Here is a 243793-nt window from a genome sequence, read left to right on the forward strand (position 1 = left end):
CGGGAGGACCTCGCTGTTCACCCATCCAGGCAGCATGCACCAGTTTGCAGCTGCTCATCCCCAACAACCCACCCAAGCCTTCCCGCCCCTTACCCTTGGCGACCACCAGTCTCTGCACTACGTCCCCGATTCCGTTTGTTTCATAAACAGGTTCATCTGTGTCGTGTTTCAGATTCCACATATAAGTGACGTCATGCAGTATTTGTCTGTCTGACTTACTTCACTTAGGATGATTAGCTCCATCCATGTTGCTACAAATGGCATTATTTTATTCCTTTTTATGGCTGAGTAGTACTCCATTTCCTATATGTGCCACATCTTTTTTATCCATTCATCTGTCAATAAACATTTAGGTTATTTCCCTTAGACGATTCCAGTAGTCTAAGCTACTGTGAATAGTGCTCTGAAGAACATAGGGTGCATGGATCTTTTTGAATTATAATTTTGTCCTGATATATGCCCAGGAGTGGGGGTGCTGAATCGTATGGTAATTCCACGTCGAGTTTTCTGAGGAACCTCCATACGGTTTACACAGTGGAGCACCGACTTACATTCCCACCAACAGTGTAAGCGGCGTCCTTTTCTCCACACCTTCTCCAGCACTTGTTATTTGTAGACTTTTAATGATGGCCATTCTGACTGGTGTGAGGTGGTACCTCATTGAATTTTTGATTTGCATTTCTCTAATAATTAGTGATGTTGAGCATCTTCTCCTGTGTCTACTGGTCATCTGTATATCTTCTTTCAAGAAATGGCTATTAAAATCTGCCCATTTTTTTTAATTTTTATTTTTTGTAGCATCGCCTGAGCTGTTTGGAGACTAAGTCCTTGTCAGTCACATCATTTGCAGGCATTTTCTCACATCCTGTGGTTGCCTTTTTTCAGTTTTCTGTTTTTTCCAAGGGTTTCCTTTGCTGTGCAAAAGCTTGTACGTTTGATTAAGTCCCATTTGTTTTATTTTTGCTTTGGGAGACTGATCTAAGAAAATATTGCTAGAATTTCTGTCACATCATGTTTTCCCACCTGTGCTGTCTTCTAGGAGTTATTTGGTGTCATGTCTCAATTTAGGCCTTTAAACCACCCAGCGTTCATTTTTGTATGCCGTGTGAGGGAATGTTCTCATTTCACTGATTACACGCAGCTATGAACCCAGCTGGAGCCCAGGCCCTCACCCAGTAGCCAACACCACCCGGACAACCTGTGGGCCCGGCTGCCCCTTCCACAAATGTATCGGTGCTCCTTGCGCAGAGACTGCAGCTCAGGCTCCCTGGTTCCCTTACAAGCAGGGGAGCGTGAAGCCTGCTCTGCGTCCCAAGCTTCCTGGGCTCCTGGAGGCGCCTTCATCTGGCCTTCTGTGGCCAAAGACCCAGGACCCCAGAGCACACAGGGCTGTTTCTGGGCTGGCCAGGAGGCAGAAGTACCATGTTCGTCCAGGCTTCTGTCCGCCTGTCCCAATGCAGGAAAGCTGCAGAGCCCCCTCTTGACAAGGGTGGGCGCCCCGGTCAGCATGGACCAGCTGCACGGAGCCAAAGGATGCGCCGCTGGGGCCTGTTAACAGACAGAATCAGCCCCAGGCCACCCTTCGTTCAGAAGCTGAGCTCTAAGTCACCCATGCTCCTCTCTGTGGCATATTCATTTGGGATGTCTGTATACAAGGCTGGGAATGAGGTCTGTCTTTTTCTCTCTCTTAGGAAAATTTCTAAACAAAAACCCGAACATCAACAACAACAAACCAACATGATGTCCAGGGCAGTGCTGGCTCTGAGCATCTTTCTACCAGACTACGGTAAGTCAATTAATCTTTCTGAGCCTCAGCTTCCTTGTAAATATTTCCTGACCCCAAAGTGCCTCAGAGTAGGAGGGTCCAGACACCCCTTTCTGCTCAGCAGCCAGCTGCACAGTGTCCAGAAACTCAGCTGCATTGAGACTGGGAGCCTCCCCTGTCATCTGGTAGGTTTCATGTGGAGGGGCTGTCTGCCTCCGTGACATCACAGAGAAGCCCAGACCCCAGCCTAAAACCTCAGGAAACATTCATTTATCAAAGGACAGTCATCAGGGAATAGGGTATTGTTCGTGTTTGAAGTGTGTGTGTGTTTTTTAAGTGCCTTTGAAAAGAAAGCTATAAAACTGCACGATGACTCAGGAGTTTGCCAATTATCCTTTGATGCTCCTGACAATAGTCTGAGTTTGATCTTTAGCTGTTTCACACATAAGAGGCAGACCGTGTTTATAAGTTCAAGCAGTGGCCTTGATTTCACAGAGAAATTAGGAAAACTTGTTAGCTCACACATGGCCCACGTTGAGTGGATCAGCTTGCTCCTGTGAAGCTGGGTCTCCTGGAAGAGGACTCTTCAGGGAGCCTGTATGTGCTCCTAATTACAGCAGCTACATGATCACTGCTCCAGAAGTAAGGTGCATGAATGGTTGGGAGATGGGATGAGACCTTTGAGGCAGTGAGTCATGTTCTTTCAAGTTGGGAAGGCGAAGACCCATGGGTTTGAGCATCAGTAGACTGGTGAATCAACAGGACTTGGCTGTAGTTTGCATTCCTTTCTTTCTCAAGGATGGAAATTAATATCTGGTGTCTATGGGGCCTTTTTTCAATCTCTTCTCAGAATAAAACCCTCATTGTTGGATTCCACGTCTTGACGGTCATTCTGCACAGACAGTCACCCAACCGGGGGTGGGGTGGGGCGAAGGTGCGGGGAGTAAGAAGGAGCTTCAGAAGACAAAGCCAGCTTGAGAGCCCCACTCCTCGCCGCTTTCCCTCAGTACAAAGAAGGCGCTTCGCAAAGATCTGCTCTCCCCTCCTCCCAGCATGTTAGCAGGGCCGCCCCCACGGTGGGACTCCCCGCTCAGAGGGGCCTGGGGATGGAGTCATGCCACAGGTCACGGCTGCAGGCCCCTGACCCCCAGAGGCCTGCTGGCCCGCAAGGGCACACACAGCTCCTCAACGAACTCGGTGCCCGCTGCTCACTCCCCATTGGGGTCTGGGGTAACAATGCCATCCTGGGGGCCTCCACTCACCTCCATCATGCTCAGGGCAGACTGTCTGCCTTTCCGGTTGTTCAGGGAACGTTTTGAATCTAATTCTAAGGAAGCGTGGGCGTGCCAGTCTGCTGTCCTGGCGCTCCTCTCTCGGCAGCTCTGTCCCTCTCTGCCTGGTTATGACATCCAGATTGAACTCATGGGAGGGATAAATTGGGAGACTGGGACTGACATATGCATACCGCTATATACCTGTATATACCCACGCATACCGCTATATGCCTATATATACTGCCATATACTATAGATACCACTGTATACCCACGCATACCACTGTATACTATAGATACCACTGTATACCCACGCATACCGCTGTATACATACACATACTACTATATACATATAATAACTAATAAGGACCTACTGTATAGCACAGGGGCTTCCCTTGTGGCTCAGCTGATAAAGAATCCGCCTGCAATGTGGGAGACCTTGGTTCGATCCCTGGAGAAGGGAATGGCTACCCACTCCAGTATTCTGACCTGGAGAGTTCCCTGGACTGTATAGTCCATGGGGTCGCAAAGGGTCGGACACGACTGAGCGACTTTCACAGGGAACTCAATACTCTGTAATGAGCTATATGGGAAAAGAATCTAAAAAATAGTGGATTTATGTGCATCTGGCTTTCCCTAGTGGCTTAGACAGTAAATGCCTGCAACGCAGGCGGCCCGGGTTCAATCCCTGGGTCGGGAAGTTCCCTTGGAGAAGGAAGTGGCACCGTACTGCAGTATTCCTGCCTGGATAATTCCATGGACAGAGGAACCTGGTGGGCTACAGTCCATGGGGTTGCAAAGAGTCAGGCACGACTGAGTAACTCACACACACACACACGGCTTTTAATAGATAATAGAGAAATAGGTAGATATGTGTGCATGTATTTGTGGAAACATCAGAGTTTGTGCGTGTGTGTGTTCACCTGTGTTCGTAGATGTACGTGTAACTGGTTCACTTTGCTGTACAGCAGAAACTAACATGACATTGTAAATCAAGTATACTCCAATAAAAATCGAAAGCAAAGAAACAAAGCAAGATGCAAGCAACTCTGCAGTACAAATATATCTTTAAATAAGAACGGACTGTACTTTGCTGGTGGGACTGGGTCTATGATGTTCTTTAAAAAGTCATTAAGGAATACTTCTGATATGCAAAAAGGCACAGGGAATGCCAGTGACCACCTGTGTGCTGCCACTAAACTCCAGAAAGAAAACATCAGAAACACCACTGCAGCCTCCTGCTTAAAGAGCCCCAAACGCTAAAGCAGAGCTTTGCCATTTGCTCCCTAGCTGAGATCAACAGCAGTTTGTGGGGTCGCAGTGAAACACAGCTTCTGAGTTGGATCTGGTAGGACACTGCAGAGCTGCTCTGGGCCTAGGAGGCTGCTAACGATCATGATCTCCATCATTGCATCTTTCTGCATCCAAAGTGGGGCCCCGGCTGAAAGATCGACACGGGGAGGCCTGTGTGGCCTTGGGATCCTGACTTCAGCCCACTGAGCCCCCTTTTCACCCTGATTATTACTACGCCTCGAGGTGGGGGCTGTTGTCAGGCCCGAATGGTGACATATCGCTCAGGCCCACAAGCTTCTGCTTTGCCCAGACCTCCGCCGCGCCGCCCTGCCCAGACTTCAGGTCAAGCTGGCTCTTCTCCCTCTAGACTCCTGCTCAAGAACGTGGTATACTGTCGACCCAGCCTCTCCTTCAGTGGTCAGCGTCTATGAAGAACTGCCATAAATTTTGAGCACCCCAACTGCATCAGATATTGTGTATAGGCTTTACAGCATAAAGAACTGTCCCCTGTCTTCTGTGATGAAAGGATAACCTTAGCGTTACACTCATTTGCAGGAGAGGAAGCTGAGGCCCGGACAGCGTGGGCCTTGCAGCGGTCGGAACACGGGCAGTGCTGAGGGGCCACAGCAAACGTGCTAAGAGGGTGGGATTTGGGGCACAGATCGTCCCCAGACCATCCACCACAGGCTGACTGTTTTCCTGCCAGGCTGGTCCGTCCATTTATTTGCTTGTCTTTTAGCCACTTGTGGTCAGACCATACTGTTCAGCAGAGGGACCCAGGGGAGGCCCTCATAGGGGTTTCCTGTGGGTTCCACAGCAGCGTGAGCTGCAGCCTCCAAGCACCACAAGGTACAACCTGGGGGAAGCGACTGCTGCTTTTGCTGTATCACCCGTGAGATGAAAGTCTGATGGAATAAACGCGTTTACTAGAAACATCCATGGATGCTTTTGTGCTGTGTGCTCAGTCGATAAGTCATTTCCAACTCTGTGTGACCCCATGGACTGTAGCCCGCCAGGCTCCTCTGTCCGTGGGATTCTCCAGGCAAGAATACTGGAGTGGGTTGCCATGTCCTTCTCCAGGGCATCTTCCTGACCCAGGGATTGAACCCGCGTCTCTTGCATCTCCTGTAACAGCAGGCAAATTCCACCTGGGAAGCCCATGGATGCCTTACATACATTATTATCTTACAAACATGAGATAATAATAAGCTTGACTTGGCCCCTGCTTTGGCTCAGGATCGTCTGCAGTCAAACCTTCTGGGAAGTGATCACGCAGACAAGGATGGCAGCCAGCCTGAGCCGTCTGGGCCGTCGGGTGGCCTCAGGGCTCCCCTTCGCCCCACAGCGCTTCCTGGCAGCTCAGTCCCCAGCCTTTGGCATCACTCACCTGGGGATTACTTCTTCTTTGTCTTATAAACAGCCAATCACATGCCTAGGTTAGTTATTAACCCCGGGGCTGGCTCTGAGATTTCAGAACCTTGTCTTCCTCAGATTGAGCACACAAAGCAGAGCTGACCAAAGAAACACACAGACATACAGACACACACACATGCATGCACACACTCACACACAGACACACAGAGACACACACACACACAGACATGCACGCACACACACACACACACACAGAGACACACGCGCACACACAGACACGCACAGACACACACGCACACACAGACACACACACAGAGACACACGCGCACACACAGACACACACGCACACACAGACACACACACAGAGACACACGCGCACACACACACACATACACACAGACACGCACACACACACACACACAGAATGTGAAGCGCAAGCTAGTTTTGAGAGTGTGGCTGGATTTGAGAATTGGTCAACGGGGGAAGTGTGCTGAGACCAGCCTTCACCACGCGATCCTGTTCACATGTGTGTGCATGTCTGGCTCTTTGCACCCCCAGGGACTGTAACCGCCCGGCGTCTCTGTCTATGAAATTTTCCCGGCAAGAATACTGGAGTGGGTTGCCATTTCCTTGTCTAGGAGATCTTTCTGACACACAGAATCCTGTTTATATTATCCTGTATGATATACAGCTCTTTTTAATACCCCTCCCGCAGTGGAAGCCTTCACTGCTCTCTGCTCCCTAGCAATTCTTTCTGATGAAAAGACACGGCTTCCATTTGGTGAGGGGGGTTTCAGTGCCCACATAAAGGGAGCAGGAGGAGATAGGAATGGAGAACAGGGCTCAGAGCAGGAGGGTGGGCTGCAGTTTATTTCCAAGAAATAAAAAAGGATTAAGGTACAGAAAGAGCGGTGCCCCGAGTCTGGAACACTGATAAGAACCTTCCTCCTCTATGGCTCTTTTTTACTTTTTCTGCATCCAGTTTAAAACAAAACCTTAGGAAAAAGTTCCTGCAGTTTTCAACTTGATGCAAATTGTAAACAAATACTATACTGGACACAGCCCAGCTGCAGGGAATCCAAAAGTCAACTGTTAACAAATGAGCTTTACTCTTGGGCCTAATAAGAACCCAGGCTTCTAAGCCGAGGACACCTTGATTTCACTTGTAAATTTTGGTTTTAGTTGGCTGAGCTCAAGAGCGGAAGGTCCTGAGAAAAGCCTCCAGGGCTTGTCCCAGGCTGAGCCCTTCCGGGAGGCTGGTGGGACGGGGAGCGCTTTATCACCTCTGCGGGTGCTGCCCTGCCTTGTCCGTGGTTTTTAAAGGAGTTTCCTGTGTACTGGGTTCATTTGGTGTAAAGAAAGCTTGTCTCACCCAAGCTAAGGAAAAAGACACCCCTCCAAGAGGCTGTGAATCACCCAGGAGCCAGAGGCAGACGCTGCGAGAGCGTGCCCTCAGCAGGGAGACGGAGCAGAGAGGTCACGGCTGAGACCGCGCGGCTGGAGGAGCCGTTCATTCCCGCTGCTGCTGCGACAGCTTGCATGGACACGGTGGCTCAAAGTGACGCAAGTTTAATTTTTGTTGGTTCCTTTTAAAAACAGATTTATTGAGATACAATCACAGATCATACAATTCACCCACTGAAGGCATACAACTCAGGCTTTCAGCATAAACACAGGTATGGACAACTGTCACCATAGCCAATTATAGAACATTTTCAGCGCCTCAAAAAGAAGCCCCGTACCCTTTTCCCTCAGCCCCTTACATCCCTAAACCCCTGCTCCGAGGCGAGCTAGAACCTAGTTCTGTCTGGGGTCGGGGACCGAGGTGGGCCTCCTTCGCAGCGAGGTCCGGCTCCGGGGCTGAGTGGGGTCAGGGTGCGGGGCGCGGGCCTCCGAGCCTCTGCACCAAGGAACTCGGCCGCAGGCGTCCGGCAAGACCAGGCCTGAAGCTCTCGTGCCCCAGGACCGTGGCGGAGCGCCCCCCAAACGGGGGCAGGAGGAGAACCAGGCCCCAGCTCACATGCGACGTGCCCAAAACGCGGCCTCGGCAACAGGGAGCTGGCGCGGGTGGAGAAAGGCTGCCTCCCTGCTTCTCCTGGGAAGACAGTCCCTGGAGCCGGGAGAGAGGGGGCCCTGTGATCTTGGCCCCCACGTTCTGGAGGGGGTCTCATCCTGCTGAGCGGGAGTCCTGAAGTCCAAAGTCAATCTCGCTTGTCTAAGTCAGCGTCATCAGAGCTGGCTCTTCTTGGAGGCTCTGGGGAGAATCCATTTCCTTGTCCTTCTGGGGACCACCCATGTCCTTAGGCCCGTGGGCTCTTTCTCCATCTTCAGAGCCAGCAGCATAGGGTCTTCTCTGCTCTCTGAGCTCCTGCCTCTCCCATGGAGACCCTTGTGGTGACATCAGGCCCTCCTGGATCATCCAGGTTGCTCTCCATTTCAAGACCAGGAAGCTTCCTTTTGCCGCATAAGGCACCAGATTCTGAAAGTGAAAGTCGCTCAGTAGTGTCTGACTCTGTGACCCCAGGGACTATAGCCCGCCAGGCTCCTCTGTCCATGGGATTCTCCTGATCAGAATACTGGGTGGGTAGCTGTTCCCCTCTCCAGGGGATCTTCCAAAAGCAGGGATCAAACCCAGGTCTCCAGCGTTGCAGGCGGATTCTTTACCGTCTGAGCCACCAGGGAAGCCCCATTCTGAGACTGGACGTGGCCAGGGTCCTATTGCAGGGTGAACAGTGGGAGGAGGACGAAACGGGCCCCGCTCAGAAGCCACTCTGGAACCCTGGGCCCAGCGTGGCTCCTGCGCTGACCAGCGGGGGCAGCCCCTTGCGCTGTGGGACTCCCAGGGAGCGCCTTTCCCGAGCACTCACTTAGCACCACGGCGGGGGCCCATCCTACCTGGACCCTCAGCAGAGACTGGCCCTGGCCTTCTCCCCGAGCCCGGGTAACAGTGACTGCCACTCACGGGCCACCTGCAGGGCCTTAGGCGTGGTTTGAATCTGTATGTGACCCTTTGAGGAGACAGTTTTGTTCTCATTTTAAAGACGAAGAAACTAAGGCTTCAGGATGTAACTCATCCAACATCACTTAGTGAAAGAGGGGAGATTTAAAAATATGTCCACAAATTCTTTAGTACTTCCCTTCAAAAGGGGAGTCTAATTCTCCTCTCCTTAAGAGTGGCTGTACTTGGCTGCCAGCTTCTAGAGAATGTGATGTCTGACATCCGACACCAAGACCCCAAAGGAACCATGACTCCCTCCTTGCTCTCTCATAGGTACTGAGCTGAGGGGGACCCAGTTGGCATAGCATAGGGACACTCAAGAGGCCCTGATGAGAGCCAGAGTGAGCCGTCCTGGGAAAGATCAGCCAGCCCTGGTTTAATTAACAATCAGAGGACGGCAGCCCAGACACCATCCTCCCACCTGAAGGAGGGGCTCTGGTGTGTCAGAACCACCCAGTAAGCTGCTCCTGAATTCCTGACCCATAGGGACTGGGAAACGATAAACAGTGGTTGTTTTTAGGCCACTGGGTTTTGGGGTTATTTGTTATGCAGCAACGCTAGCTGACACAGCAGCTGAACTTACGCTCATTCCATCACATGCTGCTGCCTCCAAGAGAGTCTAGTTAAGGAACTACTGATATTTCTTTGGAAGACTGTGTGGAGCTGGCCTTGAGGGGTGGCAGGCGGGTGCGTTTCAGAGGAGAAAAGGGAGGGGTCAGGGGCCGAGGGCAGGGGAGAGTCGCAGAAGGTTGGGCGGGAGGCGGCCAGGGAGGCAGGGAACCCGCCGCCAAGGGCTGTGGTAAGGAAGCCCCAGGCGTTCTCTCCCTGCGATCTGTCAGGGGCTGGTCTCTCCTGGAGTCTTTGGATCCTGACGGGTTCTTTCAAGAAGGGCAATGAACGGCAGCTGCCGGACCAGACCTTTAGAGAACTGCGCGCCGCGGAAGCGCCCCCCGCTGTCAAGGGGCGCAAAGCACCGCGGCCAAGTGCAGGAGGAGAGCGGGTGCCGCACACCCTCCGAGCGCAGCAAGTCCACCCGAGTCGCTCCCCTGAGACGTGAACTGCTGCGAGCTCCCGCGGGGTTGCTTTAATAGCCCCAGTTCTCAAACCAGCACGCTGTATATGAACCACGCGGTCTGCCGCAAGCCGCCCCACACACCAAATCCGGAATCCTGTGTCCACACGCTCACAGGTTTACTTTTTTCTTAAAGTTGAACAAATAATCTTTACACACACACAAGTTGACAGAAAGTAAGCCCTTACTGCTTTGTTAAAAACAAAACCCACATATAAAAACCTTGAGGCCAAACTCCCAAGGCAAGATGATGCCGTATTTCCACGCTGGGCTCCCTTTTTGATTCCTGTGTGTCTTCCAGCGACAACTCATTCAGACCTGCCTGAACAAAGGGGAGATGAGCTGAGACGAGGGGGTTAAAAAAGCACATGCGTCTTACACAAGCAGTATGGGATTCTGAAAATTCTCCGTCAATAGCTCTTAGTATACAAACTCTTAACTCCTTACATTTTACCTTTAATCAATAGCAATACCAGTTATCACTGTTATAAAGCATTCAAATAACATTCAAATGACTATGAATATTTATAGCAACAAAAGAAACGTGTAAAGCTTAGTTCTTCTAAACTAATACTTGAAGATTCTAGCCCAGCTAGAATTAATCAATTAAAAAAATCCTACCATGAAGTATTATATGGGATTCAGGAAAACAGCTATAGAAAAGCTTCTACACACTTACTGTGGGAGACAGCCAACCACTCCCTTTGGAGAGGACTAATACTAGATTAATACTAATAAAAAAAAGAAAAATGGCATAAAGGCACATATAAGAGAAACGTTGATCCTTGATGTGAGGATAATTTTATTTCTTGCATTGTCAGAATGTCTTAAATTCTTCTAGAGTCTTAGGAAAAAAATCATGCAAATAAAATTGTAATTGCATGCCAGTTAAGTAACTATGTCAAAGGTTTGCCCCGGAAGGGCTTTTTCAAAGAGGTTAAAAACCCATTATAATTGCCATCCAAATTGAGGTTTACAACCCAAAGAAGAAATTATCTAGTCCCAAAGCAAACCCTATTTATAGATTTCACATAAAAGGACTTTTTGCTTCTTTATAGCATAAAAGAGGAATTTTTAATATTGGAAAATTGGGATAAAGGTGAGAGAGAGAGAGAAAAAGAGACAGATATGCAGGTCAAGAACCTCATTAAGGCAAGCAGACCATGACAAAGATCAAGAAAAGAAAAATACAAGCAGACATCTGCAAATAGAGCAGCTCCCCTCTTTGATGATAAATGAGTCGTTGGTCCCAGCTGGAGAGGCTGCGGGCTGCCTGGGGTCTGAGTGTAACAGCTGCTCCTCTGCATTCAGGGGAAGGTGACTCAGCCGCTGCTTATCAGGCAGTGGACAGAGCCAGCAACAAAAGGTTGCAATGACACCTTCAGAAGCAACCCTTTTGAAGTTGCAAACAAAGTTTTGACCAGGGATGAACATGCCCCCATATGTCTGAAAAGAGAAATTTTTTTGAAGGAGGTCATTAACTACAGGTCTTTTATTTTAGAAGCACACCCACTCTGGCTGGCGATTCTTCTGCCTGAAGGGCCACCTTAGACTGCCGCATAGCTGATGTGATTGGATGGCAAATAGTTGTTTAAAAGTGTCTAAAAGAGTTAACTTGGCGGCTATCCACTGATAAGCTCTGTAGAGGGTCTGGAGCCCGAGGCTGTTGAGGTGGTGACCTGGAGGCCAGTAAGAACAAGAACAGCTTCCTTCAGAAAGGTGGGAGAAAGCAGAGGGATCCCGCGGGGAGAGCGAGGAGAGTGTGAAAGGAGAAAGAGGAGCAGAGAAGTGAAACCAAATGAAAAGATACGACTCAAGTGATTTACTTTACTGATGCACATTTGGGCCAGAGTGCAAAACAAAGGTAGTGTCATTTCCCAAAGATGGGACAAACGGGAGGATTTAAATATCAAAACTAGGTATGTCCTAAACCTGACCTGCTAAAGCAAGATGGACACACCATCTCAGGCTGCCCTACCTGGCAGCTGGTGCTACACTGGAATGCCTCGCCTCTGCCACGTATCTCCCGTCTTTGGAAGCATGCTCCAGAGAAGGAGCCTTGGCTGCAGGGGGCTGGGACACTCTACTTGAGGTCCGCTCAGCTCCCCTTCGCTAGAGTGCCTGACGCTGCTTCCCAGGCACTGCCCTCAAAGGCACGGCTTCTAGTTTTGAAGGACCTTTTTAAAATAAGAGGTGCTTATCAACTCAACCGCCACAGGAAGCCAAGGACAGAAGTCAGGGGTTTAGCCCATTCAAAAACCAGACATCCCTTCCCTCCTTGCTCACCATAAATGCCAAGTGGAAGAAGATACAAATAAAAGGGGAAGAATATATGGTCAAATTATTAAGAAAATGGAGAAAACCACCCAATCAACGATGAAATCAGGTCAAAAACAATGGGGAAAACCACGGTGAAAACAAAAATGAAAGAAAACCCAGAAAATGATGCCAACCCGGGCCCTTTAAAAAAGGACGGTGTTCAATACAAGATTGTAAATGCTTGCATTGTACTGGAACACGCGACTAGTTCCACAGTTTTAGGGGATTCTTGAACAAAAGGGGCACATGGAAGCAGCGAGGAGGCAGCACAGCCCTCCTGCCCCAAACTGTTTCAGGAAGGGGCTGCGCCAGCACGCAGCAGCGAGGTCACCAGGAAGGAGCGCGGCTTCCAGCAGGAAATTGCACGGGATGGGCGCCAAGGTTCCTAGATTCTAAGGTTCTGGGATATGCTAAAAATACTGCTATGATGATGGTCTGACCTGATCAACTGTGCAGGCCTCTGAAATAACCAAGCCAACTCAAATAGCAGGCAGTCTACAAATTAGCTGGGTGTAGTGTTATGTTCTAAACCCACACTTGGATCTATAGCATACACTCGAAATTTCCCCCCAATACTACTATTCGATGACCTTAAGTACCAGGGTCCAGCCCCAGCTGGATCCAGGGATTCCCTCGGGAGGACGGCGTTGGCGAAATGATAGATAAAAGGAGAAAGAGACAGGGAAAGAATTTTGCAGTTAAGAAAATAGAGGAGAGAAAAGAGGCTGATATTCTTTGGTTTACGCAGAAAGCCAATAAAACCCCAGCACGGGACTTGCTCTGTTCACGTAGGCCGCAGGTGCCCTCTCGAATCGAGGAAGGTGCCCCACCTTAGGTACCTTCTCGAGTGGGTCTTAGAAGCCCAGGCAGAAAAGTGAACGCAGAGAGCCCCTGCGCTCCAGGGAGATCAGCCTGAATAGGAAAAGGAAAGAGAAAGAACGACATGGGGAGACCAAGCTTCGGTGAGCAAGGCCCACACTTTATTTTCCAAAGCAGTTTTTATACCTTAAGTTGTTCATAGAGGATAATTGGGGAAGGGATAGAGTCATGCAAGGACAGCAGTCCTTGATCCTTATCGAAGCCAGGCTTTCTTCCTGCAAACTTATCATATGCAAAAGTTTTAGGTGATTTACATCATCTTCTGGCCAGGAAGCCTGTTAACATTTTATGACCCTTTCCTCAGAAAACTTATTTTTCTCTAAAGGTGATTATTCTAAAGTCAGGCGTCACCCTCCAAAAGCATTAGATAAATTGCCTTCTTTAGGGCAAAAGTGTGGTGGGCTATAACAAGAAAAGAATTAACTCAGGGGTCCAAGGTTGCAAACATTAAAGCTACTACTTACATTTCCATACACCAACTATATTAACCAATACACTCCCAGGGACACAGTAGGTAAGGGATATGGAAACTTGGCAGCAAGCATTAGCTCAACAAAGAAATCCTCTACTAGTTCTATTTTAACTCTCTGAGAAGCTCTGCATTGTTAGAATATCTTAAGCTTCCTGTGCCTCTCGTGGTTGGGAGGCTGTGAATCTGAACAAACCTGTCAGGCAAGCTAGAAAGTCATCAGAGGGGTTTGAATTGAAACACTCCTATTATGCCCAGGAGACTTATTAACTAGAGTTTTAAGTTGATTTTCTTACAGAGAAAGGTGGTCAGGGATAGGCCCCCATTAATGTCAGAAGAGTTGGTGAAAGTCGTGAAATAGTAAGACAGACAGATTTTGGTTTTGGGGTAGATGCTCAGGCAGGCCCAGAGGGGCACCCCTCGAGTTCTGGCTCACCTTGCCCACCGGAACTCTCGGCACCAGAACTCTCCGCATGACCTTGTCATGGATGGGAACTCCCGTGCTGGCTCCCAGCACTTAAGTATTAAAAATCTATGTAATTAAAAAAACTCCCTATTATCAATTTCCACTTCAAAATGCTAACTGATATTCACTATACAGAATCAACAAAGACACAACTAAATTGCTATGTAACAAAGTCATCATTATTAAATAACAGCTACATCTATATTCTGTCCATCTTTGGGATCACTGCACCTTGGATTTTTTCCTCTACTTTAATTGATCTTTCACTGTGCTGCTGAGGCAGGGGAGGACAAGTATAGTTATTCTCATTGTACAGAAGGAGGAGGAGGCACACAGGGGCTGAGGGTCTGGCCATCTGGAAATCCAGTACTTAATTGCCTTCCCACCTGTTTTTGCAAACTTATCAGCAGTACTCATGGAGAGTCAAATGTAATCCATTTTACTCTTCAGTTAAAGCCAACGGTTCAGGAAAGAGTGAAAGAAAAAAGAGAAAGTGAGCTCTTTTCTGGTAACCCTGTTTTCCTTTAAAGGACAAATGTGCTTAAGATGCGATAAGTGTAATTATTAAAAACTGACACTAGGAAACAAAGCCGGGCCCTGACTAAGCTGCACACGAATGGCGGGCTCTATGCTTCATCACTCACAGCTTCCTGGGGCTTCGGTTCTCCCAGGAGGCTCAGTGGAAAACAGTCAACTTTGCAGCCAACTTCAACACAGTGTTCCTAATCACCTCAGAGCTCTTGTGAACAAAAAGAGCGAATTTAATAACATGTTGGTCAACATTAAGAAATTATTATTATTTGGTGAGAGTCCTAGAATATAGAAACATAGTATTATACCTAAGCAATTCATCTACAAAAAAAGAATGGAAATTTCATCTACAATGTTTCCTTAAATCTATGGCTCATAAGCAAACCATTAATTTCCAATGTCTAAATACCTTAAAAGGAAAAAATATTCATGTATTACTCCTATCATATGAAACCTGCCCAAATAAGATTTGAAAATGCTCAATGTAGAGTGCTAAGTTTAATGAAAAACTGTGTATTTGAAGCTGTTAGTATGGTTGGTGATGGAGCAATGATAATTTAGAGTTGCCATATGAGAGGCATATGTGCAGCTTTTATTTTCTCCACATTAAAAATATTTCTTTAAATACAAATAAATTCCAGCCAGCCTCTTATCAGAAAGGAACATTATTAAGTTTGCAAAACAGTGACAATGAAAAGAATCCCAGAATATTAGCAAAAACTGCCAAATATGTTTGCCTTTCTATACATAAGATGAATTCACTGTGAAAAAAGAGAGTTCACTATGATGCTCTGCTTAATTTGCCTACCTCCCAACATAGGCTTTGAAAAACTCCTCTAAACGCCACAACTTTATAAGGGACATGTATAGTTTCATGATATTTCTGCTGCAGAAACTCCTTAGGTTATCACTTCACCCACAAGAAACCCCCAAACCAACCAACCAAACAAACAAAAAATTCAAAAAAAAAAAAAATTCAAATACCCAAAACTCAGTGGAAAGAGTTGACTAACCAAACTAAAATTTCCCATGAAGGCACCAACAATGAAATAGCTTAAAAAAAAAATCACATTTATAAAGTCTAGATAAAAATCAACCAAGTAAACAAAATGTATTCTTTACCTAATCATCAAAAAATAAATACCTATCTCTGGGTGTTTTAAACACCAAAGTTTAGGACTCTGAAGTTGTTGTATTAAATCCAAATTCTAGCCATCTTTAAAGCTATGTTAAAATAATCCCAGAACTCTAGAATGTTATTACCTGTTATAGATCTGTGAGTTCTTTTTTTAATATTTATTTTTATTTATTTATTCGGCTGTATTGGGTCTTGGTTGTGGCATACAGGCTGTTTATTTGCAGGGCATGGGCTTAACTGCCCCACATGGGATCTTAGTTCCCTGACCAGGGATCACACCCGCGTCCCCTGCATTGCAAGGCAGACTTTTAACCACTGGACCAGCATGGAAGCCCCTATATTAGTTCTTTAGGGAACCAAGCTGGTGTTACTAGTTTTAACTATGTGTAGCCTTCTCTTTCATTTACTAAGAAACAAACACTGCACAGATATCTCATACTCGATGGTTGCTTTGATCACTGGTATCAGAGAGTACTTCAGCATAGGCTAGGATCCCAGCAAAGCACAGAGTCCACTTAAGGAACGAGTCTTATTAATTAGGTGTTACAAGTTCCAAATGTATTTCACTGAACTATTCAGTAACTAGCGACAAGTGAATTGTTAAGTAACTAGACAATAGAATAGTATTTTTCCCCTCCAAACTAAGGTATCTATTTAGACTATTAATACAGACTAATTTTAAGTACTTATAATGCAAGTATGAAGATTTGACATTATACTTTATAATTTAATGATCCCTAAATATGCTACCAGATTTAAAACAAAACCCTTTACTATAGCCACCATGATCTGCTAATGTTTGAAAAACTTAACATAAAACCACTGCAGAAACTAACTTAAAGAGCCTACATAAGGAAGATGATGCAGTCCATGGGGTCGCAAAGAGTCGGACACGACTGAGCAGCTGAACTGAACTGAACTGAATGAAGATTATACATTAAGGAGAATAGTCACAAATAGTTAGCTTTTTAGCTTTCATAACATACATATTGGAGAAGGCGATGGCACCCCACTCCAGCACTCTTGCCTGGCAAGTCCCATGGGCGGAGGAGCCCGGTAGGCTATGGTCCATGGGGTCGCTAAGAGTCGCACACGACTGAGCGACTTCACTTTCACTTTCACTCTTCACTTTCGTGTGTTGGAGAAGGAAATGGCAACCCACTCCCGTGTTCTTGCCTGGAGAATCCCAGGGACGGGGGAGCCTGGTGGGCTGCTGTCTATGGGGTCACACAGAGTCGGACACGACTGAAGCGACTTAGCAGCAGCAGCAGCAACATACATACGGCTCAAATGAGTCAATTTAAACACTAATTAGAATTTTGAAAGATTTGAGTTTTTCACTGTATGTATTTACCATGAGAAAAACTTTTATGAATTGTTAGGGGAGTAGGGTTTTTCTGACATTAGAAAGCCAATAAGAGTCTCAAAAGCAAGGGCACCAAAAATTAAAAAAAAATCTGGACAACCTTGCCAGTAGACTTTACTCAAATATCTAAGACAGAATTACTCAGTAAAACAGTGTACTTATTACAAATAATTTTTATCTTCCCAGCCTACTTTTGTTTTAAAACATATATACAATTAGATTAATGATAAAACAAGTTATACTATACATACTACATAATAGGTGTGCTTTATTCTAATATATTAAAAATATTTTAAGAAAAAAATTTTAATGTACCATTTAAAAATACTTTCAAAACATTCACCAAAGTTTATAAAAAGTACTGATTTTATTGTGCTGCAATATATATTCTTCCCATGAAGATTATATGTAAAACAATTTGTGGTTTGAAACACCTTTATTTGCATTTGCTATAAAAGCATTTTGACACTTTTAAAGTTGAATTAATTTTCTTCAAAATAGTTCATATCTTTGCTCGGAAAAAAGAAAATTTCTTGTGCTGTCTCAATTGGTGAATAAAAAGGTTCACTCTCATGTTGATAAAATCTTTGCATTTTATGAGTATAAATAAATTGGTAAGGTTAAATATATTTTAAACGCATACAGTGGAGTTGAGACAGTATAACCTCTGACAATAGTAGACCTTTGAACAACAGGGGGTTTAAGGGTGCCCACGCTCCATGCAGACAAAAACCTGCGTGTAACTGCTGGCTGACCCTCCTTTAGAGGAGGATCTCGTGTCCTGATTTAAGCAGCTAGGGCAGCACAGTACTGCAGTGTGTGAAAGTGAAGCCGCTCAGCCGTGCCCGACTCTCTGTGACCCCACGTTCTATGCAGTCCATGGAATTCTCCAGGCCAGAACACTGGAGTGGGTAGCCGTCCCCTTCTCCAGGGGATCTTCCCAACCCAGAGATTGAACCCAGGTCTCCTGCCTTGCAGGCAGATTCTTTGCCAGCTGAGCCACCAGGGAAGCCCACATATAAGTGGACCCGTGCAGTTCAAACCAGTGTTATTCAAGAGTCAACTGCACTTTCAGTAAAAAGGCACAGTCTTGAGTAGCATGATTTTCTGGTGCTTCGATGGAATTGTTTGAGAAAAAAATAACTGCTCCAAATGACTTTATGATTCAAGAAAATACTTTGCTGCACAAATGAATCTGCTTCTGAGAGAAAGCTAACATAGGTAGGATTAGATATCTGAGAAAAGCACTCACCAAAGAAAAATGTATGTAAAACACAGGGCTGGCGGTCCCTTTATGACGAGGCCAAAAGTGAGGGATTCACCTCAGAGCAGATAAAGTACAGTAATGAGCAGCTGTATGTAATTGCTGGTAAAACGTAGGGCACATCAGCATCCATCCAACACATCCCAGCGCTGGGAAAACAGGGTCCGAAGGAGGTGCCCTCTGTCAGGCTAGGTTTTTGAGGTTTTCGGCAAGAAGCACATTCACTTTGAACCCAAGGACTTAGGTTCTGTTCTAAGAGGCTTTCCAAACATAGTATCAATTGTGTTTCAAATAGAGTTGCTGCTGAAATAAGGATGGCTGGGAAGGGTATTCTCTGAATAGCAAGGTGTTAGAACTGGCTTCCTCAAAATGACTGTTTCCTCTCTGGCTGGTAGTTCTTCTAGGTGTATGTGATTTTGAAAAAATTAAGATAACATTCATAGAATATAAAATTCACCATCTAAACACATTATTGACTGAGGGAGTTTTGCAGAAACTAATGTCTGTGGCCGTCATACATCTCCGGTCAATACTGTGCTAAGCGGACAATCCGGTGGTCTTTAGTATAGTCACAATGCCGTGCAACCATCACCACTATCTAATTCCAAACGTCCTCACCATCCCCAGACCTTATCACCCATACACAGGCAGTCACTCCCATTTCCCACCCCACCATCCCCGGGAACCACTGATCTGTGTCTATGGATATGCCTATTTGGAACATTTCATATAATTGGAATTATACAACATGTGGCTTTTTGTGTCTGGCTTCAACTTTTTTAAAAACCTTTTTACTTTATACTGGGGTGCTGGGCTTCCCCGGTGGCACCAGTGGTAAAGAACCGCCTGCCAATGCGGGAGACGTGAGACGAGGGTTCGATCCCCAGGTGGGGGAGACCCCCTGGTGGAGGGCCTGGCCACCCACTGCAGTGTTCTTGCCTGGAGAATCCCATGGACAGAGGGGCCTGGCGGGTTACAGTCCATGGGGTTGCACAGAGTCGGACACGCCTGAGCGACCGAGCATGCACAGCGGATTAACAGCATTGCGGTCATTTCAGATGAACAGCAGAGGGACTTGGGCTTCTCCTCCTCTTAACTGGTGGTTCTTAGACCATTCCAAAAGGGCGGTGATTCCAAGGACACTAAGCCAAGGTGCTGAGGGCTCCTGGCCTGTCCCGACTGCACTTGAGTTTCTGGGTCTCAGTCTACCTTCTCTTGTGATGATGTTCTAGCTCTTCGACTGCCTCTGATCACGTGAAAATGGACTGTAGTTGGAGGTACAAAGGGTCATCTCTGGAACATGTCTTTGGGATAGAAAATAATCCATTAGGTAAAATTTCTAAAGTGGGAAAGAACAGCAAAGGACAGAGGGGTAAACTTTTTTATTTGACCATAATATCTTAACAGTGCTATGCGCCCAGGTTAAATTTTTCTCAGTGACATTTAAGCTATTCTGGAAGACTGAGAACACCAGGCCGTTTTTCAGCCTCTCAGAGCGTTTAGTGAGTGCTCTGCAGCGTGTGAAAACTGAAGTGAGGAACGACAGGCGGCTGGTTCTTTATCAGACTCACGGTGACACTCATGGAAAGATTTAATCTCAGAGTTAAATTTGTTCTCCATAAGTCAGTTCCTGGAGCTTCAGCTCAAACTGTCATATAATCGTGTTTCAAACTGAGTTTTTTACATGTTTATTTTGTCTGCATGATGTGAAAACTCACAGGTAGAGAATTAAGCATGATGTCCTAGCTCTGCAGAGGCCGAACAAACACTGGTGTATTGCGTGTGCACCGTGAACTGAAGCCATCTCAGCGGGGCTTTTTAAAGGGCTAGAAACATTTGTACAAAACAGGAAGGTGCTGTCATCCGAAAGGCCTTAGTCTACCTTTCTCCCCCTAGGCGTAAGCAAGGTCTTTAATTGGTACAAGCACGACACAGAAGCCGTTAAGTAACAGGAAGCAGAGATCTTACCTAATTTACTCTTATATCACCTGTTTCTAAAATAGTACCTGGCCTGAAGCAGGAGCTAAAAAACGTCTAGTGCATGAAGGAAAAATGAACACACGTGACCCTGTGACAGCCGCCCATGTGACCCTGTGACAGCCGAGTTCTCACAGCAGGAGCCACTGTGGGGAAGCGTCAACAGTGATCAAAACGACCATGACCCGATCTCTGCTTCGGCCGCAGTGGAGGAGCAGTGACCGGGACTAACTCTCCCAGCGGAAACGACTACGGAAGCTCGATAACACGTGAAATCTGCTCATGGACATCACGGAGCAAACCAGTGCAGGCAGACCCTGAGGAGCTGTGCCCCTGAAAGAAGGAAGCACATGGGGGTGAGCTCCTATTCATTCTGCCTCCTCTGGAGAAACTGAAAATTCACAAAGGGAGCGAAGCTGAGCAGAGAGCAGCCCGCCTGCCCACGCGGGACATGCAGGTCTGAGCCCTGGGGTGGGATGGCTCCCTGGAGGAGGACCACCCACTTCAGTATCTCTTCATGTATATATACAACATATCTTCTATAAATAATAGATATGGTGGTATATGTGCATGAAAAGATACAAAAAAAAATCTACAGAATTATAAAGTGAATTTAGTAAGGCTGCTGGATGCAAAGACAATACAAAAATTAATTTTATTTCTACATGCTAGCAAAAAGAATTAGATAATAAAATACAAACATCAAACAGCTAGAAATTAAAAAAAAAAAACTAAAAATAAGTCTAACCTCTACATGTAAATCTTAAAACATTGCTGAGACAAATTCAAGAAGACAAGTAATTAGAGGGATATACCATGTTTATGGATTGCCAAACTCAAAAAATTGAGAAGATACAAATTCTCCTGAAATTGATCTAATTTTTAATGCAGTTTCAATTAAACCCTAAGGTACATCTACACGGTCCCTTAGGGAAACTGAGACGCTGTTACTAAAATGTGTCTGAAAATTCAAAGGGTCAAGAGTAGCTAAGACCATCTGGAAGATCAGAGGTGTCAGAAGTCTTACATTATCATATGCGAAGACTTAACAATTCCAACTGCAATGCACCGAGCTGTTCAATATATTGGGCTGGGTCAGGTGAATACTCTTACAGAAACAAATGAACTTTGGCTGTTTCCTCACACCACGTACAAATACCAGCACTAGGTTAACCGTATGCCCAATGTGAGTGATAAAACACGCTTTAAAAATTTAAGAATATTTTCATAAGATCGGTGTAAAGCTTTATTAAACAGGACACAAAAATCATTAACCATAAGAGAAAAGATTGGTATATTGGACCTCATAAAAATGAGTGCTTTCTGATCATCAAAGGTCACCATTTGGAAAGTGGAAAAGCAAACCAAAGAGAAGATATTTATAATAATACATCAGACCAAAACCTCATTATCACTAAAATATAAAGAACCCCAGCAAATCAGTAGGAAAAAGACAGACAACCCAATAAATATGAAAAAGTAACTTGAACAGGCACTTAACAAGAGACAATTTCCAAACCGCTAACAAAGATATTAAAAGGTATTCCATGACACTGCATTAAAAGATGTTAAAACTGCGATCGCTACTTATGTAGTCAGTGTTCCATTTTGACTGATCCTTTTGGCCACAGAATGTCAGGGGTCTGAACAAAAGGCAGTAGGAAAAGTCTGGAAGGACGGAGGCAGGGAAACAGAGGAAAAAGTTATCAATGGGCCCCCTAAAGGAAAACAGCCACCTTACAAAGCCTGTACCCAACAGGTTAAATAAGTTTATCCACACAGTAGACAAAATTATTAAAAGGTGTTTATCCATATGGTCATTGAAATATCGAGACCACTGCTATACAGTAGCCCTCTCCATGTTCATACCAAATGTTTGTATCTCAGAGTTGTACGGCTGCTCACTTTCTCACGTAGCATTATCATTTCCCTATTCCTTTACAATTTCCATCCCCAAATTTACTTCTCTGCCCCAGTCAAGTCTTTATGTCTTTGATCTTAATTATAACCTATAAATGTTAGTCAAAACGTATTAAGAAATAGTGAGTGAAACACCAGTGTTCAGTTCAGTCACTCAGTCATGTCCAACTCTGTGACCCTATGGACTGCAGCACGCCAGGCCTCCCTGTCCATCACCAGCTCCCAGAGTTCACTCAAACCCATGTCCATTGAGTCAGTGATGCCCTCCAACCATCTCATCCTCTGTCATCCCCTTCTCCTGCTGCCCTCAATCTTTCCCAGCATCAGGGTCTTTTCAAATGAGTCAGCTCTTCGCATGAGGTGGCCAAAGTACTGGAGTTTCAGCTTTAGCATCATTCCTTCCAAAGAAATCCCAGGGCTGATCTCCTTCAGAATGGACTGGTTGGATCTCCTTGCAGTCAAGGGACTCTCAAGAGTCTTCTCCAACACCACAGTTCAAAAGCATCAATTCTTCGGTGCTCATCTTTCTTTACAGTTCAACTCTCACATCCAAATACGACCACTGGAAAAACCATAGCTTTGACTAGATGGACCTTTGTTGGCAAAGTAACGTCTCTGCTTTTTAATATGGTGTCTATGTTGGTCATAACTCTCCTTCCAAGGAGCAAGCGTCTTTTAATTTCATGGCTGCAGTCATCATCTGCGGTGATTTTAGAGCCCCCCAAAATAAAGTCTGACACTGTTTCCACTGTTTCCCCATCTATTTGCCATGAAGTGATGGGACCAGATGCCATGATCTTCGTTTTCTGAATGTTGAGTTTTAAGCCAGCTTTTTGACTCTCCTCTTTCATCAAGAGGCTCTTTAATTCATCACTTTCTGCCATAAGGGTGGCAGATCTGCGTATCTAAGGTTATTGACAATTCTCCTGGCAATCTTGATTCCAGCTTGTGCGTCTTCCAGCCCAGCATTTCTCATGATGTACTCTGCATAGAAGTTAAATAAGCAGGGTGACAATATACAGCCTTGACGCACTCCTTTTCCTATTTGGAACCAGTCTGTTGTTCCATGTCCAGTTCTAACTGTTGCTTCCTGACCTGCATACAGATTCCTCAAGAGGCCGGTCAAGTGGTCTTGTATTCCCATCTCTTTCTTAATTTTTCAGAGTTTGTTGTGGTCCACACAATCAAAGGCTTTGGCATAGTCAATAAAGCAGAAATAGATATTTTTCTGAACTCTCTTGTTTTTTCGATGATCCAGAGGGTGTTGGCAATTTGATCTCTGGTTCCTCTGCCTTTTCTAAATCCAGCTTGAATGTCTGGAAGTTCATGATTCACATACTGTTGAAGCCTGGTTTGGAGATTTTGAGCATTAGTTTACTAGCGTGTGAGATGAGTGCAGTGCAGTTCAGTTATGTCCGACTCTTTGCAACCCCATCGACTGCAGCATTCCAGGTCTCCCTGTCCATCATCAAGTCCTGGAGCTTGCTCAGACTCATGTCCATTGAGGTGGTGATGCCATCCAACCATCTCATCCTCTGTCATCCGCTTCTCCTCCTGCCTTCAGTCTTTCCTGGCATCAGGGTCTTTTCCAATGAGTCAGTTCTTTGCATCAGGTGGCCAAAATACTGGAGCTTCAGCTTCAGCTTCAGCATCAGTCCATCTAATGAATATTAAGGACTGATTTCCTTTAGGATGGACTGGTTTGATCTCCTTGCTGTCCAAGAGTTTTCTCCAACACTACCGTTCAAAAGCATAAATTCTTCGGTGCTCAGTTATAGTCCAACTCTCACATCCATACATGACCACTGGAAAAACCATAGCCTTGACTAGACGGACCTTTGTTGTCAAAGTAATGTCTCTGCTTTATTAGTAAATGCTGTCTAGGTTGGTCATAGCTTTTCTTCCAAGGAGCAAGACTCTTTTAATTTCATGGCTGCACTCACCATCTGCAGCGATTCTGGAGCCTAAGAAAGTAAACACCAGTGTAGGGATACATGAATGTGTGTCCGTGGTCTCGGAACTGGAAAGCAAAACCCGTGCAAGGAGGCACAAGTGCCGCGGTGCACGAAGACGCAGAGGCCGCGGTGGGCGCGGACGGCCTCCCTCCGAGCCGTGGCTGGTGATGCTTTTACTCTCAGCTGTCCACACAGAACTGAGGGGGAAAAGGTTTTTCATCTTTTTCTTCCATTTACTTTCTAGGGAGAAAAAGTCTTATCTTTATATAAAGTTGTGGAAGAATTTACATAGTTACATAGATTACTGCAGTTTAGGTTACTTTCAACACGTGTTCAGTTCCACACCTAGAGATGCATCACCATTTTAGGCCGCGGCTGCTGCTAAGTCACTTCAGTCGTGTCTGACTCTGTGAGACCCCATAGATGGCAGCCCACCAGGCTCCCCCGTCCCTGGGATTCTCCAGGCAAGAACACTGGAGTGGGTTGCCATTTCCTTCTCCAATGCATGAAAATGTAAGTGAAGTCGCTCAGTCGTGTCCGACCCTCAGGGACCCCATGGACTGCAGCCTTCCAGGCTTCTCCGTCCATGGGATTTTCCAGGCAAGAGTACTGCAGTGGGGTGCCATTACCATTTTAGGCAGAAGTACACAATTAAAAGACGCTTGCTCCTTGGAAAGAGGGTTATGACCAACCTAGATAGCATATTAAAAAGCAGAGACATTACTTTGCCAACAAAGGTCCATCTAGTCAAGGCTATGGTTTTTCCAGTAGTCATGTATAGATGTGAGAGTTGGACTGTGAAGAAAACTGAGCGCCAAAGAATTAATGTTTTTGAACTGTGATGTTGTAGAAGACTCCTGAGAGTCGCTTGGACTGCAAGGAGGTCCAACCAGTCCATTCTAAAGGAGATCAGTCCTGGGTGTTCTTTGGAAGGAATGATGCTAAAGCTGAAACTCCAGTACTTTGGCCACCTCATGCAAAGAGTTGACTCATTGGAAAAGACTCCGATGCTGGGAGGGATTGGGGGCAGGAGGAGAAGGGAATGACAGAGGATGAGATGGCTGGATGGCATCACCGACTCGATGGACGTGAATTTGAGTGAACTCTGGGAGCTGGTGATGGACAGGGAGGCCTGGTGTGCTGCAGTCCATGGGGTCGCAGAGTCGGACATGACTGAGCAACTGAACTGAACTGATACAAGTTATAAATTAAAATGCCAGCCTTTACAAAATTCCTTTATGTATGAGTAAATGTGGTTTCCTCTTTTTTAAAATTCATGCAATCAAGTTTTTAAGGGTATTTTTCAAAATTTTAGTACTAAAGCAGTACCTTTATATGTGACGTAGGACCTTTATATTCCTCTTCTTAGCCATCAGAAGTATGAGAATTATTGTGCATTTAATCTTTCCTTGTACCAATATTTGGGGCTTCCATTGTATCTAAGCTTGTAAAGAATCCGCCTGTCATGCAGGAGACCCCGGTTCAATCCCTGGGGGACTGGTGGGGAAGATCCGCTGGAGAAGGGATAGGCTACCCACTCCAGTATTCTTGGGCTTCCCTGGTGGCTCAGCTGGTAAAGAATCCACCTGCAATGTGGATTCGATCCCTGAGTTGGGGAGATCCCTTGGAGATGGGAAGAGCTACCCTCTCCAGTGTCCTGGCCTGGAGAATTCCAAGGACTGTATATCCATGGGGTCGCAAAGAGTCAGATACGACTGAGCATCTTTCACTTTCACAGTATTTATAATCTGAGCAGACAGGGTAGCACTACAGGACCTAAAATAAACTGTCACGAATGATCAAATGTCTACCACGGCAACAGGTCTTTAACGAGGATTATTATCACACATCCATTCCAACTCAACAGCGCCCATTTACACAATCAGGCTCTTACAAATTTAAAAATAAAACCGCAGTTAAGAATGCCAAGTTCCTCAACCATGCTGAATTTTAAAACAAATAAAACATGAGCAACAATGATTTTCCAAACTATCTTCAAGCAGAAATGCCAGGAAGTAAACCTGAGCATTTTGTGCATACAACTTAAATTTCCTTTTCTAAGTCACGACATTTTGGAGGGTCGTTCTTTTGTTTTATTCTTCTTTTTCTACATAGGAGGACTTCAAAACCTGAAAGATCAAAACTGTTCTTGTTTGTACGGAAAGGAACAAGAATGAAAATGGAATTTTAATTTTTTAAGTGAAGAGACAAATTTTATAGAACTGTATAAATTAACAATGTCATGCAACGTTAAAGGCTAATGGAAACCACGTAATGCTAAGAATTATCCCCGTTTCCTGTGCTCTGGGGAAAAACTGCTGCATTAAACACTACGTGACCAATTTGAAGTATTAACTCCTTCTGACAGACTACACACTATTGTATTAATAAGTAGAAAAATATTACACAATGTCCTTCTACCTATTCTGTCAGAAATGCACCAGGAAAATTAAGCCTGATGAATAAATACCAAGATTCCTGTCTTTTAATTCAAGTCTCCTTCTAGATACAAAACAGCAAGGTTTCACCACGTGTTCAGAGGAATAATGGGAAGGAAATGGCTGACAATGAGCAGTACCTGTTTTGCACTAGTATGAAGAAGCCAAGACAGACTGGGGAATCACTTTAACTTTGGTCTGCTGCTGCTAAGTCGCTTCAGTCATGTCTGACTCTGTGCCACCCCATAGATGGCAGCCCACCAGGCTCCCCCGTCCCTGGGATTCTCCAGGCAAGAGTACTGGAGTGGGTTGCCATTGCCTTCTCCATAACTTTGGTCTAATAGTAGGTAAATATAAAATACAGATACCTGCTTAACTCACAAATTCATGAACTAAAAAGTGGACAACCGCCTTGGGGAATGAAAGCATTAATCACGTAATTACGTAACAGGGAGCTGGGCACACAAAGGAAGGGGCTCAGGAGAAACATCTTGAAAGCTCAAAGGCAAGAAATGAGACGAAACAAATGTTTTTAAGATGAAAAATGCTGCCTCCTTGAAAATACACTTTTCCCCCATATAAAAAAAATTTTAATAACTACCCTTTAGGAAAACATTCTAAGAAATAGCACAATTTGGAGTTACTTAACATGATAGCAAATAAACCTTCATGCCGCTGAAGCAGCTCTTTTCTTTGGACAGATCATACTTAGAAACTTTCTTGCATCTGTTATTTTATGACTACTTTTACTTTCTTTGAGTTTGACAATAACTTGAATTTAAATTCTGAATTTCATTAAAGCCTGACACATAACATTTTCATGGCAGATAAAGGTATTAAATAAAGGTTGACTCTTGCATGGTGTAAATAAATTAAAGACCAGAAATTGGGATGTTCTAGTGTAAGATATTTCAGAGTCCAAAACTCAAACAATTTAAAGACATTTCACTATATTACGTAAATCATCTATAATTATACTGCTGTGGTGTAAGCAGCATATCTGAATTTAACTTATTTACTTAGATCTTAATATTAAAAGCATGATCACACAATCACCAAATCATGTTCTTATTACTGATCATTAGGAGAACACACAAAGTAATCAGGTGGTCTCACACACCTATAAGGTCAACAGTGTAGAAATGTTCACCATTTTGGTACCCTGTTCTTAACATATGACAGTAACAGGTGTTTGGAATGAGGGTAAGGTAAGTAAGTAGACAACTTGTATACTTGTATAAAGTATTTGAGAACATACTTAAAAAAACTGAGATACAAAAGGAATTCTCTTATTAAAAAAAAAGTCACAGCTACCTTAGTAGGTGCTTTTTTTAAAAAATAACTCACCTTATACAAAGCCATTTACACAGTTATTTAAGTTCTCAGCATATCACAGATATTTAAGAAATCAGCAGAAGTACAAAAAAATAAATAGAAGGCGGTCTTTCATGGGTAAGTGAATCTGCAATTCCAAGAGAGATCAGAATATTGAAATTAACTCTGGAGACTTGATTTTCTGTTCCAGTGGTTCAGTGGTTTATTATTTTATAAAGGGTTGGAAGAATTAATGAATTTTAAAACAGCTTATTTAACTCATTCAGCACAGGATCTGGCAGAACAGTTAGAGACCGGCTTTTCAATGTGTCTTTCCTCTACTGCTTCTGCTTTCTTATCCCTGCTTCTCAGCCACGGACGGTTACAGATACAAGAATCAGAGCGTATATGGCATGAAAACGGCACACCGTGACCAATGAAGGAAGCAGGGAAGCGGTGATTTGGTTCTATCTCCAAAACCATTATGTAGAGGATTTAATGTTCATATTTGTCTTAAAGCTACTTCTCCTCTTCTCCTCATACCAAAGAGGAGTCCTTTCATTTAACGTTTTCATATAAAGTATTTTTAAGGTTTTTGATGTGAATACATGAGAGCTTCGTGAATTTTACAGTGTCGTTCACGGACACTGACGGCCTGCGGCGTGAGGGTGGGGACGGGCCCTGTGGGCTCTGCTTCGAGCGCTCCTCGAGGCCACTCGAGGTTCTGAAGGAAAGCCCAGCAGCTGACACACCGGCTTTCTCTTTCCTTCCTCGTGCGCTGCCCGTTTTACCATTTCGTCAAGTCCTCCAAGGTGGCAAAGGTAATAAATGTAGAGAAACCCACGAACTTCCAAAATTCACGATGCGTCACTTATGCCATCAGTCATGAGGGTATACTGACTATCTTTCTGGATCATTTTCCCTTTGCAACAAAGCCTCTGTAGTTTACACTTTATTAGTATTTTCTCCTAGAATGCACAGTTTTAAAAATGTATGGCGCTAACTCACACATTTCTAGATACTGTCGACCTTACTATAGATGTAAGTGGACATTTTCTTCGTTATTTTAACTCTGTGCCTGATGGAATCCCAGTCTGTGAATTAGCTTGAGTTCGGTAATAATGTACCTCAGATTTACCACCATTGCTAAGAAGGACCAAAAGCTAGAAGCACAAAAGTTTCATTGACTCAAGAATTATGCAGCCATTTGGGCCACTGAAAAGCATAAGTTATTCCGATAATCACTGTGAACAAAAATGTGGACAGGATAACACATTTTGAAAATAGTTTAATATTTGCCATTTTTGTTGCCTGTGCTATTAATATATACATTGGTTCAGTAATAAATATGCTACTATTACATAGAGTGCAATATTTTAGTATTCATAACTGGTTGAAATTAATGCTGCTATTATCTCAAGAAAGGAATAAATAAATATCATGCCCGATTCCAAACTAATGCTCGAGAGGTTATTGTTAACAAAACTGACGACATAAACACACTGGGCATTACCTTTTTAAACATGATTCCTGTAAACACAGCAAAAAATCATTTTCTCAGCCCTGACATTTTGTGTGGTGGCTTAAAAAAAATACAACACACAAATCCTACCACTTCCTCTCTTGCATAGGGAATGAATTAATCATATTTCAAAATGCAGCGATCATTCAGTGAAATGTCTTCAGCACACAACGCTTGTTTTCGGTTATGAACTCAGAACTTTTGAGCTATACAAGTGCTCTGCATAAGTTTATAAAATATGCTTTCTGGATTTAAAATTGAACAGAAAAACTTCCAAACAAGTCATAGATATGATTCTAAAACATTATGTACATAATACCTGACTACAGGAGGAAAAGCCTCACCGTAGCACAGCACAGTGCAGCCACGAGCACAGCGCTCAGCAGGGCCCCGCTTAGGCTCTCCTCACATCAGTGCCTCTGGGGCCGATGACGCCGCCATACCTCACGCCCTTCCATGGTGCGTCCTAAGCGCAAGGGGGTGTGAGGGCAAGTTTAAAGTAGATAATGGGGGCAAAAAGGCAAAAATACAGTACATATGCTTTAAAGAGTGCACTTTATAAAACAGCTTGCTTTATTCATATTTTTTTTTATAAAGTGCAATATTACTTAAAACAGAGACATGTACCTTAATATTCTGCAGTAACCATGAAAACAAACTGCCAGGAAAGAGCAGTGCAAAACTAAAAACATACGTAGCTTAGCATGCATCTCAGCGAGGCCCCAGTACACAGCGTGGGACCTGCATGTGCCTTTTATTTGACTTTTTAGAAAAAGATTAATAATCGTAGGTTATCGTCATAGGTAACCATATTTTAACTAAAATAAAAACAATAAGTTAAAGTCCTCTCTCAAGAAATAAGTATACACCACACATAAAATTCATGACAGAATCTTTTGGAAAACAGTTAGACCTTTTTTTTTTTTTTGCTGATAAATCACTGTTCAAAGGACGCGTATCTCTTAAAAACCCACCATACCCACAAGGTGAAGCAACAGGTATCATCACAGTCCTAGGAACTCTTGCTGGCGGACCTCTGATGACCCTGTGACTTACTGTCAGCGGCTCAAACCTCACTGGTCGCCACTCAGATGGACAGACATTGGTGCCCTCTCAGCAACAGTCGTGCGGGCGTCACCCAGGTCACTAACAGCATCCCGTGTGCTCTACTCACAGTCCCATTCTCCGCCCGGTGCTTCTGGACGAGGATAACCAATTGGGTTTTCCTGGAAAAATTCCCTACGGGGCAGATGCCAACGGATCCAGCGGGGTGCGGCTTCTGAGACACAGAGCCCGGCCTCCAGGCAGGCCGAGGGCGCTGAAGGGGTGGCGGAGCCTGGCTCGGTCCCCAGGCCCCCAGCCGCTCAGTCCTGGAACTGGAAGAGGCTCTCGGGGGCGCCGCCGTCGGCGGGGTTGCCGGGCTGCAGCGCCCTTGTGGGCGTGCTCTTGCCGTGCGAGTGGGAGGATGAGGAGTGCGAGCTCTCGCTGGAGCTGCTGCGCGTCTCCGTGCTCGTGCTCGTCTTCTTCATCCTCCGCCTCTTCGCCAGCGGGGCCTTGTCCACGTTCTGGAGGCAGAACCCCTCTCTCTTGTATTTGTTGAAGGCCTAGGGGAGAACGGCAAGATCAGCACTCACTGGAGGGGCTGATGCTGAAGCTCTGGCCGCCTGATGCGAAGAGCCGACTCCCTGGCAAGGACCCTGATGCTGGGAAAGACTGAAGGCGGGAGGAGAGGGGGACGACAGAGGATGAGATGGCTGGAGGGCACCACCGACTCGAAGGGTATGCTGCTGCTGCTGCTGCTAAGTCGCGTCAGTCGAGTCCGACTCTGTGCGACCCCATAGACGGCAGCCCACCAGGCTCCCCCGTCCCTGGGATTCTCCAGGCAAGAACACTGGAGTGGGTTGCCATTTCCTTCTCCACAATAGACATGAGTTTGAGCAAACTCTGGAAGGCAGTGGAGGACAGGGAGGCCTGGCGTGGTGCAGTTCATATGGTTACAAAGAAGTGGACACGACCGAGAGACTAAATAAGAAGGGAAGAAAAAAGGGGAATGCCACAAAAGTGAAAGGGCTGAAGCTCCTCACAGTGTGACTGACAGACGACGCGTGGTCGGCAACCACAGCTCCAGCTCGTCCTAGGAAAGTGAAAGTCGTTCTGTTGTGTGGCTCTGTGACCCCACGGACTATACAGTCCATGGAATTCCCCAGGCCAGAACACTGGAGTGGGTAGCCTTTCCCTCCTCCAGGGGATCTTCCCACCCGAGATCGAACCCAGGTCTGCCGCATTGTGCGCGGATTCTTTACTGAGTATGAGGTGAGCCACAAGGGAAGCCCTAGGAACATGGTCCTTAAACCACCGGATCTAAAGCTCCAGGAGGGTACAGAAGTCAATGGGGAAGGGCTTCTGAGGGCCCTCTTGCAACCCACCAGCGAGGGTGTCCAGGAGTCCCAATTCTCGTCAATCTTTTGAAGAGGGGAGTGCTACCTCTCAATTAAAGGAACCACCGACTGACTGGAAATCCCTGGAGAATGTCAGCAATCTCACTCCCTTCCCCCCATTACCTGACTCATCCTGAACTTTAAGATTCCAACCACAAAGTCCCAGCACAGAGCCCCTGACCTCCACGCCCACGTCAGTGCAGTCTGGGTACGTCCTGGACATGATAATATGCAGAGATGAGCTCCACAGACCTCAGTCTGGCTTCCTCCTCACAGCAGCCCGTCTCTGCTTTTCTCAGATTCAGGCATAGGCATTGCTGAGGTGACAAGCTTGCCTCACATGCCACTGAGAAGATCTGGATCATCTGCAAACGCCTGCAGTTAATCTCTTCATGCCTCACCAGATCCCAGTTCATTAGTTTTTTAATCCATTTCTGCAGCCAAGAGGAAATGCTATCCTGTCTCCTTCCTCAAGATAATCCTCTCAGAAGTAATGTTATTTCTAACTCCTCTTCTCCTTATACAATTATCTTAATGTACTTGCATCTGTTTGGCACGAGTGTGCCAGAATCTACATTTATTACTATGTAGTCTCTGCCTTTCAAGTATACAATATGTACTTAATACTAATCAATTTACTTTTTATCCCTTAGGTTCTAGAACAATAAAATTACGCACAAAATGACTGTTGAAGGGACGGACTTTCACACGTGCCTTAATTTCTAATGCTTATTTATAGTTTCTACAGACAGTGGTTTGGCTTATTTAGAGAGAAAAACAGCGCTAGCACAGGCGCTTGGTCGCAAGAGGGAAGGAGGGAGGGGTAGGGTGGACTGGAGTTTCGGTTTATAGGAGCAAGCTACTATACATACGGAATTCAGTGAGCAGCAAGCTCCTCCTGTGCAGCACAGAAACGACACTCACTACCGTGTGGTAAACCACGATAGAGAAGGACGTGAGAGCCGACGCGTATAGGACGCATTTACATACATGTATGACTGAGTCAGCCTGCTGTACAGCAGAAATTAATACAACGTTGTAAAAATCAACTAACCTTCAACAAAATAACGTTTTTTAAAAAACTCTAATAATATGCATATTGCTTTCCTTAGCAACTGAAAAACTTCAACTATTCAAATATCAGACCACTGCCTCATCTCAAATGTCAAATAAATATTTTGTGGGTTTGTGGTGACTCTGGTCCCTATGCCCTTTCTGTTTAGAAATGTGTTTATGTCATGAAGGGATTTATAAAAGCATATCTAAAATTAAAAGAACCCATTTTAAAAACTGTCTGCCTAAGAGTGTGCCTCTGAGGTTACAGAGTAAGGACGTCCAGTCCCTTCTCAAACTGCCCAGGAGCGCAGAGCCTGAGCCTTACGTGGAAAGTGGCTTTCACACACGTGTGCACCGCAGCTCCTGAAGAGCCCAGGATGTCTGGAGTCATCAGAGGATTCGAGGACAGCTGACTGCCGTCTTGAAGCCATTCATTGTATCTCAAGTCAGGCATTTTAAGCCTTTTGTTTGGATCAACTGTGAGAAGTCCTGTGGGAATAAATAAGATATTTTTATTTCATGAGCTGTCATTTCAAACATAGTTTAAAATCAACCTCAGCGATCTCAATTATGTTCACAAGACATGATGGTTTCTATATGGCGTCAACCTCCTACAAGGATAATTACCTCCATTTTCATCTACACTGAGATTCCCTGGTGAATCTGGCTGCTCATAATAAAGCCCACAGCAGCCTGCTTCCAGGAGGCTGCAGGCTCGTGGGGCTTCCAGTCTGGGGAAAACCACCACTTGACACAAGGACTCCCACCAGGGGCCAGGAGAGCCCCTCCAAACAGAGCGCTGAGATCTACTCGACGCACGTACAAACACCTTCAGCAGGTTAGGGAACGTGCAGATGGAGGCTCCAGGAGGAGCTGTGTGCGAGGTCTTATCCCGTCTGAGGACACGTGCACAGCAGGCTCCGGGGAAGGGCTCCCCCCTGGGGGATGGGCACCCTGGGGGCTTCCAGGAGATGAGTCCTGGGGGATGAGCAGGGCTCGATGACAAAGTAAGCCCCAGGATTACGACGAGCATGAGTAAAGGCGAACAAAATCTAAAAACTCAGCACATTTGAAGAACTCAGGTGCTCCACAGTGCCAGTCCATCCTAAAGGAAATCAACCCTGAGTGTTCACTGGAAGGACTGATGCTGAAACTGAAGTTCCAGTACTCTGGCCACCTGATGCGAAAAGCCAACTCATTGGAAAAGACCCTGATGTTGGGAAAGACTGAAGGCAGGAGAAGGGGATGACAGAGGATGAGATGGTTGGATGGCATCACCGACTCAATGGACATGGGTTTGGGCAAACTCTGGGAGATGGTGAAGGACAGGGAGGCCTGGCACGCTGCCGAACAACAGCTGCTGGACTGAGGGTGCCAGGAAACAGAGGAAGGTAGAACCGGGCCGTGAAGGCGCCACTGGGGGGGGTTCTGACCTAAAGCTCACTGGCGTTCCCTGGAGAACTTTCAACAGAAAAAAGGCCTGACTGCATTTGGATATTAGGAAGGTCACTTGAGCCGATGGATGACAGACACATAAAGCCAGAGCAAGTAAGTAAGTTGAAAGCATGTTACGGATTTTAGGAGAGAGCTATGACCAGACCTCAGATGAGAGCCGTGAGAATGGGGAGGAGGGTGGCTGGCAGCGATGCTGAATCCCAGCACCCAGGGCCTGCAGGAGTCAAGGAAGGTGGTGGGGGTTGAGGGTCTTGGCCACAAAAACAAGAGGGAGAGAGGAGCACGCACGTGCCTGGGGGAAAGGAGAGGAAAGAGAAAGCGGTTCTCTTTGAAGGTATGATTGTGAATGTGGATGAGATTGCTGAAAGAGGGTGTCCTGATACGAAGCTGAAGCTGAACAGAGTAGCCTGAATCCTTAAACACACAGGGATTCTTGAATAATTCACAAACAAATATATGTATCTCGGGTATGGTTCCACTTCAATCGCTACACATCATATAAAATTTTTCATTAGATTCTTACCTTGGATCAAATCTTTAGCCTCTTGGGATACATTCTTCCAGGCTTCTCCTTCAAAGGAGAAATCTCCCTTTTTAATTTTCTTCATGATTTCCACTGCACTGGTGCATGTCAGACTTTTATCATGAGACTGAAATGGAACTTGCCCTGACAACATTGTATACTATCAAGAAAAAAAGAGCAAAACAGAATGTCTGCCAAAATCACCATCAAAGCCACTCTGGTAATTTCATTACTAACTTCATCAGCATAATTTCCCAAATATTACAATTAACATTACTAAGTTTAAAAGATTACATGACTTTGATCACTGAAAGAACCAATCCATTTCAGACTCGTATATAAAAAGAAATGGCTTATTGTGATATCAAGATTTAAAACCATTTTTATAGCCATATTCAGGACAAGAAGAATAAAAAAGGGATAATATAATCATTTCAAAAGGTGACATTAACAGGGGAATGTGCATATCCCAGAGGAACCGCGGGCCCTGGCTAAAATGGCCCAGGAGGGGTCAGGGACACAGAACAGAATGGATCCTGAAGATGCTGAACTAGGGTGGGCCGGTGGGGCATGAGACCTGATGGAGAAATTACTGCCACGGAAACACTCATCTGAAACTCAAGACTCAACATCCTGGCAAGGATGCCTGGAGCCAGTGAGCGTAGTCAGCTGAAATGCTTCCTGAAGCTCGGACGAGCAGACGCCCTGACTCCTAAAGCTGCTGCTGCGGTCGCTGCGCCATGCACACGGCACGCTCAGAATGGCCTGAGGAGGCCCAGAGGTGCTGCGAGCTAGCGCGTGGGTCACGCCACCTCTCTGGTGCACCGAGGCCTCTTCCTTAACTCACACCGATGACCTCCCCGAGGTGGGATCCCAGTGATCAGCTGATGAGAGAAGAAAGGACATCAGGCCTGCTTGTCAGGTGGACTGGCATTCTTTCACTTGGGCAGTGTCAGAATATGAAAAGCTCGGTGAAGACACCAGCTCAGGACGAGACCCTGTGGGGCTGGAGTTCTGTCCCTGAGGACCGTGCCGAATCAGCGGCGATCCATCGGTGCTGGGTTCCCCAAATCTAGGTTCTGTAGGCGCAGGACTCACAGAATCACGTTTCCTGTTCCTGCAGCCGCATAGCCTGCGGTTAGAGGTCTCTGTTCTGTGGGCACACCTGCTCAGCTCCACCTGGTACCAGCAGGTGGCGACTCACGGTGCGCCCGCTGTCCGCCTCTTCCCTGCCTCCCTCCTGCCTCCCTGGGATTCCGGTCCTTAGCGAAAGTGAAAGTCGCTCAGTTGTGTCTGACTCTTTGCGACCCCATGGACTATACAGTTCATGGAATTCTCCAGGCCAGAATACTGGAGTGGGTAGCGTTCCCTTCTCCAGGAGACCTTCCCAACCCAGGGATAGAACCCAGGTTTCCCGCATTGTGGGGGGATTCTTCACCAGCTGAGCCACCAGCGAAGCCTAAGAATACTGGGGTGGGTAGCGTTCCCTTCTCCAGGGGACCTTCCCATCCCAGGGATCACACCCGGGTCTCCTGCACTGCAGGCGGGTTCTTCACCAGCTGAGCCCCCAGGTCTGGTCCTTGGGAACATGAGAAAATGTGTGCTTCCACTTCAGGCTCTGCTTTCCGGGGGAACCCAGACTGTAATGACTTTCTCTTGCTGATGAGCATTTGACTTGTTTCCTGTTTGGGTGCCCTGAAGCCGGCTGCTCTGTATGCGTCTCTGCGCACATCTCCTCTGGTACACAGACACAGACCTTTCTGTCGGCTGCCTCCCTGAGACGGAAACTGCTGGGTCATTTGGTCTGTGTGTTCAGTAGATACTGCCAAACAGTTTTTGAAAATCTGCTCCCCTTCTTAATCTTACCCCACTTCCTAACACATACATTGATGACTAAATATAAAAAAGTACCCTTTATATTAGCGTTTTCTTGCTCTGCTGTGTAATAATTCAACAAGCTGTTGGGTGGAGAGATGAATTCACCATCTTTGGAAATATTTAAAGGAGAGTGGTGATAGGGACTTTACAGAAAGATCCCTTTTCTGGAAGACTTAGAATTGGACTTTAGGCTCCTCTCAACTCCAAGATCTTAGAATTTAGTTGATTATCCAGGAATCAACTTCTGTTAAGACTAATTCTGTGTCTGCAAACTGTTGGCAAAGGTTGTGATAAGAGAGTATCTATATACATAAAGATATATGTGTGTCTGTGTGGAACTGGGGAGAAAGCAAAAGTAAATGTGGCAACATGCTAAATGTTCACTGTGTTATTCTCCCAAATTTTCTCTAGGTCTTAAATTTTCAAAATAAAATTTTGAGAAGAAAGTGAAAAAATAAAAAATCCTGAATAAAGTGAAAAAATATGAAATCCCAAATAAAACACTTGGAAGAAATATGTTTTAACTGTTATTATACTCCATCCCATGGGTATGCTATATATACCTATGGAATAGCATATAATCCTATGCTACATTTTCTAAACACTGTCTGTTAAGCTCTGAATTACTGTGTGCCTTAAAAATTCATGTGCTGAAAAGTTACACCCACCCAAACATGGCTGACTTGAGGACAGGACCTTTATGCAGGTAAAGGTGATGGGGACCCGGGGGCCTTCACCCACGAGGGTGCCCTTACAGAGACGCCAGGGAGCTGGCCTGCTCTCTGAGCTCATGTGAGGAGAGGCCATGTGAGGTCGCCGTGGACAGGTGGCTGTCTGCAACCAAAGGGGAGCCCTCACCAGATACCAACCTGCTGGCACCCTGGGACTGGACCTCCCAGCCTCCAGAACTGAAATAAATTTCTGCTGTCCAAGTCGCCCAGTCTGTGGTGTTTCGTTACGGTGATCCTGAGCAGACTAATCACCGCGTAACCTCTACTTTAATCAGAGTCCTGAACGTGTCCAATGAACTGCTCATCCATGAGGTAAACTGAGTTGTAATCAAAGCCACATGTATGACGCGATGCATCTTTCTCAAGTATTTGTTTTACCCAGTGACAATAACGTAAATTATCTTCATATTAAAGTATCCATATTCGTGTTCATCACAGGCAACGTGTCAAAGGGTCACAGATTTCTAAGGCAAACAACCTCAGATAAATCCTGTGCCTACTATGGGATAGCTCAAATCTAGATCCTCTGGAGAGAAGCACTCATTTATATGGAAAAGTTCACAAGGCATCCTTTTTTTTCTTGGACAGTTTAATGCAGGCGCTAACTTAGCTTTTCATATGTAAGTATTGGAGTGGCCAAAAACTTCGTTAGGGTTTTCCATGGGCTGTAACAGAAAAACTCAAATGAAATTTTTGGCCAACCCAGTATTTCATTTTGTATCTCTAAAAGGCAAGGATTTATAAAATCCCACAACCACAACCTATGATTGCACTTAAAAACAATTAGCAGTAATGCCTTTGTATCATCCAATATCCAGTCAATAATTAAATTTCCCCAATTGTGTACACACTGTATAATATTATAATTACATCTGTATGACAGAGTTTGAATTTAGCAAATAGAGTTAAAATTAGGATCTGTCTGAATTAAAGCACAGTGACTCCATTTCTAAGCGTCTTTTATCTATGGGCCCCAGCCTAGTTTTTCTCACAACTTATTTGGTGGAGTAACCAGGTTGTTTGTCCTGTAGAACTCCTGCAGTGTGGACATTCTGATGATACTGGTGGTATCGTTTAATCTGTTGTTTCCTGCTCCTGTTTAAGAGTTGACAATTACATCTAGAGAGAAGCCTGGCTTCTCTCCATGCCATTATACGAGGTTATTTCCATAGATAAGGCATTTGGAGGCTCTAAAATACCTGTCTGCATGTCTAAGAATGCCTTTTAAAACCTTAAAAAGCATGATAATTACATTTGGCCTGTATTTAAGTAAAGGCTCTTTTACAAGGGGGTAATCTTGTATTATTGCTAAAAAAGAAAGGCTCTTTTTTATTTAGATGAATTTTTTAGGAGAGTGCTACTGTAATCAGTTTAAGTTGAACAGAACTCAAATCTACAGAAGTTAGCTGTTTATTTTTATTTAAAAATCATACTCATAAATATGTAATTTGATTTGCAAATTATAAATGATGACTTAAAACTGCTGAAATAAAAACCTATAGCTTAAAAATAAAAGAACCATCCTGCAAGGACAACTGGCTGCCATTGGGGGAAAACAAACTGACACCAAAATAAATCCCAGATGGAGTGCACAAGCATAAAAATAAAATATAATCCTGGAGGAAAATTTAAGAGAATATTTTTATAATCTTGGGCTGGGGGTGGACTGCCAATCTGACATCAAAGCCAGAATACCATAAAGGAAAAGACCGACATATCTTGTGTGAAGTCTCTGCAGTTGTGTCCGACTCTGTGACTGTATGGACTGTAGCCTGCTAGGCTCCTCTGTCCACAGGATTCTCCCGGCATCATACTAGAGTGGGTTGCCATGCCCTCTTCCAGGGGCTCTTCCCCACCCAGGGATCGAACCCGTGTCTCTTATGCCTCCTGCATCGGCAGGCGGGTTCTTTACCACTAGTGCCGCCTGGGAAGCCCAACACACTTGAATTTTGCTTTTAGACAAGTTTAATAGATATGTTTTTTCATTTTTATGTTGTAACAAAAATTTTTTTAATTTCTCCATTAAAACATAAAAATTTAAAAAGTTTATTTAAATCTCTCTAAAAACAAAATTAAAACCTCATATAACTGTGAACAAAGTTTTCAAAAAAATGACAAACCAGAAAAAACATTTCCAATGTTAATGTCTGACAAAGGATTAAAATCCTTAACAGAGCTGTAAGTGTCAATATGAAAAATTTCCCCAAGGGAAAGCGGGCAAAGCTCATAAACAGCGATTCATAAAAGAGAAAAGTAAATACATGGAAAGGTGCACACGCTGAACACTCATCAAGGAAAATGCATGCAAATTATAATGACCATAGCAATTAATTTAGATTGAAATTGCTAGTATCCAATGTATTCACATACAGCTGATGAGAACACGATCTGGAAACCTTCTAGAAGGAAATACAGGCATGTACGTCAAAATAAGGACACATATACCCTTCTCCTAGGAGTCTAGTCTAAGGAAATAGTGAGATCAATGTGAGTACATATATCAAAAATATTCATTTGTGTAGCTTATAATTAGTGAGAGGCTAGAAAATGCTAACTGCTCATTAGTAAAGAAATGTTAAACTCTGGAGACTCAAACTACATATCACATAATCTCATTTGTTAAAAAAGTCTGAATATATATACAAACACATAGAAAAATGTGTAGAAAGATACACAGCATGTGTAACATGGGGGAGGGTGGACGGAGGGGAAGAGCTCAGACAGCATCGCCTCTGTGTGATGAGACTGCGAGTGATTCCACCTTGTTCCTTGTTTCTTTCTCTGTTGTCTGAAAACCTCTCCCTATGATTATGCATTACAAATTGTATGCAGAAAAAATAAAGCTATTTTGAGGGGAAAAAAAAAACCACCCTGAGATTTTTCTAGCTCATGTTCTGTTTCTGATCCTGGCTGCCACGGAGATTTTGTGAAAAGCATGCTTACCATGATTACTGTAAGTTACTATAAATATTTTAAATTTTATTTATTAATTTGTTAATTTATCCTAAGTGATATTCAATTGCTTTTTGGGTTGAAAATCTCAGAGAATATACTTTTAAATATTTTTCATTAATGAGTCACTTTGCTAGTTTCATATTGTATCTAATATGCCTAGCTTTTGAAAATAGACTATTGCTTCTTTAAAAATACATATATATAACTGTAATTCACATAAAACAGTTGCTTTAAATATTTCAAATAAACCAAAATAAAAATTCCTACATTTTCTCCAATATAAACTTTAAGAAAGGGAAATAGTCTTCAGTCAGGCTTTTTACTGTCTGTACAGAAAAGAAACCAATTTGCCAATTTTTTTCATGAATTTAAGAAAAACCTAGAGGGGTGGGATGGAGGTGTGAGAGGGAGGGGTGATGTATGTACACATGTAGCTGATTCACCTCACTGTATAGCAGAAACTAGCATGACATTGTAAAGCAATTATATTCCAGTGAAAAAAAAGAAAGACAGCAAAGGGAGAGATGCAGAGGACAGAGAGAAGTGACTGGGTTGAATGGCATGGCTGATACGAACTCACCAAAATGACGCCCAAGCTCCAGAGGTCGCAGGACTCATCATAGCCGCTGTGATTCAAGAGCTCTGGGGCAGCGTAGTGAAGAGTGAAACAAGGCGTCTTCAGAGGCTGATTATCAGGGGGCTTCAAGCGTGCAAACCCAAAATCAATGACTTTAATTTCCAAATTGTCATTTTCATCAGTGAACAGTAAATTCTGCAAGATACGAAGTTTCTCATTAGTTTCTCATTAAAATGTCAGGGGCCTTGGAGAGGCATTTTGCAACATTATCTATTAACATTTACATTGGACTCAGACACAGAGATCTGACGCGGAGGTTGGGAGCGGGATCCCAGCATCCGCTGCTCTCTGCTCTAGCTTTCTGGACCACCTCGAGTTTACAAGGTCACGAGGGACACTCCCGATGGTGTCATGCCCCTTCTGCGTCTTTTGCTGTGTCTGTCTTCTACTTATCCCACCAACCTCCCTTCCTACCTGGCTCTCAGGCCTCTAATCCTACTTTAGAGATGTCACCAAACTGAAAGTGGAAACTATTGTATCTTCTTCTAGCTTTTACTGTTCTTTTCTGGCATTTATCAGCTCTGCTGATAAATTAAACATCAGTTCAATGTCTTCACCCACATTAGACCACAATTCCCTGAGGCCAACAACGGCGTCTATCTCGCTCGTGACTTTCTCATGCAGCAAGTGGTTTGGTAAATATTCGTCTGTTGAATGAAGTCAAATAAAATAGTTATATAATATCTAGCAAAACAGTTAACAGTATTTAGTAAAACTTATTAAAGAATACATGGTGGAGCCATGCATTTCAGAAATATTTTTCCAAAACAGTTAATACTTGAACGTTTTTTGATGCTTATGGAGATTATCCCTCTATTATTCAGAAAATGTTATTTTGAATCATTTTCCAAGCCTTCTCAATCGCTAAGGTTTTACTGATTATTTGTTTTTTATCTGCACCATGCAGCATTCAAGATCTTAGTTCCTCAACCAGGGACTGAACCCACGCTCCCTGCACTGGGAGTCCCCTCTTGACCACTGGCCTGCCAGAGGAGTCCCTGATTACTTTGTATTTACCACTTGTTTAAACAGTCTAACTGTACTGGTGTGCAAATCATCATTTTTATTAGTACATCAAACTAGTACCCACAGTAAATGAAGCTGATTATACTGTCTTTAGCCATCCTAACAAAATCTAGTATGCCTTTTTGATCATTAAATTATTCCCCCAGCTCTAGAACATCATTTGCTTTTTAATATTATTCAAAGTGAAAGAAAATATATCATAGAAGGCTTCATTGATATAAAGAAGAAAAATCTTCTAGGCCCCCTTTCAAAAGTTAAAAATGAATGAAGTGGGAGGAAAGAAACAAAAAAAATTAGCTGAAAGGGTTTCTTAAATTTTCTATCATACTAAATGCTTAATCCTGAATTTTTGATGGAATTTAAATGTAAATGTAATTCAATGGAAGGCCTCGCCACAGCTGAAGTCATGCTGGAGTTCAGGCAGGAGAACTTGGAGAGGGCCCAGCAGATGGCCCTGGGCTCTCCTGTGGCAGGAGGCGCTGGGCTGCAGCACAGCTGGCCTGTCCCCACGGAGCCTGCTAGTCTCTGGAAAGGACTTCAGTGTCTCCTATACCAGGACTGGCTAAGGAGTCCCTTGTTTGCAGATCTTGAAACGGAGGAGGTGTGGCATTCCCCTCTTTGCTCCTCTCCCAATTCTCAAAGTGGAGCTGGGCGTACATGGTCAGGAGTGGCAGGAAGTCAACACTCAAATCACTTACATCCTTGTCTCAAGCTGTGCCAGGAACTAATTCGATAAAACTTTTCAATCTTTCAAGAATATGGGGATCAGTTTGAAAAATACAAAGCAGCCTACTATAGAATGTCAGCCAGCTTCTAAATTTATTTGATTCTCACCACCTAGAAATTATCTTGCCTGTGTAGAATATGAATACCACATAAATATCTATCAAAAGAGACATAAACAGATCTTAAAATGCTGTCAAGGTGAAAGGGATTAAACTTTTAGCTTGAAAATAATATAATCAGCCACTTAAAAGTCAAAGTGAAAGCCATTTCATTATGACAACGTTAGTGCAGAGGTACATTTTCATGTCTCCAAAACACACGTTGGTTTAGGACTATCACAGTAGCAGGGTGTCCTATATGATGAGACAGTTCTTTTCAAATGCCTAGTTGAAACAAAATCTTTTTAACAGATAAGAACAAAGCTATGCGAGTGTTTTTTTAACCAGTAAAATCAGAAGGCAAATTTAAATTCTGTTGGAGAGGACAGTTGCATCGTTTGAGACTCATGACGGGACAGATGGCCAGTTATCAAAGAATAAAACATGTGAAAATGAATTCTAGACAGTCATGGAACAGATCTTTTCAATTAAAAAAATTACATGCTTGTTCCTTGTCTATCAAAAAAAGCATTTAAGTGGTATGTGTTCATATTTAAAAATAGACAGCTAATCTCCAATGTACAGAGCGCCATATTTTCAGTGGGCGTTGTGTGGGAGAGTGAGAACTGTGATGCAGGAAGCAGAGGGGCAGTTATCACAGCTGCCAGCTCATAAAACACAATCCGCTTTTGATTAATTACGAGTAATAGGAATAACAATAATAGAAAGTACACGGAAGTTTAAATCCTTTAGGAATCAGTCAGTTATATCCAAAGACAGAGAATTCCATTTTCAAAACATCCTCTTCCTACCAGTAACCTAAGGTACTTAACCAAAAGGCATAAATGGTACTTTTTGAGAGATTATTTTTTTGTAGTCTAGCACAAAAATAAACACCAAATTATTATTTAAAATACACTTGAAAATCCATTACAATCACATAGCAATTAAAACTGAAATTCTATTTTAGAGAGTAAATACATATAATTTTGCCTATGGTAAAGGATGATTCATTGTTATCCTTTTATAAAGTATTGGGTTTTGTTTTTCAATTTGCATTATTACTTTGATGATTTTCTAAAAGGGAGGAATTTTCATATTTTTGATACTAAAAAGGGATTATTCTAGAGTTAGAACCATCTTTCTTAACCTTTTGAAAGAAAAAATATATGAAAAGCTGCTACTTCTGCACTGCTACACAGTTCTATAATACAGCAGCACATGAGCAAAGAAAAGCGCATGTAAAGGTCACGCGACTAATTAAGCCAAGACAATGCTTTAAATATTCAAAACAGGGTTATATACGTGCCTATTCATGAGCTAATCAATTTGATTATGAAAGCAAAAGACAAGCTTTCAAAATACACCATTTAAAAAAAAAAAGCCCCTCTAAAACGGCATACATATAGGAGGGGTATTATTTTCTGCTACAAACATTCCCATTGCTATTTTAGTCCACAACTGTTGCATAAAGTATTTCTTCCATAAAAGGCTCTCACACTTACAAATATAACCTCAAGATGATCAGCTGGCAAAAAAAAGAAAAGGCAGATTTATTTCAGACTGAAATAGAAACGGAAAAAAATCCAAGAAACATGGTATTTGCAAGTATCTATTTAGAAAAAAGCTCTGAAAATAAAAACCAACCCCCCCCACCCCCCCGCAAAAAAAAAAGCCCACACGTGTCTAGGGGACATTTAATAATGATGCCAGATTGTGTCAAAGGATTTTATACCTCGGGTTTCAGATCTCTGTGTACCACTCCGACGTCATGCATGTGGCTTACAGCTGAAACCAGCTTCCGCATGATGTAGCTGGCTTCCGTCTCACTAAAATGCTTCTTTCTCTTAATGCGTTCAAACAGCTCTCCCCCATTCAGAAGTTCCATCACGAGAAATGTGTGAAGCTAGAAAAGAAAGAACAATGTGGAGGGCCTTATTGAAGAGGAGGAGAGGCTGATCCACGCAGAAAACATTTACTGACTATGAACTGTAACCGATAAATTTAAATAGTCCCTTGTTAAAATAATCAGCAGTGATCCTTGCATTTTAGAGCAAAGAGTTGAAGGATAATGTGTCTTTTTTACAGTTCTATTTTGGTAATGGAAAATTTCAAGCACTGCACTGAAATCCTTATGTCTCCTTTCCTTGACGAATTCTTTCAGCTGAATTGCATTCCAACACTCTCTATCGAGTTTACATATGTTTCTTTTTAAAGTGTGACCTCGTACTGATAATAACGTGAAATTGGCTGCTTTAAATAATATAGACGATTACTGATGGAACACGCTGCCCACGAGAGGCCTGACACACACATTTAATGGCAAATTTACCTTTTAAAAAAAGGCATTATTGGATGATGTCACTTTAAATCTTCTCTTAGGGCTCAACAGATTAGTTTCAGGGTTCCTGTTAATTCCCATGGCAAACACCCATAACTCACTATGGGCTTTTTAAAGACAAAATTGCTTTTGATACCAAAGGCATGATCTTAATTAAATGGTATCAAAAGTTACATACTTATTACATTTTGCATACATTTCCATAAAGAAAATAACATAGAAGCTATTGAAAAACAAAGGAATTATATCCACTCTCCAATGAACACAAATGGTTTAAAAAAGTTATCAATAATAAGATTCAAATGCTATGCCTTATCACACCAATGTCACTCAACAAACAAAACAAAGTACGCTTCCCTTTGAATTAGCAAAGTCTGGAAAAACGGCATCATAAAAAAGATGGTTATAAATACATTCTCCTGCACACAATGGGCATATTCTAGAAGGTGAATAACTCTTTTTATAAAAAAGAGAATTGCTCCCAGGCTACTGGAGACATGCTAACTTGAATTTCTACATCAGCCAAATTAGGTCAAAGCTAAATGCTACAAGTGTATGCCAGCAAGCTTTCAACAAAGGAGAGGCAATACCCAGAGTGATTTAAGACACAGGCTTTAGAGTCCAGTCTGCATCTGAATGCCATTTCTGCAACTTACTTATGACCCAGTGGATGTTACTTTACCTCCATGAACTTTAGCACCCTTACCAATAAAAATGTAGATAATGGAGAAAAATGTGAATAATGGCCCTTCAAAGATGTCTACATCCCAACCCCCAGAACCTAAAGATGCTACCTTGTATGATGAAGGTATTTCTCAGATGTGATTAAGGATATTGAGATGAAAAGCAGACGGTTGGATGTGGCATGATGTAGGCAACTGTGTCACCATCATGGGGGAAAAAGACAACCTGAGTAATCAACAACCGCATATTAGAGCAGCCTGTGCCTACACTGGTGTGTGCAGGTTTACACCATGAGACGGCGTTCTGGCTGTGCTGGGTCTCCACTTGGGTGTGAAGGTCTCTCTCGCTGCAGCACGCAGGCTCAGCTGCTCTGAGCAGGTGGGATCTTAGCGCCCCAACCAGAGACTGAACCCTCGTCCCCCACACTGGAAGGTGGGGTCTCAACCACTGTACACCAGGAGAGTTCCCCGTGAGATGGTGTCTATTCTAGTAACTCTTGAATATAACAGCAGGAGATGATGAAGTTAATTTGTCACATAAATACAATACTAGGGGTATAATTCCCGAGATGCAATGGTGGCCTGAAGGTCAGGGATCCAAAGTCTTGGGTGGGGAGGAGTAGCCCAGAGCACAGCTGCGACCATGGAGGGGCATGTCAAGGTCATCCACCAAGCCCTGGCCGGACATGTGAACCGTCTCCAACAGGAAGCCGTCCCGTCTCCTCCTAAGCACCCCCAGGGGACAGGGACTCGCCTCCTGCACTGCGGCTGAGTACCCCAAAGAGGTGGAGGCTGCGAAGGAGCAGGGAGACGAGCTCCCGCACCCCTTGATTCAGAGGTCTTCCTTTTCTGATTAGAAGCACCAGGCAGCAGGTAGACAGTGTCGTTTTGTGGGTGCTCACTCACCTGACATGAAAACCAGATGGTGGGTCTGCCTCCCCCGAGGCAAGGGGACATGGTAATCAAAAGCGTGCTTTGAAGCTGGACTGTGTAGGTTCAGAAGTACCACTCAGAGATGGGGAAGCCCGATTACTTAATTTCTGTGAGTTTTGCTTTTCCCACTTCAGAGTCATAGTAAGGACTGAATAAAACAATGCATTTAGAATGAGAGCTATGATGTCTGGACCAGGCAAGGTACATGGTAACAAGCAGCAGCTATCGCAGTCACGCTGCTCCTCCGCCACTGGTCTCCCTGCCGCGGGTCCTACGAGCCCTCGGCGCTCTGGGGAGTTCAGTGTGGCAGATAGCTGGGCCACAGCTTCCCTCCAACGTGCACGTCCGAGCAGCACATTCGAGGGAGCCCGGAACCAGAGACCAGCTCTCCAGCGGGATTTTCACTGACTTGCTATGTGACTTTGGTTGGATAAGTCTCATGATTCTTTGTTTTTCCCCCCGGTGGGAAAACGCTCATGACCCTTCTGAACCTCAGTTTCTTCATTGGTAAAGTCGGGGCCAACCACACCCAGGGCTGGTTTTGGCTCTGCTGCCTGGCATGCCATCTTGTGTGCAACTGTGCCACCCTGCCCACTCCCGGAGGAGAGACGACTGCGGAGTGACGTCTGCGGAGGAGGAGGCATGGACCTGGCACAGCAGCATCCCTCCCGTGTCCAAAGTGACAGCCCTGAGTGAGCGTCCTGACGGAAAGCGGGACTGGCGAGGGGACAGCAGTGGGGAGTGTGAGCCCCTGGAATGAGAAGAGGGAAGGGGGGTGTCCTTGCTCTTCTGTTCCGGGTTTGATCCCTGCGTCAGGAAGATCCCCTGGAGAAGGGCATGGCTACCCACTCCAGTATTCGTGCCTGGGAAATGCCATGGACAGAGAGGCTACAACCCACGGGGTCACAAGAGAGTCAGACACAACTTAGCAACTAAGCAAAAACGACAACAGTGAGGCTTCACAGCATCTGGCTGAAGGCGAATGTAACTGAGCTCTGAGAGGCAGGCAGGGACGAGCTGGGGGTGGCAGCCAGACCGCAGGGAGCGCAGGGGGCGATGCTTCCACGCCCCCTCCCACACCCTCTGTCCACGCCCCGCATGGCCACGACTGAGTGAGAGAAGCGGAGGAGGCGCTGACTGGGGTGGGTGAGTGTGAGCGGAGGGGGTTCTCCTCTCGAGTGGCTGCGTCACGTCCCATATCCCTGACTCTGCGCCAGAAGTACTGACAAAACTGGTGAAAAGTAGACCCTTGCATATGAGTTAGTATGCAGAGTAAGGAAAAAAGGCGGAATACCTGATCGTGAAAAACCTCATGTAATTTCACAATATTGGGATGTCCTTCGCAGAGTCTCAGCGCTGTTACCTCTTTCTGAGTGCTGGCTTCCATCCTGAAAGATGAAGCGGTCAGTGTCCACACTCCTGTTCACCAAGCTTTTGGAAGTACAGCCCCAGCCCTAATTTTGTTATTTACAGCACATTCAGAATGTGAGTGTCAAAGTTTTAGAAGGAGGCTTTCATGAAAGCAGTGAGTCATATACCCACCAGAACAAGTAAAGCATTATTCTTGAGAAAAATGATTATTTCCGAGTCAGGAAAGTGCTTAATCATATGAAGAAATGGATGCCCTATATGCCTGACAATTTGGTCGTAAGAATAAACCATCATGGAGGTAACAGTCAGTTACCAAAACAACTAGTTCTTAAAGCTACCTGTGGACTGCTAAATGTTAATAATTTCAGGAGAAATATTTCAAATATAACACTTAATAGGAATGGCAACAGCTGCTGAACTCACTAAGCAAGTCTGTTTAACACCGCCACAAGAAAGTCTTCTCGTAATAACCTCAAAAGCATATCACACTATGATTTATGTCTAAAGTGGATTACTGTCTCAGAGCTAGAAGTATAATAGATCAACTGATGAGCTGAATGGCTAAAGCCTTGGTTAAAAACCTTACAACATACTGTTACTTTCCTTTTCAATAAAGATCTTAGAGAATCCACCGACTAGAACAAATATATGAGGAAAGGGCACACCTTTTGCTGATTATTTTGACTGCAAATGCTTGGTTACTTTTTTTGTGTATGCACTTTCGACAGATTGAAAAGCTTCCTTCTCCCAGTGGTGTGTCCTTCAGATCCAGGTCATAGTGCTGATAGAATGGAGAGTCCTGATGAGAAACCAACATCATTTAAGTTAAGAAAATGTCAGTCATACACAGGGACAGATAAAATTCCTGAGTAACAGAATGTTATGAATGTTAATAAGCAGGACTGGACTACGTTTATAATCTTTAAAAATTCATCATTAGCTCGTGTCTAACATCTCTATCACTGACTTAAATGCACCATTTTCTACTGCTGTAAAACAGGAGCTCCTTCAAATGCATGTTGGTAATTTTCTGGGGCAAATATCGCTATTTCCATCTATTCACTTTTTAAAATTAGGTTTGAGTCAAATGGAAAGTCCATTCCATTTACGGGACTTGAGAAAGGCAACTAGCGCTGGTATTTAAACCTCGAGCAGGTCACGTGACCACCGCGCGGCGTACCTTCAGCATCGCGCTCCTCGCAACATGCGTCACCCCGGGGCGGTCAACTCCCATGTGAAGCTGAAGAGGGTCCATGACGGCTGCGTTGCGCTTGAAGAGAATGGAAGGGGCAACAAAGGAATAGCCCTTAAAAGAAAAGAAAAGTAAACAAAGTAAGTCACCGTTTTCTCTCCTTTGACTCGATGCTCTCAGTGCCGAGGCTGCGGGTTCCATCACTGGCTGAGGAACTAAGGTCCCACATGCCACGTGGCACGGCCAACGGAAAATGTTCAGATTTTTGTTAAGACAAATCTAGTTCTACTTTATTTGCAATCCAAAACACAAGGTCATTTCAAATCAATAGAATAATGCTTTTCAGAAGGCGATAATGCCATCTTCTGGTAGAATTCAACCGATCAAAATGAAAGGCAGGAGAATACTTCTTCCTTACAGCTATAATTCTTTTGCACTGCTGATAAAAATTTGCTTCTAAACACAACTAACTTCTCAAAAAAGTATAGTTAAGGAACTAATTGTGATTGAAATGCTACTGGTTTCCAAACTAGCAAAACAGCAAGTTTCAGTCCAGTCAGCTTCTAAGTCAGCAATTGGCTCCTCTGTCCATGGAATTCTTCAGGCAAGAATATTGGAATGGGTTGCCATTCCTTCTCCAGGGGACCTTCCTGACCCAGGGATGGAACCCCCATCTCCTGTATCTCCTGGACTGCAGGCGGATTCTTTACCTGCTGAGCCACCGGGGAAGCCATCTGAAATTGAAAAGCAATAAAATCGAACGGCAGAACGATGTGCTGAAGCAAAAGTGGTACAGACCTCTACGACTCACACTGGGGTTCTGTCCTGATGAAGTCGCCATACATTTAAATATTACAAGTTGAAAACGCATTTGACACACATAACCTACCTAACATTACAGCTTAGGCTGGCCTACTTTAGCTGTGCTCAGAACACTCACGTAACCTAGTTGGGTAAAATCATCGAACACGAAGTCTGCTTTGCAGTAACTGCTACCTGTCTCATGTCAGTTACTGACTGCTGCGCTGAGTGTGAAACACAACACTGTGTGTCCAGAGCGACTGCACTGGCTGGTCTCAGGGCGCTGTGTCACTGGACGCTGACTGTACTCACTGCTCACAGGGCGCTGTGTCACTCGACACTGGCTGGTCTCAGGGCGCCATGTCAGTGGACACTGGCTGCACTCACTGGTCACACCACAGTGTGTGTGTCACTGGACACTGGCTGGTCTCAGGGCGCCGTATCACTGGACACTGTCTGCACTCGCTGGTCGCTGCAGGCCCATGTGGCTGCCTGTGAACCAGGGCTCACCGCAGCCCCCAGCACTGAGAACGGATCGCACTGCGCACCCTCATTCCAGGAAAGAGCAAAGTTCAAAGTGTGCTTTGTATCTAATGTGGATCACTTGCACCACCATGAAGTCAAAGAATCCTAAGTTGAACCACTGTAAACTGGGGATCATGTGTATAATCATGAACGATGATTTGTTCAAACGAGAACACTCAAGAAACATTTCTTCCATCTGCTATGCGCCCAGCCAAGGGCAAGCCTATGTCCAGAGACAGTTAAACCTTACTATTGGGATGCTTCTGGGAGTCAAAGAGATGAAGCTACAATGCCATTTAATAGTAGGAATATTTTATCTTAAGTCTGAGAAGTCTGAGAAAACTAAGTATAAAATCCTTTCTAAATCTTTTGTAAGAGTTGGGAAACAGCTCAGATTATTCACTGGAGATAAAAAAATCAGATAACACTATTTATACAATATTAAGAATACTTTGTTTGAACAGAGGTAAAGTACTGCATTTTCTACAAAAGAGCCTGAACAGAAATAAAACTTCAGGTGTTACCTCTAACAGTTATTTACATAAAAAATAAACACACAGAGATTTCTTCAGTGGTCTAGTTAAGAGAATTAAGATCCCACATACTGTGCAGTGCAGCCAAAAATAATTAAATATGTAAAGAGAACTCTTAAAAAATAAAATACGTAAATAATGTCTGCTATTTAACAAACCACAAGCTTCAGTTAACGATTTGTCATATCTCTGTATTTAATCATTTTAAAGAAATTAGAGAGTCCTGTTTTTCAAGATGCCAAAAAAATTTCATATGAAAAATCAATCTTTTCTTTGAAAGCACCTGTGGCCAAGCAACACGGTGCACCCTTCGCGATTACCTGGAACAGCCTCTCGGAGCTCTGGGGCAGAGCTGCAGGAGAGTAGGTGGGGTCCATTTCTGTGAATTCTTCCGCAAAGTTACTCACATCTAATTCATCTCGGATGACTGGCTTAAAAGGTGCGGGCACTTTCTTGGCAGCTAAATCATCCCAGTTTATTTTCTAAAACAGAAAGAAAATTGGTACAAAGTAGAAATCAACAAAGTTGAAATACATTTTTGAAAAATAACAAAGGTAGGTAATTTTCATGGAGCAAGAGAGAGAAAAGCACATATTTCCAACCAACAATTAAAAACAATTTCTTCTTTACAAACAGGAGCATATTTTTTTTGGGGGGGGGGCGGTTTCATACATGTGATCAGTTTGTGAAAATTATTATATTATCGTTATAAAGCATTTGGACATCTCAAGGCTGACTGATTCAGATCTGATACTGACTAGCTCAGTTGTTTTTTGACTGCAGTTTATAGCTCCACCCGACGCCGGGACTGGAAGGTGAGACTGCTTTCCATCCCACTGCCGCGGGGTCTCATCCTGGCCACTAGGGGGCACCAGAACACCCCAGTTCACCCAGTGGACATCAAGAGTTACTGTCAGGTGCCCCGAGAAAGGCGTTTAAGCCAAACCAAAACCAAACCTAGCCTGTAATAAAGGGCTTTAAAATGGATATGACTATTAACTCTAAAGGAACAGCCCTATTTTCAAGAGGCAGTGTTAACTAGCTTTCCTTCTGGCCATCTAGACAGATTAGATAATAAACTGTAATTCATGCATTGGTTTATATCTATAAGTCTAACTGATGTAACCATTCTTTTGTCATTCAACTGTATTCAAGGGTTTCAACATGGCCTCTTCTCTCCCCCAGGGCATAATCCAGGCCTCCTTCCCACCCATGTCAGTCACTGTCTGATAAACTGCTCTCTTATATGATCCAAATTCAACCCTCTGTTCTTTTTTGTTGTTCTCCTTCTGTCACTTAAAACAGTCTCTGATAATACTTATTGAACTGAATCCCACAGTATGTATATATATAGTATCAATGTATTTGATATTACAAATATATAATATCAATATATTTCTCCTATAATCTAAGATGCCATCCTTGATAGTAAGATACACACTTTACATACCATTAAGAAAGAAAAAGCATGACCAATTAGAATAGCAAAATTCTGCCCATTGTAAGCTGCATACTGATTTCGGAGACGGTAAAACATGAAACTTGCACTTCGTTGATGACATTCAGTAAGTAAAATCAACATAAAATGTTTTCATTGTGCCCTCTTGTGGAGGCGATGGAGGTACGATCACTAAATTACAGATCTTCAAACTTTTCAGCTGGAACAGGTCTTAAAGGTCATTTAGCTCATCCTCTTTATTTGATCCAGATGGAAACTGAAGCCTGGGAATCACAGCAATCCTTTTCACTGAAACATTCGCTAGTGGAAGGGCCAGTTTCTTGACTTGCTAGTTTGTGCTCTCCCCTCTCTGCAGCTGTGGTGTCCTCCACTACGAGCATATGATTTGTGCTTGGCTACCGTACACGTATTAAGAGGAACTTCTCGAGTAAAGGGGTAACTTAAAGACATCTGTTGTCAGCAGGACAACATTTAGTATGTAGAAAGCTGAATACTATTACAATCCTCTCCACCTCCACTCCATTTGGGCCTTTGCAAGTAGAATTTTGGTCTTTCCTGAAGTGTCCCTTGGAGAAGGAAATGGCACCCCACTCCAGTACTCTTGCCTGGAAACTCCCATGGACGGAGGAGCCTGGTAGGCTACTAAGGGTCAGACACAACTGAGCGACTTCACTTTCACTTTTCACTTTCATGCATTGGAGAAGGAAACAGCAACCCACCCCAGTGTTCTTGCCTGGAGAATCCCAGGGACGGGGGAGCCTGGTGGGCTACCGTCTATGGGGTTGCACAGAGTCAGACACGACTGAAGCGACTTAGCAGCAGCAGCAGCAGCAGAAGTGTCCCTGTCATTTACAAAGTCAAGGCAATTAAATAACCTAAAATTACTATTCTAAGCTATAGAAAATTGCTCGAATATGAAAGCTATATTGCAATATTCATAAGTACAGGGAACTGTGGAGGAAAAGATTCCAGGAAAATATGATTTGGGCTATTTCACTTGAGTTGTTGTTCAGTGGCTCAGTTGTGTCTGACTCTTCACGACCCCAGGTACCACAGCACACCAGGCTTCCGTGTCCTTCACTATCTCCTGGAGTTTGCTCAAATTCAGGTCTATCGAGTCGGTGATGCCATCCAACCATCTCATCCTCTGTCATCCCCTTCTCCTCCTGTCTTCAATCTTTCCCAGCATCAGGGTTTTTTCCAATGAGTTGATTCTTCGCATCAGGTGGCCAAAGTATAGGAGCTTCAGTATCAGTCCTTCCAATGAATTTTCAGGGTTGATTTCCTTTAGGATTGACTGGTTGGATCTCCTTGCAGTCCAGGGGACTCCCAAAAGTCTTCTCCAACACCACAGTTCAAAAGCATCAATTGTGCAGCACTCAGCCTTCTTCATGGTCCAACTCTCACATCCATATGTGACCACTGGAAAAACCATAGCTTTGACAAGATGGACCTTTGCTGGCAAAGTGATATCTCTGCTTTTTAATATGCTGTCTAGGTTGGTCACAGCTTTTCTTCCAAGGAGCAAGCGTCTTTTTATTTCCTGGCTGCAGTCACCGTCTGCAGTGATTTTGGAGCCCAAGAAAATACTGTTTCCATTGTTTCCCCATCTATTTGCCATGAAGTGATGGGACTGGATGCCATGATCTTATTTTTTTTAATGTTGAGTTTTAAGCCAGTTTTTTCACTCTCCTCTTTCACCTTCATCTTTAGTTCCTCTTTGCTTTCTGTCATAAGGTTGTATCATCTGCATTTCTGAGATTGTTGATATTTTTCCGGGAAATCTTGATTCCAGCTTGAGCTTTACCCAGCCAAGCATTTTGCATGATGTACTCTGCATAGAAGTTAAACAAGCAGGGTGACAATATACAGTCTTGACGTACTCCTTTCCAAATTTTGAACAAGTCCATTGTTCTATGGCTGGTTCTATCTATGCTTCTTGACCTGCATACAGATTTCTCAGGAGGCAGGTAAGGTGGTCTGGTATTTCCATCTCTTTAAGAATTTTCCACAATTTGTTGTTAATTTTGGAGCCAAATTTCTGAACAAGATATCTGAAATAGTTTGTTCAAATGTTAACCTTTTAATCTAAGAAATGTACATACTGAGAATTTTATTCTAAATGTATTTCTCACTATGCTACTGAACCTCTATAAGAAGTACAGTAATACTTTTTAAAATGGCTAAAACTGAAATAAATGTGTCCTTTTTTTCGCATCTAAGATTCTTATTTTCAATAATTACCTGTTTTTCTCTATTAAGCATGAAAGCTTACTCTACAGTAGTTTTTTCTTTGTTTTGGTATGATATTTTCATTCATTTTCGTGATAATGTGAAAGATCAGTTTGCAAAATAAAACTGATGGTCCCTCTAGACATAAATATTTAGGTCATGTTTCTTGATACTATTAAATTATTTAAAAGTCATAAACTCAGAGTTTTAGAAATCCAGGTCATTATATTTCAGATTGACTATTTAGATTGCAATAACTAGCCAACTCAGTCTATTTTTTCCCAGTTATCGAAAACTATGGTTATTTTTTTTTTTCCTACACTGAGCAAACTGAGGTTAGCAGACATGTTGGTGCTCTGCAGATGGTCTCATTAGGCTTTTGCAGAACAAGAAAAGCACCGTCTCAAGTACAGTGAAAATTAATGAATAATTCTTCACATATTATAGATATTCAACTGAGAAGGAGGCTGATTTTGAATTGCCTAAGATTTCTCCTGGGAAAGAAGAGATGAAATGACTATCTAAAAAGCATAACACAGTGGCAGTGACAGCTCATGAAGTGAGCCTAAAAAATTCAGTACAAGTCTCCTCAGTCTATATGCCTACATTTCCAGATCACAAATGGAAACCAATACTTAGAAACTCTAATCAATTAATATATAGAAAAACAATTGTTAATAGGATCCTTCCCATTTTCACTTCATTTAAAGAGAAAAAAAGACTACAGAGATCCTTACAAGTAGAATTCTAATCCTTCTTAAAGGGTTCTGTCATTTGAAAAAGGGATAACACCATGGAAGCGGAGAGAAAATGGCTCTGAAATGCCCATGTTCGCTCATTTCACCAAGAACGCCAAGCACCCTGAAAACAGCAGGGCACAGAACACCATCTGCTCAGTGTGTTTCACCTGAAAAAAGGGGTGTTCTTTGATTTCATCTGCGTCGCGTGGACCACATCCCAGTCTTTTCTTGGGATCTTTCATCAGGAGACGCTGGATCAGGTCTTTGGCTACAGCACTCATTTCCTGGGGATACGGAGGCTCGCTCTTTAATATTCTCCTGTAGGCAGATAAAACTTGCTGTTAAAATAAACAGAGGGTGAAGTTATAGTGACCATATTCTTTGCAGAAACAATTATGGTGTGACACACTCTGAAATTTAACTATATGTGAAAAATGGAGATAAAATATTTAAATTGAGATACTATGAAATCAAATTTCTGAAACTCAAAATAGCAGAAACAAAAAGTACTGGATTATTTCCAGTATGTCAATCCTAATGGGAAGTGTTAATTGCTCAGTCGTGTCCGACTCTTTGGGACCCCGTGGACTGCAGCCCACCAGGCTCCTCTGTCCATGGAATCTCCAGGCAAGAAGATGGAAGTGGGTAGCCAATTTGTTCTCCAGGGGATCTTCCCGATTCAGGGATTGAATCTGGGTCTCCTGCAATGTAGGCAGATTCTTTACCGTCTGAGCCACAAAGTAAGTCCATAATGGGAAACTACTATTCAAATATTTAATTGGGGGAAAATAAAAAAGGCTTGGAATTGAGTTAGATCTCCTATCTATGGACTAGACTCTATGATGAAAGCTTTCACAATGGAAACAACTTTAATAAATTTCAGAGAAGAGAAAATCGGCACTCAGGTTTGCAAGGACGAATGAAACCCCAACTACCCCGTCTCGCTTCCCCTGCCCCGTGTGCCAGTGAACAGAAGGTGCCAGCGGGATGCGGAGGGCAGAAGCCCCAGACAGGGAGCAGAGCCACCTGGAGGAGGCTCGGCCTTGGTGTCTGAAAAGGGCATCAGAGCTGGGGGCTCGTCATGGACGAGAACGTCCTCCTCCTGATGGGCGACGATGAAACAGACCAGGGAGCCCTGGAAGGCACGTGGTGCTCCAGGACAGAGCGGGCTCTGCTCGTTACTGACAGTACAGCCAAGTAAAAAATTAACATGATCATATTCTAAATTCTTCTAAGGTCACAGAAGAAACCAATTCAATCATAATGTACCTCTGTCCCTCTTAAGAGCTGGAACAACAGTTAAATGAGAAAAATATAATGGGAGGGGTTGATGGAAATTAGGAAGCTTAACACAGTACATGTGGAGATGAACAGTCTCAATTATTTGGGCTAGAAAAAGATCCCCTGTTGTGCATCAGAATAGTAACACTGTTTTGGAACAAAAAGATAATTAAGAGACAGCTACAGTGTGATACGAGCAGGAATTCTGGAGCCCGTCTGGATCAGGTTCAAGGTAACACTGGCCGTGTGACCTTAGAAAAGTTCATCAATGTTCTCATACCAGAGCTTCCACAACTGTTTTCTCAACAGCAGGACCTGCCTAAAACGGGCATCACTGCTGACACGAGCATGGACCTGGTGCATGGTGCTTGGTGCAGCCCCAGAACGAAGCAGAAGCCAGACAGATGCGAGCTCCTCCCTGCCCCCTCCCTCACCTAAGGAGCCCCGAGAAACAGGCGGCCTGCAGCACTGGGCTCAGGGAGTGACGGGGAGACGGTCACTTCCAACTAAGCATTCCAGCAGCGTTGTTCATTTCAAAGCTCGCTCTACACCTAACACTCCAACCTGGGAACCTAAATCACTGCTGAAAGAACAAGCAAAACACGAGCAAGCAGAGCACAGCAGAGGGATTCCTGGGGTCCAGTGGTTAGGGGTGCTCTTAACGCAGGGGTGCAGGTTTGATCTCTGGTCGGGGAAGATCGATCCCACACGCTGCAGAGCAATGACCCAGCCCGCTGGCCGCAACAGAGAGAGCCTGCAAGCTGCAACTGAGACCCGACACAGCCAAATAAAAATTTAAGAAGCCCAGCAGCATCCCCTGACACCCCCTGTCTGTCAGGGCTGCAGCATGAGAGAGGGTCCCCTCGAAGGACACACGGCGTGGGCAGCCTGTCCCGCAGGGAAGGCAAGCCTAGCCTGCCCGTTTCTCCACCCTGCTTTCTGCAGCCACAGGTTTCTCATGTGGAAGGACGAGGCTCCAGATTCCCTGCTGATGAGTGAACCAGGTGCAGCAGGAAGCAGCTTGCTGACTCCTTCTGAGGATCCTGACTCTGTACTAGTACTTCTTATACTGGAGTCACCCACGTTTACTGGAAGTCTGCTCCATACCAGGTGTTGGGGGAAGGAATGGTCAGTCTTGTTGACTGTGCTGGGTTCACAGGGAAAGAGGGTTGGTGAGAGGGGAGTGAGCCCTGAAGGCAGGCACGGCTTCACCGAGATGCCCAGCCTGTGAGGAGCAGCAGGAGGCGTGTGCACACTTCAGGGCAGCGGTCTGGACAAACAGCAGCACGGTGTGCAACTGAGACAGGTGGGCCGGAGGTCCACACGCAGGGAAGGAGCAGGCTAGATGTGGGTGAGAAGGGCAACAGATCGGGAAGAAACGAGTAGAAATCTGCAGGAATTCCTGCCGAAGACAGAGCTGATGAGGGAACACGCAGAACACACAGCCATCGCTCTGAACCCTCCCTTTTCCCAAGCGAGGACAGCGGCTTGGGAAGCAGCAGGAGCAAACCGCCCGGCGAGAAGCGGGGCCAGCGGGGGCCTCCCTGGAGGCGGCGGAGGACCACTCCTTCGGGGAGTGCAGTGGGACGGGCTCCTCAGCAAGGTGGGGACGCTGTGAGGGCCAGAAACGGGGGCAGGCAGGGGAGGAGACGGCAGGCTCAACCCTGCACCTGTGAGGGGGTGACCTCGGACTTACCTTCCTCTAACACATTTTCCCTGGAACGCTCAGGTCAAGATGGACATGAAGCATCGGGTGTGTGGTTACTGTGAAGTTACCCTGAGACATGAACTGCACCCGCCTGACTGGTGAAGGCACCGGTCCTGTGGTGTCTCAACTGGTTAATAACCCAGGACTGTTTTCTCTTGCTTCTAAATGAATCTTAGAGCCCTCTGGAAAATCAGAACCAGCTCTGAATCAACACAGCACGTCAAACACTTCAGGTGTAGTGTATTATCATTTCATCCATGCAACAATCCTATCAAAAGGTTCTTATTATCCTTGTTTTTCAAATGAGGAAAGAAAAAATATACCTACGAATTAAAATTTCAACCAGATATTTTAGAGTCTGGATAATATTAATATTTATTTGCAAGAGTAAGTGATAACACAGCTAAGAAAATTTTGAAAAATAGTGTGAGAATTTGCCTAACTACATGTTAAAATGTATTATGAAAATGAAACGGTGGTAAAATAAATTAATAGCCACATCGAGTGAACAGAAGACACCACTTGAAAAATAGGCGTATACAAAAGGGTTACGTTGTTTTTTTTTCTTACATTGTTTTTAAAAAATGACAAATCAACACAGGAAAGGTGGGCATGATTTGACACACGTCCCAGGGAATGAGCTTTTTGGGAAGGAGATGAACAAAGCAAGGGCCTCGCCTTGTAAACTCCGAATGGATAGAGAAATTACATGTAAACACCAAATGAAGTAACATTAAAATATATAATAATATATAAACGAATATAAAATTTCTTCTGATTATGGATGTTTAGGTTTCTGAAAACCCCTATGGTAAAAAAAAAAAATCCATAACCAATTAGCCAAAGAATTAACGGAGTAAAGGGTGAGGACATCAAGATTAAAATTAAACCTGTGATGGGGGAAGAGGTGGGCAGATATGTAATAAGCAAGGATGGTAAAATATTCATGGTAGAATCATGGCACTGAGTATGTGGGTGTCCACTGCAGCAAATATTTGAAACTTCCCATAATAAAACGTGGTGGAAGCAGTAAAACTATGGAGCTTGCATATGTGTTTCGTATGTTCACTAAAACATGACAACAAAGAACTACCCCAATTAAAAGTTCTCAGTGGCCGGCATGACAGTGGTTTGTGCTCACCCCCATCACCCCCATCGCCCCCATCCGTAAGACTGCTGCTTTTCCCACACTCTAACTTTCCCTTTATCTTTCTTCATGGAATTTACAGACTATCACATGTTTATCTATTAGTTATATCTCCCAAATAACATGTAAGTTCAACAGGGTAGGCACTGTCTCTCTTTTTTTTACAAAAAGCAGTCTTACTCCTTTATTCTGTGGAGCCAAGAGCACTGCTCTGGCCCATAGCAAGTCCTGCACAAGTGTTCACTGAAGCAACAGACGTCTAACTGTTCTCTACTTCCTAAACCAGGAGCTTTCTTCCTCAGTCTCTATCAGTGCGCACGTGCAGAGTCAAGTCTGATTCTGCGACCCCATAGGCTGTAGCCCACCAGCCTCCTCCATCCATGGGATTTTGCAGGCAAGAATACTGGAGTGGGTTACCATTTTCTCCTCCAGGGGAATCTTCCCAAACCAGGATCAAACCTGATTCTTCACCACTTGAGCCATGCTTGCAGATAACTTTTTAACTGTTTTTGCAGAAGGCAAAAGATGGCTTGATTATTTCTATTTGCTGTCTGTAAGTTCACAGTCTTCCCCATGTCATCACTGACTTTCACTTTCTGGTTCCCCAGTGGTCCCAAAATGACAGAATCACTTACGTGCCTACCTGAGTTAGAAACTTTTCGCTACACTTCACTCACTCTAAATTGCTGTTCAACATGAGCGGAACAGTAAAGCATCTATTCAGTGGTATGACACATAGCCAGTACAAAATCATGTTTATGAAGAGTCTGTCACTAGAGATGCTCATAAATGTACACAAAAACTGCAAAACGGGAAGTCGTATTTCTAGCATGAGCACAGCATTATTCAGGTGAAGATGATGAGCAGGAACTACTTCAGCAGTGTTCACCGCTGGGTACTCCTGTCACTGCTTTCCCCTTATGCGTGCTTTAAACTGTAGTGGCGGTCCTTTTAGATTCGGAATGATGAAACGAACTTCATTTACAGGGTCACGGCTCGCAGACAGCCGTCCACAGGCTGGCGAGGACGCCACGGAGCCCCCAGGCTCTGCCTGCCCCTCATGCGTGCTCCAGGCCACCCCGCGGCTCCATCAGGAGGGCACCCCTGATGCTCCCAAACCCCAAGGCCCTGTCTGTGCCCCTGGATTCCCACAGCACTCCTCTTACCACTTGCCATCAGTCAACACCGTCTCTCATTATCAACTGTCATCTAATCATTCCATATCTTCCCAAATGACATGTAAGTTTTCTTAGGGCAAGAACCATGTCCTTCTATTTCTTTTCCTCTCAGGAGTTAAAAATCACTCACTGAACACTCCAGAGATGAATGAAATCAATCCCACTGCTGTCTACAGGCCAGCCCTTCCCAATCCTTCACCTGAAATAAGCATCTGCCTCACCAGGAAAGAATACAGCCTCAGGGAACCAAGTGCTACCCTGGAGAGAGCATAAAGCCACTTCCGGTCGCTCTGCAGTCAGCCCCAGTCCACCTCCCCGCAGCTCCTCATCTGCAGGACAGCACATGCTGCAATGCTGTAAGGATTCAAGGACATGACACAGGTGACTGGGCACAGAGGCTGGCATGGGGGGCCCTCAGCCCACTACTCCACAGGAGCACGCCTTCACGGAGCCACGGAGCTGGCTGCGCTGGGGGCACCGTCCCACACCACCACTTGCTTCTGCCTGTTATGGAATTCTTTCTTTCTTTTTTTTTTCAGAGTTCTTTCTTGACCCGCCTACCCTGTATCTTCTGAGGCCAAGTCTGCTGGATAATTAAGAATAACGCAGGCAGGACTTCCCTGGTGCTCTCAGCGCAGGGCCCGGCTCCATCCCTGGTCAGGGAGCTAGACTGCACGTGCAGCATCTGAGGCTTCGCATGTCACAACTGAAAAGAGAAAAAGACCCCACCCGACCACAGACCCCGCATTCCACGATAAAGACTGAAGGCCCCGTGCGCAGCAACCAAGACTCGGTGCAGCCAAACAAACAAATATTAAAAAAAAAAGAATAACGAGGTGAGGTTCTTTGGCTAGTGCCCTTGCCCCGGCTCCAACACTCACTGGAAGGACAATACATTTCTACCTAAACCAGGGGTCTTTGAACTTTTGTGTAAAAGGCACACGGTGGGGAGGCGCCCGAGATCCCCACAATCGCTCTTCTCCGTGTATCCACAGCCTCGTGGATACTCGTGGATACAGCTGGAGCTGGAGGCTTTGTTATAACCACAAATATACAGGAAAGATGAGAAGACGGTGCGTTCATCATCAGGTAACAGAACGTCCCATCTTCCCAGCAGACTCTCTGTTGCATGCTCTGATGAAGAAGCTGCCATGCTGCAGGGGCCCCCACCACAAGGAACTGAGGCTCACAGTCCTACAACCCAGAGGAACGGAATCCGGGAACAACCACCTGTGCTTGGAAGCAGACCCTTTCCCAGGTGAGCCCTGAGATACTGAGAGCCCAGCCAACACTCTGACTGCAGCCTGTGAGGGACCCTGACGTGCAGGACTCAGCTAAACTGTGCCCAGATTCCTGATCCACAGAAACCCTGAGGTTATAAATGTTTGCTGTGTTAAGCCACTAAGTTTTGAGGTCATTTGTTACTGAGCAACAGATACTAGATAAGTAATAACAAGGCCAGACAGTACGTTCTTCAGGCTCTGGAAGCTGCGTGGCTTCTGGGGCAACTACTCAGTGCTACTCCAGCGCAAAAGCAGCCAGACAGGACACGTAAATGGACGCCCATGCCGTGTTCTAATAAAACTTTATTGATGGACACCAAACTCAGACTTCACATCATTTTCACATGTCACAAAATATTGTTCACCTTTTCATTTTTTCTTATCTCACAGGCCACACAAAAGCAGGGAGCTGAATGGATTTGACCTGCAGGCTATAGTTTGCCAAGCCCTGACTTAACACAACTAGAGTCTGTTTAAACCATGATTTTGATAACTCTCAGACCTGAATTTATATAACAATATGCGTATAACAGCACAATGAAACATGAATAAAATACACTTTACTGACGGGTAATAAAATTCCACATAAACATTTCTCGGCATATATTTTGTAAATGTCCAAGTCAGAGAGAGTGAGACAGAAACAACCCTGTGGAGATGACAGAAGAGCTGCCGACTGAACCTCTACGTCCTGATACCCAGGAGAGAGGCAAAGCTAATCATCCTGATTTACGCAGCTCCAGGCAAGCGAGAGGCTCTTTCTTGGAGGGGAGGCAGAAAAGCTGCCAGGAGACTGGTGGCTGAGGGGAGACCCGTGGGGCAGCAACACGCACCCTGAAGGAGGAAGCGCTACACAGAGGCCGGACACGCGGGTGGGAAACATACACGTGAGAAATGCACAGACGTGAGACAGAAAGAAGAAACAGACTCAAAGAAAAGCCAAAGAGCGATCGATCATCCAGATCTGGATGTTGAAAACTTAATTTTTATTCTAAACGGTACCAAGGGATGAAGAATCTAGAAATGATTTCACATGAACAGTTAAGAGAACGAGAAGACCTGCCCTAGATAAAACTATTGTCCGAGGCCTAATGTAAGGTATGGAAGAAACAACAGAATTACTTTGTTCTTTAGTGGACGGGGCCCAGGACTAGGATTTACATGCAGAGGTTGCTGCTGCTGCTAAGTCGCTTCAGTTGTGTCTGACTCTGTGCGACCCCATAGATGGCAGCCCACTAGGCTCCCACGTCCCCGGGATTCTCCAGGCAAACACACTAGAGTGGGTTGCCATTTCCTTCTCTAATGCATGAAAGTGAAAAGTGAAAGTGAAGTCACTCAGTTGTGTCGTCTGACTCTTAGAGACCCCATGGACTGCAGCCCACCAGGCTCCTCTGTCCATGGGATTTTCCAGGCAAGAGTACTGGAGTGGGGTGCCATTGCCTTCTCCAATGTGCAGAGGTTAGAGGAAGCTAATTTCAACTTCTTTTTAAGGGGGGAGAAATTCTACCTGCTAAAGTTCAAAAATGGAAGGGGATTCCTTGAAAATATACAACAGTGCTATCTGTTCACTGATGGCTCAGACAGAAAAGAGATGCCCATCTGGGTAACTGGTGAAGGGATTCTTATACCAAGGAGAAAGTTCTCATCTCATTCTAAACCCTTATCACAGTTTGAAATCTGATAACCAGAAAAACACATTTGTCTTGACTTTAGGCTACCTGTAGATAACAACAGGCAAACAGATAATTTGGATAATACATTATTTTGAAGCATCTCAAATAAAAACTAAAGGAATAATGCAGAGATTGGGGAAGAGTGCAATAATTAAGGAACGGAGGAATTCAACAATCAGAAAAAGCACTGGCTAATTAAGACATCTGGAGACAAGATAATGATACATTTATCTGAATGGTACATATTTTGTAAAGAATAGACTATTTATGAAAGACTTTACACCAGGAAAGACAGTCAGAATGACTGTCTTGGGAGGAAAAAGTAATGTCGGATAATTCAGCTATTACACTGTTTGTAAACGTGTAGTAATGAAACAAAACAAAACCCCCTGGATCACAGTTAACACCACGCTTTACATAAAACTATTAATAACAAGACAGTGAATAATTAATGGATTAAAGGGAAGGAGTCCTATTTAAACTCTTGAGAAATCTACTCTAGTTTCAAGATTTTAGATAATCTGATTCAGACTCTTTCTCTTGCTAAAATCAGAATGCCAACTAACTGATCTAAGGGCAATAAAACAATTTAAATTTGAAAATCATCTGGTTCAGAATACTCCTGCCATCGAGACCAGCAACATACTGTCTCTCTAGAGGCAGAGCTGTGGTGGAAAGGAAAACTGTGAGAGAAGACTGACTGTGTGTGTGGGATCAAAAAGAGGGAACCAGTCAGGGGAGCCGCTGCTAAACCTTGTCAGGTTAGGTTTTGTCATTTGTCACCACGACAGGTATGACCTTGCACGGGACCTAAATTCTCAAGACTGTGGTCAAGGTTTCCTATACTTCGGATGCATTTTCAAACTGTCCAAAAGCACATTTAAAATAAGCAAAGTCATGTCGAGAATTTTAATAATAGGCACGATTTAAATTTGATTTTAACAAGAAATATTTCTCATCACTTAGTTCTGATATTGAATAAGCCAGAATAGTGAGAAATTATTTAATTCTTAATCTATCCTGTAAAAGGCACATTCTAAAAAATTTAGCAGTTTTGCTGAAGTAAAATTGAGGTACAATAAACTCAATATGTAAAGTGCACAATCTGATAAATGCAGTCTCTCTCACACACACACAGACACAGCTGTGAGCCCACGTGCACCGTCCAGGGCATGGCCACCCCCATCACCCGCGAGGCTCCTGTGACCCTGTCACGGCTCCTGCCCTCCCCCGTCCAGCCCCTCCGTCAATTCCCACACTCGAGCCAGTTACACGTCTACAGCCTCTTGAGTAGAGGGGAGCGTGGGTCCCCGTGGAAGGACCCTGAGAGCTGACTGTGCGTCTTCCTCCCAGCGCTCCCCAGAGGGACCTCCAGCCTCTCAGCAGAGTAACCGCTCGCGGGGCAAAGGGGGACGTCGGACCTTCGGGGGCCTCTGGTCTCTGGTTCTGAACCGACACGAATTCTAGGAGACCCATCGGCCAGAGAGGGGCTTGAGGAGGCCCAGTTCCAGCGCAGGTTCATCTCCACAGTGGATGCAGCCGTCCCTGACCCTGTCCTGGGATTCCCGCCCCAGGGCCGGATGCGAACTTGGGACAGAGACACTCGGCAGCTGGCGGGAGCCCGCACCGGCGCCCGGACCTAAGGAGTGAGGGCGGCTCCGGCAGGGAGGGCCAAGGGGAGGCCATCGGAACCGCCTCCGCCTGGGAAATAGCGAGTCAGAAAGCGGCGGGGTGTCTCCAGGGCTGCTGAGGCTCAATCCACCAGCGAGGACAAGAAAGCGGCGGGAGTGCAGCTTCCCACTGCAGCGCCCTTGAGCTCGCCCGCCTGACCCGAGCAGAAGACAGCGTATCATTATAGATTTAGGCAGGTGGGAGCTCCAGGTGCAGCTGCTGGACCAGACGTGGTTTCATTGCTTGAGTAAATGAATACAAGCTCTGGTTTTTCTCCACCCTGTCCATCAGTCCCACCAAAAGGAGCTCCTCTCAGCTGGAAAAGCCAGCCATGTACCCTCACTGTCCTGCCTCCAGGGTTATCCATTCTCCAGCCCTATGTCGTAATTCAGTTCACAAAGCTCTTGATTGCCTTTCTCCTTCACAGACAACCACGCTGGTCCGCTGCATTGGTGGCTTTAGGCTGACTGGACCTGTTGAGCAAGAAGTAGCGATGACTTGAGACTCACTGGTGGGACCCTGTGTGACACAGGGTGGGGACGGATCTGTCCCAAATCCAGGGGCCTCCACCCTAGTGGGTTTCTAGGAGTCCAGTGGTGCAGGGCACCTCGAGACAGCTCTCCCAAGGTGAAGGGTATGTTGGTGCAGCTGGCCTCTCCTACCACCAAAACAAGGGGCACGATGCCTGGCGGGCCTCAGGACGTGGGAAGCTGGTGTGTTACTCCAGCCAGTTTACCAAGCGACTTGAAAAACTGCTGTTGAGTGGAGTCCAGAACAAGAGAAGGGTCCAGGCCACTGTGAAGCTGCTCTCTCACTTGGTTCCTCTGATTCAGCAGACCCAGGGGCACTGGAAGTGGCAGACAGGTGCTGTTTGGAGCCTTGGGTAGCCCTGAGTGGTGACCTAGAGCGCTCAGGTTCTGGAGCAAATCCCTGCCATCTTCTGAGGATAACCACTCCCCTTTTGAGAAAGAGCTCTTGGTCTGCTGCTTGGCCTGAACATTTAACTCTGGGCTCCGAAGTTACATGCCACCGAGATGCCCATTTATCTGGTCCATTAAGCTGTGGAGTTGGGAGTGCACAGCAATACTCCACCATCAAGTGGAAACAGCAAACACGAGACTGGACTGAGCAGGTGCTGAAGATGCCATGAGCTGCGTGGAGACGCGGCCTAAATGCTCACGGTCCCCTTTCCGGCTCTGCCGCCCTCTCTCCACCAGTCTGCATCTATGGATGGCCACACGGGGAGACCCTGCTGTGGCTGAAAGAGGGACAGAAGACTCAGGCTTGGCTCACAAACAGCTCTGCACGATGTGCAAAGGTGAGCGCAAACCTTCCCAGTGGGCAGAACCCTGAGCGGTGCACCTAGTCATTCTCTGCACTTGGAAGGACACCGCCAGTCCTGTAATTTTGTTTTCATTAATGGGTTGTGGCCAACAATTTGGCTGGCCAGGGACTTGGAATATGAGTGGAAAGTTGGTGACAAGGAAATCTACTTGACAGAGGTGTCTGGGGGAAAGCTTTGTTGACAGACCTCTCTGGGCAAAAATGTGAGGTATTTGTGTCCTATGTGAGTGCTCACTGCAGGATGACCTGAGCAGAGCAGGGTTTTAACAGTCAAATGCATATGCTGGTCTGTCAGCCTCTCTCCAGCGAACCCTGTCATCAGCCAGCGGACTCATGGGCAAGGTGGCCATGGAGGCAAGGCTGGAGCTGAGGTCTGGACTCAGCAGCAGGATTTCCACTCACCAAGGCTCATCTGGCTTCAGGCCACTGCGTGGAGACCAACACTGAGAACCTTATCTGGCACCAACTCCCAGGGTCATCAGCCAGCTTCTGGTGGCAGGTTGATTACACCAGATTGTTGTCATTGTAGAAGGGACAGATTTTCACTCTAACTAGAGCAGGCACTACGGATATGGACTGCTTTTCCTACAAGCAATATTTCTGCCAAAACTGTGATCCACAGGCTTAAAAAATTCCCTACGCACTATCATGGTATCTGGACAGCACTGTTTCTGATCAAGGAACTCACTTCATAGCAAAAGAAGTACAGCAATAGACCATGCTCATGGAATTCACTGGTCTTAATCGTGTTCTGCAGCCTTCTGAGGCAGCTGGCTTGATATCATGGTAGAATGATCATTTGAAAATTCAGTTATCATGCAAGTTAGGGTGGCAAGTTTCTCCAGAAGGCAAAAACCCTCAGAATCTCCATCCAGTATATGGTGCCGTTTCTCTCATAGCCAGGATTCACGAGTCCAGAAATCAAGCAGCAGATACGGGAGTGGGGCCACTTACTCTTATCCATAGTGATTCACTAGCAAAATGTTTGCTTTCTGTTCCCATGACTTTATGGTCTGCTGGCCTAAAGGTCTTAGTTCCAGGGGAAGTAATGCTTCCTCCTAGAGATTTAACAGTGACTCCACTGAACTGGAAATTAAGATGGCCACCGAGCCACTTCCTTATGCCTCTGAAGCAAGCGGCAGCAGGAGCTGTGGCAGCGGCTGGGATGAACGGCCCTTACTACCACGGGACGCTGGACTACTGTTCCACAAGGGAGGCAAGGACGAGCACACCCAGAACACAGGAGACGCATCGGGGCGTCTGCTGCTGTCACCATGCCCTGTGATGGCCAACTGAAAAAGCAGCAGCTCAACGCAGGCAGGACTACCAGCGGCCAGATTCTCTGGGAATGAAGGCTGCGGTCACCCCCCAGTCTGAGGTACTTGCTGAAGGCAAAGGGAATACAAAGTGGGTGGTGGAAGAAGGCAGTTACAGATACCAGCTATGACCCCAGGTTACACAGACTCTACAGACTGGTGACATAGACCCCGTTTCTATGTAAGCATTTACAGAAATGGGGACTTTACTGACAGGAGTATTTCTTCCCTGTTTTGTTATGAATATGTGTGTGTATAAATAGATGTTTGTTTTTTTCCCTGCCTTATTCCTTCACATATACAATAAGATATGCTGACTTCATACCATAGTATTTAAGTATTTTAAATTTATACTATAGTATTTAAGTTATGGGATTTCAAAGGGAAGAGAGAACATTACCATACCACTCAAGGACTTTATGTTCTCTTCTGGGGAAGGGGTTAATTGGTTGGCGGTAGAGCCATATTATGTTAGGTGGAATTACAATCTTGTTATTATCTTTATTGGAGACCAAGTATAGTTTAAGGAGATGCAAATGGCGGTCAGGGCGATGGGGATGGGCTTGTGATGGTTAACTTAAAGTGTCACTTGACTGGGTCACTGGTTTGAGAGTAAACATTATTTCTGGGTGTGTCTGAGAAAGTATGTCTGGACGACACTGGTATTTGAATCCCCTTCCCAATGTGGTGGCACCAGCCAATCCATAGGTGCCTGAACAGAAAGAAAAGCAGAGAAGAGGGCCTAGCCCCTTCCGGCCTGCCTGCTCAACCTGGGACACTCGTTTTCTGTGATTCACACCACTGGCTCCTCTCGTTCTAAGTCCATCGCGCTTGGACTAGGCTTGCAGCAGCTCCCACAGACCTCCAGCTCTCAGAGGCAGGTCATGGGCCTCTCAGCTGACATAACTGGGTGAGCTAACTCCTTATGATAAGTCTTTTACTTATGTGTATGTATATCCCATTGGTACTCTTTCCCTGGAGAGCCCTAATATGGTCAGTAGCTTTATTTTTAGTCATTCCAGGGAGCATACAGAGCTACTGCACTGAGGCTGGATTTGCATTTCCCTGAAGACTAATGATGTTGGTCACTTTTTATGTGCTCATCTGCCACTCATATATCTTCTTTGGCAGACTGTTCAAACCTTTTGCCCTTTTAAAAACAATGGAGGGTTTTTCCCTTGAGTTTTGAGAGCTCTTCATGTATTCTGGATACCAGTTCTTTATCAATAGACATAATTTGTAACCCTATCACAGTCTGTGGTTTGTCTTTCCACCTCTTGAAAGTTTCATTGGAAAAGCAGAAGCTCTTAATTTTGATAAAGTCTAATTTATCAATGTGTGCTTTTACAGACTGCACATTTTGTGCCTTTGCCTAACCCAAGGCCAAAAAAATTTTTCTTTCAGAAGTTTTTATAATTTTAGGCCTGTGATACATTTAAAATCTTTCTATAGCAAGAAGTATTTAGCAGAGTTCATTTTCCCCCCACACAATAGCCAATGGTTCCAGCATCATTTGTTGAAAACCTATCTTTTCTTCACAAAACTGATACTGAACTTCATAAAAGAAAAAATCAGTTACCTAAATCTCTGTGGTTCTACTTCTGGACTCTCTGTTCTACTTCATCAGTGATTTGTCTGCCTTGATATGAACACTACAGTGTCTTAGTTGCCATAGCTTATGAGTCTTCAAATCAAATTTGGTCTACTTTTTCAAAGGTGATTTGGCTCTTCTAGGTCCTATGCATTTAGACCCAAGTTGTCAATTTCAACTAAAAAAAAAAAGCCTGTTGGGATTCTAATTGTGTTGAATCTGTTAGATCAATTTGAAGAGAAATAACATCTTAGGTAAGTAAATTGAGTAGTTTCCTTCTATATGTCCTTATCAGTGCTTAACTAACTAATACTTGAAGGATTCCTCCCACAGAGCTCCGGACTTCTCTTTCTGCAGCCTCCTCCTCTCCAGCACTCTGCTCTGCGGACTCCAGCCTCGCCCGCCTTGCTGAGTCGTCATTTCCGTCACAGCTCCACGGCGTTTCCCTGCTGAACTGCAGCCTGCATCCTCTCTTGAGGCCTAAACTCGGAAGTCACAGGGGCTCACCTCGTTTATTTCCCGTCTCTCAGCGTTCACTGGGCTTCACTGCTGGAGTTCAAAGTCTTCAATACTGTTGTTTCATATATTTTTACCCATTTAAAAAACTGTTCAGGAAGGGAAGTAAACCTGGTCCCTGTTACTCCATCGTGGTAATCGGTGGAAGTCTCAATGGTTAATGTCAAATCTGTTCTCAAAGTTACAAAATTCAAGTAAAAATTGGACAAAAACATAACGAGTAATCAGTATACTGCTTTATCATGCTTCATTTATTTGTTCATTAACTCATTTCATTCTGAAAACATTCACTGAATTCTGCGTGGTGAGCCCTCCAAGCGCACATGGTGAGGACCAAAGCCTGAGTCACCCCGGCTCTCAGAGCTCACAATCCAGTGGGAGAGACACACTCGTCAAATAATACAAACAAAAATGCAGCGCTGCACTTGTGCTAACTGCTCTGAAGGAAAGGAACAGAATAAGGCTATGATAACCTACAAGACGGTGACCTCAGGGTATTTGTTTCTACTGGGTTTATATCCATGATCTGAAAAATAACTACTGTTTCTTTATGTTTAAGTCACAAAGAAATTACATGATGTATACACTGGGAAAAAGTACCCAGCAAATAAACACTAAGTTGTGTTCTCTGGTGGCTCAGAGGGTAAAGCGTCTGCCTGCAATGCGAGAGACCCGGCTTCAATCTCCTGGAGAAGGAAATGGCAACACACTCCAGTACTCTTGCCTGGAGAATCCCATGGACGGAGGAGCCTGGTAGGCTACAGTCCACGGGGTCGCAAAGAGTTGGACACGACTGAGCAACTTCACTTTCTTTTTTTCTTAAGACAGTATGGTAAATGCTTTGGAGCACACAAAGTTACAACACTATGAAAAGTAAGATCTAACTGGGCACCTAAAGTATAAAGAGATATAAAGGTTATAAAGCTACATCCTATGGAAATATAATTGGCAATTTACTGTTATACACCATTTTTGTCTATGCCATTTAAAAAATCATTTTTTCTTTCAGCCAGATTGCAGAAATTTGATCAGGCCCTTAGAGAAAACAACACATTTATTTTATTTTGTCAGGTCTTACCTAGATATCTCAGCTTGGGAGTTCTTCTCGCCATCAACAGTGAACGGAGATGCTCCAGTTAGTAATTCATACATTAGAACACCTAAACTCCACCAGTCAACTGCCTATAAAATAACAGACATTTCGTTTTCTTGAATATTAACTAATTATATCTCATAAAAAAAGAAAAATGAACAAAATACAGCTATATAAAGTGACTCAGTTCTATATATATATATACGTGTGTGTATACACACACACATATACACATTCCTTCCCACACTCTTTTCCATTCGATCTATCACAGGGCACTGAGCGCAGTTCCCTGTGCTGTGCGGTAGGACGTTGCTGTTAACCAGTCTAGACATGACAGTTTTCATCTGCTAACCCCAAACCCCCAATCTGTCCTTTCCGTCTCCCTCAAAAATTTTCTTAAAAGTGAAATTTAAAAATTTTAACTAAGCAAAATATTTAGACTTTTGATAATAGGGCGAAAAAGTATTAATCAGCATTTTTGTTGATTATTCAGTTCTGATAAATATGAAATTTCTTAAAGTCAAAGAATGAAAATGAAAAATAACCCATCAAAAGGAGTTACTTTTTCATAACCACCTAAATCAATTCCTCTTACGGGACACATCACATAAATCTAACAGTCTTTAGTTTGTGGGACGAATGGAAAGGCTGAAAATAATATAAAATGTGGTCTACTTTAGAAAACAATTTATAAAACCAGTTAACTGAGAGCATAACAAATTATATATTTAATTTACACATAGCAATTTATATATATATTTACTAAATTTAAAGAATCTTGATATATTGAAAATTAGTTCTTTGACAATTAGGCAAATCAAGTTCAATACCTGCTGAATATATGAGCTGACACCAATGAGAAATTAACTGAAGCTAAAATTTTAAACTCTGCTTCCAAATTTCAGGGCCAAGGTTTCAGAGAGATGATGTAGAATTGGTGAGCCCAGAGTTATTTTAAAGAAAATATGTAACAATAACATATAAACCAAATCTCAGTTGTTTTATTTAGACAAGCAGTTTTACTGTCATCTGAGTCAGGATCCATGCTCTTTAATACATGACTGGTCATTAGCAAGGTGACCACTGATTCTCCGCCCTTAAGACATTCCCACCGTGTATGTAAGATTTCGAAAGGGAATGAGGAAGATGGGGAGATGAGGAGTGAAAAATACAGAATTCTTTATTTTGAGAATGTTATTAATAAAGCAAAAGTGTTACGAAGGAACTAAACAAATCTAACAAATCTGTACCCTTTAATCCAAGACTTTGTGCTTATTTGTGTCCAACTCTTTGTGACCCTCTGGACTGCAGCCTGCCAGGCTCCTCTGTCCATGAGACTTTTCAGGCAAAATGCTGGAGTGGGTTGCCATTACAGGAAGAAGAAATATCTGACCTAGATTTTAAAACTACTCAGAATGCCTCATCTACAGTTTTGACTCTGCACATTCAAAGGGAAGCGAGGAGGGTAAAAAAAACCGAGCTTTTTCTTAGAGGGCTTAGGAAAACAAACTTAGACCATCCTGAATGCAAAGCTGCATGACTCCAGTGGGAACAGGAGGGGCTGTCTGGGCGCCCATGACCCCTCTGCACTGCACTGTGGCTCAGCTGTGTCCTAAAAGGCCAGATCACATGCAACCAAAGTGATTTTTATTTTAATCAGGGTTACAACTGATGCTTTGCTCAAGACATGACACAATGGAAATAACAGAAAAATTATTATTTCAGGAATTAGTCGATTTTGTGGTTTCCCTTAACAAGAGTATTACTCTCTAAAACAAAAAATTATCCTCATCAACAAAACTTGGAAAAAAAGGGAAATCTAGAATGTCTTAAACTTTCTATTATCTTTTTCCTCCAAAATACTAGATATCATAATATGCTTGTGTATGCAAAGGAAAGGGGGAAAAAAAGGAAACACCAGAAGAGCCCAAGTTACTAAGTAGGTTCTTTTTGTATGTGTGTGTGTAGCAGAGTTTTCCTGAAGTATAAAAAGGACAGAGAAAGCCTCTGACACAGACATCAGAAGGGAGAGTGCCCCACTCACTGGCCTTGTCAGGGCCTTATGTACTTGTTATCTTAAGACAATATTGTGGGCATGGATCTGGTAAGACCTTCCAATTGTTAGTCCTAATCTTGTCAACTGAAGACATCTGTTGTGGGAGTGGGTCTAGTAAAAGTACAAGTAGGATTCTTATTATACATTTTATGGAGATACATCAGGAAGTGTCAAAAACAGAACATACCTTGTCATGTCCTGAGTCTCCCCCTCTGACAATATCTGGTGCCATGTATTCAATTGTTCCACAAAAGGAATATGCTCTTTCAGCCTTAAAACAATCAAACAAAGAAAAAGAGATTTAATTTTAAGCTAGTATGAAAATTGACAAAAAGAGTTAACACCACATGGCAATGTCAAGACATACCACAGCAGCAAAGCAGTGGCAGAATCCATCTGACAGACTCTTCTCACCAGGACAAGCTGGTGTGCACACATCTGTATACTGGGTTGGCCAAAAGCTCGTTCAGGTTTTTGGGTTACTCTCTAACAGAAAAATCCAAACAAACATTTTGGCCACCCCAACAGTATGGGGTCAATGGGTAAACCTTTTAAACCCTGAAACCCTGCTATCATTCATTAATCCATCCACCCATGAAGCCACTCGCTCACTCTTCTTGTCTGTACATGTATATATTCCAATCACTGATTTTTTACAACTGTTCTCGTAAGAAGACAAAAAGCCCTAGAAGGGGAACTGTATGGACGTAGCTATATGCTCAGACGCTGTCGTGTCCGACTCTTTTCGACCCTGTGGACTACAGCCTACCAGGCTCCTCTGTCCGTGGGATTCTCCAGGCAAGGATATTGGAGTAGTTTGCCATTTCCTCCTCCAGGGGATCTTCCTGACCCAGGGACTGAACCCATGTCTCTTACATCTCCTACATTGGAAGGCCAATTCTTCACCACTAACTTTTAGGGTGAATGACTTTATTTCCAGATCAGCAAGACTGGAAAAACACTGGGAACCTTAAGGGAAAAGGAAGATCAAATGTTAAGAAGGGAAAACGGGAACCCAAAGATGGAAAAGGGTGTAAAGAGGTTTTCAGATCTTATCATCATGTTTCAGTCTGGCACTGCCAATGGTGGGCTCAGTGCTGATGAGCAGAGCTGCCCTAAAAGAACACTGTCTCTTAAAGGCAGTTGTTTCTCTTTTGTAGGGCTAATATATCAACCTGAAAATAAATTTAAAAAAATCAAGTAATTAAAAAAATGACCAATTGGATCATATCTCAGTGTAATAAAGGAGAAAAATATCTGAATTCTTATGCAGATATATTAAATAGGGGAAAAATAATTCTTCTTTAATAATATACATTCATTTGGCTACATCTGAAATTTTAAAGGCATTTCAGTTCAGTTCAGTTCAGTCGCTCAGTCATGTCCGACTCTTTACCACCCTGTGGCCCACCTCGCTCCTCCGTCCATGGGATTTTCCAGACAAGAGTACTCGAGTGGGTTGCCATTGCCTTCTCGCAGGCCTCCCTATCCATCACCAACTCCTGGAGTTTACTCAAACTCATGTCCATTGAGTCGGTGATGCCATCCAACCATCTCATTCTCTGTCGTCCCCTTCTCCTCCTGCCTTCAATCTTTCCTAGCAGCAGGGTCTTTTCTAATGAGTCAGTTCTTTGCATCAGGTGTCCAAAGTACTGGGAGTTTCAGCTTCAACATCAGTCCTTCCAATGAATATTCAGGACTGATTTCCTTTAGGATAGACTGGTTGGATCTCCTTGCTGTCCAAGGGACTCTCAAGAGTCTTCTCTAACACCATTGTTCAAAAGCATCAATTCTTGGGCACTCTGCTTTCTTTATACTCCAACTCTCACATCCATACATGACTACTGGAAAAACCATAGCTTTGACTAGATGGACCTTTGTTGGCAAAGTAATGTCTCTGCTTTTGAATATGCTATCTAGGTTGGTCATAACTTTCCTTCCAAGGAGCAACCGTCTTTTAATTTCATGGCTGCAGTCACCATCTGCAGTGATTTTGGAGCCCCAAAAAATAAAGTCAGCCACCGTTTCCAGTGTTTCCCCATCTATTTGCCATGAAGTGATGGGACTGGATGCCACGATCTTAGTTTTCTGAATGTTGAGCTTTAAGCCAACTTTTTCATTCTCCTCTTTCACTTTCATCAAGCGGCTCTTTAGTTCTTCACTTTCTGCCATAAGGGTGGTGTCATCTGCATATCTGAGATTACTGATATTTCTCCCAGCAATTTTGATTCCAGCTTGTGTTTCATCCAGCCCAGCGTTTCTCATGATGTACTCTGCATGTAAGTTAAATAAGCAGGGTGACAATATACAGCCTTGACATACTCCTACCCTGATTTGGAACCAGTCTGATGTTCCATGTCCAGTTCTAACTGTTGCTACCTGGGTTACACGTGGGTGTCATTAAAATACATTACAAAACTATTTTAGAGGAAGTTTTCCAATTCACACTCTATTTTTCTACCACCAGCAAGGTTCCATCTTCTTATTTACCAATTTTAAATGTAAAGAACACCATCCTAGTAATGTGAGGGAAGTGGCTCTCGTTGTTTAGTTGCTGAGTCATGTCCAACTCTTTGCAACCCCATGGACTGTAGCCCACCAGGTTTTCTGTCCATGGGATTTCCCAGGCAAGAATACCGGAGTGGGCTGCCATTTCCTTCTCCAGGGGATTTTCCTGACCTAGGGATTGAACCTGCATCTCCTGCATTGCAGGAGGACTGTTTACTACTGAGACATCTGGGAAGCTCCAATACAGAAGTGATAAAATTCCCAATTTTATTGGCTGAACAATTAAGCTCAGAGATAATGACTGTAATGAATTTATTTAAACCGTGTGATAACAAATGTATTGAAACTACTTAATTATGATACATATAGGTCAATAATTTTATATAAATAAAAATAATTGTATAATTTTATATGGTTTATGGCTCATTTCTTTTTATGTAATACATATACTGAAAGATTACTATTCCCCAAAAAACTAAAAGAAATAATTCAGTTATACTTAGATGTGGAGAAGATTTTCTTGTTAGCTGGCAGAACAAAATCTCACTGAACAGCTAATATAAACCAGACATCAAATGTCATTATCTTTCTGCTTCATCACTTCAGTACCAAATACTAATTTCATAACAAACTACTAGAAAGATTAAAGAGTAAAGCTAGACAAAACTGATTTCATATAAATTTGAGTATAAACAGTGATGAATTGGAAACATTTTGTTAGGTATGCTTAGACTGGAGAAAGTGTGCATTAGGAGGCATTCGTCTCCTCACTGAATTATTAAAAACCAAATACTACAAAATTACTTAAAAAAAACCCCAAACTTCATAAAAATAAATACAGTGTTTCCACTGATAGTTTGTTGTTGTTCAGTTGCTCAGTCATGTCCGACTCTTTGCAACCCCATGGACTGTGGCACCCCAGACCTCCCTGTCCCTCACCATCTCCTGGAGTTTGCCCAAGTTCATGTCCACTGCATTGGTGATGCCATCCAACCATCTCATTCTCTGTTACCCCCTTCTCCGCCTTCAACCTTTCCCAGCATCAGGGTCTTTTCCAATGAGTCAGCTCTCTGCATCAGGTGGTCAAAGTACTGGAGTTTCAGCTTCAGCATCTGTTCTTCCAATGAAAATTCAGGGTTGATTTCCTTTAGGATTGACTGGTTTGATCTCCTTGCTATCCAAGGGACTGTCAAGAGTCTTCTCCAGCACCACAATTCGGAAGCATTAATTGTTTGGCACTCAGTCTTCTTTATGGTCCAACTCTCACATCTGCACATGACTACTGGAAAAACCATAGCTTTGAGTATATGGACCTTTGTCAGCAAAGTGACATCTTTACTTTTTAATATGCTGTCTAGATTTGTCATAGCTTTCCTTCCAGGAAGCAAGTATCTTCTAATTTCATGACTGCAATCAGTATCTGCAGTGATTTTGGAGCCCAAGAAGGGAAAATCTGTCACTACTTCCACTTTTTCCCCTTCTATTTGCCATGAAGTAATGGGACTGGATGCTACAATCTTAGTTTTTTGAATGCTGAGTTTTAAGTCGGCCTCTTCACTCTCCTCTTTCACCCTCATCAAGAAGCTCTTTAGTTTCTTTTCGCTTCTGGCCATTAGAGTGGCATCATTCATATATCTGAGGTTGTTGATATTTATATAATATAAATATATATTTATACAATAATATTAAATAGGTAATATATTATTTATTATGCAATAGCCCTTTTTGGAATATTAAGCAAAAATCATTATATAACTGACAAAAATAAACAAGTAAAAATTACTAAGTCAGAGTATTTATCATTTAATCTCTTGTTTTGCAAATTCCAGTAAACTGTTTAATTACTTTTTAAATTGAAGTTAGTTGATCTGCAATGTTTCAGGTGTGCAGCAAAGTACATATACTCGTATATATATGGGTTTCTCTGGTGGCTCCCTGGTAAAGAATCCGACTGCCAATGCAGGCAATGTAGGTGCAATCCCTGGGTTGGGAAGATCCCCTGGAGAAGGAAATGGCAACCCACTCTAGTATTCTTGCCTGGGAAATCCCATGGACAGAAGAGCCTGTGAGGTACAGTCCATGGGATCGCAAGAGTCGGTCACAGCTTAGGGACTAGACGATAACAATCATGTTACAAACCATTCTGGAACTATGTATATTTTAAGTATGCGACAATGTTTACATTTTACAACTTATAAAAATCTGCACTCTTCTACAAAATGCTAGATATTCATCAGTTTCATGTAAAATGAGTGTGAAACATATGGATCTTATGATTACTGTGGGAAAGATCTGATAGTCACCACCACTTTCCATGTCTGTTTTTTTTCCTTCTTTATCTGACAATGAATGTAGCTCAGTTCTCCAATGTCTTGACATACAGGAACCTCAGAACCACATTAAACCCTCAAAGGTATTTCTTCTATCTTCTTTAATAGATTTCTGAGCTCTTTTAAAATTCACTTTAGCTATTTTTGAGGGGGGTGGGGGATGTAGGTAGTGTCTACACTAATAATTAAAAGATAATTATTTATTTTATAAAAATTCTAAGAGACAGAAAAATTAAGCTTAAGTAATGAGAACTTCCAGTCCCTGAGGAATAACAGTAAACAAAGATAAAACATGTCTTAAGCCTCTCTGTTACTCTGAAACATTGCCATTTTAGCCCTTGCAATTCTGTATCTGCTTTCTCTTTCTCTGTTCCAAATGGAAGTCTTACTCCCTCCAGGTTCAAGCTTCTAACGTGTCAGTCTGAATTTCCTAAGGCTATCTTTCATTGTAAAAAAAAAAAAAAAAAAAAAAAAGGCCCCAATTTTACTTTTGAATTTGTCTTTATCTACCTATGAAGGTGCTTATTATCTATGCCCAGAAATTAAACTGATGAAGTGTGATAGGGGAACGTCTCTGGTAGGGACAAGAAGATTTCAAGGTAATATGTTGTAAACTATGTTATAAAAAGGCTAGGATAGTATAGCTAAATTGTATTACGATTACTGTTTATTTACTTAAAAATCAACATTCTTCTCAAGGAGACAGGCAATCGGCCTATCCAGCATTTAAGTTCACACTACTTTATAAGCAGCATTAGTGTGAAAGCTACTACAGGGTTAGGATTGTGAAGGAGAATTTAACTGAGTGAGAGCACCAAGCAGTGCGTGCACCACCCTGCACATAACGCGGGGCGGTGCTGGGTGTAAATAACAGCTGGTCAAGGAGGCTTCACGGTGCCTGAGAGAAGGAGCAGATGACACTGGACAAAGGACTGGTTTCTTTCTAAGGAAGAATCCAACAGGGACTCAACTGTCAGATTCTTAGGTATTTCTCAGTAAACACTAGATGAAATCCTGCCTAGTTTTTATTTGCCAATGTTTTATCTTGATCTTATCTGCTTATAATAGATAAATTTGTGAGTTAAATATACAGTTACCAGAGAAAATCTTATTTCCCCATGCTCTCTTTTTTTCCCATCTGAATTTCGATACATCTCCTCACAAGGAGTATATGTAAAAATGTTGCACTTTTAAGAAGAAACATTGCATTGCTAATCCTCCAAGTCTCTGCTCACAAGACAGACAGGGGAAGCCCCAGTGTCAGCCAAGGCTGCAGGTGCCGAGGGCCAAGGGCAGCGCAGGAGGCAGGCTGCAGCAGCAGAGGGAGGGACGGGAGGCATTCCAGACCTCCACAGTCAGAAGCCTGAACTTCAGTACTTTTGTGCGGACAAAAGAGGAGGCCATTGGCTCAGATGAGATGGACTGCAATTACCACTTCTGTGTAAACCTTGGAATTTAAGAAAGCTGAAACCTCAGTAAAAGCAAAGTCTAGAAAAAAATAAATTCATCCAGCAGCACAGGTTTGTTTCTGTCTGAGCCCTAAGTTTAAAAACAAACAAATAAGTGTTCTTCTACTGAAATCCCGAGGCTTGTGCTTCTTATAGATTTGGAACCTATATTTATTCTTTCCCCCTAGAATGGGAAATAGATTCAAGGGATTAGATGTGACAGAGTGCCTGAAGAACTATGGACAGAGGTTGATGACATTGTACAGGAGCAGGAATCCAGACCATCCCCAAGAAAAAGAAATGCAAAAAGGCAAAATGGTTGTCTGAGAAGGCCTTACAAATAGCTGTGAAAAGAAGAGAAGCGAAAAGGAAAGATATATCCATTTGAATGCAGAGTTCAAAAGAATAGCAAGGAGAGATAAGAAAGCCTTCTTCTGTGACCAGTGCAAAGAAACAGAGGAAAACAACAGAATGGGAAAGACTAGAAATCTCTTCAAGACAATCAGAGATACCAAGGGAACATTTCATGCAAAGATGGCTCAATAAAGGACAGAAACAGTATGGACCTAACAGAAGCAGATGATATTAAGAAGAGGTGGCAAGAACACACAGAAGAACTATACAAAAATGATCTTTATGACCCAGATAACCATGATGGTGTGATTACTCACCTAGAGCCAGACATCCTGAAATGTGAAGTCAAGTGGGCCTTAGAAAGCATCACTACGAGCAAAGCTAGTGGAGGTGATGGAATTCCAGTTGAGCTATTTCAAATCCTAAAAGATGATGTTGTGAAAGTGCCGCACTCAATATGCCAGCAAATTGGAAAACTCAGCAGTGGCCACAGACTGGAAAAGGTCAGTTTTCATTCCAATCCCAAAGAAAGGCAATGTCAAACAATGTTCAAACTATTATACAACTGCACTCATCTCACACGCTAGCAAAGTAATGCTCAAAATTCTCCAACCCAGGCTTCAACAGTACATGAACCGAGAACTTCCAGATGTTCAAGCTGGATTTAGAAATGCAGAACCACCAGAGATCAAATGGCCAACATCCACTGGATCACTGAAAAAGCAAGAGTTCCAAAAAAACATCTACTTCTGCTTTACTGATTATGCCAAAGCCTTTGACTGTGTGGATCACAACAAACTGTGGCAAATACTTAAAGAGATGGGAATACCGGACCACCTGACCTGCCTTCTGAGGAATCTGTATGCAGGTCAGGAAGCAACAGTTAGAATTGGACATGGAACAACAGACTGGTCCCAAATAGGGAAAGGAGTAAGTCAAGGCTGTATATTGTCATCCTGCTTATTTAACTTATATGGAGAGTACATCATGTGAAAGTCCAGGCTGGATGAAGCACAAGCTAGAATCAAGATTGCCGGGAGAAATATCAATAACCTCAGATATGCAGATGACACCACCCTTATGGCAGAAAGCGAAGAAGAACTAAAGAGCCTCTTGATGAAAGTGAAAGAGGAGTATGAAAAAGTTAGCTTAAAACTCAGCATTAAGAAAACTAAGATAATGACATCTGGTCCCATCACTCTATGGTAAATAGATGGGGAAACAACGGAAATGGTGAGAGACTTTATCTATTTGGGCTCCAAAATCACTGCAGATGGTGACTGCAGCCATGAAATTTCCTTGGAAGAAAAGTTACGACCAACCTAGACAGCATATTAAAAAGCAGAGACGTATGTGCGTGGATTTATCTCTGGGCTTTCTATTTTGTTCCATTGATCTATATTTCTGTCTTTGTGCCAGTACCATACTGTCTTGATAACTGTGGCTTTGTAGTAGAGCCTGAAGTCAGGTAGGTTGATTCCTCCAGTTCCATTCTTCTTTCTCAAGATTGCTTTGGCTATTCGAGGTTTTTTGTATTTCCATACAAATTGTGAAATTATTTGTTCTAGCTCTGTGAAGAATACTGTTGGTAGCTTGATAGGGATTGCATTGAATCTATAAATTGCTTTGGGTAGTATACTCATTTTCACTATATTGATTCTTCCAATCCATGAACATGGTATATTTCTCCATCTATTAGTGTCCTCTTTGATTTCTTTCACCAGTGTTTTATAGTTTTCTATATATAGGTCTTTAGTTTCTTTAGGTAGATATATTCCTAAGTATTTTATTCTTTCCGTTGCAATGGTGAATGGAATTGTTTCCTTAATTTCTCTTTCTGTTTTCTCATTATTAGTGTATAGGAATGCAAGGGATTTCTGTGTGTTGATTTTATATCCTGCAACTTTACTATAGTCATTGATTAGTTCTAGTAATTTTCTAGTGGAGTCTTTAGGGTTTTCTATGTAGAGGATCATGTCATCTGCAAATAGTGAGAGTTTTACTTCTTCTTTTCCAATTTGGATTCCTTTTATTTCTTTTTCTGCTCTGATTGCTGTGGCCAAAACTTCCAAGACTATGTTGAATAGTAATGGTGAAAGTGGGCACCCCTGTCTTGTTCCTGACTTTAGAGGAAATGCTTTCAATTTTTCACCATTGAGGATAATGTTTGCTGTGGGTTTGTCATATATAGCTTTTATTATGTTGAGGTATGTTCCTTCTATTCCTGCTTTCTGGAGAGTTTTTATCATAAATGGGTGTTGAATTTTGTCAAAGGCTTTCTCTGCATCTATTGAGATAATCATATGGTTTTTATTTTTCAATTTGTTAATGTGGTGTATTACATTGATTGATTTGCGGATATTGAAGAATCCTTGCATCCCTGGGATAAAGCCCACTTGGTCATGGTGTATGATCTTTTTAATGTGTTGTTGGATTCTGATTGCTAGAATTTTGTTAAGGATTTTTGCATCTATGTTCATCAGTGATATTGGCCTGTAGTTTTCTTTTTTTGTGGGATCTTTGTCAGGCTTTGGTATTAGGGTGATGGTGGCCTCATAGAATGAGTTTGGAAGTTTACCTTCCTCTGCAATTTTCTGGAAGAGTTTGAGCAGGATAGGTGTTAGCTCTTCTCTAAATTTTTGGTAGAATTCAGCTGTGAAGCCGTCTGGACCGGGGCTTTTGTTTGCTGGAAGATTTTTGATTACAGTTTCAATTTCCGTGCTTGTGATGGGTCTGTTAAGATTTTCTATTTCTTCCTGGTCGAGTTTTGGAAAGTTGTACGTTTCTAAGAATTTGTCCATTTCTTCCACGTTGTCCATTTTATTGGCATATAATTGTTGATAGTAGTCTCTTATGATCCTTTGTATTTCTGTGTTGTCTGTTGTGATCTCTCCATTTTCGTTTCTAATTTTATTGATTTGATTTTTCTCCCTTTGTTTCTTGATGAGTCTGGCTAATGGTCTGTCAATTTTATTCATCCTTTCAAAGAACCAGCTTTTGGTTTTGTTGATTTTTGCTATGGTCTCTTTTGTTTCTTTTGCATTTATATCTGCTCTAATTTTTAAGATTTCTTTCCTTCTACTAACCCTGGGGTTCTTCATTTCTTCCTTTTCTAGTTGCTTTACGTGTAGAGTTAGGTTATTTATTTGACTTTTTTCTTGTTTCTTGAGGTGTGCCTGTATTGCTATGAACTTTCCCCTTAGGACTGCTTTTACCATGTCCCACAGGTTTTGGGTTGTTGTGTTTTCATTTTCATTCGTTTCTATGCAAATTTTGACTTCTTTCTTGATTTCTTCTGTGATTTGTTGGTTATTCAGCAGTGTATTGTTCAGCCTCCATATGTTGGAATTTTTAATAGTTTTTCTCCTGTAGTTGAGATCTAATCTTACTGCATTGTGGTCAGAAAAGATGCTTGGAATGATTTCTATTTTTTTGAATTTACCAAGGCTAGCTTTATGGCCCAGGATGTGATCTAAAAAGCCCAGAGATAAATCCACGCACATATGGACACCTTATCTTTGACAAAGGAGGCAAGAATATACAATGGATTAAAGACAATCTCTTTAAAAAGTGGTGCTGGGAAATCTGGTCAACCACTTGTAAAAGAATGAAACTAGAACACTTTCTAACACCATACACAAAAATAAACTCAAAATGGATTAAAGATCTAAACGTAAGACCAGAAACTATAAAACTCCTAGAGGAGAACATAGGCAAAACACTCTCTGACATACATAACAGCAGGATCCTCTATGACCCACCTCCCAGAATATTGGAAATAAAAGCAAAAATAAACAAATGGGACCTAATTAACCTTAAAAGCTTCTGCACATCAAAGGAAACTATTAGCAAGGTGAAAAGACAGCCTTCAGAATGGGAGAAAATAATAGCAAATGAAGCAACTGACAAACAACTAATCTCAAAAATATACAAGCAACTCCTACAGCTCAACTCCAGAAAAATAAATGACCCAATCAAAAAATGGGCCAAAGAACTAAACAGATATTTCTCCAAAGAAGACATACAGAGGGCTAACAAACACATGAAAAGATGCTCAACATCACTCATTATCAGAGAAATGCAAATCATAACCACTATGAGGTACCATTTCACCAGTCAGAATGGCTGCGATCCAAAAGTCTACAAATAATAAATGCTGGAGAGGGTGTGGAGAAAAGGGAACCCTCTTACACTGTTGGTGGGAATGCAAACTAGTACAGCCACTAAGGAGAACAGTGTGGAGATTCCTTAAAAAACTGGAAACAGAACTGCCTTATGATCCAGCAATCCCACTGCTGGGCATACACACTGAGGAAACCAGAAGGGAAAGAGACACATGTACCCCAATGTTCATCGCAGCACTGTTTATAATAGCTGGGACATGGAAGCAACCTAGATGTCCATCAGCAGATGAATGGATAAGAAAGATGTGGTACATATACACAATGGAGTATTACTCAGCCATTAAAAAGAATACATTTGAATCAGTTCTAATGAGGTGGATGAAACTGGAGCCTATTATACAGAGTGAAGTAAGCCAGAAGGAAAAACACCAATACAGTATAATAACGCATACATATGGAATTTAGAAAGATGGTAACAATAACCCTGTGTACGAGACAGCAAAAGAGACACTGATGTATAGAACAGTCTTATGGACTCTATGGGAGAGGGAGAGGGTGGGAAGATTTGGGAGAATGGCATTGAAACATGTAAAATATCATGTATGAAACGAGATGCCAGTCCAGGTTCGATGCACTATACTGGATGCTTGGGACTAGTGCACTGGGACGACCCAGAGGGATGGTATGGGGAGGGAGGAAGGAGGAGGGTTCAGGATGGGGAACACATGTATACCTGTGGCGGATTCATTTTGATAACTGGCAAAACTAATACAATTATGTAAAGTTTAAAGATAAAATTAAAAAAAAAAAAAAAGCAGAGACATTACTTTGCCAACAAAGGTCCGTCTAGTCAAGGCTATGGTTTTTCCAGTGGTCATGTATGGATGTGAGAGTTGGACCATAAAGAAAGCCGAGCGCTAAAGTATTGATGCTTTTGAACTGAGGTGTTGGAGAAGACTCTTGAGAGTCTTTTGGACTACAAGGAGATCCAACCAGTGCATCCTAAAGGAAATCAGTCCTGAATATTCATTGGAAGGACTGATGCTGAAGCTGAATTCACCTCCAATACTTTGGCCACCTGATGCAAAGAACTGACTCATTGGAAAAGACCCTGATGCTGGGAAAGATTGAAGGCAGGAGGAGAAGGGGATGACGGAGAATGAGATGACTGGATGGCATCACCGACTCAATGGACACGAGTTTGAGTAAACTCTGGGAGTTGGTGATGGACAGGGAGGCCTGGCATGCTGCAGTCCATGGGGTCACAAAGAGTCAGACACGACTGAGTGACTGAACTGAACTGACTGAACTGAACTGAGGACAGGAAAGTGAGGAATATGGTCCCGTGTGGTGATGCTCTAGAAAACCCGACAGAACCAGAGGAATGCCCACAACTTGTCTGCCTCGGGACTCACATAAATAAAGCCCTGGAATGTCTCAAAGCTACATATTAGTGAACTACTATACTGTGTAAATAAAACAGAAGGGTTACTTGAAACACTAGAATAATAATCTAGAAAACACCAGTAATGTTGTAAAAGATGAAAGACATAAGGAAAGGAAAATATCCGTAAAACAATACAGCAGCACAGAAAAAACTAGAAACACGTGAAAAACTAATACAGTAGATGCACAGCTGGAAAAATGCAATAAAAATAGACTAAACAGAGGAGACAAAGTGAAAGAGAATCTGTAAAGTATAGATATATTTGAGAAAATTATCCTGAATGATGAAGAGTCCCAAGCAGACTAAATAAAAATATATACATGGGTGGCAAATTTCTATCTTGAGTGGTGGTTGTAAGAGGGTTTGCCTTATAATAATAATAGTTCACTAAGCTATACTTTTGTTGTTTTGGTATGTATTTTATTTTACAATAAAAAGTTACCAAAAACAGAAACCTAGTCTATTTTTAGTATGTTTATATTCAGCTAAATTATCACTCAATATGCAGGGCAAAATAAAGGCATTTTGATTGAAATGACTTAGCAGCAGCAGCAAGACAAGGACAGAGTTCACTACTTAGTCATCCTTGTTAAAAAGACATTTAAGGATGGGCTTCAGAACTAAACTGAACTCGCAAGAAGAGTAAAATGTAAAAAGCAACAGTGAGCAGAAACAATGGGTAAAAAATGTGAGAAAATCTAAACAAGTTTTGAATTTATAAAATGAAAATAATAATTATACAAATAATAATTATTAACAAAGGGGAATAATTAGCATGGGGAAATATAACACAGGAGAGACTAAAGTAGTAAGTAACAATATGTAAAATCATATGGATAACTGAAGCTACAACATTCTAATGTTCTTATAGTGGTCGTGACCATCACAGACACAATGGCTCCTTTCAGACTGTGAAGTCAGCACACAAGCATGCTTTGTTTTACTGTGCTCTGCTTTACTGTGTCTCAGAGACACTGGGCTTCTTACAGACTGAAGCCTGTGGTACCCTGGACAAGCCAGGCGGTTGGCCTCGTTTTTCCAACAGCAACGGGCTCACTTCTCGTCTCTGTCACAGTTTGGTAATTCTTCGATGTTTCCAACTTTCCATTATTGTTATGTTTCTTATGGTAGTCTGTGATCAGTGAGTGATCTTTGATGATGTTACTCTTGTAATTGTTTTGGGGTGCCAAGAACTGGGCCCATATAAAACAGGAAACTTAATCAATAAATGTTACATGTGATCTGACGCCAACTGGCTGTTCCCACATCTCTCATCTTTATCTCAGACCCTTCATTCCCTGAGACACAACAATATTGAAATTAGGCCAATTAGTAATTGTGCAGTGTCCTCTAAGGGTTCAAGTGAAAGGAAAAGTCATGAGGCTCTCACTTTAAATGAAAAGCCAGAAATAATCAAGCTCTGCAAGGAAGGCATGTCAAAGGCCTAGAAGGTCAAAACACAGGCCTCTTGCATGAAATAGTTGGAAAAGTTGTGAATGCAAAGGAAAAGTTCTTGAAGGAAATTAAGAGTGCTGCTCCAGGGAACACATAAATGATAAGAAAGCGGGATAGTCTTATTGATGATATAGAGAAAGTTTCAGAGGTTGGGATAGACCAGACCAGCTACACACAACACTCTCTAAAGGCAAAGTCTACTCCAGAGCCAAGTCCTAACTCTTCAATTCTATGACGCCCTGAGAGAGGCAAGGAAGCTGCAAAAGAAAAGTGGGGCTAGCAAAGGCTGGCTCAGGAGGTTTAAGGAAAGAAGCTGTAGCAGCCAAGTGTTGATACAAAAGTTGCAGCAGTTTATCCAGAAGATCTAGCTAACATAATAATGAAGGTGTCTACAAAAACAAGAAATTTTCAATGTAGACAAAACAGTCTCCTGTTGGGAAGAAGAAGAAGATGTGACTACACTGCTGCAATTTTATAGTATTTTAACAGATGGTGAATTGTTTCTTAATAGACAAGCAAAGAAAGTGGTTTCTTGAAATCTACTCCAGGAGATCTGTGAATATTGTTGAAATAACAATAAAGGATTTAGAATGTTACATCACTTCAGTTCAGTCGCTCAGTTGTGTCTGACTCTTTGCAATCACATGAACTGAAGCACACCCAAAATACATGTCCTTTTCATTATAGGGGACTGGAATGCAAAAGTAGGAAGTCAAGAAACACCTGGAGTAACAGGCAAATTTGGCCTTGGAATACAGAATGAAGCAGGGCAAAGACTAATAGAGTTTTGCCAAGAAAATGCACTGGTCATAGCAAACACCCTTTTCCAACAACACAAGAGAAGACTCTATACATGGACATCACCAGATGTTCAACACCGAAATCAGACTGATTATATTCTTTGCAGCCAAAGATCGAGAAGCTCTATACAGTCAGCAAAAACAACACCAGGAGCTGACTGTGGCTCAGATCATGAACTCCTTATTGCCAAATTCAAACTTAAATTGAAGAAAGTAGGGAAAGCCACTAGACCATTCAGGTATGACCTAAATCAAATCCCTTATGATTATACAGTGGAAGTGAGAAATAGATTTAAGGACCTAGATCTGATAGATAGAGTGCCTGATGAACTATGGAATGAGGTTCGTGACACTGTACAGGAGAAAGGGATCAAGACCATCCCCATGGAAAAGAAATGCAAAACAGCAAAATGGCTGTCTGGGGAGGCCTTACAAATAGCTGTGAAAAGAAGAGAAGTGAAAAGCAAAGGAGAAAAGGAAAGATATAAACATCTGAATGCAGAGTTCCAAAGAATAGCAAGAAGAGATAAGAAAGCCTTCCTCAGCGATCAATGCAAAGAAATAGAGGAAAACAACAGAATGGGAAAGACTAGAGATCTCTTCAAGAAAATCAGAGATACCAAAGGAATATTTCATGCAAAGATGGGCTCAATAAAGGACAGAAATGGTATGGACCTAACAGAAGCAGAAGATATTAAGAAGAGATGGCAAGAATACACAGAAGAACTGTACAAAAAAGATCTTCACGACCCAGATAATCAGGATGGTGTGATCACTGACCTAGAGCCAGACATCCTGGAATGTGAAGTCAAGTGGGCCTTAGAAAGCATCACTACGAACAAAGCTAGTGGAGGTGATGGAATTCCAGCTGAGCTATTTCAAATCCTGAAAGATGATGCTGTGAAAGTGCTGCACTCAATATGCCAGCAAATTTGGAAAACTCAGCAGTAGCCACAGACTGCAAAAGGTCAGTTTTCATTCCAATCCCAAAGAAAGGCAATGCCAAAGAACGCTCAAACTACCGCACAATTGCACTCATCTCACATGCTAGTAAAGTCATGCTCAAAATTCTCCAAGCCAGGCTTCAGCAATATGTGAACCGTGAACTTCCTGATGTTCAAGCTGGTTTTAGAAAAGGCAGAGGAACCAGAGATCAAATTGCCAACGTCCGCTGGATCATAGAAAAGGCAAGACAGTTCCAGAAAAACATCTATTTCTGCTTTATTGACTATGCCAAAGCCTTTGACTGTGTGGATAACAATAAACTGTGGAAAATTCTTCAAGAGATGGGAATACCAGACCACCTGACCTGCCTCTTGAGAAATTTGTATGCAGGTCAGGAAGCAACAGTTAGAACTGGACATGGAACAACAGACTGGTTCCAAATAGGAAAAGGAGTACATCAAGGCTGTATATTGTCACCCTGTTTATTTAACTTATATGCAGAGTACATCATGAGAAACACTGGACTGGAAGACGCACAAGCTGGAATCAAGATTGCTGGGAGAAATATCAATAACCTCAGATATGCAGATGACACCACCCTTAGGGCAGAAAGTAAAGAGGAACTAAAAAGCCTCTTGATGAAGGTGAAAGTGGAGAGTGAAAAAGTTGGCTTAAAGCTCAACATTCAGAAAACAAAGATCATGGCATCTGGTCCCACCACTTCATGGGAAATAGATGGGGAAACAGTGGAAACAGTGTCAGACTTTATTTTTCTGGGCTCCAAAATCACTGCAGATGGTGACTACAGCCATGAAATTAAAAGATGCTTACTCCTTGGAAGGAAAGTTATGACCAACCTAGACAGCATATTCAAAAGCAGAGACATGACTTTGCCAACAAAGGTCCGTCTAGTCAAGGCTATGGTTTTTCCTGTGGTCATGTATGGATGTGAGAGTTGGACTGTGAAGAAGGCTGAGCGCTGAAGAATTGATGCTTTTGAACTGTGGTGTTGGAGAAGACTCTTGAGAGTCCCTTGGACTGCAAGGAGATCCAACTAGTCCATTCTAAAGGAGATCAGCCCTGGGTGTTCTTTGGAAGGAATGATGCTAAAGCTGAAACTCCAGTACTTTGGCCACCTCATGCAAAAAGTTGACTCATTGGCAAAGACTCTGATGCTGGGAGGGATTGGGGGCAAGAGGAGAAGGGCACAACAGAGGATGAGATGGCTGGATGGCATCACTGCCTCGATGGACGTGAGTCTGAGTGAACTCCAGGAGTTGGTGATGGACAGGGAGGCCTGGCGTGCTGCGATTCATGGGGTCGCAAAGAGTCAGACACGACTGAGCAACTGATCTGATCTGATATATAGAAAACTATAAAACACTGATGAAAGAAATCTGAGGACACAAATAGATGGAGAAATATACCATGTTCATGGATCGGAAGAATCAATATAGTGAAAACGAGTATACTACCCAAAGCAATCTATAGATTCAATGCAATCCCTATCAAGCTACCAACACTACTTTTCAGAGAACTAGAACAAATAATTTCACAATTTGTATGGAAATACAAAAAACCTCAGATAGCCAAAGCAATCTTGAGAAAGAAGAATGGAGCTGGAGGAATCTACCTGCCTGACTTCAGGCTATACTACAAAGCTACAGTGATCAAGACAGTACGGTACTGGCACAAAGACAGAAATACAGATCAATGGAACAAAATAGAAAGCCCAGTGATAAATCCACGCACCTATGGACACCTTATGTTTGACAAAGGAGGCAAGAATATACAATGGAGAAAAGACAATCTCTTTAACAAGTGGTGCTGGGAAAACTGGTCAACCACTTGTAAAAGAATGAAACTAGAACACTTTCTAACACCATACACAAAAGTAAACTCAAAATGGAATAAAGATTTAAACGTAAGACCAGAAACTATAAAACTCCTAGAGGAAAACATAGGCAAAACACTTTTTGACATAAATCACAGGAGGATACTCTATGATCCACCTCCCAGAGTAATGGAAATAAAAGCAAAAATAAACAAATGGGACCTAATTAAACTTAAAAGCTTTTGCACAACGAAGGAAAGTATAAGCAAGGTGAAAAGACAGCCTTCAGAATGGGAGAAAATAATAGCAAATGAAGCAACAGACAAAGAATTAATCTCAAAAATATATAAGCAGCTCCTGCAGCTCAATTCCAGAAAAATAAACGACCCAATCAAAAAAATGGGCCAAAGAACTAAACAGACATTTCTCCAAAGAAAACATACAGATGGCTAAGAAACATATGAAAAGATGCTCAACATCACTGATTATCAGAGAAATGCAAATCAAAACCGCAATGAGGTACCATCTCACGCCTGTCAGAATGGCTGCTATCAAAAAGTCTACAAACAATAAATGCTGGAGAGGGTAAGGAGAAAAGGGAACCCTCTTACACTGTTGGTGGGAGTGCAAACTAGCACAGCCACTATGGAGACCAGTGTGGAGATTCCTTAAAAAACTAGAAATAGAACTGCCATACAACCCAGCAATCCCACTGCTGGGCATACACCCCAAGGAAACCGGAATTGAAAGAGAAATGTGTACGCCAGTGTTCATTGCAGCACTGTTTACAAAAGCCAGGACATGGAAGCAACCCAGTTGTCCAACATCAGACAAACTGATAAGAAAGTTGTAGTACATATACATAATGGACTATTACTCAGCCATTAAAAATAATGCATTTGAATCAGTTCTAATGAGGTGGATGAAACTGGAATGTATTATACACAGTGAAATAAGTCAGAAAGATAAACACCAATACAGTATCAGATTAGATCAGTCGCTCAGTCGTGTTCGACTCTTTGCGACCCCATGAATCGCAGCATGCCAGGCCTTCCTGTCCATCACCAACTCCCGGAGTTCACTCAGACTCACGTCCATTGAGTCAATGATGCCATCCAGCCATCTCATCCTCTGTCGTCCCCTTGTCCTCTTGCCCCCAATCCCTCCCAGTATCAGAGTCTTTTCGAATGAGTCAACTCTTCGCATGAGGTGGCCAGAGTACTGGAGTTTCAGCTTTAGCATCATTCCTTCCAAAGAAATCCCAGGGCTGATATACTAACGCATATATATGGAATATAGAAAGATGGTAATGATGACCCTATATGAGAGACAGCAAAATAGACACAAATGTAAAGAACAGTCTTTTGGACTCCGTGGGAGAAGACAACGGTGGGATGATTTGAGAGGGTAGCGTTGAAACATGTATATTTTCATATGTGAAACAGATAGCCAGTCCAGGTTTGATGCATGAGACAGGGTGCTCAGGGCTGGTGCACTGTGATGACCCTGAGGGATGGGATGGGGAGGGAGGTGGGAAGGGGGTTCAGGATGGGGAACACATGTACACCCATGGCTGATTCATGTCAATGTATGGAAAAAACCACTACAATACTGTAAAGGAATTAGCCTCCAAATAAACTAAATAATTAAAAAAAAAAAAAGAAAATCTAATACATGTAAAAAGAGGTGGCAAGAATACACAGAAGACCTGTAAAAAAAGATCTTCATGACCCAGATAATCATGATGGTGTGATCACTGACCTAGAGCCAGACATCCTGGAATGTGAAGTCAAGAGGGCCTTAGAAAGCATCACTATGAACAAAGCTAGTGGAGGTGATGGAATTCCAGGTAAGCTATTTCAAATCCTGAAAGATGATGCTGTGAAATGGCTGCACTCAATATGCCAGCAAATTTGGAAAACTCAGCAGTGGCCACAGGACTGGAAAAGGTCAGTTTTCATTCCAATCCAAAGAAAAGCAATGCCAAAGAATGCTCAAACTACTGCACAACTGCACTCACCTCACATGCTAGGAAGGTAATACTCAAAACTCTCCATGACACGCTTCAGCAATACGTGAACCGTGAACTTCCTGATGTTTGAGCTGGTTTTAGAAAAGGCAGAGGAACCAGAGATCAAATTGCCAATATCCGCTGGATCATGGAAAAAGCAAGAGAGTTCCAGAAAAACATCTATTTCTGCTTTATTGACTATGCCAAAGCCTTTGACTGTGTGGATCACAATAAACTGTAGAAAATTCTTCAAGAGATGGGAATACCAGACCACCTGACCTGCCTCTTGAGAAATCTGTATGCAGGTCAGGAAGCAACAGTTAGAACTGGACATGGAACAACAGACTGGTTCCAAATAGGAAAAGGAATACGTCAAGGCTGTATATTGTCACCCTGCTTATTTAATTATATGCAGAATACATCATGAGAAACGCTGGACTGGAAGAAACACAAACTGGAATCAAGATTGCCGGGAGAAATATCAATAAACTCAGACATGCAGATGACACCACACTTAGGGCAGAAAGTGAAGAGGAACTAAAAAGCCTCTTGATGAGAGTGAAAGTGGAGAGTGAAAAAGTTGGCTTAAAGCTCAACATTCAGAAAACAAAGATCATGGCATCCAGTCCCATCACTTGATGGCAAATAGATGGGGAAACAGTGGAAACAGTGTCAGACTTTATTTTTGGGGGCTCCAAAATTACTGCAGATGGTGACTGCAGCCATTAAATTAAAATACACTTACTCCTTGGAAGGAAAGTTATGACCAACCTAGACAGCGTATTCAAAAGCAGAGACATGACTTTGCCAACAAAGGTCCGTCTAGTCAAGGCTATGGTTTTTCCAGTGGTCATGTATGGATGTGAGAGTTGGACTGTGAAGAAGGCTGAGTGCCGAAGAATTGATGCTTTTGAACTGTGGTGCTGGAGAAGACTCTTGAGAGTCCCTTGGACTGCAAGGAGATCCAACCAGTCCATTCTGAAGGAGATCAGCCCTGGGATTTCTTTGGAAAGAATGATGCTAAAGCTGAAACTCCAGTACTTTGGCCACCTCATGCAAAGAGTTGACTCACTGGAAAAGACTCTGATGCTGGGAGGGATTGGGGGCAGGAGGAGAAGGGGACGAGAGAGGATGAGATGGCTGGATGGCATCACTGACTCGATGGACGTGCGTCTACGTGAACTCTGGGAGTTGGTGATGGACAGGGAGGCCTGGTGTGCTGAGATTCATGGGGTCGCGAAGAGTCCGACACGACTGAGCGACTGAACTAACTAAAAGAAAACAGATAATATCTTAGTGCATTGAGACAGGAATATGTTTCATTTTGAAAGATTCAAAGAAATCATCGGCCTAATTTTAAACCCAAAGGAACTAGGAAAAGAACAAACTGAACCACAAGTTAGCAGAAGGAAAAAATAATAACAAAGACTAAAGCAGAAATAAATGAAACAGAAGAACAACAAAAAAATTAACAAAACTTTTTTAGAGTTAGTTTTCTGAACATATCAACAAACTGACAAACTCTCAGATTAAGAAAAAATGAGAGAAGATTCAGCTAAAGTCAGAAATTAAAGAGAAGGCCTTAGGAGAAACTAAATCATATATCAATAAGTTGAATAATTTTAGAATGGATAAATTTATAGAAACATACAATCTACCAGTACTGAAATATGAAGAAATAGAAAATTTGAACAGACCCATAATCAGTAAGGACACTGAGTCAAAAATCTCCCAACAAAGAAAAGCACAGCCACCCACAAGATGGCTTAATTGGGCAATTCTTAAAAAACATCTAGAAGAGTACTGGGATCATTCCTCCTCACACTTTCCCTAAAAAAACTGAAAACAACACTTTCAAACTAATTTTATGAGTTAAGCATTACCCTGAAACCAAAGCCAGAGAAAGATACTACCAAAAAAAAAAAAAGAAAATTATAGTCCAATATTTCTGATGGAAACTGATATAAACTCAACAAAGTGCTAGCAAACTGAATTCAGCAGCACATAAAAAGGATTATACACCATTATCAAGTAAGATCTTAGAATGCAAGAATGGTTCAAGATTCAAAAATCAATCCATGTAATACACCACATTAACAGAAGGAAGGACAAAAACCGCACGATCATCTCAACTGATACAGAAAAAGTATTTGACAAAATTCAATAACCCTTCATGATTAAAAAAAAAAACCCACTAACAACACGCCAGGAATAGAACGAAACCACTTCAACATAACAAAGCCACGTTAAGAGCCCACAGCAAACATCACACTCAACGGTGAAAACCCGAAGGCTTTCCTCTCAGATCGGAAACAAGGCAAGGCTGCTTCCTCTCAGCACTTCTATTCAACACAGCACCTAAAGTCTGACCCAGAGCAGTCAGGCAAGAAAAAGAAATAAAAGACATCTAAATTGGAAAGGAAGAAGTAGAACTGTATCTGCTTCCGGATAATATGATCTTATATGGAAAAAACCCTAAAGAGTGCACACACAAAAATCCCATTAGAATAAGAGAAGCCAGCAATATTACAGTGTACAAAGATCAACACACAGAAATCAGTTATGTTTCTATGTACTAACAATGAAGTTTTCCAAAAGGCAACTGGAGGGGATCTCATTATAATGAGCATCTAAAAGAATAAAATACTTAGAAATTAACTTGACCAAGGGGTCAAAAGACTTGGACCATTAAAATTACAAAACATTATGAAAGAAATGTAAAAAGACACAAATAAATGGAAAGATACTTCATCCTGGCAGACTGGAAGACAATGTTGTTAAAATATCCACAGTACCCAGATCTATAGAGTCAACATAATCCCCATCAAAATCCCAATAACATTTTTGCAGAAATATTAAGATTTAAATATTAAATATTAATATTTAAAAAATCTTAAAATTCATATGTAATCTCAGAGGACCCTTAAAAGCCAAAACAATCTTGAAAAAGAAGGAACAAACTTGGAGGTCTCATACTTCTTGATTTCAAAACACATTACAAAACTACAGCAATCAAAGCATTTTTGACTTAAATAAAGACAAACATACAGACCAATGGAACAGAAGAGAGAGCTCAGAAATAAATCTCTAGGCACATGGTCAAATGATCTTGGCAAGGATGCCTATGGGAAAAGGACAGTCTCTTCAACAAATGATGCTGGGCAAGCTGGGTGTTCATAAACACAGAAAAAGGAAGTTGGGTCCTCCCTCAATCTAGATACAAAAACTAACTCAAAATGAATTTAAGATCAAAATGTAAAACCTAAAATTATAAAGCTCCTAGAAGAAAACAGAGGCAAGGCCTCATGACGTTGGGTGCGGCAGTGATTTCCTGGATCTGACATCAAAAGCACAAGCAGCAAAGGCAAAAACAGACAAACTGGGCTGACGTTAAAACAGGAAACCTCCTCGCATCAAAGGAAACAAGCAAAGTAGAAACGACAACCTGCGGAATAGGAGAAAAAATCTGCAGATCATGTATCTGATAGGGTGTTAATATCCAGAATATATAAATAACTCTGACAACTCAACAACAAAAAAGTAAATAAATCTGATTAAAAAGTAGGCAAAGGACTTCAACAGACATTCATTCAATGATGATATACAAATGGCTAAGAGCATATGTAAAGATGCCACTATTACAGAAATACATTAAATCTACAATGAGATATCTCTTCATATTCATGAGGAGTGCCAGGATGAAAATGCAGAAATAAGTACAGGTGAGAACGTGGAGAAGCTGGACCCTTGTGCGCTGCGGATAGGAATGCAAAACGGTGCAGCTGCAATGGAAAACAGTATGCAGGGTCCTCAAAAGACTGAAAATAGAACCGTTACAAGAGCCAGCACTCCACGTCTGGGCACACATGCAGAGGAACCGAGAGCACGAGGTCAGTGAGACACCTGCACACCACGTGCACTGCAGAGTTCCCCACAACAGCCAGTGAGTGGAAGCGACTTGTGTCCATCAGAGGATGAATGGATAAGCAAAACATGGTACATACATAGAATGACATATTATTCAGTCTTAACAAGGAAGGAAATTCTGTCACACGCCACAACATGGATGAACACTGAGGACACTACCCTAACTGAAGTCAGCTAGTCACAAAAGAGAAATACTGAATGATCCCACTTTTATCAGGCATCTAAAATAGTCAAACTCATAGAGAGAGAAAGACGAATGGTGGTGGCTGTTGGAGATTAGGAGGAGGGGAAAACAGGGAGTTGTTCAATGGGTACAGAATTCAGTTCTGCAAGCTGAAAAAGTTCTAGGGATCTGTTGCATAAAATGTGAACAGTCAACACACTGACCTGTACACTTACAAGTGGTTAAGATGGCAATATTTTTAAAATTTTTAAATTGGAGGATAATTGCTTTACAGGATTCTGTGGTGTTCTGTCAGACCTCAACAAGAATCAGCCACAGGCACACCCATGTCCCCTCCCTCCCGGACCCCCTCCCATCTTCTCCTGCCCCAGCCTGCAGCCTGAGCTCCCGGAGTCGTACAGCAGGTTCCCATTCCATCTGTTTCACACACGGGCCCGTACATTTCCACGTTACTCCCTCCTCCCATGTCCGTAGGTCTGTTCTCTATGTCTGTTTCTCCACTGCTGCCCTGAAAATAAATTCATCAGTGCCATCTTTTTAGATTCCATATACTACTACTACTACTACTACTACTACTAAGTGGCTTTAGTCGTGTCCGACTCTGTGCGACCCCATAGACGCCAGCCCACCAGGCTCCCCAATCCCTGGGATTCTCCAGGCAAGAACACTGGAGTGGGTTGCCATTTCCTTCTCCAGTGCATGAAAGTGAAAAATGAAAGGGAAGTCGCTCAGTCATGTCCGACTCTTCGAGACCCCATGGACTGCAGCCTACCAGGCTCCTCCGTCCATGGGATTTTCCAAGCAAGAGTACTGGAGTGGGGTGCCATTGCCGTCTCCAAGATTCCATATATGTCAGTATATGATATTTATATTTCTCTTTCTGTAAGATGGTAATTTTTATGTTATGTGTATTTTGTCACAATTTAAAACCTTTTTAAAGATTCAAAACATGTAAATCTTAAGAGATGGGTAAATTTGATTATATTAAAATGTCAAATCTGATAATGGCAAAAACATCATTAACCACAGTTGAAGACAAGTAAAAACTTTGAAAGAAATTCACAAAATACATAATTATCGAGGATGAGTAGTTAGAATAGTTAAAGGACTCCAACAAACCAGTAACATTAGAAAATCACTGCAACACTGTGTTAGAGAACACACAGAAACCTAAACTTGTCTCAGAGGCAGAGCGGATAAATAACTAGATAATTCATATAAAAGAACATTACACAGCAGCTAAAATATATGAAACAGATCCTTATTTATCAACTTGTATAAATTTTAAAAACAAGTCAAGTAAAAACAATTCACAATGCGACATGCCTTTTATGCACACTTTAGAAACACAAGCTACTAGTACATACTGTTTATAGGTGTAACACATTATACAAAGTGAGGGCGCTAAACCAGCTTCAATTCAGTCACCAGCCACTCTTTGCCTGTACCTGTTCTGCTAAGTGTGGTTTTTAAAAAACTTTTTCCCACATTTGTGGCTGACAATATGTCTACTCCCAGCCTCTCCCACCTTGGGTTTAAACTGAGCCAGTGTTCCATTTTCAGTTCTGTCTCACTTGATCTAACAACAGGATTTGATCTGGATGGTCATTTTCATCCCTGAAACACTTTTTCACTTAGCTTCTGAGACAATGCACATGCCTGTTTTCTTCCCAAACTCCTCGTCCCTTTTTCTCCGTCTTCTTTGCTCATTCCTCTTGCACTTATGACTCTCTTAACGATGCAACAGCTCAGAGTTTAAACCTTTGTTGTTTTCTTTTCTATTTATACTGACACTATAGGCATTCTCATTCTTTTCATGATTCTAAATACTACTTATATATTGCCAAATCCCAAATTCATATCTTTAGATGAGACTTCTCTCCCAAATTCCAGATTCATATGCCCTGGTGGTGGTGGTGGTGGTTTAGTCGCTAAGTCGTGTCTGACTCTTGTGACCCCATGGACTGTAGCCCACCAGGCTCCTCTGTCCATGAGATTCTCCAGGCAAGAATACTGAAGTGGGTTGCCATTTCCTTCTCCATCATATGCCCTACTGTCTATTAAACATCTCTGTAGGTCTAACAGACATCTCAGACTCAGCTGGTTCAACTGCACTCTACCCACCCAACACCTCTCCATCGGCATATTGAAAGTGAAATGCGGGGAGCGAGCTCTGCCCCTGGCAAAGGTCATGAGGAAGGAGGCTTGACATACGCAAAGGCGGGATCAAGCCTCAGGAGTCTCCCTGGAAATTCTCGAGCAATCTACCCCCAAAACCAGAGTCTGCCTACTTTCTGCTTTGTGCTTTCACCTGTCCCCCACTACCTCTCTCTGAAAAAAGAGTTAGCTTACAGCTCCAGTTAATAATTCCTGGGTGTTGACAGTGTTTCAACCTACAAACTCCCTTGGAAGTCCTCTAGCCTGCCTGAATAGGTTTTTCCGGCCACATGTGATTGCTCAGAGCCTCCAAACTGTGAGAGGCATGAGATGTTCTAAACTGTCTAAATACAGATTCCTTTGAGCAGTCAAGATTGATTAGAAATTGTATTGGTGAAGGGATTTTCACTTGTTAGGCCAATATTTGCTGCTAAGTCTCCATATCCCTTACCTGCTGTGTCCCTGGCAGTGTATTGATTAATATAATTGGTGTAAATAGTAGCTTTAATGTTTGTAACCTGGGACCCTTGAGTTAATTCTTTTTCTTGTTATAGCCCACCACACCTTTGCTCTGTAGGAATGCAACTTTAATACTTTTTGGAGGCTGGCGCCTGACTTTAGAATAATCACCTTTAGAGGAAAAGGCCTCCGGGCCAGAAGATGATGCAAATCACCTAAACTTTTGCATATGATAAGTTTGCAGGAAGAAAGCCTGGCTTACTGCATGACTCTACCCTTTCCCCCACTGTCCTCTATGCATAACTTAAGGTATAAAAACTACTTTGGAAAATAAAGTGCGGGCCTTGTTCACAGAAACTTGGTCTCACCATGTCGTTCTTTCTCTTACCTTCTGGCTGAATTATTCAGCCTCTTTTCTCCACTGAATTTCCTCACTGAGCTATCCTCATTCTATTACTCTTTATATCCTTAATTAACGTTTAATTAAGCAGTTGTTTCCTGATCCTCGCCAACGCCGTCCCCGCTTCGAATTCCCTGGATCCACCGGGGCTGGACCCCGGCAGTGAAAGTCACTCAGTCACGTCCAACTCTTTGTGACCCCATGGACTACACAGTCCATGGGATTCTCCAGGCCAGAATACTGGAGTGGGTAGCCTATCTCTTTTCCAGCAGATCTTCCTGACCCAGGAATCGAACTGGGGTCTCCTACATTGCAGGCGGATTCTTCACCAGCTGAGCTACCAGGGAAGTCTTCATCGGTGTATCAGCTGATGGCAGCTTCACCCTTCCAGTGATTCTGGCCAAAAACCCTGGCACGACCTTAGATTCTTCCTGCTCTCACATACCCTACTTCCAGGCCATCAAGAAATCTCAGCACTAGTATCAAACTAGACTGTAAAATCTGACTACATCATACAACCTACTCTGCTACCCTATGGTCTAAATCAATGCCATCTCTTGCTGGGGTTAATGCAACAGCTTCCTAACTGATCTCCATGTTTCTAGGGACTTGTCCCACCACAGGATTATCATGCTTGGCAAACAGAATTACCTTTCTTAGAGAACTCAGGCCATGTCATCTTCCACTTAAAGCTCCCAGTGACACGTGCTTCACTGGGAGGAGCCACAGTCCTTACAACAGGCCCCCGTGCCAGGCAAGACCTGCACAGCCACAGCCCTTCCTCCAGATGACCGTCCCATGTCCTCCTTTCCCACGACTCTTTCCTCACTCACTCGACACACCCACACACACCTCCTCCTGTTCACAAACAACCCAGGCATATACCCACCTGAGGGTCTTACCACTGGCTGATCCCATTACCTGGAGACCTCTTTCCTGGATATTGATATAGCTCACGTTCCCACTTCCTTCCCCTCTGGCTCCACTGCCGCCTTCTCGGCGAGGCCGCTCCTGCTTCACCTGATTTAAAAGGCCAGGCTCCGCTCACCCTGCTCCTTCCTGCTTCTCCTGCTGCACTTGTCCTCCTGTAACTTACCACTATTTAACGCATCCATACATATTCTACTTGTCTACTTGTTGTCATCTGCCTCCCTAAGGGAGAAGTTTTTGCCTATTTTGCTAATTTGCTGGATTCCAACACCTAGATAGAACAGTGCCTGGATCTCAGAAGATCTTCAATCAATACTTGCTGAGTGAGTGGGAAAAAAATATATATATATTAAAAATGTCCATAACTGCATATGTGAATAGTTGGTGCACAGATTCTGCTGTATCATCTTCTGTATTTTTATTACATTTTAAATATTATATAGTATAAAATTTTTTTAATGAAATTTGAAAAATACAAATATTTATTAATCACATTTATGCAATGTTAATATTCCAGGGTGTCTTTTGCTAAATTCCCCTTAGGGGTTTGAAAGTCCCTGACATTTAGAAAATAGATGAAAATAACTTATATATATATATATATATATATATATATGTTATATCTATAGATTAATATATCCTATACTAATATAGGATAATAATTTGACTAGTTTTCAAGTAAATGAAGAGTAGGGATGGGACCCAGGTCTCCTGCACTGCAGGCAGTGTACCATTTGAGTCACCAGGGAAGCATGTTTCAACACAGTTTGAACAAACAGAATATACAATAGAAGTTTCTCTGAAAAGAATCTCAACTCAAATGTTGTCCCCACTAGCCCTGTGATGTAATTTTACACAAAACCTGTCTACTCAAGCTGTGCACTGAACCTGCCTTAAGATAAGAAATAGTACTGTGAATAAATCTTACCTGAGCCAATAAATTTCCACCGTAAAAAAAGTTATTAAGGGACCTGTGAGGCAGACACCTGAGGAAAAAGCCATCTGTGTCTCCCTCCCCCTTCTCCCATCTGAGGGCAGGGGACCTGCTCTGACATCTGATGGAAAAAAACCTTTACAAAGGTTTGCTTTACAAACCTGTAAAAAACCTTCACAGAGCTAAAGCTTGCATTTTCGTATCTGAATACTGTGTACTATTGTTTGACCAGAGGAAACACTGGGGCCACAAGAACACTCTGGTTTATAGGTCTCCTATTTTCCCAGCACATCCATCTCAATATTTACCTTAAAATAACTAAAATTATCCAAGAGTCACAGAGGTTGGCAAATGACTACAGGACTCACTGACAGAGACTTAACAGGCTCCTTGGGAGCACACACAGAGGGAAGGAGTCATGGCTGGACGCCACTGCAGGCCCGTCGGGAGGGGACACTAAATTCCGCCTGGGGAGCTGCCCGTCTGCCCCTCACGCAGAGTGGCCCCTGATGAGCCCTGAACCTCACCCAGGCATCCCGGGATCTGCACGGTGCCTGGGGAGCTGCCCGTCTGCCCCTCACGCAGAGCAGCTCCTGATGAACCCTGAACCTCATCCAGGCATCCCGGGATCCGCACAGTGTAACAGCAGAATTCCGAAAGTGATATAATTAACTAGGTGCTTATCAGAGAAAGAGGTCATTTAAAACTTTGCTACAAATAAGGATATTGAGGGAGAATAATGTACAATTCTCATTCGTATGTTTTGATTTTGCTCACAGTAATCGGAAATCTAAATACGTACGTGCCTCTTTAAGTGGAAACTGGTATTTATATCGTGGTTTACACTTTGGAAAGTATTTCCATGAGCATTACCTCACTGTGTCCAGATGAAAACCATATACATTACATATGACAAATACTATTTTATAGACGAAGAAATGAAGACTGAGGGGGGCTAGTGACTGACCCGACATGACAGAGCCGGGAAGCAGAGCCCGAGAAAGATCCTTGGACTGCAATATGCACTCTTTCCACCACACTAAAAATGCCTCTTCTATGTTCAAAGAATTAATTAATGAATAACATTATCTGAACTGGGCAAAGATTACATTTTTCTATTTCCTGGAAAGAAAAAAAAATCTATAGAACTTTTTAATAGCTACCATGGTTCAGTTCAGTTCAGTTGCTCAGTCGTGTCCGACTCTTTGTGACCCCATGAACCGCAGCACGCCAGGCCTCCCTGTCCATCACCAACTCCCGGAGTTCACTCAGACTCACGTCCATCGAGTCAGTGATGCCATCCAGCCATCTCATCCTCTCTCGTCCCCTTCTCCTCTTGCCCCCAATCCCTCCCAGCATCAGAGTCTTTTCCAATGAGTCAACTCTTCGCATGAGGTGGCCAAAGTACTGAAGTTTCAGCTTTAGCATCATTCTTTCCAAAGAAATCCCAGGGCTGATCTCCTTCAGAATGGACTGGTTGGATCTCCTTGCAGTCCAAGGGACTCTCAAAAGTCTTCTCCAACACCACAATTCAAAAGCATCAATTCTTCGGCACTCAGCTTTCTTCACAGTCCAACTCTCACATCCATACATGACCACAGGAAAAACCATAGCCTTGACTAGATGAACCTTTGTTGGCAAAGTCATGTCTCTGCTTTTGAATATGCTATCTAGGTTGGTCATAACTTTCCTTCCAAGGAGTAAGCGTCTTTTCTTTTTTTTCTTTTTTTTTTTAAATTTTATTTTATTTTTAATCTTTACATAATTGTATTAGTTTTGCCAAATATCAAAATGAATCCGCCACAGGTATACATGTGTTCCCCATCCTGAACCCTCCTCCCTCCTCCCTCCCCATACCATCCCTCTGGGTCGTCCCAGTGCACTAGTCCCAAGCATCCAGTATCGTGCATCGAACCTGGACTGGCAACTCGTTTCTTACATGGTATTTTACATGTTTCAATGTCATTCTCCCAAATCTTCCCACCCTCTCCCTCTCCCACAGAGTCCATAAGACTGTTCTATATATCAGTGTCTCTTTTGCTGTCTCGTACACCGGGTTATTGTTACCATATTTCTAAATTCCATATATATGCGTTAGTATACTGTATTTATGTTTTTCCTTCTGGCTTACTTCACTCTGTATAATAGGCTCCAGTTTCATCCACCTCATTAGAACTGATTCAAATGTATTCTTTTTAATGGCTGAGTAAATACTCTTTTAATTTAATGGCTGCAGTCACCATCTGCAGTGATTTTGGAGCCCAAAAAAATAAAGTCTGACACTGTTTCCACTGTTCCCCCATCTATTTCCCATGAAGTGATGGGACCAGATGCCATGATCTTAGTTTTCTGAATGTTGAGCTTTAAGCCAACTTTTTCACTCTCCTCTTTCACTTTCATCAAGAGGCTTTTTAGTTCCTCTTCACTTTCTGCTCTAAGGGTGGAGTGATCTGTATATCTGAGGTTATTGATATTTCTCCTGGAAATCTTGATTCCAGCTTGTGCTTCTTCCAGCCCAGTGTTTCTCATGATGTACTCTGCATATAAGTTAAATAAGCAGGGTGACAGTATACAGCCTTTTCCTATTTGGAACCAGTCTGTTGTTCCATGTCCAGCTACCATGGTAGTGAGTTATAATTAACTTAGATACTTCTGTTTTAAATGTCAGGATGTCATTTTTCTTCCGGTTTTATTTATCTACCTGAGGATTCATGTTAATAATCTGTTGTGAATCTTTCAAATGCTCAATATTAAATTATGAAAACATAGAATGCATATACCATATTTAAGTATAGTGTAATTAATACACATGAATATATTGCCTTGACATTATTTTGTTATAAACAGGTAAGAACAGATGCCCTTTTTAGAAAAATGCCTTTAAAGTCTTCAATGTTAAAAACCATGTATTCACTACCTAGCAGGCTGACTCATAGTAAGAACTGGAAAAATGTTTGCTGAACTGCATCCTTAAAAAAATCCTATGATAAGCATATATTAACATGCAGATATTTAGAAATATCTTTTTTTTTTCAGATTTTCAAGGGATTTATCAAATTCTGTGTTGAGAAAACATATCAGTAAAAGAACCAAGTTTGTAAATTGTTCATTATCATATGAAATATTGTTAAGGCTTCTAAAATAAATCAATTTTATCCACTATGCAATTTAGTTAGCAACCTGCAATCTAGAAATAATTATATGACGTAGTGATGAATACCTCTAAAATCTAGGCTCACGAGGGCAGGAATTTGTTATGTTCACTACTGTACTTCCAGAGTCCAGCACAATGCCTGGCACACAGCAGTACTCACCAAATACTTGTTGAATATTAAATTAATAAACACAGAAGGATTCCCCAGCAGTCCAGTGTTTAACACTTGGTGCTACCACTGCAGAGGATTCAATCCCTGGTGGGGGAATTAAGACCCCCCACGCCACACGGTGCAGCCAGCAACGAACAGAAAACAACTATACAGACAAGTCAGTAGCACGCCACGAAAAGAAACTTCAAACATGTCGAAAAAATAACTTCCTGGGTGGGAGGTGGGAGGGAGGTTCCAGAGGGAGGGACATGAGAATTCCTACGGCTGACTCATGTTGATGTATGGCAGAAACCAATACAATTTTGTAAAGCAATTATCTTCCAATCAAAAATAAATAAAATCAAGAAATAAAAAGACTTGTCAAACAAAGTAAAATCCTGAAAATTAAACAGAAAAATACATTTCCTAGGTCCAGTGAGAGCAGAATTTGTAATACATGAAACTGTGATAAACCAAAAGAGAAGTAGGTTTGGGTAGGGCAATGGTGATTCAGTTTTAGAAATGCTGAGCTTACCCGATCTAGGAGAGAGTTAGGGGAGACACGCCAGCGGGAGGTCATGCATACTGAGGAAGCAAGGCGGGGAGCGCAGAGTTGCAGCGGCCAGGCTGAGAGGCGATGTCCAGCTCCACACCACCAGGCAGTCAAGTCAGCTGAGGACTCGACAATACCCAGAGTGCAGGTCAGCACCGGCCGAGGCAAGAACAGAGTCAGTCAACTGGTGGGAGGTGCAAGTCACACTGGAGTAGGTTAGGGAGTGAGTGACAGGCAGGCGTTTGTACAAATACTGACAAAGGAAAACACAAGACCAGAGCTGAAAGGGAATGTGCGATTCTGGGACTGTTCGCCGTTTACCACTCAGTCCTCTCCCTTTTAAAAACTTAAGACAGGAGAGACTAGGCTTAAATGGTGATGGGAACCGTCCAAGTGGAAGAAGAAAAAGGGAGAAAAGGAGAGGGATCAGTCAGAGACAAAGATGCATAACCTCTCTGTAAACTGTCAACCAAGGAGGAAACCCTTCAAAGTGAAGCTTACGCTGAAAACCAAGGAGGTAGCAGAGGAACACACAGAACAGCTCATTCCAAGAAAGATGGTACTTTGACATGTCAGGCTGACACATGAAACCAAAAAGGAATGCTAGCTAACTGAAACAGAAATCGCTGGATGGGAATGTTGTCGAGGTGTAAAAGGTCCAGACAGGGAAACCTGCTGAGCAGATGCAGGTGAAATCAGGACAACACAGGGTCATTACATCGAGTTTTAATAGGCTCGTTCGATTGAGGTTTAGGGGACTCAGAAAAAGAAGCTTCCTCCTTGAGCCCTGAGAATTAAACCTAAAGCCTAGCACAGTGGTATCGTCCTCTTCAGCTAAGAGCAAGAGTAAGCTGGTCGTCTGAGGGGAAAAGACAATAACACATAACTACACAAAATGCAGCTAGGCTGCAATTGGTGAATAACCAGAGAATCCATAAATTACTTCTCCACCTCAGACTGAATCCCATTATTTCATTTTTGGACCTAAACAACCAAAGCTTCAAACACTGACATCCAGTAAGAATTCCCTTCATTCCCTTGAGGAGTAGCTGTTGACACGTCCAGCAAAAAACATAGCCTCCCTTGTGAAAAGTGACACAGCTGATTCAGTTACTCAGCAGCTCTGACTCATCTGTATTAAAGCCCAGTAACTCTGATCATGCTTGATTTTTATTTTTGCTTTGGTTTCTAACAAAAAGGGCCAAGTCTGTTTCTGCCATCTGCTAAATGACCAGAAGCGCAGAAGCACATGTCCAGAAACACAGGATTCACTTTCATCGTTGTGTCACCAGAGCCTAGCCTGAAGACTAGCAGATAGAAGGCTCTCCACAAATAGATGGAGTGAATGAGTAAATACATGAACGGTTCCACGGAGAGAGGAAAGAGTGATCACCAGATCTCTCTGTGCGGGGAGAGGGGGGTCCTCTGTCTTCACATGCCAGGATCCTCTGCTGGTCTACTGAAGTCACCAGAGCCCTTCTCAGAATGTTTCTGAATATACGGTAGGACAGAGCAAACTAAGACAAACACCGAAACCAAAACAGAAAGACAAAGTGCGACACCGTCTGGAACATGCTTCTGTGGCCGAGACTGCGGTCAAGCCTCAGGTGTCACTCAGGAGGTCTGGGCGGACCACCTCACGGGCAGAACCCCAGGCGCCAGCACCTGCAGACTGCTGTTCCAAGAGAGGGGTCCTGCCCACTCTTGTCTCAGAGTGCGGGGGCAGCAGAGGCCACAGCAGTCCCACGGTGAGGGTCCGTCCTCCAGCTGCCTCCTGGAGTCGCCGGTGTCCTCGCCCTCCCCCGTGGCCCTTGTCCCCGAGTCCACAGTCTGCCTGTTTAGCCTTCACAGCTCTCCACGAGGATCAGGAGGGCAAGGCTTTCTGTGCAGTAGTGCAGACACGGGGTCTTGGAGGGGAGGTATCTGTTTCTTACAATAGATCCTCTTGTGTCCTGCACGCCTGTGATGAGGACTAATCCCTGAGCCTTTCTGGGGGCTAGAGGTGCAGATCAGCCTGCTTTGGGGCTTCTCCTTGTCGCTGGCTTAGGACTCAGATGCCTCAGGGGTGGAAACTGATGACGACTAGTGTTTCTGCTGTCCACTTCCCAGAATCTGGTTGCTGTTTTCCTCCCGCCTCCTCCCACATTTTTTTCTTCTACAAAAGAGGGTTTATTGGGAATCAACAAAGAACTGCAATTTGGGATCCACATCTCTAGTGAGCCACAAGAAAATCCTCAGGGAGAGTGTAGAACAGACCGTGTTAATTGAGGGAAAAGGCAGTTTTGAGGGCTACGGCGAACCAGTGTCCATAGCTTTTCACTGGCTGGATCATGAGCCTTTCACTGGCTGAGTTCTTGCTAAGAAAACAGACGCATCTCCTCCTTCCCCTTGGTCTTTGTTTAGAACTCCCCCTTCTGGCCTCCTAACAGGACTTAACTGAGGTTCTTGGTTTGTTTGTTTCCCCCCCCCCAAGATTTCCCCTTTCTGAGTCAGACCCTTCTCTGAAAGCACCACTGATCCGTCAGGTTTCCATTTCAGTGATCCTCTCTCCCTTCTGCATGCACACCCAATTCACTCCTTTTCTTTTACTTGTAGGGGAGCCTGGTGGGCTGCCGTCTATGGGGTCGCACAGAGTCGGACACGACTGAAGCGACTTAGCAGCAGCAGCAGGGTTTAGTGAGGAAACAACCATGAACATATTTCATCCGTCACTTTTTTTAAGTTGCTTCTAAAATTTTAAACAAGAAAAATTTGATAAACGAAACTTTGAAGTAAATTCCCCAAAAGTTCATCTCATCTGCTTTATAACTATGATTTTCCTATCAAAGATAATGAATATATTGTTATATCCTCAAGTTCATGAAGGTAGAGACCATTTCCCCTTAATCTGTCACTGTATTATCCAATACCTAGCATAGTAGAGGAGGTCAAGAAAAATTTATTCATAAGTGATTGAATGAGATAGATATGATTAAAAAAAAAACTGGGATCCTTTGTTTTCATACTTTTAGTACTTATCTAATTCACCTAAGACTGTTTTGGAAATATTCTAAAAAGTAAACAATCAGAAATGGATACACCTAATCTAGAATCCAAGAATGTATTTCACAACACAAAGTCCTTTACTACAAAAATTTTACTATAATTGCGTATATTATAACAGAGTTTCTTGGACAGAAAAGAACTGGCATTCAAGTTTACTTAGCTCTCTTGAAAGACTAGTAGTATAAAACGTACTTTTAATTTATAATTGCTACATAAATAGTATTTAATTACAACTAAAAATGTATAATTTTAAATGTTAGTAAATAAATCTGTGATGAGTTTTAACCAATACTGAAAATGCAGAGTCCTCCATATTTAAAATCTGTCCATCAGTTATTACATTTTAATTTGTATGGGCAAAACAGCCCAGCAAGTTTATTAAAAGCTTAGGTCTAGTAAGTAGATCCTTGCTGTTTTTGTCAGATGAGCTTAAAGGGCCGTAAGACAGGCCCCCTCTGCATGTGCGCCGCGCGGGCTTGTTCTGTGATCCTCCCCACTCTGCATGTGCGCCGCGCTGCTTGTTCTGTAACATGTGCGCCGCGCGTGCTCTGTTCTGTAACGTGTGCGCCGAGCGTGCTCTGTTCTGTAACATGTGCGCCGCGCGTGCTCTGTTCTGTAACATATGCGCCGAGCGTGCTCTGTTCTGTAACATGTGCGCCGCGCGTGCTCTGTTCTGTAACATGTGCGCCGCGCTGCTTGTTCTGTGATCCTCTGTTTTGGCCACGGTGCAGGCACGCGCCTCTCAGTTCCCACAACAGGGATCAAACCACATCCCCTGCACTGGAAGCAGGGGTCTTAACAACTGGACCACCAAGGAAGTCCCCGTTTTGTAATTTTCCATTGGCTATTATCTAAGCTAGGATTCTCCTAAAAGGCCCAAAGGGTTATTTAAAAATTTTAGTCATATTTTACAGAGAAAGTTAAATGTGTAATTTGGTTTTGTAATTCTGATACATCCATGAAAGGGTTACTTCTAACAGGATGCTTCCATGTTAATTTCAAACTAAATACCTTACAGTCATTCATATCAAAATGTTCCTCTGCAAACTTGTACAAAAGTCCATAATTTGTTTAGTACTATCCCATTAAATGCTCCTTCTACAGTCAATTTTCATCATTGTTTACATTCTGCTTTACTAACTTCAAATTAAAATAGAATACTCACTTCGTCAGCCACAAACTCCTTACTCAGACCAAAATCTGTCAGCATCACGTGGCCATTAGAATCAAGCAGAATATTCTCAAGCTTAATGTCACGGTATATAATCCCCAACTGTAAAAACAAACAAAGATGCGTTTTAAAATAACAATTTTCAAAAAATAAACTAGGAAAATCTTTATTATGAACCTTGAAAACAAACCAAAAAAGGCATTCTCCTGCTCAGGGTGCTGTGATGACTTTTGTCATAGGCAGAGCAGATCTAAGTTCCTCTAGCTCCTTGCTTATCTGCTGGGCTCCTTGGGCCTCTGGAACCACGTTCCCCATAATGAGGGAACACTTCTGTCGGACTAGCTTCTCTGGGGTCTACTTTGACGACTGCTCCTTCCTGGGTTACTCTTCGTGATGGATTTCATCCTCCCTCCAGAGGATCTTCAGGGGCTTTCTTAGCCAATTCATGTCTATCGTTTCTTAACGGCTTCAGAAGGCCTTCCTGGTTAACCAGTTCCTGCACTGGCCTTTTTTTTCTTCCCATAGAGCACCATAATTACACTGTACTTTTCTAACTATCCCTCTATTTTGTTTTGTATATAAGTTTTATTGTAAAACATCTTAATTATATGACATAAATAAATCTACCCAAGTTATACAAGCAGTACCTGACAAACAAGAACTCCCTGTTTCATGTTACGTCAGCCTGGATTAAATGTTTTTAAACTCTTTATACTGAGCATTAGCAAACCTAATACTTTGTGCTTTCATCAACACCAAGTATATGAAAAAGAAGATTCTTGATACTTACTTAAAATCAAAAGATTATACAAGGAAAAACACTAGGCATTTTCTTTCAAGAACCCTTTCCCCCCCATATTGTAAAACATGACTGTTCATTGTGAATGCACTGTCTGCTGAAGAGATACCTGACTTGAAGCCCACAAGCACCTAACAACCAGTATGACTTTTTTTTTTTTCCCCCAAACAACCTCTTTGGAAAAGATTTTAGGAATAAGTCATTTACTACCTGCTTTACCACATCAGTTCCAAGTAAACTCCCCGTTTTTGTCTCTCCTGAAAAATCAGTGTTAGTAGACATACCAAAATTAACATTTCTGGCTTTGTGCTATATTTCTTTGTATTTCTCTTTTTACAAGGTAAGATTAAGAGAAACTGAACGAAGATCTAATCTGTATACACTTTCCATATCAATTACATTTATATCGGGTATCATCATATTCTCTACCTCTCTGTTTCTGATTACCCTGTTTTAATAATAATGAAAGTTGATGGATTTTCCCTTTAATAAACAGAATTAACAGTTTTCATACAAATTAAAAGCTGAATTTACTAGCTTATTTGTTGGAGCTTTGCATTTTGTATTTACACTTATATTTATGGTGATTTCACCATCATTTTTATGTTATAAAAATTACATGATTCCTCTAAGCATAAAACAAAGCTTTTCAGCCTATTACTAGGTCCAATCTGATGCATGTATTATATATATATATATATATACATACATACATACATACAATAACATGTGTGTGTGTGTATATATCCCACAAAAATAACTAAAGGCATAAAGCTTACCTCCACACCATGGATTCTATCAGAAGGAACACGGATGCCTCTCCCCACACTTCAGTTAAGCACTTAAGCACCCACCTGAGGCTCCCCTTGCTTTATGGCCCTGCAGCCCTGCGCCCCAGAGCCACTTTCACTTCCCTTCCTGTTCATCTCCCTTTCCTTCATTCCCCTTAGGCCTCCTGTTCCAACCCTGTCCCCACCTCCCTGCCCAGTTATGCTTCTGTCTGGCCCAGACTCACCCATCTCTTCATCCTTTCCTTCCGGTATCTTCTAATCTTTCCTCACAGCCTCTCCTATCCATTGCTTCCATGTTGCAATCCCAATCTCCCTGCCCTTTAAAAGTTTCATCTTCCCCCTCATTTCTCTCCATTCTTTTTTGTGCTGTATACTCATCTCTTTCATCTCTTTTTATCTGTAATCTAGTTTAGAACATGAACATATAACAAAGAAAAATAGTGATTTTATGACGTACTCATATTATCCAAATGTAGTGATTCAGGTCATGCTCCTTGTGGTCTCACACAATTATGATAAAAAATATTCTAGTACTTTCTATTTCTTAGGCAACATACAAACCTAATCCACATAATGACTGTTTGCTTCTACAATAATGTGTCCTCATTAAAAAGTTTTTAGTCAAAATATCTTGGATCAAGATTAACAGTATCTGAAATAATATTTTTTTAAATTTAAGCTGATTTTACAGAATTCAAACAGCATCACATACATACATGAATACCACTTAAAGTTTTTAGTAACTGAGCTCATGTCAATAAAGGTCATGGAGCGGGAGGGATGGAGGGGAGCAAGAGAGGACCTCGGGGCAAAATAAACGGAAAAGAGAGCCAGAGTTGGCAGGGGGATGGCTGGGTCTGTAGGTAAGTGCTTCTTTCAATTATCTCAAGCTAATAGGGAAACATACCCTGAAGGAATACAGGCAGAGTCTGCAGTGGAGTAAGTCACAATTAAGGAAGTACATATTATGACTTGTGGTTTCATCTTAAAGGTTACTTTAAGAATAATTTTTTTTTTTAATTCTAATGATACTGTGTAATAAGCATTAGGATTTTTCATGAACAAAACCAAAAAAAAAAGTGCTCAGGTTCTGCTTTTTTAATCTGCATCCGGGGAACTACAAAAGGAAAGAAAGACTTTTAAAGAGGGAAGGCTGAAACTGAAACACTGCTTGTGGTCTGTAAAATGCCTCCACCACCTCCACTAAGACAACGACACATCAACACGTTAGCTCTCTTCATTCCATCCTCACCTGTTAACAGAGTTTTCAAAAGACAAACCCCGGAAGCGGAGCGTCTTACCTTGTGGAGGTGTCCGAGGGCAAGCACGATCTCTCCGACATAGATCTGCACCTCGCGCTCTGTGAAACGCTCCCTCTGAGAAAGATGAGTAAAAAGCTCTCCACCATTTATATAATCTAAAAACGAAATATAGTTTTTCTGTCTTTGACTTGTATTCATAAACTAAAGGAAGTATTTCCTTTTAATCACTTTGGATTAACCATAAGGCACTAATTTTAATATATTATTTTTGCAGAATGCTTAGTATATAGTTTCATATAGAAAATATTACTAAATTTATATAAATACAGTTTTATAAGTTAATGACTACCCTAAAATGCAATCAAATGAATTAGCATAGAATATTGCTATTAAAACTATTATGTGAAATCTGCATATATTTGAACAATTTTCCCAAATGCAGCAAATCAGAAACCTGTGCCATCACCACACAATCTTAACTTGCTGTTAAGTACCAAATCACCAACGACTACAGTAACTAAAGTAACATGAACGGAGTAAAACAAAGCAAACAGAAATCCCAGCCATTGCTTTGTGGTAATGGCCAGTCACTTTTTTTAAGCAGATTCCCTGTTTTTCAGAATTGTCTGGAAAGTCCTTCCAAAACTGTGTATTAAGTAGCAGGTAATCTTCTTATTGCGCCATGTAACTCAAAAGTAAGAGCAGGAGAACACAGCTGAATCAAAACCTGAAATGAAAAGAGGTGCGTTTCCCTTTCAATTTGCCCTTTTTATCCCACGAGGAATAATGAAATAAGAGACAAAAAAGCTACAGCGAAAAATAAACAAGGAGCTGAATAATAGCTGAATAATAATAAGCCACAACAGAGTCCATAATCGGCTCTAAGACGACGCTTACTGATAAACTGCTAATAGTTTGATCAGAAACTGACCATGACTTCCACAGACAGCACTTGTGTGTGAGAAGCAACGCACACCTAGGAAACAGTCGCAGGCGGGGGTCATGAACGCGAAAAGACACGCCTGAGAAAGCACACATCCCGGGGATAGTCATCTGTCACATTTACCACAATCTGATCAAAGACCAAAGGAAAATCTTCACAAACTCACAGATTTTTATCTTGCTCATTTAAATTCCAAACAGCAGATTCCACAGAATGAAAGAGCTCTAAAAGCTAGTTGGGTGGCAACGTATTTTACAACGCACAAGAGAGCAAAAAGCACTGCCCTTCTAAGACTTCTGTATTTTGCCAGATACTTCCGGATTTCTGCACTTAATTATATCCTAACACAAAACTAATTATTAAAAAGGTGTAAAGGAACACAGCACTCCTGCAAACTAACAAGGAATATTTTCTACCTTTAAGTAGTTACTTATTTAAACCTGGTTGCCACTGTTTGTCATGGCCCAGAAGTAGGTGTTCATAGGTCAGCTGACCAAATGACAAACTCCTACGCATCCCTGAATGTCCTATTCAATTATCTCTTCAATCACCACTCAAGCAGAGTGGATTAGTTCCTCCTATGTAACCCACTGTACTTATTTAGACTTACACCACATCAATTATCTTGCTGCACTGAAAATATCTGCACACTTTCTTTCTCTGCTACGTTCTGAGCCTTTTAAAGTCACGATCAACGTTTTCATCTTAAAAAATCCAAGTGCTTCCATGCAGTATGCACTCAACACATGCTTAGTGCTTTATGAACTGAACACAAATCCTTTATACTGGAATAAATACTCTGAAACTCAAAGGCAAGTGGGTTGTGGGAAAAAAAAAAACCCAATGTGTTCCTGTCTTTGAGGCAACTTGATATAATCCAAAGAACTTAGGCTTTATAATCAAGAGACTTGAACCAGGTCACAGAGTCAGACAACCAAGTGACTAACACAGACAATGGCTCCACTGTGTCCTGACCTGAGCAAGTGAGTCTCTCTCGGTGCCAGTTCTTAATAAAACGGGAATCAGAACCACGAGAGATTACTGTTGCTCAGAGCACAAAAAAAGTGTTTTACTTTCATTTACTGGGGAGACTAAGAAAAATTAACTACAGATCTAAGAAGACAAACCTAAAACAACATTAAGTAGCTTTCCTACTTGTAGAACAGGCCAACAGCCCAAGGAGCAGACCTGACATTCATAACATATGCCTCATTTGCAGGCACAGGGTTGCACACGGTATAAGGTGAACCACCAACTCTATCCGGTGGTCCAGGCTTCAACACCGGGAAGGCAGATAGAGAGGCAGCCAAAGGGCTACCACAGCAGGAGCTATGACACCTGGACTCTCGCTACAGGATAGATGCCCTCGTCTACGGCAGGGCTGTGAGGGATGTGAGGGTTGCTACCACAGCAGGAGCTATGACACCTGGACTCCCGTTACAGAACAGATGTCCTCATCTACGGCAGGGACGTGAGGTTAGCGGGAGTCTCTAATAAGATCAGCATCCGGTACCCTCAGTAGTTATAATTCTAGTAGGTCTGTTTGGTGGGTAGTGGTGTGTCATTATGATTTTAATTTGCATTTTCCAGAGTGACAACATTATTTAGTATCTTTCCATGGCTTACTGGATATTTCTATATCTTCTTTTGTGAAACATTTATTAAGGGTTTTTTTTCTTGCCCCTTTTGGTTTTTTCTATTTTGATTGAAGTATAATTCACATACTGTTAAGTCCACCAGTTTGAAGTGTAAGATTCAATGGTTTTTCACATATGAAAACTTGTACAACCATCATTATAGATTCAAATTTAAAATATTTTTACACACTCCCTCCCAGAAATCCCAATTTATCTGTTTTTCTTTAGCTGCTTTTGCTTTTGATGTCACATTTAAGAAATCACTGCCGAAACCAATGTCAAAAAATGTACCCCTATGTTTTCCCCTAAGAGACTTACAGGCTTAGTTCTTACTTTTCACCTTTGACCTGTTTTGAGTTATGTTTTGTATATGCTGTGAGTTATGGTAGGTCTGGTGTGTCGTGGTGTGTCATGATGGTTTTAATTTGCATTTTTCTGGATAAAAACATTATTTAGTATCTTTCTATGGCTTACTGCGTGGAACATATGAAATACGTTTGCATATGGTTATCCAGCTGTCCCAGCACCAATTGTTTAAAAGACTATTCTTTCCTCACTGGCATCCTTGTCAAAAAATTGATTGACCATAAATGTGAGCATTTATTTCTAGACTCTCAATTCTATTCTATTATTTCTATGTCTATCTTTATTCCAGTGCCACACTTTCTTGATTATTGTAGCTTTGTAGCAAGTTTTTAAAGTGTTAGTCTTGGAATTTAATTCTTCCTTTTCAAAACTGTTTTAGCTATTCTAAGGTTCCTTGATTTTTCCACATAAATTTTAGAATGACTGTCAATTTTCATAAGAAAATAAGCTGGGATTTTGAGAGAGGTTTGTTAAATCTACAGATCAATTTGGGGAGTACTGCCATCTTAATAATATAAAGGCCTTCAATCCATAAACATAGGACCTTCTATCACTGTGAAGTGACTCTTTTTTATTTTTACTAACACTTTTTTGTTAAGTATATTTTGTCTGTTATTAGCACAGCCACTCCTGCTTTCTTGTGGTTGCTGTTTGCATGACTTACCTTTTCCCATCCTTTTTTTTTTAACCTATTTATACCTCTGAATCGGAAGCTCCACACGTGGCGCTACAGGAGAGACTGAGGCAGGAGGAGAAGGGGACAACATAGGGTGAGATGGTTGAACGCCATCACCGACTCGATGGACACAGGTTTGAATAGACTCCAGGAGATGGTGAAGGACAGGGAAGCCTGGCGTGCTGCAGTCCATGGGGTCGCAAAGAGTTGGACATGACTGAGCAATCGAACAACAACACACCTCGGAATCTACTGTGTATCGACTATAAACAGTGTATGGTTGGATCTTTCCCTTCATCTGACAGTCTCTTGTCTTTTGACTGTACCTATTAATCCATTCACATCGAATGTTATTACTGGTACAATTGGATTTGATGTTGTTTATTCACTCAGTCATGTCCACTCAGTCTTTGCAACTCCACGGACTGCAGCATGCCAGGCTTCACTGCCCTTCACCAACTCCCAGAGTTTACCCAAACTCATGTCCATCGAATCGGTGATGCCATCCAACCATCTCATCCTCTGTCATCCCCTTCTCCTCCTGCCTTCAATCTTGCCCACCATCAGGGTCTTTTCTAATGAGTTGGCTCTTTGCATCAAGAGGCCAAGGTATTGGAGCTTCAGCTTCATCATCAATTTTTCCAACGAATATTCAGGATCGATTAACTTTAGGACTGACTGGTTTGATCTCCTTGCAGTCCAGGGGACTCTCAAGAGTGTTCTCCAATATCACAGTTCAAATGCATCAATTCTTCGACACTCAGCATTCTTTATGGTCTAGCTCTCACATCCATACGTGACTACCAGAAAAGCCAGTATGAGCCACGAGGGCTTCCCTTGTGGCTCAGCTGGTAAAGAATCCCACCGTGATTCAGGAGACCTGGGTTCAATCCCTGGGTTGGGAAGATCCCCTGGAGAAGGGAATGGCTACCCACTCCAGTATTCTGGCCTGGAGAAGTCCATGGACTATACAGTCCATAGGGTCGCAAAGAGTTGGACACAACTGAGAGGCTTTCACTTCACTTTCACTGCAAGAACCATAGCTTTGACCTTTGTTGGCAAAATAATATCTCTGCTTCTTAACATGTTCTCTAGGTTTGTCATAGCTTTTCTTCCAAGGATCAAGCTTCTTTTAATTTCATGGCTGCAGTCACCATCTGCAGTGATTTTGAAGCCCAAGAAAATAAAGTCTCTCACTATTGCCATTGTTTCCCCATCTATTTGCCATGAAATGATGGGACCAGATGCCATGATCTTAGTTTTTTGAATGCTGAGTTTTAAGGCCAGCTTTTTCACTCTCCTCTTTTACTTTCAACAAGAGGCTTAGTTCCTTTGTGCTTTCTGCCATAAGGGTGGTATCATCTGCATATCTGAGGTTATTGGTATTTCTCCTGGCAATCATGATTTCAGCTTCTACTTTATCCAGCCCAGCACTTCGCATGATGTACTCTGCATGTAATTAAAAAAAACAGGGTGACAATATACAGCCTTGACGTACTCCTTTCCCGATTTAGAACCAGTCCATTGTTCCATATCCAATTCTAACTGTTGCTTCTTGACATGCACACAGGTTTCTCAGGAGGCAGGCAAGGTGGTCTGGTATTTCCCATCTCTTGAAGGATTTGCCACAGTTTGTTGTGATCCACACAGTCAAAGGCATTAGCATAGTCAATGAAGCAGATATAAATGTTTTTCTGGAATTCTCTTTCTTTTTTGATGATCCAGTGGATGTTGGCAGTTTGATCTCTGGTTCCTCTGCCTTTTCTGAATCCAGCTTGAACATCTGGAAGTTCTCGGTTCATGTACTGTTGAAGTCTAGTTTGGAGAATTTTGAGCATTACTTTGCTAGGCTATGAGATGAGTGCAATTGTGTGGTAGTTTGAACATTCTTTGGCATTCCTTTCTTTGGGATTTGGACAAGGAAGTGGCAACCCACTCCAGTATTCTTGCCTGGAGAATCCCATGGACAGAAGAGCCTGGTGGGCTACAGTCCATGGGGTCGAAAAGAGTCGGACACGACTGAGCAACTTCACTTTCACTTCTTTGAGATCGGAATGAAAACTCATATTTTCCAGTCCTGTGGCCACTGCTGAGTTTTCCAAATCTGCTGGCATGTTGAGTGCAGCACTTTAACAGCATCATCTTTTAGAATTTAAAATAGCTCAGCTGGAATTCCATCACCTCCATTAAGCTTTGTTCAGAGTGATGCTTCCTAAGGCCCACTTGACTTTGCACTCCAGGATGTCTGGCTCTAGGTGACTGATCACACCATTATGGTTACCTGGGTCATTAAGGTCTTTTTTGTATTGTTCTTCTTACGTCTGATATTTTACTTTTTTATTTTCTATATATTTTATATCTTTGTTCCTCTATTCCTCCTTACTTCTTTTTCATTAAGTAAACATTTTTAAGTTATTTTCTTAGTGGTTACTCTATGGCTTACCATATATTATCACAAACAGTGTGAGATTCATACCGACTTAATTCCAGTGATATATACAAACATTACTCCCACATAGGCCTACTCTCTCTTCCTCCTGTTTGAGACATTATTGTTATATATAGCACAACTATATGTGTTACAAACTCAACAATACATTATAATTATTACCTTATATAGTTTTATGCTTTTCAAAGAGGCTGAAAGGAAAGAGAGTAAGTATATATCTATAGTCTGCCATTTTAGCTTCCCCATTTATCATTTTTCAGTTCTCTTTACTTTTTCTTATGGCCTTCCTTTGGCATTGGACAGCACAGAGGTTCTGGTCATTTTAAGGATTTCGTCTTTTACTCTGAATGACATAAGAAGCCTAGGGAAGATTCTGAGTGCAACAGTAGTATGACAAGGCTTCCATTTTGATAGATCAATGACTGGCTCTTTGTTGAGAACAGTAAGAGCGGAAGTAGGGAGGCCACCTTCAATGAACAAGGAGAGGTGATGGAGCCTGGGAGAAGGGTGACGGCAGTGGTGGTCAGGGTCCAGCCCACCCTGAGCACATGAAAGGAGGGCACGGACCCTTAGCTGAGTACACAAGCCTGCAGCAAGGGCAGATGTGAAAGGGACGATTCAGAGTTCACTTCCAGAAAGGAGAACACACAGGTGTCTAACCAATAGTGAAAGCTCAATAAATGGCACTTATCATCAGCACCATCTTGAATCACACATTGTCAGAATGTGAAAAGGGACAAGAGAGCCCTTCTGGAATCCTTTCAGGAAGGTGGTGGCTTAGTCACCCCATCATGTCAGACTCTTGCAACTCCATGGAGTGTAGCCTGCCAGCCTCCTCTGTCCAATAGCATTCTCCAGGCAAGAACACTGGAGTGGGTTGCCGAAGAGAAAGGCAAATTTCAGATCATTAAGAGGAGGCTCCATGTAAATTCCTTGAAATTATGCACAATTTTTTCAAGTATATGTAAGCGTATGTGCATTCTACTGAGAAGGGAGGGGCCACAGATTTCATTAGATTCTACAAGGAGTTACAAGCCAAAACAGTTCTCAGAACATCACTGTTAAGACAGCATTATAAATCTGAATGGAAACACGCCAATCAAGTTTACTTATAAACAAACCAAAATATGGACTGCCAGCACAAGGGACACATCTGAGAGGCGTGTCCTCCAGCTCGCCAGCAACAAGCACCTCATCATCACAGTGCAGACACCCAGCACCACTGCTTCTGAGCGTTCAGATCGCGCGTCCCTGACTTCTAGCCTTGCTTGGCATTAGCTGTCCTGGAGCTTCTTGTACTTGGAATTGGACTGATGAGGCTCAGAGCTTACAAAAGTGAAGTGGAGCATGGGTTTTCATTGTCAACAGGATCTTTGACTTCTGAGGGTGTGCTGGAACTGCACTCTGGTGTCTTTATACCTCTGTGTTTATCCAGAGAGCCAGCAACTCTGGAGAGGGGAATGCTGACGCTTGTTCTTGAGACTAAAAACCTCTTAGCCAGGCAGTGAGACAACATACAAAACAAACTTTAGAAAAGACTACAAAGATTATTATTAAATTGAATTGAATTATATAGTTTTTATTCTCTTAGAACAATGGAATCAGGAATGCAGGCAGACTCTGGGAGAGTTAGCAGTGGTGGGAATACAGTCAGAGATATGAAAACCCAAATTGTTACTGACATCTGAGAGGAAGATTCTTCTCAGCTTTATAACTCAAGGAGCTCCCATTCCCCTCCTCCACTCCCACCCCTTGCCAACTGGGCATAAATTACATTCCTCCATTAAAAAAAAAAAAAAAAAAGTACTGAAAAGCTCAGATGGAATAAAGCACCTGAGTGGAAACTGTCTCCTATCAGAGTTGTTTAAGATCTACTCTGCCTGGTGGGCCTCGGTCCATGCCAACTTATCTCCCTTGAATAACTTTCCTTTCAAAATTATGCATTCATTAGAACTCTAGAAATTAGATTTCTCAAGTGTCTGCCAATTTCTTCCACAACGAACTGCAAGCACGACGGCTGGTTTTTGTTTAGCCAATGCTGACAGTTTTTGTCCTCTTTATGGGAACAAACAGCATGAGAATGTTCAGTTTTTACTGATATTCCCGAGGCTTTTTGCCTCTGTGGACAAACAATGAAAATGGACTAAGTGGTGCTGGCTCGGTCCAACTGCTGGCCACTGCTGTGTGTGTAGAAGCAGAGTCTCAGTAACCCCAGTTCGTCATGGTAAGTGGGAAAGGGCTCCTGGCAGATAAGAACTAAAGTGATGTAAAACAGAGTTTTGGCTGACTTCCTTTAAAATCTGTATCTTAACACAGCTCACTGCTTTTAAGACTAGACAACGACATAGTAACAACTAGAGATACTGGGCACTTTCAATGTGCCTGTTCTATTTAGATATGATAACAAATCTGATACTCAAAAACAATGCTATGAAGCTGGTGCTATTAAATACTAGTATAATTCCCAGAGAAAGTAAGTTAATCTCTAGAAAACAGTGAAACTCAGAGAGGTTAAAAATATTACCCAGAGCTACATAATCTTTTAAGTGAAAGAATAAAGATTATGAACATGGGCAGATTAACTCTAAAAACAGGAATTTTAAAAAATCTTTTAATTGAAGGATAATTGCCTCACAGAATTTTGTTGTTTTCTGTCAACCCTCAACATGACTCAGCCATAGATTTACATGTGTCTCCTCCCTTTTGAAGCCCCCTCCCATCTCCCTCCCCTCTAGGTTGGTGCAGAGCCCCTGTTTGAGTTTCTGAGCCATACAGCACATTCCCGTTGACTATCTATTTTACACAGGGTCACGTAAGTTTCCATGTTACTCTCTCCATGCATCTCACCCTCTCCTCCCCTCTCCCCATGTCCATAAGTCTATTCTCTACATCTAAAAACAGGAATGTTTTTAAATGCTACATAGAGCTGCCCTTTTCCCCCCTGATACGGTTTTTACTGTCATTTGTTAGGGAGAGCCCCATCGGACAACTGGCATTGCTAATCACTGTGAGAAAAATGGCCTTAAATCACCTATTCTGTGCTTCAGATATCTAAAAGGTTTGGGGTCCCATAATTCTATATATTTGGTCATAAAATGTCTCCATTTTACATGCTTTTCATGGTTAAATTTTGGAGGGCTCATCAGAATGTCACAGTGCTCAAAAGGAGACATTCCTAGGGGTCTGTAGTAGGACTGCTTTTCAATGGCCACAGTAAACAATGACTTTCAACCTTTTTTGAGAATGTGCCAAGCTAAGATTATCACTGACATACTTCTGACACAGAACTTAAGAAAGTCAATTTCTATCTTGTAGGACTGGACCCCGGAGAAGGCAATGGCACCCCACTCCAGTCCTCTTGCCTGGAAAATCCCATGGATGGAGGAGCCTGGTAGGCTGCAGTCCATGGGGTCGCTAAGAGTGGGACACGACTAAGCGACTTCACTTTCACTTTTCACTTTCATGCATTGGAGAAGGAAATGGCAACCCACTCCAGCGTTCTTGCCTGGAGAATCCCAGGGACGGGGGAGCCTGGTGGGCTTTCGTCTATGGGGTCTCACAGAGTCGGACACGACTGAAGCCACTTAGTAGCAGTAGCAGTAGCAGCAGCAGGACCAGACCCAGGCCTGTCTTCTCCAAAAAATTGCTTGGCCTTCCTTGCCTGCAGTTACCATCTCAACTCATTTGCCAGTTAAAGCAGATGGATCTGAATTTGGCAACAAAGAGCTACATTCTAGGTTCTTGCCAGAGGCTAGAACCTCCAACTGTGTGTAGTCCAAATCTCACCATATGTTCAACTGTGAGAAATAATATACACAGGACAATAAATGTAATCTATATGTCTTTCTCATTATACTATAATGACTTGAGACAAAAAGCAAAGTTTGCAGCAAACAAAGGTATAAACTTGGATAATGCTGTTTGGAAAAATTATTCTCTAATCTTGTTCCACAGGCTCATATCATAAGAAGGAGTGGCATAAAACTTGGAATTACATTCTTGGTCAAGGAAGGCTGGTGAAGATCGTCCATTATATCTGGGCCTGACTTATAAAGCTTTTCCTAGACCATAATGCCTTCCCTGTGGGTTTTATTTTTTAAATATTTTGATACAATTTCAAACTTACAAAAAATACTTGCAAGAACAGCAAAAGGAATCCCTATATATCCATTATGCAAATTCATCGACTGTTTACATTTTGCTTATTTGCTTTAGTATTCTCTCAGTTTTTATACATGCACATAATGTCCCTGAACCAACTGAGAATAAGTTGGAGCTATCACGCTCCTAAATCCTTCAATGTGCAAATACTTAAAAAAAAAAAAAAAAAGAACGCTCCTTCATATAGCCACAGGACAATTATCAATATCAGAAACTCAATGATAAAAATACTATTATCTAATCCATACTCTCTATTCAAAATTTGTCACTTGCCCCACTAATGCTCTTTGTAACTACTCTTCCTCAGCCCAGGATCTGGCTTCTGATCACATATTCATTAGATAACAGAGCGCTTTAGTCTCTGACCCTAAGTCAAAACATACATACCTATTAATTTTAATAATTGCTGCCAATTGTTATAGGTACTTTCCTCAGAAAGGTTATTTATATTCCCCACCAACACTGAATGGACGGCTTAGAAAACAAAGTTCTCGTCAACTCTTTTTGTTAAAACTGACATTTATTTAAAAAAGAAAATTTAAACACTATTTTATTATTACTTTTGGCTGCGTGGCATGTGGGATCTTAGTTCCCTGACCAAGGATCGAGCCCACGTCCCCTGCACTGGCAGTGTGGCGTCTTAACCACTGGACCACGAGGGAAGTCCCTCCCCAACTCTTGATATTACCATTATTTTTAATTTCTACCAATTTGACAGGCATACTCCAAGATACAGAAGTCCTGAAGGTACAGAAGAAAGGAGAGGGGAAGAAAACCTAAGCGTCTGCAGCAGGCAGCCCTGATCCCTGTCAGCGTCAGTCAGACAGGGGGGCGGCGGCAGGGGCTGCAGGGCTGGGAGGCAGGAGAGGCGAGGAGACTCAGGAGAGGCGCGTGACCCCGGCGGACCCTCGTGGGAGTCTGTTGAAACTCCAGCAAGAAGTTCATGCCAGGCCCCACTGACACATTTTGGAGACACATGAGGAAAGCTTAGAAAGCTGGTACTGGGAAAAAATCTGCAGAGTAATAAAAGTAACTTCCACCTCAGGCAAGGAAGAAGGTTAACTCAGCAAGTGATGCTGGTGTGCCAGACCAGGCAGATCTCAGGCCAGTAAGGAACGCACCCACCACCCAAGGGCGGTGCCGGAAAACGGGCAGGAAAGACTCAGGGGAAGGCAGAGTCAATGAGAACTGGAGAACAGACTCAGGGAGGGTGAGAAAAGAGAGGAATGGAAGATTACGGTCAAGGAACACATCGGACTGTGAGGTCTTAGAAGTGGGACTGGTTTGAGTGATACAGCCCAATGTGTGGTTAGGCTTCTAGTGGTTAAGAACCCACCTTGCAACACAAGGGACACTGGTTCAATCCCTGGTCCGGAAAGATCCCACATGCTGTGGGACAACTGAGCCCGCGAGCCGCAACTCAAGAGTAGCCCCCACTTGTCGCAACTGGAGACAGCGTGCGTGAAAGACCAGCACAGCAAAAACAAGTATGCTTGTTAGAAAGAGCTTGGCATGGTGTGGAACTGATTATCAACATGGTTACTGAAACTGTGGAGAGGATGGAAGGAAGCTGGAGCAAAGAAAAGCTAAACCTGATGAATAAATCACTGGAAACGGCAAGCATGTGTCCGGGAGACAGTTAACTTTTAAATGATGTCTGACTATCATCACTTTGTTGAGTATTAAGGACTAGAATGGGGAAGTGGATGGTCTTCTGTGAAAGGGCCTGCTGGAGAAGTACCATCCTCCAAGGACAGGAGGTTTGATTTTAGATAAATAAGGCACACTTAGTTAAGACTTAGGGAGCTTGTGCACACGGGATTATTCATAGAGCACAATGGAGGGATTAGTAGAGGAAGATAAGGGAAAGAATGAGGTTGAAGTAGGGAACAATAATTCTAAAATCCTAAATACAAAAAAAAAAAAACAAAAAGCCCTCCAAATCCTCTAAAACAGTAGACTCATACAAACTTAAGCTTTATAGAGGGCATGGTCCACAAATAGATTCATACTTCTCTAATCACGAGCACAAGCTGGAATCAAGATGCCAGGAGAAATATCAATAACCTCAGACATGCAGATGACACCACCCTTAGGGCAGAAAGTGAAGAGGAACTAAAAAGCCTCTTGGTGAAAGTGAAAGTGGAGAGTGAAAAAGTTGGCTTAAAGCTCAACATTCAGAAAACGAAGATCATGGCATGTGGTCCCATCACTTCATGGCAAATAGATGGGGAAACAGTGGAAACAGTGTCAGACTTTATTTTTCTGGGCTCCCAAATCACTACAGATGGTGACTGCAGCCATGAAATTAAAAGACGCTTACTCCTTGGAAGGAAAGTTATGACCAACATAGATAGCATATTCAAAAGCAGAGACATTACTTTGCCCACAAAGGTTCATCTAGTCAAGGCTATGGTTTTTCCTGTGGTCATGTATGGATGTGAGAGTTGGACTGTGAAGAAAGCTGAGCGCCAAAGAATTGATGCTTTTGAACTGTGGTGTTGGAGAAGACTCTTGAGAGTCCCTTGGACTGCAAGGAGATCCAACCAGTCCATTCTGAAGGAGATCAGCCCTGGGTGTTCTTTGGAAGTAATGATGCTAAAGCTGAAACTCCAGTACTCTGGCCACCTCATGCGAAGAGTTGACTCATTGGAAAAGACTCTGATACTGGGAGGGATTGGGGGCAGGAGGAGAAGGGGACGACAGAGGATGAGATGGCTGGATGGCATCACTGACTCGATGGATGTGAGTCTGAGTGAACTCCGGGAGTTGGTGATGGACAGGGAAGCTTGGCGTGCTTCGATTCATGGGGTTGCAAAGAGTCAGACATGACTGAGCGACTAAACCGAACTGAATCATGAGTTTTACTTCTCATTCTAGAAGCTAATTTCAATGTATCCTGACAGAAACCAAAGTTGCAACCTAGTATCAATGAGACAGGTCAAACTCCCAGGGCAATTTTCCCACTGCCAGGCACAGGGCCGGACACCAGCAAATATCAAGTATTCATTAATATTGGTTGCATGAACTGAATAAACATGCAATACTCTGCTTACTGGCTGCTGTAGTCACACAGGAGAATGAGGGTTGATTTTTCATCTTGAGTTTATTAACAGGAAAAGTAGAAAGAAAAAGTTACATATTGTAATAGCTAAAAACTGCAGTTTAGATGGACCAGTGGACAGGACCACTGTCCTGGAAAAGGAAAACGGAACCAATAATAACTTTACAGGGTTTCCCTGGTGGCTTAGGGGCAAAGAATCCACCTGTCAACCCAGGAGATACCAGAGACTCAGGTTCGATCCCTGGGTTGGGAAGATCCCCTAGAGAAGGAAATGGCAACCCACTCCAGCATTCTTGCCTGGGAAATACCGTGGACAGAGGAGTCTGGCAGGCTTACAGCCCATGGGATCCCAAAAGAGAGACATGACTTAGCAACTAAACAACAACAATCATATGGTAAAAACACCTTTCCTGATGAATCTCTCTTTAAATTCTGATCTCTTCCCTCCTAGAAATGTTCAGAATAAGTCTCAAAATACATTCTGTTCATAACAGAAGAAAAGAAGGGGACCATCAACAGCATGTCTTCGTGACAATGATTATAAATAAACCAGTGAATAAGTATGATATGTTCTCTGGAGCGGTGAGGCACATTTCATCAAGGTGACTTTTATAAAACATTTACCAACATTATATGAGATTTATTTACAGCCCATACAATGGAACACCTTGTATGATGCTTGTACAGACTACTGGTTCCTTGATTAAACTAAAGGGAACTTCCTATATGAAAATGATTACATTTCAATTCATTTGTAGTTGCTAAGTGATGATCTTTATATGTAGCATGGCTCATACTCTGTATCTATAAAATATGAATACAAATAATTCCATCACACATAAGACTGTCATGGGGATTAAATGAGCTATTTAGAGTTAAACTTGGGCCAAACATACAGTAAGCATTTTTTTTAAATGACTATTAACTATTGTTATGATTTATAGATATAAGTTACAATTTATAGAACTAAAAAACAATGACATATTTAATTATAATTTTAAAATAAAATTCAAATATATGGTGTCCTGACATCTACTCTCTCAATGTAAGCATAATTTCAAAGCTTATAAATGTTTAACATATATTTCTAGAAAGTACCACAGGGTCTAATTAGTTTTAGTCAGTATTAAGCAAAAGAGAAGTTTTCTTAAATAATTGATATTTTAGAGCAATCCTCAAGTTTTAAAATTGCAGAGATAGCTTGCTTTTATTCAAATGCAAATACATCGCTTTAAATATTTTTATGTGACAGTAGCTGGAATGTGTTTCTAAGAAGCATAAAAATAACAACAAAAATCACATAAATAATGTGAAAATTCAAAGTCACAAAATCTCACCCACTTTAAAACACGAGCATCCTCCCTAAATCCCGCATATCCCGTCTTCTCTTTCTTTTTCCTCTCCCAGCAAAAGTTCTTTACAGAGTGGTCTACATGTCTGAGTCGCTCCTTGCTTACTCTCTGTTCTTCCACTGCAGCTACAACAAATTACTAGTCTTGGTGGTCTAAAATAAGACCCATTTATTATTTTATGTTGTAGATTAGAAGTCTGGTGTGGGTATCATGGGGCTAAAAATCAAGGTGCTTGCAGAGCTGCATTTATTCTGGGAGTTCAGGGGCAAGTCTGCTTCCTTGCCTTTTCCAGCACGGAAGAAGCAGCTTGTGTGCCTCGACTCACCGCCCCTTCCCTCCATCGCCCGAGCAAGCAAGGCGGCGAATCACATCTCACCCCGTCTCACCCCGAATCATGGCACTCTAATCCCTCCTGCAGGCACATCTCCACCTGACTCCTCTCCTCCCTTCCTCTCCACTTTTATGGACCCTGTGCTTACACTGGGCCCACCCGGATGATCCAGGATAATCTCCCTATTCTAAGGTCAGCTGACTAATAACTTTAACCCATCTGCAACCTTACTTCTCTTAATTGTTTGTCATGTAACCCAACACGCTCACAAGTTCTGAAGAAGAGAATCTCAGCGTCTTGGGATGGCTGTCATCCTGCCTAAGAGCCTCCACTCACTTCTGAACAGAGCAGTGCAACTTCCACCCCATAGCAGCATAGCCTAGGGTTTAAAACAACATTATGTTACTAAAGTAAACGGACACTTTTCAGTTTGCAAACCAAGAGAAAGGATACTGCAAGAAGAGCAAAGTGAGACTAGCACAGTGAACACCTCAGTGGTCCAGCCTAGAGTGAGTCCCCACAAACGGCTACGTCAAAGCCATTTAATTTGGGGTAGTGTGTTATGTGGAAAAGACCAATAGATACATCAGTAATTTGTATATCATGCTCGTAACCAAGTGACTTGCTCAAGATCTCACAGTTATTAAGAGATGAAGCTGAAATTTAAATCCAAGTCATTTGGGTCTACTATCTAAAGGCCGTGTATGACCTGCCTTGCGGGCACGCGTGCCTGGTTGCTGAGTTGTATCTGACTCTAGGTGACCCCATGGACTATAGCCTGCCAGGCTCCTCTGTCCATGGGATTCTCCAGGCAAGAATACTGGACTGGGTTGCCATGCCCTCCTCCAGAGGATCTTCCTGACATTACCCACGTCTCTTGTGTCTTCTGCAGTGGCAGGCAGGTTCTTTACTATTAGTACCACCTGGGAAGCCCTATACACACATACCAAATTGGGTACTTTAACATAACATGTCAAGTATCTGTTCAGTTCAGTCGCTCAGTTGTGTCCAACTGTTTGAGACCCCACGGACTGCAGCATACCAGGCTTCCCTGTTTTTCACCAACTCCCAGAGCTTGCTCAAACTCATGTCCATTGAGTAGGTGATACCACTGAACCATCTCATCCTGTCGTCCCCTTCTCCTGCCTTAAATCTTTCCCAGCATCAGGGTCTTCTCCAATGAGTCAGTTCTTTGAATCAGGGGCCAAAGTGTTGGAGCTTCAGCTTCAGCATCAGTCCTTTCAATGAATATTCAGGACTGATTTCCTTTAGGATTGACTGGTTTGATCTCTTTGCAGTCCAAAGGACTAAAGCAACTATATCTTATGGAATTAACATTAGGACAAACAACATCTGTTTTCAATCAAAATTACTGATTTTAAAGCACGTATTATTTATATTTCAAAACAAAAAAAATTAAGTGTTCAAAGTCACCTCTAAGTATTTGCAACAAGTTTTTCTAATCACACTATTAACATCACTGTATCAGGGCATTAAGAACATGGAAAAATTCATTTTGTTGAGAAGAAACATACATTGTTAGTTAGCTGAGGATAGTTCCAGCTACTTAAGACCTCTGCGTATCTAACTTGACTTCATGTTCAACCTCTCTACTGGTAGTGGTTCTTTTTTTTAATGTATTTATTTTTGGCTGCTCTGGGTCTCAGCTGTGGTGAATGGTGGCTCCTCCTGCCGCAGCCCGTGGGCCCAGGCTCAGGCCTCAGTGGTTGCGGCCCGCGGGGTCAGCGGATACGGCACAGGGGCCACGTGGCTGCGGCGCGGGGAACCTTCCTGGACCAGGGATGCACCCGTCCCCGGCACAGGCAGGCAGACTCTCAACCCCCAGACCGACAGGGAAGCCCTACTGTCAGAGTTACACATGCTTCTGTTAACAGATGGAGAAACCGAGTCCACTGGAGACACTGAGCCTTGGAGTGTCACTGAAAACTGCAGACACGACCTGACGGCATCATTCTCCACTGAGGATGCAGGGCAACCACACAAGGACCTGGCCCGCTTTCCACCCAATGGCATCATTCTCCGCTGAGGATGCAGGGCAACCACGCAAGGACCTGGCCCGCTTTCCAAGGCTCCACCTTGTTCATGCAAACACATGGAAATCTGCTGGCAGGAGAGGAAGTGGCAACTAAACCAACAGAAAGAAGGGCTAAATCCTGGGTCTCCTGCGTCCAAAGAAAGCTTCTCTGCTTCACTTTCACCCTCCAAACACCTACTTAAATCTAGTAACGCTCTGACCCATCTCCAGTCATCTAGCCTTTTCATCTCAAATTCTCTGGTTCATATTTCTTATGGTGGCAACTTCCAAAGAGCCAACTGCCATTATTCCTCTTCCCCCATCATTCAGGACCGCCTCATCCCCAGCCAGGTCCTGCTCTCCATCTTATTCTTCCTTCCTACAGCTTCTCCTCCTCCTTTGGGACCCTTCGCGTCCATCAACCCCATGTGTCCCGTCCGCACTCCCCAGTGCTTCCTCCCCCGAACGGTGCCTGATTGCTCCTTTCACTCCTCCTGAATCTCAGGAGCAGGCGTCATGCCATGTATCACACACACCTGAAGGCAATTTCTTTTTAATGTCATGCCGGAGTCATTTCAATTTTCTTCTGGTTTTAGCTCAACATTCTAATGGTACCTCTTGCAAATGCATTCCAGGGCATCAGAATCATCATAAAGTTCTGACTGAGGCATAGCTATGTATCAGTGCTATAAGTCAGTCATGTCTAGTGAGGAAGCTCCTTCAGTCACGGTCTGTCTTGCTTGCGCTATAGACGGATCACGAACTGTTCTCACTGTCACCGCCTCAGCAAGTGGCCTCACCCCTGCAATTCCTGAGATGAAATTAACACTCGAAAGTGAAACTGTAATGTCTTAAATACCTTTGAGTTCTTGTTGAAAGGGTGACTCACAACGACAGAACTGTCTGGAAGGCGGGTGGGGGGGGGTGTTCATTACTGAGAGTGCTCCACGGCATCACCTTTATAAGGACCTTCATGATTTGCTTCTTTAGTGTCTTGTGAATTCTACTGATTAATCTGACAGTTTACACAGTCACAGATCAGCTGGTGTTTTGACAAAATTATAACTAACCGACAAAGAAAAATTGTTATCCCAGATTATTTTCTACATAGAATTCCCTCCCACTGACAGCTGAAATGAATACAAGTTTTAAGAGAGAGAAGGAGAACAGATGAAAATGTTTATATTCCTTGCTGTAAGCAGGCAAAGAGAGATTAAAAAAAAAAAAGTTATAAAAAGAGGAATGGGCTCCATGTAGTAAGATTTGGAGAGGCTAAAAAAAATATAAAGAAAAAAATCCATCAATCTATATGATGCCATTAGATATAAATTAAAACAAAGCCTAACTGATATTAATGATACACAATTTAAAGAAAAAAACATAGATGTGACTTAGATGCATTTACTGCAAGGGTCAACAAATTACAGTCCAGAGACCAAATTGAGCCCGCCACCGCTGGCCCCCACTTTAGAGGACAGCACACAGAATACAAATGGACGGAGGCGATTCCAAGTATTCACAAAGCGCTCTGTGGGAGACCACCGCACAGCTCAGAACTGTGGGAAACCAGCGCACAGCTCAGAACTGTGGGAGACCAGCGCACAGCTCAGAACTGTGGGAGACCACCGCACAGCTCAGAACTGTGGGAGACCAGCGCACAGCTCAGAACTGTGGGAGACCAGCGCACAGCTCAGCTCTGAGGGAAATGCTGCGCACCACATCTGGCAAATGTCAAAGATGGCATCGGTCAAGATAATACTCACATGTAATAACCTTATCATTTGGAGAAGCCTGTGCCAAGCAGACAAATTTTATCCCAAAGGAACAAGCCTGGTAATCTCCAGTGAGCCATGAATCCTAGTAGAAGCATGATGGCAACCTGGACCTGAATTTCCATGTCTGCTCCCAAAACATCTTAAAGAACAGAAAGAATGACTGTAAATCCCCACGACGTACTCCCTCAGTAAAACTTCAAGCCTAAGAAAGCCCACACCCACCAAACGGCATGCTGCACGCAGGCTGAGAGACAGTGTGAACATGGGCACAAATGCGGCTAAACACCAAGAGGGCGATGGACGCATGGAAACTAACAGCTAGAAGATTCCGTGGGAAAAAGACCCTCCTGACAGCAGCAACACTGGACGGACTGAGACTGACTGCAGAAGCGTGGATAGGACAAAAACAATAAAACACTCCTGAAGGTGTCAGAAGCAGACTTCAACACATGAGAAGACATACCATGTTCTTGAACAGGAATAACCAATATCATACAAATACCAATTCTCCCGAAATTACTTTTTTAAAATTTAAGACAACTGCAATTAAAAACACCCGAACAAGTCCCCCTCCAAAACTAGACAATTTGATTCTAAAGTTCACATTCAAAGTAAACAAACATGATGGAACCCCTCGAAACTCTGAAAAATAATAGAAATGAAAGACAAAGGGGGTCTAGCCTTTCTGAGTATTTATACTGTAAAACTGATAAACTAGAACATGGTAATGGCATATAATTCAACAGCAGAAGTCAGTCAGGAAAGACATGAATATATATGAGAATTTAAGGTATGTAAAAGGCAGCACCTCAAGTCAGTGTAAACCTGGACTTAGTGTGTGGTGTTGTGATGTTCTCCATGCAAAAAATAAAACCATACAAGCACTGGAAAAATAAGGTGAATTCCTTATAACCTCAGGAATGTGCGATCTTTCTAACTATGACTTAAACGCCCTAAGCCATGAAGATCTTTTTAAACAAATTCTATTCCATATAAATTTAATTACGTTTTACACGGTAAAACATCATAAAGTCAAAAGAAAAGTGGAAAACAGGGAAGGATTTACTGTGACTATTACAAATGATTAACCTAAAGCTCCTAGAAAACTGAGATGGAAACAAATGGGCAAAGGGGACAGACAGACAATGTGCAGAGAAAGACTAATGACCTTTTAAACATACAAAAATATGTTCAACCCCACAAAAAAAATTCAAATTAACTCTACACTGAGACACCACCTATCTATGAGACAGACAAATATCCAGAAGTTTGAGAGTATGCTTTGTGGAGAAATAGGCACTCTAACACAATTCTAGTGGGAGTGCAAAGGGCACAACCCCTGTGGAAAGGTATATGTGAAATTACAGATGGCAAAAATACAGATCGAGCAACCTCTTCCCATGAATTAAGGCTAGCTTTTTTCCTACGCAAGTGGGAAATGACACGTACGAGTTGTGTACTCTGGATCAAAGGGTAAGACTGGAGACCACCCAAGGATCCACCCCAGAGGACTGATCGGGTGTGCTACAGAGTGGAATGGAAACCTGTGCAGAGACAAAAAAGAACAGGGAAGAGCTTTACAAACTAATAAAGCGTGAACCCCAGGATACCCTGCGAAGTGAAAATAAGAAAGGCCAGAGCAGTGTACAGAGCAGGCCGCCTCTGGTTACGGCTGAAGACAACTGATTATCAGGGATCCTGAAACACAGCGCCATTTGAATGTTCTTTAACTTCTTTCTTTGAATACTGGCAATCAAAGGGACTGCATCTGGTCTTTCCATTAGAAACTACATCTCAGGATCTCAGGGTAAACAAAAAATTACAGTGGATGAGACAAAGCCATACTTTTTCAGAAGAATGCCAACTAATAGATGTAGAAGAAATGACAGATTTAGAAAAATCACCCTTTAGTCAAAAGGTTAAAAACTTCAATTATAAAATAAATCAGTCATGGGGATATAATGTACAGCAGGGTGACTATAGTTAATAACACTGGATTGCATATTTGAAAGTTTCTGAGAGAGTAAGCCTTTAATATTCTCATCACAACAATTTTGTAACTCACAATGAAACAGTTGATTTAAGCAATGAATTATGAAGTGTTAAATGTTAAAACCATAAAGTATCAAAACATCACAGATTATTTTCACTTCTAAGGGAAAAACAAACTTAACTCTCTTATAAACAGATCAGATGATCACCTCTGTAATTTAGTCTGAGCATCACTAACAACCAGATCATTGGTTTCTGCACTGTGATATGGTGTGTTCCAGCAAAAATATCTAATGTCCATTTATGAAGACTTGAGGTCCGATTTCCCAAATACTGGAATTTAGCAGAGGAATAAGCTAAAGTCACTATATGTTTTCAGATCAATAAACCAAGGATATAAAAAAGGGAGCATTCCAGGTTGAGAGACTTCAAGGAGACAACCAAGTGAATGCTCCTGGTTTGAACAAACCAGCTGCAAAGGATTTTATGGGACAATGAGTGAAATGTGAACACAAACTTGTGTGGTAGATGGCCACAAATTCTTTGTAGTCGCCACATCATGAAGCAAAGTCTACTGAGGATGTGGAGAGAAGGGAACCCTTGTGTACGGTTGGTGGGAATGTAAATTGGTGCAGCCACGATGCAGAACAGTATGGAGCTTCTTCAAAAATTAAAAATAGAGCCACCATACGATCCTGCAACCCGCTTCTGAGTGTTCATCTGAAGAAAACAAAAGCACTAACTTGAAAAGACACGTGCGCCCTCATGCTGACCGCAGCGTTACTTATAACGGGAGCTGAACGCAGCGTTACTTATAACGGGAGACAGAGACACACCCTAAGTGCCCATTAACGAATGAATGACCAGAGAAAATGTGGGTTGTTGTGTGTGCTTGTCTGTGTGCATCTCTACACACACATAAAGTGGAATATCATCTGGCCATAATCATGAAATCTTGCCATTTACGACATCATGGATGAATCTTGAGGGCATTACGCTAAGTGAAATAAGGCAAACAGAAAGACAAGTACCATACGATCTCACTTATATGCAGAATCTAAGAGGAAGAAACAAAGAGTAGACAGCTCCAGAGGTGGGAGCTTGGGGCATGGATGAAACGGGTGAAGGCAGTCAAAAGGGCAAACCTCCAGGCATAAAACAAACCAGTTACGGGAATGGAACGCACAGCGCAGTGGCGATAGTTAATAACACTGGACTGCATATTTGAAAGTTCCTACAAGAGTAGACCTTCAAAGTTCTCATCACAACAACGAATAATTCTGTAACTATGGGTGGTGATGGATGTTAACCACTTACTGCGGCGACTGTTCTGCAATACATACAAATATCAAATCATTATGTTGTACATCTGAAGTTAACTTACGGTAATATTGTATGCCAACTATAATATATAATATATAATGTTGTATGTCAATTATATATATGTGTGTAAGAAAATATTATTTTTAAAAAAGACACGACAAGAAGCTGAGCCTGCTTCCCTATTCATTAGACCTGGGCTGGTTCTGCTGGAAGTGAGGCTGTGTGAGCTTCAGGGCCTCAGAGCGCCTCGTGACCCCTCCCTTCGCCCTCCTGGCTGTCTGCACGAGCTGCCCCGAGGTGGCCATGATGGGAAGAAGCTGATCTGCCGCACTGCGGGGTGAGAGCCACGTGCAGAGGAAGAGAGGGTCTCAGCCAGAGCAGCAGCAACTTTCAGACACGGGAATGACACCAGCTCAGCCCTCAAGCCCAGCCAGCCCTCCACTCTCTACCACGTGAGCAAGTCCAGCCAACCCAGAGCATCACGAGAGAACACATTATTGTTTAAGCAATGAAATTTTAAAGTTACGTGGCAACAGACAAATGAGTATCACCAGATATTAAGTGAAATGAAAATTCATTAACCAGGAAAGATAGACATCATTAATATATCAAAAGAAAAAAAGCTGGTTACCAATCCCTTGTACAGGATGACTTCATCTTAATAAAGTGTACACGCGTGCAGACACACAGACACGAAGGTCTGGAAGGACACGCTAAGGTAGTAACAGAGAGAGGTGTCAGGAAGGAAACTCTGGTCCTGAAAATGTTTTCTTGTTTTCGTTTTGCTACAGTTTCTACATGCATGTATCTGCTTCTGTAGTAACAGTGAAGGTTTTTAAAGGGTCTATAATGTTTGTTTATTCATCAGACAAAGGTCAGCCAGCTGGATCCCTGAAAAGCTTGCTTGACATATGAACTCTTGCTATTAATCTCTAACAGTACACAAAACCTAGATAAAGTTAATCAACACACCTTTAAAGACAGTTACGGGCTGAAACGGTCTCCCCCAAATTCACATATTGAAGTCTCAGCCCCAGTACCTCAGAATGTGACTCTATTAGTCGTCAGGGCCTTTAAGGAGGTAAGTAAGTTATTAAAATGAGGCCATCAGGGTAAGCTCTAATCCAATCCTCACCAGAAGAGAAAATCTGAACACAAAAAGCAACACTAGAGGTGTGTCTGCAGAGGGCCAGCCACGTGCAGGGCGGTCAGAGGGGCCTCCGTGAGCCGGGGCGAGGCTGGGCCAGGCAGTCCCTCACGGCCCGCACGGCAAACTTCCACTGGTGCCGTGGTGCGGGCAGAAACTTCTGCTCAGTAAGCCACCCGGTCTTATATTTTGTCACGACGGCCCTGGCAGACTGAGACCGTATTTGGAAGACTGACCTAGCGTGCGTTCCAAGCACTGCAAACAAACAACAGAACCAGAAAAAACAAAAACGAAAAAACAGTTTAATAAAGTCCCGTTCAAGATTTCTGAAAAGTTTTGTCTTTAAAGTCAAATAGCAACTACAAACACGCACAAAAAGGAGGAGAGTAAAGGCATCTGCGGGGACAGGAGGTAGAGGGCAGGCCTTCCAAACGGCTGCCTGCCTCACCTACGAGGGACAAGGCCACGGTCCAGTCTACATTCTGCTCTTGAGCTGCCAGAAGAGATGGGCTTTCTCATTCGGGTTTGTATTTATTTATTTGTGGGCCACTGACAAAGAGCAAAAGCAACAAAGAAGCAACAACAAAAAGAGCGACGTTATCAAGGACTGTTTTTTAATCAAAACCAAAATATTCCACTCATCTACTTTGAGGTTAATAGTGCAGTATTTACAGTGAACAACTTGGAGCACAGCACGTCAGGGAACAGAGGAGAGGCTGGGGGCGGGCAGCGGGCGCAGAGCCCAGGAGTCCGGCTCTCCCTCTCGGGGCTCGCACTGGTTGTATGAGCTCAGGCGTCTGATTTAACTGTCGTGAGCCAGTTTATTGTAAAATCTTGTTCACTGAACGAGAGGATCATTTACAGCGAGTCTTCCTAGACTCCCTGAGGCTCCACGGCAACTGTGACTGGGGGAGGACCAGAAATAAACTACAGGGTTTGTGCTCTGAGACAGACTCAAGCCCCGCTCCTCATTTCTATCTGTTTTCCAATTGAAGCTTTGTGTTTGCACTTGAGGGAAGGGTTCCGCTGCTAAAAATGTTGAAACCATTGTATTACGATGCCCTGTCCACTACACGCTACTGGGGAAAAATACAGAAGGACTTTTATTTAAAAATCAGTAAACAGCAAAGCTGAACAGATACACACAGGAGGAGAATGAAGGCCTGAGACACCAGGCAGATGATTGCTGGAGTCGGGACCCTCACCAGACAGGGAGACTATGGCCTGCGGGTACGGAAGATTTGGGATGGTTTAGGGGATGCTAAACACTGCAAACTGGGCCTCAAAAAATGAATGCAATTATAGACAGCATTAATAAAAGTATAATTTTCAAAATGAGAGCATTTGATAAAGTTGCCAAATATATATTAAAAAGTCTATTTGTATCACTAATAATTGGAGAAAACAAGGGGCACTGTTAGACAGACTTCACGATTCAGATCTGAGTTCAGATCTTTATTCTCAGGCTTATACAAGATAAGTGACTGCAGGAAACGCAGCTTCCAGCACCTCAGCACCTCTAATGAGAGGCAGTGCTGCTGTGGGGGTTAGTGCTAACTAGGACTCCACCGAGCAGAGGGCCAGCACACCAAAGGGACGAGAGCCAGCTATGCTCACAGAGCACTGTGTATGAAATTCCACCTCACTTAATCCTTACAGGAGATCAGTACCAGGGTATTATAATACATAAGTGCAAGTTCTCACAAGGATGGGACTCCAAGTGTAGCAGAAGATACATTCTATGATGGAGGAGAGTAACTCTAGAAGTACTGCCATTTACTTCCAGCAGGAAGAGAGAGCGGTACAGCTTTTCTGAAAAGAAATCTGGCCAGATTTCAAATCTGCACAGGGGACATCTCTGAAGCCCACACGCTCACAGCGGTCCACCTCTAGCTGACAGGACTTCCCTGGCGGCTCAAGTGGTAAAGAATCTGCCTGCAATGCAGGAGACCAGGGTTTGATCCCCTGGTTTGGGAAGATCCCCTGGAGAAGGGAATGGCAACCCACTCCAGTACTCTTGCCTGGAAAGTTCCACAGACAGAGGAGCCTGGCGGGCTGCAGTCCATGAAGGAAAGGATTCAGACAGCATCTGTAGGTGGGAACGGGAGTGAGCAGAGTACTGATGACTTGTGGGGCTCTCCCGTAAAACCAGGCTTTTCACTAGAAAAACAAAGCATCTCTAAGAAAAATCTTTTCTTTTTCCTAATTACTGATTTCCATAAATATATCCTTGTTGGCCCACACCTGTACGTTCCTGAGAGCTGTGGCCCACTTTCCCATTCAGCTCCTCACATTTGAAGAGAATTTACGGCCCAGGGAAGCAGCCACCCAAATGACTCCCATGTTCAAGATTAAAAAGGAGTGTGAAAAAGAGGGCCACAAATTTCTTCAGGCCAGGAGGTCCCAAATCCAGAGCAATTCCGGATGTTCAAGGAAATGGCACCATGGAGAGAAGAATGGAAGTCAAAAGATTTCATCTCTTCTTTTGTTTTTTGAAGATTTTTTTGATGTGGACCATTTTTAAAGCTTGTGTTGAATGTGTCACCATATCGCTTCTGTTGCTCATGTTCTTGTTTTTTTGGCCGTGAGGCATGTGGGGTCTCAGTTCCCCGAGCAGGGGTCAAACCCTCACTCCCTGTTTGGAAGGCAAAGTCTTAACCACTGGACCACCAGGAAGTCCCAAGACTCCACTCTTCTAAGTCTGAAGTGTGCCACCTTTGGGTAGGTTACAACTCAAGGCCCAGAGTGTGCGTGGCGAGCCGGAGTTAGCCAAGAAGCAGCACTCACCTAAGATGAGGTGCAGCTTGGTCTCCGTCTGGAAGGCGTAGTGCAGCGTCACCAGGAAGGGCGACTGCCGGATGTGCTCCAGCACCTGCCGTTCCGTCCGCGTGTGCTCCGCGCTCTTGGCCTTCTGCACTATGGTGGCCTTCTTCAGAACTTTCATGGCATACAGCTTTCCAGCATCGTGGCCACTTACTTTACGCACAAGAAACACCTTTCCGTAAGCTGAAAATGAAAAGAAAAAAATCAGAAGATTATTAAAAGGGTACCCAGGCAGAGTGGTAACTGAGTGCAGACTGAAGGTTAACAGTGCACAGAGGAACATTCTCTGGATGAAAAAGGACCCTTAGTGCCGTTTCTGATAGTCTTTTACACCTTTCTTCAAGTTTATGCCAGACATCTCTAGGTCTAACCCTCAGACGCAGGTATCTCACCCCACTGACAAAGGGAGGCTTTCACCCTTTTGCCGCTCTTCTCGCCTCAGGGTGCTCAGCTGTAGGAAACAACTGTTATCACGGCCAATTAACCACAGTCCAATTCTGAGCAACCAGGACATTGCAGACGTTACATAAAACCTCTAGGTTTTGCTACTGCTATAAACAAATACAAATAGTTCTTAACAAGAATCTAAAAAAAAAAAAAAAGTCTCATACACACGTATGAATCAAGTATCTCAAGTACTCCTCTATACTTATTTTAAAAAGTCTAAAGCAACATAAGCTGACCTTGTACAAACAAAAGAGATCTTCAGATCCTGACCCAGGGATCAAACCTGGGTGTCTCTCTCCTGCATTGCAGGCAGATTCTTTAGCGTCTGAGCCACCAGGGAAGCCTGTAAAAGACTCTAAATAGCAAGCAATACCAACAGAATCCCCTTTATAGCTCTGGACAGCAGTTCAGAAGTTAGTAGGTGAACCTTGCCACGTGTTCCCTAAATTTGGGCTCAGCTGGGAAAATCCTGTGTACAGGGCCACTCCGCTCTATGCGGAGGCATTGGGGCCATACTGGATCCTGTGCCCAGAGCAGATATCTGTGCTTATTCACCTAGAGAAGCAGGGAAAGGTCAGGAAGAGGCAGGAGGAAGGAGGAGGAAGAAGGCAGACCAAAAAACTGATAAAGGGAAGGAGTAGGTCCCCAGTTCACCCCTACAGGGTATAAAGTCTCTTCCCTTCTCACAATGCAAACACCTCCTGGGATGGTTGAGACCAGTCCCACTCTGAAGTGCTTTCATCAAGACCATTCTGGAGCTGGTCTAAGTTCTGATCCAGACCCGTGCTTCCTCAGACTGTTCTAACCTACCCACAAATAAGGCAGTTTTAAGGGAAGGGCCTAAATATGCACTGGAAGGACTGATACTGAAGCTGAGACTCCAATGCTTTGGCCACTTGATGCTTAGAGCCAATTCACTGAAAAAGACCCTGATGTTGGGAAAGACAGAAGGCAGGAGGAGAAGGATAGGATGAGATGGTTGGATGGCATCACCGACTCAATGGACATGAGTTTGAGCACGCTCTGGGAGATGGTGAAAGACAGGGAGGCCAGGCGTGCTGCAGTCCATGGGTCACAAAGAGTCAGACACGACTGAGCAACTGAAAAGCAACAGCAAAGGGATGGGCTCTTCGCCGGGGACATCATTTGGTTCAGGACGTGAGGAAGTAAATGAGTGCTGACTTGTGATATACGATGGACAGAGAATGGTGGTAACGTTCCTGAGAAGGGAGGGAAGACACTCACTAAGGACCAGGCTCTGCAGGCTCCGCGCTAAACACACTCCACACAGTGCCTCGCTCGCTCCTCAACAGCCAGGAGGTTGGTGCTTTCAGTAATCCCATTCTGCAGATGGAAGTGCAAAATGGAATTACCGAAAGGACGTGGCCAGAGTACTTGGGTAAAAAGTGGCAGAACTGATTCAAATGAAAGCACTACACAGTTAACCGTAAGTGATTTCTTTTTAAAAAGAGACATTCTTCATGAGTACTAGAAATTGGATGGTGTGGATTTTAATAAAATCTATACCGTAAACAAACTGAACATATCCTGGACTATAGAAAAAGTTAACAAATGGGTTGTGTCTTGTATCGAAAATAAAATGATTACAGATTGAAAGTTTAGTAAGGCAGAAGTGAACCAAAAAATAAAAAGTCAAAGCATTGTTAGAACCTAACAATCTATTCAGAAGCAGTGAAATGAAGCTGGAGAATATTCTAATGAAGAGTACTTACTACATCTTCCACGGAATAAGGTTCCACAGAAATCCGGAAGAAAGTCAAGTCCTCTAGAAGGACCATATTTTTGTGTTCCCCTACACACACAAGGCACCTGCCCTAAATTTCTGTGCTGAGATTCCTGTCTCCAGACTGTTATGGTCCTTCGAAATTGCTACCCGTCTGTCTTCTCCAACAAACAAAACCTTTCTACAACATCATGGGAAGATGGCCATGAACTCCTTCCCAGTGCTCGTGTGTCCTTCAGCCCAGGTGCTGCCGACACAGCAGACAGACGCAGGGTGTGAGCACCGACCTGCTGAGGGTCTGCTCTTCAGAGACAAACCCTGAGACTCCCACAGCACCCCCACGAAGGGGTGAGGGGGTGACCCCCACTTTAGAGGGTCTGCACTTCAGAGACAAACTCCTGAGACTCCTACAGCACCCTGAGAGGGTGAGGGGTGACCCCCACTTTACAGGTGAGGAAATGGAGCACGGAGAACTGGGACCCTGGCTCAAGGTCACAGCCGGCCCTCTGGCCTGACTCCTAAGACCCCGCTCCGAGCAGCGCTCCAGCACCTCCCTAAAGTGAATGAGCTCACAGACTAAGAAATGAGGAACCAGACATTAAACAGAAGCCACAATACAGGTTAGCTGTTTGCATGGTAGCAAAGACACAGTACTAATACTTCCAAGTGGAGGAAGTTTTGTAAAGTAGACCATTTTGTGGATGGGGGGGATCTAAATATTCAAAAATGTGCCTTACCTTGAGTGGAAACAGGCCTTTCTACAATATTCATCAGTTAGTCCTTATACCTTCTGGACTTACAAAACAGAATATTATTCATCTTCTCTAATCTTTTAAATATTTAAAAATACAGTCACACCATTTCATCTAAGCAAAATGTCCTTACTCGCTAAGCCGATCTAAAAGTAAATGATGTTAAGATTTTGTACCACTAGGAGGTTCCCTTGAGGTGCACTGTGAATTTGGAAATAATTTTTGATTTTTTGTTGTTGTTCCTTTAAACAATGTCAAAATTCACTTCAAATGAAAGTGAGATAGCATCGGATGCTAATGTAGGTGAGAAAATAATATAAAATCATCCTTAATGCCTGTTACACACTGCATGGTCAAATAATAAGCAGTCATCCTCCTTGCCGTGTGATGATAACCACAAGTTTTCCAATGAGTTAAAGACACATCCTGCCATTAGCATTATTTTTAATCTGTCAGGAAACTGTCAGGGGAAAGAAGTATGCTGATGCTCCCAAGTCTTTGGCTTTTACTTCTATAACTGCCATGATTAACTAAAGCTATGGTACTTCTATCACATGGTACGTGCCAATAGATGCTTACGGCAATAAAATTCAAGAAGTGCCTTACAATGTTTCAAACAACAGATATTTCAGGCAAACAAGATCTTATTTTTGAGTAGACTTCTTAAGAAAAACAGAGTTGCCTCCAAACAGCCCTGCTTTCTGAAGCTGCCATAAGGTTGCTGATCACATTGCAAAGGAGGAAGAAAACATTCACTGCTGGAGGGACCTTGAAGAAGCCACCTGTCCTGACTGAGCGGGTCTGCAGGTTAGTGCCGAGGAAGGAGGGAAGGAGTCCTCCCGCGGAAGAGTGCCATCCGGTCCAGAACCCCCTACGGGTCTTCCGGTGTTTTAAGAGGGGCCATTGCAACTGAACCTGGTGGTAATATCACTTCCTTTTAGTCTCCAGTGAGATGAATGGCTGCCCTGTGGTGAAGCTGACTCCTGGCTTCACTCGCTGTGTGCTGATGGTGGTAAAGCCTATTTTGAAAGCATCTTTTGGAAAATGTAAAAAGCAACCAATGGCGAAAACTCTTCTGGCCAAAAAAGGTAAAACAATAGCACTTGCTGCTCAGATGGAGCCCCTAAAACAGATGCTTGGCAACACGGCTGGGATCTGCAGCTTGGGTCAAGAGACAAAGCTTCAGGCTTCAGCGTAACTCTAATCTCTGCATCAACATGAAATGGCTTCAGATGTACTGCCAGCAATCTTCACAGAAGCCTGTGCAGTGCTCTGATCTTATCAGTTTCTCCAGAAAAAGGGCCTTTCCAAGATACTCTGTCAACCATGTCAGCACAAGAAGACATGGAGTTCACTGGTTTTCCAGAGATCAAGTCTAGCAGTGCTTGATGAGACGACGTTGAAGTTCTACGTATTAGACTGAGGGAAAGCAAACTCTAAAAGGCCTTCCCTGGGGGCTCAGTCGGTACGTGGGAGAGCCGGGTTCGATCCCTGGGCTGGGAAGATCCCCTGGAGAATGGCTGCCCACTCCAGCATTCTTGCCTGGAGAATCCCAGGGACAGAGGAGCCTGGCGGGCTACAGTTCACAGGGTTTGCAAGAGTCTCATGACTGAGTGACCACACTAACTAACTACATTCAAAAAACAAATGACAACTAGGAATGGGAATTCCCTGGTGGTCTAATGGTTAGGACTTTGAGATTTCACTGTCGAGGCCCTGGGTTCAGTCTCAAGCTGCATGGTCAAAAAAAAACAATGACAAGGATTAATTCCTGTCTTTGCTTGACAGATACCTATGACCATATGAATGAGGTATATCTTTCATTTTAAGGCTCGACAGACATTGCTGTGTGCTCCCATACCGACAGGTTATAGTAGCTGTTTCCAAGGAGAAGACTGGATCAAGACAACCACATAAGCTTTTTCCAAGCTGCAGGAGGAATTCCATAGGTTGGGGGCAAACTACAGATATATTATGAAGGTCATTTCTGCTCAAACTGAAATATGGATTCAGCATCCTATTCTACCAGACACAGACAGTACAATGTTGCAAACCTTGTTGACAGTGGTCTCAATGGCTTGATGATAAGAGAAATCACGTAAGATGAGCTAAGCACAGCGTCCAGGGGAAACGTCTAGTTCCTCAGACTAGGTTTCAGTCTGCTTTTCCACAGGTGTGACTGACTCCATCAGCACAGGGTCATGATGAACCAGGCTTTTGGCGTGAGTCACGATGAACAGAAGTTAAAGCAGACTGATGGTTTTAAAATAAGATGACATGCATGCTGTCATATCGAAAGCTGCTGCACAAATTCAACTACTTTTTCAAGCCAAACAAAAGCAGCTTTCTTGCTGAAATTTATCTTGAGCACAATTAAACAGATCTCTTCACTTTATTTGTAAAATCTGAATTCATTAAAAATTTTCAGGAAGTATTGGCGTTTAAATGTGATCAATTTGTTAAAAAAAAAACAAACATTTTTATGGTCCGTCTATGGATGCAGTCAGTTTACAATGCCGTATGATTAAATGCAAGGAGAATCTGTCTAGGTTTACACGCATTGCTCTGGAGAAAACAGTTAAGAACTAGATGGCCTCTGGATTAACTCCTTCAGTCGCGTGCTCACCCAGAACATACTGTTCCCACTGGGATCTGAATGCTTACACTCAGTGAGATCACTGTTTTCTGCCACTCAAACTTTCATTAATGCTGCTTTAAACCCTATACATTGTACACTCTGGCTTACCAGTCATGCCACACTTTGGGTTTATTCCGATCTTGTAACTTCTGTACTGGAACTATCGCTTTAAATATATATATACACACAAACATACTGCAGAAGCGTTCCTGGTGACTGCCGCTTAAACAGCTCCCAACACTGGTGCACTCGCCTCTCCGCCCGTAAGACAGCGCTGCAGCCCGACGCCCTTGACCAGCTCTCCGTGTGCCGCTGTCTCCCCTGCTGCTCTGCTTCCCATGAGCCACCGACACGCGCTGCCTTGCTGGCGTGTACCTGCGGTGTATGCTGTTCTTACATAATTTAATTACATATTACATAAACCACAGAAACGTAAATGTGAAAGAAAAGAGAAAAGATGAGGTTAAAAGCTTTAAAAGAACTACAAAAAGCAAGACACTTGGGGGAAAAACAAAAAGAACTGTCCAAAAAGTAGGCATGGTGACACCACCACAAAAGGCTCAGGGAGAAAGCTTTGCATCCAGATGACTTCAAATGTATCTGGTTCTCACTTTAAAGAGCTGGAAATGTGATTGTAGATGATGCGTTACGAGTGTGGTTTATGCAAACCATTGTTTAAGAACTTACTTTCAAAGATTCTTGTGCCTACACGCAAAATGAATATGTATTTATATGTTTTAAGTGAAAAGTAGTATGTTCAAGTACATATTTATATATCCTTTTAAAATGATTTTCCACTTGAACAAGCTTTTTCTGATTAACCGCAAGTACCAATGCTGTAATCGCAGAGAGATTCCACTAACTCGGCAATCACAGTCAGTGTTCCTGGAGTTCACCCTGCTCTCCCCCTTCCAGAACACTGGAATCTTGTTAAACGGTGACTTAACCATCAACCACACTAACTCCTCCTCTAAGTCTGCATTCATCCTCATTTAGTAAACATACCTTTTGTGTTGTCATCTAAATTGTTGATAAAAAAAATAACCCTTCTGGCTCAAAACACTTGATTTCCCACGACGCCTAAGATAATGAGAATCCTTAATGTAGCCTAAACTACCTGCCTCCTCCCTGCCTCTTTCCACTTCTCACCATCATTTACTCACCCCTTCAGACATAACAGCCTCTCCTGACTTCCCAGACTAACACAGCTCCTCTAATGTTATACTCTCCTAACACTCTGTCACAGAAATGGTCAGAAACAGGAGTTTTCATTTATCTGTGTGACTGCCTCACTGTGTGGCTTTCACTGGACTGCATATTCCACAAATCCATAGGCTGCGTCTGGTTTTACTCACTTTGTATCATGAGCAAATTCTGGAGCTGGGACACTGGAGAAACTCAATGTTGAAATGTGAAAAATGTGAAAAACAAAAACAGAGAACAAACAAAGCAAAACCTCTGTAGCATACAGCCAAATACCCTTCTCTGTTGACAATCCTGACTTACAGGTGAAGTCTTTAGGAAGAGAAACTAACAATGACAATCCAGCGCAGAGCGAGAGTGCACCAACCCTTTCCCCTTGAGAGGGAACAGTGGGCTTTCATGCAGAAATCACTTTTAGGAAAGAAAGCAGTATTAGTCACTCAGTCAAATCTGACTCTTTGCAACCCTGCACACTGTAGCCTGCCAGGCTCCTCCATGGAATTCTCCAGGCAAGAATATTGGGAGTGGGTTGCCGTGCCCTCCTCTAGGGAATCTTCCTAACTCAGGGATAGAACCTGGGTCTCCTCAATTGCAGGCAGATTGTTTACCATCTGTGACTCAGCTGGTAAAGAATCCGGCTGTGATGCAGGAGACCTGTGTTCAATCCCAGGGTGGGGAAGACCCCCTGGAGAAGGTAAAGGCTACCCACTCCAGTATTCTGGCCTGGAGAATCCCATGGACTGTATAGTCCATGGGGTCGCAAAGAGCCGGACACAACTGAGCGACTTTCACTTCACTTTCACTTTCTTTACCATCTGAGCCACCAGGGAAATCCCCAATCCTTTTAATGTGGGATTACATATGACGCCTGACAACATTCCCTAGGGACACTAGCTCAGGAAACTTAGCTGCCACCACCGTGGAAAAGGAAAGTACCTTAACATGCTGTTGTCTCTCTCTGGCCACTGCTTTGTAACCTGCCTCAACTACATAAGGACTGATTACAATGCCTGGCCACATCCCTTCCTCACATATGACTTAACTTGAGAAAAGATTTCTACCTTTCCACATGTGACATGTTCCAGACACTGACAATCAATCCACCTGCCTTCCCCACTCCAGTCTCTCTAGACCAGTTTTTTTCAACTGTGGGCTATGACCTGTTAGTGGATAAAAATACCAATTTATTGGGTTCAGTGGGCATTTTGGAACGAAAGTACTAAAAAAAGAACTGAATATACTAAAAAGTGTTTCATGAACATGTGGAGGTATCAGTTCAGTCGCTCAGTTGTGTCTGACTTTTTGCAACCCCATGGACTGCAGCACACCAGGCCTCCCTGTCCATCACCAACTCTTGGAGTTTACTCAAACTCAGGTCCATCGAGTCAGTGATGCCATCCAACCATCTCACCCTCTGTCGTCCCCTTCTCCTCCTGCCTTCAATCTTCCCCAGCCATCAGGGTCTTTTCCAATGAGTCAGTTTTTCGCATCAGGTGGCCAAAGTATTAAGAGCTTCAGCCTCAGCATCAGTCCCTCCAATAAATATTCAGGACTGATTTCCTTTAGGATGGCCTGGTTGGATCTCCTTGCAGTCCAGGGACTCTCAAGAGTCTTCTCCAACACCACAGTTCAAAAGCATCGATTCTTTGGTGCTCAGCTTTCTTTATAGTCCAACTCTCACATCCATACATGACTGCCAGGGGCGGATAGGCTACCTATGGGAGTTAATCCTCACAGTCTCAAACCTAACGTACTCTGGCAAATGGATGTAACTCATGTCTCTTCATTTGGAAAACTGTCCTTTGTTCATGTAACCGTAGATACCTTTTCTCATGTTATTATTGCAACTGCTTGTACCGGAGAGGCAGTTAAAGATGTGATACAACATCTCTTTACTTGTTTTTCATATTTGGGCCTGCCAAAAGCTCTGAAAACTGACAATGCTCCTGCTTACACTTCTAAGTCTTTTCAGGAATTTTGTATAAAGTTTCAAATTAAACATAATACAGGCATCCCTTATATTCCACAGGGACAAGCCATTGTGGAAAGCGCACATCAAACATTAAAAATACAAATTCAAAAAATTAAAGGAAGGGGAATTTAAGTATAGTTCCCCCCATCAGATCTTACAACATGCTCTCTTTGTAATAAATAACCTAAATGCTGATTCGTCCGGAACAACAAGATACAAAACCACTAGTCAAATGGAAGGACCTCCTCTCAGGACAATGAAGGGTCCTGACCCATTATTAACTAGCGGTCGAGGATGTGCTTGTATTTTTCCACAGGATGCAGATTCTCCAATTTAGATCCGGGACAGGCTGATTCGCCATGCTGCAGTCCCCCAGACATCCAGTTTCCCCATTGCTTCGATCACAAAAGAGGAGCCCGCCAGAAGGGGAGGCAAGATAAACATCGAGATCCTGGCGAGACTGACGGGGCTGCTGCAGTGCGAACTCCAACCAGAAAATAATTCTACTTATTCTGTTTTGGCTTGTCTACCCTCTTCTTATGTTTTTCTCTTTACCAACGATTCTGGAAAACTTAATGTACATATGACTTTCACTGGTGGACCCAATGTAGTGACTTGTGAACAATGTATGCTCTCATCTTGTTTAAACCCTCAATATAATGTTTGCTCCTTTGTAGTGTTACAACATCCACCTTATCTTATGATGTAACCACTTATTGATATGATAATTTTGGTCTTGCTGTATTACAACAACTACAAGATTTAATGCGATCATGACGGTTTGTGGGCTTGCTTATCCTGGGAATAGCAGCTTTAATAGCAGCAATATCATTGACTTAACAACTGCATACTGCCCAATATGTTGATACCGGGTCTAAAAATGTTTCTCTAACTCTAGCAACACAGGAAGCTATAGATAGAAAGTTGGAGATGAGGGTAGATGCCTTGGAAGAGGCAATAATGCATATTGGGACTGAGTTACAGGCTTTAAAAGTGAAAATGGCTCTGTCTTGTCATGCTGATTACCCGTGGATATGCGTGACATCTTTAAAGGTAAACGAAACAGATTATGAATGGGAAAAAATTAAAAATCCTATCTCAGGTGTTTGGAACAGCTCTGACATTGGCCTGGACTTAGGGAAACTTCATAATCAAATACAGACCTTGGAACACTTTCCACTGGATTTTACCGCCACTGGAGCAGCTAACGACTTGTTTCACACCTTTTCTAACTTTATTTCTGGAAAAAACATTTTGTCTAATATCTTTAGTTCTAATTTTGCTTCTCATAATCTTTCTTCCTTGTATTGTCAGGATTCTTCAGCAGAACATTCAGAAGCTCGCGACTGAGCTGCATCTGGCTGTTTTAAGAAATAAAAAAGGGGGAGATGCCGGGAGCAGGAGCTCTGCCCCTGGCAAAGGTCACGAGGAAGGAGGCTGGGCATATGCAAAGGCGGGATCGAGCCTCAGGAGTCCCCCTGGAAATTCTCGAGCATCTACCCCCAAAACCAGAGTCTGCCTACTTTCTGCTTTGTGCTCTCACCTACACCTCTGACTTTACGGGGGGCTGTCCCCCACTACCTCTCTCTGAAAAAAGAGTTAACTTACAGCTCCAGTTAATAAAGTTCCTGGGTGTGATAGTGTTTCAACCTACAAACTCCTTTGGAAGTCCTCTAGCCTGCCTGAATAGGTTTTTCCGGCCACATGTGATTGTTCAGAGCCTCCCAACTGTGAGAGGCATGAGATGTTCTAAACTGTCTGAATACAGATTCCTTTGAGAGGTTAAAAGATTGATTAGAAATGGTATTGGTGAAGGGTTTTTCACTTGTTGGGCCAATGTTTACTGCTAAGTTTCCATATCCCTTACTTGCTGTGTCCCTTGCAGTGTATTGATTAATATAATTGGTGTAAGTAGTAGCTTTAATGTTTGTAATCTTGGACCCTTGAGTTAATTCTTTTTCTTGTTATAGCCCACCACACCTTTGCCCTATGGGAATGCAACTTTATCTAATGCTTTTGGAGGATGGCACCTGACTTTAGAATAATCACCTTTAGAGAAAAATAAGTTTCTTAAAATGTTAACAGGCCTCCGGGCCAGAAGATGATGCAAATCACCTAAACTTTTGCATATGATAAGTTTGCAGGAAGAAAGCCTGGCTTCGATAAGGATCAAGGACTGCTGTCCTTGCATGACTCTACCCCTTCCCCCGTTATTCTCTATGCATAACTTAAGGTATAAAAACTACTTTGGAAAATAAAGTGTGGGCCTTGTTCACCGAAGCTTGGTCTCCCCATGTCGTTCTTTCTCTCACCTTCTGGCTGAATTATTCAGCCCCTTTTCTCCACTGAATTTCCTCACTGAGCTATCCTTATTTAACCACTCTTTATATCTTTAATTAACATTTAAGTAAGCTGTTGTTTCCTGATCGCCGAAGCCGTCTCCCCTTTGAAACCCCTGGATCCACCGGGGCTGGACCCCGGCACATGACTACTGGAACAGCCAAAGCTTTGACTAGACAGACCTTTGTCAGTAAAGTAACGTCTCTGCTTTTCAATATGCTGTCTAGGTTGGTCATAGCTTTTCTTTCAAGGAGCAAGCGTTTTAATTTTAAGGCTGCAGTCACCATCTGCAGTGATTTTGGAGCCCCAAGAAAATAAAGTCTCTCACTGTTTCCATTGTTTCCCCATCTATTTGCCATGAAGTGACGGGACCGGATGCCATGATCTTAGTTTTCTGAATGTTGAGCTTTAAGCCAACTTTTTCACTCTCCTCTTTCCCTTTCATCAAGAAGCTCTTTAGTTCTTCTTCACTAAGGTACGAAATTGCTAGGATAAAAGGCAAAATTTCAGGTCTATGGGATAAATCCCTAAAATATGAGTTTATAGAACCTGACAAATTAGGAACATTATTTGACTTTGCAGGGAAACCTTTCCAGAAACCTCAACAAATAATGCTGTTTCCTCTTAAATATAGAAATCCAGTCCTAGTTCACATCAGGCTTCACAAGTTTGTGTGTCTGTCTCTCCTCCCCACTGCCATCTCTCTATTTTTCTATCTTTATCTCCATTTTAGAATAATCACACACACACACTCATTCTTACACACATTCACACGTGCACAGTAAGCAACACCTGACATGGACCACAGTGCTATAGAATATGTCATTCCAGGATGACAACAGGGTTCAGAACTTTTGTTTGCTTTCCCTGGTAGCTCAGACAGTAAAGTGTCTGCCTACAATGCGGGAGACCTGGCTTTGATCCCTGGGTCAGGAAGATCCCCTGGAGAAGGGAAAGGCTACCCACTCCAGTATTCATGCCTGGAAAATCCCATGGACTGAGGAGCCTGGTGGGCTATAGTCCATGGGGTCGCAAAGAGTTGGACATGACTGAGCGACTTCACTTCACTTCACTTTCTGCCATAAGGGTGGTGTCATCTGCGTATCTGAGGTTACTGTGTTAGGTATACATGTGTAGGTACATGTGAATGTAAAAAGTCTAAGCACATGAGAGAGGGAAAAGAGGGCAGTACAGAACAATGGTTAAGAACATAAGACTCTGATGCCTGACTGCCCAGCTTTGATTCCTAGATATGCTGTTCAATAACTGTGTGAAAGAAAGTGAAAGTTTATTCGCTAAGTCATGTCTGACTCTTTGCTACCCCTGGTCTATAGCCCGCCAGGCTCCTCTGTCCATGGAATTTTCCAGGAAAGAATACTGGAGTGGGTAGTCATGCCTTCTCCAGGGGATCTTCCCAGTCCAGGGAGTGGACCCAGGTCTCCTGCACTGCAGGCAGATTCTTCACCGTCTGAGCCACCAGGGAAGTGCAAACTGTGTGTCCCCGGGCTCAGCAGGTAGCACAGCTGTGCCTCAGTCCTGTCATTAGGGGCAGTGACAGTGCTTACATCATATGGTCTGGGGATTTAGGAAATTAAAGAAATTACCGTAAGGATTCAAAGGAAGGCCTGGCAGATAACAAACACTACACAAACGTTAGTGGGAAAAGCGTGTGTGTCTGTACATACTGTTTCTGTTTCATACACACATACATAAACACACATACTGAGTTGCCATACAAAAACATACCTATTTTGTCCTATGCATAATAGTTCAAAAAGCTTGAAAGCTACAGCTCTACACGAACTTATATGCTTTTCCTCTAGGAAAAAAAATACAAATTATGTAGGCCAAAGAATTTTCCCTTTCTATCTATCTCTTAGTAACCTCAGGGTTAAATTTAAGACACAATTACAATGACTATCTCAGCCCAGATTTCTACATCATCTATTTCACTTTCCTGTTATCTGACTTTTGCTCTATTTTCATCTTTTTTTTTTAAGTTCCTTATTTTTTTATTCTACCTTTGAAAATGCCCTTAAATCTGTATTTGAAAATTGGTACATTTTAAGATACATTTAAAATAAAATTCACTTAATTTTACATATTTATCAAACAGAAGCACAGATTCTAAATTCCTTTATAGAACAGATACCTTATTTGCACACTAAATTTCAAATCTTAAAAAACTACATAACTATATAAAACTTAAAACTTAATATTGCAACTATAAAACTTAGTATTTCAACATAATTTTAAAATAGAAACAGGGAATTTGAGCCATTAAATTCAATCATTTTTAAAGTTAGTGACTCTTGCCAGGATTTTTAAAATAAAAACAAAATGTCTAAGACTAATAAAGATAGACTGATTAAAATAGATTCTTCTTCTAACATACAAAGAGCTATAAACCCAAAACATGCCTGCATACATAAACAGATGCTAAAGGCACACATGAGATGTGGTAAAAGCACATGAAATCATAGGCAGTAATATTTTATGCAAGAGACTGAGATAGGCTATTTGTTTTAGGTATAAACCTGTATATCCTCTCTAGAAGATATACAACACCGACAACCTGGAAGACAATAAAAGCACCAGCATTCTACATATAATCCAATTAATTTTTTAAACTAACCAGGGTCAAATGTGACTCATTTAGTTAATTATTTTAAATGGTCAAAAACAGTTGCTCAGCTGAAATCAAGACCACAAAACCAATACATTTTCTCATGGATGGTGTTAGCTTCTTAAAAAAAAAAGATTTAATATGTGAGAAAGTTGACAATAAAAAATAGTTTCAGGAATGACTATCTATGGATTCCATTTATGCATACTGGATTAGCTTGAATAATTAAAGACTGAGTGCATGATATCTGCTAGATCAGCACTTTTTAATTTCAGAGAAAGCACTCGACACCACGGGCACTAATCCCGCTAATAACTGCATGAGCATGTGGCGCGGCCATCTCCCAAAAGTCTCCTACAGATGACCCATGTAAACCACATGGCATTTCTTATCCCTGGTCCCAAATGACTTGAAAACCAAAGATCCATCAGGAAAGGAGAAAAAGCTGCACAGGAAGCCATGTTCCACTGTGAGACGTAGACTAGAATTGATTACCAAAGAACCCACTAAAAGGAAAACACAGGAAATCACACAAATGAGCTGTTTGGGTTTAAAACGCTTGCCTCCTCTCTCTTGCTCCAAAACTTCCCAGGTTCAGGCTGAACCCAGACCCGAGCCTCGGCCACACGCTGCTGCGGCTCCTCCTCTGCCCCTACCGCCCGCTTACTCTTCTCTGAGCATTCCTGCAGGAAGTCAATGCACTCCATTCTAGCTAACGTGACCTAGGACAGCAGCAGTAATGAGTCAGACTGGATTTACACTAGGGAGATGATGTCAACCAACATCCTTAAGTGGAATCATCTTTTGATTTTAGAATAAAACATCACAAATATTTAACCCCTAAGATTTCCTTAAGCACTGCAGGCTTACACTGAAACATAAGCAACAGTGGGCACACACATGCAAAACTATAAAGTTTTTTAAATGACGATTTTGACAATATAACAAATATAGGCTTTTAAAAACATTATTTTGATAAAATACTTTCCAAACACCTAAAGGGACTTGAATGACAAACGATGACTAAGTCATTGTTTTTGAAACAGTCTGTACATGACTCAAATCAGGTATTTTCCCCTTGCATCATATGGCCAAAAAGTAGCTGTGTCTTCAAGCTGCCTGGTGCAATTCCTAGCACCATCTAGTGGCAAATTACCCAGAAGAAAAAGAAATGTAGTCTTATTTAGTAAATGAGATGTGTTTCTGCAAAGTCTGCAGTAACAAAACATAAATACCTCTATATTTCACAAGGCTATCCTGTTAGGGATGGCTTTCATGGAGTCTGGGTTTTGTTTTGCTGTTTTAGTTGCTAAGTCGTGTCGGACTCTTTGGCAACACCGTGGACTGCAGCCTGCCAGGCTCCTCTGTCCAAGGGATTTCCCAGGCAAGAGCACTGGAATGGGTTGCCATTTCCTTCTTCCCAGGAAGAAGATCCCAGGGGATCTTCCCCACCCAGGGATCGCCACATCTTTACTGGGAAGCAGATCCTTTACCACAGAGCCACCTGGGAAGCCCAGAGTCTGACACCAAAGAGCAAAGAACTCTCAGCGTGAACATCCGAGGACGGCACTGACGGCTGCGTGAACAGCACACAGCCATCCCTCCACCGGACGGCACTGACGGCTGCGTGAACAGCACACAGCCGTCCCTCCACCGGACGGCACGGACGGCTGCATAAACAGTGCACAGCCGTCCCTCCTCTGGATGGCTCCCGCAGGACAACTTGTAGGACCTGCCGATTACACGGCCACCCCGCCCCTCACCTCCAGAAAAGAAAAAGAAAAAAGCAACCTTCTTACGAGGGCACCGGGGACTGAGGAAGACAGAAATGGTTGCTGCTCATATTACTGGAGGCAAGGCATTTTGAATCTCTATACTCAATCAGCACTCATTTGAAGATCTTATAAACCCAGAAACAAACATTAAATGAAGATCACATTATTCAACTTGCAAGTCTGTGTGTAATCTATCTTTTTAAAAAAATGCTCACCAGGGAGGCTCAAGAGGGAGGGGATATATGTATACATATAGCTGATTCACTCTGATGTACAGCAGAAACTGACAACATTATAAAGCAATTACACGCCAATTTAAAAAATGCTCACTACTCTTTCCCAGCACCCAAAACAGTATCTGCTTCTTAACAAATGCATGTGAATGAATGAACCCCCAGAGCAATGGGAATGAAGTGAAAGGTTTTGAATATAAAAGTGACATGATCAAACTTACATTTAGGAATGAAGACTCTGGCTGTAGTGAGAGAAAGACTAGGAAGACACAGCCTGAAACTTCAAGATCTTTTGGTGGTTACGTGTCCCTATTTATTGCTGGACATATTTTGGGTTTCACAATAAATTATTTGTTAAGAGATAACAATCACTTATGTATCAAGCTAAAAATCTGAGACACTGATAATGCACTATACTAGCTCTTTTAAAATCTAGGCTTCTTCACCTTTCAGATACATATATAGTTTATAGAGCATTTACTATGTATCAGGCAATCTAGATGTTTTATTACTCATTTTATGCATATTTTATGCATATTTTGGGGCTTCCCAGGTAGTGTAGTGGCAAAGACTCTGCCTGCCAATCCAGGAGATGAAAGAGACTCAGGTTCGATCCCTGGGTCAGGAAGATCCCACGGAGTACGAAATAGCAACCACTCCAGTATTCTTGCCTGGAAAATTCCTTGGACAGAGGAGCCTGGTTGGCTACAGCTGATGGGGTCGCAAGGAGTCGGACATGACTGAGCAACTGAACACACGTGCATATTTTAGCATAAAACTGTTAACCTAACATACAGAAGGTTGTTCAGAACCTAGAACGTTTGAAAAGTTAAAGAAGGAAACAAAGAAACACAATCTTCATTTGGCATGTTATTTTTAAGGAGACGCAAGAAACATGGGTTCAATCCCTGGGTTGAGAAGATCCCCTGGAGTGGGAAATGGCACTCTATTTCAGTATCCTTGCTGGAAAATTCTATGAGCAGAGGAGCCTGGAGGGCTATAGTCCATGGGGCTCAAAGAGTCGGACACGACTAAACAAGTAAGCACACGTACCCCCAATACACAAATCAACTCTTTAGAAATGCTAATAAAATTTCAACTACCAATAACATTTATGAAATATTTGTTGTTAGATTTTTAGTATTAGAAATATAACTTTAGTTGGAATTACTCCCAGATATGCTAACAAAGTGACTGCAAGAAAGAACTAATAATCTGTCCTTACAAAGAAGTCCTAAATAATTGTTTTTCTAATTTAGAGTACAGCTTTACAGTAGAATCCCCTGTTGAATAAATAATCATAACTGGCGGTTATCCAGCAATTGGCGATTCATATCGATTGTCTCACTGATGTTGTAATGACATTGTGGGATAGGTACCATTAACTTTGGCCGATGGGGACCTAGGCTCACAGAGTTCATGTGATTTACCCAAGGAACGTAAGTGGTCAACGGTCAGGTCAAGATTCAAACCTGAGTCTTCCAAGTCATCGTTGATAGCCAAGTACCTCACAACTATGAATGCACCACAATTAGAAATCAACTCAAATCCACCCTTTATAGTTACATGACAAAATTTATCCTTTTTTGCCATAATGACAAAAAATCTCTGAAATACAGATCAACCATGATGAATAAAGAAAATTCAAAAAGAATACATGCTCCACTTCATTAAACACCACAATGACTAACAATGCTCAGTGGTCCATTTAAAGACTTTCTTCTATACTTGGGTGGAGCAGAATGGTCAAAAGGAAGGCAGCAGGAAAGGTAAAAAGAAAAACTAGAATCACTACTCACACAAGCAGTCCAAAATTTCATCATGAAACAAAGATACTTCCTGAACCTGGAAGCACCAATCTCCAGACGACACTAGAAACACACACATGAACTGCGGAATTATTAGACTATTGCGAAACTCTGTACAGTTACCAACCGTGGGGAGGGAGCAGGGCAACAGGGTTGGAAACACATACGAAGATGACCTTAAGAGTCCACAATCCAGAAGAAAAACAGCAGCTGCGAACAAAATGCAAGACAACCGCTCAGGACCGTGTTCCCTACCAAGGACTTCCAGGGCCACAGTTCAGAGAAGGAAGCTACTGCGCAGGGTCTGGGCAGGTGGGAAAGAGCAAAGTATGAAGGTGGGGAAGGAGATAACGCGGGGCCTCAGGGGGTGGGACAGACCCAGAACTGTAAGGGAGTAAAAACCAACCAGACTTGTAAGTAGGTGGAATATCGGGGTAACTGAAGAAAAAGACAGGAGAAAACAGAGCTAAGCCTGAAAGCAAGAAAAGAATTTGGACGTGAATAATTAACTAGAAAAAAAGGCACTAAAAGTTCTGAAATAGAAGAATAGCACAATAATGTTGAATTTTAATGAGGCTGCATATTATTTATAACAAGATATGTATAAAATGCATAAAATGGGAGAGAGAACTTGCAGGAAGTCCAGTTTAAAATAAAAAGAACCTTATTATCAACAATCCATGTATAAGGTAATACAAGTCAGGGCACTGAGAACAGAAAAGGTTAATCCAAGGGTCATGTTCAAAGAAAAATTACAGGATTTTTGTGAGAAATAAGAAATAAAAAAGTCAAAATAGAGAAGGATCAAGTATTATTTGCAAGTTTCTAGCTTAGGAAACTGATCAGGAGATTAGCAATAGATCAAAAGAAATAAGATAGCCGAAAACAGAAATCAATACTCTGAATAAAAGTTTGGGTTTTTTTGTTTTTTGTTTTTTCCCATAAATATCACATGTATTTAAATATGAGATCAAAAAGTAACTCTTTCATTTTCCAATATTCCATGAAGTCTTCAAGATACTGAATGAATAGAATTTTTTCTGGTTCAAAGTACATAAAAATTAAATCATCAGAAGAGTTCTCAGTTCCACTTCCAAAGAAAGCCTGACAGGACACATTAAAAGCATCTGAGGAGGCTTTTCTATTATCCTAAGTAGTTCTGGGGAAAATTTATCTTAAAAAGGTAATTAAACTGAAAGATCAGTGGTAAAATTTTTGAATAAAAATTGAGATTTTATTCTAATCATAATAAAAGTTTCCACCTACTCCATTTAGTCATCAAAACTGTGATTTTAAATACAGAAATACCTACAATGACACTTAGCAGTGATTCCATCTTCTCCCAAGAGCAGGATAAGGTCAGCTGACAAAAAGGAAGCCCAGTAACAGGAAGAAGCATCAAGTGCAAGCACAAGTAAAGCAGGACACTGAACTCCTTTCTCACCTTTGCAGAATCATCTTAAAGACCTGTCTATGGTCAAGTTGCTCCAAAAAACTGAGGTAAATAATAAGACAAAGTGCTAAATATGTTGAAAGAAAATCCATCCAAAGTTTGTTTTAAAATCTGGCCTTCATACTCTGTGTGTTTTTGGAATCAAGGTAATGCTAGCCTTATACAATGAGTTGGAAGAAATAATTCCATTGTTTCTGTTCTCTGAATTTGTGAAAGGCCAGCGTTATCTGTGCCTTGAGTGCTTGGCAGAACTCACTTTAGAAACCACCAGGTGACTCCCCGATGGCCCAGTGGCTAAGGATCTGCCAGCCGGGGCTGGAGACGGGTCCACTCCTGGTCTGGGAAGATTCCCACGTGCCACGGAGCAACCTGGCCGGGGCACCCCACCACTAAGCCTCAGCACCAGAGCCTGCGCTTGGCAACAGGAGGCCAATGGCCTGAAGCCAGAGAGGAGCCCTGCCTGCTGCACCTGGAGGGAGCAGTGAAGACCCAGAGCAGCCACACATAAGTGAACAAACAAATATAAAAACTGTACCAAGTGTTTTCCCAGCACGAGGATTTTTACTCACTGACCAGTTTCTTCAAGGATTAAAGGACTACTCAGGCTTTCTATTCTTTTTTCAATCAATTTGGTGTTTTACACATTTCAAGATTCATGTGCATGTAAAAATTGGAGAAACACTACCTCAGACCACTAAATTCCTATCACTTCCCAAGTTATGTGCCATTTTTGTTCAATATTTCAGTTTTCTGGTTGTTAACCCTACAAATTAAGACATTTTGACCATGGTTTTACACAGTCAACATTGTTTAGATCTTTATTCACCAACAGTTTTTGCATCTCAGAATCTCTCCTGAGATCACTTTCCTTCTCCCTAAAATTGTACCTTTTAGTGAGGATGCATTGGTGGAAAACACACTCAGCTTTCTTAAGTCTGAAAATGTCTATTTTGCCCTTACTTCTGTAAAACAGCTTTGCTGGGAATCCAGTTCTAAATTGACAGTTATTTCTCTAGAAACTGTTTGGACACTCTTCCACACGGCTACGGTGCTCACGTGGTTGATGCTGAAAAGTCATTTGTTCATCCATTCGTTGTTTCTCCAAAAGTAAGTCTTCCCTCCCCGGCAGTCTTTAGGGTGTTTCTCTGTTTCTGGTGTTCATCAGTTTCTCTCATGTATCTACGTAAGAATTCCTTTATAGTAATACTTGTCTGAGATTTTCTGTTTCCTAAATTTACAAATTCACACACTTAATCAATCCTAGAAAATGCTCAGCTATCATCTCTTTGGATATTTACCTCTCCCCACTCTATTTGCTCCTTCTGGGATTCTGATTAGATAAATTTACATGCTGACAAGACTAGCCATGTAATTAGCAGGTTCAGTGCAAAATGAAAATGTGGGATGCCTGGTTCATAAATTATTTAGAATCCAGAAGGGTGAAAGTAGACATGAAATCAAACATGAGGCTCTTCTAGTGTAGGGGCCTCTGCACCTGCACAGGTCACACGCCCGTGAGGCCCTGACTTCAGATAAGCAAGGACAGTGACAGTAAAATCCTGAAGGCAGAAGGAAGCAGAAATCAGAAAACCAAGAAGCATCTCCCACCTAGGGACAGCCACACTCTCATCATTTTGATGCACGGATCAGAAATTTTTCTATATATGTACATGTAGATATTCAGTCACACAATTTTTATATTATGGAAATGGTATATCATACATTCTCTTCTATAGTCTTTTTTCAAATTTACTGTATTATGGAGAGCTTTCAAAAACTTTAGTAAATACAGGTCACTTCAATCCTATTGTACAGATAATAGAACATACAGGTACATGGTCATTTAAGCAAATTCATATTGTTAGGTTTCTGAAGAGTCTAGAGTTTTTCATTTTTAAAAGTGATGAGCATGGGCTATCAATGAAGTTGAGTGTGGACTGAATGAATCAATCAGTATAAACCACACTTCACAGAGTACTTGGCAAGTAACAAACTCTCCATAAATGTTAGTGGTTTTATAAAATATTATATCTTGTGTAAAAACTGAATTCATCTACACTCCCAACAGCAGGGTAAGAGAGATTTTTTTCCCCTTGATCCTTACCAATTCTTTTAAATTTTGCCTTTTGTATTTCTTCTCTTTTTCAATTTAGTTTCTACTATAAAGTGAATCAGGCATACGTATACACACATCCCCTCTTCTTTGGAGTCCCTTCCCCTTTAGCTCACCACGGAGCACTGCGTAGGTTCCCTCAGCTACACGGTAGGTTCTCAGGAGTTGCCTGCTTTACACACAGTGCCAGCGGTATACACTTGCCAATCCCAATGCATCTCACCACGCCCTCTTTCCCCCTTTGGCGTCCATACGTTTTTTTCTCTACATCTGAGTCTCTATTTCTTTTTGCAAATAAGGTCATCCATACCATGTATTTCTTCTAGGAATGCTCTGTTCACATTCTCTGAGAGTTCTCCTAATGGATTCCTTGTTGTTTTAAAATTTTAATGATTTCTGTGTTGGGGATGTCAATCCTTTGTCATAGGGGTATCAAGTGCTTTTTTTTTTTTCTCTTAAAAAAAAGAATTAACTTAAAGACTTACCTCCAGTTCCTAAGACCTTCAGGAGCTCAAAATTTTCAATCCCCACCTTCTCTGCATGTCCTGTTAAATTAGCTAAAAAAAGAAAGAGAAAAAATAAACAATTAAGGTGATGAGTAACAGGAGACAGTCCACGGGGCTTCTGATGTACCGCAGTGTTTCATTTCTTGGAACGTTAAATAAGCATTCACTTGATCACTATTTGTTAAACAGCACAGCTATGCTTCATGTGATTTTCTGTATCACATATATTACAACTTTTTTTTAGAATTTTGTTACTATATATCATTTGTATCGAAGGTTAACCATAAAGTGCTATATGACTTTCTACTGACCAAATAAACTGAAAATGAACACAAATTCTAATATGTAGATAGATATACAAAAAGAAAACTGGACAGATTCAGAAGATGCATTCATTTATTCAACATTTACCATCTGTAAAAGCCCCTCCAAGGCTCCAGGCTGTGCTCCACGCCCACTTCTGCCCCAAGCGCACGAGCAGCCTATACCAGCGCCTGACCACGCTGGGCCCCAGCTCCCTTGCCCCTGATGTGCAAGCGCTGATCTCAGTGAAGCCTAAGACCTCTGCCAGTCCAAAATTCTAGAACTATGCCGAAAAACAAAAACTCTTCAAAAACACATTCTGGAATAAACAAAATGAGGATACCTTATAATGAGTATCTTCCAGTGTACCCCACTGAATTCTGGTCCCACTCTACAAGAAGTTAAGAAGTATGATGTTGGGGGAAGGTGGGGAGAAGTGCTCAGGCTGAATGAATTTGGAAATAGTCAGCTTAAAGTTTCACAAGTTTCTTTAATGCCAACCCTCAGAGATACTACACCATGAAAATATGCATGTGGATCTTCAAGACTGAGACACTTACATCTGTCAAATTTACTGGACCACAAGTTACTTTTTATGGTAATACCTATCCATACTGTATGAACCAGCAGATTAGAAAGACATGATTAAGAAAGGCTTAGTTCAAATCCTAGTTCTACCGCTTAAAAGCTCTGTAATCTTAAACAAATTACTTAACTTTTCTCTGTTTCAGATCCCTCTAGTGTAAAACGGGGAATAATAAAAACTGCCTGCCCTCAAAGCATATTGGTGCCTGCAATTTACGTTCAAACGTATTTTTAAAAAGATGGATTGATGGGAGAACACAGGTATGGACAGATATGTGATAAAGAAGGGCTTCCCAGTGGCTCAGTGACAGAGAATTCACCTGCAATGCAGGAGATGCAGGTTTGATTCCTGGGTAAGGAAGATCCCCTGGTGGAGGGCATGGCAACCCACTCCACTGTTCTTGCCTGGGGAATCCCATGGACCGAGGAGCCTCGTGGGATACAGTCCACGGGGTTGCAAAGAACCAGATGTGACCGAGCACGCACACGTGTGATAAAGAAGGTGCAACAAAACGCTAACTGCGGAATCTAGAGAGTGAGTAAAAGGGCGCTCAACATACAATGCTGTCAAATTCTCTGCATTATATCTGAAAATGTTCATAATAAAATGGCAAATGATAAAAGCAGGGCCTTGTGATGGTTCTGTGAGCTTAATTCACACAGTATTCGCTGTGTTCAACTAAGACTATTAGTGTCTGTAAATAAACTTATGCTTTGGACTACTGGACTTCCCTGTGGCTCAGCTGATAAAGAATTCGCCTGCAATGCAGGAGACCTGGGTTCAATCCCTGGGTTGGGAAGATCCCCTGGAGAAGGGAAAGGCTACCCACTCCAGTATTCTGGCCTGGAGAATGCCATGGACTACAGTCCATGGGGTCACAAAGAGTTGGACATGACTGAACAACTTTCACTTTGGGGACTATAATTTTTTTTTTAATTAGACTAAGAACTTTTAACTAGAATTAAAAGTTTCAGAAGGAAAAGCAATTTCAGCATCTTTCCAAAGGTTAACAAAATGCATTAACTTAAAAAAAAATATTTTCAATTGTGGTCACAATTAACCACAGAACAAAGTTTACCATCTTAACCATTTTTAAGCATACAACACAGTACTACTGTGTTACCTCTAGGTACATGGTTGACAACAGAGCTCTAGAATTTTTCCCCTGTGCAAAACAAATTTCATTGAACAATGACTCTTCTCCCTCTCTTCCAAACTTCCAGAAACCGCCATCCCATTTTCGGTTCCTAAGAGTTTGACTATTAACGCATACTTTCATAGTGAGAACAAATCAGTGTACATGGTCCATGCCTCAAGTTCGCACTGGCTTCAGTATAAATCTAAAATGAATACCCAAAATACAGGTAGTATCTTAAAATCAATACAAAAAAATAGCATACCCTCCTGTAGTATGTCACACAGACTGTAGAAAAAGCAAGCTCACAGGAAACCATCACTTCTGAAATAATGAGTTGGCTCTAAATGAACAATAAAAGTTCTGTTATTTATTGCTGTAACTGAATGTTGCTGCTGCTGCTAAGTCACTTCAATCGTGACCAACTCTGTGCGACCCCATAGACGGCAGCCCACCAGGATCCCCAGTCCCTGGGATTCTCCAGGCAAGAACACTGGAGTGGGTTGCCATTTCCTTCTCCAATGCATGAAAGTGAAAAGTGAAAGGGAAGTCGCTCAGTTATGTCTGACTCTTCTCGACCCCATGGACTGCAGCCCACCAGGCTCCTCCGTCCATGGGATTTTCCAAGCAAGAGTGCTGGTGTGGGGTGCCATTGCCTTCTTGTTAAGTTCTGTTATTTTACTAAAAAAATTTTGAAGTTGAAGACATTATTAAAGAGTCACATGTTAAAAGTTACTACTCCTGATTCTATTAGGCATCATCTTTTATTTACAAGGAGAAGTGTAATGGCCCAGCTTTCCAAAAGCACTGTCCATATGTTAGGTGAAGCACATCAACTAAAACCCCCAACGTGCCCAGGCACCAAAGTAACCATCTGCATGAGTTGTTTTACAACAGGAGGTCCTGGTAAAGAACACGGAACTAATAAGCCACCTCCAACTGGAAGCGTTAGGGAAAGGTCAAAAGGAGACACCACGTGTCCGACCACCTCCCAGAATCCTTCTCCCTGGCCTCCATCTTGGCTGAACAAGGCGTGCACCACCAGGAAGGACTCTGAGTCAGAATGACTGGCTAAAGACCGCCCAGAAACTAACCCCATCACCATAAAACCTGCAAGCCATGTGGCAGAGCGGTCCTCCTGGGTCCCCTCACCCTGCTGCTCTTTGCCTGGGCGCCCCTTTCCCAGTAAAATTTCTTGCATGGTCAGCACATGTGTCTCCTCAGACAATTCATTTTCAAGTGTTAGACAAGAGCCTAGTTTCGGGCCCTGGAAGGGGTCCCCGTTCCTGCAAAACATATACTATTTCTCCCATATCTATATTTGCAGCTGGACTAAGGGCGAAAAGGAACTATCTTCTGATACACAGTCACTTCAGCCTTTTTTTCACTAACCACAGAATTTTTCTCATAGGAAACCAGAAGAGGTCATAGATTAATTACACTTGGTTCTACAAAGCATACCATCCAGGAAACCCTGATCTCTCACAGAGATGGTTCAGATAAGCTGTGAAGGCCTGTTTTCACGCGTAATCTACTGTCTCTATTCTTTGGTTCCTGACTCTTTGCCTGCAAAGAGGGCTCAAGGCTTCGCCAATCTCCAATCCTGGGGGAAAAGGAACTGACAGAGCTCAAGATGAACGAACAGCACAGATGCCTCTGTACCTGGGGAGGAGTGGTCACTGTGGTAAAGCTTCCCCACGAGGCGGAGGTCAGCTCTGCTTGCTTCAAGGTGTGTTCTCTTCAGAATCTCCTCTCTTGGCCTTAGTTTGCTGACAAGTTTACTCTTTATGTGCCTGGTGAGCTAAGGTAGAACTTGGGAGAGGATCTTCCCTCCCTCACACTTCAAGCCCCAGGACCTAGAAAAACCCAACAATGCTGGGCTTGAAAAGCATTTAGCCCTAGGCTTATAATAACACTTTATCCACCTTAAGCTTCTCTGGGAATTTATCTTTCCTGGCCTTTCCTTAATTATGAATGCTCAGATTCCAGTGAACAAGCTTAGAGGTAGTACCTGCTTTAGAGAAGAGTCCCCGTGGCCCAGGGGAGCTCACCCAGGTCAAGGATTCACTGTAACGACCAGAGATGAAGCTCATCAAAACGCTTTACTCTGTCCTGTCTTAACCTCCACGGGCGGCCAAGCAGATGCAACTGCCACAGGGTTTTTACCCAGCGTTCACAGCAACACTAGGGCTCATTCTTGGTGTACGTTCATTCTGTGGCTTTGGACAAAGGCGTCCACCGTGTAGTGTGTATGTCATTCAGAGCAGTCACTGCCCCAAACACCCTCCATGCAGGTTTCTGTGTAGACACCAGACTTCAACTCCTGTGGGTAAACATATCAAGGAGCACAACTGCTGGGTCATGCTGTAAGCCTACCTTCAAGTTTTCTTTTTTTTTAAATCTGAATTTGTTACAACTTTTAAAGCAGAATGTGACTTGAGCATCACATTTCCTTTCACAATACTTGCTCTGAGTTACTTTTTCAAGGGCTTTACAACATGCCTGGACACGCTTATCATTCTGCTACTCTAAACACTGTTCTTTGAAAAACAAGCCCTATGTACAGACAACACTGGTGGTTGAGATGGTAAAGAATCTGCCTGCAGTGCCGGAGACCTGGATTCAATCCCTGGGTCGGGAAGATCCCCTGGAGAAGAGAATGGCAACCCAGCCCAATATTCTTGCCTGGAGAATCCCATGGGCAGAGGAGCCTGGCAGACTACACCCCACGGGGTCACAAAGAGTCAGACACGACTGAGTGACTAACACTTTCACTTTGATGTATGGACAGGGACTCCCATGAAGGTGGTTCAGTTTCACACACTTCATTTCCAGAGGCCTGGCACATGCAGTCAGTAACTACAGGGGATGAAGGGTTTAAAGAGTAGATCGCAGAAGATGGAAAGCTGCTTTAATGAGTGTTTCTTTTGAACACCAAGGTATACACTTCAGAACACTGTCGTGCCAAAAGGCTTGTTTTACTAAAGAATCTGTTTATAGCTAAACACTTCAGACCATGAAGCTAACACAGGGGGCATATGCCTTATAACAAACGTAGGTACTTCCGTCTGTTAAAACGAGCCAACGTGAAACTAGAAAAGAACAAGCAGCTCCGTCAGCAATGCCACGGTCACCCAAGAAACCACCCTCAGCAGGAGACGACACGCCCACGGGGAAGAAGTATATTTCGTATTAAAAGTAATTACCAAACCGTCTTCCGAAGCTGCTGTATCTGCCCTGCATGCACACCGACAGCAAATGAGAGTTCTCGTTGCTTTCCATCTTCGCCAGCATTCGGTGTTCCTGGTGTTCTGGATTTGGTCATTGTGATTGTGCAACGGCTATCTCACTGTTGTTTTAATTGGCATTTCCTTGATGACACATGATGACATATAACTTTTCATATGCTTATTTGCCATGGGTGTATTCTTATCAGTGAGATGTCTGTCAACGTTACTGGCCCATTGTTAAAAATCAGGTTGTCTATTTTCTTACCGTTGAGTTGTGAGAGGTTTCTGTATATTTCAGATAAGTAACTTATCAGATAATATCTTTTCTATATATTTTCCTCCAGTATGTGACTTGTCTTCTCAATCTCCTGACACTGTCTTTTGCAGAGCAGAATTTTTGAATTTTAAACCTTTAATAAAGCCCAGCTTGTCAATTCTTGCTCTCACAGATCATGCCTTTGGAGTTGCACCTTAAAAGCCGCTACCACACCCAAGGCCATCTAGGCTGTCTCTCTGTTATTTTCTAGGACTAGAAAGTTTTATGTTTTACATTTAGGTCTATAATACACTTTAAGTTAATTTTTGTGAAGGATGTAAGGTATCTCACCAGATTCAATTTTTACATCTGGATGTCCAGCTGTTCCAGCATCACCTGTTGCCAGGACTGTCACTGCCCCACCGTACTGTCTTTACTCCACTGTCAAAGATCACTTGACTGTATCTATACAGGTCTATTTCTGGGCTCTCCAGGCTGTTCCATTGCTGTATCTGCTTATTCCGTCCTCAATAACACACTGTCTTGCTTACTGTAAGCTTGACAGTAAGTCTTAAAGCAGTGTGCCTGTCAGTCTCTTGACTGTCCTTCTCTTTTAATGTTGTGTTGGCTATTCTGGGTCTTTTGCCTAACCATGGAAACTTTAGAATCAGTTTGTTGATCTACACAAAATAATGTATACTTGGATTTTGATAGCAACTGCACTGAATCTGAATGGAGAAGGCAATAGCACCCCACCCCAGTACTCTGGAGAAGGCAATGGCACCCCACTCCAGTACTCTTGCCTGGAAAATCCCATGGAGGGAGGAGCCTGGTAGGCTGCAGTCCATGAGGTCATGAAGAGTCAGACACAACTGAGCGACTTCACTTTCACTTTTCACTTTCATGCACTAGAGAAGGAAATGGCAACCCACTCCAGTGTTCTTGCCTGGCGAATCCCAGGGACGGCAGAGCCTGGTGGGCTGCCATCTATGGGGTTGCACAGAGTCGGACATGACTGAAGTGACTTAGCAGCTTAGCAGCCAGTACTCTTGCCTGGAAAATCCCATGGAGGGAGGAGCCTGGTAGGCTGCAGTCCATTGGGTCGTGAAGAGTCAGACATGACTGAGCGACTTCACTTTTGCTTTTCACTTTCATGCACTGGAGAAGGAAATGGCAACCCACTCCAGTGTTCTTGCCTGGAGAATCCCAGGGACGGCAGAGCCTGGTGGGCTGCCAACTATGGGGTCGCACAGAGTCGGACATGACTAAAGTGACTTAGCAGCTTAGCAGCAGCACTGAATCTGTAGACCAAGTTGGGAAGAACTGATATCTCAACAATATTGAGTCTTACTATCCATGTACATAGACTATCTCTCCATTTATTTAGTTCTTCTTTGGTATCCTTCAACAGAGTTTTGTAGTTTTCCTCACATAGATCTCATACATGTTTTGTTAGATTTATACCTAAGTGTTTCATTTTGGGGTGTGTGTGTGCAAATTTAAATGGTATTGTTTTAAATTTCAAATCCGACATGTTTATTGCTGGTAGGAAGCAGATGACTGTTGTATATTAATCCTGCGTCCTAAAACTGTAATAAAACTGCAACTGCTTATTAGTTTCGAGAGGGTTTTTGTTGTTGCTGTTAACAGTGATTTTTTTCAAATTTTCCACATTCTCAGCATGCTTTTAATTTGCATTTTCTTCATGACATGTTGAATATCTTTTCATGGATATACTGGTCATTTACACTTTTTGTGTTTGTGAATTGTCCCAATCTTTTGCCCAGTTTTGTAGCACTGTTTGTCTAACTGTTGAGTCGTAAGAGCTCTTTACATATTTTAAGTAAAAGTGCTTTGCCAGACACACATTTTCCAAAGGTGTTCTCCATTCTATAGTTTGGCTTTTTATTTAACTGTGTCTTTTTAAGAGTGAATTTTAAAAATTTTGATGAAGTCGTAAATTTTTTCTTTTATAGTCTATGCTTTCTGGATTCTAAAACATCTCTGCCTACTCAATGTCACAAAATGTTCTTTAAAATGTTCTTCTGGAAATTTAACAGTTTTAGCTCTTACATTTAAGTCTATGATCCAATTTGAGTTAACTTTTTTGTCTAATGTGAGGTAAAGTTCAAGATTCGTTTTTTCTCATACAGATATCTAGTTGTTCTGGTACCATTTAAAAAAAAAAAAAACTTTTTTTTTTTACTGTTGATTTATGTTGGTTCACTTGTCAAAAATCAATTTGCCCTTTAAGTGTGGATTTATCTCAGGACTCTGTTCTGTCCTGATGCTCTATGTGCAGTCTTGTGCTAGTAGCTCGCTGCCTCGGTCACCATAAGACTTGAACCAGGCAATACAAATCCTCCAATCTAGACAATGTTCAAGATTGTCCTGTATTTTCTTATAAATTTTAGAATTAGGTTTTCAATTTCTACCCCAAAAAGCCTGCTAGGATTTTAACTAAAGTGTTTAATCTATAACACTTATTTTCATCTAAACTACTGGGTTAACAGTTTAATCCACTAACAATCTAATATACTTATTGATATGGTTGGGTTTGGGTCTATCACTTTATTATTAATTTTTAACTTGTCACTTCTGTTGTATGGTTCCATTTTTCTATTTTCCTGACTTTTGAAAAAATTATTTGAATGTTGTTTAGAACTTCAGTGTTCACACTCACATTTTAGCTTTACTTCTCTGCATTATTTGTGTAGTTATTGCTCTAAGGAGTACAATATATATCTCTAACTCTTCACATTTCTCTGACAATTGAAAACGGTGCCATTTCACATGAAATACAAAAACTTTTCAACATCCTTCCTGGTATAGCCATTACATATTATATGGGATTTATAATATCTTCCATGTATGTTATAAACTTCACAATGCTATGAGTTTTGCTTATATAATTTATAAAGAAATAAAGAATAACAAGAGAAAAACAAGAAATAAAGAATAACTTCTGTACTTCTCCAGATACTTATAGTTTCTGATGATGTTTCTTTTTCAAGGATTCAAAATTCTATCTGGTACCACGTTTCTTCAGCCTTGAAGAACATCCTTTGACATTTCTTATAGGGCCAGTGATGAATTTTCTGAGTTTTACTTTATCTGAAAGAGACATTCTTTTACCTTGATTTAAATTTTTATTGAGACATAATTAACATATCATAAATTCATCCTTTTAAAGAATATAATTCAGTGGTTTTTAGTGTGTTCACAAGGTTGTGCCATCATCACCACCAGAATCATCTTCATTCTTGATGGATATTTTCCTTTGTTAGGGAATACTGCATTGCAGGCTTTTTTCCCTTTGCTTCCAGCACTTCAAACATGTCCTTCTGCTCTTCTGGTTTATAAAGTAAAAGTCAGTCTTTACATGGATTATTGCTTCTCTGTCTGAAACAATGTGACTTTTCTCTTACTGCTTTCAACACTGCTTTTTATCTTTGGCTTTCAACAGTTTTGCCATGATGTGTCCTTTTTTATGTTATTTTAATTTTTATTGGAATATAGTTGATTTGCAATGCTGTGCTACTTCCTGCTGTACCCAAAAGTGAATCAGATACACAAATACATATATCTACTCTTTTCTACCTCCTGAGAAATCTGTATGCAGGTCAAGAAACAACAGTTAGTAGTGGACATGGAACAACGGACTGGTTCCAAATTGCGAAAGGAGTACATCAAGGCTGTATATTGTCACCCTGCTTATGTAACTTATATGCAGAGTACATCATGAGAAACTTCCAGCTGGGCTGGAAGAAGCACAAGCCGGAATCAAGACTGCTGGGAGAAATATCAATAACCTCAGATATACAGATGACGCCACCCTTATGACAGAAAGCAAAGAAGAACTAAAGAGCCTCCTGATGAAACTGAAAGAAGAGAGTGAAAAAGTTGGCTTAAATCGCAACATAAAAACTAACATCATGGCATCTGGTCCCATCACTTCTTGGCAAACAGATGGGGAAACAATGGAAACAGTGAGAGACTTTATTTTTTTGTGCTCCAAAATCACTGCAGATGGTGACCGCAGCCATGAAATTAAAAGATGCTTGCTCCTTGGAAGAAAAGCTAGGACCAACCTAGACAGCATATTCAAAAGCAGAAACATTACTTTGCCAACAAAGGTCCATCTAGTCAAAGCTATGGTTTTTCCAGTAGTCATGTATGGATGTGAGAGCCCGACTGTAAAGAAAGCTGAGAGCCGAAGAACTGATGCTTTTGAACTGTGGTGTTGGAGAAGACTCATGAGAGTCCCTTGGACTGCAAGAAGATCAAACCAGTCCATGCTACAGGAAATTAGTCCTGAATATTCATTAGAAGGACTGACGCTGAAGCTCCAATACTTTGTCCACCTGATGCGAAGAACTGACTCACTGGAAAAGACCCTGATGCTGGGAGAGATTGAAGGTGGGAGAAGAAGGGGATGACAGAGGATGAGATGGTTGGATGGCATCACCGACACGATGGACATGAGATTGACCAAGGTCCGGGAGTTGGTGATGGACAGGGAAGCCTGGCGTCCTGCAGTCTATGGGGTCACAAAGAGTCGGACATGACTGAGCAACTGAACTGAACTCAACTCTTTTCTAAGATTCTTTTCCCATAATGGTCATTATGGAGTACTGAATAGAGTTCCCTGTGCTATACAACAGGTCCTTATTAGTTATCTATTTTATATATAGTAGTCTGTGTATGTCAATCCCAATCTCCCAATTTATCCCTCCCCCTCTTGCCCCTAGTAACCATAAGATTTTTTTCTACACCTGTAACTGTTTCTCTTTTATAAGTCACTTTATTTGTACCATTTTCTTAGATTTCACATACAAGTGATATCATATAATATTTGTACTTCTCTGCCTGAAAAAATCTCTAGATCCATCATGTTGCTGCAAATGGCATTATTTCATTCTTTTTTATGACTGCGTAATACTCCATTATAAATATGCAGGAAATCTTCTTTCTCCACTTTTCTGCTGATAGACATTTAGGCTGCTTGCAGACATGCTATGGCCTTCTTTGGGCTCATCTGGCCTGGAATCTACCAAGTATCTTAGATCTCTGAGTTCCTGTTTTTCATCCAATTTGAGAAGTTTCTGCCTTAATTTTTTCAAATGTTTTTTTATCCCATTCCTCTCTCCTCACTTTCTTAAGATTCCAACTGCACATATGTTTGATTGTTTGATACTAAGAGGTCCCTGAGACTCTATTCATTTTTTTCTAACGTTTTCTCTGTTCTTCACATTAGTTCCCATTGTTCTATCTTCAAGTCCACTTTCATTTCCTTCCAATATCTCTATTCAACTGTTAAATCCATCCAACAGATTTTTACATTTCAAACATTTCATTTCTAGAAATTCCATGTGGTTCTTTTTCATTGTTTCTATTTATCAGATAAGATTTTTTATTTTTTCACTCACAGAGAACATGTTGCTTTATTTCATTGAGGATATTTTAAGAGCTGCTTTAAAATTCTTGTCTGCTACTGCCAATATCTCGTGCATCTCAGGCTGGGATTCAGTTGTTTTTATTTCCTCTTGGGATATGTTCCATTTCCTTGATCCCTCCTATGTAGGATAATTTTTGATTATACTCTCAACATTAACCTTAAATGCTAACTTGTGAAAACTCTAAGCTTGTTATTTTTCCCCAGCAAGAGTTTCTTTTGTTTTAGCCGGCAAATATCTTGGTTTTGCCTGGCCTGACTTGAATTACAAATCGGTTTCTTAGAAGGCAGCTCCAGGCCACTGCAGATCTATTTTTTAAGTCAAGCTGTTCTGAGACTGTTGTATTCATGCTTGGTTCAGAAGTAAATGCACAAATTTTTGTACACAAAATTTGAGGACTCTCCCTCCTCTGAGGATCCTCTCTTTTAGGGATTCCTCCACTATCTTCAGTGGCCAAGGTTTCTCTGACTTTAGCTCCCCAGTTTCTCTGACCAGAGAGACCATTGTTTCTTCATCAGAGTCCAAAGAATATGACCTATGCTCAGCCTGAAGCTAAACGTAGTGAAAAGGCGCTGCTGCCCTCCCCGCCCCTCCCACTGTGTGCCTGACGGCCTGCTTCTGTCCACTCTCAAGTGCCTTAAACACTGCTTCTTCTAGTAAGTCCAGTGTTCACAGTTACTTTTTGCAAAGTAATTCTCTAGAAGGTGGTCTCTGACATTACAAGAAGTAATGGTCTTCCTAAGTCAACATTCAAATAAAATAGCAGTTTCTGCTTCTCACTTCAACTACTGCCCTTGGAAATTAACTTCAAAGAGCAAATAAAATCTTAAAGGTGATACAACATAGGCCCGTCTCAGGGATCATGAACTTAACATCCATATGATTCTTTTACATCGTATCTGTTAGACACGGTAAGTGAGCACACGTATGGAAGCAAATCTACAGGAGGCTCTTAACACGTTTAGGCTTTGGGGAATACTGTTAATTAAAAAGATTTTTTTCACTGTGTTAATGACAAAACAGATAAAAGCAAACAAAAATATGATGCTATACAGAACCCAAGCAATGAGAAACAGATATTCAAGCATGTGAGTCTAACAGTGTAAATGGTTCTCGTTTCTCTGGTATTATTTTTCATTGTAATCAGAAGTCTTTGAACATGAAAGTCTAAAAATAAACTACATTTCTCTTAATTGTTAACCTAAGAGCAAGAGCTCAACCTTCCCAGCAATGCTACTAACATTCATTAGAACAAGATTTAAATATTGACACATTTTACTTCATCCTAGAGGCACAATAAACAGCAGCCCCTTAAAGGAACCTGTATTTCTGAGTCATCTACCTGCCTCGGCAAAGTCCAAAGTGACACGTCAGGTGACCTGCAGCCGCCTGGATGTCTGGGACCAGAGCCCCAGAAACAGACCCGTGCCTGAGAGAGACAGAATGTCCGGTTGCCTTTCCTCATGTACGAAAGGAGATGGTGGCTGCGGAAGCTCCTTTACCTGTGCCAGGCAAGCTTCTGTCCGACTCTCCGTCTAGCTCTTCCCAAAGATAAAAAGAAGCTACTCATTATTCAAGAGTCCAAAACTCTGACTGGGGACAGTCAGTAGCAAGCGGAGTCTCTGTGTTAAGAACAGTCTCCACCCAAGGCCTGTTCTTTTTCTTTTTTGCCTCAAACTTCTGGCCTGGCCTGATCTCTTGAGAAGGCCATTCTCTTGCATGCCTCCTTCCACTGTATATAATGGTTACTAAGTGGATGTGGAGGTTCCCTTGGGACCTGGTGTTCACTCACTGTGTGCTCTTTCTAAACCTGCGGGCTCACAGCTCAGCGTGCTGGTCCCAAGGTTATGACTAGACGGGTGTGGGAGGGAGGCAGGAGTTCTCACTCTGGTAAACTACATGCACCGACGCCGCTTTTAAGAAGAGCTCTGCACTGGCCCGTCGGAAGCTCACTCAGCTTTTACAGACAATGTGGTACTGGGCCCCACCAGCTACGTTCCTTGCAGACAGTTCCCTCCTGACTCTTGAGGGGTAAGAGTAATGTGACTGAGCAGACTTTGGGCATTTCCGGATTTCCAGCTATAACAGCTTAATTGCACCAACATCTCATCCTCAGCTCCTAAATCCTATATAAAAGAATTAACTTCCCACAGAAACAATGCCTATGGAAACTCTTCACAAATACATAAAATAACAAACAATATCAACAAACTTTAAAAATGTAGTCTAGAGCTACTTAGTTGGTACATAGTATGATCATATCATTGCTTATTCAGCTCAGTTCAGTCTCTCAGTTGTGTCTGACTCTTTGCGACCCCATGAACCCCAGCACGCTAGGCCTCCATCTCCATCACCAACTCCTGGAGCCTGCTCAAACTCATGTCCATCGAGTCAGTGATGCCATCCAAACATCTCATCCTCATCTTATCTGTCGTACCCTTCTCCTCCTGCCTTCAATCTTTCCCAGCATCAGGGTCTTTTCCAATGAGTCAGTTCTTCCCATCAGGTGGCCAAAGTATTGGAGTTTCAGCTTCAGCATCAGTCCTTCCAATGAATACTCAGGACTGGTTTCCTTTAGGATGGACTGGTTGGATCTCCTTGCAGTCCATTTTGATGCCCACATCATATGAGTTATTAAATATTAACAAACATCAACTAAAACAATAAACATTTCTGAACTTTTCAAGGTCTACTTTAGGCCTATCTCTATTATTAACCAGTTTAGGTAGCTCATCAAAAGAATTTGAAGATTTTTTACATTAATACAATATTAATCATTTAGAAAGGACAGGTGTGAATAATTTTAATGTTTCACAAAGCAATTTTAACTAATTTTTTTTCTTATTAAAATATTCGGAACTCTCCCACTGAAAATCCCTTCCTGGGACTTCCTTGGTTGCCCAGGGGTTAAGAATCTGCCTTATAAATGCAGGGGACACAGTCTCAGTCCCAGTGGGGGACTAAGAGCCCACCTGCCTTATGCCACAACTAAGGAATCTGCACCACAATGAAAGGTCCTGCATGACTCAGTGAAGAGAAAATCCTTCCCTTCTTGATTAGTGTTATTCTCCTATAATGTATTCTCCTATAACTTATTCTTATTGGTTAGGAAATCACTTTTAATCCTATTAACTAAACCCTTTACAAGAAGTGAATGGATTTTTCAAAAATATATTTGCTGCAACTCTAATAAATTTCAATTAATACAAAAACTCTCTTTAGAAAAGTCTGATGAACACTTCTTAAAGGAAAAATCTTATATTATACAATGACTATAAAATACTTGATTCTTTACACTGTAAGTGGATTCCTCCAGCTTCTCCTATAATATTAATGCAGATACGTGCATTGTGGGAAGATATGACTGACGTGACTTTTAAAATAATAAATTTAGACTAAAAAGATCATTGTCTTTTCTCCCAAATTCAAAAAGCATTTTTGTTTTTTACTATAAAATAATCCACGTTCAAAGTTTAAGAAAACAAACAGTATAAATAGGCCTAAAGAGACCCTGAAAATCTCCCACAGTCCCACCACTCAAAGATAATTATCATTAATCTTTGGCATTTTTTCCTAGGATTTTAGCCACAAATGATTGATAAATGCTTCTTAACTTTCTAGGCAATTCTATTATCAAATGTAATTTGTAAAGCACATAATCTATAATTTTTTTTTTTAGGTTGTGAGATATTTAACTTGGAACATCCCACTCTCACGGAGGAAAAGAATCAGTAACAACACATTATTTTATTCTGTTGCCATAGTTTCTGCTAAGCTGCACACATGTAATTGCACAGAGCGTGTGCTGAAATCATTTTATTAGATCCAATGATTCACTTATGCTAAAGTGAAAGGCTTAATTTAAAAGCACTTTTACAATTAAAGTAGAAATAAAGAGAATAATGCTTCTGAAGCCATTTCAAGTAGGTTTCTTGGTATACAACTAAGGCACTCATACACTAGATTTATTCAGTGAATTAGTTACTTACTAAATTTGCAATAAGCTGTGAAAATGGAATTTAATAGAAAAGACTACAGAGTCTGTAGATATTAAAGGGAATATCAGCATCATGTGAAGCTACCAGACAGCCTTATTGAGAACTACTGGTCCTCATTCACTTGTTTAAGAAACATTTACCAAGTGCTTCCTAACACCTGAACCAAGTGTTAGGTCTGTAGCCAACAAGTACAGGATTTAAACTAGCCAAGACGAGAGAATGGCTGGGAGATTTCGGACCAGAAGGGTTGGAACAAAAGCATAAGTAGGAATAAGTATTTTCCTACCAGAGAATATTAGCTATAAGAAACATGTGGGAAAAACAGTAAAAGCATGACATAAAATAGATACAAGAAATGAGCTGATTCCAAACCTAGAATACCAGACTAGTTTTAATTGAATCAAAACTACTGAATCCACAAGTAACAGCAGCTACGGCTTCAGGAGAATTACCCCAGCAGTAGCATGCTGCCGTGTGGACAGAGCAAGGGAGATGAGTGCAAAAAGCTGGGAGGTCACTGCAACAGACTAGATGAGTGCTGACGAGGATCTAGTCCACGCACGGACAGAAACTGAAAGGAGGGGAAACAATGGAGCCAAGACTCCCTGAGACAGGGCTTCCCTGGCAGCTCAGTGGCAAAGAATCCACCTGCCAGTGCAGGAGACATAGGTTCAACTCCTGGTCTGGGAGGGTCCCCCTGTCTCAGAGCAACTAAGCCTGGGAGCCACAGCTCCTGAAGCCCCTGGGCCTTTGTGCTCGTGGTCCACAACCAGACAAACCACCGCAATGAGACGCTCATGCACCGTAACTAGAGAAAAGCCCACAGCAAGGAAGACCCAGCACAGTCAAAAACAAGTAAATAAAATTGTGTGTGTGTGTGTGTGTGTGTGTATAAAGAATCACTGAAATACTCACTTCAAGAAGCATCTGCTGAACACCTGACTTGGGAGCTGAGACTACAAAAGCAACCAGGAAGGGCTCCCAACTTCCAGAGATAAACTAACTGAACTTCTGCTCCATCTTCCCCCAGTGACCCCGTATCTAAAGTACAAGAAACTGTGGTGAATGGTAGCTACTGACAGCATCTTGTTGAAAGGGGAAGTTAAAAGGGAAAGCTGGAAAGGGAGGCTTGGGGTTTCAACACTGATTTTGAAGTTACGGCATGCCATCCCAAGGGCTATCATGCGGGGAGCTCTAGACAAGGAACTGCAGCTCTGCACAGACAGCACGTGGATGGGGTTCAGGACATGCTACCCCAAAGCACAGTACCTTGGTAGAGTGAGTATTTTAAGCTGAAGGAATCAGAAACAGCACATGCAAGGACTCTCTGACCTTCCCCTGAAGTCAGCCACAGACCCTCCTGTGCGAGGGCACCCTCCCCCTACACCCAGAGGAAAGGAGCATCTTTCCCTTTCAAGTCAGGGACACAGAGAGGAATCGGAACAAACAGGATCTGCCAAGTTTCCCCCAGTTTACGACCCACACCCTTTTCCCATGAGGCTCCATTTTTCATCAAACCTATTATTAAAAAGCTCAGGTTTAACCATTTCTCTAAGTCTTTATTTCCTCGTGAAGGCCACCAAGTAACATAAAACTTACATGAAATCAACTTATATACTTTTCTGTTGTTAATTGTCTTCTGTTACAGGAATCCAAGTTGAGAATTCAGAAGAGTGAAGAAAAAAGTATTTTTCTTTCCTCCCCTACAATGCCCAAGGTTTTTAGAAGGGGACAAGGGCTAAAGTTTTAAGAAGAAAACTCTTCAGGAGATCATAAAAAGAGAGCAAGTCTTGATGATGACCAAGAGTTAAGACACAAGGAGAAAAAGGGCCAGAGAAAGGGCTAGAAAACGAACAATGTGTAGAATCCAAGGAAAGACAAATGCCAATTGGAAACTGATCATCAGGGTAGTAACTCTGTGATACACTGATAAATATATATATTTGGTCTTAGTCTTAAAAGCTTAGGAATCTCCTGAGAGTGATAAGAGTCTCTTGTAAGTTACTGAGGGAGGGGGTGGTGCCAGACACCAGGGACTCTCGACCTACCCCCTCTGCCCCCTTCCCACCCCAGGGGAGGGGAGTGGGGCTGGACAGTGAGTTAATCACCAACGGCCATTATTCAATCCAGCATGCCTGTACAGAAACGTCCATGAAGACCCCTAAACAACAGGGCCTGGGGGTCAGAGAGCTTCTGGGTTGAAGCACACACATAGAGGCTGGGACAGCAGTCTTCCCTGAGAGTTCTAGAAAGTTCCACACTTCCCAGCACCTCCCGCATCCCAAATACCCAGCCCAACGAATCTCTTCCCTGTGATCCTGAGTTCGCGCTGTATGAATAAATGAAAGTTGTATGAATAAATAAAATAAATCGAGCCTCCAATCTACACAGGGAGGTCAAGGTACAAAGGTTGGGGTGGGAAAACAAAATAATATCCTGAAAAGTAATGGATACAGATAGTTTTCAAGAAATGGAGATTAAAGGGAAGGAATTGAGGAAATGGGAAAGAATCCTATGAAACTTTTTTCCAGCTTGGAAGGCAGATGAACGAGAAAGCCCATGGACAAAGGGAATACGAGAAAGGCTGGGAGGTGTTTTAGGGAGCAGATCCCTCAGAAAGTGATAAACAATGGGATGCTGGTCAGAAAGCGCCAGAGAGAAGGACTGAAGCACAGACGTGAAGACAAGGGCGTGTTCAGGCCCTGTGGCTGGAAAAAGGATTCTGTGTAGCCTTTCTAACGGGCGCAGATGGCCTCTGCCAGAGAAGCAGTGCCCTGAAACAAGAGTCAAACGCCTCAGAAATCAGCTAAAACAAGCAACGGACAATGAAGTGAGCTCGACAGCAGGGCAAAAGCATCTGAAGGCTTCTCCACTGGCTCAGAGGGAAAGAGTCCACCTGCAACGCAGGAGATGTGAGAGAGGCAGGTTCAGTCCCCGGGTCAGAAGATCCCCTGGAGGACGAAACGGCAAGCCACCCCAGTATCCTTGCTGGGAAGATCCCACGGGAAGAGCCTGGCAAGCTGTAGTCCATAGGGTGGCAAAGCAGTTGGGCACAAGTGAACACAGCACACGACAATCAAAAGGACTAAAATATTTAAAGAATGGACAACAAAGACAGACTGAAAAAAGAGACTGGACAAAATGAAAACTAAAAAACGGTGCCCGATCGGGCAGTGGTCTCTAGCACTTTCCTGTGAAGAAACTACTCAACAGCTTGGAACACCAGATTCCCAAGGAAGGAACTCCCCTATCCTCAGGACGGCTGTGCTGCGCTCTTGAGCTTTTCTGTCTTTAGCTATTAGAACACACCACCATTCCCCTTTTTTCCTAATTCCATGCTCCCCCAAGCAAACCAATCTTCACTTGATACCTTTACCCAAAAAGAAAAATGCACTAATTAAGGACACACAGGTATTCCACGCACTTGTTGATCTGTATTGCCCGCTGTAAGCTGGGAAAATGTCACCGGGGTTTACATCATCTTCTGTGAGTAAACCTACAACTAGATGCACGAAACTGAAGAATGAAGAAAAGCACAGCAGCATGATGACCCGACCTTGAATCCTATCTGCCGCCAACAAGCAGCACTTAATCAACAGCCACACATACAAGACACAGCACTAGTACACCATGCCCCCATCAACGGTTTTCCAACTTTTTCTCATTTCAGAAGAAAAGAGAACAATTATAAAAAACAACGTTTAGTTGAGATTTACTTGTGAATGCAAAAGTAAGCAGAGAAACTTCTAGCCTATTGCAGATGAAACAAATAATGAAGCTATAATTTATTATAAATCTATGATCTACAGAATACTATCAACTTCTACAACTTTTAAACACAGTCAACACAAAACTTTGCCAATTTTCAGATACTTAACTGATTTTTTTTTTCTTGAGACATCAACTCATCAATTTAAAACAGAGACAGAGAGAAACAAAAACTAACAAGTTAATGAAAAAGTTCCTGTTTTTGGTAAAGAAAGGAGTTTCAGACCTGGCCCAATTCCCTATTCCTCAATAATTAGTTTCAGCTTCCCCTTTCCAGCACCTTCAGTAGTAAACACATCAACACTAATCTCTAATTTCCAAGTGCCAGTGTGAGCAAGATCACATCACGACATCGTGGGCACCTTCCTCTTTTTAAAACTTTTCTTTTATTAGGACCTGTGACAGAAAAAGGCTCAGGGATGGGACGACTGTAATCCCACCATCCTAATACTAGCTAGCCACATTTTGTGTTCATTTCTGCTCTTTTGCTGATATGGCGGATCCCCGTTACCAGCAGGAAGCCAGCTCCCGAGAGAATCTAGACTGACGGGCTCGAGTCCTGCAGACCCTCAGCCTGTGCAAGTCAGACGCCCCCAGCCCAGGGCTCCATGAGGTCCTCAGAAGATACCCTCAGCTCCCTCCAAGGCACTGAGGGTCATCACGGTTCTGTACTGCAACCAACCAAGCACGGTTCGGGTCTTTCTCTGCGTTTTATAAGAGACAAAAGTGAAAATGAAGTCACTCAGTCGTGTCCGCTTCTTTGAGACCCCATGGACTGCAGCCCACCAGGCTCCTACATCCATGGGATTTTCCAGGCAAGAATACAGGAGTGGGTTGCCATTTCCTTCTCCAGAAGATCTTCCCGACCCAGGGACTGAACCCGGGTCTCCCACATTGTGGGAAGATGCTTTACCGTCTGAGCCACCAGGGAACGGAAGACAAAAGCAAAATCCAAACACAAGCAAAAAGCCTTCCTCAGCGCAAGAGACTTGAGCGAAGACTTCGGGGAAGGCAGAGGGCAGCAATCATGGCAGCAACAGACAGGGAACTGGAAGCGGGAACACCCTGGATCCCACCCTCCACCCCTAGGGAGGCTGTCATCTCACCCGTTTCCTGGTCTCACATCAGCTTTCTGACTTCTCTCCTTTTCTCTCTCCTTCCTCATCAGGAACAAAACCAGCAGATCTGGTCCCTTGTTTCTTATCAAGCGGCTTCCTCCACTCTGAACCCCTCAGTGCCGGTTAAAACCCGGACTCACAGCCCTGGAGGGCCCGACCAGAAGGCGACCTCAGGGCACTCACTGCCATACCAGGGGTGCTGGTGCCCACTGCGGCCGCAAGACCTGTCTCTTCTCCTTGCTTATTCAAGGCTGTCATGTAGGCGCCGTTCTCTGTGACAGCGTGCGTCCTAAGTCGCTTCAGTCGTGTCCGGCTCTTTGTGACCCCATGCCAGGCTCTTCTGTCCATGGGATTCTTCAGGCAAGAACACTGGAATGGGTTGCCATGCCCCCCTCCAGGGGATCTCACAGTCTGCTAACTGAAGAAACACTCTGAAGGCTTACTTGGAGCTGATCCTGTACAAAGCCCTGGCGAGCAGACCCACTCTGAAATCAAGGAGCACAGGGTCCGGGGGGCCACTCGGGTAGGTGGAGCAGCCCAGGGTGCCAGCAACAGCAGGGTAGTAAGAAGCAGGGAGAGGAGCTTGAAGGAGCACCTCCCCAGCTCAACGTCCGCAGAGGCCAGGCACAGAAGGGCAGCACACAGCCTACCAGAAGACGGAGAACATGCCCTGTCTGGGGACCTGCAGACCCCATGCACCACACCACGCCAGGCCTCCCTGTCCATCACCAACTCCTGGAGTCCACCCAAACCCACGTCCACTGAGTCAGTGATGTCATCCAGCCATCTCATCCTCTGTCGTCCCCTTCTCCTGCTGCCCTCAATCTTTCCCAGCATCGGGGTCTCTTCTAATGAGTCAGCTCTTAGCATCCGGTGGCTAGAGTATTGGAGTTTCAGCTTTAGCATCACTCCTTCCAAAGAACACCCAGGACTGATCTCCTTTAGGATGGACTGGTTGGATCTCCTTGCAGTCCAAGGGACTCTCAAGAGTCTTCTCCAACACCACAGTTCAAAAGCATCAATTCTTCGGCACTCAGCTTTCTTTATAGTCCAACTCTCACATCCATACGTGACCACTGGAAAAACCATAGCCTTGACTAGATGGACCTTTGTTGACAAAGTAACATCTCTGCTCTTCAATATGCTGTCTAGGTTGGTCATAACTTTCCTTCCAAGGAGTAAGCGTCTTTTAATTCCATGGCTGCAGTCACCATCTGCAGTGATTTTGGAACAATAAATTGGAATCAAATATTTGGAACCAATATTCCAAACCAATATTTGGAACCAAATAAAGTCTGCCACTGTTTCCCCACCTATTTGCCATGAAGTGATGGGACTGGATGCCATGATCTGCGTTTTCTGAATGTTGAGCTTTAAGCCAACTTTTTCACTCTCCTCTCTCACTTTCATCAAGAGGCTCTTTAGTTCTTCTTCACTTTCTGCCATAAGGGTGGTGTCATCTGCACATCTGAGGTTCCTGATATTTCTCCCGGCAATCTTGATTTCAGCTTGTGCTTCATCCAGCCCAGCGTTTCTCATGATGTACTTTGCATACAAGTTAAATAAGTAGGGTGACAATATACAGCCTTGACATACTCCTTTCCCGATTTGGAACCAGTCTGTTGTTCCATGTCCAGTTCTAACCGTTGCTTCTTGACCTGCATACAGATTTCTCAGGAGGCAGGTCAGGTGGTCGGGTGTTCTCATCACTTCAAGAATTTTCCACAGTTTGTTGTGATCCACACAGTCAAAGGCTTTGGTGTAGTCAATAAAGCAGAAATAGATGTTTTTCTGGAACTCTCTTGCTTTTTCGATGATCCAACAGATGTTGGCAATTTGATCTCTGGTTCCTCTGCCTTTTCTAAATCCAGCTTGAACATCTGGAAGTTCATGGTTCATGTACTATTGAAACCTGGCTTGGAGAATTTTGAGCATTACTTTACTAGCGTGTGAGATGAGTGCAATTGTGCAGTAGTTTGAACATTCTTTGACATTGCCTTTCTTTGGGATTGGAATGAAAACTGACCTTTTCCAGTCCTGTGGCCACTGCTGAGTTTTCCAAATTTGTTGGCATATTGAGTGCAGCACTTTCACAGCATCATCTTTTAGGATTTGAAACAGCTCAGCTGAATTCTATCACCTCCACTAGCTTTGTTTGTGGTGATACTTCCTAAGGCTCACTTGACTTCACATTCCAGGATGTCTGGCTCTAGGTGAGTGATCACACCATCATGATTATCTAGGTCATGAAGATCTTTTTTGTACAGTTCTGTGTATTCTTGCCACCTCTTCTTAGTATCTTCTGCTTCTGTTAGGTCCATGCCATTTTTGTCCTTTATTGAGCCCATCTTTGCATGAAATGTTCCCTTGGTATCTCTAATTTTCTTGAAGTGATCTCTAGTCCTTCCCATTCTATTGTTTTCCTCTATTGCTTTGCACTGATCACTGAGGAAGGCTTTCTTATCTCTCCTTGCTATTCTCTGGAACTCTGTATTCAAATGGGTTTATCTTTCCTTTTCTCCTTTGCCTTTAGCTTCTCTTCTCTTCACAGCTATTTGTAAGGCCTCCTCAGACAGCCATTTCCCCTTTTTGCATTTCTTTTTCTTGGGGATGGTCTTGATCCCTGCCTCCTGTACAATGTCATGAACCTCCGTCCATAGTTCTTCTGGCACTCTATCAGATCTAATACCCTGAATCTATTTCTCACTTCCACTGTATAATCGTAAGGGATTTGATTCAGGTCATACCTGAATGATCTAGTGGTTTCCCCTACTTTCTTCAATTTCAGTCTGAATTTGGGGATAAGGAGCTCATGATCTGAGCCACAGTCGGCTCCCGGTCTTGTTTCTGCTGGCTGTATCGAGCCTCTGCATCTTTGGCGGAGTCTACTGTCACCTCTGCATTTAATTCTATTGTGAAAAAGGACTTTATCAACACCCTTTCCTTTTTCTCTTTTCTATACTACATGCTAAGAGTGCCAATCTCGTTTCCATTAGCACTTAAAATGCGGCAGCCGTGAATCACGTATCAGACTGCAGGAATCTGTGCTTACAGCTATAAACTTTCACAGGGCTGCTGCCAACTCGTTTTTCAAGCACAATCCCACCTTGTAAAAATGTTAATTCATGATGAACTATCTAATTTAATGCCATGAACGCTGGAGATCAAAGAAACTAAAGTCATCCTGCCTTGGCCCAGCCTCTCTCCATTTCAGCTTTCACTGTGTTTTCTTCTATGCAGCCATGCTCTGACCCCACTTCTGTGATGTGGAAGAGAGGTCCCAGAGGGCTCTAGAGGGACTCACAGACACCACAGCTTGAGAGCAGGTGCGCCCCTGCATCCCCTCTTTTTGTTTCAAAGATGAAGTGGGCATCCCATTTTCCTGATGCCAAGGTGAGCAATTATGACAAGGGTGTGAGCACAATTATGTTGCCATGAAAAAGGTACAGATTGTCTGTGCCTCTTAATAATGTACCCTATCATTTAAATTTTTCTTTTTATTTTAAAGTGGTTTCAAAATCCAAAGCTGCAAAAACAGCCAATTCCCATATTCATAATCACTAATTTTTAACATTCTGCTACATTTGTCTTCTGTCTTACTCATACATTCATACACACACACACACACACATTACTGCACACATCATGCATCCTACCCTTTAGCAGTTCAGAATGAAAAGTATAAGTGTTAGTGGCTCACTCATGTCCGACTCTCTGTGACCCCCATGGGCTGTGGCCCACCAGGCTCCTCTGTCCACCAGATTCTCCAGGCAAGAATACTGGAGCAGGTTGCCATGCCCTCCTCCAAGGGATCTTCCAAACCCAAGGATAAAACCCAGGTCTCCCGTACTGTAGGCAGATTCTTTACTGTCTGAGCCACCAGGGAAACCCTAGTAGTTCAGAGTGCTTTTCCTAAAAATTCTCTTAAGTAACCTCAGTATAGTTATCAAATTCAGAAAGTTTGATATTGATAAAACAGTCTACGGTCCATTTGGGCTTCCCAGATGGGTCAGGGGTAAAGAACACCTACTAACGTCGGAGACATGGGTTCAATCCCTGGGTTGGGAACATCCGCTGGAGGAGGAAATGGCTCCCCATTCCAGTATTCTTGCCTGGAGAATCCCACGAACAGGGGAGCCTGTCAGGCTGCAGTGAGTCCATGGGGTCATAAAAGAGTCAGACATGACTGAGTGACTGAGCATGCACGCATGGTCCCTTTTCTGATGTGTCAACCGTTTGATGTCCTTTGTGACGGCTAATTTTACGTGTCAACTTGTCTGGACCACCGAGTGCCCAGATATTAAGTCAAACACTCTTCTGAGTCTGTCTGTGATGGTGCTGTGGGGTAAGATTACTGTTTAAATCGGTGAACTCTGGGTAAAGTAGTTTGTTCTCCATAAAGTTACGAGCGCATGGCAGCACTCCACCATCAGAAGGAAGTGACAAGCGTGTGACTGGGACTGAGCAGGTGCTGAAGGCACAGCTCCGCTCTGTGTGGAGGCAGCTCACATGCCCGAGCCCCTCCTGCTCCACTGCCCCCTCTCTCAGCCTGCAGCACTGGCCCACGAGGAGCCCCTAAGACCGGCAGACAGAGAAGAGGAGACTCAGGCCTGCTTTAGACGGCTCTGTGCCATACAGACAGCCACAAAAGCACTGCGGCTCCTTTCTGGGACACGGCTGAAGGCAGTGGTGATGAGGCCACGTGACCAGCTACAGAAACGAAGACTGTAATCGTCCGTCTTGTTTTGTTCTGTGATTAGTAATATGCTGTTTCTTCCTTGTTTTGTTCCCCTACTAATAATATGTTTGTGGGGAAGTGTGTGTGTATAAAACAAGTATCTTTATTCTCTTCCCTCTCTTAACCCCTTTATATAACATGATGTATTAAATTTATTTCACAGTATTTAAGTTACAGGGTGACAAGGAGTAGAATAAACACCACTCAGGAACTTTGAATCCTCTTCTGAGGAAAGGTTGATTGTGTTTTGCATCGTACACAGGATAGTTGTAAAATAGTAGCTGCAAGTATGACCTTGCTATTGTTTTTATTTGGGGTTTAAGTATGGTTTAAGGAGATGCGTACTGACGTCCAGATATTTGGCCATTCGGACGTTATTCTAGGTGTCTCTATGATGATGTTTTTGATTAACATTTAAATCTATGGGCTTTGAGTAAAGCAGACTGCCCTCCATAATGTGGATGGGTCTTATTCAATCAATTGAAAGCCCAAATAGAACAAAAAAGACCAGCCTCCCATAAGGAAGAGAGAACTCTCTGATCGGAACAGAGCCTCTTCTGGATTTCAAGCCTGCTGGCCTACCCTGTGGACTTTAGATTTGCCTCCATGTCACATGAGCCAATTGCTTATGGTAAATCTCTTTCTCTGTGTATACATATTCTATTGGCTCTGTTTCTTGGAGAACCCTAACACATCCTTTAATAGCATTTTTTTCTTGCATACAAAGTCCAGTTTATAATCACATATTGTATTTATCTCTTTAATCTCATTTAATCTTTAATCTTGAAGATGTCCTCAACCTTTGTCTTTTATAACTGACGTTTTCTGAAGAACAGACGTGTTTGTTTAAATAGAACCTTCTGTTTGACTAACAGTTCCTCATGATTCAAGTCCTGTGTGACAACTAGAACACTACTTAAATCATGTGTGCTTCTCAGGTGTCACGACCAGAAGATGTGAGGTCAGCTGGCTGCTCACTGGTGACGTTCGTTTGTTCACTTAGTCAAGGAGCTGTCCAGTTTCTCCATTATGCAGGCACCAGTTGGGGCCATTAAGGTGCCCTCAGTTCAGTTCAGCTCAGCCGCTTAGTCGTGTCTGCTCTTTGCAACCCCATGGAGGGCAGCACACCAGGCCTCCCTGACCATTACCAACTCCCGGAGCTTGCTTAAACCCATGTCCATCGAGTCGATGATGCCATCCAACTATCTCATCCTCTGTCGTCCCCTTCTCCTGCTGCCCTCAACCTTTCCCAGAATCAGGGTCTTTTCAAGTGAGTCAACTCTTTGCATCAGGTGGCCAAAGTATTGGGGTTTCAGCTTCAACATCAGTCCCTCCAATGAACACCCAGGACTGATCTCCTTTAGGATGGACAGGTTGGATCTCCTTGCAGTCCAAGGGACTCTCAAGAGTCTTCTCCAACACCACAGTTCAAAAGCATCAATTCTTCAGCACTCAGCTTTCTTTATGGTCCAACTCTCACATCCATACACGACTACTGGAAAAACCATAGCCTTGACTAGACGGACCTTTGTTGGCAAAGTAATGTCTCTGTTTTTTAATATGCTGTCTAGGTTGGTCTTAGCTTTCGTTCTAAGGAGCAAGCGTCTTTTAATTTCATGGCTGCAATCACCATCTGCGGTGATTTTGGAGCCCCCCCAAATAAAGTCTGACACTGTTCCCACTGTTTCCCCATCTATCTGCCGTGAAGTGATGGGACCAGATGCCATGATCTTCGTTTTCTGAATGTTGAACTTTAAGCCAACTTTTTCACTCTCCTCTTTCACTTTCATCAGAGGCTCTTTAGTTCTTCTTTACTTTCTGCCATAAGGATGGTCATCTGCATATCTGAAGTTATTGATATTTCTCCCAGCAATCTTGATTCCAGCTTGTGCTTCTTCCAGCCCAGCGTTTCTCATGATGAACTCTGCATATAAGTTAAATAAGCAGGGTGACAATATACAGCCTTGACGTACTCCTTATCCTATTTGGAACCAGTCTGTTGTTCCATGTCCAGTTCTAACTGTTGCTTCCTGACCTGTATACTATCGTCATTACAAAATAATAATTTTTCACCCTTCCAAACTTATCAGTCAGCACCAGACTGAGAAGAATCCTCCCTTCTTCCTACCTATCACCAGACTCTTCATGGATTACCTTTTTTTCAATGAGTTAAAATTCATTCTTGCCCTGTTGACCCATATTTGGTCAGTGGAAACAGCTTCAAGCTGGCTTCTCTACCCTTCAGACAGAACTCCTTCATTTTCTCTCTTTCCTTTCTAAGCACTTCCTTGCTTTCTCTTAATTGGCCTTGATTCCTTTTAATGGGAAATGGTATTAGAAACCAAGACTGGGTGTCAGTTGTGCTCATTGCTACTGGCATATCTTGCCTTCTAGGCTCTTTCATGGACAGAACTAGGAAATAAATGCTTATATCATTTTATATATAGGTATGCACACACATATTTAAATCTGCTATGCAAATACTTTTATTGTATAAGAACTTATACTGTACAAAGACATGTTTTACACATCTGTGACATGCGTGTTTCAAAATATTGGCAGGGATTCTTCATTCAACTGGTGTATGATCATTTCCTTACAATCTCCAACTGCAAGAATTATTTGTGTGTGAAATTATTTGAGCTTATTTCTTATTCACTAGTTTCAGTCAGTCAGTTCAGTCGCTCAGCCGTGTCCATCTCTTTGCGACCCCATGGACTGCAGCACGCCAGGCCTCCCTGTCCATCACCAACTCCCGAAGCTTGCTCAAACTCATGTCCATTGAGTCAGTGATGCCATCCGACCATCTTATCCTCTGTTGTCCCCTTCTCCTCCCGCCTTCAATCTTTCCCAGCCTCAGGGTCTTTTCCAATGAGTCTGTTCTTCACATCAGGTGGCCAAAGTATTGAAGCTTCAGCTTCAGCATCGGTCCTTCCAATGAATATTCAGGACTGATTTCCTTTAGAATGGACTGGTTTGATCTCCTTGCAGTCCAAGGGACTCTCATGAGTCTTCTCTAACACCACAGTTCAAAAGCTAGTTTAAGTCACCACAAATGAACTAAAAAGCATATAGTCAATTTACAGGAAGTACAAGAGTAACGAACGATCTAACTCTGAATGATGAAACCCAAATGTTACAGCGTTGAACGGATGGAATGTGAAGCACATCAACAATGCCCATGTGCCCAGATGATTGACATGCCATCACTAAGCCACTTGTCCTCAAACAACCTGAGAACTCACCTCCCTGTGTCCTCCAATAAGTATCAGGATGTCGGCAACTACAGGATACCTGGTGGAGCTGAAGCGGAAAAGAGGCTAAGAAATTTAAGGGACCGGGCCCTATACCACTTTCCTACCGCCTTTTACGACTGGGAGTAAAGGCTGGGATTGGCCAACGTTTCCACGGTGTGAGGGGTTCTGAGCTCCGCTTCTGTGTACTACAGCTCACTGGCGCATGCTTCCACGGTGTGAGGGGTTCTGAGTTCTGCTACAGCTCAAAGAACTGTATTTTTACTGTGACCGCAAGTAAAATTGAAATCGAATCTAAAATTGGGAACAAACGTATACATACTTATGGTCTAAGCCTACTTATGCAATATAAATTACAAGTAGTTATATAAACAATATAATTTAAGGCTTACAAACCATTCTATCCGTGGCTCCCATTTTTTATTCAGTCTGAGCTCTGTAACTAAATATTAAGTGCTCATTATTCAGAGCTTTTTCCACCTCTTTAGATGAAACTCACTGTCCAGCACATTCCTCAGGAAGACTCCCTATGTAAGGTACTTTCTGAGTTCCTGAATACTCAAAACTTTTCTGTAGTTTTAATCTTAAAGCTGAATATAACTGACTCACACCTTCTTTCCTTAAGCTCCTTTAAAAGTAAAAAAAGTTGCTCCAGTGTTGCCCTGATGCCACTTTTGAGAAGTCTGACATCAGCTAATATTCCTACCATTGTACGATTTAGTTCATCTTTTGGACTGAAGCTCTGAGCATGTCTCTTTAAAGTGTAATAGCATTACTAGGATATGTCTCAGAGCTGATTAGTTTTTCCCAGTACCCAGTGGTCATTTCCACATGTAGACTCAAGTCTGCTTTTATTTTTGGAATTATATTTCTTAGATGGCTTAGTTTTATCTTTAAGAACGCCAGTTGTACACGTGACAACTTTGTCTTTCACGTCAACTACTTTCTCTCAGGCCTCTTTTTCTTTCTGTATCTAACTTGAAAAAATTTGCGTCCTTGCTTTTCTTTAATACTTATTAAATTTTCATTTTGATCTATTCTTCCTTCAGGACTTGGTTATTTAGTCTTCATTTCTGACATGATTCTGTCTTTTTCTTCATTTTTCCCCCTGAGTTCAATCAACTCTCACTGCACTTCGTTCTGTTTTCTGGTCCATTTCTTTCTTAATTTTTGAATATTTGATTCAAGGTATTTTTTCAACATTACCAAGGCTTCCTTTTTTTTGGCTATGCTGTGCGGCATGTGGGATCTTAGTTCCCCTAGTCGGGGGCTGAAGCTGGCCCCCTGCAGTGGAAGCAGGAATGGTAGCCACTGGACCACCGGGGAGTCCCCCTGCTGCTTTTCTAAAGATATTTCCTCAGTTGGGAGCACTCATTCCAGCTTTCCTTCTGCATAATGTGGATTCAGGGGAGACTCTGCACCACCTGGAACATTAATTTGCATTTTATTTTATTTTCACAGAAGCTCTGTATTCCTTTTTTCTGCTCCTGTGCATGTGAGGTACAGGTTTCCTCAGTCAGCTTAGTGAGGATCACTCTGTTTCATGGCTGATGGGGAGGGACTGTGGGCAACTTTTGCTTCCGCAAGATCTGTAATTTTCTCCGTTTCTTTTTTCTCTTCACTGGCCACATTCCCAAGGTGACTTTCCATATTTATTCTCCTCTAGAAGCAAAGCTTCTTTAACACTGCCCTTCTGATCCTGCTCACTTTCAAGCCCTTTTCCTAAGCCAGAGCCAGGGCCTATCAAGTCTTGGTGCAAAGCAGTATTTTTGCACATGCTGTTGACACCTTCTCTTTCTGAGGGTTACCTTTTGCCTGTGTTTTGTCTGTTTTCTGTTTCTCTGTCTTTCTCTTTCAAGAGTCTCTCAAGATGACCTTCCCCCTCCATCCCCCATGGGACTGCGGCAACAGGAGCTCCACTGGGATTCGCTGCTTTTTCCCACCCGACTGTGATGTAACCTGAAGATGATGGCTTCTCCATCTCCCAGCAAAGTTGGAGGTGCAGTCACAGGTGGTTTTATTTGAGCTTCTTGCTGATATGGGGGTTGGCAGGGGTGGGGGGGAGTATATGGAGATTTGGAATCAGGCAACTGTCATTACCAGACAGAGAATATCTATTCTTGTTCACTGTTAAAAGTATCATTTCTGGAGTTTCAAAAAAAACAACAAAAAATCCTCAAGGCAAACAAAGTTTCCAGCTTGGTCTGCAAGTCTCTCAGAGGATGTTACGTAAGTTTAAAACCCTTCAACCCCACCTCTACCTGACGGGCAACGGAAAGTTAAATGCCACTACCCTTTCTATCTTAAAAAGTGATGGATTATTTGCGGCTTCACAGTCTTAAAATTTTCTGAGGTAAGACTTTCCCTAAAGTAAATTTTATCACTCAATCATCTAAATTATATCACAGCAACGTATCACCCTAGTGGCTGAAAACAACAGTTTCTCACTTCTCCTGCATGGCCGTTGTGGGTCGCCCAGGGTTCTGTTCCACCTCTTCTTTACTACGGTACCCAGCATCACAGAGAAACCACTGTCTAAAGTACCAAGAGCTGAGGAAACAGAGGGATAAAGTATTTGAAGGGCGTCACACTGGCAGTTAAACGCACAAGTTAAATGCCTTACACGGAACCGCCGATCAATTTTGTTGGCCAAAACTGGTCAAGTGATTCTACCAAGCACAAATGGACCCACCTTGTGCCAGAGGAGAACCAGAAATCTGTGTAACAGAAGCTTCATCTTAAACCTGAAATATTCCTAAACATTTCTGCTAACTGCAATAAGCAAATGTACTTCTTAGCATGTGGAAACTAGATTGACTCAATATTAAAATCAAAGAAATCACATTCTAATGAAATTCAAATAACAGTAAATCCAAATAAGATCTGTCAAATATATGCAATATTTTAGTTGGCTAAATGACAGCAACTAAAATGCCTTAATTAGAGCTCTCATCAAACAAATTTAGCTGTGGCCAAAGCAAGTTATTGCCAACTTTAAATTATGGAAGATGACTGTGTCCATAATACCCTTATGAACAGAATCGGCCCGGATTTTAGTAAGTAAAAGTGTTAGTCACTCAATCATGTTTGACTCTTTGCAACCCCACGGACTGTAGCCCATCAGGCTCCTCTGTCCATGGAATTCTTCGGGCAAAAATACTGGGGTGGGTAGCCATTCCTTTTTCCAGGGGGTCTTCCTGACCCAGGGATCAAATCTGGTCTCGCACACTGCAGGCAGATTACCATCTGAGCCACCAGGAAAGCCTGGATTTTTATTAATAAAAGGAACAACAAATATGTGCACACTTAGGCTTCTGTTTATATACTCAGATGCTTCTCTAAATCAGGTCTCCCACACTGCAGGTGGATTTTTTACAAGGCCGAGCCATCAGGGAAGTCCAAATATATATTTAGATGTTGTTAATTTACCTTCTTTCTTAGCATGAAAACACCAGCACAGCTGATGGGGTGGTAAATACAAAGCAGGGCATGTGTCTAACCTGTGCTCATCACAGCTCTCTAACTTGGCTTACACACCTGGGAGATAAAAAGGCAAGTTTTAAAGTAGCTACAGTATCTGAACAACACTACACTGATAAGCATAATCATTTTTTAAAAATTCAAGGACATCCATAGTGAAAGATTAACCGTAGAAAAGACTTACTTGTTCTTTGTTGTATGCCTGTAAGAGGACCTTTTAAAGGAATATTACAAGAATAAAAAATTGAACACCCATATGTTCCTCATGGGAAATGACATAAAAAATTCAATTTTGTTTTCCCATTATTTGCTTTATTATTGCCTTCCATTTTCTATAACCATTAAAATGTGGATAAAACATACTAGCTTTTAAAAAGTAGGTTTCCACTATATGAAGCTGTCCTCATTTATTATATTGAAATTGACTCTGAAAATAATGGGAAAATAAAAAATATTAAAATTTCACAAAGAAAAGAAGTAGTCAACAGCTAAGCAAGAAAGTATATCTGTTAAAATACATTTTAATTTAAAAAATGAAAACCCAGAGTGTACTTTAAAGTGTTTATTCTACAAATAGCTAACCAGTTCTAATTACACGTAGGCACTGCGTAGAGCTATCTAGAACAGCAGTGGCCTAGAATTTCACTGTGCAGGTTAGAATTCAGGCACCAGCTCCAGCTGCGCGTTCTCAGACAAGCTGCCCAACTTCTCTCTCTGTACCCCTGTACCTACATCTGTAGAGTGAGGACATTAATAGTACTGGTCCTACAGGATCTGCTCTGGGGATAAAGAAGGGTTAAAAAAAATTCAAAATCCTTAGGAAACGCAGTATTTGGTCCAAATGAGATACTGTACAGATTAAACAAGACATGAATGTATACCACTTAGAATGATGCCACGAAGGACTTCCCTGGCGGCTCAGTGGTACAGAATCCACCTGCAATGCAGGAGATGCAGGTTCGTTCTCCCGGGTCACAAATATTCCCTGGAGAAGGAAGTGGCAGCCCACTCCAGTATTCCTGCCTGGAGAATTCCATGGACAGAGGAGCCTGGCAGGCTACAGTCCATGAAGTCTCAAAAGAGTCAGACACGACCGAGTAACTAAACAACAACACAGATAGGAAGTGCACAATGGACACTGACTGTTGCTAAGAGTCACTGGAAAGAAATCATCTACTGATTTCCAAATTCAAGAGAGTAAAAGTGTTCCTACATCCTAGTCTTCCAAAATAAAAACATGCTCCCAAACAGTAAGGTAAACAAGTAATGCTATCACACATATGAGAACATAATCAAGACATTTGAAGATCAAAAAAATCTTTAAGATCTAGGAAAAAAAAGGATTAAACACATCATTCTCAAGATGACAGTGAAGGGAAGTCTCACAACGACAATCACACAGTAGCTGAGAGTAACTAGTCCACATGGATGACAACAGAGGGCTCAGAAGGAAAGTCTCCAGGAAAAAGGGTTGTCTCATCTACAGAAAATCACACAGAAGAGGAATTCACAGAGCTGCTAAAACAGGTGGGGGCACTTAGAGACTCAAAGAAAAGTAACTGAATGGAAAGACGGGGGTAATTTAACTCTGGGGAAAAAATTTATACAAAGAAGGAAACAAAAACAAAAAACAAATACTTGGCTCAGCTATGAATATTTAGACAGCAAGTAAAGACTGAATATGGATTCAACCAGAACCGTAACTTCATTAGGTGAAAGTGAAAGTGTTGGTCGCTCAGTCAGGTCCGACTCTTTGCTAACCCATGGACTGCAGCCCACAAGGCTCCTCTGTCCATGGGATTCTTTAGGTAAGAATACTGGAGTGGGCTGTCATTTCCTTATCCAGGGGATCTCCCTGACCCAGGGATAGAATGCGAGTCTCCTGCATTGCAGGCAGATTCTTTACCACCTGAGCCGCCAGGGAAGCCTGTTAAACAGTGAACAAATAAATAAAGGAGGTCTAAAACTGCAGACTGAAGAGCTGCACGGTGCCACTTCTCAGCTGGCAGACCATGTTACAATAGAAGAAAGCAGAAACCAGAGATGGAACTGCAGACGAGGGTCAGGGGCTGCGGATCTTACTTTATAGTCTTATCTGACTAAGTACATACATGGATTACTTTTGATAAAATTTTTCAAATTAAATAAAGAGTATTTATCAAGTCCTCTTTATGGCAGATACTATATACAGGTCTACTCACCACCATTCTCAATCACCATTTCCCTTGTCTTGAGAGGCTGAGAATACATATTCCATTTCACAGCCGCCCTTGCAAAAGGATGGCCACGTGACGCTGCATAGCCAAAGCCAAAAACACACAAAAATGTCTCCTGAGGAGGATTCAAATCCTACATAGGAAGCAAACACCTCACAGACGGAAAGTCTCTTCCTCTTGCCCCACATTCCTGTCTGAGTCTGGACGGTCAACGTCAGCACAGAGCAGAGAGGTCACATGCTGAGGCCAGCGGAGCAGCCAGCAGGAGCCTGGATGCCCAGGGGCGCGGGGAGGCCTCGCCACATGCTGTCTTCTTTTCAACCTTCTTTACTTAAACCACTGACGCTGAGTCTTCTCTTACCAGTTATTATAAGAGGACCTGGGAACCAGTCTTCTTATGCTAATTATGATAGGCACTAGGAAACCAAGACGAAGAAAACAACTCCCCCAAAGCTTATTATCTAACAGAGTAAACTTTGCCAAAGAAGAACCATAATACCCAATAAAATGCACCGCTGTCAAAATGTGGGGACGTCAGAGGAAGGAGAGATTATGTCTAGCCGAAACACGCGGGACAGCTTCCACGGGCTGCCATGGGGCCTGCAGAACTGAGCGAGTTTTAACAAAAATGTCCCTTCCACATTAAAGAACTACCACACAAAACAAAAAAAAAAATAAAGAACTACCACACAAAACAGAAACAGACTCTACAGATGAGGAAAACAAACTCGTCGTCACCGAAGGAGCGAGGGAAGGAAGGAGGGACAAATTAAGGGTATGGGATTAACTGATACGGGCTTCCCTGGTGGCTCAGCAGCAAAAAATCCGCCTGCCAACGAGGGAGTCCCAGACTTGACCCCGGTCAGGAAGGCGCCCAGGGGAAGGACATGGCAACCCCTCCAGAATCCTTGCCTGGGACATCCCGTGGTCAGAGGAGCCGTGGGCTAAGTCCATGAGGTCTCGAAGAGTCAGACGTGACTTAGTGACTAAACAACACCAACACTAAGATACAGACTACTGTGTATAAAGCAGATAAGCACTGAGGATACACCGCAGAGCACAGGGAAGTATGTCCTAGTATCTCGGAGTCACCTCTGAAGGAACATAAACTGTAAAAATGACTGAATCCTATGCTGTACACCTGAACCTAACACAATAGTGTAAAGCAACTGTACTTCAATTTAAAAAAGAGAAATAGCACAAGCAAATATGAAGGGAAAGTACTGAGAAGTTTCAAGTAAAGCAAGTGCTCCTAAACTAAAAAGACCTGTTTTCTAATCTCAACCACATAAACTACCAGACTTGTGACCTTGGGGAAGATACTGTATTGAGTTGGCCAAAACGTTCCTTCAGGTTTTTCTGCAACATCTTATGAAAACCCAAACAGACTTTTTGGCCAACCCAATATCTGTGATAGAAAGAGATTCTCGGATGACTGTTGTAGCATTATTCCTGATACTTTACGTACACTTTTAAATTTTCTAGTCTATTCCATAGTTTAAATAATTTTTTTAACCACACAGGGATCAGATTCATCCTTTAACACAGTACAAAAAAAAAAAAAACAGAAAAGACAGAAAAACAGGCAGATAATTTAAGGCAGAAAGAAAGTAATTGAAACAAATATAAAATAATCTTATTAATCTTTTTAAGTCAACTAACTGGGCTTGTTACTAAAAAAATAAGGACAGTGGAATTCACTCCACTGTGCATTCCCTCAAATATCTGAGTATCTATCATGTTCCAGACTACTCTAGGTGATCAGATTCAATTGTGAGGAACAGACAGAATCTCTGTCCTCATAGAATTTTAATGCCAAAGCAACAGGGGAATAAAAAAATGTTTCAGACTAGCCAGTGGGAATATTAAAACCTTAACAATTAATGTTAAGCACAGTGGCTGCTACTGCTAAGTTGCTTCAGTCGTGTCCGACTCTGTGCGACCCCATAGACGGCAGCCCACCAGGCTTCCCCGTCCCTGGGATTCTCCAGGCAAGAACATTGGAGTGGGGTGCCATTTCCTTCTCCAAAGCATGAAAGTGAAAAGTGAAAGTGAAGTCGCTCAGTCGTGTCCGACTCTAGCAACCCCATGGACTGCAGCCTACCAGGCTCCTCCATCCATGGGATTTTCTAGGCAAAAGTACTGGAGTAGAGGCCCGACCAAACACATAAACGTCTGAAAGATTTCTATACTGTTCTAGCAACACTGAGAAACCCAGAAGAGAAAAAAAATTTTACTCTGAAAAGTTGTAATCTAGAATTTTAAAAGATAATTTTCATGTGGATTTACAGTAATACATGCCAGTCTCAAAAGCTTATCATTTCTGCTAAGACGGAGCCTTGCTCACACTAACCCCGAAGTCACTGTTCAGCACATGCACTCACCCAGAGTCCAAGTCCAAGCCCACATGCACCTGGGACTAACCTCAGGGGCCTCCCCAGATATGAAGAAGGCAGCGCATCACAGCACATTCACTGCCCAAAAACAACACAATTCTTGGAACCTCACCCAGATAATTTTATCTAAAACCAGACAGCAGAGAAGCGACGAAATGCACTGGAAGCATCAAGAAGGGAAACAAGAGAAGAAAAGAAGCGAGGGAAGAAAAAGAACGTGCTTACAAAAGTAAAGGGTAATTCTAAAAGGCACAGCAGTCCAGCCACTGAGGACCAGATCACCAACAGTCTCACATACCTTCCGCACTGCTATCTAAACAGCACAATAATGTTGTTCAGTCATTTTTAAAAGGGTTAAATTATATCCAAAATGCTGTCTAAGAAGTTAGGGACACAGAGCATGTAATCACAGAAAATGGGCTCCTTTCAAACAAAGAAAAGCAATCCAATTAAAAAAAAAAAATTTTAAGTAAGGGGGTAAATGACAGGGCAGTTTCACAAAAGAGGGAAACCAAATGGTCAAGAAATCTTTTATATTTTTGTTTTGCCTCATTTTTATTTACATTTTTCAAGAATTCTATTAAGCCTATCAGTATTCAGGGAAATGACACTGCAAAAAGAGAGACTATTTTACCCCCATCAAATCAATTTAAAAATGTAAAACCAAGAGGCGACAAGTAAAATGAACTCTCGTGTCCTGCTGGTGGGACTATGACCCAGTACAATCAATCTGGAAAGCAGTTTGGCAACACTGAATAAAATAAAAGCTGTGCAGACCCACAGAGCAGTGATTCTATTCCTAGGTATACACTATAAACTCTTGCACATATATAAGTGGACACGTAAACAATGCCATAGACAAGATCGCTGCATGACAGAAAAAATAAAACCCTGAATATCCACTAACAGGACAATGAATAAAGACATTATGATATAATCATACAGTGGAACATCATAGAGTAACAAAAATAAATTGATAAAAGTTACAGATGGCCATACAAACAACTCTCACTTTTAATGCAGCAATGAAGGATACACATAATAGGCCTGCGTATGTTTGCTAAGGATGTGTATATTATATGATGTCGTATTTATGTAAAGAGATCCCTGGAAGAGGAAACGGCAACCCACTCCAGCATTCTTGCTGGGAAAATCCCATGGACAGAGGAGCCTGGTGGGCTATGGCCCGCAGGATCGCAAAGAGTTGGACACGACAGAGACTGACCGCACCACACAGGTAAAGAGAAAGACATGCAAAATATTATTACGCACTGTAATTTATGCACATATACTTATGTTGTAAAAGTATAAAAACACAACTGGGATGACAAAAACTACATTCAGGATAATGGTTACATAAAGTTTCAACTGAACTAGTAACAACTTCAGAGAAGGCAATGGCAACCCACTCCAGTACTCTTGCCTGGAAAATCCCATGGAGAGGAGCCTGGTGAGCTGCAGTCCATGGGGTCGCTAAGAGTCGGACACGATTGAGTGACTTCACTCTCACTTTTCTCTTTCCTGCATTGGAGAAGGAAATGGCAACCAACTCCAGTGCTCTTGCCTGGAGAATCCCAGGGACAGGGGAGCCTCATGGGCTGCCGTCTATGGGGTCACACAGAGTCGGACACGACTGAAGTGACTCAGCAGCAGCAGCAGTAACAACTTCTTGAAAAAGACAGACATGGGGGCTTCCTAGTGGTCGAGGGGCTGAGACCCCACACTCCCAGTGCAGGGAGCTGGGGTGCGGTCCTGGTGGGGGCAGGAGCGCCAACACGCAGCATGCCAGAGTGACGCGGCTCGGCTAAAGGCCCGAACGCTGCACTGAAGACCCTTAATGCCACAAGGAAGACAAAGATCCCTCACGCCTCAACTAAGACCTGGCACAGCTAAGTAGGCAAATAAACAAATGATACATACATTAAAAAAAGAAAACCAGATACGAACCCAACATCACAAAATAGTAAGATCAGATAGCACTAGCGGGCACGTTCATGAGTGTCTGCTCTCCACACACACCAGAAAAAGACCCGTGCTTTTAAAACTGGCCTCTTTAACAACTACAGAATCCGACAGTTCCTGAAAACAACCCTCACCGTCATCGCCCTTGTCCTTCCACCCCCACGATGGGAAATAAAGAAATGAGTATGTCAAGGCACGCTCTTCTCAGACAGGGTGAAAAATCAGCCATAAAGACACAAAGGTTCAGGCAGGGCAGTTGCTGGAGCGCAGATGTCTAAGTTCACAGCCAGCTTTGCCACCTGCAAGACGTGTGAGCTGGCTCGAAGCCCCTACCCTGGTGTCCTCTCAGTCTGCAGCACACACAGGGTCGCTGGCGGTTTAACAGAACATACAGGGCCCACCAATCTCATACCACTGCTAACAGTGATCACAACTGAGGTAATGCATGGAAGTCTCAGGACCAGTCTCAAGATCGAAGTGGTCTGCTCACAAATCTTTAAAAAAATTTTTAATAAGATGGATATTTATTTATTTACATTTTTTAATTAAGGCATAATTGATTTAGAGTGCACAACACAGTGATTCAAAATTTCCTAGATTATATTCCGTGTACTCTTGTTATTAAATACTACTACTACTTGCCCTGTGCTGTACAACACGTCCTTGCAGCTTATGTATTTTACACACAGTAGTTTGTGCCTCTTAAGCTGATACCCATCTCCTGCCCCTCCCCGTCCCTCTTTCCACTGGGAACCATGGGTTTGTTCTCCGTATCTGCGCTCACAATCTTTTGAATGGCTTACAGGGAACATTGCTAAGAACAGTAGGGTCAAATGTCTTCTTGTAATGTCCACCTGAAACCAAAATGTTTCCAAAGAAATTACTCCATAGTTCTAGTGCCATGTGGCTTGCATACCATTTCTTTTGAAAAGAGCAAATACATAGTCAAAATACAGACTAGCACAATTCAAAAATTATCACACAATTAGAAGAACTAAAGAAAATCATCTTGCAATTAAAAAAACACTGGAAAGAACACTATTCCTTATGGCACACAAATATCAGACGACTATCTATTATGTTCCCTTTGTCTTTTTTCCTTTTTAGTTTCAGAATATAAAAACCAACAAATCCATTTTCTGAACAAACTCATTTACAGAGGCAAATTTCCCATCTGACCTGTACATGAGTGAGCTGATGCACTATGCCTGTTTACAACACCTCTCTATAGAGAATTCTGAATGAGATAGGGGTTGTTTGGAATTCCTACAATGCAGTACTATAGATTTCTTTTTAAATCTTCAAAATCCTACTTGATTTTTGTATCTAATAATCATGGCCCATAATACCAAATGTAGAACAAATGGGTTAAGTGGACCCCTCTGTCTGAGAAGAAATAGCCCTCGTGATAAAAATGTTTACAGTTGGACAGGAAAAAAGAACAAATTTGTATCAATAGAATACTTACTAATTATTAGGTAAAGGGTCTTCATTTCCACATACCTAGTTTTCTTAAGGATGTACATCCATATTGTCAAATTCTTTATTTCAAAACCAATTCAAAAAAAGCACAGAGAAATTATCCCTCAATTAAAAATAAATAATTTTTTTTTAAGCAAAAGCAAGATCTTTACACGGTGCTAAAAACTGAGCAGAAGATGAATTTTGACACTCCTATTTCCAAACTCAGTCAGGTAACCCAGTGCTGTGCACTTAAGAATCCAATTTTGTCTTTTCCGCTGGTATGTGGAATTTCAGTCACTTGGCACCCAAACACATCTTGTATAGCAAAAAGGTAGAAAGTCACTTGAATATTAAAATGATCCATTAAAAACTGTAATTTGGGGTCAACTATATTCTTCTACTTCTCTGTATATACATTCTACTAATTTTTGAGAGTTCGATATTGAAACTCCAACTAAAAATCTTAACTTATATACTTAAAGAAATAATGGTAATATATAGTTGAACTCGGAGAAGGCAATGGCACCCCATTCCAGTACTTTTGCCTGGAAAATCCCATGGCTGGAGGAGCCTGGTAGGCTGCAGTCCACGGGGTCGCTAAGAGTCGGACACAACTGAGCGACTTCGCTTTCACTTTTCACTTTCCTGCACTGGAGAAGGAAATGGCAACCCACTCCAGTGTTCTTGCCTGGAGAATCCCAGGGACGGGGGAGCCTGGTGGCTGCCGTCTATGGGGTCACACAGAGTCGGACACGACTGAAGTGACTTAGCATAGCATAGCATAGCATAGTTGAACTATATGGAATCTTGTTCTGTATTTTCCAAGCCTCCTATAAATGTACTATCATAGTTTCATAATTTAAAAAAATTAAAAAAATTTTAAACCCAGTAATTTTGCAGAATCTTTTCATAGATATTCTTTTTTTTTAAAAAAGAAACCATGAATCATTTCAGATTCTAGACTTTTAACTATTCAGCAATATTAGAAAAAGTATTTATTAAAGATATTTCTATTTTCAAAAGTCAATCAATTAACATTCTAAGCTCTGTGGGAAAAAGTGGTAATCTTATTATCTTAAACTTTAGTATTATGACGACAGAGGATAAGATGGTTGGATGGCATCACTGACTTGATGGACATGAGTTTGAGCAACCTCTGGAAGTTGGTGATGGACAGGGAGGCCTGGCGTGCTGTAGTACACGGGATCACAAAGAGTCAGACATGACTGAGCGACTGAACTGATTATAATATAAACCTGATCATTATTCATAGTTTTTTACTTATCTTCTTTTAAAACTAAAGTTCACTATGATCCAAAAATATTCACATTATTCACAGTGGATAGAGCTGACTTCCATCCACTGACTGTGCTTCTATTCTGTTTTAAATAAATTAATCCAATTAGTGGGTGCCACTATGTATCACAAAAAAGAAATACAAGGTTTGCTGCCAAAAGACAGTCACAATTTGATGGGGGAGGGGAGACAAGTATATAATTACAATGCAATAAAACACCTGCAATTAGAGAGGCGGAAGGTCAGGAACACAAGGAAGCAGCAAGTACCAGAGCCTGGGAACCGGAAAACGCCAAGGAAGAGAAGGTGGTGGAGCCTGAGCTGAGTCTGTAAAGAACGGAGAAACTTCTGGGTTAAGGGGAATGAAGGCACCAGATTCCAAATTTTCTCATATACCCTCAAGAGTAAATAAACAAAAAAGTCAAAATAGGGCCTTCCCTCGCTGTCCAGCGGCTAAGACTTGGCCTTCCAGCGCAAGCAGTGCTGGTGTGATCCTTAGCTGTGGAGCCAGGAGCCCACAGGCCTGGCAGCCAGAACGCCAACACACAAAATGGATGCATGACTGCAACAAATTCAAAAAAGAATTTAAAAACAGGTCCACAGAAAGAAATAAACAAAATACACAGCACCATAAAACCAACAAAGACGGAGTGAAACCACACATGACCCACGCCTGGAGCAGTAGCAGGAGACAGAACTCTACAAGCTTCCAATGACCGGTGACTGAAAAACGGACCCCATTGAGCAGAGTTCCCACCAACCCCACAGAAAGTCTGCAGGTTTAAAGACAGGGAGGGACACTTGAGAGCCACTGAAAAAGAGCAGGGGGAGACAAAGCAGAAGCATGCCCAGAAAGGCCCAAGGATAAGACTAGAATGCTGCACACTTTGCAAGGGCCGGCTCGAAAAGAGGCTCGAGAGGCAGTGGATCCGACAGAAATCAGGCACGCACATCTCCGGAGGGCAGACCAGCAGGGGAAGGGGAGGCGCCTAGGAAACTGGCAGTCAAGGGAAAGGACCGAGAGGAGGGAAGGCGAGGGTCCCACCAGAGAACAGGCGCACCCTCCCCGCCCCAGCACCTCCCAACAAGCGCGGAGGGCGGAACTATGGAATTCCCTAAGAAGGGGTGAGCAGATATGCAAAAACGCAAAAAGCAGGCCACGGACACAGAAAACTACTGTTTAAAACAAAATCAGAAACTGCTAATAAAAGCATCGCCACTGACGAACCCGTCCCCCTCCAAAAGAAAAGCCACAAAGCTGAAGCAAACAGTAACACAACACTCCGAACTGAATTTAAAATCTTCACACAAGTACTCGAGATATGAGGAGGAAAAAAAAGTCCTGAAGCAGAAACACAAAAACTAAGAACAGAAATGAGCAAACAACCAAAAAACGACCAAAGGCAACAAGAGGTGATTGACTCAGAAAAGAAGCAAAAACGAAACACTTTCCGTAACAGACCGTGAGGGGAGCGCCCCCAGAGCGAGGCGCAGGGCAAGGAGGGCTCACTGCAGAGGGGGGACACTCCCGGAACCCTGCAGACGGGGCCCTAAGGCCCGGGCGCGCTCCCGGCACCCTGCAGACGGAGGGTCTAAGGCCCGGGCGCGCTCCCGGCACGCCGTAGACGGGGGTCTCTCTAAGGGACGGGCGCGCTCCCAGCACCCTGCAGGCAAGGGTCTCTCTAAGGGCCGGGCACACTCCCTGCACCCTGCAGACGGGGGTCTCTCTAAGGGCCGGGCGCGCTCCCGGCACGCCGTACACGGGGGTCTCTCTAAGGCCCGGGCGTGCTCCCGGCACCCTGCAGACGGAGGGTCTAAGGCCCGGGCGCCCTCCCGGCACGCCGTAGACTGGGGTCTCTCTAAGGGCCGGGCGCGCTCCCGGCACCCTACAGACCGGCACGCCGTAGACGGGGGTCTCTCAAAGACCTCTGCGTGCTGGCAGGGGGGCTAGCTCCCGCAGGAGGAGGCTGGACAAGCCCCCTGAGGCCCGCTGATGACATCTTCAGAGGGAAAAGGCAGTACATCAAGGGAGAAGAGACCTGCTCTGGCTTCAGATGAACTCAGAACTCCAGCTCCACCACTGACTAGAGTTGAGCTAAGCAACCATCTTTACCATTCTGGGACTGGGTGGACGGATGGACGGATGAACAGGTAGGTAGACGGATGGCTGGCTAGACACACAGACGCACACACCCCAACACAACAGCTGCACTTGTCTGACCCTGCTGCTGCTGCTGCTAAGTCGCTTCAGTTCTGTCCGACTCTGTGCGACCCCACAGACAGCAACCCACCAGGCTCCCCCGTCCCTGGGATGCTCCAGGCAAGAACACTGGAGTGGGTGTCTGACCCTAAGCGCCTCCCAAAAGGAGAGCATCTGCAAAGACCTGTCAACAGGCCACGTCATCAGAAGGAGAAGAAACGGAGCTAAAAGGCAGAGACCGGGAAGGGGCAGGACAAAGCAAGCCGACTGTCCTGACACGCTCACCACCATGGGGACACAGACACTGACACGCTCATCACCACGGGGACACGGACACTGACACGCTCACCACTGGAGGGACACTGACATTGACACACTCACTGCCATGGGAACACTGACACACTCACCACTGCAGGGCCACGGACACTGACACACTCACCACCATGGGGATGCTGACACGCTTACCAGGCAGGGACACTGACACGCTCACCACCACGGGGACACTGACATGCTCACCACTGCCAGGACACGGACACTGACACGCTCACTGCCATGGGGACACTGACACGCTTACCAGTGCAGGGACACGGACACGCTCACCACCACGGGGACACTGACATGCTCACCACCGCAGGAACAATGACACTGACACTGACACACTCACCACCGTGGGGACACTGACATTGACACACTCACCACCATGGGGACACTGACATGCTCACCACCGCAGGAACAATGACACTGACACAATCACCACCATAGGGACACTGACACTGACAAGCTCACCACTGCCGGGACGTGGACATGCTCACCACTGTGGGGATACTGACACGCTTACAACTGTAGGGACACAGACACGCTCACCGCCATGGGGACACTGACATGCTCACCACCATGGGGACACTGACACGCTCACCACCACAGGGACACTGACACAGACACACTCACCACCAGGGGACACGGACACGGACACGCTCACCGCCACTGGGCGACTGAGCTCCATGGCACCAAAACGCAGGGACGACTGGAAAGCACTGGGCCCCTTCTGTGCAAAGCCGGGGAGAAGCGTTTCTCCACGGGGTCCTGCCCTCTTCTTCGGTTAGGGCAGCCCTTGGGGAGCACTAACTTCCAGCTAAAGCAGCTGCGGTGCCCTCCTACTTGTATCTCCTGCAGGGTGGACCCTGGAGAAGCCCTGGAGCCAAAAGGAAGCGATGCATACTAGAGGAAACGGGAGCACGCTGAGGCAGACCCTGCCCAGTGAAGGCAGTCAAGGCTGGGACAGGAGAGCCGGGAGAGGCTGTGCAGGGATGCTTCAAGGGCCGCTGACGGGATGCTCAGACGCCTTCTGCTGCCATTAAATCGGCCACCGAATGGCGACATGCAGGCCGAGTCGTCACTCGCGCACCTGGAACGCACGCCGGGTTACTCGGCAGCCACACCCAGGGAGCTGGAGGATAGGTAAACGGGTCACTGGGTCTTCAAGGAGCTGGCGCGGCTGCCGCCTGACAGTGGCAGGGGAGAGTTTACTCTGAGCTTGAGGTCTAACTGGGAGTGTTCCTGCTGCTGCCCCTCTAGGGAACGGAACTAAAGCGTCTGCAGCAGCAACTGCCCAGCAGGGCAAGGCAGCCGAAGGCGGAGCTCCCTCAGAGACGATGGCCTAAATCACACAAGGCCAATGCCGTCCTGGCGGGCGGTCCATCACTCTGCTCCATCCCAGGGCTGGGTGAGCCAGGGCACCGTGAATGCCACTCTGGCCCCCGGTGGTAATTACACCCACCTCGCCCTGTGACACTGTTACACGGGGACACTGTGTGGCCCGTGTTCTTCCAGAGCCCCCCGTTTCCATGGATACAGGGAGACCCAGGTCCACGGAGGCTTTGCTATGACACTCGGGCAGTTTCCTCTCACCTGGGCGTTCTGAATTACCTGAGAGAAGGAGATGCTTTGTTTGGACCCTTCTAAAGGAGAAAAAGGCGATGGCACCCACTCCAGCACTCTTTGCCTGGAAAATCCCATGGATGGAGGAGCCTGGAAGGTTGCAGTCCATGGGGTCGCTAAGAGTCGGACATGACTGAGCGACTTCACTTTCACTTTTCACTTTCATGCATTGGAGAAAGAAATGGCAACCCACTCCAGTGTTCTTGCCTGGAGAATCCCAGGGACGGGGGAGCCTGGTGGGCTGCCGTCTATGGGGTCGCACAGAGTCGGACATGACTGAAGCGACTTAGCAGCAGCAGCAGCAGCAGCAGCACAGGAGAAAAGTAAAGATATAAACATCTGAATGCAGAGTTCCAAAGAATAGCAAGAAGAGATAAGAGCCTTCCTCAGCGATCAATGCAAAGAAATAGAGGAAAACAACAGAATGGGCAAGACTAGAGGTCTCTTCAAGAAAGTTAGAGATACCAAGAGAACATTTCATGCAAAGATGCGCTCGATCAAGGACAGAAATGGTATGGACCTAACAGAAGCAGAAGATATTAAGAACAGGTGGCAAGAATACACAGAAGAATTGTACAAAAAAGCTCTTCACGACCAAGATAATCACGATGGTGTGATCACTGACCTAGAGCCAGACAACCTGGAATGTGAAGTCAAGTGGGCCTTAGAAAGCATCACTACGAACAAAGCTAGTGGAAGTGATGGAATTCCAGTGGAGCTACTTCAAATCCTGAAAGATGATGCTGTGAAAGTGCTGCACTCAATATGCCAGCAAATTTGGAAAACTCAGCAGTGGCCACAGGACTAGAAAAGGTCAATGCCAAAAAATGCTCAAACTACCACACAATTGCACTCATCTCACACACTAGTAAAATAATGCTCAAAATTCTCCAAGCCAGGCTTCAGCAATACGTGAACTGTGAACTTCCAGATGTTCAAGCTGGTTTTAGAAAAGGCAGAGGAACCAGAGACCAAATTGCCAACATCTGCTGGATCATCGAAAAAGCAAGACAGTTCCAGAAAAACATCTATTTCTGCTTTATGGACTATGCCAAAGCCTTTGAATGTGTGGATCACAATAAACTGTGGAAAATTCTGAAAGAGATGGGAATACCAGGCCACCTGACCTGCCTCTTGAGAAACCTATATGCAAGTCAGGAAGCAACAGTTAGAACTGGACATGGAACAATAGACTGGTTCCAAATAGGAAAAGGAGTACATCAAGGCTGTATATTGTCACCCTGCTTATTTAACTTATATGCAGAGTACATCATGAGAAACGCTGGGCTGGAAGAAGCACAAGCTGGAATCAAGATTGCTGGGAGAAATATCAATAACCTCAGATATGCAGATGACACCACCCTTAGGGCAGAAAGTGAAGAGGAACTAAAAAGCCTCTTGATGAAAGTGAAAGTGGAGAGTGAAAAAGTTGGCTTAAAGCTCAACACTCAGAAAACAAAGATCATGGCATCCCGTCCTATCACTTCATGGGAAATAGATGGAGAAACAGTGGAAACAGTGTCAGACTTTATTTTTCTGGGCTCCAAAATCACTGCAGACGGTGATTGCAGCCATGAAATTAAAAGACGCACCTTGGAAGGAAAGTTATGACCAACCTAGATTGCATATTCAAAAGCAGAGACATGACTTTGCCAACAAAGGTCCGTCTAGTCAAGGCTATGGTTTTTCCAGTGGTCATGTATGGATGTGAGAGTTGGACTGTGAAGAAGGCTGAGCACCGAAGAATTGATGCTTTTGAACTGTGGTGTTGGAGAAGACTCTTGAGAGACCTTTGGACTGCAAGGAGATCCAACCAGTCCATTCTGAAGGAGATCAGCCCTGGGTGTTCTTTGGAAGGAATGATGCTAAAGCTGAAACTCCAGTACTTTGGCCACCTCATGTGAAGAGCTGACTCACTGGAAAAGACCCTGATACTGGGAGGGACTGGGGGCAGGAGGAGAAGGGGACGACAGAGGATGAGATGGCTGGATGGCATTACTGACTCGATGGACTTGAGTTTGAGTGAACTCTGGGAGTTGGTGATGGACAGGGAGGCCTGGCGTGCTGCCATTCATGGGACTGCAAACAGTCGGACACGACTGAGTGACTGAACTGAACTGAAGGATCCAAAAGTCAAAAAGTGTGTTCTCCAGCCTCATAGAATAAATCCACTCCAACACGCTCTTCTCTGAGACTTCTGGTCTCAATACTCTGCCAAGGCAGTTCCTGCTTATTTACCTACTCTTGGTAGGTCACAGTCATGTCCAGACTCCTAGAACCATCCCAGAAGCATGTTAGGAGGAGGCTGCCAGGATGTTAAGTCCTGAATTGTGAACAGAGCACCCAGGTTAGTGAATTCTCCCCTCTCTAGCCTTACTACTCCGCCACGCCCGCTCCAACCCCTTCAAGATCCCCGGCCCCCGGGCACCCCCCACCACCCCCATGGGTGCACACTAGCCAGGCCCCTGGCTACCAGCCTGAGTGTCCTCTCCCTGATCAGACCATACCACGAGTGTGTCTAGCTTCTGTTCCGGGGACAGTATGAGAGGCGTCCACCTCAGAGGGACCAGCGCACGGGCTCTGGGCGAGCAGGCTGCTCCCCGCCCGCCTGTCCCGAGGACGCGGGCTCCGGGGCACGACACTCTCAGGCTCCTGCGCTCGGCGCCCCATCTGAGGGCTCTCTGCTCATGGGGCCTGGACCTCAATTCTGAACACCTACCAAGGGTGTGCAGGAGAGGCTGACCCCTGAATCGTAAAGAGTAAGGAGCTTACACGGGGGGCTGACCTTGCACAGCTTTGAGAAGCAAACAGTCCATGTGAGCCTGCTGCACCTGCACGTGGAGCTGGGCCTAAAGACAGCCGGGCAGGCCGCTGGAAGGAAGAATGGATGCGAACGGGCAGAAGCCGAGAAATTGGAGTCCCAGAGACACGCCAGGGCTCCCAAGCGCACGGGCGCCTATGACATCAGCTCTGCCCACTCTGGCGTGGGCTGCCCGGCGGGGCACTCCGCCTCTCGCCTCTGGGGTCCGCATGCTCGCCCAGCCAGTTCCCACCAGGCTGCTGAAACGTGAGCAGGAGTCAGAAGCCTGGGGCAGAAACTGAAAATGTGCAGCATCCGTGCCTGAAATTAGGCACCACCAACTCAAAGGGCATCGAGGCCCACAGGAACTGTTTTTCACCGCTACACTGGACTCCAGCGAGGGGCAGACAACAGGAGCGAGAGGGCCAGAGAGGCCAGACATAGTCCCAACCATACACACAGTGTGAGAGCCAAATGAGACGCGCAAGACGCTCAGCAAAGGACCCAACACAGAAAGCTCGGTAAACGACAGCCATCACTTTCGGTCAGACACTGAACTAAGATCCCGGCAGTGGCAACGCTGAGCCAGAAATGAAGGCGCCCTTTCAGAGATGGAGTTGACACACTGGGGGAAGGAACCGGTAGGTGGGCAGGACCCAAGGCAGAGGACGTCCAGGATGCATCTAGCTGGGGTCCAGGCAGGTGGGAAATGTCCCTAAATAAACCACGGCCAGCTCTGGAGGAAGAGGCAGCCTTCGAGCTGAGCGTGAGTGGGCCCCGAGGGCTGCCCAGCTACCTCTTGTTCGGCAGGTACTTGGGAGTAACTGGTAAGGAACCCCAGAAAGAGATCCAAGCAGAAGAGAGAGACTCAGATGGTAGTTCAAGCTGTGATACTTGATTTCCCAGAAAGACCGTGCAGAGTTAGAAGAAAGAGGGCTGACGGCAGATTACCAGCATTTAAGGGGCAAGCAGAGGAGGCCAGGGGGAGAGGGCGGCGAGGTGGTCAGGGATGGGTGCGACCGGGGAGAGCAAGGCCACACCGAGCCCACACTCGTGTGCCGACGGCCCTAATGGGCCGAGGAGGATTAAACGGAGGCTCTTCCCAGATTAGGAGAACAGGGGGACATGAGTAACTGCAGACAGCGCACTTCTTGGGGGCATCAAAGACTGAACAGGAGATAAAGCCACAGCAACAGCTGGTATAAACTGCTCTTTCAACATCTGGTGGGAAAGGGAAAGATAGCAAAAACTAGAGGGCCACAGAGGAATTTTTTTCCCCTGATAAGATGGTTCAACCATGTGGGAAGAGGAGCCTGAAGACCAGGGCGAGTGGGGAAAATGGGGCAAGTTCTCTGAGGAAGTGGAATTCCTCAAACAGAGGCGTGAGGCGCCACGCGACTCAGTCATCCTTATTTAATACACCTGGGTCTGCTCTCAATCTACCACCTGGGAAGTACAGATGTAGCATCTATTTTACTGCGACCAGACCAACGAAGTTGTAACAGAACTTTTCTTGTAAAACCTTGCCTTTTCTTACTCAACGCTGCAAAAACATAAGCTTCTTGGACTAATTTAGCTTCATTCAAAAGGTGACAATTGTATGCAGTGAGAAAAAACTCGTTCTCTGCTATTTCGGTTCTTTTTTTTTCTTTTTGTTAAGGGGAAATAAATTATTTATACAACAATTTACAAGATAAACTCTAATTCTGGGGGTGTCCAGCATGTACAAAACCCTGAAGCCTAAACATCTTGACCCCTCGTCTGCAGAGTCGAGTAGTCTGATCCTGGGGACGACGTGAGAGCTAGCGGCTAAGCTGAACAGCCAGCACACTAGGTTCCTTTTAAGTGCCAGGTGGTAAGCTGTTCTGAAGCTGTTTAGATTTGTGGTTGGCCCTCAAACCATCTCTCTGGACAACATTCTGCTGGAGGCAGAACAAAGTTATATTTAATATCTGTGTACTTTAAAACAATGCTGCCCACTTTTCTCTTATTGCCGGGGTCACTTACCCTCAAGACTCACTGTGCTTTCAGTGTCTAAAACAGCAGTGTTTACTTATCCAGCTGATTCTGGAATTACATGATGGAGCCAATGTGAAAACTGAGTCAATAAGAAAACAAATGCTCGTAAAGCAGTAACAAACAGCCTTTTTTCCCCCCAATACATGTACCAAATAAATTTAACTTAGAAGAACGGAACTAAATATAACACTTCAAAAGTAAGAAAAAGAACATTATGCTTACGAAGAATTTTGGCATGATCCAGAAACCACGTCCAGAGAACGACCTCTGTGGAGAGCGCAGAGCGCGTCTGGCCGCATCCAAAGCCTTTCTGTATGTCCTTCACCTGTCTGTATGTCCTTCTGCAACGCTCTCCTATAAACTTCCGTCTGAAGCGTGTGAATTCTGTCTACTTTTTGCATGTTTCTCCATATCTAAGAATTTTTAAAGACCAGAAGAACAATTTGTAAAACAATAAAACTATTTTTCTCTTCTTGAATAAAGAACTGCCCTTCTTCACAATTCATAGAGAAGGGGGTAAAAAAGCATGGCTTGGAAACTCCCGTATCTTCCTGCCACCAAATCTACAAAAGAATCTGTATCCATTCCCACTTCTCATCACAACATAAGCGATGAGGGCGCTTCCCTGGTGGTTCAGTGGCTAAGAATGTGCTCCCAGAGCAGGGGGCGCAGGGTCGACCCCTGGTCAGGGAACTAGAGCCCACACATGGAAACTGAAGACCCCGTGTGCTGCAACAGAGACCGTGGGTGCCGCGACTGAGACCCAGCACTGCCAAATAAAGAAAGAAATTGTGTTCAAAAAAAAAAGAAGCAACGGGCCTTCTCAGTGCCTTCAGTTATCCCCTCTTTCTGTGTATCTTCAGTAGTTCTCTCTCTCTTTCTCCCTATAATGGACTCACACTAAACGTATTCTAGCATCACTCCTCTTAAAATAACAAAACATAGCTGCCCCAGCGGAACCCCTGGCGAAGTCTCTCTCTTTAATCCCCTCTGGAACCAAGCCTCTTCAAAGTTTCCACTCGCAGACTTCCCTGGCGGCACAGTGGATAAGAATCCGCCTGCCAATGAGGGGACACAGGTGTGATCCCGGCCCGGGCAGAGCCCACGTGTGACGGAGAAGTGAAGCCTGTGCCTCACAGCTGCTGAGCCCGTGCTCTAGAAGCCTGTGCAGCGAGGGAAAGCCCAGCCAGCACTGCCAGATATAAATTAAATCAATAAATAAAGCAGTGTTGTACATGTAAAAAAAGTAATTTTTCTAAGTACTCACTTGCATCCACTCCTCAGTCCATTGCAATCTGGCCTCCCCCTCAAACCTCCACTAAAATTGCTCTTGATAAGGTCATCAGCTGCTCAGTCGGCGGTGACAGGCCCTCTGAAGCACCTTCTCTCCTTGCCTTCCTGGCATCACAGCTCTCTGAGGTCTCTCCCACCCCCACCCGCTCCCGGCCGTTCCTCCTTTGCATTCCTTCTTAGCTACTCCTTTCTTACCCATCGTCTAAATTCTAGAGTTCTTCGAGGCTCAGTTCTGAGTCCCCTTCTTCTCTCCATTCTACAAGCTTTCCTGAGATGATCTCATTCACAACTGGGCTTCCAAAGCCATCTACATCCCAGTGATGCTAGAATTTTCACCTGCAGCCCAGACACCTTCGCCGAGCTCCAGGCCCACATCCCACTGATGAAAGAAAGCACAACAGTTTAGGTCAGCCTGGGGGGCCAGACCACTCAGGTTTCAAAACTTTATATTTACTTCCTGGGTAATCCTGAGCAAGTCAGTGACGTCTCTAAGACTCAGTTTCCCCATCTGTAAAACTGGAATAATAAAAATGGTACTGACTTCATAAGGCTACCGCGTGGACTAAATGAGTTGATACAAGCACCAGCTCGGCAGCACACAGCAAGCTTTCATTACCCACGACTGCTATCACCACGTGTGTCTACTAGAGTATGTCAGAGGCGTCTCAAGCTTTGATCTGTACACATCTGGGTTCGATCCTTTCTGCCCACCCCATGGGCATCACCCCTGGCTCACCTTCTGTGAGCTCTAAGGAAGAATCCCAACGCGGCCTCCATGGCCTCTGTGTGGCCCCTGCCCTGAGCACCTGAGCACGAGGAGACGCCACTCTTGGGAGACAGGGATTTTGCTGCTCATGTACTTAAGGTCCCAAATCAGTTGATCTCACGATAGGAAGATTGTTCAGGTAAGTCGGACCTAATTACACAAAGCCTAGAGATGACAGAAGATTCGGACGTCAGAGCGCAGGAGCCGGGAAGCGTGTCACCAGCTCAGAGGCCTGAAGATGGGGGGCCAGGTGAGTGGGTGCAGACGGCCTCTGCAGCCGACAGAGGCCCCACTGGCGCCACTGAGGACGCTGCGGCCGCAGACTGAAGACGTTGGGAGGAGAGTCTGCTGGCCATGGCAACGAGCTTCCAAGTGCATTTCTTCCCAGAGCCGCCAGACAAGAACTCTGGCTGGCTACCATCTTTTTCTTTTACGATTTCTGATGTGGGCCATCTGAAGTCTTCATTGAATTCGTTATACTATTGCTTCTGTTCTGTTTTAGTATTTTTGGCAGCGAGGCATGTGGGATCTCAGCCCCTGAACCAGGGACGGGACCTGCACCCCCTGCATGAGAAGGCGGAGTCTTAACCACTGCACCACTGGGAAGTCCCATCTGCCTACCATCTTGACGTTAACCATGCCGTGGAGAATTCTAACCTACCGAACTGTAAGCTAATGAACAAGTGCTATTACAAGCCACTAAGTTTGTGGTGATTTGTCATGCAGCAACTGAAAATTAATACACCATCTGAACAAACCGTACCTTCAAACATATGTTTGTTCCAGCCCGAAAATCTCATATCACTACCACCCAAGTTCCGCTGATATATTCTGCTAAATATATCTCAAATACTTTCACAATTCTTAATTTCTAATCGTTACCCAATCCCAACTTGTATTTGCACCTGAACTTCCACAAGAGCCTCTGAACTTGTCTCCCCTCAGACACTCTTTCCTACCTTGCCCCTCACATGAGGAAGCCGTTTTTTTAACAGTGCAAAACTAATCTCTGAAAAATCCTTCAGCAGCTTCACCCTGCACTCAGGGTGACACCTGAACAACCCACAGAGCCCGCCCACCGGCTCGGCTACCTTCTCAGCGCGTTTCCTGCGGCTCTCCTGCTTGGACACAAGCTTGGGCCACAAAGGCCTTCCATCCGGTACCTGGGCTGCAAGCCCTCCCCTCTCCAGGACCATCTGCCGCTGCCTCTGGCAGAAACGCCTCGCTGCCCGCCCCCTACGCGGCACCCCACGACAGCAGGGCCGGCGGACACTCCGCCACACAGATGCTCCCCCACTTCCTCTGGAGGCCGGCCACCCTCAGACTCTCTCAGAGCGTCTGCATGACCCCATGGCCTATCACAACTACAATCCTATGGTCAACTGTGTGGTTACGGAAGGAAGGTCTTTCTCTTTAGATGTGTTCAATGAGGGGAGGAGCCGTGTCTAATTTGTTCCCTGCAAAAATCCGGCATCTGTTACGGTGCCAGACACACAAGAATCGACAAGTCCGTAATGGGTGAATCGAACTGTGGCTCTTTTGCCCAATTTATACACGACAGAAGTACATCAAAGTTATGTGTTTGATTTGTGTGTACCCGTTAGATCTGTCCTACTCTAGCCAATTATGATGTTTCCTTACAAACAAGGACATTGGTATAAAGGAAAAACAGGGGCACATTCACGGGGAAGGGCTAGTGCAGATCCACTGATGAGGTTCAGTGCTCACATCCTTTCAATGCAACATCATTTATTTAGATATGAAGTACAACATTTCCTTATTACACGTTTTAAATAGTTTTTTCTATAGGAAAAATATGTCATTTCAATCCAGTATTGATGTGGTTAGAGGACAGACTGCTTCAGTGGCCTGAATTTTCCCATTACTGACGGGATATTCCACCAACACAGAAAAGAGAGGCCTGTGTACGACTTCCATCATTTTGCCAATAAAATTTGTTTCTTAAAGTATGCCTCAATTTTACTGATTTCTCACTATATACTTTTTAAAAACTCTAAAACGCCATTAATTAATCTGAGACCTACTTTTTCCCTCTTAGGAGAAAGATAAAAATAGCACGAACACCACACCACAAAGATTTAAGAAACAAAATCCTGGATAGAAAGTCAAACGTCTTTCTACATTGTCCGTATTATTCATGGTTTGTATATAAATGTATTTATTTAATGAGATATTTACCTAATTCCTGCTTGGTCTAGAAAAGACTTAGGACAAATTATTGAAATTAACTAAAGTGTAAGAAAGGAAGAAAGACTAAGGGCAGAAGATGACGCCAGGAAGAGGCCTCAAGATGCACGCTAGGTCACAGTTGTATGTGGTGTAGCCCTGAGATGTGAAGCTTTCTAGCCACCAACTTGGTAAAAGAGGCCTGCCCTGGGGGTCTACTTCACAGCATTCCTATGAAAACCAGAACCGCTGGTCACAGCAGCTCAGCCAGGCTGGGTACCAAGATCAGAAAGGAATGTCTTGGGGATTCCCTAGAGGGAACAGCATCCTATTTCTTCTAAGAAGCAGACATTTGTTACCAGTTTCTACTAAATGGTTGTTTAAATGACTGATTGCTTCACACTGTTATCCTACTCAATTACCCAAGCCTGGGGCAAAATTATCTCTTGGTTCATCCAGTCTTAAGCAAGATGTGTTGGTTTCCTATTGCTGCTGTAAAAGATTACATAAACTTCATGGTTTATGAACAACATGCTGCTAAGTTGCTTCTAAGTCGCTTCAGTCGTGTCCAACTCTGTGCGACCCCATAGATGGCAGCCCACCAGGCTCCCCCGTCCCTGGGATTCTCCAGGCAAGAACACTGGAGTGGGTTGCCATTTCCTTCTCCAACACGTGAAAGTGAAAAGTGAAAGTGAAGCTGCTCAGTCGTGTCCAACTCTTAGCGACCCCATAGACTGCAGTCCACCAGGCTCCTCCGTCCATGGGATTTTCCAGGCAAGAGTACTGGAGTGGGGTGCCACTGCCAACATAAATGCGTCTTATTATAGTTCTAGAGCTCAGAAGTCTCAGGCTGGGTTCCACAGAGCAGCCAAGTAACAGAGCTGCACTCCTCTTGGGCAGGCCAGGGGCCTGGCCGTCCTCCTCCGTGAGAGCCCGCTGCTCCTTGGCTCGGGGCCCCTCTCCAGCAGGGGCGTCGCTCCCATTTCTGCTGCCACCGTCGCACCTCCTCCTCCCCGTCTGTTTCCACTCTCGTTAACACCTTCTCTCGGATCCACCTACTTCCCTCTCACAAGGACCTCTGCTTACACTGCGCCCGTGTCAGAATTCCCCACCCTTAAGTCTGCACGGTCTCTTTGTCATGTGAGGAACCATATTTACAGGTTAGGGGGAGGAGGTGTATTAATTCAGTCTACCACACAAGAAGACTCCATCAATTTACTTGTTTGCAGCTACTGGCAATTTACACATTGTAGTGATGGTGTCAGAAAAATAACATTATAAGACCAAATTTACATAGGTACAGTAAAGCCACAAATGGAAAACTCAAAAGTTTTTTCTTTAATTTCAAGAGTTAATCATTTTAAGTACTATTTTAGTACTTAAAAAGAATTATTTTAAGTACTAAGTTCACCTGTCTTCCAAAGAATTTAATATATAAAAATATTATTTACACAATTTTTTTGTCAGGAACACACTAATTATATAAAAAGAGGCACACCTACACCAAAACCTGAGTGTGAAATTTAAAAATTGCAATACCGAGTCCTGGGCTAAAATCTGGGAACTTTACCTCCCTATTCTCCTGCTGCCACAGGGCAGGATGCCTACTGAGTGTTTAAAAAAAAAAAAAGTGAGACAGCCAGCTCACTCACAACTTTAGGTAGTATAAAGTCCAGAGAACTTCCTTGATTTTTGCAAGAACAGCTACAGTTGAACCCAGAGGGGCACTGTGACAGACAAACATGGCAAGCGCACGGTTCTCCTTTAGACTCAACTCATCTGCCCTGAGGAGAAGGCGATGGCACCCCACTCCAGTACTCTTGCCCGGAAAATCCCATGGATGCAGGAGCCTGGTAGGCTGCAGTCCGTGGGGTCTCTAAGAGTCGGACACGACTGAGCGACTTCATTTTCACTTTTCACTTTCCTGCATTGGAGAAGGAAATGGCAACCCACTCCAGTGTTCTTGCCTGGAGAATCCCAGGGACGTTTGAGCCTGGTGGGCTGCTGTCTATGGGGTCGCACAGAGTCGGACTCGACTGAAGCAACTTAGCAGCAGCAGCAGCAGCAGCGTCTTCCCTGAAAACAAGAGCAATGCAGGAGCGATCCTACCTCTGAGGTGCACCAAGCTCTGAAAATTGTTCCAGGAGCTCAAAGGAGAAAGCTGTGACAACCCCTCCCTCCCACTGCAGTTTGGGGTTGACATCTCTCAAAAGCATGTTTAATTGTGACGCTTCAGTCAACACATGATGTTACTATGCCAGATGTCCCCCAGAGGAATTTTTGCCAAGCATCAGCTTCTTTTTCAGGGGAGGAATTCAATCCCGCCCACCAGATCACTTGTGTCTCCAGGAATCTGAGGTTTCAGGATTCTTTTTTGCTTTGCAGTATAGAGGTTAATGGCAGGTTTTATACAACAGCTGACTTGCCACCTAAGAAGGTTTTCCCTGACTATGGACGGCAAATACAAAATACACTGGAATCCCCCCAGACTTAAGGGCTGAGATTCCACTTCCTTTGCCCAAATAGATCATTTTCTTAATCTCTAAAACTTGTGACAGAAACTTAAGAACAGATTTTCTTTTAAGGTCTAAGCTCCAGGGAATTAAGTTAGGGTACTATCAATATCCTATTTATACTTTTGACCTTCCCAAAGTATCCCTATAAAGCTAAAGATAGAGCACAAGTTATGCCTACCCTTCTTAAGGTGAGGAAACTAAAAAAAAGGGGGGTTGGAAGTACTATAAAAAATATATGGATACACAAACACAATATACAGCTACACACGTATAATACAGAAAGAAGAGCTGCACTGTTCTCACAGATAACCAAGACTGTCAAATTTTTTAAAGTATCTTGTTGTAGATAATCATTATGTTCCTACAAAGCTAAGTATAAATTAAATCATTATAAATGGAGTCATATTTAAAGGGCATCAGAGAATTATTTTTCAATGGGATTCAATCATGGATCCTCTGGCAAAACAGAATTATCTTTTAAAGTAAATCACCACTCCTGACTTTTGTCTATACCAAGATTTCCATAGAAATTCCATAGAACACCTTCACTCGACCTCTCTTAGCCTTTCTTAGAAGGCTCTAAGTATGAATGACAGCAACCAAATAGATAAAATCTTTAATGGGTGGCAGAAATCAATCAAACACATTTTGGGGAAACCAGAGAGAGACATTGCGCTCTCTCTCTCTCACACACACACAGAGACAAATACCTCTTGTGAATATAGACCCAAAAATCCTCTACAAAACACTAGCAAACTGAATCCAGTGTGGTACATAAAAAGAATTATACACATTACTCAATGGGATTTATCCCAGGAATACAAGGTTGGCTTAACACCCCAAAATTAATATAATACACCTTGATAAAACAAAATAAAAACACATGATTATCTCCATAAATGCAAAAAAAAAAAAAAAGATGCCTTTTCATGATTAAAAATACCTAAACACAGAACACTGTAAAGTAACTATACTCCAATAAAAATTTATTTAAAAAAATATTGTTTTAAAGCTACGTTGGGAAAGAGGAAAAACACACCCAAACTAGGAAAAGAAGAGAATTTCCTCAATCTGACAAAAAGTATCTATGAAAATCCCACAGCTAACTTCATACTTAATGGTGAAAGACTAAAGCTAATATACTAGCTTAGCAACGTCACAGGATATAAGATTAATAAAAATAAGTTGTATCTCTATATGTTTTCAGTGAACAATCCAAAACTTAAACTAAGAAAATAATTTTTACAGTAGCATCAAAAAGAATAAAGTATGTGGGAATAAATTTAACAAAAGAAGTGTAAATATACACTCTGAAAGCTACAAAATGTTGTTAAAAAAAACAATGAAAGAAGATCTAAATGAATGGAAAAACATTTCATGTTCATGGATCACAAGATTTAATATGCTAAGGTGGCTGCTGCTGCTGCTGCTGCTGCTGCTGCTGCTAAGGTGTTTCAGTCGTGTCTGACTCTGTGCGACCCCATAGACAGCAGCCCACCAGGCTCCCCCGTCCCTGGGATTCTCCAGGCAAGAACACTGGAGTGGGTTGCCATTTCCTTCTCCAATGCAGGAAAATGAAAAGTGAACGTGAAGTCGCTCAGTCGTGTCCGACTCTTAATGACCCCATGGACTGCAGCCCACCAGGCTCCTCCGTCCATGGGATTTTCCAGGCAAGAGTACTGGAGTGGGGTGCCATTGCCTTCTCCGGCTAAGGTGGCAATACTCCCAAAATTGATCTACAGATTCCAGGCAATCCCTACCAGAATTACTGTTGGCTTCTTTATGGAAATTGACAAGCTAATTCTAAAATTCATATGGAAACTCAAGGGACCCAAAATAGCCGAAATAATTCTGAAAAAGAACAAGGTTGGAAAACTGACCATTTCCGATTTCAAAACTTAGCAAACAGTTATAGTCATCAAGACAGGGTGGTGATGGCTTAAGAACAGACACAAAAAATCATCTGAACTGAATGGAGAGTCTAAAAAGAAATCCATACATCGACAGTTGATTAATTTTTGACAAGGGTGCCGAGAAAATAAAATGGAAAAGAACAGCCTTTCAACAAATAGATCAAAAATCTAAATATAATAGCTAAAATCATAAAACCCTTTGTAACCTTAAATCTGTCGATGATTTTTTAGATACAACACCAAAAGCACAAGAAACAAAGTAAAAAAGTTGGATTTCACCAAAAGTAAGAAACGGTGCTACCTCTAAGGTTATCACAAAAAGATAGTTTTCTCCCATAAACTGGGAGAAAATATTTCAAACTATACTAATAAGGGATCTATATCTACAAAACATAAAGAATTCGTTTCTCAATAATAAATTAACCAACTTAAAAATGGGCAAAGGATCTGGACAGACATCTCTCCAAACATATACAAAGCACTCATAAGCACATGAAATGGTGGCCAACATCATTAGTCATTAGGAAACACAAATCAAAACTACAGGGAGACACCACTCCATACTCACGGGAATGGCTCCAAGCAAAAAGGGGAACAAGTGCTGGCGAGGGTGTGGAGAAATCAGAACCTGTGTTCGTTGCTGGCGGGACTAGAGAGCAGTGCAGCCACGCTGAAAAACTCAACAGTTTAACATAGACTTACCCCGTGGTCCAGTAAGTTTACTCTTAATATCTACCCAAGAAAACTTTGTACACAAATGTACACAGCAGCATTATTCACAATGGCCAAAAGGTCGGAACAACCCAAATGTCGATCAAGTGATGAATGGACAACAAAACAGGTATATCCATACAATGGAATATTATCTGTCAATTTAAAAAATGAAGTGCTGACACACACTAGAAATTGATGGATCTTGAAAACATCATGTTTAGTGAAAGAAACTAGTCATAAAAGATCACACACCAGGCGACCCTAGTGGTCCAGTGGCTAAGATTCCGCCTGCCAGCGCAGAGGACACGGCTTGATCCCTGGTCCAGGAAGGTCCTGTTGCCATGAGGCCACAAGCCCACTTGCCACAACCCCTGAGCCTGTCCGTTAGAGCCTGGGAGCCGCAACCTCTGAGCCTGCATGCCCGCATGCCCTAGAACCAGAGCTCTGCAACAAGAGAAGGCACTGCAACCAGAAGCCCATGCTCTCCGCAACTAGAGGAAAGACGGAGCAGCTACGAAGATCCAACACAGCCAAATATAAGCAAATACACATTAAAAAAAAAAAAAAAAAAAAGACCACATTTTATGAAGTTCCATAATATAAAATGTCCCTAGGCAAATACACAGACAAAAAGCAGAATTAGCAGATGCCCAGGACTGAGGAATGGGTGGTGAGAATGTGGAGTGACCGATAAAAATGGGTAAGAAGTTTCTTTTTAGAGTGATGGAAAGTTCTAAAATTAGATTGTGGGGATGGTTGTATAACTATAAATATACTTAAAATGATTGAATTGTACACTAAACACAAGTAGACTTTATAGTATGTAAACTGTATCTCAAAAAAAGCTGTTTAACAACGAAGACACTGCAGCTTCCACACCGCTCTCCCCTTCGATCACCTGTCCCAGGGGAGCCAGCTGTCACACGAGCAGGACACTCAGGCAGCTGCACGGAAAGGGCCACAGATCGAGGACCTGAAGCGTCCTGCCGACAACACGCGAGTAAGCTGTCTTGAAAGGGCATCTCCTGCCCCAGACAAGTCTTCAGGTGAATGCAGTCCTGGCCAAAACCTTGACTACAACCTCATGAGAGACCCTGAGCCAACACCACCAGGCTAAGCAACTCCTGAATTCCTGAGCCGCAGGAACCATGGTGCTTTAAGTCACTAAGTTTGCGATCATTTACTGCACAGCAACAGATAATTAACACCCCTCTCCTGACTCTATCCTCAGCGTGAGGCTCTCTCTCCTAATGACGGACATCTAAGGAAATGTGTACCCACCAATCCGTCCTCTTGTAAGAGTCTGGTCTCACCCCCGTCCATAGGTTCCCCACAGTAGTTCTCATGCTAGCAGAACAGGACACCACTCTCTGGCCTTAGCTGAACAATCTGAAAGTAGGCAGCTGACCAAAGCCAGGCTACTAAAGTCCTTCCCCAAGATTTGCATACCTAAAGCTGATCCAGTACCCAGAGCTGTAAGACCTAAAAGTCAGGGTCTGTCAACAGCTGAGTTCCTGTCCATGTGGGAAAACGAAGGAGGCCATCACAGAGACAAGCAAAGATTCAAGGTGGAGACAACAGAGACACCAGTCCCTGGTTCCAGCGATGTCTGATGCAACCCTGTCATTTCGGGGGAAGACCACACATGTCCAGTATATAATGTGGAACTCAGTACATAAGAGGTAATGAAATATGGAATAAGTCAGATAACCCAATATCCTTCCAATAATAATCCCTCTATTTTGCTGCTGTTGTTCGACAGTTAGATTTGATTATTCGAAACCTAAAATCCCTAAACTTCACCTTTGCTATCTTTATACTCTGTGCACCCTTCTCTTATAGTCTGACAATATACCCTAACTACTGATTTACACTGCCTCCTCCCCAACCAGCAGAGGCCAAGATATTTTCTCTTTTGTGTCACTAGCACCATTTAGCCTAGAAAACAGAGTGTCAAGAAATGTGCGTTTAACTGATCTAATCAATCCCTTTCTCTTCATTTTTAGCTTTCATGGTCACTGGCGTCCACTAATCAACCACCTAACGTCTACAAGATACTGGGACTACAATAAACTTAGATTTTGTCCTGGATTTTCATGCACTCAGTGAATTCACCCAACATTTGAGTACTTACTATATGCCAGGGGCTGAAAATGGATAAAGGACATGGCAGCACCTTACAGTCCAGCACAGACAAGTAAATTATTACAGCTCTGTGTGTTAAATGCTGTTGAAGAGACACACACAGACTGCTAAGCGGTGGGGATCACAGGGGTTTACACTCGGCTTCAGAAGGCAAGACATATGCAGAAAGAGATGACAGCCGAGCAGCACAGCACAGGACAAGCCCTGAATGAGGACCTGGCGCTGGAGTAACCTGCAAGCTCCAAGAAAAGATGCTGTTACCGGGTGATCTTCAGACCTACACAAACCAACAGCTCCTGAGAGCTATTATGCGCCAAGCAAACTGCTTCGCACTTTTCCAACAGAGTCTCCTTCAGTTTTCATATTCTGTAGGTGAGAGAAGTGAGTCTGAAAGAGTGAAGTGACCTGCCCAAGTCTACACAGCTAGTAACTGGCAGAGCTCGGATTTAGACAAAGTCTAGAATCTGCCTGCAGTGCAGGAGTCACAGGAGACTTGAGTTTGATCCTTGGGTCAGGAAGATCCCCTGGAGGAGGAAATGGCAACCCACTCTCAGTATTCTTGCCTGGAAAATCCCATAGACAGAGGAGCCTGGTGGGCTACAGTCCATGGGGTCCCAAAGAGTCGGCACGACTGAGCACACAGTTTTTCCCATTCGATTCCACACCCAGGCACGCTATGCTACTCGGTCTACACCACTGGGACCCTGTCCGTGTCTTTCCACGTAACTTGTATTGCCTTTTTGTTCATCCTACAGCAGACAATACAGTGCTGAGCACAATCGAGGAATCACCGACTGCTGACCTGATATGACTATATGCGTGTCCACATCTTGGGAAGCAAGGGACCACGTCAGATCAAGTTACTGCAGCGCCTTTTACAGCCGCGTATGCTGACAGGAGCCCAGCTGGCTGAAGATGACTGAATCTCTCAAGTTGTATTTTAAGTGTTTTTGACCACCATATCCGGTCAGTTGTTTCAATGTTCAGCAATAAATCAAACTGACTGTTCTGTTCCTTTGACAGTTAACAGTACTAATGAATTCAGTATAATTTCACCATCTATCAGAAAAATCTCTAAAAACGCAAACTTGAAGCTGATGATTCACATAGTTAGTAGAGAAGGGAAAATAAAGCAGTACTCATTGTTTTCTACAAAACCAGCATTGTTTGCAAAACCCAGAAACTGAGCAGTTGGTTGACCACTAATCAAGCAGGTTGCTCCTTGGTCATTCAGCAAAAAGCTGCTTACTGCACCATGGTCAGTGGCTGAGAACACATGACTTCAAGCAGCTTTTGCTGCACAGCACGAGTCTACATATATGAATCAGGGAATCGTTACGTAAGAAAAGAAAAAGAAATTCAAAATCTCCACACCAAAAAGCACCTGACGCTGAGCCTGGCACAAATCAGACATTAATACAAAAGAAATGCTTATGGAATAAAGTATTGAATAGCCCTTTGAAAACATCAGTTGTCTGTTAAGCTGAGAGAGGAAAATCAAACCAAACAAGCCCACACAAGTTACATTAGGAACTCCAAAAAATTATGGAGTAACTGGCTCAAGATACATAACAAACTCACATTGACCCCCCCAAAAAATTGTTTTAAGCCAATGTTAATGTTGAAATAAGTAAGCATGCATTTGACACCCCTCTTAAGTCACCACACTGGCGCTCAATGCCAACCAGCAATAACAAAAACTTAAAGAACAAGTGACAGATATAACTTTGCAATCTGTTCAAAATTATAACAAGGGGTGCTAGGCACACACCTGAAACCTACATAAGCTCTGTCCCTACACAATAAAAGAATATCCCAAGATGCCAAAGAAGCTGAATCAAAATTCTTAACACTCACAGAAATATTTAATAGTAAATAATGAACAACTCGTTAAAATGTATTATCTGTTCAGAAATGAAAAAGGATCTCTAACAGGGGACTGGACTCCACAAATACAAACCCAATCTGTACTGATTAGTCGGAAGAAGCGTTTCCCATAAGGAACATCCCAGACCCACAAGGAATAAAGTAACAAGTATAAAGCCTGAGTCGACTGGAGAGACCCCAAAATCAGCGCGTGAGCGCCGTAAGGGGGCTCATCAGCCGGGTTTACCTGGAGCTTTGAATTTACTGAGCCTCCTCAAAAGACCTTTGAAAGAGACTCAAGGCCAAGTACGGTACTTCACTATGATGGCTCGTAAAGCCCTCAGTGCCTGCAGCTCTGAGGCTGGATCCACACGGCCGTGGGGACAGCCGCCCCTTCCCCGCGCCCAGGACGCCGGCACCGCAGGGGCCTCCAGGGAGGCGAGCGCGGGGGAGCCGCGCTCCGAGCTAAGCGTCGCTCCCCCACCGCGAGCAAGGCGCGCCTCCCAGACGCGTGAGGGGCAGGTGCGTCCCCGGGCGGGACGGGGCGCGAACACACCTGGGTCAGTCAGTGCCGCGCCCCTAGCCCGGCCCGCCGCTACTCCCGGGAAACTTCGGGCCAGCCGCCGGGGACCCCCGGGACCCCCGCCCCGCCCCGCGCACCCCAGCGCCGAGCCCGGCCGGCAGGGGGCGGGCCGCTCACCCGTCCGCAGCTCGTGCTTGACGACGCGGAGCTGTTCTCCGCCGGCGTCCCCGCCGCTGCCGCCCTTCTCCTCCATCTTCCCCTCGCCCGAGCCCGCGGGCTGCTCCGGGGCGCCCGGCCCCTCAGCTCCCGCCGCGGCCCCTGGAGCCGGGGCGCGGCCGCTCAGCTGCCCGGACGCCGGGGCGAGCCGCTTTCCCGCTCCCGCCGCCTCCCCTCGGCGGGCGCCGCTAGTACCGCGCAGCCACTCCGCCCCGCTCCCCGCCTCCCCCGGAGCCGCCCCGCCCACAGCCAGCAGGTCGGCGGCCTTGCGAGCCGCCGTTGCCGATTGGGCGCGGGGCGCGCGCCGCCGCCAGCGCCGGGTCCCGTTGGGCAGCGCTTTCTGACGCGAGGCGAGTCGCCCCGCCCCGCGGCTCGAACTGTTGTTGCTCGACGGGCGGCAGGCGAGGGAGGAGCGCGAGCAATCCGATTGGTGAGCCTGGCTTTTGCTCCGCCCACCTGCGCTGATGCGCACGCGCAGTCGGAGCCTTCCCGTCCCCGACATTCCCAGGACGGCCACGCCCCTTATCCCCCAGCTCCGATCTGTTGTTAGTAAACAGTCTAGTAGTCTGGAGGCGCTCGGGGCCTGTGATTGGCTGTTGCCGAAAGAGGCGGGGAGGGCTGATTGGACGGTTTGGTCCGCCAATCACCATGGACAAAGGAGGAGCCTGGAAGCAAGCGCCTCTCACGCACGTGTTCGCAGGTGTTCGAACCTCCAGGCCCCAAGCCTTCCAAGGTGTGCGCCCGCTGGACGACGGTATGTCTCTAAAAGATGTTGCTCGTCCTAGTGAGTTCTAAACAAAGTAAAGTGGAGTTCGTGCTTGAGTACAGGTAGTTCTTAGACATTTCAAAAATTCACAATCCCAGCTCTCCTTGAGGACTTTTGCAGTGGATAAACATTTTCATTTTGTACTCGTTCAGATGGTAAAGAATCTGTCTGCAATGCAGGAGACCTGGGTTCATTCCCTGAGTCAGGAAGATCCGCCTGGAGAAGGGCATGGCAACCCACTCCAGTATTCATGCATGAGAATACCACGGACAGAGGAGTCTGGCGGGCCACAGCCGTGGGGTTGCACAGAGTCCCCAACACGACTGAGCGACTAACACTTTTTCTTTTCAGGCGCCAAAAGGCTACATAAATTAATAAAATAGAATACAAATCCTGCCTCTTAGCAGCTTTCAGTAGAACATGAGAAACAATCTGTGTGTATACACAGGAAACTTTAAAGCAGGATTTGAAATAAAACAGTTATACAACCCTAGAGAACTGCACAGATGCCAATAATTGTTCTCAGTAGAGGAGCTGAGGAAGGCTTTTAGGGCACTGAGGCACTTGAGATAACCGACTTAAAGCATGGATGAAATAGAAGCACCAGCTGCAGATATTTCACACAGAGATAGTAACTGTGAGCTAGGCTTGGAAGTAGAGAAGACAGGGGTGGGTTATGACTGCTAATGCTGGGTGGAGATATGATGTTAGGAACATAGTTGAAAAGATAAGCCTTGGCAAGATAATGGAGAATCTTGACTACAATACTAGGCAGTACAGATTTTGTTTAGGACAGGATGAGGAGCCTCAAGGAGTATCTGTGATGTCAGAGCTCTTCTCTTGGACGTTAGCTTTGGTCGTAGTGAGAAGATAGCCTGAGGGAGGAGGAGAAATGTGGCACAGCAAGAATACTGTCGCAAGGTTCGAGCTTACCAGGATTTCTGGCTGTGGGCATGAGAATGGGAAAAGGAGGGAATTAAAGATGGACACTTAGATAGCATTCGCATAAAAGTGGATTTTTAAACCAAGCAGGAATTAGATTAGGAGGTCAGCAAACTTCTTCTATAAAGAGCCAAATAGTAAATAGTTATTTTAGGCTTTGCTGGCCACAGTCTCTTTCACAGCCGTTCATCTCTGCTCTTTCAGTGTGAAAGCAGCCACAGACAAGCACACTAATGGATGTGACTGTGTTCCAATGAAACTTTATGGACACTGTAAGTAAATCTACATAATTTTCACATGATTATATATTCTTTTAATTCTTTTCAAACATCCAAAAATATAAAAACAATTCTTGGCTCTTGAGCCATTAAAAACAAAACAAGTAGGAAATCAGATTTGCCTGCAGGCCATAGTTTGCAGACTCCTGGCTTAAAGTCCCATCGAAAAGAAGCCAAGATGCCGCAGGAGCTCGTTCGGGTGGTTGCCTCAGTTCCTGGGCTTACCTGCATGGAACATTCCTCCCGCTAAACCAGGACTGTCTACTTACTTGTCTTTCTCTTCCACAAGTAGTATGCTCTTTGGAGCAAGGAAATGACTGTGTGCAATTGTTCATTTGTTCACTCAGCAACTTTTATGCCAGTTATGAACCAAGTTTTGTGATAGATGCTAGAGACACAGGGGAGCCAAACAGATGTAGTCTTTGCTCTTATAGAGCAATAGTCTCAAAATGGAAATGAGCATTAAATAATCACATAAAGGACTGTAAACTTTCCAATTCAATCATGCTATAAAGGAAAATTATAGCATGCTACAATAGAGGACATTGGGGGGACCTATTTAGGTTAGAGGAGCTTGGAGGCCTGTATAAGGAAGTATCTTTTAAACTGATTCTTTAAAGATGAGTAGATTTTAACCAGGATGTGGCAGAGACTGGCCTGATGCTCACCAATCTCGTTTCCTCTTCCTAGACACACAGGAAAAGTGTGTTTTTTCCCCTTTGCAGTTAGGCTAGGGTCATGTGACTATGATCTTGCCAGTGGGGTGTGGGCAGATATGATGTGTGCCATTCCAGGCCTGGCCCCATCCAGAGTCGTTCATGCTCTGTTCTCTTTACACAGCAACTGAACTGTGGGCATTCCACAGTTTAGACCAGCCCCGAACCCCTGAGTTTCCACGTGAAGAAGAGCCATCCTGACCTCCATCAGACTGAGATGTGAGCAATAAGGAAATCTTTTTAGGCTTCACCTATTGAGATGATGGGGTTGTTTGCTACCAAAGCAGAAGCCAACCTACCCTGACAATTTCAGAAGGGAATCGCTGCAGGGAAAAAACTCTAAGGAAGATGCAGATGCAAAGTTCTGAGACTGACAAAGAGCCAGTTGTATTCTAGAGCTTGAGAGAAGCAAATGGGGCTGGCTTAACATGGTAAGCAAGAGATGAGGTGAAGGAGGCAGAAAGAGACTTGATGGTAAAGTTTGTGGCAAGCCTATTAATAATTTGGGAGTTTTTCCTATGTGAAGCCAAAAGGGGAAATGATGGAGTTGAGGAAGTATTTCCACAAGGTACTGTGCGGTTAGTATTTGGAAAGTGGGCTGGAGGGAGCAGGAGGGATACAGGGAGACCAGTTAGGAAGTTATCACAGTAGTCGGGGTGAAAGATGATAGCAGGTGCTATGGATACGGAAAAGAAAGGGAAGGCGTCCAGGTACATATCTTGGACTTCATGGAGGGTTGATTTCATTGACGAGGATAGAAGGGATGTCTGAAATGACATCAAAGTTTCTAGCAGGTGCAACTGCATGGATGGGAGAGAAAGCTGGCACTGTGTAAGGGGCGGCGGTGAACTAAAGGAAGGGCACATTGCACACAAAATACTGAGTTTAATTTTGAAAGCAACCATACTGCAAATAAAAATTAGTTAAGATCAGTCCTGGGTGTTCATTAGAAGGACTGATGCTAAAGCTGAAACTCCAATACTTTGGCCACCTCATGCGAAGAGTTGACTCATTGGAAAAGACTCTGATGCTGGGAGGGATTGAAGGCAGGAGGAGAAGGGGACGACAGAGGATGAGATGGCTGGATGGCATCACCGACTCGATGAACGTGAGTTTGGGTGAACTCATCACCGACTCGATGAACGTGAGTTTGGGTGAACTCCGGAAGTTGGTGATGGACAGGGAGGCCCTGGCGTGCTGCGATTCATGGGGTTGCAAGGAGTCAGACATGACTGAGCAACTGAACTGAACTGAACTGAATGAAAAATAAGGAAATTCTGACACATGCTACAACATGTATGAACCCTGAAGATATTACGCTAAGTGAAATAAGCCAGTCACAAAAGAACAAATGCTGCATGATTCTACTTATCTGAGGTACTGAGACAGAAAGTAGACTAGTGGTTACCAGGCTGGGGTGAGAGGAGTAGGAAGTTACTGTTGAGTGGGTACAGAGCTTCAGTTTTGTAAGATGAAAAGAGTTCTGGAGATGGATGGTGGGGATGGTTACACGACAACGTGAATGTACTTAGTGCAACTGAACTATATGCCTAAAATAGTTAGAATGGTAAATTTTATGTTACGTGTATTTTACCACAATTTTAAAAATAAAGAATTCTAATAAAAAGAGTTTGAGACACTCAATGCCTGTAGTACATAGCTATGTGTCTGTATGAGTCTGGATCTCTGCAGAGAGGTCTAGGGTAGAGGTAGAAATTTAGGAATCACTGACCTGTAGATGGTATTTGAGGCCAGAGGCATCAATAAGATTAAGCGGGGAGAGAATGTGAAGGAAAGAGAAGAGGAGCCCAGGACTGAAGTCTAGGAATTTCAACAACGACATTGAAAAGCTGAGTCGAAAGTGCAGAAGGAAAACCTGGAAAGTTTTCTATCTTGGAAGCCAAGGTGTTTCAAGAAGGAGGGAGTGGTCAGGTGGGTTCCATGCCCTGAGTGGTCACATAGATGAAAGATTTCATAAATTTGCCAGCTTGAGGGCCACTGGTGACAATTTCCTACGCAGTTTTGGTAAAGCAGGTGGGAGGTGAAGGACCGGAGACTGCGCACGAAGAACATGTTTCTCAAGGAATCTGCTTCTGAAGGGAAATAAAGAAGGGAGGCCCTAGCTAGAGGGGTCCAGGGAGCTTATTTGTGTTTTTTTAACTTTTTAGTTTCAGATAATTTTTACATTTGCAAATCACTTGTCGGGAAGATCCGCTGGAGAAGGGATAGGCTACCCGCTCCGGTTATTCTCGGGGGCCTGCAGTGCAGGAGACCTGGGTTCAATCCCTGGGGTGGAAGATCCCCTGGAGAAAGGAACAGCACTCCAGTATTCTGGCCTGGAGAATTCCATGGACTGTATAGTCCATGGGGTCACAAAGAGTTGGACACTACTGAGCAACTTTCACTTTCACTTCTTTGCAAAAAAATATATATTACAAAGTTTCCACATACCCTCCATCTAGCTTTTCCTGAGGTTAATATGTTACATAGTATAATTTAGTCGTCAAAACTGAGAATTAACGTTGGTACAATATTGTTACACTATAGACTCTACAGATTTCATTTTTTTCATAAAAATGGTTTCCATATTTTTTAATGATTGAAAAAGAACTAGAATAAGAAGGGACTGCCATGACATAGGAAGATTATGTGAGATTTAAATTTCAATGTGCCAGAATCCAATCCATTTTCCTACACTACATTTAGTGGTCCTGGGCTCTTTAGTCTTCTCCAACCTGTTCAGTTCAGTTCAGTCGCTCAGTCATGTCCAACTCTTTGCGACCCCATGGACTACAGCATGCCAAGCCTCCCTGTCCATCACCAACTCCCGGAGTTTACTCAAGCTTATGTCCATTGAGTCGGTGATGCCAACTAACCGTCTAATCCTCTGCCGTCCCCTTCTCCCACCTTCAATCGTTCCCAGCATCAGGGTCTTTTCCAGTGAGTCAGTTCTTCGCATCAAGTGGCCAAAGTATTGGAGTTTCAGCTTCAGTATCGGTCCTTCCAATGAATATTCAGGACTGATTTCCTTTAGGATAGACTGGTTGGATCTCCTTGCTGTCCAAGTGACTCTTTAGTCTTTTCTTGCCTTTCATGACCTTGACTGTTTTGAAAACTACTGGTTACGTATTTTTGCAGTATGTCCTTCCATTTGGATTTGTCTGATGTTTTGTTTATAGTTGAATTGAGGTTGCGCATTTTTGGCAAGAGTCCCACCAAGGTGGACATGCTGTGTCAATTCATCATATCAGGGGTACCCAGGGATTGAACTTGAGTTTCCTGCATTGCTGACAGATTCATTACCATCTGAGCCACCAAGGAAGCCCAATCAGGGGTACAAGAACTTTATATTCTTATTACTTGTGACGTCACCCTTGAACACTTGGTTAAGGGTGGTGTTTGCCAGATTTCTCTGAAGTTATTCTTTTCCCATTGTAATTAATAAATACTGGGAGGGCGAGTGAGATTCTTTTAGACTATGCAAATATCCAGTTTCTCTTTAAACTTCTGCCCACTGATTTTAGCATCTTTTGTAGGCATTGCTTACAGCAAATGACTATGATATTCTATTGGTAATTTTCTATTCGGTTGTATTTTAAGATGAAAAGTACTGGAACATGTTTGGATGGTGGTGGGATGGTCATGGAGGAGAGGTTGGAGAACCAATAAAGAAAAGCTCTCCAAGAGTGGATGGGGTTTGGAGCCTGAGCTCTCTGTGAGGTTCGCCTTTGATGGGAGGAGGTGTCGCATCCTTCACTGTGGCAGGCAGAGGGAAGCGGGGCTAGAGGCAGGCCTGGACCAGCTTGTGGACGTGAGGACATCTCAGTCCTCTCATCTCAGCGTCCCTGGCATCTCACATTCGCTGAAACCCAGCAGAGGCTTTCAGTGAATGTTTGTTAAGTGAATGAGAGAGAAAGCAGGAAGCATGCCTCTAAAGAGTAGGCACACTGTGGCCGATTCATGCTGACGTTTGGCAGAAAACAGCAAAATTCCATAAAGCAGTTATCTTTCAATTTAAAATAAATAAATTTTTAAAAATAAAGAGTAGGTATAAAAAGGCTCGCTAATTGTGGATATAATCTCAGTAAAGCAGGAATAGGCTCCATGAGCTGATCCCACCTGTAAATAGCTAAAAACTATACAAATGTGCACACACGTAGCAGAAATTTCAGACAGACAATTCAGACGGTCCAGCCCTGTGCTGAGGGGTAGGGGAGACGGGATGAGATGGATTTGGATTTAAGGATAGTGGAAACAGTTTGGAACAGTCTCTGTAGAAAACAGATACTGTGGGACAGCTTGGGTGATTGCTGACTAGCCCAGGCAGCTCAGGCAGGGTTTGGAGATAGGCAGCTGGCGACAACCTGGTTGAGATGAGTGGCCCTGGGGCCCAAGCTGGTTGAGAGGGCAGTGCAGCCAGCCCTGAACTGCTCACCTGGGACCCCAGAGTCTAGATCAGAGCCGGAGCTGATGGAGACGAGTGAGACAGCACTTCCCAGTCTTGGCTGCACATTGGAGTCAGCTGGGATACTTAAAAAATACATATGTATTTCCATCCCTGAAAAGTGTGAATTAGTTGGTCTGAAGCAGAGCCTGGACTTTACTATTATTTTTTTTATAAGCTCCCGAATGATTATAATGTAGAACCAATTTTGCAATGTGCAACTCTAACCTGCAACCATTAGAGTAGAGGATGGTAAGTAAGAATGAGTTAAAGTTTGGAAACAATGGCAACTTTTCAGAGGTAGCGATGATGCTAGATAGAGTAGGAAGGAAAATTAAAAGTCAGTGGTTGAAAATGCCAAATAAAGTGAGGCAGCGACGTGAGAGGCTTCACCAGCGACTCGGTGGTAAGGAATCCACCTGCCAGTGCAGGAGACACAGGAGACTCGAATTCAATCCCTGGGTCTGGAAGATGCCCCGGAGGAGGAAATGGCGACCCACTCCAGTATTCTCGCCTGGCAAATCCCATAGACAGAGGAGCCTGGAGGGCTACAGTCCATAGGGTCGCAGAGTCAGACACAACTGAGCGACCAAGCACACACATATAGTGAGCGGATGGTTGGAGTCCGAGGAGGAAGCGTGTTGAGGAGGAGTGAGAGGGTGGACAGGGCTCTGGATGTAGCTCTCCCTCCTGCCCTGAGAGAGGACAAGTAGGGAAAGCAGATCTGTGCACGACAGGGCTGGGAAGGACAGGGCATCCAGGAGAAAGTCAGGTTTCTGCCAAGGCTGGGAAGAGTGACAGAGGAATAAGCTTGAAAATAGGATTGCTCCCCCTAGGAATGGCCTTCCACCAGGCTTGCTGGTACTCGGTGCTGGCACGGGGCTCCCCGCTCAGCCTGTCGTCTTGTGGGCCTGCGTCCATGGCATCCTGCCGTGCGGGCCTCTTGCCCTTAGACGGGGCTCTGGGGAGGGCTGAAGCACAGCAGCGGCGGAGAGCCTGCCTTGTGTAAGCCCTCAAGACCCAGCGAGCCCGTTTTCACGCAGTGTGAGCTGCAAGCTCGTCATCTTTGACTTTGTAAGAACTGGGAACTCCAGTCTCACCACCTCACACCCTTTACGACCCCACGGGCTGTACCCTGCCAGGCTCCTCTGTCCGTGGACGCTTCCAGGCAAGAACACTAGGGTGGGTTGCAATTTCCTTCTCCAGGGGATCTTCCCAACCCAGGGATCAAACCCACGTCTCTTGGACCTCCTGCACGGGCAGGTGGATTCTTAACCACTGCACCATCTGGGAAGAACCTCTTTACAAAAACAAAAAATGACGTTGTCATCATCTTGATTCTGTTTTTGGCTCTGTCAGAACCTCCCTGTGTGACATAGACTCAGGACACTTAAGGGGCTCTCTGTAGGCGCAGAGGCCGACAGAGTCAGGCAGTGTGACGTTCATACTCTCAGAAGTCAGCCATCCACCACGGGATGGATATGTTGCCACTGTTGTCAGCAAGGAGATTGGGAAGCCACACACACCTGGAGGTCACAGCTAGGAAGGAAATCCTGTGATGGGGGAAGAGCATTTAGACAGTTTCTCGTTCTACTTCCGGGTGTCCCATATTGAACCCTCCAAATGAGGCCACTACGGAGCCCTTGACTTAATCTGAGGATCGGGTCTGAGATCCAACTGTGTGGACCTGTGCCAACCCGTGCACAGCTGGGAGAGGCCGTAGAGGCATGCACATCACAAACAGATCCAGTTAAAGTTAGCCAAGACATTTTACTCCCTTCTTGCTCACACACACCCCCCCAAATCCGGAAGCAATGAACAGCAAAGCAACGCAAAAACACAGAAAAAGCCCCACTTTTAATGAAACAAGGAAACTCTCAAAACCTCAAACCACAAACCATGAAGTGTGCCTGCCAAACACTGTAAAATTCTGCACTGAAATTGGTGAAATGTGGAGAGCCAACGTACACTGCCTCCAGCCTTGAGCCGGAAACACCTTTTCTTAGATGTTGGTGTCATGCTCCCAAGGGACCAAATCATCGATCCTTGAATTGGAGTGGGATTTCCCAAAGGCAGGGGGGATCTTCTGTTACTGGGGGAACAGGAGGTAAGTCTAGGTGATACATGGAGAGTCATTGAATTATATCAAATAGTGCAATGAAAAGGTGATCCATTTGGAGCTAGGTTTCACTTGTGATTACATCAAGAAGACAGTCTTGGTTTGGTGCCAAAGGCCTTTAACTTATTTCTCATTTATACTAATCTCTCTTTCTAACTAGAAAAATACAGACCTCAGACAAGTGTGTCTAGCTAGAACTTACTGTCTTCTGTGTTTGCATTGCCTTATAATAGTTACTTCCTATTTACAGTCAGTGATACTGGCTTTTCATTTATGATAATGATATGCTTCCATTTTAAATAAGTAAGAATTGGGAATTGGTTCAAAAAAGAATGTTTATTGTAACAGAGGTGATATGCAGATGAGGCAAAAATTGAGAAGTGGTACCCAAATGACTGAAATTTAGATTTGAGTAACAAGATCCAACTGACAGAGGAGCCTGGTAGGCTATAGTCCATGGGATCACAAAGAGTTGGACACTACTGAGCGACTTCACTTTCTTTCTTTTCTTTCAACAAGACCCAGGGGCCCCAGAATAAACAGGTAGTGTTCTTACAGAAACAGAAACAGAAACAGGATGAGAGCATAGAAGGTTGACATTAAGGAGAAACCAGGGTGATATTTACTTATTTCTATTATATATGACCTGGCCTCCAAGCCAAAGAAATCTCCTGGAGGCCAGAAGGTGAAGGCAATGGGGAGGGAATTGCTAGATCATTGCCGAGAGTCTAGATGAAGAGGGCCCTGCTGAGGGTCTCAGGAACCTCTACAGCACCCAAACCTGAAGACCCAAGAGACATTCTTTATGGATAGGAAATGAACAGACTTGGAATCACACCAAAGTAAAGCTACCAAATGTCTCTATGGCCTTCTTCTACCTCTTCCCATGCTATTGAGAAGTTGGTCACTCGGTCATGTCCAACTCCTTGTGACCCCATGGACTGTAGCCCACCAGGCTACTCTGTCCATAGAATTTCCCAGGCAAGAGTACTGGAATGGGTAACCATTTCCTTCTCCGGGGATCTTCCCAACACAGGGATCGAACCTGCATTTCCCACGTTGCAGGCAGATTTGGTACCATCCCATGCTATCTTTAACCAGTACTTCTTCATCTCATTGGAGAAATTACAGAATTTTTTAGAAGTCCCAAAGAGGAGGTTCTGAGGTACAAATAAGGAATTATATAGCAACAAGAGGATAAAACCAAGTGGCAGAACTCAAGAAAGCAAAGAGTGGAAAGCCACTTTAGAATCAACCAAAAATAAAATGAACAAGTAAAAGCACAGTAGAACAATATGAAAAAGGACAGAGAAGTGTTTTACATTATTCAGAAACATGATAGTTACAGAAAATAAACAGTGGAGACCCAATCTATGAATAATTGGCATGCCTGGAGAAGCACTCAGAATAAATGGAGCAATAGAAGAAATTTAACTGGAAGGAAGGACTGAGTCAGCACGTAGACAGCTCATACTGTGTTACCGAGTGATCAGCGGCTGCACATGTCAGGTTAAAAAATCAAAAGCAACACCTGTTGAATGACAACAAAGCAAGTCTACAAAAGTCAAGAGAGTAAGGATGTGACTCATGAATTTCATATTCTGCCAAGTCCTCGTTTAAGTATAAAGCCTATTGGCAGTCATTCTTGCACATTAAAGACTCAGGCATTGCACATTCTTGAAAGTTCTTTATACTTAAACCCAGTTAACCGAAAAATGAATCAAAACAAATTGATAACTGAGGATAGAGAAAAAACTGCTGAAGATGAGTTTTGAATGGTTTTAAATGTGGAGTTGTTTCAACAGCCATGGAGTTGAAGGTTAAGGGGAAAATGTAAATTTTACAAACTCTTACAGTGTAAACATAACTATATACCTAACAAAAATGTGGATGTTGGGACAAAAGGCAGTAGGAGAACTTATAAGTATGTAAGTTCACTCATCTGTAATGGCAAGGAGATAGTCACTCTAGAAAATGGAATGCATGAACTGCAGCCTTTTAAGCAAGCATGATTCCAACGTCTTGGTGATTTTTATATTAATGTTTCTTATCTTTCAAGAGGATACTTCAAGAATGTTTGTGGTTCAGAAACATTTAGCCAAAGTTCAGCAATTCCTTCCATTTTATTTCAGGGTTTTTTTTTTTTGAAAATTAATTTTCATCATTTTACTTAAAAGTAATTTGCAGGGTAAAATCCTGGTGCTGTCTGTTGTTCTTTCTCCTCCATTTCTGAGCACATAGACCCGTTGAGGTAATATATTCCAAATGTTGATGGCTGTTTCTAGGAAGTGAGATTTGGGGCATGTTTTTTTTTTTAAAAAAACTTCCTCTTTGTACTTTTGCATTATTTTTATCAGAAAACACATGACATATAAAAGTAATAGTCACACTCCGAGTAGTGTGGTAGAACAGTAAAATGGCCCCCGGGGCCTTTGTCCTCAGGTGTGACTCCTGTGGTTAGGGTGTGTTACATGGCAAGAAAGGGTTTCACAGGTGTAATTACAGTTACTAATCAGTCGACTTTAACTTTGGGAAATGAGCAGGGTGGGCCTAACCTAGTCGTGTGAGCACGGAAATGCTGGGAGTGTTCTCCAGCTGGTAGCAGAAGAGACAAGATTCAAAGCATGGAAAGGCCTCAATACCAATAGATACCCTGATGCTGGCTTTAAGATGGAGGTGGGCACCTGGAAAGGCCCTGCCTTGAGTCAGCCTCCCGGAGCTGATAGCAATGCTTGCCAACCACAACCAAGAAAAGCAGGCCCTCGGACTGCAAGGACCTGAGCTCTGCCCATGGCGCGAATGAACTCTGAAGTAGGTGTTTTGCCAGAGCCCCTGGGCAGAAGCCCAGCTTGGCCTGCACATTGATTTCAGCCTTGTGAGACCCTAACCCATGTGACTGGCAAGTGCTGACCTGCAGAACCGTAAGGGAATAGCTGCTGCTGGTCTGTGGTCACCTGTTGCTCAGTAAGAAAGAAACTAGTGCGCAGTGCCTTGCGTAGAAGAACATCGCTCGGAACCTGCAGGGAGCTCAGCTTGTGCTCAGCGGTGACCTGGATAGATGGAATCGGGGGTGCGGGGTGGGAGAGAGGTCCAAGAGGAAGGGGATATGTATGTATATACTTACAGCTGATTCAGTTCACTGTACAGCCAAAACCAACACAACATTTTAAAGCAGCTTTGCATGTGTCTGTGTGCACACTCAGTCAAATCTGTCTCTTTGTGACCCCGTGGACTACAGCCCGCCAGGCTCCTCTGTCCATGGAATTTTCCGCACAAGAATACTGGAGCCGGTTGCCATTTCCTCCTCCAGGGGATCTTCCCGACGCAGGGATCGAACCTGCATGTCCTGCATTGGCAGAGGGATTCCTTACCACTGAGCCACTGGGGAACCCAAAGCAGCTATACTCCCCATTAAAAAGAGAAACAAACCAAATAAAAGTGGTGCACGTTTCTCTCCACGCCAGACACAGAGTCGGAGTCCCATCCTCAGCCCCAGCCGTCCCCATGCCATGCTTACTCTGTTGCAGGCCTTCCTTTGCATCTGCAGAGCTCAGAGGACCTCTGGAAGCCCACATGAGCTGTGAGAAATGGACCGTTTTGTACGATGGCCGGAAGACTCCAGTTTGGGATTAGATGTTTATGGAGGCATTGGATCAGATTATGCCTTTTGCACCAGTTGACTTGAAAACAACAAACAAAAATTTGGTTTTGCATGGATAAATAGACAAGTCTGAGTCAGGAAGCTGGAGGTGAGGGGGAGGGGTCGGGAGCACACAGGGTGGCGGGTAGGAAAGCGGCGTGGCGGGAGGCCGGGTAGACAAGGACCAGAAAAGACCCCGCCCCACCCGTCTTTCTATCCCAGTTCCATCCCTCGGAGACAGTCATTTTAGCTCTTTAAGATATTTCTTCTGGGGTTATCTCTATGGCTGTAAATAATATGCTTGTGTCACTATGAGTGGTTTCATATATTATTTTTTTCCTTATGATAAATAGAGATTTGGGTCATTTTTCGGAGAAGGTGATGGCACCCCACTCCAGTACTCTTGCCTGGAAAATCCCATGGACGGAGGAGCCTGGTGGGCTGCAGTCCATGGGGTCGCTAAGAGTCGGACACGACTGAGTGACTTGACTTTCACTTTTTGCTTTCATGCGTTGGAGAAGGAAATGGCAACCCACTCCAGTGTTCTTGCCTTGAGAGCCCCAGGGACAGGGGAGCCTGGTGGGCTGCCGTCTATGGGGTCGCACAGAGTCGAACACGACTGAAGCTACTTAGCAGCAGCAGCAGCAGGTCATTTTCCCCAGGACCCCCCTTCTCTTTGTACAATTATGTGACTCCTTTGTTTTTCTGTAGATTACCTGTGTTACAGTGTTAGGCCTTTATTTCCTGCTCCATTAATGAGGGTTGTGTCTCCTGACTGCTCACTTTCTAAGATGAAGGTCACAGCATCTCTACACTTCACTTCCACATCTACCTCCCAACTTCTGCCATTTACAGTTTTAAGGATAAGAACAGATATGTTCTACTCTTAATTACAACTAACTCTCCCACAAACCAATCCTAAAAATGAAAATCACTTAATAGCATTTATATTGTTACTCAGTACATACTGTTCTCTGAAGAAGCAGAATGTTTATGAAGCTTGCCCTTGCTTTTATGATGCAGTTTTTTTCCCCTGAATTTTCTATTTGCCTCTCTTTCATCTCGTTACATTTTTCTTTACCATGGATCTATTTCCCCCAGCGATTTCATCCAAGCAGGTATTCTGTTGAGCTTTTAAGCCCTCCCCTCTGAGGCTGGATATCCTTCTGCAGCAGACAGCCAGATATCCTCCTGCAGCAGACAGCACGGCTGATGGGATGGGATTTTCCTCCATGGTTGCCTCCTTGGGTTTCCAGGCTTTCTAAGATCCACGTTCCCCCATTTCTTAGATGATACCTTTCTTTTCCTGCAGCTCGTTTTCCTGTACCTTCCTAAGAAATGATGTATGAGGGGTCCTGTTTGTCCCAAAATGTCTTTATTCTACACTCCCACTGGGATGTCAGTTTGGCTGGGACTACACTGTAGGTTGAAGATCATTTTCTTCCAGATTACTGAAGGCATCACACTCTTGCCTCTTTTATTCTTTTTGCCCTCAACTGTGTGGCTTATGGGACCCTAGATCCCCAACCAGGGATTGAACCCAGACCCTCGACAGTGGAAGTGTGGAGTCACACCACTGGACCGCCACACTCTTACCTTCTAACATTCAGTGCTGCTAATGAGAAGTCGGTTTTACTTTCATTATTATTTTCACTGCTCTATCAATTACCTTTTTTTTTAATTGCAAGTTTTTTAATTGTTCTCTTTTTCTTTGGTATTTAAAATCAGAGCGTGTGACTGGGTGGGTCTTTTTTCAGACTCTGCATTTGCCCCTCGGTGGACGCCCTGTCTGGAGCCCTGTGGCCGTCAGTGCTGCACACCTCTCGGGGCATTTCCCTGATACTGTCCTCTCCACTGATACTTCTTCCTCTCTCTGTCTATGTCTACTATTAATTGGATGTTAAAACTTCTCTATTTTCTACACATTATTTTCCACTTTTTAAAAATTCTCTTTGCTTTTTGGTTCTACTTTCAGACAGAGTGCCATAATTTTTTTATCTTCCAAATTTTGTGTTGATCGTTTTATAACTCGGTTGTGTTTTTAACTTAGAAGAGCTGATCTTGTGTCCTTTGTCAGAGCATCCTATTCTTCTTTTATGGATGAAATCTCTTCTTGAGTCTTTCTGAATAAATTAATTGGACCATTTTCATTTAGTTTGCTTTTACTTTGGGTTCTCTTCCTCAAAATAACTATTTCCTCCAAGCCTGGGGGGTTTTTTCCCGTTTACTTTAGTCTCTCTCTTTTACTGTAAGTCTTCTCTTGAAGCGCCCAGAGACTCTTCATTGTCCACCTCTAATTAAAAGTGAAGCCCAGAAACGTGACTAGCAGCTCTGTGAGCTGGGCTGACTGGCTGAGGAAGGCTCAGGTGCCTGGGGGCTGAGCACTAGGCTGTGCCGACTTCCCACTCTGCAGTACTTTTTGTTAATGTTTATTTTTACTCACTTCTGGCTGTGCTGGGTCTCTGTTGCAGCGGGGCAGCTCTTTGCAGAGCGTGGCTCCAGAGCATAAGCCCATTGGTTGAGGTGCAGTTCTTTGCCCTTGGGCCTGTGGGATCTTCCTGGACCAGGGATCGAACCTGCGTCTCCTGCATTAGCGGGCAGATTCCTGACCACAGGGAGGTCCTTTTTTTTTTTTTTTTTTTTTTTGAGCATGGAGTCTGACTACTTTCCTGGGTGCTAGAGACCTCGCTTGAGGGTTGGGGTGAGATGGTAGGACCACGTTCCATATGCAGACTCTCAGTTAACCGCCCTCTTCTTCTGTGTGCGCTCCAGACTGCGGCCCGAGCCTCCTGTGCTTCTGTGCTTAGTTGCACGCATCCAGACCCTGACTTTTTCTTCCCTGGTGTCACAGAGCCAATGAATGCAGAGCCTGGACTTAAACCCTCTCTGGAATTTCAAAGCCGAGGTCCCTGGACTCACAACAGCATCCTAGCAACTGCGTAGTTAGGGTCGACCAGGAAGGAAGAGAGGAACTTCCCTGGCAGTCCAGCAGCTAAGACTCCGAGCTCCCCACGCGGGGACCTGGGTTCCATCCCTGATCAGGGAACTAGATCCCACAGGCCGCAAGCAAGGTCCTGTGCAGCTAGATAAATGTTTAAAGGAAAGAAAGAGGATGAGAAACCTGGGCCTATTTTTCAACAGACATGATAGATTTGTTCGCTGTTAAGTGCTTATAGTATCTGAGGAGCATATTTGTTTCTTCGAAGGTTCCCAGCTCAAATGCTTAACATAAGCTAGAGAAATAAAGTAGACGGGGGTGGAGGGGGACCCACACCTCATTCAAGGTGGTGGCCACTCCTCAGCTGCGGCCAGTTGCTGCCACACAAGCATGCTCACCAGCCTTAGCTTCACCTTCCAATTTTCCAAGAAACATCACAATTCAGATTACTGAGTAATAGGTATTATTGGGTAATGAGGTAAAATGTTGGCAAATAATTCAGCTGTGACTGTGGATCAGCTGCAGTGACCGACATCGCACTTGGAGAGAAAACCTGAAACAACGTCTGGAAGGAGCAGAAAGCGAGAGCCGGCCAGGGCCCCGCGGGTCCAGAGGCTGCCTCAGAGCACGCGGGTGCCGGGCCTCCTCTGAGCCCGGGTGCGCCAGGGGGCTGGCCCAGCCGCAGCTCCCACTCCTCAGTGCTCGCAGCCCCACGGCCTCTCTTAGAGCCCAAGCCAGCTACTTTCTCTCCTTTTTTTTTTCTCAAGTCATTTTGCTCAAAGGAATCTTCCTCCTTTTGGATGACAGAGCCCACAGCACAGCAGAAAGGTTCGTGAACACTTGATATGGGCATTGGCGAAGGGGGTGGGGGGGGCCGAGTTCCCAAACCCCGAGGACTAGTGACAAGGGGCAGGCTTAACCAGAGGCCTTCCTGGAGCCTGGAACGTGGCCCAGAAACCATTTAACATCATTGAGCCAGAGCTCCTGCCTCTATAAAACTGAGATAACCAAAACAGTTGTTTGTACTTCATAGTATTGTTTCAAGAACCAAGTGAAGTAATGTGCAGGGGGGTGGCATTGTGATTGCAAATAAACTATCGCCTCTGCTGGAGAAATTAAGGATGTATTTGAATAGTAGGTACCAGGTAGGGACTGGAAATAAGCCTTAGAAATATCCCAAGGTCACTCTGTAGTGAAATTGCCTGCCGGTCATTTTGGGGTTGATGTCATTCCATCTGATGCAATGGACTGCAGTTTATTTTGTTTCATTAAACATATTTAAATAACAAGACACCTAAAATATCAAGGAACATTAAGAAAGGAGGTGAGCCTGGGTATGTGATGATGACTCCTCTATCCTGACTCCGTCATCCTCCCAGGATGACCTGAGGAAACAATTCCAGAAGACATGGATCCTCGTTAGTTTTCAGGAACTCCATTTATGTGCTGGTCAGAAAAACCCCCTTTAGGCCATACAATCTCTTGGGAAACTGATGGAGACCTGTGGCGTCGAGATTACACCGAGTTCTAATTCAACTGCGCTGTCTGAAGAGCAGAAACCTCTAAGTTTCTTTCAGTTGAGGGATTATGGCCTCCTCCTCAGGCAGGGTCGGCTTTGTCACTGTTTCCTGATTCCTGTGTACATTTCGTACTGAATGGTTCAAAGGAAGGTTCCTGTGCAAATACGATAGAAGCAATTTTTATAAGAGCAAACTCTTTGAAAATGACGTGTTTGCTTAACAATAGAATGGTTAAATAGATCATGTTTTTATGATGCAGGATTGTGCAGCTATTATGAGTTCATTTGCAGAGTGATTCGCACTGGGGAATGGTAACGACACAGATGTGGTGGTACTACCCTGGATGGAGGGCGTACCCCCGTCTCCGAGGGCAAGCCAGCTGAAGCCAGATGGGAGCATGGCTTGGAACCTTGTGGCACAGCTGTGCAGGGCTGGCTGTTCACAGCGGCAGGCGCAGCTGCTGCCTTCGAGGGGAAGTGGACGCCACAGATACCGCCTAACCCTCGCACACCTGCACCTGGGAAAATCCCAGAAGCCACTGGTGCGTGTTTTCCGAGAAGGCTACATGCGGGGATGTTGTCCCCGTTCATGATTGTCATCTCAAGTGAGAAGAACCAGGTCACCGTGGAATGAAATCCAGGAGGAGCTCAGCTCTGTGTCAGTGGAAGCCGAGTTCTGTGAGCTTGAGTTTAAGATGTCCTTTAATGCAAACAAAAGTTGAGTTGAGTCATTGATTTTATTCTTGACCCTGGGACTTGTCATGGGGCCAGGGGAGGGGGGCGGTCTTACCGCAAATCAGAGTTAATGGGCTGGATCATCTCAACAGAGGACTGTTTTCAGGGCCAGCTAAAGAGCCTTCGGGAGTGCAGATCCCAGGAGAAGCAGCAGCCCAGCCAGGCACAAAGAGATTTCCCTGATAAGAATGTCAGGGTCATCTGAGAAGCTGAGCAGTTCTGACGCTGGTCTCCTGGCTGGAGCCTTGAGGCATTTTCTGGCTCGGCCCCCAGTGATGTCCTCCCTGAACTCTACAGGGTGGAGGCTGACGTGAGAGGATTCGTTTTACCAGAAACGTGCTTCCATATGGGGCCAGACGTGGATGGCTTTGGCGCTCTGCTAACAGTGATCTGTGGATGGGACAAGGCGATCTCCCTCCCAGGTCATCCAGACAACTGACCAAACCGCTCTGATCACGGGTGGGATCTGGACCCAGGGCATCAGTGAGAGGCCATGGTGCCTGGCTAGACAATGGGGGTGCCCAGCATGACCCCAGAAGCTGCTGAGGGAAGTTTTGATAGGAAATACTTTGGCCACCTGATGCAAAGAGCCAACTCACTGGAAAAGACCCTGATGCTGGGAAAGATTGAAGACAGGAGAAGGGGACGGCAGAGGATGAGATAGTTGGATGGCATCACTGATTCAATGGACATGAGTTTGGGTGAACTCCAGGAGTTGGTGATGGACAGAGAGCCCTGGCGTGCTGCAGTCCATGGGTCGCAAAGAGTCGGACACAACTTAGCGACTGAACAGCAACAACAACAACAAGGCCCTATTTGAGAAGGTGGGGCGAGCACTAGGGAAGCTGGTGGCTCTGTCTCTGCCCGTGGCATGTTGAGACTTGAAGACCAGTTTACATCCAGCTGGGGAAACTGAGCCAGAGAGATTAAATCAGTTGCCCAAAAGCATACAACTGTAAGGTGAAGGAAGCCACATTTGAACCCAGATCTTCTATATTCCTGCTTGTTCTACTTTTCATAAGACCTTTCAGGAGAAACCAGAAAATGTCCAAGGAATACTGGTAATCCAGTTGGATAGAAAATAAAAATGACTGCTGTGCTGTGCTTAGTCGCTCAGTCGTGTCCGACTCTTTGCGACCCATGGACTGCAGCACGCCAGGCCTCCCTGTCCATCACCAACTCCCGGAGTTTACTCAAACTCATGTCCATCGAGTCAGTGATGCCACCCAACCATCTCATCCTCTGTCGTCCCCTTCTCCCACCTTCAATCTTTCCCAGCATCAGAGGCTTTTCCAATGAGTCAGCTCTTCCGGCACCAAAGTATTGAAGCTTCAGCATCAATCCTTCCAGTGAATATTCAGGGTTGATGCCCTTTAGGATGGACTGGTTTGATCTCCTTGCTGTCCAAGGGACTCTCAAGAGTCTTCTCCAGCACACAGTTTGAAAGCATCAATTCTTTGGCAGTCAGCCTTTTTAGGTTTAGAACCTGATGGAGGAAAAACCAGGCAAGTCCCTGCAGGGAGGGGTAGGGAGGGTGACACTTGGGTTAAGATTGAAAGATGAG

General features: G+C 43.5%; 1 protein-coding gene and 2 long non-coding RNA genes across 10 annotated transcripts; 2 read left to right on the forward strand and 1 right to left on the reverse strand.

Moving 5' to 3' along the window:
* Positions 1-7292: 7292 nt before the first annotated feature.
* On the reverse strand, positions 7293-224322 carry RPS6KA5 (ribosomal protein S6 kinase A5). Of its 8 annotated transcripts, none has more exons than XM_059890250.1 (17): positions 224094-224322; positions 160360-160431; positions 138735-138953; positions 112736-112851; positions 109839-109946; positions 73711-73794; positions 71453-71556; positions 55834-55984; positions 51556-51717; positions 49365-49490; positions 48850-48983; positions 48108-48201; positions 44592-44762; positions 40950-41141; positions 34806-34965; positions 33153-33316; positions 7293-10097 (listed from the first exon to the last, which is right to left on the reverse strand). In XM_059890250.1, exons 1-17 carry the CDS (start codon positions 224167-224169, stop codon positions 9960-9962), a joined length of 2271 nt encoding a protein of 756 aa, XP_059746233.1. In that variant the 5' UTR covers positions 224170-224322; the 3' UTR covers positions 7293-9959. The 8 variants fall into 8 exon arrangements, with proteins under 8 accessions (XP_059746233.1, NP_001178952.1, XP_059746236.1 ...); NM_001192023.1 differs by lacking the exon at positions 7293-10097 and adding an exon at positions 29082-30937 and having other exon boundaries at positions 224094-224290; XM_059890253.1 differs by lacking the exons at positions 7293-10097; positions 224094-224322 and adding exons at positions 29082-30937; positions 210216-210372.
* Positions 49437-64235, forward strand: LOC132346434 (uncharacterized). The gene is made up of 4 exons (XR_009496271.1): positions 49437-49516; positions 61093-61361; positions 61520-61816; positions 62098-64235. It is a non-coding gene; the product is annotated as an uncharacterized lncRNA (long non-coding RNA).
* A 15376-nt stretch (positions 224323-239698) lies between the features above and the next one.
* Positions 239699-242221, forward strand: LOC112448538 (uncharacterized). Its single transcript, XR_003036937.2, has 2 exons — positions 239699-240803; positions 241755-242221. It is a non-coding gene; the product is annotated as an uncharacterized lncRNA (long non-coding RNA).
* The last annotated feature ends 1572 nt before the right edge of the window (positions 242222-243793 follow it).

The sequence above is a fragment of the Bos taurus genome, chromosome 10, assembly GCF_002263795.3.
Source record: "Bos taurus isolate L1 Dominette 01449 registration number 42190680 breed Hereford chromosome 10, ARS-UCD2.0, whole genome shotgun sequence".
Lineage (NCBI taxonomy): Eukaryota > Metazoa > Chordata > Mammalia > Artiodactyla > Bovidae > Bos > Bos taurus.

Bases quoted from the DNA above. Each gene is read 5' to 3' on its own strand.
- RPS6KA5 (NM_001192023.1), bottom strand. From the start codon at position 224,169: ATGGAGGAGAAGGGCGGCAGCGGCGGGGACGCCGGCGGAGAACAGCTC. The intron at 71,557-73,710 runs GTATGTTCTGTT...GTTATTTTATAG, and splicing joins GAGACTCAGGACATGACAAG to GCAGTTGACTGGTGGAGTTT. The intron at 34,966-40,949 runs GTGAGTTCGTAT...TTTTCTTGATAG, and splicing joins GGAGCTTGGGCGTCATTTTG to TATACAATGTTGTCAGGGCA.